Below are 285,866 nucleotides of genomic sequence, written 5' to 3' on the forward strand. Positions count from 1 at the left end.
AGTATCATTTCGTTTAATGATGCTGATATAAAAATGTTAATGCCGAACGTGAACAGGTGCGAGTGTATAAAACACGTATGTATTTCAATGCCTCCTCGAAATAGGTATAAAAAAGATAAAAAGGGAGTAAAAAGAATCATTTGCGTTTCTCGTGAAATATTTGAACAGTAAATTTTAAGAATTTCGCACGAAATGTTAAAAAAATTTTCAAATTCAGTGAAAAAGCTTTTCGCATGAAAAATTTGGATCATTCTGTTTGAATTGTTAATGCAAATCTGGAAATGTATTTGTCATCTGCAAAGGAACGATTTACTACGTTTCAAAGATTCTCGTCTTTTCGAAGGTTTATAAATAAAACATCAAAACGATATTTTTACAACGATCCTTTTCTCAATTTCATTTTTTGTTATTTCCCGATAATTCTGAATATAAAAGGAAAACCGTGTCTCGATCGTTTCTGCGTCTGTTTTGCTATCCATTTCGATTCACCTTCGACAGTGATAGACCGAGTTGATTCCCAAAGAAATCCACCCAGCTACTTTATTTCTTCTATCCACTCGAGAAAAAAGATCCTTCTCTGATCTTACTGAAATATATTTTGATGATTGAATCAAGGTTGATATTCAGATGAAGGAAACAAAAAAATGTTTTCGTCTGGTATAAGGATGTTTTTGCAATTCGCTTTTTTGTTATATCGTCAGATATTAAATATTACTATGTTATAATAATTACATTAGAATATTGGAACGTTGAATGCATACGATAGGGCAGATTATAATTAAAGGGTTGGATGTAAAAATCAGGCAGCTCCATTTTTTGTAGAAATTGAAATTTTGTGATAGGGTAATGTATACAATTATTGATCTCTAATTGATGATTGACCCTATTCTCAAAAAAATAGAATATATAATATAATGCGTTTTTGACATAATAAACTATAATTAAAATTGCGGCTTTCTATGTGGTCCGCTGTCTTGGGGTTCTCTACATGGTCCGTTATCCAATTTCTTACTGTATTATATCATAAGGACCAATTGTACACGTTAAGAAAAAATTACTTAAACAGCTTCTCTTAATTCCTGTAAAATTAGTAAAAATAGAACTGCCTGGTTCTTGCATCCAACCCTTTAATTACTATTATTCATATTATAATTCATCACCGCGTGCCATTTTGTATGATTAATAAAATTTTCATTGCAAACAATAGAACATAATTATTATTTAAAATGATTAGCAAATATTAAACCCCTCATTCAATGTTCAACTTCCCTAAATACCAAAACTACCCCTGTGTTCCAACGCCTAGAGTCCATAATATTAATTTTCAATCATGAAACCAATTTAATTAATCGATTGCATTGAAAAATGAATTTGATTGATTCCTATTAAATATGATTATTTCTTATTATAACAACAATCAACGTATCAAATCTTTCACATTGCTTCCCATAACGTTAAGCACTCTACTCAATTACAACCCCCATTAAAGATATGGAAAAAATCATTGAACCTGTCCTTCAAAACGAACGCCTGACGACGTTCAGGGACGAGTATCGATCAATCACCTTCTTTCTTATCTGCCATCGCGAACAAATGACCCGTCATCTTTCCGTGTCACTGTTGTCACCTTAATATTAATCCGCCGCTTGGATCTGTCGCGTCGGTTTCGACAGATATCTGAAAAGTCTACCAGAAATTTTCTCGTGATTTTCCTTTATCTTTAATTCAGTATAATTACCTCAATTTGTACACTTGTGATCAAAGCAGATTTCTCTAGGGAAAATGGCGATGTCCTCTCCCCAGGGTTCCCCAGGCTCCCACCCTACCCCATGGGTGGCCACAGGAAGAACTATGATAGAAAGGGAAGTGCCCTATACGTACAGGGTGTTTCATTTATATGGGGCAAGCTATAGCTTTAAAATTGTAAAAGGTATAAACAAAATGTCACAAGGGAAAGTTAAAATAAATCACGCGATGTAAAAAGGCGTTTCAAAAATTTCAAAGTCGTGTAAGAGTATTTTAAATAGAATTGTGTATTGTGTTATACATCAATTGAAGCGTATTTTTATTCCCTATAAAAAAGTATTATAGTACCTCAGTGGAAAATTGATTATTTCAGAAGATATCTTAGGGAGAGACATCTAGGTTCTCTCTGTCTCTCCCTAAGATATCTTTTGATCTAATAAATTTTTTACTCTAATACCTTAATAGTTTTTTGTAGAGAATTAGAAAACGCTTCGATTGATGTATACCATGGTACAAAATTCCAATAAAAGTTTTGAAAGATTTTAAAATTATCTTCATTTTTTTAAATGGAATTTTGTACTTTGTTATGCATCAATCGAATCGTATTTTAATTCTCTATAAAAATGTATTAAGGTACTTGGATGGAAAAATCATCAGTTCGGAAGATATCCTAGGGAGAGACAGGGAGAGATTGACGGTCTCTCCCTAAGATATCTTTTGAACTAATCAATTTTCAACCCAAGTACCTTAATAATTTTTTGTAGAGAATAACAAGGTGTAGAATATGGCATCAAGGAAAGTACAAAATATCAAAAAAATTTTCTAAATTAGAAGAACCTAAGTTTCTTCCTAAAATATTATTTTAACTAATCAATATTAGACTCAAATACTATAATACTTTTTTATAGGAAATAAAATTGAGGTATAGAAAAGTATACTTCCATTTAAATAAAATAAAATTGACCTGAAAATCCTTGAAACACCTCCACTTCCGGTACAGATACATGTATCACATGGTGCTCCATTCGATGACATTTAATTTCCTCGTGACATTTTTTTTTATATTTCACTCTCTGAAATTTATAGCTTGTTCCATTTACATGGGACACTGTATATACCCGTAGCCTGCAACTATTTGCGCATGAACATTTACGTCGGGAATTTGAATTAATATTTATTTTGTTATTCGTACTTTTCAATTATACAAATATTTAGTAATTAAAAGTCGTATTATTCTGTTTCTGAACTACCAAACCAATCAAGTTTCTTATACATTCTATCAAGGTATTATTACTGAAATGTGCATATTGTCGAGATAAAGAATCTATTTATCTATTCCTATATTATTTTCAACTTAAAAATTAGTGTGCATCGAAAGTCGATAGTTCTAATGTTAATATTAATATTGTCAACATTATGATTTTGAGAATATTTGCTCTCCCTATATCTTCATTTTTCTTAGGGAAACCTAATCTGACCACCAGTGTACATCATTAATAACCTTGATGAATAAAAATTAAATAATTTCGCATGTACTCACTTTTATCACCGTAAAACAATGAAATAACTCTTCGACAGTTCACCTATTCTTTTTTCCATCATTATTCTCAGATGAGAAACTCGTAGACTCATGAAAATTGATGAAGATCCCAATAGCCTCTACCAGGGTTGATAACTTTGTACCTCGTTCCATTGAACGGTGTCAGATGGAAAAGCTGTTTGAAAGGACGAAAATATAGGTCGTTACTCACTTATTTTACCATCCAGGTTTTCGTTCGAAGCTGCTGCAGCTGGCTGGATATATGAGCAGAGAAAGAAAGCATTTTGGTACTCGTATGCTGCACACGTTAGCACAACTTCTCTTTATTTTTCTGAATACTTTCTTCGGATAATAGTCTCTCGCTAGTCACGAAAGTTTCGACGCCCGTTCACAACGGGCTTCGCATCGCGTCAGCTAGTATCACGCGAAACTTCATTCTCTTAAGATAAGTCGTTCGACTGGGAGCGACGAACAAAGGGCTCCGGGCCAACTTTTCACTGGACGCGGATGAAAAATGATTTTTCATAAGAAAATAATGAAAATAAAAATTTCAACCCTTATCTATTAATTTTGATTTTATTCAAAATTTTTTTAATTTCTTCTCACGAATAACATTCATAGAGCAGAATGTTAAAGGTATGAAAATCGAATTTTTTCATATCGTGCAGAGAAAAGTTGGCTATAAAAGGAAAATAATCGCTCTCGATGATGACAGGTTTTACATCACTATTTCACTCCTCGTCGGCTCGATTTACATTGAAGCTACGACTGCGATTTAACACATACTCTTTGGTATAATTACACAGAGTCGGAGGCGTTGTCTAATTGGAACTGTGTCTAAACCGTGAATACTAGAAACGGAAGCCCAATTGAAAATCACTATGAACTAGGGATGTGCGGGTATCCGATATTACTGGCTCGGGCGGGCTCGGGAAAAATCGGGCGGGCTCGGGAAAAATTGGGCGGGCTCGGCGTGCAGTTGGGTGGCTCGACTATTTCGGGTTCCATTTTGATCATCATAAATTCTTGTTATTTTAAATGGCCCTGTCCAATTACAATCAAATTTTGAAGTTTTTGGTTCTTTGAGTAAACATCATCTACATTAAATTTATGTGGATTTACATTTTTATCATATAATAATTTGCTTTTCTGCTTTGCTCTTTCCAAGTTTGCTGCTGCTGAAGCTTGAGTTCTACTAATTTTAGAAAACAAATCATCTAGATAACCAATGGAAGTTTGGGGAGATTCTAACCTAGCAAATTCAGAAGGAATAGCTTTTGCACCAAACACTAATTCGTGAGGTGGCTTCAGTGGCTTCATGCACTGCAGTATTGTATGAGAAAATACCAAACCTAATCCAATCATCCCAATTATCTTTGCTGCAATAGTGTTTTAAATAATCTATGTGCAAAATCTGTTTTATATGGAATTTTGAAATAAGATAATTTGGGAGCTCGTCCGAATCTGTCCGACTTTACCTAACCGAACCCGAAATAGTTGGGCCGCCCGACTGCACGCATCTATTGGACGCCTGCCCGAGCCCGCCCGAGCCCGCCCGATGTTTTCCGAACCGACCCGACTAGTCGGGCCGCACACCACTACTATGAACGCTTCGACCAAGTGATCCGTGTGTATTTACATAGAAAAATAAAGTCGACGCGTCGAATGGAACACTTATGTATAGAAAAATTCAAATTTCCCAACTGCTTCGCTCGAAATTTACGACAAAATACCAAAATTGAATTTTATATTAAAACGTCGCTTCCCTTTTTCAATTTGCAAAACAATAAATAATTTCTTCTCGTTTCAAGAATTCTATCGAAAGTTTCTAATAAAAATACTCCCTGAAAACTGTGATAATCGATTGGAAATCGGTGCTGTGTTTCAAAGCGTCCTCCAGAAACATGAAACAGCAATTTGTGCACTAGCTTGTCAGCCATCGACGTTGCCTAATTGCTCCATATATAATTTCTCTTTCAATATCACAGTTTTCTGTCGATATTCTATCTACTGCACGGTTGTTATTATCGCGAACGATTTCAATGTAACGAATAGGATTAATCGGAAATTCGAGCGAATCGAGGCCGATGACGGTTAACCGAAACCAGTGACAGGGATCGATCGGAAGCAATCTTTTTCTTTCATTATCAGTATGATTTAAAATTTAACACATCCGGGGCCATCTGGGTCACAGATGGACTAATTGTAATATCATGAAATTTTTAAAAGGAATATATGACTTTTAGAGATGGCAAAGAAATGAATTTGTTATTTTTAATATTAACACGTTGAATGGGGGTCACTGGTGACCGACATAGCAAATTACTATAATAATTTGAAAAAATTATAGAAAAATATTATTTTTAATAGTATTCATATTATAATAATAATGTGAAGTATCAAATTAAAGCTTGATATTTGAAATTTGAAAATGACCTATTTCTATTCTTAATAATTAGAGCTTCAATATGATTCGTAATCAATGCCTATTTTCACTGGGACAATTAACGTGTTAATTAATATAATTTCGATACAAAATTTGATCACCATATACCGTATGGAATTTTATAATTTTATAATTTCAGAATTTTATAATTTTACAAATTTATAGTCTTTTAATTTTGTAAATTTGTAATTTTGAAATATTATAATATACCGATCTATATTTGAAAAAATTCGATTCCTTTCGATCGATCGTCTGACAAAATCATTCGAAAAAAAGATTTCCCTTTCCTTGAACCTTCTCCGATATGCAAAATGAATAAAAGAATCGCAGCTATTTTTGGAATCTCACCAGGAACCTAACGACCTGCTTGACTAACAATGTACAATAATTACGTCGCTCTGGGGGGTTCGTGTACAAGTTAAGCAACAAACACGTTTAAACAATCACGCCTACACGACAGAACGTCGGTCATTTACAAAAACGACGATTCACGGGCACACACATTCTTCATCTCTCGCAACGTTAATTCGTCACCCAAATGTGTATATACAGTCCTCGATAAATATTGCTATGGTACATTTATACAGTCTAGACGCGTACAATAGGCCGTACGAATGAAAGTGAAGCGTTTTGCGAGTACTCTAGAAAAAATCGAGTCTCTACCGCCGGAGAGAGAATGGTACTCCTGCTCGTGGGAAAAATTAAAAAAAGAAAATGGAAAAGAGCTTTCTGCTTTCCACGACGGTTCGTTTGGTATCTGGATCAAGTGACTGTTTCATTATTACGTAAACACGGGTAAATTTGACCCTCCGCGAAATATTTTAATTGCTCGTCAAATAAGGCATTCATTTTTTAGATTATTATTGTAGTAAAAATAGAAAAAGAAATATTTAAAATTTTGGATATTTTTAATTTGGGAAAAGGGGAATCTTTCCATAAAATTAATAGAAGAAAAAGAAACGAAAAATGAAACACCCCATTTTTTAATGAGTTTCATATATTATAATAACAATTTTTAAAGGAACAGTGCAAAATTGAGGAAATCAACGTAATATGAAATAGAAAATTAAATTAAAATTGGGGCTCTCTCCATGGTCCGCCCTTCAAGGGTTAACATTAAGTGGATAAAAATTGAAATTGATTTTGAAAATATGAATGGTCACTTGATATTTTGCAATAAATGCTACCGCAGCTCGGTACCCTTCTCTCGCAATAATATCATTATTAATAATAATTGTATTGCGTTACAGATAATACAGCGTTTGTTCTAATTACACCTAGGTAGCACTAGTTGGCTTTATCCTACGTTTATGGTTGACAACTTATTTACAAATTCAACGCGTTATCAAGCAGTCTGTGTGCTGTTTTACCTCCAGTCATTTATTCATTTCTTTCTTTTTTTATCATCTATTTCGAATGATAGATTATCAAAAAGAAGTATTGCTTCGTTTTCAATCTTATTTTACTTTCTTTTTACAAATTTACTCCTCTATTTGCAATTACTGTGCGTTCTAAAAATGTTTCAGGAAATACATTTCCACTTTTAACAATGAATATCATTCTTGCTCATTAAGCAAACGATGTGTTTTAATTAATAATCAAACCTGCGTGTGTTTGATTATTTTACATGTGCCTCAAGTAGATACTTGAATTATAATACGTCTAAAGAAACTTGATGAATGTGACGATTTTTAATTGAATAAATATTTCAGAAATATTTTTATAATTTTTAAAAGATTCAATTAAATTCTATTGCAAAAGAATAAAAAAAAAAATTGTCAAAAATATGATTGATTTTAATAAATAATTCTGCAGTCGCCAATCGAATATTTGTTTGAAAATAATAAAATGAATTATAAATGTACGACAACTGAGTTCTGTCAGTACGATATAAATTCATCAAAATTTCATGATCTGACGTAGAAACATGACTGGCAGACGAACAGCACGCAAAATCTCACTTCGAACCGTTCTCCAATCTGTATAGTTTCAACGTTTAGTGGAGTACGCGTTTCCGGCACGTGATCCTTCGTCGAAATTTGCAATTTCGTTGCGTGCCGGCGAAAGACATAGAAGAATACTTATCATTCTGCCCCCGTTTCCGCTTGTCGACAGCCAGTCACTGTCAATGGTCGCGTCGAGGCTCGGGCTTCCGGTTGCGCGCACGGTCCTCCGAATCGCCATTAATGCATTTCCACTTGGCCCATCAAACCTCCATCCTGTATGAACATCTAATTAAAAACAAAAAAATTCGATTTTTCAAGAATTAGTACAAATTGTTACACATCTTAATCCTTTTTTTCAAAAATGTTATGCAGTTGAAAAAAGGATATGTATGATCCTCGAAATCAGTCTGATGATTAATAGCGTGCTGAAGGTGGAATGATCGATGTTGAAGATAAGCTTTCAGATCTCTGCAAAATATAATAGCTGCAACAATTATGCATATTTCAACATTTTAATCTCTTATGCACTCGTGTAATTTTGAAATAATAAAGGGTAATGTATATAGTTATTGACCTGTATAAAATGATTTAATATTTTTCTAAAAAGGTAGGAAAAATGTTTAATAATACGTTTCTTAATTTTTTTTTCGCTTGTTCCATAACTGGGGGAAAGCCGCTCCTGGGGGGCAAGATCGCGGGCCCCTTTACCGGCGATACATTAGAAATTTTAACAGGTGTTACTGAAAGGGGGTTGGAAAAATTTATATAGGGTAGAAGAGTTTTCTTAACCCTCGGACGGCGGACCATGAAAAACCCCCCAAGACGGCGGACCATGGAGAGAGTCCCAATACGACAAACTTATTATAAGGGTCACTAACTGTATACGTCACCCCATCAAATTTCTGTCGTAAATTGAAAACTTTCTTTTCCTACTTTTCACTGAATTTTGAATCGATCAGGACCGGATTAAGATTTCTGGGAGCCCTGGGTTATCAAATGTTTTGAGGGCTCCTTTGATTGATAAATTTTCTTAATAATAATGAAAAAGGGAAACAGTAAAAAAGATTTAAATTAATAAATGGACTTATAATGAGCCCTCCTTAAATTTCTGCTTAATCCGGTGCTGATTCAGATAACTAAATTATGGAACAATGGAAGAAATAATAGAATACTTCACAAAAATGAGCATGAAATTAATTTTCTTACCTAGTAACCACGAACGAGTTCCATCTGCCGTCGAATCTGGCAATAGTCTCCACTCTTCTTGTGCAAAACAATTTTCTATCCATCCATCGACGAATCACCATTGTTTCAGTTCGACTCTGGTTCTCTTCTTTGAAAGATCAACGAAATCCCTCGAGAAAGTCAAATAACTCCAGCGAAACTGTCCATCTGTCCATTCGCACACACACATAGTTAAGAACCGAGAATCGAGCCAGGTTCCTGGCAAACTGAAACTCGATTTCATTCAACAAATTTGACGATTCGAAAATCCGACGCGCAAGAAACCGCGAGTAACGAGGGGGGATGGGAGCTGATTGCGATCCACGTATAGGAAGCTCCTGGAAGAGAGTTTAATTCCAGTCCAGAAATGCATGAAAATCAGTCTGAAATGCCGTTGCACTCGAACGTTCGACGAAACTCTCGCTTGGCCTCCATTTTCGCGAGGATTAATTAACGTGGCCCTGATTAATCGTCGAAACGAAAACGGCTGCTCGACCCTGCTCGATTTTCTCGGTCAAGGACCACTAAGAACCGAGAATTTTTCCTAAATACATTGCCTCGTGTCCTTGGAAAATTCACCTTTACATACCTACTATCAAAAGTACAGGGCTCTTCAATTTTGATACAACTGATTAAAAATATAAAATAATATTTCTTTTTCTAAAAAGTTTTACAACTTGAGTTCCAGGTTCTTTCAGGATTCTTCTAATACTTCTAATTCTTCTAATTAGTTGAGGAACAGGTGGGTGGAGGAATCTTTCATTTGCCTTTGATCTTAGAAGAATCTTAGCAGAACCTAGATCCTAGGCCCTAGGTTCCCAAGATAGATAAAGGATCTTTTCACAATTTGTTTTTGATTTTAGAAAAATTCTAGGAGAATGTCGTGAAACAAAATGAAAAATCCATCGTTCGATTATTCATTGGCACCCAACGAACAGGTGCAAAGGAGCAGGCGGGTGATTTTCAACACCCTGAGGACCTGGACAATCGTTCGCTGAAGAAATTGATAACAACTTCCATTGTGGATCGCAAGGAACGTGCTCGACGCGACTGTTCACGGGGGTTTTTCTCGCTAGACGAACTGAGATGGTGTTTTCCAACAACTGGCACAGCATGGTAAGGCGCTCTTCAGGGTGTCCTTGAAGGCCTCGCGGAAGTCGCGGTTGAAGTACGCGTAGATCAGTGGATTCAGGGCGCTGTTGAAGTAGCCTATCCAGAAGAGGACGGACACCACCGTGTCTGGACAGTAGCAGGCCTCGCCGCACAAGGTCGTCGTTAGATACCTGAAACAAATAATTATTCAGGTGTTATTCAAGATAGTAGACTGTGTTTCCAAATGGTAAGAATGTTATCAGGGTCAAAATTATCAGCTGGGTAATTTTCACCTGAATTACCTAAGTTTTCAAGTAGGGAAAGATGAAATAATTATTTTTTGCTTCTTTTACTAATACATGCAGGTTTTTATTGTTATGCCATCTCTGCATATCGGTCGGTATTAAAACAGCATGGTAGAATAAATATTAACTAAAATAATGGAAAGATAAAATTAAATCAACATTTCTCAATTGTAGCTTATAATATTTTCACATCATATATTAGTAAATAAAAAGTTTAATAAGTATAAGGATTGCATGGGAAGTAAATTTTAGTATTTATAATAGTGCAGAATTTAATATCACATAGCAATTTAGAATTATTTTAATATTAATTTAATATAATTATTAATTATTTACATAAGATATATGGGGTAAGATGGCAGGAGTAAGATGGTAACTTTACCATCTTCCTAGGATGATCGTTTTGCCTTACAATTAATTTATGTCAGAGTCATCAGAGTTACCTTCTCAACCCTAGGATGGCGGACCATGTAGAGACTTCCAAGACTCTAATTTAATTCAAATTTATCAATATCATATTATTTGTCAGTTGTAATTTAATTCTATACTTCACACTATTTTCATTTTCTAAATTTTACACTTTTTCTTTAAAAGTTATTCTCCTAGTACCTGAAACTCTTTTGTTTAAAAATGATACATTTTGCAATGATTTTTCTTTTGTATAAGAACAGTTATATTTATTATCTGACTGCAATTTTTAAAGAAATTAACCCAACCACTTTAAAAAACAATATTTTTTATTTTTGTTGCCTGGCTGAAACTTGATATCCTGACTTATATCCAGAGTATATTCAATTTTCATTTATAAATACATAGTAGCGAATCATTCATTATAGAAAATTGATGAGAAACAAATGGAAAATGGAAAATGGAATATAACTGAATTTTCAATCAAATGAACGAGCTACATTTGAAATGAAAATGATTGTGGCCCATTAAGAGTGGTTTTCGAAAAGCCACAGTAAATGAAGAAACAATCCGTCTGTATAGCTGTTTCAATTTTCAATGGAACATCGCTATTACGTATCTCGTTGCAATGAAAATACCACGATTAATTAATTCTCGTTCGACGAACAACCCCACATTAGCTGGCATTACGTTGCTCGTTCAGGATTCAATACGAAGGGTCACGATTCAGAAACACGTTAATTAGAAATCTGGTCATTTCCGAATCTTCCACTAATCTGACTTTCAATAAATTGTAACGTTTTCCCAATTTCCCATTGGCTTCTGCAAAGTCACAGATATGTACATGTAGATTAATTAATTCACGAGGAGGATACTAATGGAAAACATAGGTGAATCTGACCCTCTGCGAAATATTTTAATTGCTCATCAAATAAAGTATTCATTTCAGAATGCATGAATATGCATTCTATTATTGCAGTATATTTTTGAAAAAAAATGAAAAGATTTAGAATTTAAGATATTTGTAATTTGAGAAAAAGGGAGAACCTTTTCATAAAATTAATCTGTTTAAGTGAAAAACAAAAAGAAAATAAATAAAAATTCATTAAAGATTCCATGATTTAATAAATAATAATAATTTTTAAAGAAACAGTGTAGAATTTTGAAAACGAACATAATATGAACTACAAAATTAAATTAAAATTGGGCCTCTCTACGTGGTCCGTCATTTCCAAATCTTCCATCAATCCGACTTTTAACAAAATTCTACCATTTTTTCCAATTTTCTATTGGCTCTTCCAAAGCAATAGATAGGTTAATTCATTTACGAGAATTATACTAATGATTGGTATCACGTGGAATCTATTAGGATTAGAATCTAACCGAATGATGATCATTTCATGATTTAATGAGTTTCATATACTATAATAATAATTTTTAAAGAAACAGTGTAGAATTTAGAAAACGAACATAATATGAACTACAAAATTAAATTAAAATTGGGCCTCTCTCCATGGTCCGTCATTGCCAAATCTTCCATCAATCCGACTTTTAACAAAATTCTACCATTTTTTCCAATTTTCTATTAGCTCTTCCAAAGCAATAGATAGGTTAATTCATTCACGAGAATTATACTAATGATTGGTATCACGTGGAATCTATTAGGATTAGAATCTAACCGAATGATGATCATTCGTCGAACCCGACACCTGTTCAATTCACAGCTTAAACGGGTAGCCACTCGAAAGTTTCACGAAGTCACGGGCCAACTTCACCTACAACTAAAACTTATTACCGGATTAAGTTGCTCAGCTTCTTGCTCCAGTCGAGAATTGATTACTTCGACGGTGGCCGCGTTAATATTCCAGACGAATTAATGGAACTTGCAAAATACGTAGAGGACAATGAATTTTTTATTCCTCGACAAGAGTACCATAATTGCTCGCCTATTGTTCGTGAAAACTTTCGATGTTCGTACTAGTTGGTCCTTTTTTCTCTGACTTTTCCTACAAATTGTAGAATTGAACGTGTAGGATGCGTACGCAAATAGAGGAGAATACTATGTGTGATCTGAAACATGAAACGGAGCAGGTGGCCATTGTGACAAACTTCGTTCAACAAGCGTGGACCGAACGCGAGAGCATCCGACGTTTCCCATAAATTACAAACTCGTATAGCTCGATTAATTCCCACGAGAGTCGGCGTGGTCCGTTTCGAAAACGTGTCGCTTCGAAAATAAATAACTTCTACGCAGCGGCTGAAAATATGAATGTTAGCCAGCGCGAATATTTGTTAGATCGGCAAAAGGGGGACTTTGAAATTTTCAGCAATACGGGACTTAAATTTGAAAATTCTGAGACTGAAAATTTTCACTTCTCATTTTATCAAGAATATGATATGTTTCTGCCAATTTTTTTATTTGCAAAAATTTGTCCGGAGAGTCGGCGACGCACGGTGGTCCGGAACTAAAGTTTAATTGTTCAGCAAAATAATTCGTAATTTTTTGAGTAATGGGATATATTAAGCTATATTGTGAAGCAATAATAATAATCTATTATTGCAAAAATCTGTTATTTAATTTTCTTTACCAATTTAGGAGTTTATAGATATAGGGAAAAGTATGATAAAAATTGGGCCTCTCTCCATGGTCCGTCGTTTCCAAATCTTCCACCAATCTGACTTTCAATAAATTCTACCATTTTTTCCAAATAGTGAAAAAATACAATATACTATTTGAAACTCAAAAGATATTTGGTTTCAATTATTGGTACTATTTTTAAGATAAATTATAAACAATGGATCTTAATTCAAATACTATTCATTTACAAAAAAAAAATAGGCACACAATAATTAATAGACTTTAGTAAATTTTTTTAGTGAATAATGATGTTAATTAAATGTTGATGTTTAAACGATTTAATACATTTCATTAATGTCATAATTGTCAAAAGTGATGGACATTTGAAGAGCTAAATATATTCGATAAACATCCAAATGAGGAAATTAATTTCTAGCAAATGAACAGGTAATTATTCGATTTGGACCACCGTGCAACGTCCGAAAAATGATTTCTCAGATGAACCAATGCTAAACTTCCGGTTGCCTTATTATCAGAGAAGTAAGAAGGTAGTGCCATTTGCAGGGCAACTGTGACCGCATCGCTTAGTCAGGCAAATAGTTGAAGTAGCAGGGCCGAGCAAGGCGGACTAAACTCTCGGCAAACTCGACGAGATGCACTCGGCTTTGCATTAATAAAACATGTGGCTGGCTCAGCTTTCGCGAGTATTCAACGACTCGGGGAAGCTCGGGTCGATGGTACGAACAGCTTGCGAGCGAAATCATCCGAATTTCACTGTGGCTTTCCTTTAAGCTTTGGTTCACTTCCGATATCTCGGCAAGTAAGCACTTCGGTGTAACTAAGAAGCTTGGAGGAGGATGAGGAGAATCTAAATGTTCCTTTTTATATAATAAAAAAATTAACGTTGCTTACCAAAGGAAAAATGGCAGCCAACAAAGGAGGAACGCGCCCATTATTATCCCGAGCGTCCTCGCAGCTTTGTGTTCGGCTCTCCAGCTCTTCGTTTGTTGCCGTATCGAAGTGCCTGAAAAATCATAAACCACCGTTAATTATTCAAACTTAATTATAGTTGCAATGATATTTAACCTTTGAACAGCGGAGCCTGCTACCAGAAAGTTAAATGTATAATTTTTAAACAAAAGAGATTTATGTACTAGAAGAGTTAGAATTGTGGCTCTCTCCAGGGTCCGCCGTTTGAAAGTCAAATATATTATTCTCCTCCACTCAATTTCTTCGATTTGATATTATTAAATATTATTATTAAATTAATTAATACTAATTATAAATTAAATTTTTCATGTATTAGAATAATTAGAATTGTGGCTCTCTCCATGGTCCGCCGTTTGAAAGTCAAATATATTATTCTCCTCCACTCAATTTCTTCGATTTAATATTATTAAATTAATTAATATTAAATATTATAAAATAATATTTTGTTACAAATTTCAAAGTCCATTTCTTTGCAAAAAACAAACAATTTCAGATTTCGTTTCTTAGAATTTCTAAGAAGTAAGTGGTTATATAAGAAGCGAAGAAATGAAAGAAGTGTTGCATGGAAATTTCTTTACTAACTGATAGACGTTTATCATATAAAAAGACTCTCAACTCTGACTTGTAAAAAGGTGTGCTGCTATGTGAAGAACTTGAAAGTTTTTATGAACCGAGAAAATAAGAGGAAAGACAAGATGTCGCGTCAAAGAATTTCAATTTGTGCGCATGAAAGGGTGTAGTATCGTCTGAAGAACTTGCAACTTTTTCTCGAGCATAAACATGGTGTTACATTGACGCTTTTTTAAATTAAAAATCTTCTAAACGGTATTCGAATGAAATACATTAAGAAAGATTTTGTCAATAGAAAACAATTAAAGTTGCAGTTGAAAATAATTATTTTCATTAATATCCATCAATGTCGACGGTGTTATTAATATCATAAAACATCCTAGTGATTGTGCAACGAACGTTGACGAGACCGTGTCGATAATTAATTTCAATTCCAATACGATTCGTTAGCGAACGAATATTATCGAGTAAACTCGTATTTGTTGCGGCTCCGATTCTCGGGATATTTTTAATCCCATTAATTAGCCCGGTAAATATTTTCCCGTACGTAATTACGCCGAGATAAAGCGTGAGAGAATATTAATAAAGTCGCGTCGATGCGCAATCGAGACGCTTCTTCGTGGGCGTCGATCGAACGAAAACGCCCTCGTTTCGGTGTAACCGAGCTGCGATTTATTTAAACACGTTAATTATCGCGATGATGTTCGTTTGTTTGGCACACCGAAGGAATTCAGGCGTTATTTCATGCAGATTTCCAAGAGCATTACACTTCGAAACTTTAAATTAACAGGGTGAAATGGGGTGATTTCCGGTTGAAAATAAACGTCAAATAAACTGTTTTCATATACTGAGTTTTGTTTGCAGGAAATTTGAACATTTGTTATTACAAACTCCGAAGATTATGTAATAGTGTAATGGTATAATAAAATTATTAAATAATATCACCTGGAATGGTCATTTTTAGATTAAGATTTTAATATATTAACTAGGCAATACGGAATTACTTTATTAACATTTATAACTGTAAATTAACTCTCCATTTTTATTTCTATTTTTATATACAGTGAGAGGTAAAAATAAGTAGAGATGGTTCAAAATAGAATACCTCGGTTAAAATTGGACTAAATAACTTGAGGTTTTTTGAGAAGCCATAAAAATTAATTCACTAAAATATGTATTTTCATCGTTTTAAAAAATTACAGTTTGTTGAAATCGTGAAAGAAAATAGTGAATGGTAATTTTTCAACTTTTTGTCTACTTTTTTTTGCCTCTCACTGTATTTAGTTGAGTAGAGGGAAGCTGTTTCTGAGGGCAAGATCAAGGGTCCCCTTACCCATAATTAATGGAATTACCGAAAGAAAATTGGGACAAAATTTATACGATGTAGCAAAGGGGAAAAATTTTCAAAGCAACTCCCGCCGTTTTGGGACTCTCTCCATGGTCCGCCGTCCGAGGGTCGAAAAACCCATTATATTCTATTACATTTCTCCCTATTTTTTAGGAAAGGGATCAATCATTGTAATGGGTTCAACAACTGTATACTACGCGAAGAATTCTCACATGATTTCGAAACGCTATGAATTCGTCAGGGTGTTCGATAGGCTGGCAAGTAATTGCACGTGTACATACACTTAAACCGTGCATACCGTACAAGCTGCAGTCAGCTGCATCTTGATAGACGAGCACATCGATTGCACGAAAACGGAGAAGCCAGTGAGCATCGACCAACCAACCTAGATCTGCCTTTCTCACTGCTTGCCATCACGCGAATCCTTCAGTTCTCTCGCCTCTACCACATTCCTCGTCTAACAATTCGAATTATCTAGTCCTACTACTGTCTATGGGAACCTTTGGCTAGTTTTCATGCAATCAGGAGATTCTCCATTCTCTCACACTGAATCAATAAATCGTTCTTACAATTAGACGAGTAGCAAACTTAATAAATTTCTTCAAATTTCTCAGCGTTTCATTGAAAAAAGTATGTGAAAACATCTGCTGGCCTTGGTCGAATTAAATGAATGCAAGGAGCGCATAATTGGAAAGAAACTGGAATTTCGTGAAAAGAAACGGAAGAATTCGGATGTTTCTCAACGAACTTGTCTGAAATATGTGAAAGTGTCGATTCAGACGTGTCTAATGAATGCTGGTAGACTGCCTTCGCAGAAGAAATAAATAAATAGGAGGAACAGTGAAATAAATTGAAAAGGTTGACTAGGGTAAGGTGTAACATTGGAGAACCCTGAAGGAGATATAAAGATAGTCGTCAATCTGGCTATACATTGAATAAGAAGACTATTCACGCTCAGGGATTCATTGTCGTATTTTCTGAGACAAAAGGATTCAATCTAATATAAGAAGATTCTACCAGTAAAATTAATGGGAAGATTATTGAGATTAAAAAGCTTCAATGGGATTTTCTATAGGGATCCATCATCCAAATTATTAGGAATTCTTTAATTTACCTAATTACAGTGTACTCTCTTTATATTGCCAGGAGGATGATCTAACTATGATGGCACCATCATAGTCTATGAAGATGGTACACTTCTATTTCTCCAAACTTCTTCAAATAAAAACATGGAAGTTTAAAAAAATTTTCGACTCCCACAGCCCCATCTGCGGCGATATAACAAGAGTCTATGGTAGAAATATTTATATTGAGTGTTCGAAATGATGAATAATGAGAACGATGGAATAAAGAATAAAAAATAAAATTTTGATCAATTTAAATTGATCCATGATCCATGGCTCTATATTGATTAAAATATGAAATTTTAATTTGTTTGCTGTCGTCCTAGATTTATAAATAATATCAAAAAATCCTAAATTACTGATTCCAATAAATAATAATAATCCTTATTTAAAATTTTCCAAAGATAAAATTAAATATTGCAATCTAACAATCCCTATATCCAGATATACTTTATTGAAAATTAAATCTTTTACAGTATATGAAAATTTTTTTCCACGAACCTTGTATTACTCTTCTAACAAACTTTAATCCCACAAACTCAAGTGTTTGCATTCATAAAAAAGGGATTTGCAAGTTACCAAGAAAGGTCTCATGAAATCCTCGATGATTCCGTCTCGAGGTTCCACGTGGACTTAATGAAACGCATCCCCTTTTCCCCTTTTTAAAAGAAGAGAACCTTCCCCGAGTCGTGTATTGAATCAATCTTCTCGTCCAACGACGAGATACTAGAGAAAGATTGGATAGCTGAAAAGGAGAACAGTTCGAAGACCATCCTTCTTGTAAGACATCGTTTGTCGCCTAACAAATTGCATTAGAGACCTGAATTAATGTCATTCTTCTTCGTCGCGTTTGTTATTGAAGGAGAAACGGACTCGTTCTTGCGGGTCACGTCGACTCACCATGGAGACAAACTGTCTGCTGCCGATCTTACCACTCAGCAGTATCGTCGACTTCCTGTTCCGACTATTGGGGTGAAAGGAACACGTTCGACGAATAGAAATTACTTTTTATCGATTAATAGCTGGGACGATACGTGCCTTTTATGACATTAACGAAATTGGACTACGGAAACCTGTTTATTGTCGATTATAAATTGACTGGAAGTCGTTTGCAATAAAATAGGGAGGTTCTTGGGGGTGGACTATAAGTTTTTAGGGGAGAATTTTGGGATTTTGATATTTTAGAATATTGAAAATTTTAGAATTGTAGAATATTAAAATTTTGAAATTTTGAAATATTGGAATTCAGGAATACTGGGATATTGAAATATTGGAGCTCTGAAATTCTGGAATATTGCAAGTTTGGAATACTGCAATTTTAGAATAATGCAATTCTGGAATATTGGAATATTAGAATTTTTGAATTTTGAAATATTAGAATATTGGAATTCTGGAATATTGGAAAACTGAGCTAACGGAGTTCTGCAATTCTGGAACATTGGAATTTTGAAATATTAGAGATTTGGAATTCTGGAATACTGGAATATTGCAATTCTGGAATATCGGAAAACTGAAACAGTGGAGTTCTGAAATATTGGAATTTTTATATACTGGAATTCTAGAATATTAAAATTTTGAAATTCTGGAATACTGGAATATTGGAAAACTGAACTAACGGAGTTCTGCAATTCTGGAATATTGGAAAACTGAAACAGTGGAGTTCTGAAATATTGGAATATTGGAATTTTGAAACATTGGAATTCTAGAATATTAAAATTTTGAAATTCTGGAATACTGGAATATTAAAATTTTGGAATTCAGAAATCTAAAAATTTCAAAATAGCAAAGAGGCCAAGCCAGCAGAAGCGTCAAGCAATTGTATCATTTATTGCTAATAAAATAAATTATATTATTTCTTTTTTACTACTATAAGAACACGTTAAATACATAATATATTGTCGCCGTTATACTGTTAATAAATAATCGACTTTATTCGATTCATTTTAAAAACACACGCTGCGAATAAATTCACGAATGAGAATTATTATAAAACCACATTTTTGTCGCTGAAAGCGTTCGTTTACACTCTTTTGCTCACTTTTCAGCTGTTCGTTTACGGAGTTGCTCAATTTTAAACACACCGGAATGATAATGGCAAACGAAAAACTGCTCGCTCGCAAATATGTACGCGTTTTCCACGAGAGGATCGAGGCTCGAACGATTTGTTTTTATTGAGATATTTATGACTCCATTGAAACGACGCTGAATTTCCACTCGGTTCGCTCAGAAACGTTGATACAAATGGAAATCGGCTACCATACGATCATTTTGTTTAAAGTTTACAGATTCCTACTGTGCCGTATGTCACGATTTAACTCGCATCAAATGGCCAGATAAACTCATCCCCAAATTATAGTGGATCCTCTTTCCAAGTTATCTGTTCATTTGTGTCTCTCAAACAACGGTTCTTAAATTATTGCCAGTTTATCAACCCTTTGGTGTATTATATTGTAAATACAAGCAGAGACAAAAAGAAGTGAATTTCATTTAAAACAGAATACATGTTAACGGAATAACATTAAAATATTTTAATTCAGAATTAAAATTGTAATTAGAAATTAGAAATTATAATAATTCTAATTGGAAATTAAAAATTGTAAGAATTATAATTGGAAATTAAAAGTTGTAATAATTCGAATTGGAAATTAGAGATTGTAATAATTATAATTGGAAATTAAAAATTGTAAGAATTATAGTTGGAAATTAGAAATTGTAATAATTATAATTGGAAATTAAAAATTGTAAGAATTCTATTTGGAAATTCAAAATTGTAATAATTATAATTGGAAATTCAAAAACTTATACATCTCATTTCGAATCCAACACTCCCGTGGTTGAGTTCAATGTTTTTCATTAATAATTCAAAAACTAAACCTTAACGAGAATTTTACTAAAGGAAAAGTTCTTCAGAATCACCCCAGTTATCCATCCTCCTCGAAGGGATGCTCCCAACCCCCTCAGCCGAACACCCTGTATAAGGTCTAATATTAGAGTACCATCGTTTACCTTCTTTAATAATCATGCTACAAATACCCTTCTATTTACTTAACCATTGTAAAGGAAGCTCCGGTGTTACAAGATGAAAACACAAGTCGGAAATGGGTCAAGCAATGTCTTGAAGGGCGTTGAAAAATTCACCACGACGAAATGGGACTCGCGTGCTCGACGAAAAAAAAAGGAACACCTGTCCGTTCGTTTAAACTTGCCGGCGGGAAAGTTTATGATAGCCCCGTTTGTTCGAAATCTCCCTGGAGCCTCGTTCAGAGGCGTTGGGATTGCAAAAATAAAAAACGCTGCGCCAAGAACTTTGAACCGGATATACGAAACTTTTTAATGGGGATAAGGAGTAGTTAGCGCGAGTTGGCAACGGGAAACGCGTAATCCCGGTGACTCGGTTTCATTAAAACTGCCGTAATCTGGACTAAGATCGCATTGTTAAGACCCGAGAAACTAAATTCTCAGTTCTTACGTTTCGAATTTAAGTGAATAAGCACGAAAAATAAAAAAGAAATTCATTTTAACAAACGTCGCAAAGTGGTTGATTCATTCTTTTTTTTCAACGATAAATCAGACATTTTGTATTAAAAATATTCATGAAATGTTTATGTAATCATTTTTGGCACACTTTAAGCTTTAAATTGATATATCACATGTACTATTTTGTGGAAATTTTATGTCATGAATTTATCTTTATGTATTCATGTGTTAAAAAATTTCTAAAATTGTCATTGTTTGTTTGTAACCGTAGCCAACTATTTTGTGTTACAAATATTAACAAAGGGTTTATATACTCGTTTTTATTGACTTTTAAGCTTTAAATTGATATATTATATAGATTATTTTGTTAAACTTTTATGTCATGAATTTATCTTTATATATTCATGTGTTTCAAAATTTCCAAAATGGTCATTGTTCGTTTGTATCCGCAACCAGTAATTTTTTACTACAAATATTAACAAAGATTTTATACACTCGTTTTTATTAAGCTTTTAACTAAAAATTGATATATAATACGTGGTATTTGATAACAGTTTTATGTCATGAAATCATGTCAGAAGTTCAATGCTTCAAAATCCCCTATTTAATATGCAATAACGTAATAGAATCAGCCTGTATACACTTTGTACCCATGATTCTACGAGCACTTTGAATATATCCGCCCACCAATAGAGCCGGCTCGCTTTAATCATGTTTCAATTACGGCAACTTGATCACCGCTCAAACTCCTTTCCCGAGAAGTCGAGCTTCTTTCCAGCTGAATTTATCCCTCATGCAAATTCAATTTACCTTCTCGAGAGATGAATCATTTCTCCCTCTCTCTCTCTTCATTTTTCACCCTAACCGTATCTCCATTTTCACTTCACCCAGCAGGTTTCTTTTAAATTTTCTATCTCGAGTATATTCAATGGCTGTTCTAATTTCACCGCGATCCTCCCCCCTATGAACGAGCCAGCTCGATGAAATCACTCGAGAACAGAGTCTTATCTTTCTTCAATTTCACTCGGCTCCTGATCCGCCAGTGATTCGACCAGAATGGTCCGATCCATCGTGGGCTATTCTTCTAGCTCGTTCTTTTATCAAGATGACCCTGATCTTCGTATACGCTGAGAGGTGCAGACAGTTTCGGGGATCAGAGATTTATTTCGCTGGCCAAGATTACACAGAGATTTTCAAGGTTCCATTATATATCGTTCTGGATATTTTTCTGACTCGACCTTTTCTGTGCTAGCTTAAAAGAAAACTGATTGTCAACCGTAGAAAGACAGTATCATACATAACAATTCATTTCTAATGCTTTCTTTCGCAACCGTCGGATAGCGGACCATGGAGAGAGCCTCGATTAACATTAAATATATCGACGTTATTTTTAAGTTGAAAATAATGCAGAAAACTAAATAGATAAAGGATGAAATATAATTCAATATATACATTTATTCTTTATCTCGACAATTCCAAGAAAAGTACCTTGATAAATTTTATAATTTAAAATAAGAAATTTGAAACCAGTCATTTTAACTGAGTTAGTAGTTCTAGTGTTCACCTAGGCTCTGCTGCTTAACTGCCTAAAGGATGAAATATAATTCAATATAATTCAATAATAGTTAATTCCAAAAGAAATATTTTGAAAAAATTTATAATTTAAAATAAGAAATTTGAAACCACTCATTTTGACTGCTTTGATAATTCCAGTGTTGGCCCAGGCTCTGCTGTTTAACACTAGATCTACTGTAATTCCATGCACACTTATTTACAAACTGGAAATAAGATAAAGAGTGCAACATCGCAATTATTCTTTATCTCAACTTAATAAAAACAAGTTAGCAATTTTTGTAACGTAGAGTAAGAAACTTATGACGCGTCAAATTAATGGATCCCGTAAATCTAGTGTCAAGGGTAATTAATATCTTTACTGAATCAAAATCAATTCTTCAGCATTAATCCCGAAAATATAAATGAAAATAAATAATTAATATAATGAAACCAATATTGATTAATCTAATATATTTTCGAAAAATTATTTAAATGGGAAAAATAATAATTTTTTAATTGATGCGCTCGATGAGCCCCTTTTTTAGGAAGATCCTTCAATTCTTCAGAAATACGAATGACTCCTCATTTCCAAAATATATCTCCTATTTCTACGAGCACCGAATCGTCGATTGGAAGGAATCGGAATGGTTTTCCAGGCCTCGGCCTTCCTACCGTTCCGAAGGCTGGCGTCGTTTCCAGATATCGAGCGGGCAAACGGAGGGCGAGGGCGAGCCGGGGTGCTCCGGTTGGGGCTGCCTGCTGGAACCGCGTTCACTGACCTAGCCTACTGCTCGCCGCAGCCTGGCAGAGATCAAGCCACCTCCGACACTCTTTCACCCTCGTTGTTTCGCATTCCTCTCGTCGCCACTTCTCCCCCCTATGTTCGTCCTCTTCAGACCCGTCCCGTGAATTCGCTTTGCATCTGCCGCAGCCAGTTTCAAACCGGAAGCGTTCTATCTTCCTTCTTCGAACGCATGCTTTTTCATTCAAGAATGTTTTAATTATTCCAGCAAGTGGCAGTTCCATAAACGAGGATGAATACCTTTCTGCGGGGGTGCTTTTTCAATTCTCGTACACACGGTATTTACGGTGGAATCGTGAAAGCTCGAAACGGAGGGCAGAGAAACGAAGCGTAACGAGGAGGATCGTTTCTTCTGTCGCGATATTACGAAAAATGAGATCTAAGGTTCCCTCGAGTTTCCCGTACATCTCAACGAAATCCCCTCGTTTCGCTGCAGCAGCTTTCGGAATCAGTTGATTCAAGTATATAAAGAACGATTCGAGATACTTTTGATGAAACAGTCGAGGATCTCATCGCGCAAAGCTTCCTTTCGCGTGTCTTTGCTATTTCTTAAAAGATCGGCCAACCTCTGACGCATATATGCGCTTTTGTGCATGCTTTCTGGGTCACTTTCTAAATAGACTTCGCCGAAATCTATGGCATTTACGTGGGAGAAGATAGGACGTTCAAAGAGGATTATATTTCACTTTGAATTGCTTTTTATTTTTTAAAAGACGGATTTGGATAGGGAAGTTTCTTAAGTAATGATTCATTTTTAATTGTAGTGGGTAAATGGTATTGTATTATCGATATCGAGATAACGATCGACCTAAATATGATAACACCAGGGTGAATAATTGAAAGGCAGAGGGAAGTAAACTTTTCGTCGACGTGAAATTATGCAAAAGGTGGTTAACGGCGGGGTGTCCCTCGACGGGAATCCTTTTTGCAGATTCGGATCGATGTTACGCGAATTATGGCCACCGAAAGCTTCCTGGTTACGGGTAATTAGTCCAAGTGCTGAATATTTCATCGCCTTGTGGCGGAATTCTGCGAAACAAAGTGTGAATCTAACGCTATCCAACCGGCCCTACATTTGTGAAATATGTTGATTTTGATTTAGGTTTCAGGCATTAAGGGGTCGGAAGGAATCCTATATGGTGTTGGAGCAATTAACTAAAGGTAAATCACTGGAACAGTAGCTAATTTTGATAAAACATGGTTTAAACACTTTATCAAATTCTGAACTGATTCAAAAAATGCTAGCAATATTTATTTTTTATTGAATTAGCTATTGCTTGAACCAAAATGGTGAATTTGGAAACACAAATTCTTTTAATAATGAAATTGATCGTTTCTTGATACTTTTTAGTTAAATTAGCATAAAATACCGCCATTTTATGTTTTAGGTCTCAAAGTGGTTCGTATCATATTCATTCATAACGTATACAGTTGTTGATTCATATAAAAATGATTGCTCTTTTTTCTAAAAAAGTAAGAAATATAATATAATGTATTTTTGATTCTTTGGACGACGGACCATGGAGAGAGCCACGATTCTAATTTATTATCAGTTTCTAAATTTTACAATCTTTCCTTAAAAATTATTTTTCTAATAGATGAAACTCCTTTATTTAAAAATTACACATTGAATTATGATGGTCACAATTTTTACCCCATATTTTGTAAGCAGTGCAGCAACAAAAATATTTTTGTACGCTCGAATAATATATCAATAAAAGACGAAAAGTTTCTTTTCACAATATGTTGTATACTTCAAGAAAACAATTCCTAAAATTCATATATATTTTGATGAGAAGACCTAATAATAAATGATTCATTTTATAATAAAAATTTATGCAATCTGGATCCATTCTACTAAAATCATCCAAATTACAAAACTAATTATTCCAAATCAAGCTGATAAATTAGAAGTTTCGTTTATCGTCGTCGAAACGTGTGCCATAAACGCGGCGTGACGCGTGTGCCTCGCATTGTCGCTCGCACACACGCCCAATTAAACGGCCAAGTAAATAGATACTCCGTTAAACAGGAACGGTAACTTATGGCGTGGCTACGTGCAATTTGCCGGTGGTAAATTAGAAACGCTCGTTGCGATAATTTTACCGCCGCATGTTTCTTCTCTTCTCTGCTCGCGTTACAACCACCTTGGTCCAGATAACGTTACCATTGCAAAACATTTCCTCCCGCTTGCCATTTATTTCATACACGGCGATGCGATTTTCAGAAAGTTTCTCTCTTATCCTGCTTGCATAATAAGTAATTATAACGACGTTTTGTTTGGTGATTAATTATAGAAATTAATAAATTACACTAGGGTAATGGGTCTTTCCTGTAGGAGGATCAAAGAGAGGTTTAAGGATTTCTACAGCCCTGGGCCCCCTTAAACCTTCCTAAAGATATTGAATAAAATATTTTTTAAATGTTAATTAATTTTAATTAGAATAAATTTAAATTTTTCAACCAAATTCCCCTGGTTCTCCAGGAACCTTCATCCGTTCCTGAAAGATTCACCATCATTCATAAAACATTTCATCCTTCCTGAAATCACTTTTCCATTTCCATTTGCAATTTCAAAAATTCATCCACTTTGAAAGCATCCAATGTTTCACCGTCAAATGAGATCAGTAATTTCAGAAGCATTCGTAAAGCTCTCGAATGCAGGGCATATCGAGAAGATCGTACTGGTTCACGGTTCGTTCCAGGGGCAATGTGACGCGTAGAATGCCAAGTTCGAACGATTTTGGCAACCTTTCAGTCTGGCTGATTTCCATCGAGTGCCATGGCTCACTGTCACCCAACACGTATTTATACGGCCAACCCGTGGGAGTACTCTCGATTTATCATCCGACGAAGACGAGTCACCGTTTTAAATATCGTGCTAGCGAGTTAATGAGAGCATCCAGCGTGAAATATTGGAACGCGTTTAGAGGGAAATGACGATGGAACAGGTTGCCCCCGTTCAGGGCCGGCCACGGACAAATGGCAGGGTTTATTGGCGAAGGGAGACGATCAGAGGAGCAATTTCGATGTTTAGAGGCAATTTACGGTTACATTTATCTGACGATCCTGTATTTTCCCCTTTTGCAGACTTTCGATTCTAAGGACAGTCTGATATCGAAGAGATGTCGTGATTTTTTATTTTTATCAATTTTTCAACCCTTTCAAAATGATTATTTTTTCTAATAACAAGTGTCATAAAATAATTAAATTTCAAATGTATTTGCTGGAGATAAAAATTGTGCTTTTTCTGTTATATTATTATCAATGTTTCACCCTCAGACGGCGGACCATGGAGAGAGCCCTAAGACAGCTGACCATGGAGAAAGGCACAATTCTATTTAATTCTGCATTTTATATTTTTATAATAAAGCTGAACAAAGTAAAATTTAAAAAAATTGACTTGAACCTTGGGTGGCGGACCATGGAGAGAGCCCTAAGACAGCAAACTATGGAGGGAGCCCCAAGATGGCTGACCATGGAGAGAGGTGCAATTTTAATTTAATTCTGCATTTCATATTTTTGTAATAATGCTGAACAAAGTAAAATTTAAAATAATTGACTTGAACTTCGGGTGACGGACCAGGGAGAGAGCCCAAAGACAGCGGACCTTGGAGAGAGCCACAATTCTAATTTAATTCAATACTTTATATTATCATCAATTTTGAAATTTTACAATTTTTTCAATATATGAAACCCTTTAATTAAAAAATTCTACATTTAATATGAAGTTAATACGTTTGCATCACGATTGATCCAGGCTTCGCTGTTGAAGGGTTAACGAACATTTTACGCAAGAACGTGTTACTTGAATAATACAAGAGATGAATCGATGAATAACGAGGTACAAAGGGCGCTAATAAAGTTTTCTCTCGTTAATTTTCCGGGAAATGTAGTTGAACGCGAATGCAGTCACGTTCGAGACAAAATTCTCGCCGACGCGGCGCGTGTCTAGGATACCGGGTTAAAAGCATCGTTTTCGATATGCAGCCGCGCCTAAATGCTTTCGGCTGATAAATTTCATTCTTCGAACATTGATCAAATCGATCCTTTCACGGGCTTCGAACGTACCGGCTGTGTCGATAAGCGTCCATTATGTCACGCTTGCGAAATTACTAGAGTGCTTCTTGATGACGGAACTGAACGCGGAGATAATTTCTCGGCCAAAAAATCAGGGAAAAATCAGCGCCTAGGGTGTATAAAAAGATTCCCGATGACGTAAGGAATTTAAAATAGAACGGAAGTCGCATTCCGATCAGAAACGAAGGTTCCTAACGCGGGAAAATTGAGGATAATTTCAAACAATTTCAAGTACCATTAACACGTTGAACGCCATGGGGGCGATGGGGGTCACCGGTGACCGACTTCGCAATTTACAATAGAAAATAATAGAAATTTGCTGTGATACAAATAACGTGAAAATTAATTATTACTATTCTTAGTAATTAGAGCTTTAATACAAAAAATGCTCAATTTCACTGTGGCGATCAACGTGTTAACATTTTATTGATATCAAATGACATAGCAAATATTGTGTTGTTTTCAAGCTGAAGCAAAGTGACTGCGCACCTTTTTCAGCAGAGTATAATTAATTATTCGGGGATGAAGTGTCAAAGAATTTGCGAGCTACGCTTTATAAACAGGAACCAGAGAGTAGGAGGTGGAGGTTTCCAGGAAAAAGGAAGGATCGTTCGGCTTCTGGCATTGAACCGATGTCAGTCAATCTTCTAGACAAGTGTTAGTTTACACAAGCCAAGTTGTAAAAGCTTTCAATAGTACACGAGGACACTTAACGAAATCGTTTAGGTATGTTTCTAGCGATCGGGCTATTTGTGATCACTGAGAGCCATTAATCTTAATACAACTCGACGCTGTTGCTTTAACCTGACTAATATAAACAGCGCGACATGTGTATTTATACTAATACAGTAACTATTGGTATACTAATAATGATTGAACTATTATAGGGTAATTTTTTCATTATTACAGGGACCTTTTTCCTGAAAAAGTGAGACGGCGGACCATGGAGAGAGCTACAGTTTTAATTTAATTTTCTTTTGTTTAAAAGTTGAAAGTAAATGTGGGTTGCAACTGACCGAGCCTCCGCTATTCAAGAATTAAATAATTAAATATAATTATCATTTATTTTAATTTTTTAATTATTACAGAGACCTTTTTCCTGAACAAATGAGAAATGCAATATAATGCATATTTCGATACTTGGATGGCGGACAGTTTTAATTTAATTTTCTTTTGTTTAAAAGATAAAAGTAAATGCGGGTTACAATTGACCGAGCCTCTGCTATTCAAGAATTAAATAATAAAATATAATTATCTTTCGTAGCCTGAATAGAATTATTGTTTATTATATAAGAAACGAATTATATTATACTTTCTACTTTTTCAGGAAAATTGAAAAGTTGAAGCTTTAAATACTATACTACAGTAGACTCTCGTTATATCGTCATCTAATATTTATTTTCTATTTAATGCTAATGGTACTCTTCCACAATCATAGCAATCGAATAAAATGATACAATTTCGTCTCCATTTTCTAAAAATTTAACTAAAAATTTGGAAACCCCAAAACCCCCGTCCGCGGCAATATACCGAGAGACTACTGTATTACTTAATTATTATAGCAAATTAAAAAGTCGAAGCTTGAAATTTCAAAATTACCTATTCCTATTTGTAATAATTGAGAAAACTACTTTATTATAATTATGTCCGCCGCAATATAACATGAGTCTATTGTATTATTGAATTATTATACCAGATTGAAAGCTCGAAGCTTGAAACATCAGAATTAATTGTTCTCGTTTGTAATAATTGAGAAAATGAGAAAAACAACCCGATTACGATTATTTATCCCGATCACGTTATTATTCAGAACAACCTAACAAGATGCATTTTATGCAGAATGCTTGGTAAACATGAGAACTTAAGACGCCAAAGTTAGTTTGCCTGGGGAAATTGCGAATGAGCAGACGAAGGATTCAGAAAACCTTCTTCAAATAATCCTTTGTTTAATATGCAACAGTCTCCTCGTTTCACGATTAACATACGAGCACAATAATCATATATTCAAGAGATTCGACGTTGAAGAAAGCTTATAAATGTGTTCATAAATCATTGTGTTTGCCTTTACAACTGGGAACCAACGTTTATTTTTACTAATACTCGTTTTATTCACTCTTGAAAAACGAATTTTATTGCTTCTCTTCACTAATTTTATGGTTTCAATTCAACAGATTAAATGTAATTCTAAATGTAAAATAGTAAAAATAGTTCCTAAAAGTAGAAACGCTGACAATCAGTTATCCTGAATTCTTTTTTTAAATAAATCAAGAATAAAATTAAAAAAAATTAAATTAGACATTAGAATAATTTTAGCTGAATTAATATTCTTCAGATTAAATGTGATCAAAATAATTTTTAAAGGAAGAAGTATTAGCAATCAGTTATTCAGAATTTTTTTAAAGAATAAAATAGAGAATTAAATTAAATTAAACAATAGAATAATTTTAGCTAAATTAATATTGATCGGATTAAATGTAATAAAAATAATAAAAATAGTTTCTACAAGTAGAAACACTGACAATCAGTTATCTAGAATTTTTTTTAAACAAATCAAGAATAAAATAAGAAAATAAATAAAATTAAGCATTAGGATAATTTTAGCTAAATTAATATTGTTCAGAGTTTTATAAAAATCTCTAGTAATTACCAAAATAATAAATCTTTCTTCACGATTTTTCCATATAAACGAAAAATCATAAATCCGTATGAAATTCTCGGTATCTGAAATAAAACTCTTTCCACTTTCTGGCAATTATTATTCCAGCTTCTCGTCCAAGTTTGCATAATCAACTCCAATGAATCTGCACGCTTTCTCCAAAGGAAATAATGATCACGTCTCACGGAATCGAATGATCCATGGGTTCCCCGAGCAATCAAAATTCCAGCTTCGAATGACGTGCAAGAAACGAAGGTTGGAACGCTTTGATATCGAAACGAAATGGAACGAGAACGAACAGAAATAAAGATAATCGTCGCGAGCGTGTCGGACACAAAAAAATCCTATGGTTTCGCGGAGCAAAACTTTCCCTTCTCATTCGATAATTCTACCGTAATAACGTGTTTAAGTGTGGCCAATTATCGGGGGAGAAAAAATGAAATTACCGAAATCGATGCCGTGACTGTAACGTGTCCGTCGTTTTCCCACAGTTATTCGCTTCACGTTTCGTTCGACTGTTTCTGACGTTTTCATTATTCAAAAAAGAAAAAGAAACGCTCTGACATTTCCTCGAATTCAAGCTTTCGTACAATTATTACCTGAACGAAAATAATATTCAGAGATGACGCGATTTTAAGAGCTGAAGAATCATTTGTTTTCTACACGATTTCTACAAAGTGTCCGTCGGATAAATGTCTCGGGCAGGAAGCTCTTAAGTGACGATCTAAAAATACAGAAACCTCCAGAACACGAGGTGGACGTGTGCAAACGGTTGCAACAATACAACCGGCCAAAGATATTTGGCGACACGGTTTGCGGAAAATGCGAAAACTTCTTCTTTTTCGAAATTCCATACGCGAGAAAACAACCTGACCGTCTGTATGTTCCAGATTTCTGGTGAATAATCAGCATTTTGCGACGAAAATATTATATATAAAATTGTACAAAATTATTTTTCTTTTCGTATAAAAATTTAGATGTGCAATAATAAGGAAGAAGTTAAATTTACAGAATGAAACATTGGATGCAAGAAACGGGCAGCTCCATTTTTTGTAGAAATTGGAATAGTATGTAACGATTGACCCTTTTCTTAAAAAAGTAAAAAATATAATAGATAATAAACTATAATGCTGTTTGAAACGAAATGGATTTGAGTAAACGCAAAATTAAATTAAAATTGTGGCTTTCTTCATGGTCCGCCGCGGCCGCCTTGGAGGTCTCTCCATGGTCCGCCGCTTAAAAAACGCATTATATTATATTACTTACTTTTTTAGGAAAATCGTCAACAACTGTACAAATTACCCTTTCCTTAAGAAAGAACAATCTTTCCAGTTTCTGAAAAATTATTAAAAAATCGAGCTGCCTGATTCCTACACCCAACCCTTCAAATATTCTTCAATATTTGAAACAATTTTTCAAGTTTCTGTAAAATTATTAAAAAATGAAGCTGCATGGTTGAAATATTCCCCGAGATTGCATGATCGTAGCCTTAAAAATTGAATAAAAAGAAAAATTAATTTAACGCACGAGCAATCGCTCTGACGGCTGAATGAATTATTATTGAAACCCGAGCAAGCCTTCCTCTTTTATTACTCACCATTTTCCGCGTTCAGTTCCGCGGCGGTACTGTAAGAAACGGGTCTCCCAAAGTCACTGGCATCGCTCGGATGCAGTAATAATTGATGAGACGCCCTAGAGTGATGCCTCGATGTGGATGCACGATGCAGGTGAACACTATTTAGGACGGTATTACTGGAGGCACGGCTGAGAGCCTCCCTTTGACGCACAGCCTCTTTGTAGATCTTGCAGTACATCACGATCATCACGATACCAGGGATCCAAAATGATACTGATGAACTTATCACCGAGTACGGTCGATTCACCACGAACACGCACACCTGATTTCCATCACGTCACAGTCAATTTTGTCCGAAAATAAACAGGACAAACTATACAATAATTGACATCCTTATCACGTTGCCTGCCACAGCGAAAATAGGCATTTATTTTAGGACGAAGCTTATTAATTATTTTAACACTTTACTGGCGGGAGAGATTAATTTAAGATCGTATGCTCAGAGGGGGTTGTAGTTGTAGTACATACAAAATTTAGAACGCCGACTTTTTTGGGAGAAAAAATTGAAACAAATTTTCAATTTCGCTACGTTAATCGCTCTCAGTTTTTGCTTTTGAAAAAACGTAGTACTACGTCATCCGACAGCAAAGCGTTAAGAATAGAAGGAGTTAATTTTCAAATTTCGAATTTCAAACTTCCCATTTGCTATTTTCTTTTTTTATAATAATAAAAAAAGAAATAATTGAGAAAAATTAAAAAGACGTACCACTACGTTAATCGCTCTCAGTGTTTGCTGTTGGATAAACGTAGTACTACGTCATACGATAGCAAAGTGTTAAGAATGGAATTAGATCATTTTCAAATTTTATATTTCAAGCTTCCCATTTGCTATTTTCTATTTTTATAATAATAAAAAAAGAAATAATTGAGATAAAGTAAAAAGACGTACTGCTACGTCAACCGCTTTCACCTTTTACTTTTGAAAAGGCGTACCACTACGTTAATCGCTCTCAGTTTTTGCGTTTGGAAAAACGTAGTACTACGTCATACGACAGCAAAGTGTTAAGAATAGAAGTTAATTTTCAAATTTCGAATTTCAAGCTTCCCCTTTTCTATTTTTCTTTTCTTTAATTTGAGGTAGTGGTCATCAGTGACCCTTGTGGCATTCAAGGTGTTCAAATAAAATTCCTCTTCAAAAAATCAAAATAATAATATTTAAAGTGAAATTTTTAAATTAATTTAAGAATGTCAATAATTGATACAGTTATTTCTTCGAAAGAGCTGTTTTTGATTTAACTGGGTCAAGTTTGTTCTTTCTTTGTGTAAATTGAAACGAAAGTTTGATTACTTTTTTTCTATATTTTTCGTGGAATTTTGATGTGCCTTTAAGGAATATGAGGTGTCTGAATATCTGATTGATCATGAAATTAATTGCACTTTGTTCAGGCTGGTAAGAGTTGTTTGAACATTCTAATGAAATTTCCATGCGCTTTAATATCGAGGGAAAAATTTCGTCTCAACTTTGGATATGTGTTTCTGCTTACACATTAGTACTCTTCAGCGTTTAATTAAAGGTTTTAGTTGTACATGTTGCTTCTTTATACACATTTCACTATTTACGATTCTTTTAAAGAGAAATATCATTTCATGTGGATGGAATTTTTGGACTGGAAACAAGTACTTTTTTGCAGTTAGATATATTATTAAGATTTTCTTTGATTTTTTGCATTCTTCAGTTTTATATTTTTTTTCAAACTTTATTACCCCTAGGATTTTTAATTAAGCTAATTTAATTAGATGTATAATGTTTTGTAAATTTAAAAAACCCTTTTTTATAATATTAAACTTAAGCGAATGCTGAATCAATCTACAAAGTTTTCATTAAAATTTGACAGTTCAGTTTTACAAACAAAATGCGATGTTTAAAGAGATAATTCAGAACTTGGAAAATGAAAATGGAAAAATCTAAAATTACCAAACGAATGAAAAAGATTGGAAACAAAGAGGGTGAAAATAAAAGGTAGGCAATTGAAACTAAAAGTAGCCAGTGTTTGAAGGAGAACAAGTAAATTAAATGTAGAAAGGAGGAAGATGAGGGGGGTAAACCGCAAGTAAACGCAACAGATGAAGGGAGCAGAAGGCGTAGGTAATTGAAATATGGAAAACGAGAATAAAACCAGGTAAGATAATGGAGGAAAGCATGGAGGTTAAAAATAGATATTGAACAGAGCCAATTTGAAAATGAGAACATTTAAAGAGCGAGGGAACAGGTTATGAATTAAATGAAAAATAAAATGAAAGCAGGGTAATGATGGATACAAAGAGATTATAAGGAGGAATTCTGAAGATGATATCAAACGTAAAGAAATTTAATTGAAAGTTTAATAAAAAAGAATGTAGGGATTAACATTGTTAAGTGGAAATGTGACACGAGTTTCAGGTATAATGACATAGAAAAAAATAATAATAAAAATGTATGGAAAGAAACGAAGGAAACTGGAGTGAAATAATTGAAAAGGCAAAAGTAAAAGGATTTAAAATGTAACAATATTCTGGACGAAAATTAAAATGGAATCAAAAGATATTAATAACAGAAATAAAAACATGAGTAAAGAAATGAAAAACGAATAAATTATAAATGTTACATTGAAATTAAAAATATTAGCATAAGGTAATGTATACAGTTGTTAACCCTTATATAATGATTGACCCTTTCCCTAAAAAAGTTAGGAATATAATGTGTATAATGCGTTTCCGAATTCTCGGACGGCGGACCATGGAGGGAGCCAAAATTCTAAATGAATTTTGTACTCCATATTATTATCATTTTCTAAATTTTACATTGTTCTTTAAAAATTACTGTTCCAATACCTGAAACTTAAAGTTTAAAAATGATAGGTTTAAATTATAATTATCTTTAATTATACTTTATATAAGAAATGCATTATATTATACTTTTTAATTTATTAGAAAAAAATCAATCATCACATATCTGAAAAAAGGGCTTATCAAATGTTTAAAAGGAACCAAAATTGAATCCAACAGAAAATAAAATTTCAAGGTGCAAACGAAGAAACAAACGATCTACGAAGTAACAAATCGCGGCAGAAATCACGTACTAACAAGACAGAAATTACGAGTGGAAATTGGAAAAAAAGAAGGAAGCCGAACCGAGATGAAGAAAGATTCGTGCCACGGCCTTTCATTGTTCGAAACAGTCCGGAATAATGGCGGTGTTGAAGAAGCTCGCGAGGGAAACTCCTCAGCCTGGGAAAGTAATAAATTTACCGTCACGTTCCTTCGGCCGGTGCTTTCATTCCGCTTGCAATTTCACCGGCCGAAATTATAATATCGCCCGCTTCTCTGTGAATACACAAGGGCCGTCTGGAACGAAGTTATAAATGGTCGAAAACGCGGACGGAGAGTTATAAAACAACGAGGATATGACTTCCCGCGTCATAATAATGTTGAACAAGGTTGTTTGAAAACTGTGCTATTTGAACAAGAAACATCCTGCTATGAAACACCTCTAAGCGAAGATGTTCAACTTCTCCTCTGGATCTTGAGAAAACGCGCTCATATTTCAAGGAATCAGTTTCGTTCGCGTTGTTTCTTCTTGAGAAAGTTTCTTATTCGGATGCTTGCTTTTAACTCTCTTCCACGAAAATTATGTATGTATAATATTCAGCGCCTAATTAAGGGAAGGTCCTGAATTGTCAGACTCCAATTTTTATGAAACTTTGCAGCTTCCAAGAATAATCAAAAATAATACATACATATTTTTTTTAGTTGCAGTAATTCAATATTAAAGGATAAAATTCCTTACTGAATGAATCATTTCAAAGAATCATTATAAATATGATAATAATAAAAACTCCATAATTTGACCCCTTGAAAGCTAATTTGGAAACTGTTGGAAATTTTTTGTCAACTTTTGCATTTTCTTTTAATACATGTTAAAAATCATTCCAAGTTTTTTTTCTATTTCTAATAGTTACCTTGTTAGCTTTTAATGGGTCAAGTTTTGGAGGGTGATTTCACCCCTTAAAATTGAATTTCTTTAGCTTAAAAAAATACGTATGTATTATTTTGTACTATTTTTGTAACCTGCAAAGTTTCATCAAAATTTAAGACTTCTGCTTACTATGTTAAAAAATATTGAATGAAATTAGTTGTCTTTTTTCTTCACAATTAAATGTTAAAATTGTTTGAACATCAGAATTCATTGGATCACAATTATGTTTATGTACTCATAGGTGTTGTTTATGTACTTAAATCGGATAAAAATTACCATCGTGTTAATAAAAAAAAACAGTTGCAAACAGAATAGTAATTATTGACTTAGAAAAAAGTTAATGGCAAAGGTAAATATTAATTAATCAAGTATTCCTTGTCAAGGAAATTGCCTTAAAAAATCAATGAATATGCATATCGTAGCCACGGGACTGGTTCAGTGGTTTCCAACCTAATCACCATTATATTTTAAGCAAGTCAGAATGTTAATAATTCGTTCAATAATTCATAAACAAATAAGAATTCAGAACGTAGAAGTGATCATTTTTATACTCGCAATAAAGATGATTATAATAAACAAGAATACCTATTTGAATCCTTTTCTATATTAATTGGTACAATTTTTAATTAATAAACAATTTTTCTAAAATAACCAGTGCATGGTATCTTGAATAGCAGATGTTCAAACCCACCTTTTTTTTTTATTTTCACAATATTTCATTATTACTATTATTCATAATTTCAAATTTACAATAGAAATACTACTAATTAGTCAAAGAATTTCTAATAATAAGGATAATTGGTTCCACATATCAGGACCCCAGAGGCAGAGTGTATTAAGTCACACTTTTCAAATTTAAGAGGAGGGCAAATCAAAGATACAAAAGCCTTGTAATTTAGAAACCATTAGAGACATGTATCTAATTTTTGTAACACAAATAATTTATCGTTTTATTGTTTAAAAGTGAAATCGTGTACTGGAAATTGTTTCTTTTTGAAATAAATAATAAATTAGACTCGATACTGTCTGACTCTGAAGATGGACTTAATATTTCAGTGATTTAACATCAACATGTCTTGACTTAATACTATCTGCTTAATGTCATAAACTTAGAATAAAATAATTTAGAAAATAAACAAAATAAAATAATCCTTCATCAGGAAGAGTGCAAAATTTGCTACAAGAAACACGTAGAATGTTATTTTTCCAAAAAAGTAGACTTAATACACTCTAACTCTGGGATCCAAATATTAAGCACTTGAGAAAATAATTTAATTCCCATTTTAATAAATTATATTCATCACGTATCCCTATCTAAGAATGATATCCTATTACGATCTAAATTCTCTACTTTATTATTCCGTTGGTTTATTACCAGCTATTTTTACATCTCCTATCCGTGTATTTCTCTGCTGTCCTTCACGGAGAGATTCTGAGGATAGAAAGAACGGATTTGCACCTGGGACGGTGCACCGGAGGGACCATCTCAAGGATGCTCTTTGAATGAATGTTGAAGTAGACGTTTCTGGGGCGTGGTAATCTTGATAGCAATTTGTTAATTGAAAATCAGATAACTTCCAGTGAACGTTTTTATTTCCAACCCATTTTTAATAAAGAAACTTTATTACGATTATATCAAGGGTAGTAAAACCGAAGAAACTTTTGCGATAATTCAAAAGGTAAGCAAAACAATGAATATTCATCTTGAACATTTCGTGTTTTATTTTATTTTATTCTTTTTAAACCGACCAAAAAGTTATTTCCCATTGGAGAAGTAAACGAATTCGAAATTGCTGTGTCTGTTGCGCACTGTTAATCTTTTCGAGATAAACGACCATTAAACGACGTTCAATTTTCTCCTAGCGTTTAATAGAATATTTTAGCGGATATTTACACTTCAATCGTGCAAGACAGAATTTCAATCCGAGGATCGAATGATGAACGGAATGGAAGGAAACGACGGGCCGTAAGACGAACCAACGTTCGAAATTTGCATACAGATGATTTATTATCACTAGATTGCCGGGCAAATAGATCCGTCAAAATAGGTATAGCACATTATAAATTATTTTTGGAACTAAGGAGTGGGAGAGGAACGAATTAGTATTTATATACATTTCATAATTCTATTAAAAATCAACATTGTGTTATAAACGAAAACTAGAAATTGATTGACCCGATAATTAAATGGCATATGTTAAATGAAATCAACAGAAGTAACAGCAGCCCGTACAAAGTGTCAGAAAAGTAATTATGAATTTCCTATCTGCTCTCCTCAGGCACATCAAATTGAAGAAAATTTAATTTATTTTTATTTTATTTTGTAATATTCAGTAGACTATTTTTGATTTATAAAATTTTCTGCGTTAAATAAGAATTTTCTTGGAACAGCACCCAACATATTTTGGAGTATTTTTGAATTAATGGCAAAAAGTAAACGTCTGGTGTAAAATGTAATTACGGTACGTGATAGAGCAGATATTCTTCCCGCGAGTATTCATGGAAAGGTGCAAAACAAATTCTACTTTAATCCAGAAAATAAAATGGTTCTGCGAGAGACGTCGTGTCTCTCGCAGTGATTCTCAACGCCAGCGACCACTTGACGCCCAAGATAATTATGTTAGCCTTTAAATAGAATCTGTTCTTCACATTTTCGCAAGTTTTCCATAGGAAAGAAGTCTGCTTTATCGCACGAAGAAATTAGATTTCGTTGCAGCCAAATTATAACCAACTCCCGGACGTTTTATATTAAAAATGTTAATGAAAGATTTATGCAGTCGTTTGTATAAAATTTCAAACTGCAAATTGATATCCTCTTCTGTAAAACGAAATAATAATATATTGCCCAGTTTGTTTCAAAAACAGCCCTTAAACCTTTCCAGTCCAAGAGTTGCCATATGAGAAAATTCCTTTGAGAAATATTAAAAATCTGAACATATCTGAAAATCGAAACAGATTTTTCACGTTGCATTATACAAAAAAAATGAAAAAATAGGGTTTGATATTTATACGGTTTATAGCATTTATTGAGTGGAATAAAAAATTTCTAATTAACGTAAGTTCTAAAATTAACCCTTTCTCTGTGAAATCAACTTTTATTACTTAGTAAGCACTAATGGTTACAAGGATTATTTATTATTACTGTTCCATATAAAAAAAATTAAATAAAAGTTGCTAAATAACAAACGTTAATTTTACAGAGAAAAGGTAAAACCAACTTTTATTATTCAGTAAGCACTAATAACTGCAAGGATTATTTATTATTACTCTTCCATATGATAACACTGAAATAAAATAAGTTTAAAAAATCATAACATTAAATAAAAATTACTAAACAACAAAAGTTGATTTTAAGACCTATGCTAATTAGACAATTTTTAATTCCACTTACAATGTGTACTATAAACTCTATAAATCTCAGATACTATTTTGTATCATCCTCTATGTATATCTATACCTGTCAAACCGAATAATTAACAAAAGAAAATTTCTTTCACCAATTAATAATAACTTGACTCTGAAGGAAAGGTCTTGTCAATTGATCTCCATCTCTACCTGAGGATTCGTTCTAAGAAACTCCAGATGTTCATCGGTGGTGTACCATCCCATGAAGATGGGTATGAAGCTGATGAGAGCGGGCAGTAACCAAGCACTGCCCAGCATGCAGGTGACCGTGATTCTCCTCATGATGGCCGGGTACTCCAAGGGCCTCACGATGGCGTAGTACCTGTCCACGCTGATGCAGCAGAGGTGCAAGATGGAGGCAGTGGAGAAATAAACGTCCAACGAGCTCCAGACGTCGCACATGATCCTACCGAACACCCAATGGCCTGTGAGCTCGACGGAAGCGTTGAAAGTCATCGCGCAGACGGCTACCAGGAAGTCAGCCGCCGCCAAGCTGACAACGTAACGATTGGTAGGGACACGAAGCTTCCTGTGCCTTCTGACACTGGCTATCACCAAGGCATTGCCTATCAATGCGGTCACGATGATGCTGATCATCACTATCCCTTTGACTACCGTCCAGATCACGTGCGATGGCTGGTGAGAATCGTCGGACACGGTGACCGCTTGCAAAGTACTCCGTACGGTCGAGTTGAGCGACTCTGAGAGACGATCGATACCGGAAGTCGTGCTAATCCTGCCTATCGATCGGTCCACGTCCTCTTCCGATGGCTCACTGACTTCCATTCCAGAACACGCGGGATCCGGGCATGTTAGACGCCGGAAAACCGTTCAGGGTATAGTCTGTCGGTCACGAAACGACGCTTTGAAGTTCCTCAGCCTCTCGGAGAAGGTGCACCGTTCACCGGTTCGGTTATACAACATCGCGATAGGATTTGCTTTCAACGAGGATAGGTAATTTTCACACCTGTCTAACTTGCATCGCTCTGTTCCCGGTTAGAGGTTCGTTCAACAGAGGATTGTTTGATGTTCGACGCTGCCTTTTCGTGTGTCGGCGCGGTGTTTATCTCTTTGACTGAACCTAGATAAGGTGCATCTAATTAACTATAGAAATTGCAGAGGTTGCTTTCTTTAATTACTAATTGATGTAAGAACATCTCAAAGAGAAGTTGCTTTAATTATTATTAAAATTTCAAGACTAATTTTTGCTTCTTTTATTTATCCCTTTGACTGAACCTAGATAAGGTGACTCTAATTAACAATAGAAATTGCTAAGGTTACTTTTTTTAATTACTAATTGATGTAAGAACATCTCAAATAAAAGTTGCTTTATTTATTATTAAAATTTCAAGACTAATTTTTTGCTTCTTTTATTAATACATGTTGGTTTTTATTACAGTTCAGCATGATAGAGAAGACAATGGAAAATTAAAATAGAAGAAAAATTTCCCCAGTATAGAAACTTTAGTAGAAGCAAGTGTGGCATTGGAAGTGCTGCAATGGTCTTTACAAGAATGCAGAATTGAATATCACATAGAAATTTAGAATGGTTTTAATACTTAATTGATATTTTGATATTATTTATTAATATAACCGAAATAGGGTAAAATGGCAGAAGTAAGATGATGAAATTGCCATCTTTCCACGATAATTGTTTTGCTTTACAATTAATGCACTTCAGAATTACCAGAATTATTACAAAACCGTGAAATTATATTAAAAACTCAAATAGTCGATATGTGTTCAGGATATGGTGAATGATATACAGATTCTTCTTCAGGGGTCTGCATAAAGTGTTACAAGTGCCAAAAATGGTAGTATGAATCTTGCACCCCCGAGATTGTGCGAGATTGTATTTGCTAAACCGACATAATTAATCCGCCCCAGCACGATCGAAAAAGATGGCGGAAACACTAACGTAAGTAAGAAATATAATATAATGCGTTTTTTAGCCCTCGGCGCGGCGGACCATGGAGAGAGCCTCAATTCTAATTCAATTCTATGCCTCATTTAATTTTAATTTTCTAAATTTAACACTATTCCTTTAAAAATGATACATTTTGCTATTTTTTTTATTGTATAAGAAAGAAAACTGTTATCTATCTTACCCCACCCTCCCCTAATTATAATATTGAGAATGTTGCACAAAATCTCTTGAAATTAATGAAAGATACCTTTTTTTATAATAATTTATGTTCAAAAAGAATAAATCACTGATCTTTATCCTATCCTAATATAAGGTCAAACTAAACAATCTGTTCCTGAAACATTTTTTTGCACCCCTAAAGAATATGTTTCAAACATACAGGTCAGATAAAACGCGACGTGTTATCAATTTTTATTCCGCCCCCAACAGTTTCTAACCGATTAAAGGGAAGAAATATGTAGCTCGTAAAACTTCAGCCATCGTAGATTAACCAAGCTTCCCGACCATTGCTCGTGAAACTGATACGACGTGTTTCGTGCAAACAGATCGCTTAACCAGACACTTCGTTCTCTTGAAAACTGCGCATTATCAAAATTAATCGCTCTTAACTGGCTGAGAACCGTGTTGCAACGTTTCTAAACCACTTTGCAACTTTTCAACCTGCTTCTCTCGAACGAGCCATCGTCCTGTTAAGAATAAAATGAAAACGAGAACTCTTCAAGGTTGTGCATTGATCCCCTTTTAACAGGCAGAAAACGAGTTTCAAGATTTCTGAATTGGATTACAACTTTGAATCCCGCATCGTAATTTTTCAACGAGAAACTTTACAACAGCTATCATCGTTTCGTTGTAAGATAATTCCGTATCGAAGAACTCTTCAGGGCTGTATATTAATCGCTTTGTATTTCAAGATTTCTAAAACGGATTGCAACTTTTAATTCCACCTTGATCCTCGAGGGGAAAACTTTCCAGCCGTTGTCACGTCCCTTTGTTCAAAGATAATTTCATGTCAAAGGACTCTTGAATACTCCGCGTAAATGTTCGTCTTCCTTAGAAGAACCGAGCACGCTTTAACATTAAAGCAAACACACGTTGGGGCAATAGACGAGACAAGTCGTACGCATATTTATCTTGCCCGAAGAATGTCTTCCTTTCAGGTATTCGAAGTAAAGAGCAAACAATGGGGCAGGTAGACTCGTGAAATTAGCAGGAGGAAAGAAAATGGAGTGGGGTCTGAATAATTTCCTTCTCGTTGGAGCTGTTGGATGACCAACACCACTAGTCATAGCGCATACACCATAGATTCATCGTCGTTATATTTTTTATGAAGATGCCTAACTGAAGGTTGTAAGATTTTTGGTAAAAGTAGCTAATTCAGGCTTGCAAGATTGTTGGTAAAGATACCTAATTGAAATTTGCAAGATTCTTGGTGGAGGTACCTAACTGAAATTTGCAAGATTTTTGGTAAAGGTACCTTACTGAAATTTGCAAGATTCTTGATAAAGGTACCTAACTGAAGGTTGTAAGATTTTTGGTAAAAGTAGCTAATTGAGGCTTGGAAGATTGTTGGTAAAGATACCTAACTGAAATTTGCAAGATTCTTGATAAAGGTACCTAACTGAAGGTTGTAAGATTTTTGGTAAAAGTAGCTAATTGAGGCTTGCAAGATTGTTGGTAACAATACCTAACTGAAATTTGCAAGATTTTTGGTAAAGGTGCCTAACTGAAATTTGCAAAATTCTTGATAGAGGTACCTAACTGAAATTTGCAAGATTTTTGGTACAGCCAAACATCCTAATCATGATTCCTAATCCTTACTCATCCTTCTTTAGTCACACTGTTTCTTGACCATCGTCCACTACCCATCTCCATCAATAGAATATAAAAGCCAGGAAGATTTTAGAACAACCAGATCTCAGTACCTACTAGTCGAATGCATAACTAATAAAGTTTCTAAGATTGTTCTTAACGTGTTGTCAATTTCCTTGGAATCCAACAGAGCATTTAATGACTTAAGAACTGGGAAATCATTATTTTATTCTTTGTATCTGAATTAAAAGATGAGTTGTACTACTAGGTAATCAATTTTCTGGTTTAGTTATTCAGAGAACCCAATCTCTAATCACGAACATCGTAACTGGGAATAATTCCAGAATTCTAGAGGTGTTTGATGCATTCAGAACTGCATCGTCCTAAATCACCTGCGATTGGACATAAAGGACACCCTTCCATCCCTCCTGTGTGAACAACTTCATACTCTGGCTCTCTAGGTAGCAGAGGTACAATTGGATCAGAATGAAAGTCAGTCCAGGGCAAATAGAGACACAGATTGTTATGCAACTGTGGTGAGGGATTTAGTTTTAGCCTTGGCTGATGTTTGCAAAAGATTGTTGATCTTCAGTTAGTTATCTCCACCAGGAACTTCAGTTTGGTACCTTTGCCAAGAATTTTACAAATTTCAGTTAGGTACCTTTACCAAGAATTTTGCAAATTTCAGTTAGGTACCTTTTGGAAGAATTTTGCAAACTTCAGTTATCTACCTTGACCAAGAATTTTAGACCCTTCAGTTAGCTTATCTTCACTAAAAATCTTGCAAACTTCAGTTAGCTACTTTTATGAAGAATCTTGCAGTCTTCAGTTAGCTATATTCAACCAGGAATCTTGCAAATTCCAGTTAGGTATCTTTACCAAAAATCTTACAAATTTCAGTTAGATACCTTTATCAAAAATTTAGCAAATTTCAGTTAGGTATCTTTACCAACAATCTTGCAAGCCTCAATTAGCTACCTTTACCAATAGTCTTACAACCTTCAGTTATGTATCTTTATCAAAAATCTTGCAATCTTCAGTTAGCTAACTCCACCAAGAATTTTGCAATCTTCAGTTAGCTATCTTCAACTATATCCTCTTCTTACCTACCTTCACTAACATTGTTTCTACTCCTACTCAGGCTATTATCTTAAAAAGCTTTTTAACTCTTTTAGTTACGTTTATCACGAGTCTCTCAAATTGATAAATAACTGATAATCTAATATTCTATATTCCATGCGAATACTAATAGATTTTCATGCGATAAGGCTACAGCTGTTTAGAGAAGGCGTTCTAATCTCGACTAATATCTCTAGAGACATGGATAATAAGCTTTCGGAAACGAGTGTCGCGTTTCATTGGGCCGGCTTCATTCATACTCCGGTGAAAAGCAATTTAACACGGAGGGATTCTGGTTTATCGTTAGTATGTTAATATTATGAACGAAACTTCATAAATAGCTGGGAAACTTTGGTTGAAACGATGGGTGTCTGTTTCACATGGTAATGCTTGCATGGGTCTGGGAACTTTGTTGCGGATGATGTTGCATCGCACCACTTTTGTTTCAGACTAATATATTAGCAAATTCATCCTTTGTTCTAGTATTCTAACTTAGGGGCACTATTTCATCATATCGCCTAAAATATGGATGATTTCTTGGAATTTTTTCTTTAAACATAATATCATATTGTAAAAAGCTTTTTATTTGTATTTTATACAAATATGGTAACGTATACAGTTACCAAGCCCTTTTCCTTAAAAAATAGAAAATATAATACAATGCATTTCTTGTCTAATTAATTATGATTTTATTCCGAATAAAATTTTATTATTTAACCCTCGAACAGTGACGCCTGGGTCAATCGTAACCCAAACAAGGATATCAATCTAAAATTAAATGTATAATTTTTAAATAAAAAAATTTCAAGTATTAGAAACTAATATGAAGTATCGAATTAAATTATAATTGTGGCTCTCTCCATGGTCCGCCGTCCGAGGATTAAAAAACGCATTTTGTTATATTTCTTACCTTTTTAGGGAAACCGCGTTTAAGGTTTTGTTTTGCATTCTCAAAGCAAGTTCTAATGAAGTTCTAATTTTCCTTTTAATGAGAGGGTCCCCTTAATTAAGTCACTCCACTTCTTTCTATACTTTACGTTATTGTTCTGATGACCCGTGTTTCTAGGATTACACAGAATGAAAATTGATATTGTTCAAGAAATGCGGGATGTTTCAAGGTTTCCCTATTTTTCGCGACGTCCAAGACGCTTCGCTTCGTGTCAGGGTCATTATCGGCCGTTTCCTCTCGATCTATCGCCGGCACATCCGCCGGCTGATCGACGCGTGAACGTTATTACAGCAAGTCCAGCTGAGCCAAGGTCTAGATCGCTTCGGCGTGACAGATACCGAGTGAGAAACACGCGGTTTACTATTGAGAGGCGAAGCTTCAATGGACGTAATTAATGGCACCCGAAACGCCGTAGTTCCGGCGGAAACGCGAATAGGCACACGGTCGACGCGGATACTCGGACTGACTCGATTTCCTGCGTGGACGCGATCGATGATGGGCAACAGTAACAGAATAATTTTTCTTAAATTCGTTTTTTATTCTTGCAGAATATTAACATTCTACAGGATTAAAAATAATTATTTTGAATTTATTTATTTTTGAAGATTTCACGGCACGGTGTTATTTATTTTTATTTGGACATTGTCTCGCGACTCGTTCAATTAACTTATTAGTCCGTTCTAACTTTATACTCGGTTTCTGGAAAGATACCAGACGCTTTATTAAGCCGGATTATTTCAGAACACTAATTTAATTGGAATTAATGTTACTTTAACAAGTACAATAATTACTTTGTTGAGGGACAAAAATGACTGCAAACGTTAGTCAGAAACTCGGTATACTGTTTCTCTTGAAATATATTAAAATATAATGAATATATATCAATGCAAAATTTATAATAAATGGGAGCACGAATCATGTACAATTAATTTTGTCTGTCCGATATGCCATTAAATAATTCATTATTTATTCGAGCTTTGCAGTTTTATTATTGATTAATGTTACATGCATTCATTAACTGTAATTAATATAGGAATTGTATTTTATTTCTGAGTTATTTTTATTCTTCAATTTGAAGATTATTTTTATTTCTTAAATAATGTTACTCTAATGTAAATTATGTTATATACAGTACCATTTAAAAGTTTGGAAACAGTTGAACAGAATCTTTAAAGAATAAGTTAGAAATTTTGTATTCTAATTAACTCATACTATTCTCTCAATTAACTATTCATATTATTCTATACTGTTCACAATAAGTGAGTAATACAAAACAAAATTTTTTTCATAAATGATCATTTCCAATACAATAACAAATGATTACTTTATTAATAAAAAAATATGACTGTTATTCATAAGAAAATATTAATATTCTCTTTCATTACACTATCCCATTCATAAATACCAATATCCCAATCAATACACCCAATTTATAAAAAGGACAAAATACATATTTTTAAAAAGCGAAAAATGTAACCCTTCTAATAACGTCAATTAGAAATAAAATGATCTATTTTTAAAATATCTTATTCAAAACAAAAATTTCCCTTTCATCCTACCTCTCCCTATTTCAAAGATAAAATCATGGATTATAATAAGAAAAACATAATAACTTAATACCAATTAATTATATATCGCATCAGTAGCAGTATGGATAAATGAATACCAATAAGTATTGATTTTCAACGATTCTAAGAAGATTAAATCGCAACGGTATCAAGAAAGCAGCGCTATCTTAGCTTAAGAGCCAATTGAAACGTCAGAAACGATTTGCTTAAACGTGTTCGTGGTTCAAGCAGAACAAATTACGATGTCGTAACTGTCGTCTCGAATATCAAGATTCGCGTGGTGGATACTCGCGAGGCTCGTTAAAATAGAAGCGGAAAACGATCGCAAGGTACGAGCGTTGAACCTTCAAAGCGTCGAGGCGGAGCTCGGCCGGAAGCCTTTAAATTATCCCCGCGATCGTGAATATAGAACGAAAGGTGCAAAATGATGGAGAAATCGTTTGATGGGACATCTTGAGCGTAACGAGCTGGTCGCTTGATGAAACGTTAATAATAACTATGCTTCGGGTAACGATCCTTATGTTTCTTCAGCTTGCTACGACATGGGACTTGCATTCGAAAATACCGCGGCGGCTTGTTATTAGTGGAACGAAAGTGGATCAAATTTGTTGGCAATCGCGAAATATTATTTTTAAAAACGAAGGTTTCTACGCTCGGACAAGCTGGTTTATTCAAGAAAGTTCAATTCAATTTTTAGAGCTATGAATAACATTGTTCATACTCACATATTTTTAGATTTGTTTGAATAATTATTGACCTATATTATTTTATTATTTATTAATATTTCATTTGTAAATAATCAGACACGAAATTATTATTTGTAATTTTTAAGTACTTCATTTAGATACATTATATCTGATATTAAAAATATAATAATCCTTTTCTGTCTAAAAACCATGCTCATATTACAATTACAACTATTTTTTAATTGCAAAAAATGAAACATTGTAACTCAACATTTCCTGACTTTTGATCTCAAAAACATTATATTTTTAATTACAAAAAATATGAAGCATTAAAAAATTTATGCACTGTAGGATTTCGAAAATGAAAATAGTATGAAATACAAAATTAAATTAAAATTAAGGCTTTCTCCATGGTCCGCCATCCGAGGGGTAAAAAACATTGTTATTCATATCAGGTGTCGATGTATTCTTATTTTTAATATTTTTCAAAGAGATTTTTATGTTTTAAATTTGAATCTTTTTTAATAAAATAATATCAGAAAGCTTGCATACTAAAATTCATTTATTTCTGTTTGAAATTTAAATATAGAAACAGTTAGCTTATATTTGAAAAGATTCATTAAAGTATTATATCTCCGTTAATAGACTTTTTGATGTCACTGGTTACTCACTGAAAGCCGATTAAAATGCTTTTCTAAAGCTTCAAAGCTTTCCGAGATTACAAAGGCCTTAAAAATTTCAGACTTCTCAGTGGCTCCATCAAATTCAGAGGCAGTATAAAAAATTTCGTGCGATCCCCAACGCTTTAAACCCGAATCCCTAGAGCTCGATTCGAAATAGACCTTGTCCACTTTTATCTGTTCACGTCAAACCCTATCAATTATAACTACGTTTCATGGTGGTACCTGCATGACCAATTATCCAATGACGGAGAAACGAAAAAACGAAAGATCATAAATCGTGGCTTTATGTCAAGAAGACACGTTACGTGATCTTGATGCAGATCTCGTTGAAATGGAATGAAAATTACATAAAATCGTTTGTATTTCGAAGTGCAGAAATCATGCAATAGAAATGGAATAATTACAAAAAGGGAAACGAAGGGGTTAAAGAGAATACTCTATAACACAGCGCTGGATTAAGGGATTATATACCTTTGATAAAGGGAAAATTATGTATTCTGTTAGAACATTTTCCCAAATTTTCATTTAAGAATTCGTGAAACTATCGGATTTATAAGCTTCAAACGGAATGAAAGTCTATTGAAACTTTAAAAGCGTTTTACTCGAAATGCAGTTTTCAAAATCGCTACCAGAAATATTTAAAAGGTTACTGAACCAATTTGTATTAAACTTTGTAGTAATATTCTTTAGACTAAAATTTAGTACCTGACAAAATGAATTTTTAATTCGTCCATTTTTTCTCTTTTTATTTACAAAAGAAGTTGAAAATTTATGTCTGAAATTACAAGTTTAGATTCACACAGCTGCCATTTTGTAAAATATTGATATTTTCAAAATCAGCTTCGACAAGTATTGAAATTAAAAGAACTTATTTCAAATAAAAGATCATGAAGATATATCTGATACCGCAGATGGTGTTTCAATAAAACGGGTTAGAATTAAATGGCAACCATTTTATTCTGTTGATAGGTATAAAAGTTCAAATTTTCAAAAATTATTAAGGAAATTATATATAATAAGATGTATATACTGAATTTTTAATAAACCATAATTCTGCATCTATAAACAAATTTTTTAATTTTTCTTCTTATTTAACACCCCATAACCCTTGGATAGCGGACCACGGAGAGAGCCTCAATGTTAATGTAATTTTGTATTTCATACCTTCATTTTCTAAGTTTTACTCTGTTCCCTTAAAAATGATTGCGCCTTATATATGATACTCATTTGCTTAAAAATTTGTTATTATTTACAAAATTATTTGCAGACAAATTTCTTCTCTATAGCCTCATGGCTGAAAAATTTTAATCGCTCCTGCTATAATATAAATTTCCATTTCAAAATGACATAAATCGGCAAAGGTCAACTATCGACGAATATCTTAATAATTCAGCGAATGTATTCAATTTTCGGTAAAGACCAGTTTTATTCGCCGTATCACGCAAGAACTCGTACAACGGGAGAATAAACAACGCGTTCAGATCGAAAGGTTAGCATAAGACCTTCGTGAGAGGAGAACACGCAGAGAGAGGGGAACGGGGTATTGGGAAGAAAATAATGTCGACAATAGAGCAAGTTCAAGAGGGCTGGATTTACATACTGCAATATTCATAGAGACCGCTCGGACGCCACAGTTGCCGGACGTTTGCGTATGCAAATCGGTGCACACCTAGGAGACGATGGATTGAAAGCGTTAGGTTGTCGTGGTGCACGACGTTCAAGACCGTTTCATTCGATTTAACACGTTCCATAGCACAGTTCATTTGGAAAGTCATCCTCCGGAGACCGCGTCACCATAGACCGATTTGTTTATCTCTTATTGTCACGGTACTTCCGGCATTCGCCACCAGAGGGACGTTCGCATTATACTCTCTCACAAGTGGTCACTCAATTATCCGTCCACGTGTACAGTCGCGATCAAATTAAGCTTCCTTAGGGAGAATGACGAAGTTGCGATTCGTCGTCCTTTCCCTTAGGCGGTCCCGAGGAGACTGACGGTGGAGGGGAGACGGTCCCGTACGCGCGGGTCTGTCTCCCCCCACCACTTGCGTACGAGCATTTACGCGCGAGAATTTGAATGGATATTTATGATATTCATATTTCTCAGTTATATACTAAATTTTATAATATTTAATAATTCGAAATTATATTAGTTTGTATCTAAATTACTTTTAATATTAATATTGTTGAAATGAAGATTTTGAAAATTTGAAATCTTGAGATACCTACATGATCTCTCAAGTGAAAAATGAAACAACTATTATTAATTATTATAATATTATTAGTGTAATAATTCATTTTAGAAAATTAAAATTTGGAGCTTCGTTAGAATATGGAACTAATAATTTTAATAACTTAAAACAAGCAATTTGCAATTTTGCACTATGCATAAATTTAATGTGTTAAATTATTTAGTGATTATTGCATTGTTTATACGCCCGTTAAGTCGCAGTAGCATATTTTCTGATGCTTCAAACGCCAGTTTCTTCAGTGACTCAGATTATTTGACTAATTGACCAGTCATTGTGTTAAGAAACACATGTACTTGAACTGCCTCGTTGAAGACATTGTCGACAAGTTTTTTCTTCGCGTCGATTTAATTATTTAGCATGTGACATATCTTTAATAAAATATCCTGAAAAATATTCCAATTGTTCGAAACGATTACAGTGTAATCGAACGGTATAATTCATCAATCACCTAACGACGTATATTCTCAGATGCTGTAAACAATCGAAGCATCATTGCAAGAGTCACAATTACGTAACCATAAGAATGTACACCTTAAAGAATGAACTCATCCTTCCGCAAATGATGATTAATTGATTCTTAAGTAAACCGGAGAAATATTTTAATAACACGGTTTATGTCATTCTTGAGCAAAAAGAAACGTTTCCTGGAAACAACTGAAGGCCATTGTTAATTCCTCGTTCAAACAAGTACTAATTACCTTAAATCTCAAACGTTCTAATTACTTCTGAAATTTCAACAACACTATTTTGCTTCCAAGATTAACAATTCGAGATACAAACGTACGGAAACGATTTTAAACAAAGGCGTGGAGAAGTTGGGCGACGACCGGATTTATTCAGAATTTATTCTGAAACCATTAACAGCATCCTGCCAGCAATAAAGCAACGACTTTTACAAACGATTCGATCCTCGATAACAACATCGGAAACGGTTTTCAAGGCGATCGTTTTAATGAAACGCACAATGGAATCAACGGAAAGAGGACTGTCAATAAAGAGAGGTTAACCATCGAATGTCTCGGATCTATTTTATCGATGGATCTCTTACGTACGCGTGCCAACTCCTGTCATTCCGTCGATGAGTTACGTACTCGTCCTTGTATACGATCAGACGACGAACTTGCAAAAAAAAACAGGCAATGGTTTGCGTAATCATTGAACGTGGTACGTGTTTTACTCTATGAGATACACGAGGAAAATGATTGTTGACAAGCGTCCAACAGATCTGGGTGAATGGTGCTGTGTACAGAGGTGTAGAAGTAAATGATGATGGACTTGTAATGTTTTGGAAGTACACAGTTGAAATTTTGTGAAGATTTTGAGAGAATCTTTGGATAAATTTTTTGAGGTATTTCAAGTTTGTGATTCTTAAAATGGTGTAAATAGGTAGAGGGCAGGGTAGAGGGTGGATCTTCCTTTGTGGACTGATCTCTATCATAATTTTAAAATTCTGAGCTTCTAAGGTTTCAAAATACTTAGGATCCAAAATTCTAAAGTTCCAAATTTCTAAGGCTCTAAAATTGTAAGGTTTCAAAGTTTTAAGATTCTAAAATTTGGAAGTTTCAAAATTGTAAGGTTTCCAAATTCTAAGTCTACAAAATTCTAATGTTCTAAAACTCTAAAGTTTCAAAATTGTAAGTCTCCAAAATTCTAAGGTTTCTAAATTCTAAGTCTACAAAATTCTAATGTTCTAAAACTCTAAAGTTTCAAAATTCTAAGTCTCCAAAATTTTATATTTCCAAATTTCATTGGTTCCAAACTTATAAAATTCTAAAATTTGAAAGCTCCAAAATTCTAAAATTCCAGAATCCTAAAATTTTTAAATCTTAAAATCCTAAGATTCCAAAATTCTAGAATTCTAAAATTCTGTAGATCTGTCCTACTCTACAAGAAAATCGTAGTTACACCAATGTCCTTAACCCTTTCATTATAATCACCCCTGGTATAAATATTATCCAATTTATTTAATATCATAAATAATATTCATTCCTAGACCAAAAATAGCAATATTAAAACAGGATAAAAAGTTACCTGAACTTCTTAACGTTTGTTGTTTAAAAATACAATAATTTTTGTTATTACATTTGCAAATTAAACACATATTGAAACAAATACCCTTTTACATAACGCGAGGAATGAAATCCGTTTCTCACGAGAGTACGTAAAACCTTGAAGAATTCTCGTTTAAGGAAAAATGAAGTTTCCTTATGAACTCCACAGAACTCAGTTGCTTTTAGCAAGCAACAAATAAAGGCACTTGGGTTTAAAGACGCTGTTGGAATTCTTAAAATTTGAATAAAGACGCGCAGAAAAGCTGAGGTAAACTAAGTAGACAAAATGCGTAGAGAATTTTAAGATGACTTATTTAAAAAATGGTTCTTTTCCTTATCCCTTCCCATAATGCAATAATAAAGAATAAAAAATGAAATGGTGTTTATTTCGCATGAAAAAGAGAGACCGTGTTTTCAGGATATTATTAAACTGCCTCTATAAAAAGATACTTCAGTGTATTTCAAGAAACTGGAAGAATCCTTATCTTTCCATTCAGAAGATGAATTTTTCAATTCTTTGAAATTTAATTAAAACGTTTTTATTCCTGCCGCAAGAAGCTGAACAACCGACACCTGCTCTCATTATAGTACAAGATTTCATTGCACATTATTTCTGACCTTTATTACGCTCAGTAATGAATATCGTTTTTGCTGAAACTTCAACAAAATAATTACAAGGTATCCTGTTATGTGTACTCGACGGTGATTTCTTTTTTCTAACGAAATGAAATAATATTTATTACGCTTGCGTATGTAAAATCAGACAGGAGATACTGATTTTTTTTATAAATCACATAACTGTTGCGTCTTCAAAAGAATTTCAAAGAATAACTCTTTCGTTCTTTATTTACGATGTATCTGTCAGGTGTTTCTTTTATTTACTATGGTTGCACGTTGTTCACGTTTTGAACATTCTCTGAATAAATGGGCCATTTCCCTGGTAACTGTTTAATAAATAAACAAATAATACCAGCGGGGTTACGAAGCGGTTTGTAACAAAGAAAATTTCCATATTCATGGAAATGGAATGCTTCTCTAAATCCTCTGGACTCGTTTCGAAATCCACTGCATCGTGTTGCAAAATCCTCGTAGCAGAGCGTGGCGAAGCGTTTAGCTACGCGTTTCGCAGCTGAAAACTCGAGTCGAAGTTCAATTCGAGCATTCAGCTCGATCGTTTCCAGTTGTTTGAGGAGGTAACTGCATCGTGCATGAATTTTTCCACGCATCGTACGACAAACGACCGCTTTTATTTCTCGTTCGAGCCAGAGAAACTTCTGCCAGCTTTATACCTTGGCATCGTTTCCCACACACCAAGATCGCACGGTTTTGCGAGCAACCTTCCCGATGAATCGCGCGAACCGACCTGTAAAGTAAGTTATTGTTTCCTGGACGATGGAGAGAAGTCTCCGGCGATTCACTCCGAATCGTGGTTGCGAGTTTACGAACCGCGAATGGGTCAAGATCGTCTGTTGTCTGCGGATGAATTGGCTGGTCGATACCAGAGATTTTTTTCTTTTTTTCAAGAAGTATGGGTGGAATGTATTATATGATATAATAAATAAAATGGTAGGGTTGTTGATGATACAGTTGTTGATTCCTGTACAATAATTGGCCCATTTTGAAAAAAAATAAAAAATGCAATATAATGTGTTTTGTAAATTTCGAACGGCGGACCATGGAGAGACCCCAAAGAAAACCGCGGCGGACCATGGAGAGGCCCCAAAAAATCGCGACGGACCACGGAGAGGCCCCAAAAAATCGCGACGGACCATGGAGAGGCTCCAAAGAAAACCGCGGCGGACCATGGAGAGGCCCCAAAGAAAACCGCGGCGGACCATGGAGAGGCACCAAAAAATCGCGACGGACCATGGAGAGGCCCCAAAAAAAGCCGCGGCGGACCATGGAGAGACCCCCAAAACAGCCGCGGCGGACCATGGAGAGAGCCACAATTCTAATTTAATTCTTTACCTCATTATTATTTTTATTTTCTAAATTTTACACTATCCCTTTAAAAATTATTCTTGCAGTATAGGAAATCATTTTATTTAATAATTGTACATTTAACTTCAGGTAATTGTCATTGTAAAATATAATTATCTTTCGTATCCCAAATACTTTTCTTAATAAAATTGTAGTTTATTAAGTATGAAACGCATTATATTATATTTTCAACTTTTTTAGGAAAAGAGTTAATCATTAATACAGGGGTCGATAGCTGTACATGTTCCTCTGTATGTTAAAATGGAAAGTACTTAGAAAAGTCACGAATGGTCTGAAGCGTTTTTAAGATTCTTATCGCCTCGTCCACTTTTCATAAATTTTTTATCAAGAGACCTTGATTTTCAGACTAGATATTATTCATTCTGTATTTTTTTGGAAGTCTAAATTGTTCTTCGCATTTCATTTGAGTGTAATTTATATGAATCTACGCAAAAATAATTCCCTAATTATTTCTGAGTCGTCAACTTACAATAATTTGAGTTGTTCTTACACCATATTAAACCAAGTACCATAAACTGTTAAAAGAAGAAATGCAAACCTATTTTGAGCAAATTTTCTTCACAAGTCTCTACATAAAAAAGCCTCGTTAACTCTTTCAAACTATCCAACAACTACTCGTAACAAAAACTCACAATTACTTTGAGCATGTTTTGAGTTTCATTGACACAACACAGAAAGTACTCACAATTGTTTTAAATTTTGTACAACTAAAAACACGAAGGAACTTTGTGTATTTTTCAAAACACTGCACACTAACTGCACAAAGATCCAATTCTCCTCAAATCCCCCTCAAAATCAGTCACAAAGATGTTCATCTCATTCACAATTGAAAGTAGTTGAGTTTTGAGTAACACGATTCCACGTTCTTGTAATGCGACACACGTGACGCGAACTTCTCAACTGATTCGACCATGGGATAGCAAAATCGAAGTTCCATGCGTTTTCAACCGGCAAGGTAGCGACTCGACGCGTTCATGTTGCACGGACGACGCCGGTAGACTGAGCGTCGCGACGTGCCACGGCGCCGGGGTTCTCCCCCTCGTGTTCGCACGCTCTCGTTCCTCCTTTCTCGTCCAGTTACGCTCTTTCTTCGTTTCACTGTTTTTGACCACCTCTCACGCGACCACTGCTCTTTCTCTTTGACAGTTTTTGCACAATTATTTATCTTTCACCATTCATACATGTTTTCTACTTCTATGGTAGAAAATATGAGTTTTCGAGATTGCATTCTCTTGTTCGAGTATGTTTGCATTTTGAAACTTTATTATGAGTTTTATGGCTGACTATCTCAGTTATTATTCTTCTCTTTCATTGAGTACTTGTAAAATTGAAATTAATTTTAATATTAATTGAAATTAATATTTTTTCAATATTTATTTTAAGTGAATTCCTTTCCTAATTCCCTCCAAATATGAGCTTTCGCGATTGCATTCTCTTGTTCGAGTATGTTTTCATTATGAAACTTTATTTTGAGTTTTTTGGCTGATTATCGCAGTTATTATTTTTCTCTTTCTTTGAGTACTTGTAAAATTGAAATTAATTTTATTATTAATTGAAATTAATATTTTTTGAATATTTATTACGAGTGAATTCCATTTCTAATTCCCTCCAGTTTTCTTTATTTTACCAATTTCCCCACCATTTCCCCAGCTCATTTATCCAACAGACCCTACTGTTTCTTCTTGAGAAATAGCCAGAAAAGGGGAATTCATACATGTTTTCTACTTCTATGGAAGAAAATATGAGTTTTTGTGATTACATTCTCTTGTTTGTGTAAGTTTGCACTTTGAAATTTTATTATGAGCTGACTCTCAGTTATTATTTCTCTCTTTCTTTGAGTATTTGTAAAATTGAAATTAATTTTAATATTAATTGAAATTAATATTTTTTAAATATTTATTTTAAGTGAATTCCTTTTCTAATTCTCTCCAATTTTCTTTATTTTACCAATTTCCTCACCTAAGGTTCTCATTTATCCAACAGACCCTACTGTTTATTCTTGAGAAATAGCCAGAAAAGGGGAAACGTTTCAACAGAAGTGAGATAACAAAAATTCCCTATTTCTCTGATCCACCTGCTATCCACGTTGAAAGATCCTCAAATTACTCTTCAATATCTAACGTGATCGGTTTAAATGTGACCAATGTAATTTTTCTGAGGTCACTCGAGAGGAACGAACGTTATTTCAGCGAAATTACGAAATAGAGAGCCTCGATAATGGAATTGAACTGCTATCTTGATAATTGTTTTCTATAATTATCTCACCTTCTGTTCAATGTAAAACTGAACATTCGTAATGTCGTTTCGAAAACGTTTTTGCAGTTACGAATGAAATGGAACGAAACGTACCATTAAAAGTATTTTTCAGTAATTAAGGTTTGGTAATTAGTATAATCAGAATTTACGTACATGTCACGAGGTCCTTTTGATTACTTCACTTTATTATTTGTATGAATATATATGCTTAAGGTATATCTTCTGCAAATCTACCGTATCTGTTATTTATAGCTTTGCATCAGCTGCGGAAGCGTAATTCTTTGATTTATTGCCGTGTATCTGTCCAGAAATAACATTCATCTGTTGCAATATTTATTTAAATCTCTAATAAATCATGTCTCGTTTTCGCAGTATATTTGGAATAATAGTAATTAGATTGTTATTTCATTTAGACAAATAGAAATGTTAAAAAGGTGACATTTCTCGTCTCAAAATCGTTAACTAAAAAAAAAGAATAATGGTATTTTTTCAAAAAAGCTATCTTTAAAAGAGAAAATTTCTCTACATATATAGAGTAACGTGTATCATTGTTAACCTTGTTTCCTAAAAGAGCAAAAATATGTTTTTTAACTTCTGGACGGCGGACCATGGAGAAAGCCATAATTCTAATTTAACCCTTTATATATAAGTCCAAACATTATTGTCATAATAATTTATAATTTCGCGTGTATTGTGTTATATTCTTGATACAAAGCACAGCTATAAGTATAGACAGTAAGGATTTATATAATTCACTTTGAAGGATAGAATCATTATGTCTTTTATTTTAAATTAATAATTCTTTGTGCAAGCTTAAAAATGCCTTATCGTCCTCAAAGGATTACTTCTGTACTTCACATTATTTTCATTTTCTAGATTTTATACTGTTCCTTTAAAAATTATTCTTTTAACACATGAAACTCTTATTTTAAAAAATTATACATTTAATTTCAAGTTAATGTTCTTGTATACATTTTGTAAATATGGATCACACTGTTAACACTAGAACTATCGACGTTTGATGCACACTTATTTTAAGGTTGAAAATAATGCATAATTTAATATATACAGCCATTCGTTACCTCAACAAAAATATCTCGATAAAATTTGTAATTTAAAATAAGAAACTCGAAACCAGTTATTTTGACTGGCTTGGTGGTTCTATTTTTAATTAATCAAATATAATGATCTTTCGTTGCCCAAATACTTTTTGTTCCAAATAGTTTATTACGTAAGAAATGCATTATATTGTTTTCTGCTTTTTTAGGAAGAGAGTCAATTATTATAATAGGGGTTGATAACTGTATACGTTACCCTAATTCCACTTCGAGAATACAAAATCCCATGAAAGCAATATAATTATCCATATTTGTCTGAACAAGTCAGACAGCAAAGAACAACATCCACAAAAGCGAATAACCTGAACCTTTTACACTCCATTTACCTTCACAAAGGTCTATCCGACGTCACATTTCACCATCCCTTCTGCACGAAATAACATTTACCGAACAAATTGTCCCTCGACTCCCATAATTTCACAGCTATTAAGGGGGATACAGGCTAGTTTACTTCTCACCCTCTGAATGTCTTAACGACGAATACCACAGTGTGTGTTTCAGTCAAAAGGAAAATTGCCCTTTGTTACAGATTATACAGTTAATAAAAAATTGTCTTAATTAAAAAAATTAAGAACATGTATTTTTGTAGAGTTTCCTTTTACCATCTCTTAAATACATGAAAAAGAAGAAACTATGTAAGTACTCAATCATATTTCCTCCCCTGAGAACTCAAAAGTTCAATCCTCTACAAACATTTCCACCCTCAATTAACGTCAAGAGCAAGAGCCCATTAAAAATCGAGCGGAACAGTCCACAGACTGCAATCGATCATCGACAAACACTCGCAGACATCAAACCTACCCTATTCGCCTCTTCAGCAGCCACATAATTGCTAAATAAAGGGTGACGAAGGTAAAGAGTAGAGATATTCTACGAGCCACCACGTGATATCATTTTAATTTATAATTTATGATCAAACAAAAGTAAAGATTAATCATTAACTTTACTTTTGGAATGTTTTAACAATTTTTCTATATATTTGAAGAATAATTTTTAAGAGACCAATACAAAGTTTTAAAAAAGGGGGAAAGAATACGAAATAGAAAATTAAATTAACACTGGGGCTCTCTCCAAAAGTTAATAAAGGGATGAAAGATCTTTAAAAAAGTTTTCAAACATTTGAAAATTTATTTAAACTTCCATAGGCAATATTTACCTAATAACATATTATTAATTTAACAGATATAATTATTAAGAATTTTATCAAAATCCTAAAGCAAATTAATAAAAAATTAAAAAACATTATTCTGCCTTCTATTCGGATCATTTTTCAATAAATATTAAAATACAAAATTAAATAAAAATTGGGGCTATCTCCCTGGTCCGCCATCAGAGGGTTATTTCCTTTATCATGAATTTATAATTATAGTTACTTCAACCAGTAGATTATCCATGTGTTACGTTACGACAAATACGACGAGAAAGGGTTAACTATCGCGTCGCCCTTGAAACGGAATTCCAAACCGTGTCTAATATTCTCCAAAGAAGTCTCTAAAGTACTCTAAACGGAGAGTGAATCACGACGAAGGCAAAACGAAGCCGAAAGCAGGATCAAACAGAAAAAAAGAGAGGTCATCGAGCTCTGGGAAGTTACTACGGCTATTATCTCGTCGTAACGGGGAAGGGACAATGTAATGGCTGTTACAATGATGCTGAGGACAATTTCGTGACGGAGGGGTGGTTTGATGGAAGGAAGTTAAGTCAAAGTGGAGAAACAGCAGTTTGAAGAAGAACGTTTAAAGAGAAGCTTGAAAAATGATTACAAAGAATTTAGAGGCAGAAAATGACTGCATGTTGATTTGAAATATCAATTCTGTGCAATGAAAAGGAGATTCATACTTGTTTGTGGACAGAAAAATACTTTATAATTAATCATTGCATAAAAACATGTCAAAATGTAAGTTCGAAGGTTTGTTTATGAGAAGCCGAGAAGAGGGTCAGGTTTAGCCTTTGAAGCGTTACGAGGAGAAAACAAGTACAGGGGACAGGAACAATTGACCTGGTTTTCAGAGGGGTTGATATTTATTGAAATCCCGTATGCTTTCCTTAACCCACTACGCTGTCCTTCGGGAAGAAAAATGAATTCGAAATACGGGGACCTAATTGAACAAGGCCACTTAGGGACGTGTTGATCTATTTTCAAGAGAAATTTTATTGGAACTCGAGAAAATATTCAAAAAATAGTAGAGTGAAGTAACTTCGATTAAATATCAATCTAACTATTGTATAATATACTTTCGTTATATTGATGTGGACGAAGCTGGAGAAGTGGGAAATTTTCCAAACTTCTAAGCTTTCATTTGGAGGAGGGTGGAGAAATTGAAGTATATATTATTTTCATAATAAAATCTCTGAAAAAGGTTGAAAATCTTTGTGAACATAAATTATTCACGTAGCAATATAACGAAAGTATACTTTTGGTCTGAACCACTGATCCAGTGAAACGAGTCAATGGAACTGGAGACACCTGTAACTCCTAGTTCAATCACTGCTTCTAATAAAGTAAAACAAATAATTAATTAACACAGGAGCAATATAGAGCAAGAATCAGAACATGAAATTGAATTTTATATTTAAATTATTGCGCTTGAATAATGGAGCCTGGGTCAATTGTGACCCAAATAAGGATATTAACCTAAAGTTAATTATATAATTTTTAAATAAAAGAGTTTTATATATTGAAAAAATAATATTTAAAGGAATAATGCAAAATTTGGAAAATTAAAATAATATGAAATAGAAAATGAAATTCATATTGGGATTCTCTCCATGGTCCGCCATCCGAGTGCTAATTAATAAAATTCAGAAAATTATTTGGACTCTGTTTACCACTACGAAAAAATAAAATAAAATAGAATATTCATATCTACTGTGCCCTTCAAATACTTTTTATATACCAGCATACGTAAGAAGAGTAGTAAAATCGCAATGACTTTGACAAATGATGGCAGACAACGTAGTTGTCGACGAGATTACGAGCGGCCTTGAGCAGTTTCCAGACTCTCCTTGATCTAAACTTTAAACATTTCGCACATGAGACGAACTGGCGGCATCTGCATGGATGTCTCTGTCCATTCCAAGAAGTTTGAATGATCGATCGAATATCGTTAGGGAGATGCTCGCAAATTACCCTTACAATATTGCAATCGTGAAACCAATTCGATGATGCTTCAAATCATAAATAAATTCAAACCAATATTGTTATAAATAAATAGAAAGCTTGTGTTCGTAATTATAATTATTTAGAACAATATCGAAAAACATACGTTCTGATAATTTTAAGAAATAAAAATTTTTTTAATTTATATTATTTACAATAATTTATATGTTAAATAAATATCACACTGTGTTAATTTATTACACAAGTTTCCAATATTAAAGTATTGAACGAGATCGATTTAAAAGAGAATTATTTATGAACGAAATACCTTTCGAGTAGTATAACCCAGTATCTGAACAGACAGTGGTGAGAGCGTTGCAATATTCAGCAGAATTGTCTACGTAAAGGCTTTTTAAATTGGTTACCGGCGAAAAGAACTTTAGATAGACTCTATCCAAGTAGTAAATCACAGGCGAATCGATCGAGGGGAGCCTTCTAAATGCATTACCAGCAAAGGGAACTTCGTTCAAGAAACATAACTCGATATCAGGACGGATAGTACGTCCGAGTTGCTTGCGTCTCATAGTTAAGTCGATTAGAAAAGTTTCACGGGTACGATGTAGGAGCTAAGATCTTCATTAAGTGACATAATCCTTAATCGAGGCAGATAGGTAGTCAAAATTTCATTCTTGATAGAACAGAATTATCCTAGAGCCGTTTCAAAACGCTCTTGTTACTGCGAGGAACTTTAATTAAGTGATACAGGTCAATATTTCAGCCGACGCTATTCCCCTTTTCTTCAATGGAACTTATTGTTCGATTTTTGACCTTCAGTATTATTAGATGGATAGAATTTGGGTTTGAAAACTTTTCTTGCGTCTTCGAGAAATTCTGACACCAGGGATCCATATTAAGCATCCGTCCGGAAGGTCGGCGACGCACGGTACTTAGGCTCTCTTCCTTCTGTTTCGAGTGGAACTTAAATTTTTGGACTTTTGTACCATTAGATGGATAGGATTTGAACTTAGAAACTGTGTCCTCCATCTTCAAGGTGTTCCCGGTATTATACTTCCATACCAGGAATTAGAGGTGTGCGAGTACTCGTAATTTACAAGCCGAGCTGAACTCGCTTCGATTGTTCGAGCCGAGTCGATCGCTTGAATTTGCCGAGCTACTCGAAAAAATCGAACTACTCGAATATTCGAGCCCTTGTGAAACTTCGATTTACGAGGGCTCGAATATTCGAGTAGTTCGATTTTTTTGAGTAGTTCGTCGATTTTGAGTAACTCGGCAAATTCAAGCGATCGACTCGGCTCGACCGACCGATCATTGTTCGACTCGAAATTCGAGTACTCGAATAAATCGAGTACTCGCACACCTCTACCAGGAATCCGTCCGGAAGGTCGGCGACGCACGGTGCTTAGACACTGTTCCTTCTATCTCAAGTTGAACTTGGACCATTAGACTTCAGTACCATTAGATGAATAGTATTTGTACTTAGAAATTGTTTCCTTTGTCTTTAGGATCTTCCTGGTACCATGCTTCCATACCAGGAATTCTTCCGGAAGGTCGGCGACGCACGGTGCTTAGGCACTGTTCCTTCTATCTTAAGTGGAACTTGGACCATTAGACTTCAGTACCATTAGGTGAATAGTATTTGTACTTAGAAATTGTTTCCTTTGTCTTTAGGATCTTCCTGGTACCATGCTTCCATAGCAAGAATTCTTCCGGAAGGTCGGCGACGCACGGTGCTTAGACTCCCTGTTCCCTCTGTTTCGAGTGGAACTTAGACTTTTGGACTTCAGTACTATTATATAGCTACAATTTGGACGTGGAAGCTTATTCCTCCACCCTCGGGGTCTTCCTACTACCATGTTTTCGTACCAAGAATCCGTCCGGAAGGTCGGCGACGCACGGTACTTATACTCCTTTTTCAGTACCCAGTTTCTATTATTCACGTCTTGAGTAGCTCCAGGTCCTCACAAAGTTAAATTCAAATCATCGAATACAAGTTTGAAAGGGAAGAAAAAAGCTTTGTAAGATTGAGTTGGTGCAACAAACACTACTTAAGCGAAATTCGATAACATGGTGGACAACGCATCGAGATCGTAACTTTCACAGTCGAATTAACTGAGTGGAAGTTCGAAAACTGGCTTGGAAAAAGTTCAGCAAAGTAGTACAAGTCGCTATACGGGCATCCAATGCATCGAAACTGTTGTAACTCTCGACGGGATCAGCCGGGAGGGAAAAGTCCTCGGGATCCACCACTTGCGAGGCAAAGTTTTTTCTTTAAGTAGTATAACTCGATCCTACGGCAGACCACACGTCCGCTTCCAAGAGAATGAGGGAAGTTTTTAATTGCAGACATTGTTTGCGATTCTCTGTCGTAATATTTCGTTCAACAGACACTTTTACGACCCGACAGCATTTCAACTTTTTGTTTTATCGAGAGTAGGAATGTTAAGGAGTAGAAGAAGGTTCTCGTTGAAGAATACTAATATCAAAACTTGAATCGCTATTCAATTTTTGATGAAACTTCAAAAAATAATTGAAATATATATTTTTATCATAATAGAATTGCAATATTAATATAAATTATTATATATTTTTATGATAATTGAAAATTCAGTAGTAGAGGTCAATAATAAAAGTTCCACTGTCTTAATTATTTCGTCTGATAATTTTTAGAATTCCATTTGAAAGAAAAAGAAAAAATAGAAAACTTGCTCTTTTTGTCAGTTTCATCGATAAAAAATATTTATTTTAATCCTTATCCTTCGAAAATGAACATCGTTCGATGGAGGCAAGGGGGTTAATGATTTCTGTTCGACAAGCACGGGAAAATGGGACATCATTCGTGGACACCATCAGCAGATAACGATACCACGAACACGGAGACAATGAATGCAACGAGATTCGCAGAGGCATCCTTGATTAATGGCCGTGATAACGGTGACAATAAGAACGATCGATCCGAATTGTCTACGCTGGAACTGGAACAAGCCGAAACGCTCGGCAACGCCTCCGATGAGATCAAAGAGACAACGCCTGAAGATAATTCCGTTTGAGAATTAAACCGAAGTTAAAGGAACAAACGAAAGGAAACTCGAGCAACCGTCTTCCTAAACGGGACTTTCATGTTGAATAGAGTATAATCATTTAACATAATGATTTTGATAAGAATTCAGCATTTTGTTGAATTCATTTGAAAGGTCATTATCAATAAAATATATTAAGATAATTGAAAGGGTACACCTGTTAGATAGGGTTGAACATTATTTCAAATAATCTTCTGATACATATTTTCAATAAACGAAAATATTTTCAAATCAGAAACAATGAAACTTTATTTATAGATCTTTTAATAAAAATACATTATTTGAAAATAGCGAATAATATTTGAATTAGATATTTTTATTTCAAATAAAATTTCATTTCTCCTGTTATCTTCAAATAAATAATTGAATTTGTAATTATTTATTATTTTAATTATGCGAATATGTTTTCACTCGAGATATAAATTTATTTCGTGTTCTTGAATATTTTCAATTTAGCCGAAATTTCTGTCAGAAGATTATTTCAAATAATACTCAACTCTGCTGTATAACAGTTTCAAAAAATTCATTTATTTACTCTTTTAAAGTTTGAAGTAATATATAAAATGCCACGTCAAAGGGATGTTTCAAAATTTAGATGTTTGCCCAAGTTATAACACTTTATAGCTGTTGGATCGAAATGGATCCAAGGTATTTTTTGAATATTGCGCGGTCAGTTCAGCCGTCGGCCAGCACCCTTCAGACGAATGCGCGTCAAGGGAAAAATTAACTTCGTTATGCGTCGCCGACGTGGTGTGAGTAGGGGTAGGAGGCCCAGCAAAATCAAGTGAGACGCTGGCGGGCCTCGTTCAGTTCTTTGGAAACCAGTATCGAGCGAACAGTGCATTTTTTTTTGGACATTTTGTATTGATTTTAAAGATTATCGTAAAAACACGCAGGCTACTCCACACACCAAGGTACGTGATCAAAAACACACCATTCCAATTTAAATATTCAACAATAAAAGCTGCCGTTTATCGGTTTAGCCCATGACGATTCCATATCGTCATCAATAATAAAAAGCTGCCGTCTATCGGTCCAGCCCATGACGATTACATATCGTCATCAATAATAAAAAGCTGCCGTCTATCGGTCCAGCCCATGACGATTACATATCGTCATCAATAATAATTAGCTGCCGCACGTCGGTCCAGCCTATGGAGACTCCGCGTCTCCATACAATTTAATAAGCGATCATATATGATCCGGACTGATTACGTTAGGAACAATCAGCAAAAAACGGACACACACATACATGCATCATACACACCTCACACTTATATACATTTGTATTGAAAAATAAACAGTTTATCGAGGTTTTTTGGCCGCAAGGTCTTTTTTACCTCGGGGTCCAACCCCAAATATTGTGTTGTTTTTTTTGCGTTAATTCATCTGCTGTAATTCCTTATTTTATTTTCATGAATCACGAAACTCAGGCAAACGGTTTGAGTTTCGACGCTACAATAGCACTTTAAGCTTCTTTTACGTTTTTCTCGAAACTATGTATTTTGAAATGGTCGATATAAAATCTCCGGAACGAGACTTCCGGTTTCTTTCAAACTGTCAGGAAATATTCTCTATAAAATATTCTACGAAGCAGCATAAGATTTTTTCAACATTCCAATTATTATTTAACAATTAAGAATCGTTTAAAGTTGATTTTTTAAGTAAAAATAGATTTTTCGTCTTCAAAGTGTCGCCATTTTCATAATTATGAAAATTTTTTTAAAATCCTATGCTACATAGTGGATAATACATTCCTATCTGTAAATCAAACAGAATTTTTTATTTTAGACATTCCAACTCGTTTTTCTGAGTTTTAAAGTTAATGAATAACTCTTCCATTTTGCAATATTTCTAGTTCTAAAAATTAGAGAATAAAATCGAAAGTTATATATGTGTTTTCCAACAAGATATAAGTTTTCCATTCAGCCATTACTTATAAAAAAATTCCACAAGAAAGTCGATTTTTCGACACTTTCTCATAGATACTTTTCAATATAAATATTAGACAAAAAGAAAACTTTAATAAATTTACAATTAATTTTCCTTCCTTTTTAATAGTAATATTGTTCATACGAAATTAGAAACAACATATTATCTAAACAGAAAGTGCCAAGGAATGTAAACTTATTTGCAGAATAAACCAGTATCAATTAATGTCTTAATTATCCCTGAATTAATGTACATCAATTAGCAGAAAGCATCTCGAGCAAATATTGAGGGAAATAAATTGCATACCTCGGATCTGAAATGTTTAAACAGCTCGACTAAGTGGCTTAAAGCTCTTAAAGACTTTGAAGACCGTGAAAGCCATCAAAATCTTAATCCTTTGAAATTAATCTTAACACTCTTGCCATTCAGATATTGATTAAAAGTTGACTAAAACTTTGACGAACTCTCAACTTCTCAACTCCTCCAAGCCCTTATCTTCAAAATACAATAAATCTTTGAACTTTTCAAATTCTCGTACAATCTCAAAGATAACAGGTCTGGATAATCTTAAAAACTTTATAAATCTTTAGAAAAGAGAGGTAAAAAATGATTTGTAACCTCGGATAATATATTTGAAGGATTGGATGCGAGTATCAGGTAGCTCAATTCTTTAAACATTTTTTTTTTCAGTTTCTATATAAGTAATAAAAATAGAGTTACTTAATTTTTCCATCCAACCCTTCAGTTAAAAATTAAAATAAAATAAAACTTGCAACATTTTCAGCATGATGTTACATAAAATGTTTATTATAAAAAAATTAAGTAATGAAGAGTTTAAGACACCTGTGAAGTCTTTCAATTTTTAGAAACGTCGAATGGTGGCAGGGGTTAAAAAAACGTAGGGCAATCGAAGAGACAAGGGTGAGAGTTTAAAAGGTCCCATCGGTTTATCACCTTGCACCACGCGAAGCACAATTTCAGGGGATGTTTTTCATCCAGATAATCCGTGTGACTCGTGGTGCAAACACGGGCCAGGTCAAGAGAAAGGGTGCAGCCGAACTCGGTCAAGTTGGTATTTTTTGAGCGGAAGGGGATGGTGTTACCGAGGGGGCGAACCGGGAAACGAGACACGCTGGTCGGCCTACTATCGGTAGCGATGGCCACTCGATTCTCTCTTACAAATTTTCAGCTAACTAATTCTTAATTTTTCCAAAAATCAGTAAATCGTGTTTATTTATTTTTAATAAATACTACAGTACTCTCGTTATATTGCCACGTGAGTGACTTGACTTTCATATGGATTTTAAAACATACCAGTGCCACCCTTTCACTGTCAAATTTTATAAAAGTGATACCTTTCTACTTTCCTTTCTCCTTCAAATGAGAGTTTGAAAGTTAATCTTCAAATAATTCATTTCATAAATCTTTAGAAAAAAAAAAAAAATGATTTGTAACCTCGGAAAAATTTTCATATAATTCAGGTTTATTTATTTTTAATAAATACTACAGTGGACTCTCGTTATATTGCCATGTGAATAACTTGATTTTCATATGGATTTTAAAACATACTAGTGCCACACTTTCACTGTCAAATTTTATGAAAGTGGATACCTTTCTATTTTCTTTTCTCCTTCAAATGAAAACTTAAAAGTTTAATAAATTTTCCACTCTAATAACCTCGCCAGAGGCAATATAACGTAAGTCTACCGTAGATATTAAATTATTTGAAATGATGTTCCTTGTTTGTACATGGATTCGAAGGTACTTAAACCCATCGCTAACCATTACCATCTTTTTTTCCGATACTTTGTTCGCCCACATTGCTCCACGACCGCCCACCCACGTGGCCCTGTACATTGCTGTGTCAAGTTCGTCTGGATGTTAATCGATACATCGCGAACCCTCTTGTTTCATTGCTACCAACCCCTCTCGTAACCTTTGTACCCCTATCTCGCTTCCTTTTCAAGCTTTTTGCATCTCGCAAAGCGATAAGGAACGTCCGGACGGAAGAAGATACATGTTTCTTTAAAATTTTCTTAAAATACCTCTCCACCTCAAGGGACCGATAAATTTTTGAGAAAAAATGTAATTTGTATTTTTATTGAAAGATTTGAAAATAAATAGAGATCTGAATAATGCTCCCTATAGAAATTATTATTTGATAATAGTAATAGTAATCGCAATAGTAATATGGTGGATGTTTAGAAGTGTTAATTGAATGGCGGACCATGGAGAAAGTTTTAAATTTTAATTTAATTATGAAATTCATATTAATTTCTTCGGATTAAAAATTATACTTGTATTTGTTTTTAAATGTGGATCACGATTGACCCAGGCTCCACTGTTCAAGGGTTGAATAATAAAATCTAATTATCCTTCGTAGCCGGAATACTTTTCGTTCCAAACGAAATTATAATTTATTATGTAAGAAACGCATCATGTTATATATTCTAATTTTCAAGGAAGAGGGTCAATCATTATATAGGAATCGATAACTGTATACATATTACCGGCAATGTATGAAAAGCAGGCATTGTATAGAATGCCTGGTGTTTTGGGGCAAAGTATGAAATATCTGAATTTTCCTAGGCATTGTAAGGATTTTGTAAAATAATTATTCTAAAAGATAATAAAATAAGAAAAAATCCTAAGAGGTCTTCAATTAAAAATTTTAATTTAGGAGAATTCTGATCGATGTTGCTTAGGTATTCCATACAATGCCTGCTTTTCGTACGTTGTCATTAACACACGTTATCCTACTAAAGTACAAACAAAGGACAAAAAGTTTTAGATAAAAAATTCCTAAAAGTCATCTGAGAAAGTTCCCTTAAACGTAAAACCGAAACCAATAAAGGTCTCATGGTTTACGTATTCCATGAGACAGAGAAGGAGATACTTGTCTCTCTCGTCACCGTTCAACTAGGATTCCTTCTAGCCAACCTGCTGAAACATTTATTGGACACGTCCATTGTACTTCTTGTTAGAGAGTGTTATCACGTATTTCGAGCGAACGGATTTCCGTGAATTCGTCGGACAGCCGTAGCCCCTAGACGCCCACGCAACACGCCACAGAACAATGGACGAAGATAAACCGTGGCATATAAATGTCAAATTTGGAAAACGAAGGTGCCAAGATAGTTTTCACGCGAAAAACACCTTGCCTTCGGATTTTCTTCTTGCTTAGCTGGAAAACTGTTCGTTCGGTTAGGAATACATACATTTCTGAACAGGCTAGGAACGCAGGTGAATATTCAACTCGCGTAGAAATATTTCTTCGGTAGACATTGGCGGAAAGGTGTAGGTTGCATAAAAAGGAAGCGAGGTATCATAAACATAAACGGTATAAAGGTACGAAGTCAGGAATAACGTACATTTTTTGTTATAATAGTTCCACAATTCGTCGACCTACCAGAATAAACTTTCCTTCTTTTCCTTCTTAAGTTTTTAATTTTTCACTTTGTTTGTCTCGTTTTAATAATTGTTTCTCGGAAATAAATGTAAGAAATGTATTCATTTTGAAAATGTGATTGATAGCTACAAATCATGACAGGAATAAGGGAATTAATTAATTAATAATTATAAAGGAGGAAAAGAAAAATTCATATGAACCTTTAATTCTCAAAATAAAAATTTCAAGTCAAAGTATATTTTGGAAAAATGTTAATTTGCAAAATTCTATTAATTTTTATTAATTTATTAACATTAAATAAGGTGGCGTAAAGCAACAACTTTCCAACATAAATTATTACTATGAGGAAATGTTGCCAGATTTTCATTCTTGTTTTATAATATTTTAAATAAAATTGTTAATAACATATGTACATGAAAAATAAAATAATTTTAACATTTCATCTGTGAACTATGAATGAATTTTAATTTTCAAAATTATAATATTTATTTTCTACTGATTGGTATTATACGAAAATTCTTATGAATAAGCATAGGTTGACCCTTTCCACCCCATGCCACTCGAGATGTATTGAACCTCCTTAATACGAAATTAACGTAATTAAATGCAGATTGTATTAGGATGGAATGTATGGAATTATCGGTATTTCCGATGAGACATTCCAAACAAAATTAGAAAAACCTTTGTATTTCTGCTAAGAGGTCGATAAGACAGGAATATATTCAACACCCTTAAATTGGATGGACCGATACGGTCACGGGGTAACATTTCATTTTGTTCGATGTCTCGATAGGAATCGAGTACTTTCGACTCGTGAAGTCCGTGTGCAGCTGAAGTGTATTGCATTCGATTCCACTAAATTTGCTGCTAGCCTCGAATTTCACTTCGTCTCCATTCTCACCCACACTATTTCACATTGGTTTGATAAAATATTCGAACATGTTAATTTCTTCGAATATCTTCTGCGATATCTCATTTTTATATAAATATTAGAATTTTATATAGTTGGAACTTAAAACTACACCTACATATTTGAATACTTCAAAAATTTCTGATTTCTAATTTCTAATTCTAATTTCTTATTTCTAATTTCTAATTTCTAATTTCCAAGATACTTTTAACTTTCTAATTTCTAATTCTAATATCTAATTTCTAATTTCTAATTTCTAATTTCTAATGCTAATATCTAATTTCTAATTTCCCAAAAACTTTTAAATTTCTAATTTCTAATGCTAATATCTAATTTCTAATTTGAATTTCTAATTTCTAAGAAAATTTCTAACGAAAAAGTCCTTTTAAGCCATTTGATTCTATTTTAATAAAAATGGCATGTAACTGTAAAATTGAAGATTTTGAAGATCATTTTCAATCAGTCAAACATCAAGAACATTGAACATTCAAATTTCAATCGATCAATAAACCCCAATGCGAGCAGCATTGTTCATTTCGCTACATTTGCGTTCGTCAAGCGCGCTGCAGTTAGATGACCCCGGGTTATTACTGCTTTGCGGGAACAATTAGGTATTAGCGAGCCTGCGGGGGCAATAATGTGACACAGAGGATCACACACGCGCAGGTACAGATCACTGGGTAATGATGATGCGATAAATTGCGTTAATATTCCTCGGCATTGATAGACGCGAATTCGTCTTCTGTCAATGGACTGACAGTTGGCTCTTGCTTACTGTTCGTATGATTATCACAGGTCAAATATAGAGAGTACTTGTTCAAAAAATCAAAGAATAATATTTTAAATCATTAAATTATTAAATTGGCATATTTTGATAGAGGCCAGGGCGAAACTCCCAAAATACTAATTAACCCTCTCATTAAATTTTATCTTAATAAAAGTAAAATAAAATTTAGGAAAAAATTCTGAATAGAAACTATTAAAATTAAATAGTACTAGAATAGTACTAACGATAAAGGATTTCGCCCACCCCCACCCTAAAATAATTTTAATTAGGTCAATGCCTTTTGACATTTAATATTATTTCCCACTGTGCTCCAGTTTTTCACCAATTCCGACATTGGATGTCAGAAAGGAAACAAGAGCGGATGACCAGAGGGCTGACCCCAAGACGATAACCGTGATACGGTGAAGAAAAAATAAAAAAATTGAGTTTCCAATAAGAGGAAAAGTAATGGAGAAAAACGTCAGACGTTTGCGACACAGTATAAAGACTGGGGGAAATCTAGCGAGGAATAAAAACATTGTTAGAAAGAGTGAAGAGTGTTCGAAAGATGAAGACAAGGGGGATATTCGAGGACAAATGTCACAGTGGGATAGCCAAGTACGGGATTAGGACATCTCTAGACCCAGTAATAAAGAAGAATCGTGGAAATGGAGTGTCAACGGACTAGCACTGGTGAAATGGACATGGTATAAAAGATCCTTCTACAAGGCAAGACTTAAATTTCATTCCTGATAATAGTGACACTCCATTTTTCACAGATTTTTATAAAGTCTCTCTGGATTATAATACACATTTGAAATGGATTTGAAATTATAAAAATTATTAAAGCTACTATTTATTTTTATAACTTTTCAAATTTACTTTTTGATTATGACATTGTTTTTGCAAACCTACGATATGTAGGCGAATATTATTTTTTGCTTCATTTTACTAATGTATACTGGTTTTTATTGTTATGCCATCTTTCCATATCGGTGGGAGAGCGGACATTAATTAAAACAGTGGAAAATTAAAATGAAATAAAAATTTCACAAGTGTAGCTAGCTTGTAATATTTTCACATCATATATTAGTAAACTGAAACTTTAATAAAAATGAGCATTGTATGAAAAGTAAATTTTAACATTTATAAGAACGCAGAATTAAATATCACATTAAATATAATATGAGTTTTTTAACTTTCAGACGGCGGACCATGGAGAGAGCCACAATTCTAATTTAATTCTATACTTCTATACTATTACTTCTATGCTCTATAATTATATACTAAATTTTGCTATTTTTTGTTGTACAAGAAATAATATTTATTTTCGTTTAGGGTATCCATCTTATCCCATCCTCCCTTAATCTTAATACATATTAAAGAAAAAATTCTCACATCATATTGATTAGTTCATTCTTCTCTACGTATATACTGATTTATCGATTGGAAGAAATGGTATTGATCTTCGATGTGCAAGGTGTACCATTATGAAACTTAAACAGCCACTTAACAGAAGTTTCGCAAACTCGTTAAACTACCCGGTACTTACGCAACGATCGATTTTCGGTGGTTAAATTCATTATCAAGCAAGAATACAAACCCCTCGACGTTTAATTAAACGTCGAAGCATCTAATAATAGATGAGACGTTACGTAATTCGTCGAGGCAGGTGGCTAATTTTGGCCACCTTACACGATCCACGATGATACACTTTCCTCTGGAATAGATTACAACGGTGCACGATTCACAATCGTGCCGAGAATTTCTAATTATAAACTACCCAAGTTGTGCATTCAGCTTTTGTTTCCCTCCAATCGTGCTAACACACCCCTGTAGTCCTCCCTCTGAACGGTTCATCCATTCGACTGCATTAAATGCATTCGATGCACTTTTGGGCGGCTAAGACAATAACGATTCAATTTTTCATCTTTTGATTATTATTTTTCAAATTTTTGTTTTAAGTCTCGTTAACGAAGATTCGCACGAATCCCTTCCTGTTTGCTAATACACATCCAATGATCGATGGAAATGAGTCAGCCGCTCTTTCCTACATAGGTAAATAGGTTAGCGGCATTGAGCGTGCGCCTTTAAGGCTGCTTTACTCTTCCTTACGAGCCGCTTAGCGAATCGATAGCGAGAGAAAGCGAAATGTCTTCCAACGAAAACGATGAATCCCTACAGGTGCACTTGTAACCAACCATCCCCTTATTTTTACACCCTTCCACCCTTCTGCACCGTTTGGATTCACGAATTGGAAAGTTCGAACATAAAATCATAGTCAAATCTATGATTTTATAACAGATAAATTGAATGATTGAATATTACTTATTGCTTTCAGATTAATATTTGCCTTTTCATCAGATGTTCCGACACTTTTGCTATAAAATAATTTTGTAAACGACGCGATTAACCGCGGTGATGCGACCGATGATTCGTTGATTTTGCAACTGATTGCGTGCTTCAATCTGGGAACGGAATGTTTAACGAGGAACGAACCGGGAATGGGATATTTGATTTAGAAATACCCGGTTGTAAACGTTGTTCAGTACTTGTCAAAATAGAGTACATTCGTAAACAAATAATCCACCATCTGGATTTAATTAATGGTCATTGGACTGATAAAGAGGACGCTCGTTAACAGGTGTTAATGAAAGTGTTTAAATTACAACGGCAAATCAATCGTTCCATTAATTCAATGAATTTGCAATAAAATATTTTTCGAGTAAATTAAATACCTGATTTACTATAAACCATAATTTTCAAGTTGCTGATAATTAAAATATTTTTTTTCTCACTTATAAATGAAAAGAAATTATAGAGCAATTTCTTTTTAATTGCTGTAAATGAAAAGAGAGCTTCATTTTTTTCATCAAATATTATTTGAAGACATCGCGATGGAAGAAACGTAGGAACGTGAAATTTTATTGTACCATCAGGGAAGAATTGTAAAATTTTGTGGCACCTTTATTAAATTTTCAAAGAAGAGAAATTGTATTAAGCCCAGCAGCAAAGGAACGAAACTTGAAGGAAGCAATATGCTGTTGTAGAGAGGTACAGTGGGAACCGCCCGAGGAAATCGTAAAATTTTCACCAACTTTTTAAAAAGCTACCAGTCGTTAGCAGTAACCTTATACCTGCAGCTTTGAGACAAATAAAAAAATTCTACTTTTCTCCATTCGTTTGCGGAAGAACCCTCGAAGAAAGCGTAGAAACGGAAAATACACAGGCTATTGGAAGAATATATGTACAGCGTTTCAACTTTAAACTGGTTTCTTTAAATCCTTGCAACAACGATTCAGACAAAATTTCCTGCAATTTTTATTAATTACTGTTTGAAAATAACAGAGAGAATTGAACATTGAAATATAGTTTTTAACATCTTAATTTTCCACCGAAGATTAGTGGTAGGAATGATATGATGTTATTGGAAGGGATCCGAAGTGAGTGTCGTGTTAACGCGGAAATCCGCAAATTGGAAAGCCACAATCTCCCTGTATCGCGAACTGATTCGAACTGATCAACTGAGATTCCGTGTTGATTGCGGTCGCCAGGATCTCGTTTCGATAACTCCAGATCCTCGTATCTAGGGAGTTACGCTATAGAGAAGGAATCGTGCGTTCAATTGTCACAAATGTGGAAGAAACTTGTAAATCCGATAATAATATCAAGATTTATACTTTACTACCCGTGGTGGAATCGTCGCGCTTTTTTACTATGATACTATTAAATTGAATTTCGGACGGCGGACCATGGAGAGAATCCCAGGACAGGGAGAGCCACAAAACGACGGACCATGGAAAATGTCCTAATTTAATATTTTTAAATTCTACTCTGTTCCCTTAAAAATTATTCTTTTAATATATGAAACCCTTTCAGTGAAAAATTATACATTTAATTTGAGATTAATATTTACCCTCGCATTCGTTCTGTAAATATAAATTTGAAAGGTTGAAAATTAATTCAATGAATTTGCAATAAAATATTTTTCGAGTAAATTAAATACTTTTACTACAAACCATAATTTCTGGTAGATTATTGAATATTTTAGTTTCTGTAAATTAAAATAAATGAAAAGAAATTATGAAATGTTTTTAAATATTAAATCCAGCAATTGTTTTCTAATTAACAGAAAATGTCTCAATTTAATATTCTTAAATTTTACACTGTTCCCTTAAAAATTATTCTTTTAATACATGAAACCCTTTCAATGAAAAATTATACATTTAATTTTAGATTAATATTTATCCTTAGCTACGTTCAGTAAATATTATAAATTAGGAAGGTTTGAATTTTCTGCGATGAAGTTGCAAATTTTAATTTGATTGTTATTATTGTTACTCGCCAGAGTTAAACAATCTATTTTCTTTTTTAAATGGAAATTAAGAAAATTGTATAACGAAAGGTGAAGAATCGTTCTTCTCGAAGAAAGCTTTCGAAGCAACAATTTCCTTTCTTAACTATCGACTCTTTCTCACTGTATTCTCCTGGCGAAAAGAAATCCAGAAAGTATCTTCTCGTAAGATTTCTAGCGCCCCGTAACGAACCGGACGAAACTTCAGTGGCTCGCGAAAACACGTATAAACCGTAGCTGATAACGGCGACCAGGAATCACGATGAAAGCGAAGTAGAAAAGTTACTTGGCCAAGATCCAAGCCAGCTCGTACGGGCTGGAAGAAAACTACCCCTCATCTCGGTGCGATTCTCTTTCTATGCGACGCAAGCTTTACGCCATTGCGGAATACATACATCCTATTCCAACCTTTCTCTTCCCAATTCCATCTTCCTATCTTTTTATCTTTCGTGTAATATCCGAAGCCAGTGCTGTGCCTGGAAATCGGAGGATCAGGGGCAAAAGTAGAGATTACCGAAAAATATACTGACTTACAATTAAAAATTTGAGAATTGAAAATTATGTTCGGGTCTCGGGATTTTGGCAATTTATAAACTTGAGGGCTACAGAAATTTAAGAATTTAAATTTGACAAAATTTCCATTCGCAAGATCGAAATTACGCAAATTACGCCCTTCTTCACTGAAAGGGTTTCATATATTAAAAGAATAATTTTTAAGGAAACAGAGTAAAATTAAAAAATATTAAATTAGGACATTTTCGATGGTCCGTCGTTTTGTGGCTCTCTGCGTGATCCGTCGTCCTGGGGCTCTCTCCATGGTCCGCCGTCCGAAATTCGCAAGGAGAAATTTAAGAATTTGAATCTGACAAAAAATCGAAGCTCGCAGGGACAACGCTTCGAATCATCGTCAAACTTGATAATAAAAAAAAAAAAAGAATTTGACAAAATTTCCATTCGTAAGGTCGTGTCTGAGATACGGCAGTGAGCAAATTCGCGAGAAGAAAAACTGGAAGAAGGGAGGTTTGCATATCGAAAGGGGTGCGTACGCAGGGCCTCTTTAGTCGCCTCTTACGACAAGCCGAGGACGCTGGAGACGTATTCTGTTGCCCCCGTCTCCAGGGGCGAACCTAACCTGACCTGACCTATGTATACTAACACCCTCAATCTCTATCTGTCATTTATTTAAAGATTTCATGATAAATTTGGCATAGTCAGGAATTTAAAAAATTGAATTTAAATTGTTGCATGTCTCAGGAATTCAATCTCTGACTAGGATATCAATAATATATTGATACCTTATCGATGATCAATAATTGAATACAAGAAAACAATTTCCAAACGCGATAATGTTTTGCTTTGTTAGTACTCTCTCGAACAAAAAACATCCTAATAGCCGACCATTCACGTGAGAATAATATTGAACGACGTCTTAAACGTGGTTCATTCTTGGAACGAGACAATGGACGGTCATTCGGGTCGAGATAATGAATCGTTGGACATTTCGTGGTACTTTCTGGGAACAGAGAGTAGGTTTTTAGGTGGAAGCTTAAATGGGATCTTAATTGCCATGTGAATTACACGTGGGCCTGGATTAAGGTGTGTTGGAGAGGGAATTGAATCAAATGGAACCTTAAATCCTAGATAAATTAGCGGAATTAAATGATCTGTGAATTTTTAAGCGAGAACATATGTTCCTTTTTATAACAAATTTGGATTAAATTTCTGTTAAAAAAATGAATATTTTTAAATGAATTTGAAGAGTTATTAATTAGCAAATAATTTTAACATTGCTGAGCATTAATAACATCAATAATAATTATAATTGGTTCTGATTGGATTTGCATTTAATTTGCATTAAATTTCTGTTGAAAAAATATATATTTTTATTTAGAAACCTCTTGTATCAATGAATTTGAAGAGTTATTAATTAGCAAATAATTTTAACATTGCTGAGCATTAATAACATCAATAATAATTATAATCGGTTCTGATTGGATTTGCATTTAATTTGCATTAAATTTCTGTTGAAAAATATATATTTTTATTTAGAAACCTCTTGTATCAATGAATTTGAAGAGTTATTAATTAGCATATAATTTTAACATTGCTCAGCATTAATAACATCAATAATTATAGTCTATTCTGATTGGATAGGCGAGCAACGGACTTAGTATACAGTCACAATTTGATTATGCATCTGTATATTGCTATGATTGCATTATAGATAACGTCACTATTAGATACAGTACCTAGATAATGCATTTGTGTACTCGTATCTGACAATTACGGATATCAAGTAAATTCGCACAATTATAGAGGATTCTGCCACATTGTGCCAGAGGATTTATTCACGGGTAGAATAACGAGTAATTCGAGATGGTTTATTCCCGCAAATTAGTCAATCATATCGATGGTAATTGTTTTGAAACTTCCTGTTAATGCAGGTCGATTATTAACGAAATTACTAGTCTTCGCAATTGCAGCTGTGTTGTTCAAAAATGTTGCAACAATAGATCTATTGTATACTATTATTTCTTGTGATCTTGATCATATTTATAATCAAACATAATTTTAAACTGAAAATATTTAAAAGTACCGAAATGAATTTCAAGGAAATTTTATAATTTAAATTAGAAATCATTTGAAAATATCGTTAAATTAATAATTATTTAGTTTAGCATAATTAGCATAATATGTAATTAGAGGATATGCAATTTACGACCCTTAATACTGTTACTGGTCACATTTTCTACGTTAATTACCCTGTTTCGCGGTAGAAAACGCCATGCTAATTACATCACCTTCAGTTTGCAACTAAAATAATCTGTATTCTGTGTCGGAAGCCAGTATCATTAAATTACAAATTTTTCTCCGCTTCTACCATCGTTTTACACGTTTATTGCCACAAAAAGAATTTAAATATAATTTTACATTCCATCATTTTCATTTCCTAAAGTTTTAACTATTTATCTTAACCCTTTAACAGTGGAGTCTAGGTTAATCAATTGGGGCTCTCTCCATGGTCCGCCATTCGAAAGTTCATTGAAATTCTTAATTTCTCAACATTGCACCACGTTTATTTATTCAAGAATCAATCTTTCAGTTTATTAATATAATATTAATGTTATTTAAAATTGGCTCCTATGTTTTATTAATAATCATCCAGAAAAAAAAGAAAAAGATAGAAACATGGACCAGTGGTGATCATACAAATCCAAAAGCACTTTTTTCTTTCAATCAGTTTCGAAATGAAGGTACAAATCAAATAACGAAGGGAAGAAAGGGTGAGGTCCAAGTTTGGCCTTTGATCAAACGCATCGATTCACGTTCGGTAAAAGAATTCCCTGCTTATTTCCGCGGGGTACCGACTCTCCAGGAAGGTTGCTAAGAAAGCAACCAACGGGGTCTACAGGCAATTTCGCGTTCCTTCGAAAAACTTTTCCATTTTCTCCTTTCACTTTGCATATTGGTTTTCTTCTAGCTCTTCCGCTAGAGGCCAGATTCCCGGCCGTTGAAATTATTAGGAATATTTCTTCCGCTCGGATTTCTCCCGGTATTCTATGCATACTTACGAAAGACCGCCACCTTCAGCCAGTGAATTACACGTCGCTGCCAGCCGGCTGGCAAATGGAGATGAAAATGAAAATAACTTGGACCTGGTCCAATGAATAATGCTAATAACGATCTAGCCGCCTGAACGACGTTGCGTCGCGAATCAGATTAAAGTAATAAACGATAATTGCAATGATCGAGTAACGATGGTTATTGCTTCCCTTTCTGGAGTAGTAATTTCACTTTGTAACAGTAGCCTAGAGTGAAATTATCTTTGATTGATTAGAGCTATTTGTTGAAATGAATAATACTGAAAATTGAAAAGTTCGAGCCTAGAGTAGTAAACTTGCATCTCCTTGCCATTGCACTAATACACTGCAGGCATTGAAAATTTCAACAATTTTTTTTTATTATTATACAGGGGGAAACGAGAGATGAACATCAGTGTCCTGTTGTGACACAGTGTTTGTTAATGAATAAGGAATTATAGATTCAACAATGAAAACTGGAACGATATCTTGAAGTATCGCAAGAAACGAGAAGTGCTTCTCGATCGAGTACTTGTAAACAGATTTTAAATTTAAAATAATCCTGCCCCTTCGAATCGATATTGCAAAAAGCTTGCTGACGAGGAAATTCTCATGAAAATGTATGATATTCAGAATTTCTGTAACAATTTAATCTCACTCGGTGCTTCCTTTTTCTATCGAGTCTGGGATAAATCTATTTAACAAAATAACTGCACTGAATCGGGCGTTGAAAAATACATTCCCTTGCAGGAAGCTGGGTTTATTTTATGCAGGAGGGTGAAAAATTAAAATCGACTTGGTTCTCTTTCGAACAATGTAAGGTGGGTCAATTATGACCTAGACCTTGTTATGTGATATTACAATCACATCCTAGGTTTATAATTTTATTTTAACCCTTTGCACTCGGGGCCATTTTACAGGTTACCCAGTTAAACGGCGGACCATGGAGAGAGCCACAATTCTAATTTAATTCTGTACTTAATATTACTTCCACTTTCGAAACTTTTATCCTCTTCCTTTAAAAATTATACAAGGTTGACCATCTTTTTAGAAAAATGTATAAACAGGAATCGTGTCAAGTTAAATAGTTCACCTTTGGAGCCAAGTAATTAATTATAATGACATTTGATTTATGTGCCCTCAGAGGGGACGTTCGAGTGCAAAGAATTAAATTTTTAAGGAGTAGATACTCCATACGAAACTTTCATCATTTAAAATGGAGGAAGGTTCAGAATTAAATGAAAATTGTTGCTATCGAGGGAGCAATTCGGATAGTCCATTGTCTACGAATTAATCGACAAGGATAAGAGGGCAGGTATGATCGAAACGGTCACTGGCTAATCAAGGTGTATAAGGATCACGATGCAAGTGTTGCCGCATTAATTGTTCAGCTGCAACGGTTGCTCGCATATGACCCAATTTCGTACACGTTCATCTCGACCTAGAGGTCCCCCGTCGACGATCCACCTGCACCCGTCGTTGGATTCTGGAGCTCTGGCACGAAACCGTAGACTTTGGACCGATGCCAATGTCCCTATTACACAATTCGCTAGCTCGATAGTCGGATATCCTCGGTAGAGTTCTAGGTTTTCTGGTGAACTTGATTCCAACCCTCCCCGCCCCCGCTACCTTTCTCCATAGAGTGCACGTGTCTGGCTATATTCGATACTATATTCGTAACAGATATTAATGCTTCCTGCTCAATATTGTGTCAAATTAAAATGTTTCATTATAAACAAAAATAATTCTCATCAAATTAGAATTTTGGTTCTTCTGGAATTTTTTATAATATATTCATATCTATTAAAATAATTAATTATTATTTAACTACAATCTACATACAGAGTTCTAAGCATTTTTAATAAATTTAGTTGTCTTTTTGAAAATTCAATTAACAGTTGTAAAAATTTAACTTTTGTTTTCATGACATAGCAAGCATAAATAACAAATATCAAACTGTTTAAATATTTGGCTGATAATTAGCCACAATTCTAATTTCATTCTGTACTTCCTTTTTTATTTTCTAAATTTTACACTATTCCTTTAAAAATGATACATTGAACCTTAGGATAATGTCCTTTTAGATTTTTTGTAAATATTATATTTTCCATTTTTTTAGGAAAAGAGTCAATCATTATGCAGGGATCAATAACTATACACGCTACCTTATCTGTTAGATAGGAATCAGTAATATCGAATAGCCTAATCAAGCTATACCAAAGTTAGGACCATCAGATACGAACTATCTTCTCATTTATAAAACACTAATAACACTACTTAGGAAAAGAGATAACGTGATCAATCATCGAACCATTAATGATCACCCACATTTCGAACTTTTCTACCACATTATTTCTCATACCCTCGACAGATCTTTTACATTCCATTATGTGATCTTATCTCTTTCCATGTACTATCAGATGAACTGATAAGTTTTTATAAAAAATCAACATATCGATCACTCTGTAAGTATTCAAGGTTACTTCTAACGATAAGATCGTAATCAGCACGATAGTTCTTTGTTTCATAATCTTTCAGAGAAATAATGAAAATTTTCAGCGCGAGATTTCTCTTTTAATTAACAAAATATTGCCCTTCAGTTGTACATTCCAGTTAAATAATATTTGACAGTAGAAACGCGAATACAAGCTCGAAAAATATTATTTCTCAAAACCATCTCATTCCTCAGAGATCCTTTCCAACCCTAGAAACAAAAATATACAGTTTCACCCCTATCTCCAGTGAAATCTCCTCAAGGAGGAAAACATTCTCGAATAAATAAACCTTCTCACAAGTCATAACCACGAACACGATCACTCCATTTCCATAGAGCTGAAACACTGACAAACGGTGTGCCCGTATAAAACAAAGTCAATTTTCCGTCCTACAAAATAGAAACTGCTATCAACCGACATCGATGATAACCGGAAAAACGGAACTCGTAAAACGGTGACGATCTCGCCTTTCTTTTGTTTTTACGACTGCTTTGTAATCGTGTTCGAGCTTTCACGAACAGCCGAACCACCATTTTCCACCCTTATTCCCAGTCGTTCTATCGTTGCTATCACCAGAGAAACGTACTTTCAATCCCCTATTTCGAAGAATGACATTAGAACATTGTATATAAATTATGACATCAACGAAAGCTTCCTTACTTCCACGAGTTCAATTGGGAAAATTATTCTGAATGTTTATGAAATTAAGCAATCGTTACAGACTCAATTTCTGATCATTTTTGCACATAAATCCTTTTATTAAACTAGTTATAAGAAAATATTAATTTAAAAAGAGAGAGAATAAGAAATTAAATATTTCATTATTTATTCTCTGAGTTTTAATTTGTTATTTTGAGGTGAAGAACACGCGTTGAGAAGTTTCTAATTTTTATTTTCAAAATTTCAAACAAACATAAAGTAATTTTTGCGTACCTTGAATCTTGGATAACTAAATAATTTATAAGAAAACATAGTTTTAATATTTTGCAACATTTTAAATGAAAAAATGTGTAATTAGAAATAAGGGTCATAATTTCTGATTATTTGATAAAAACCTGAGTGGTTGCAACCCGCGGTTTTTGGTTAGTATAAGTAAAAAATATGCATTTTTCAAGAATTTATAGAAAATAATAATGGTTCAGTGTTTATTTTTGCAAAATTTTAAAATTAACAGCTGTATTTTCAACAAAGATTTTAATAAAATTAGTTTTAAACAGCAGAAGTACAGGAAATTATTCAAAATTTAGATTCACAAGTGAAAATTACTGTAAATATTTTTCTTGCAGAAAAATATCCAGAAAAGAAAAGAGAAGAAAAACCTAGATCTTTAGGAAAGGGATTTCAATTATTATATTGATTATTATACTTATTATGTTTATGTTAAATTTACATGTAACGTTAATAAATTTCAATAAATACATAACAAAACAAATTATTTTAATAATTCTTGAATAATTGTATTTAATAAAATACAATTAATTAGAAACTGAGTAATGGAATAATTAGAATGTGCTTCAGAGTGATCAGAAATTGCTTCTTTTGTACTGTTTAATTCCAATAAAATCTCTTTGTTCGTGTATCAAAATTTTGAATTTGATCAAGAGCACAATTTATTCTCCTTAATGGAATATAAGAATTATGCTTAAGTAATTAAAAATTGAGTCCACAACGGTATCTTTGACGAATTCACAAATAACTATAATATAAAGAAAATCATTGAATGACCTATATTTGCTATATTTCAAAAATCCAACCTCCAGGAACCCAGAAGTACATAAAATTGAATCGACAGTGGAGATAGATACAAATCTCTTTGAAGATTGAACACAGTCGCGTCCACGGTCCATTCCATCGTTTGATATTCACCGGAAGAATCTTTGGCCAGCATTTTCGTTCCAACCCTCGAGGAAAGTTCGATCTGCCTTTATCCTTTGATGGAACCGTAGAAAGTCGAGGATTTCAATTTTCCTTCTCGCGTGTTGATCGGTTTCCACGATTCCGATGTCGGAAACGGGACGTAATCTTGCGTCGGACATTCGCGACGAGAGATTGATCGCTCGCCGTTATTGTAACGTAGTCTTTCACACTCTTTTTTTTTTCTCTCCAAGGCTGTGCGTAGGAGGGTGCAACGTGAAAGAAGAGGTCAAGGATTTCGTACATAATATCGGGGGATTCGCCGGAAAAAACAAGTGGCCGCGAGGCTGTGTGGGTGCACCCTTTTATTTCCTACCCTGCTTTCTGACAAGTGCCTCAACTCTTGCACACGATTGTCCTTAACTCTATATTTTTCATACGATCGAACGTACAAACTACAACTTCCGTAGGAGGAAGTAGGGTAGGTCGAGTAAATATCTCAAAACATTGAATAAATATTAACATCAATTTTGAATATATAATGAAAAATGATATTTGGATATATATCCATCAATTTCTTAGCAGTATAGATACTCAATAGAGGTGTAAATAAACAAAATAACTTTTCGATATCCTAAAGTAACTTCCTCTTACTGATTTAACTCCCTTTGTAATTAAGTGCTATGTTAATATAAATTTTGCATATTTAATGAAAAATGATATTTAGAATATATCCATCAATTTCCTAGCAGTATAGATACTCAATAGACGTGTATAATGAAGAAAATAATTGTTCAATACTTCCTTTTTAATTACGTGCTTGTTCTTTTTCTTAATTTTTAATTTGATTTTTCTCAAAGTGATACTGATCATTATTTAACAAATTTAATATTATTAACAATATAATTGCTAACCTGCTAACATTATATAACATTTCCAGTGATCAAGGAGATAAAGAATATTATTTTCTTTTTTAAATGGAACTCTGTACCATAAGCACACCAAATGAAAAATGGGTGCATTGTATTGAATCCAAGGATTAGGCCCAGGAAGTCAAAACGTTTCCTATATTTACTACAATTACGATATCGAATAATTGGTCCCAAATTTTATTTCACTTCATTTATAATTATAATTTAAATCAACAAACATTTTAGTTTTGTAAAGTTACATTTCTGTTACTATCGACTTCATGCAGTGTTATAACCGACCCGGGGTCAGGGTCGATTGTTACACTTTCCCTAGTCTCCATTTTCATTAATAACTTGGATATTACCTGTCATAGAGCGAAACTACTATGGCTTAATAATATCATATAACTATGAAAGATTTTAGTGTAAAGAGTTTTCTTATAAGTGTAACAGTTTTTGCATAATCTTGTTCTAAAGTTAAAGTTTTACTACCGTCCCCAATATACTCTACACTGTTACATTCATTCGGAGTTTCCCGATTATTTTTCTCGAATGGATTTACCGATTTCATGGATAAACTTTTTCCACCCATATGGTCGATTCATTTTTAGAATCATGTTTTCATTCAATCTTTTTGTTTCTTTCACCCCTGTTCTCTCTGTGTTTCTGTGATTTTTATTCGTTTCATATTTCCTCTGTTTTTTTTGTTTTTTTTTAAACGGTTTTCACTTTCTGATGATTGTTCTTTTGTACACCCTATCGTTTCTGAAGCGTTTATGTTCATTGGCAGCTATTACCATCTTCTTTTTACCTTAATCATTTGGAAGTGATGACAAATTAAAAAAAAGTGTTCCAAGTACCTAAATTCGTAAATTCCCAAATTCCCAAATCCTCAAATTCCTAAATTTGTAAGTTCTCAAGTTCCTAAATTCTTAAATTCCCACATTTCCAATTTCTCAATATCCTAAATTCTTAAATTCCCACATTTCCAATTTCTCAATATCCTAAATTTCCCAATCTCCGAATTCCCAGATTCTCAAATTTCTAAATTCCTAAATTCCTAAATTTGTAAGTTTCCAAGTTCCCAAATTCCTAAGTTCCTAAATTCTTAAATTCCCGAACTCCCAAATTTTCAAGTTTTCAATTTCCCAAATTCCCAAACCCCTAAATTCCTAAATTTCTAAGTTCCCAAGTTCCTAAATTCTTAAATTCCCACATTTCCAATTTTTCAAATTCCCAAATTTCCAAATCTCCGAATTCCCAGACCCTCGAATTTCTAAATTCCTAAATTCCTAAATTTGTAAGTGATGATAAATTAAAAGAAAAAAGGACAAAAAGAATACTGTAAAATACATTCTGATCATTCCATTACCCAGTTTCTAATAAAATGTATTTTCGGGGAGTTTATTTATTTTCTTTTTCTTTCTTTTTGAAATAATTGGAGACCCGAGTGGATAAAGGTGTACGAACCATTTCTTCCATGACGGATGGACAAGCATCCACGAGATTGTGCTCTTTTCGCCAGCTTCTTAGCTATCCAACGAGTCTCGAAGAGGCTTTCGCTAGTGTGCATCGTTCGACAGCTGGATTTCGAGCAAGCTCATCCGAGTGTTTTCAAGCACCGGGATGCACTCGAGAGTCGGCGATCTTTGGCCGTGAACGGGAATGACAAATACCGTGCTGGATAGCTCGATTCAGTCAAGGACGGTCGAGTTTTCTGCTAAAGTCGCGGAAAGCTTTCAACACGAGAACCGACCGTGTATACACTCGCTAACGCGAAGCCTTTTCACCTACGAGATTATGGAACATCGATATTTTCGGCCCGTGACCCAGTTACGTTGCAACGAGGGGAAAAAAAAGAGATCAACCCGCGACGAGTTAATACGATTGCAATTGAATGGTATTGTAAGCTTCTCGATTGCTGCCAACAATCGGATGTTACTTTTTTCTGCTTCATGCTTTTCCGTTTGTTAAATCTGCTTCTATTTAATTGCTTACTTTCTTTAAGGCTTATTTTTTTTCTTTCTTTAGTAATTGAAGATGCGAGTGAATAAAGGGGTATGGAACATTTTTTTGAAAATTTACTTTTTGGTATACAGTAGATTTTTGTTATACTGCCGGAAATTCCTAGATTTTCAGATTCACAAATTTCCAAGTTTTCAATTCCCCAAATTATCAAATCCTCAAATTCCTAAATTTGTAAGTTTTCAAGTTCGCAAATCCCTAAGTTCCTAAATTCTTAAATTTCCAAATTTTCAAGTTTTCAACTTCCCAAATTCCCAAATCCTCAAATTGCTAAATTTGTAAATTTCCAAGTTCCTAAATTCTTAAATTCCCAAATTCCCAAATCCCCAAATTCCTAAGTTTTCGAATTTCCGAATTCCCAAATCCTGAAATTTCTAAATTGCTAAATTCCTAAATTTGTAAATTCCCAAATTTCCACATTTTTAAATTCCAAATTCCTCGAATTCTCGAATTCCCAAATATCTAAATTTTTTCTGCAATTTCAGCATAATTTCTTTATCAAAATTCCACCCCCGTTAGAGTGATTTCGTTCTAGTGTGCGCTTGGAAATGCGATTGCAAACAAGGTGAACGTTTGCTGTCGACATCGAATTGCAATATGGCCAGGGTACAATAGCATTTTTCGTCGCGATATTACGTATGTGTATACACGTGTACGGGCCCGGATTCGAAACACGAAACGCATATTCCCGGCTTTCTCTTATCGAAAAAGCATCGATATGAATTTCGGTCGCGTATCGGCAATGCTGGAATTCTGCTTCCCAGCACGTGATCCAACTTAAACATATCGACGCGAATGACAACACGAGACGCTTTTATACACGATTTAAAACAGACACGTGCTTTTTGTTTCCATTGTTCCCGATCGAGCGTACGGTGTTTCGATGGTTAAAAAGCGTTTGACTTTTTCATCGGTGAAAATTTCCAGGTAAATAGAACGAGAAAACAATGGAAATCGTCGAGTACCCCTTAAATATTAGCTCGGTTTTTCCTCCAAATTAATTGTTTCCTTGTTTTTGCATGGTAATCTGCTTTTTACTCTCAGGTTTAATTACACTTTATTTTCAGGCTTCCCTAAAGTGGGAAGGTCTACTTAGAGCCCTTAATCTTCTTCGTTATAGCTGGTCCTACAAACAGGACCATTTCATTTACAAGATTTTACTTTCATTAGATTATTATCAGAGTGAATTTTCAAGTTACATCTACATATATTTTGTAAAAATGTCAAAACAACGAATCATGGAGAAAGCAACAATTTTAATTTAATTTTGTATTTCATACCATTTTCATTTTCAAAATCCTACACTATAATTTTGAGTATTTTTAAATCGTTCATATTTTCTGTAATTCAAAATATAAAGTTACAATGTTTCATTTTTCTTAGTTCTAATTATAATAGTTCTAATTGTAATAAAAGAAAGAAAGTTAATATTATTTTTTTAATTCGTTTGTATTATAGTTATAAAATACCATAACAAAAGTTACAGTTTTAATCATATCAGGTGTTGAAATGTAGTAAATGGTTTCTAATTATATTAAAAACCTTCGAAATCTAGAATCTATTAATTTTTCTAATGACTTTCTTCTTTAATTTTGAAAAATTTTTAATATCAAAAATATTTTTCTATTATATTTAAACGCAATATAAAAATTTTGCAATGTGATGCAAAGAAGAATTACTTAAATTATAAAAGAAAACAAGTATTCTCGGTGTTAAATTTTGTGTTTTGAAAAATTTCCTTTGAAAGTGACGAGAATCCATGATCAGATGGGCGCCAAAACGTCTACTAATGTCAAGTTCAATCGTTAAAAACGCGTTTGCCAAAACGGTCAGCCAAACTGTAAAAATTCGACTGTTGGCCTTAACCTTGCACGAGAACCGTCGTTATCCCAACGATCCTTTCACGAAACACAAATCGTCGAATTTATCGTTATTACTTTCGAAGCTCGAGAACCACCCCTTGTTCCCTGTTCTTTTCGCTCGACACTGGTCTTGGTTAACCAACGATCCCATCGATGGAAGTTGTTTCTAATTTTAGTAGTTGGATAATTACGAGCAGCCTGGTTCCTTTGCTCAACAAATTCGGCTAATTAAGGGGAATATTTACCGCAATTAAGGAGTATCACAGAACCGCATGTACGCTAAATATAAGCAAACGTACAATATCGTATGCATTAATCATTGCACAACGAATGCAAATATGAAATGTGCAAAATATTCAAAAGTGAATACATTGTTCATCCGAGAGAAGAGATAAAATTTGTGTACTTTTGAGTTCGTTACAAAAATCCACTGAAAATTGTGCCTAATTTTATAAAAAAAAATTAAACATAGCAAAAATACATTTTAAGCAGGTATATTTAAAAAGACCCAGTCTCTTTGAGATAAAGAAAAATGGATTAATTTCTTTAGTTGGAAGAACAAATGTATATCAATGTATTACTAAAATTTTTATAAAATGTTGTAAGAAAATAATTTCTACTTAAAGTTATTTTAAAGCTTATGAAAAGCATTACATTTTGTCTAATTAGCAAGTTTCTATTTGTTTATTAGATATTTTTTAAGTATTAGGAATACAAATGTTCCTGTTAATTTGTTCAGTAAATGTATCAATCATTTTTCCCAGTATTTTGGAATTATTTTATAACTGAACCTGATTGTTACTAGAAATTTTATTTTGTAACATATAAAATTTGAAGACGATTAATATTTTTAATTCAAGAGATACATCTGTAATTTTCTCTTTAGATTTACATTTTTAGAACCTTAAACTATATCATCCTTTAAAGACTCAATAGATAATTTATTATATCAAAAAATGGTTACTCTATGCCTACTAACAAAAAAGAAAAAGTTAATTAAAATTTTAATAAATCGTGAAATGCTTCTCCTGAAAAAAGGCATTTAATGTAGTGTAACAATTTTCCACACAATTTAGCGTTGTAATGACGCTTTGACTAACAGTCGAAATGACCCTAAAACAAGACGTAAGTTTTCCTAGAATTAAATACGGAAAATTTTTACGAGGAAACGGTTCTTGAACAGCTGAAGAGAAAGAAGAAACAGGGAAGAGGTTCTCACCGTCAGTAGATTACACGAACCATAAATCAGACAATACCAGATAATAATTCCCACCGTAAAACGACAAATTGGCAGTAAAAATAACGCGGTGCAGTAAAGACAATTTATGGGTATCCTAAGCGCAGCGGAAAGCAATAAACGTGCGATAAAAATACGATTATCACGCGTCAGAACTCATCAGAAGTGACAGACAACGTCATCTAGACACTTAGCAAACTTTTCCTTAGGAAAAATTTACTTCCACGTTGACTTTCCTCTTATTTTTGTAAATTATTATTTACTTTTTTCTCAAGAAATTATTTCATTAACCTCAGAATTTTCATTGTTCCACAACAGACTGCATTTTATTTTATTTTATTTTATAAATAATCAGTGTTTTAGAAATTTTATAGTAGTACTTTCAATCAGAGTTGCATATTGTTTCAAATGATCTTCTGATACATATGTTGAATAAAATGAAAGTATTCAATCATCAGAAATAATTTTTTCTTTGATTGAAAATTTATTTATAGATCTTTGAATAAAATCAAAATATTTGATGTATAATTTTCAATTTAAAGAAACTTTTATTTGGATTAAGGTTTTATTTCAAATAAAATTTAAACTTTTCTATTACTTTCAAATATTTTTGGGTCAAAAAATTATTTGAAATAATGCCCAACTCTGTTTTCTATTAATATTGTATTAATTTTACTTGCAATCCCTGTTTGATATTATATATCTTTTTTAATTATTTATTCATTGAAAATAATTTTCTGTAAGTAGATATCACAATAAAATGTATTGCAAATTATTGTTTTTATAAGGAAAACCAGAGTATTTTGATTTTCAATATTTTCCACGACATCAATGAGCTCACTGAAGAGAATGGACATCGACCAATAACGAAAGGTGATTTTAACCTGCAGCCGGAAAATTGGAAATCCATTATTAAATGCGTCTCCTCGACAGGCTATTTGCCATAAAAACAATGAAACTGACGGAAGTGAATAGCTGAAAAATGGCCCCTGTCGTTCTTGTATTCTTTTCGGATCATTGAACATAAAATAAATTCACCCTTTGATAAGACTGTATTTAACATTTGTAGAGATGAAAATCAAATTTAACTTTACCTATGTTTATTTTTCCTTTGAATCAGATTAAAAAATCAAATAATTGAAGAAGATATTTGATTGACGCGTTGAGATTAAAAAAATAAAATTGAAATTCAATTTCGAGTAGATGATACCAAAAAAGAAATATTGTACAATATTTTTACTGTATCAAAGAAGAGAAATCAATTGCAACGAAATATTTCGAAAAGGAAGTATTTGCAGAGTTACTGTAAAACCTAAATTATTTTTTGGAAACACAATACTGTAGGAAATTCAACGTCAAAGTAAACAGTGAATGGTATTTCGTGTAATACAAACGTTTGCGAGATTAGTCAAACGTAGAACGTTTCAAAAAATCAAATTTCCAATCCACCTACGAAACAATAGTTTCAGCGTCACGAAAAAAACAAATCAGAGAGGATTGCTGATGAAAAGGTTTTAAAACGTCAACTGAAACCTCAATATCATAAAAAAAGCAGTCCATAGGGAAGGTTCGAAAAATGAATTTTTATTTGTCTCCAAGTGGTCGTTTTCTCAAACCTTTCGAGCGAGTTTTCTCTATAAAAAAAGAGAATGAATTTCACGGTTTGAAGGATTCGTAAAATTCGCAACCGCGAATCGCGTGCAAAAAATGAGGAAACGAGTAGTAGTTTCGCGTGCTGAGCACGAGGCTAACCACAAAACACTCTTGTTTCCTATTTTTTCATCATACTTTCTGTTCCAAAGTGCACGCGATTGTGAAAAAATTTTGTTGACATCGAACAAAAAAAGAAAGGAAAATCAAACAAGAGGGTGAATAAAAAAAACACTTGTTTAAAAATGGAGTGAATGAATTATTGAATGTTAATCAAAAATTGGAGAAAAATTTCGAAATTTCGAAATTACCAAATTCCTAAATTTTCAGGTTTCGAAATTCTCAAATTTCCAAATCCTCAAATTTTCAAATTTCGAAATTCCCAAGTTCCCAAATTTCCATATTTCCAAATTTCCAAATATCCAAATTACCTCATTCCTAAATTCCCAAAATTCCAAATTCTCCAATTTCCAAATTTCCGAATCCCAAAATTCCCAAACCCTCAGATTCCTAAATTTCTAAGTTCCCAAGTTCCGAAATTTGTAAATCCCCAAATTCCTAAATTTCCAAACTTCCAAATTGCTGTGTCCAAACCCCAAATCCTAAAATTACCAAGTATCTAAAATTCTTCTGCAATTTCACCCTAATTTTTTATTTAAATTCCACCAACGATGGAACACTCTATATATTTGCATCTGAATTACCGAAGGTCTTGGTTCATGAAAGCTCAAAGGGTTAAAAAATAAAAAGAACCACTGAAGAAACTTTTTAAAAGCCCGCAAGGGAAATAAATTATAGAAAAAAGAAAAACGAGCTATGTGGTACCAGTGATTCATTCGATCGGGCTAATTAATATCGTCGAACGTACGACGATAATTATAATCGATTATCAAGCTTTTCAGCTCAATCGCGTAATTTCTAATTAAACAAAATGGACGCTTAATGGAAGCGATATAAATACGAGCTGTTTGGAACAACGCGTCGAATTCAAAGCGATCCACCGGCAATCGCTGCCTTTTAAATTAATTGGATTGCAACTGGTCGCATTGATAGCATGATTTCGACATAATTGTATGCTGTTTCGTGGCGAGGAAATTCAGGGGCAATTAGCAATTGTAATTCGACGAAATCATTTCGAGATGTCGATTCTACTGATTGATTCGTTCTATCCTCCTTATCAATCTCGCTCATTTAACTTCCTTTAATCCGATGGTATTTAGAAAATTTGCTTATACATTCAGTTTCATTTTCTTTTGTCTCTAAAGGGGATTTGCTTAAACTCCCTTCCGTTGTGCTTTGTAATCGATCAATGGCTCCTGTGGATTTAATTCAATGTTTGCATTTATTCAATTTACTTGAAATTTATCGAACTTTCGTGTACTTTGTTCATTTTATTAAAGAGATTTATTTGAAGGCATAATTCTGTCGCTAAACAACATAATTACACGAACTCATTAAACAGGTAAATTCAATTATGAAATTCACCTCACGTATAACGAAAAAAGAAAGCTTGCATACATTTTAGCAGAGTCAACAGAACAAAAGAAGAAATGCACGAAACAAACAGCATATGTTCCACGGTTTAATTCGTCGCAAGTTTTCGAGCGTGTAATTAAAAGCAAAACGAAAGATACCAGAATTCTTTTGTAACGTACGCCGCAAGCGTCGCGATTCTTCCTCCTTCTTTCGATTTTTCGAAAACGACCAACACTTTTTCCCCATCCCCATCTGTCCGGTTACGAACGCGCGTGTCACAGAGAATTGTCTGGTTGCCAGTCGACCGCAAAACGCTTTTTATTATTCCGCATCGTGTCACTTGTCACGCGAAAAAACTCGTGACACGATACCGGTTAATCGCTTTCCGTCGACAGATTCCAGCTTCGAATCGTTTGCAAGTATTTGGCGCGTAAATCGACCGTGAAATGGTGAAAATTGCGAGTAATGCGAGGAACAAACAATTTGAAAGTTTTTGCTGGTGAACGCGACGGAATATGCATCGAGGGAGAATTTTCGTTGAAATCTCTATAACGTGAACGTTCGGTGTTTGTGAAAATAAATGATAAAAATCCTTGAAAAATATCTGAACGTGTACAGTTATTAATTCCTGTATAATTGATCCCTTTCCTGAAAAAGTAGAAATTAGAATATAATGCCTTTTTTTCATTTTCGCACGACGGACCATGGAGAGACTCCCAGGACAGCGCGGCGGACCATGGAGAGAGCCACAATTCTAGTTTAATTCTGTACTTCATATTATTTTCATTATATAAACTTTACACTGTACCAGTTACGCTATAAATTTCATTGCAAAATATTATTTTACAAGAAAAGTAAACATTTCATTCAAAAGTTGAATAACACCGACGTCTGACCACTCGCTGACTCGTACTACTGAAACCGACTCTGTCCCCGCAATACAAGTGATTATGAATTAAAAAGTTCTTAATTCGATAATGACCAACTTTATAATTCCCTGCCACATTTTTCTCTGCTTGCAAACGAAGAATCGTCCGCTTCTATGAATATTACAAACTCTGACGAAAAGTTTAGCAGCGTTGAAAAGTTTCACGTTTCCCTAAAATCAGCTTCAGCTAATTAACACTCTTGTGGAAAGTGGCGTTTTATCAAACCTCCGTCAGAAACTCTTACGTTATCTGAAAAATTCATCATTCACGGGGTTACGAGTCAGATGAAAGGAGTAAAACGTAATAAATCTGTAAGCGGAAAACGGAAAGCGTTCCTGATTAGAAGGATATATGTTACGGAGAAATAATTTTCTAGAGTGGCCTATCTTCATCTTTCTCGTTCTCTCGTTGTTCCCTAAACTTCATCAAGAGCACTGTGTATGACTTTCGCGTTCGAACAATCAATAGTCGCTTAGGGTTACCTTTGACCCATGGACCCATATTGTTAGATGCGAAATGGGTTTCAATGCTCTAAATTGAAAATACATTTTCTGGAAATTGTCAGTGAAGAGACGTTCATATAACGTATGGAAAGTTTCATTGGAATCAGAGGTGCATGCTTCGTTCATAAACTAATAGATACAGAGGAGAAAGACTCGAAAATAAAGTTACGAGCTGGCAAGACGCTGCTGATCAACTCTCCATTGAGAAACTTTCGTTTCAGTTTATTCTTGGCATTGGACGTAAGAACTAGATACATCTGCATTTTAATAATTCTCAACTCGCCTACCCATGTTCAATAGATATCCTGTTACGTATCCATGAGATTATAATAATCCTCGTTTAATGCAATAAATGGTTGCGTCATGACGAACACTTTCATAAGAGTATTTTAGAATTTTAGAACTTTGGAATTTTGGAATCATTGAATTTTCTAATTTTAGAATTTTAGAACTTGGAATTTTGCAATCTTCGAATTTTTTAATTTCAGAATTTCAGAACTTTAGTATTTTGGAATCTTAGAATTCTAAAACTTTGGAATTTTGGAATCATAGAATTCTAAAACTTTGGAATTTTGGAATCATAGAATTCTGAAACTTTGGAATTTTGGAATCATAGAATTCTGAAACTTTGGAATATTGGAATCTTTGAGTTTTCTAATTTAAAAATTTTAGAACTTGGAATGTTGGAATCTTAGAACTTTTTAACTTCAAAATTTTGGAATCTCAGACTTTAAAAAGTTTGGAATTTTGGAATCTGTGAATTTCTAAATATTAGAATTTTACAATTTTGAAATTTTCGAATATAAAAATTCTTGAATTTGAGAACCTTAGAAATTGTAAATTTCAAAATGATAAGGGATCCAGTGCACATCTTTATGGCACACCAGTCCTTTTCTTTACAATACAACACCTAACAATTTATTTATAGATAATAAACACAATTTGCGGATAAAGTAACGTAACACATATCAAGTGTCCCGTCATAAACAAGGGTGAAAATTTAACGTCTTCAGGTTTCGAAGTCGAAGAGGAAGGAAATGAGGAACAGTCGAATTTTACGAGGCATTTGCTAGCGCAATTCCGCTCGTTCCACTGTGAAACTTTTATTCGAGGCTGGACCTGGATCGATAGTACGGAAGCCTGGTTTTTTGAGCGAGATCGACGTTCCTGTGAAATAATAAACGGCCAGCTACTGCTGGCCATTCTATGTACGTTGCAATTGCACTGTACTCACGGAATATTTAATGGGACAACGCCGAAACAGGTAATTAGTGAATAAACCAACCTACTAATTTTGTTGATACAGAAGAATAGAGGAGAACAGATTTACCGCGATTATTTATGACAAATTATTAATATCTTTGCTTTGAATTAATTTTTTTGAACCTTTTAACTATAAGTAAAGTGTAAGGTTAATTAATTTTAAGTACAATCTTTGAAAACATTACAAAAAATTATAGAAAATAATATGAAATACTCCATGGTCCGCTGTCTTGAGGCTCTCTCCATGGTCCGCCAAAAAACAGTATTTTTCTGTTCAAGCCTAAATTATTGAAATTAATTATTTATATTATTAAAAAGAAAATTTAATTCTCATGACCCCATTGCTCATATAATTTTAAAAGTTGTGAAAAATAAAAAGAAATGAATAATTACATCCGACTTTTGCTTTAATGAAAGCTGAAAAGTATCAAGTTACATGATTAACATGAATAATGAAATATATATCTACCTAAACGTACTGAAAACCTTATTATTACATGAACATTTGTTACATGAAATAACTATAAAAATTTGATTTTAATATATCTTCTTTGTAACTAATCCTGTCAATGTTTGGTTACAAAATTGGTTACAAAAACAAAGATATATTATTTCCTGAAATTTTTTTAATTATCGTAATCATCCTACACCGCTGACCACGATGATCCATTCTCCCCTAATATTATTAACTGCACAAATTTTTAATTGAACATCAACAACGAAGAAGATTCATTATTACAATCACCTTAAAGGCAATAAATCATACGTATTACATTGTAAATCGACTCCTAGTAAGTTGATTAACGCAAACACACCAGCGTTCATGCTTCCGGCTTCGTAGGGAACAAAACGTGACGTTCAAAAGGGAATCGTGATAGCTGTTGGCTTTACAGCTGCAGCGTTGATACAGTACGACGATAATTCCATGAAATTAGGAACAGAAATCACATGGAATCAGTGAGAATCGATTAGGATAGAGATCGATTGATCCGCTTCCATGTAATAGCACCAGAATCAAAGCTGAGGGCTTATTGTTCCTCCAATTTCGACTCTTTCAATCGAAAACCATACTCGATCTATCGATCACGTGGCGAAGAAAACCACTAATACGGATCACTTTTAAGACTGCTTAGCAAACCTTCTTTTCCCTCTGCATTACATAATCTCAAGGCGAAACCAATGAAACTATGCGAATATCATCTGGGAACCTTGAATTTTCAATACAGCTCAGCTTGTTTTCCAGCATGGAAGAAAATAATTTTTGGAAAACCATTTGCTTAAGTACTTGCAATACTCGCTTCAAGGTTTTCGAGATTGAAAAGTGCAAAATTTGGGATTTCTCGATTGCTAGAGAATTTTCGGATCTGATGGTTTTGAAGAAGGAAATATTTTTGATTGGATATCGCAATAAATTTTTGCTTTTCGAGCTTTTAATTTGAAGAATTTAAATTTAAAATTGAAAAAATTAAAAGCATGTAAAATACAAGTAAAAGCAAGTTGAATTAAATTAAAATTGTGGCTCTCTCCATGGTCCGCCATCCGAGGGTTAAAATTGAAAAGCTTATTTTGCAATAATCCATGGTTTATTAATTGATCTAGTCCACTATTTTGATTGGCAGTTTAAAATGAAAACAGATTACATTGGATGACCATAATCGCTCTCAATAATGAGAGAGTGGAAGGGTCACACTATCATGAAGATACTCTGAAATTCCAGGATCAAACAACCACAAGAGATTTGCTGTAACGTTCGCGTTTGAATTTACATTGAAGGAGCGTCCGATTCACGTGATCTCACCGCGAAAATCCTACTCGAGCTCGATTAGCACTATTGGAAAGCTTCGATTACAGCGTCCGATCTACATTTACAGTTTGATGTTCTGTTACGCGCTCGTGCACTCGAGAAGCTACGTTTCTCTAGTTCCCGATAAATACGACTACTTTCGCTTGCCGATACGTTGCCATAAATACACACTGCGATTGATCAATAAGTCGGCTTGCACGCTTGTTCCCGCTTATTGCATCGACATCGAACTACGAATCAATTTACAAGGATGGACGAGATATGTTCCGTGAAAAAAAGTTACAGTAAATAATTGTTCGTTTCAACACCTTGTGGATAATAAGAATTTGAGAAAATTAGAATTTTTTAAATTATGGAAAGCAACGTTTTGTAATGAATCAATTTCTAAATTATTTAGTTTCCAAATTTCTAAGCTTTTCTAACTTCTAAATCTTTTCTAATTTCTAAGCTTTCAAATTTTCAAGTTTCCACATTTCTAAGCTTTCAAATTCCTAAGTTATCAAATTCTAAGTTCTAAATTTCTAAGCTTTTCTAATTTCTAAGCTTTCAAATTTTCAAGCTTCCACATTTCTAAGCTTTCAAATTCCTAAGTTATCAAATTCTAAGTTCTAAATTTCTAAGCTTTTCTAATTTCTAAGCTTTCAAATTTTCAAGCTTCCACATTTCTAAGCTTTCAAATTCCTAAGTTATCAAATTCTAAGTTCTAAATTTCTAAGCTTTTCTAATTTCTAAGCTTTCAAATTTCTAAGTTCCCAAATTTCAAAGATTCTAAATTTCTAAGTTATCAAATTCTAAGTTCTAAATTTCTAAGCTCTTTTAATTTCTACATTTTTTCTAATTCCTAAGCTTTCAAATTTTCAAGTTTTCACATTTCTAAGCTTTCAAATTTCTATGTTCTCAAATTTCTAACTTTTATAATGTCAAAATTTCTCTTTCCAAATTTCTAAATTTCTAAATTACACCATTAACATCGAAATGATTCCCAAGTGTCCTAAAACTAGTGATCAATAACGTCGAAAAATATTCTAAAACCGTAGTTCTTCTTTTATTACAAACTTGCAATAGCTACAAACCAATCGAGTGACCATAAAATTAGTCCAGACTTAACGATTCGTTGTTTAGCCATGTATACGTGACCAAGGGCGTTCATAATTTATGGACCTTGTATGGAGACATGATAGCGCCAAAGAGTCTGGAGGTCGTGCTAAGCGGATCGAACTTCTTTACAGCCATGTAAAAGCATTCTCGCGGTTAGGTTAACCACGTTTCGAATCGATCAATCTTGATCGAACTGTTTTTAATCAATCCCATCCTATCCGTCGAGCTTCTTAACAAACTTAAACGGCGTCGAGAGACGTTCCATTCGATTAGGTTAATCATTTGTCACTGTCGAAGACCAATTCAATTTGCGAATCTGTTGCTGTTCACAATCAGCTTCGATTTCTTCACAGAGTGTAAAATAGACAAAGTTGCCTTTCATTTTTAATGACAATTTCAAAATAAAAATAACTTCTAAAAATAAAGCATTTCCCAAAAAATGTTCTTAGATATTTTTCCTTCGACACCCTGTATAACTACCGTTTCGAATTATCCTCTTCGATCCGCTTCGATCCTCGGCTCATGCGAGCGCACCGCTAACTCGAGAGGAGAAGAGCTTTTAAGGTCGACCGTGCGAGCAACGCTTGCATGCTTGTAAAAACGACGATTAAGATACAAATCTAGAAGTCGAATCGATGGGAAAAGTGGTGGCAAGGTCCAAAGCTTTCCACGTGTCGCCTACCCTTCGTATCTAATAAGCTCGAAAACACCAACGACTAAGGCCTCGTCTCATCCTCGTTTTCCTCTTCAACGGTAACGCTGATGCGGATCACCTCGAGCGTTAAATCGTGCGTGAACAGTCTCCTAAATTTCCAAACTTCGAAGCATTTTTCCTGTTCCCATGAAATTTATAGTCGAATGCTATGTATTTTTGTTTGTTTGAAAGATGACTTTGTTGGTGATTGGAAACTGAAGTAAAATTCTGGACCGATCAAAAGTGTCTCTAAATCAAATTCAACTTGCGATGGTTCGTTTGATAGCTTATTAAGAAAAAACTGTCGTTGTCAACTTTCAGTTCTGTATTTCATCTGGAGGGTTAATTGGGAATAGTATCAATAATATATCAATGATATAAATTTAATAAAATTTTTAAAAAAATATATAAAGCTAGATCCACGACTCTTTCAATACAAAGGGGTAAATTGAGAATACACACATATATGAAAATAAAATGAATCCTGATCTGCAACCCCATTTTTCAGCATTTTTGAAGGTTTTCGACTTTTTACAGCTTGGATTTTCAATTTACAAATCTGCAAAAATTCTATAATATGTGTCTCATAAATAGGAATCTCTCTGATTTTTCTCAGAATTTTTCATGCACTAATACAGAAGAAATTGATCAAAAATTTGAATTTTTAGTTTTGCCCATTACTACCTCCTAGATGAGACACATGACTGGAATTTGACACACACTGTTTTTCCTTGATAAGCTAACAAATGGCCATCTTATCCGGTTATACCCTTTGTCTATCCAAGTATTTCACGGTCCAAGTCAATAACCCTAATATTCAGATGCATTTTAACACATTGTATGCAGGCTGTCTTGCATTCCAAAATGCAATTTTCGAAAAAGAATATTAAAAACCGCTCTAATTACTAATATTTTATGAATAATTATTTATTCTTCCAAACTCAGTGTATAAAGCTTTCAATTTCAAACGTTCAATTTGCTTTAAAAAATTCAAGAGTCATAGGGATCTCATTTCGACGGATAATATGTTAAAAACGTACTACTACGTTCTCCGCATACAAGATACTTCAACTCTATTTTAATAAATTATTATAAATATAAGAGAAAATTTTTGATAATTTTAAAACGTTTTATAATTATAAACTTTGATTAAAAAAAAAAGGAAAAAAGATATGTGGAAGAACAGATAGTTTAGATCGCCAGAGTGCACTTTCTTCCAAGTAATATTATTTTCCAACGCGCTTTTAAGATTTTAATCAGATTAAAGTGTCCTACGGAGCAACATTTAATCTACTTACGGAATCTTTCGTTAATAATTTATTTACAAATGTCCGGCTCGATTGTCTCAGGGACCAGTGGCTACTATGTTCAAGTGATAACAGTAATGGCATTGCTGGATGAAGAAACCTACCAGGTGGCCAATAAAAGAGATAAAAATGTTTCAAGTCCCATAATTCTTTCTTTAGTAACCATATTTAGGGGTTGAGAAAATTGTTTGAAATTCTTTAATCAATTTAAAGGGATGAAAGTCGAGGCACGTCCGTCGGAAATCATGCATTCGGTCAGCGCACTTATTTCCATTTAATTTCGATCACTATAGTTGGTGGATACGGAAGCGAGGGATACGCGAAGGGGCCAAAAGGGGTTGAAAGGGGGGCGCACTGCCGTCGAATATCGATCGTCCCACTTGTCAATTCAAGTATAAAGCGATATACATATTTGAAAACAGTACATCGTAAATATCGAGAGAATTTCGTGTCATCAGAATGTTGATTCAAAGTTGATGAAAAAATAAATTCGTTACGATCACTTGTACGATATTTCAATTTTCATATGAAATTGGCTTTGCGATGTTTTATTATAATTTTATGATAAATCGAAAATTTTATTGTTTTCTATTTTCTATCAAACATAACAGTCAATCTTATCACTTTGATGGCTGCATATTTTGCAAAATTTATTATTTTTCCAATTTTACAAATTTTTTAATATCTAATAAAATTTATTAATAGAAAATTATATTTGAGAGCTTTGCGTGGTATAGGCTGCGAAATTACGAATTTTCAAATTGCAATTGATAAAAATAAAGCGGAGAAAAAATTTTATTAATTATATTAATTATCTCAACTTTGATGAATGACAAAAAACAATAGAAAACATTGCTCTTCCATCAAATGATTAGTGACACGATATTCTGTTATTAATTGAATTTTCCATCGCTAATTGAAGGGTCGAGTTGGATAAAACTTCATCGAAAATGGCCCTCTGTTTCGGAAGAAACGAACGGGCACGCGTGAAATTTTACCGGAACGATGACGGATCGAGCAGAATCGAGCAATTTGTTGCCAAAACGTATGAATAATCCAGCAATGTCAGTCTCGTAGGGCTGAATTGTAATTTATCAACGTCATCTGGCAGGGCTTTGCTAATTGTTGCGGAAACCGATACTCTCTTCCATTTCCTTCAACAACTTCAGTATTCAAGGATTAGTCGGAAAATTACTCAAACTTATATTTCCTCGCGTGTTCCACTTCATTTTGCAACAATTGAAAATAATAGGAAAACATATTTCTGTGGTAGCAGAGGTTTCAGTCTATCAGAATTGAGCATCGTTTCAAATAATCTTCTGATACATATTTTCTATAAATGAAAGTATTTTCAAATCAGAAATGATTATTTCTTTCAATGAAAATTTATTTGTCTTTTAATAAAAATCTCGAATAAAACTAAATTATTTAAATAATTTTTAATTTAGACATTTTTATTTTCAATAAAATTTGATTTTTCCTGTTATTTTTAAATAAGGAATTGAATTTTTAATTATTCGAATAAATTTGTATTCAAATAATTTATTTCTTAATCTTCAGTATCTTCGGTTTAAGTGAAATTTCTGTCAGAAGATTATTTCAAATTATTCCCAGCTCTGCAATCTATCAGCTATTTTATATTGTACAAAATGATAAATGTAAATTGATGAGATTTAAAAATTTTATATTTAATACTTTTTAACTTGGAGTGGATAATTTTAATATTAATTAAAGGGATCCATATTAATTAGAGAAATCAATCAATATAAAATTATTAAATAAATTATGAATGAAAATTAAAAGTTTCCAATTTAATTTTCATTAAAAGGATATACCTTTCCAAGTTAAATATCGTATACTGAATATTAATATCAATCAAAAAAATCTCATTCATATTTCAATAAATAGGAAACAGAATTATTGAAAGCTTATGAAAGATTTCTATCAAGGGCAAATAAAAATATACATATATTTGTGGATTGTAACGTAAACCCTTGTGAATATTGATATTAATATTAACCTTCGATAAGTATACTATCAATATGTAAATTACAATGGCCTTGGTTTTGATTGTACGCAACATACTGCAGCGATTCAGAGATAAAAATAGCACGTCGGTAACTGTCACCCTGACCTTACACGGCCACCCACCCCTTCGTTTTCGATCTGCTAACCACCATTCAAGCCGAATGCCAACGATGATGTGGGAGGTCAAGGGCATCGCTCGAGACACAGGAAATCTTATGGCTGATCTATGCGACCCGTTACTACTGACGACCTCCGGCTGCGATTAGCAATAGCTTCGAACCGCTTCCAATCAATTCAAACAAACTTCTTTCATGATTTTACAAATTTTTTTACATTTACATTTTGAAAGTTCAATTAGGGTGACCCCTATATAATGATTAACAGTTTTCCTAAAAAAGTAGAAAATATAATATAATGAATTTCTCATTATGGACAGTATAAAATTTAGAAAATGAATATAATATCAAATAGGGATCTCTCCATGGTCCGTCGTCCAAGTTAAAAAACGCATTATATGATATGTCTTACTTTTTAATTAAAAATGTCAATCATTATATAGGGATCAATAACTGAGGCTTCTCGAATTTGCATAAAAATCAAAGTGACCCAACTAAGATTTCCCATGGAGTTTTCTAAAATCTTCTTAATATGTTTCAAATAATAATTAGCAGTAATATATAGAAAACAAAATCTATGCCAAACAAAAACGACCCCAGCCACAATCAGCGATGGCTTCGAATCGCTTCCAATCAATTGAAACAAATTTCTTTTACATTTTCAACATTCAACTATTAACAAACTGAGGCTTCTCAAATTTGCATAAAAATCAAATTAACCTAACTAAGATCCCCAAAAATTTGTCTAAAATATAGGCTTCTTAACGTGTTCCAAATAATTAATAACTATGTAGAAAATTAAAATAAAAATTTGTATAAGAATGAAAGAATTGTAAAAGAAATTTGTAAAATGAAATAAGAAATGTTTCCACCCCTATCAGAAAGAAATTCCCATTCGATTAAATCCTTTCTCCTCGGGATAAGGTAAATTGTTCGAGAAGTAGTAAAACAAAGCAGTAATTGATCAGACGTCGCTATATAAAATCCTTGATTCCTCTCTTTGATTCCCGGTCTTTACCAGAACAAAATGGCAACGATGACAGGATACGTTCAAGGGTCAAGGTCGACTGGCCGGCAGGTTCCCTGCGCATTGAAGGGGTTGGACGAGGGGGGTAGAGTTTGCAGTCGATTCGTAATTTCGTTGCAACTGCAGTTGAACAGACGCGCTCGTAAATTTCCGACACGTACCGTGCTGTTATTAATGACCGGTCATTAAAGGCGACGCAAAATCGAGCGTGGCTCCTTTACTGTTCTCACCACTTTCGGTTAAATTCTCCGCATTTTGGCACGCGAGCTCAAAACTTGCCTGTTTTATCCCTATATTTATTCAACGACCAGGGATTTTATTGAGCGTCGAAAACTTTTTAATCGTTACGCTAAAGTGGGGACGATGATTCAAAGTTTAAGCTGAAAATTATTATGTTTATTTTCGCACCACGTCTAGACCGCACATTTATTTATTTTCAATAAAGTTTCGTTTTTTAAACACAATTGAATTTTGTCAATTAAATAATATTTCCTTTAAATAAAATTTTCACCCTTGATTGCACAGTACATTTGTATGATAATCAGAGACTTGAAATAATAGCAATACTACCCCCTGACCTTTGGTAACGCGCGAAGCAGAAAATAGATAACGAGCTGTTTACAAGAGGCTATTTTTAAGCACATCATTTAGATATTTCTGAAGATATTTCTGAACAACTCTACAGACACTCCAGTTCACGCAAATCCATTTTTTCAATCGGTTGCCTCTTCGATCGGTGAATCAACATTTGACTCCATTGCGCCGATCAATGACTACGCTTCTGTTCTCGTTTTCCACTTCAACCAGAAACAAAACGTTTCGCTTGACAGGCGATTTATAAACTTCCGTTTTGAAGGACTCGAAATTTCATTTTACTCATTTGTTTTTTTGGGGATTTTAATTTGTAACTTTTGTATAGAAATTTTTAAGATAATAAGAAAAATTTGTTGAAACGAACAAAGGAAAGACAGGTGCAAAATAATTTTATCAAATGTCACTTGGTTAATGCTCTTTGTACAGAATGACGCGATCGGTAGACCGGCTTTTTCCATTTTGCGATAATTGCCGGAAACCATGGGGAAGCGATTATCGCAACCGAGCATAGAAACGAAAATAGCCGAAAACCGCGATTTTATCAGGGAACCGCGAAATCCCATTTAATCGGTTCGACCGTTTCGACCGCTTTCAATCGGTGTCCTTAATTGTAAACCGCAGCGGCTGCCGATCAAAATGCAATTTCAAACTTCGACGTTCATGTGTTTTTCCTCGCTACAGGAAATTTGATCCCTGTTTGATCGCTTTGATCGCATCGTATGCTTTCGTTCGAAATAAAGACACCTAAAAATACCCATTCAACTACTCGATAATGCTGATAAACGGAAATGAAGGTGATAAGAGAAAGAGAAAAATATTCTTTTAAAACTGCTAAAAGCTCAGCAAAAATAATTAAATATATGTGACTCCTCTTTTCTTTTTAATTGAAAATTTATTTTTAAAAAGTCAGAAGAATTAAAAATTAATTTCTGTGAAAAATTAAAGAAAATCCACTGTTAAATATTTTCAAGAAAAGTCTGAGGAATCATCCTTCTAATGTTCCTTTGACGATCTCGTTAGAGCTCGTCAGAAAGAAACAATGAAGAAAAGGAAAAAAAATCTTTCGAACGAATTCGAAGCCGTCTGTCGCCGAATTTTCCGGTTGCAAAAACCGTAACGAGAAAAATGCGCCACCGTCGACTGAACCGAGGAGAATTTCAAAGGACGTTGCTTCCGGTTGTTGAACACCCCTACGCCCAAGGTAAAGGCTCTTCCTTGGACGTTCACAAAGGCTCAGCGCAGCCGGTAACTGCATTTACTTCGACATTCCCGGCACGACCGGTTGCACTGAACGCGGAATTACGGCTTAAAGAGATAAGAGGATTTCAAGGGAGCGTTCACCGTTTCCTTCCTATCTTTCTTCCGCGTTCTTCCACGAACTAGCTAAGGCCGCCACGTTCGAAAGAATCGCGATCACGACGGCGATATTAGTTCGCGAAGAAATGCTGCCCAACAGCCCAACGACACGCGATTTCCTTAAGACGATTACGTCTTCTGTAATTGAGTTACGCGAATTAACAGCTTCTTACGCAATAAATGTACTTACCAACACCTAATAATTAGATCATTTTTCGATCATTTTTTAACACCATTATGTGGAAATTTATTTTAATAAATTATTAGATTTATGTAATTAACGTTTTGCACGTGTAGGGTAACGTATGCAGTTGGGTAGGTAATGTGTTTCTGAATTTTCAGACGGCGGACCATGGAGAGAGCCCAAAGAAGGCGGGCCATAGAGAAAGCCCTAATTCTAATTTAATTTTGTATTTTACATTATCTTAATTTTCTAAATTTTGCACTGTTTTTAAATTTAAATTCTTTAAGTTAAAAGCTCGAAAAATAAAGTACTTGTTTGACTACCCCTTTTAAGTAAGGGTCGATAACTGTATACGTTACCCTATTCAAATATATTTAAAGTAATATTTAGAATTTTTCTAAGTGATTCTGTTGAAAATTTAAAAAATTACAGTAAAACATTAAGAGAAACTTGCAAGAAATGCTATCAAGAGCAACTCTGAGCAGAATTTTCATTTGCGAATGATCCAAAAAAAGTTTCCTCTGGTTAAATACTAATTCTTTTGATTATATAGAACATACTGTTTCTTATAGTTTATTCATATCACGTGTGATTCTATTGCGTTTAATGAAAAATACGTGCGCGGAGAATAAATGAATAGGTGTGAACAAATATTGAAAAATATCAAAGCGAACAATGCCTCGAACTGAACAAAGAATAGTATATTGAATGTGTGAACACGTGCCATAAATAAATGAAATTCTTATTCATTATTCCACCACGTTTCGATTCTTTCAAGCTATTATAGATTTTCAAAGTACAAATCGATGGACTTTCATTAATTTTTTTAATTTTAATCATCATAAATAAATAAACGGTGGCGTTTATAAAAAATCAGATCTGATATCTTAATCTGAACCTCAATTTTACTTTAATTTTAATAATCATAAAAATTTCTAAGCATCTCCTGGATTTTTTTGGTTTCATTTTCCGATGCGATTAAATTACTTTCCCTTCACTAAAGACGCTACGTGATTACGAAATCTTTTAATTAATCCTTTAATAAATAATTCGCTTTGGTTAAACGAGAATTCCGTGGGAACCTTAACCGTACGAGGTTCTGTAATCAATTTGAATTAACACCTTCACGGTTTTTATCACCAAGAGACTGTTTCGTGTTTCGACATTCGCCAAATATTCGCGTAATCATCGGCTCGCTCTAATTATCGAAGCCGAGAATTAATTACTCGTCGGAGGAAAATTCTACACCTCGCGGCCAGCTTATGATTAATTACCAATTCACGATCGACCTTCGATTTCAACGCGTGTATAATTGATAACGTTGTTAAAAAAAAAAAAAATGAACAAACTTTACTTCTTTCGATCGTTGCGCTCCGTGTATAATTAATTAGGGGTAATTATTCAATTAACTACTCTATTCAGAAATTTCCAATAATTTCTCGTTGGGGTTTATGAATCATATTTCTAATTAATTGAAATACACAAAAGAAAATATTATTCTTACATTTTTAACTTCCCTCTTGGACGGTTCTATATTTTCATATCAAAGTTAAATGCAATCATAGGATGAATATATTTTTATTACACCATAAATCAACGGTTAAAGGAGAAGAAATCGCGGTGTTTCACGTATGTCAGGAGAGAAATGGCTTCTCCGAGAGAAAGCAGACACGATTCTACTAAAGCCACGTTTGCGGTAAATCGGTGTAAGTGTATTGTGCAAACTCACCAGTTTCGGCCGCTGCTTGGAGCAACATCTGCTGATGGTGGTGTTGCCTGGTGGAGGATCTGTGATGGTGCACACTATTCAGGACGATGTTACTGGATGTCCTGCTGAGTGCCTTCCTCTGCCTCACCGCCTCCTTGTAGATCTTACAATACATCACTATCATCACCAAGCCAGGGATCCAAAAGGAAACACACGAACTAATGACTGCGTAAGGTCGGTTCACAACAAAGGAACACACCTGAAACAATAAACACCATTCCTTTTATCATCCATTCTACCTTGCTATCTCAGTAATTTTCATTTATTTTAAGTCACTACGAAAATTTGTGATTTTAAAAATTTTCTAATTTAATTGTATGAGAAATTACTTTGGAAATGTAAACGTTAAAAATGGAACAGTGAAACTGGGTCAATTGTGACCTAGATTTATGAGAAATTGGTGCCTGCATTCAGAAATTATTAAAATTTATTGAAGTTTCATTTTAAATAATCTTCTGCCACAAATTTTGACTAAAATGAAGGTATTCAAGAATGAGAAATAAATTATTTATTCGAATAACTCTTTATTTAAGATCACTAAAATAATAAGTAATTAAGAATTCAATTAGTTCAAACAGAAAAATCCAATTTTATTTTAAATAAAAGTTTATTCCAAATAAATTCCAAATTATTCACTATTTTCAAATAATTTGGTTTTATTCAAAGATCTATAAATAAATCTTTATTCAAAGTAAAATTGATTTTCATTTCATTCAAAATATGTATTAGAAGATTATTTGAACGAGGAGGAATGAAATAAAAAAGACATATATAGCTGTTCGAACGAATTTCGATTTTCGTTGGCTACCAGGAAGGATTTTTAATCCAATTTCGTTTTACGACGGTGGTTAAGCTCAGTGTCGTGCATGCAGAATTTATATTAAACCTCCGTTGTAATGAGATGAAGCCTTTCCTCGCGCTTACGTAAACTTCATTTTGAAACAATGTATCCTGTTATTCTTAACTTGCATTAGAGTTTCGGTATAATGAGCAAGTGAAACTAATCAACCTCTAATTAACAATAATTATCATAAACGGATTGATATTAAACTTTAATAACACACCAGTTAAAATGGCTTAGTATGATAAACAATTGATCTTTAAAGGTGGTAAATTGAATTTTCCCCGTGCTATGTTACCATTACTTCTAAATTTACCAGGAACCACGACATTCACGACGGTGTTCCCATGATGCATCGGCCACTATGCATAACCAAATTAGCCAATCAAGGAAACAATAGTGCAAGTTACGTGGACCATACGAAGGGCGTGATTGGTCGATTTACTCGTAACGCATGCGTATGCAAATACTGAAAAGCCTTGCTGAAATCCTCTTATCCCTCAGGAATTACTGTCGGTGCTCACTATTTCGTATGCAAGTCAGAATGCTTATTAAGTAGACGCGTTAGCATATCCAGATCTATCTGACGAACGTCCTACCAAAGTCTAAACGAATAACTTATTTACCCGGACGGAGAGAGTTGCATCTAAAAATTTTACATTTTTGAGTTTTATATACAGATCAACTAAAAATTGTACCTAATTTTATGAGAAATGAATATTAGAAAAGAACTAGACATAATAAAAGTAAATATTATGCAGGTATATTTAAAAACACCTGGTATTTCAGAGGTAAAGAAAAAGGGATTGATATCTTTAATGGAAATGAGGAAATGTATACCAATGTATTACCCAGCTTTTATAAAAATTTGTAATAATTTGTAATAATTGCAATAATAATAATATAATTAATATATTAATAATTTGTAATAATTTATAATAATCTTGAGTTGAAGTTATTTTAAAGCTTAAGAAAAGTGTTAAGTTTCTATTTGTTTATTGGATATTTTTATAATATTCAAAATTCCTATTATTTTGATAATAAATATATGAATAATTTTTCACAGCATTTTTAAATCATTTTATAATTCAACCCAATTATTGCCCTATGCTAATAAAAATTTGATAAGAAAAAGGGATTGATATCTTTAATGGAAATGAAGAAATGTGTACCAATGTATTACCCAGCTTTTATAAAAATTTGTAATAATTTTTAATAATTATAATAATAATAATATAATTACTAATATATCAATAATTTGTAATAACTTATAATAATCTTGACTTGAAGTTATTTTAAAGCTTAAGAAAAGCGTTAAGTTTCTATTTGTTTATTGGATATTTTTATAATATCCAAAATTCCTATTATTTGGATAATAAATATATCAATAATTTTTCACAGAACTTTTAAATCATTTTATAATTCAACCCAATTATTGCCCCATGCTAATAAAAAATTGCTAAATAAAAAAAAATTGCTAATAAAATTCCTCGACCTACCTCCGGATTCTTCACCATATACTCCAGATGCTCCTGCGTGGTATACCATCCCATGAAGATCGGTATGAAGCTGATGAGAGCCGGCAAGACCCACGCGCTACCGAGCATGCATCCGACGGTGCCCTGCCTCATGATCACCGTATACTCCAACGGGCTGACGATCGCGTAATACCTGTCCACGCTGATGCAACAGAGATGGAGTATCGAGGCGGTGGAGAAATAAACGTCCAACGAGTTCCATACGTCGCACATGAACCGACCGAACAACCATTTACCACCTGACAACTCGGCGGACGCGTTAAACGTCATCGCGCACACCGCCACCAAGAGATCAGCTGCCGCAAGGCTGACCACGTAACAATTCGTCACTACCCGTAGCCTCCGGTGCCTTCGGACACTGGCGATCACCAGAGCGTTACCGAGAACCGCGGTGGTGATTATGCTGCCCATTATGATACCCTTGATCACCACCACGAAAACGCTCACGTTCTCCGGTAGATTCTCAACGGTCGGGTTCTCCACGGGTACCGAGGTCACGTTGTTCGCCGATGTGCTGGACGAGGTGCTGGTGTTGCCGGAAGGCGTCGGAGTTGGGTCCACTCGGCTGGGAAGGCTGGTCGTCACCGCTGCCATTACGTTCAACATGGTGGACGAGGTCTCGGATGATCCCCGGCTGGTTTACTCTGTCATGGCTGTCCGATCCGCTTCATTTGGATAATCATGACTGCTATATACATCTAATTAATACTCCGCTTTCTTTAGCTCTTCTCCGTGGCTTTGGATCGGATGGTTTTATTCCGGATACTCTTTGATGGAAAATATTGGATCCTCCAGTGGGTCCAGGAGACTTTGGAAACCAGGTGTCCTGATGCGATTTCGAGTTGGGTAGACCTTCGATGGTTGTGTGTTCGAGATGACTGTTGATTTCTGAATCTCCATTGTTGATCCAGGTGGTTTGGGATCGTTGAGGTTGAGGAGGTTGATCTTTGGAGTAGAATGTGCGGTTTCACTGAAGCTGCATTTTTGCTCGAGTCCAATGCTCGTTGATTACACGGTACACTTTGCGAAGTTGAAGTTTCAGTTTGGCCGCGGTGCGGCTCGATTTGTATCGCTCGGCGAGGATCGGTCAATCAGATTAAACAAAAGGTATCGAGGTATTAGCCTAATCCCACTTGATTCTGATTCAGCGTAGTCCCTGTAATTCAGAGATACGGAACGATCGATGGATTAGTGGGAATACTTCTTACGTTTCGTTACGGGATTACAACTTGATTCGCTTACAAATTGGTTACTTTTCAAATTAACCCTTGACATACCAAGGGAGGTCCTCGGAGGAGCCCAGAGAGTGATTTTTGGTGATTCTGCCGTAACTATACCAAGAAATTTATTCATCATTTTTATATGTGCCCCGGATTCATTTAAGATAAATATTTCATAATTAGACTTATATGTTCGCTCAAGAATATAAAGAAAAATAAAAACACACTTGGGGTTTCGGCAGAGCCCCGGTTGGTGTACTACGTTACATATTTGGATTGATCTATTTCTTGTTGAATAATAATGTGGAGGTGAGCGCGGGCCATTTATGACCAGGTTTTCTTGACTTCGAAATAAAAGGGAGATGCTATCTTCAGGCCCACAATAGCGATTCGCCGCGGCCAACAATACTTATTTAACTTAAATACATTTTTAAATGTCCAAAGAACCATATTTGAGTAACCTTCCACACTAAAATGATGAGGAATTTTAAAAATACCATAGGGTCCTCAGAAGACCCCGTTTGGTAAACAACATTGATGACTTAGACTTGGTATGTTAAGGGTTAAAAATATTCAGTTTTCAGTTAAAATTTTTGTCTATCATATGCTATCAGATTGTACGTGCTGTAATTACGTTAATTAAGAAAACTCTTTGTAATCAATTCTAATAAAACAAACCTGTGATAGTGCAATTTTAAAAAAGGATGAATAATTATGCTAATGATTTTCAATGAAGTTCAAACTGTTTTAGTAAATTTACATTAATTAATTCGGAGAAAATTTACAAGGTAAAGACATTTCCCTTCCGGCGAACAAGAACTTCCTGCGACACATATCACGATCTATTCAAGAATACCTCCGCTTCCAAATATTAATCACCGAATTCCATATGTATGTCGACGGGTGGAATGATTAAAGGGACTGCAGTTGCATACTGCAATTGCATCGAATCTGCAGAGGCTGCGACGGCTTTCAGAAAATGGTGATATGTAAAACGGAAAGCGAGATAATCTGCCTACCACAGCTGACATTTCCAACAGGAAACACCGATGTTTGGGCAACAGTTCAACCTCCATAGGGATCCATCACATCATCAAGAATTTCTTTTTAAATAAAAATATTATTTAAGGAATTAGAGTACCTTGAAACTTTCAAAAAATCGAATTTTTTGTTTTTGGCTTAGAACAATTTTTGGAATGTCAAAAATAATGTGCAATTTATGCCAGAATAAGAGAGCAATGATAAATTAAAAATTTCTTTTCTTATTTAAAAAATATTGTTACTTAAAACTTGGAACGACTTTTTCTCAAAACTACATCTTTTAAATTGGTAACAGTAGAATTCAAAGAATTTTTGATCGATTCATTTCAAATTTTGAGAGCATCTTTAAAAATAAATTTTCAAAGGAAGTACATACGGAAAATTATCTGAGTTATAAAGAAATTTCTTCAGAAATCCATGTTTTGAAAAATTCATATGTATTTCTCTAGCAAATTTTTTATTTTTCCCCAGAATTAAATACTGATCACTTTTACTGCTCGCGTTGTTGCTTTCGTCAGGTTTACAGCCGTCATTTGGGAAAAAACAATAATCTAAAAAATTTCTTTTATCCTCCAAAATATGTATAATAGAATCTCTAAACTGGATTTTGCATTTACTTCATTCTTTCTCCAAAAAAGAATTCCTGAAAATCATTCAATGTTTGAAACCTCAAGGTAGCCTAATCCAACCCTTTAAATTAACCCGTTTAAAGGTTAATTCCTGTTTCTAGATTGCATCGATGACAAATCGTTCCATCACACCGTTATCGTCCTACCGTTTCTTGGACAACCGAGAAAAAAAGTTTGCACCATAGCTTACGGTTAAAAAGTGATTGCACCGAGATGGAGCTATTTGCGAAGAAGATTAGAGGAAGGGCCTCGGAATTGCAGGACGATGAAAATACTTTCTTCAGCGTTGCAGGCCACGATGAAACGGCTCTGTGCAGTGGCTGCATGTCAGCGGATATAATGAAAGAGCAGCTGAATTCTGGGGCTGCTGCGTGTTTCTCAGGCCTTTAATTGCAACGTCGTGGCAACGGAATGGCGGAACGGAACCGCATTAAAGCGGAAAAGGGGGTTAACAACATCTTTCAACGAATATTTAGAACCGCTGGATTGCGATTCCCCTGACGATGCTCCCTGGATAATTGCCTCACCGATGCTCGCTGTTTAGATTGAACATTGTACGATTCTGCGTGTACCGGAAACCGCACGCTTTCCTTCTCAATTTATCATTCATTTTTATCAACCCCTTAAGACAGTGTTTCTCAACCATTTTTGTGCCATGCCCCACCTAAGCCTTTTTAAAATTCTTATGCCTCTATGTAACATATACAATTTCTTAGAGTAATAAATAATATTAATGTAAAAAAAATTAAAACGTTAATTAAAAATTTTTAATATTCAAAAATTGAATTATTCACTGAAGAAACTTAAATGATAGATTTTAAAAAGAAATCACTAGAAAATTGTTGAGAAAATACGGTAAGTAAAAATGGAGAACTGAAATTCAAGTACGAAATAATTTTAATGAAAGATTTTTCTATGTTATTTTAATTATCACTGAGAGTCGCCATACGATTAATTTAAACTCTGGACGAGTCCATTTTCGAATTGCCACCCTTAACAATCAAATAGCCCCCCTGTGGAGCGAGGGCCTCACGTTGGGAAACACTGTCTTAAGATGAATCAGCCAGTTTCGTGTTCCTTTTCCTCAGAATCTGCTACAGTTATCGACTTCAAATTTTTAGAGCATCTGGTATCATACTAGATGTGTATTTTAGCCAAAGAGAATGTTGAAATACCGAATAGGAAAAATTATACAACCCTTTCAATGTGTGGACTCTTTTGTACTCTTACCTTCAACATAGAAAATGCAATCAATCTGTCTATAGATCGAATTTCAAAAAAGTCTTTGGCTAAAATACGTGTTACCCTTAGTAGTAAAAGTACACTAAATTTCAACTCGATCAGTCGAATGGTTACTGAGAAAAAAGAACATGAGTGTCCAAAAACGTGATTTTACAGGGGAAGCATTTTTCTAAAATTTTGCCTCTATTAATTCATCCACTTCTAGCACCTCAAAAATTATTTTAATTATATATTCTGATCCCAAATATCGTTTATTATAAAATAGAAAAATTATTTTTTGATTCCAAGAAATACCCTCTCTCCTTGACTCTCCCTGATAATTAACGCAAGAAATTTCATGCAGTTAATTAGGTAGTGGAAAATTTACCAAAAGCAGCTTGATAGAACTTTTAATTGATGCAAATCGTATAAATCGTACAAAATCCAATCTCACGATGGATTACCCGTGGAGGGAAGGGAGGGAGAGTCTCAAGCGAAACTCGTCGCCCACACAACACGTGGACGTCAGAAAAGAACGGAATGTGTGTCAATCGATAGACGTTATTCGAAGTATAAAACACACACGGGATTGAACAATTTCATCGAAGAACAATTTTATGAGCATCTAAGACTCGACCGCGGTATCGTCCTCGGCCAGACGCGCTCCCGCTTCCGGTTCACGCTCCTTCGAACCAATTTCCTCCGCTCGGACTTCGCTGGCCATTGAACCAATTCTAACGAAAGCGAATTTCCCATGAAACTGAACCGATTAATAAATTCTATTATCGATAACTTCTTTAACAAAATTTTCACTATTTTTATCATTCGACATGAAGCTAATTTTTACATAAAACTTTTATTTAACCGGGGTACAAAGTGGATTCTAGGCTTTATAGAAATTTGAAAATTAATTCATTTTTATTTTACTTTTAGGAGAAATTGCTCTAATATTTATTAAAATCTATCTTCTTTGATTCATTTTTATTTTATACTTGTTTTTAGAAGAAACTGCTCTGATAAAGTTTAGAATCTTAGACTTTTGGAATTTCAACATTTTTGAATTTTGGAACTGGAATATTAGAATTTGGAAATTCTTAGATATTTATTGACAAGTGATTTAAACCTTCTTGCAATAGAAATAAAAACTCGAAGACGAGATTAGGAAAATAAAAATTTCGCTTATCACTCAGCGGCTTAGGTTTAAAAATTCTAATATCTTTTTTGCTTTAGAATAATGAAAAATATAACAACATTTGGGCGTTTCACATGCACTGAAAATTAACGAAAATGGTGGTGGGTTGAATTAAGTAACCGAGGTGAAATCTCGAGCAACGAGGAAAATTGAACCGAGAGAACTGAAACTCCTAGTTGAAACTTGTTCCGAACAACTTCCGGTAAGCCTTCATGGTGCTGGGCGAATTTGCGAGAACTTACTGGTAAATGCTAGTACGATACATATGTATGCAAGTGTAACTTGAAAATAATAAGAAAATTATGCTACTTTTGATGCCTTAATGTTTAACAATTCTAAATTTTCGTTCTGAATATTTATTGGGTCGAATGTATAAAAATAAGCAGATGCATTTCAGTATGAAATACAAGTACAAGCAAATACTAAAATCTTTTACTAATGCTAGGCATAAATTAAGGAAAAAATTAATTCTGTCTGGCAGAATTAAAATAGCAATATTGTTTACCTAAAAGCACCAGTAAATACTTAATGTTATGCATACGTATTACAAGTAATTACATATGATAATTATATTATAAATAATTACTGACAAATTTAGTAAATATTACTAATCGTTTATGCATACGAAACCTAGTATTTACTTAAACAATTTCTAGTATTATAAAAAAATCTACTTTCTTTTATACATAGGATTCATTATTTCATTAATGAATTGAAACTTCAAAATATTCCACTCAGGAATTGAATTTAGTACATTTAACTAATTGAATTATTAAAAATTGAAAGGATGCGTAAGATTGCAAACAAAAGGAAGAAAGTATTTCAACTAAAAGTGGAAATTGAACACAGCCAGTGATCGATAAACCATAATTAATATCTCAATATTCAAACCCTCATCAAAGTTTTAAGACGGATCTTCGATACTGAAATACTTCTTAGCCAAGAAAATTTTTCCAAGTATGGAAAGAGAAAGTAGAAAAAGAAGAAAGATGATTGTCATCATAATTTTACTACCTTTTTTATTGAATTCTGCAGAGTTTGTTTCGGTGGCATTTTTTCTGCTTCGAGGAAAATAAGTTGACCGAGTTTGGGTGAAATGAACAAGGTGTTAATTAACATCGACCTAGCGAAATTCAGTTTCAATTTTACAGTATTCAAGGCAATTTACTTTTGTAAATTTGCAATTTACAAAAATCCGTTGCATTGTTTGCAATTGTACCATGAATTAACAGATGTGTTAATAACATTTCGATAATTATCTCATTAAATACACGAATGGATTGCTTTTTTCTTTATCACCGTTCTAGCAACTGAAGGAAAATTTGTAAGAGAATCGTTGTATAATTGTATAATTATTCCTGGTAATTAGCAGTCATCGCTGCGGGGTACATAACGCCTGCTGGTACGAAATGAACCGGAACAATTACCAATTGGTTCAATGTTTTCCCCTGACTGCAATTTTCTTGATTGCATTTGCAAAATGATCAAAATTCGCATACTGATTTCTGGTGGAAATTATTGTAAAAATTCATTTAGCTTGAGTTGAAAACTTATTCCTAACATTTCTGTACATTTGTTCAAACATTTCTAAATACCGAAATTTTCCATATTTCTAATATGTATTAATTTAACACATCTAATATTTGATTAATTATATTATTCCATAGAAAATTGAAGATCATATTATGGCTGACTAGAGATTTTATAGATTCATTTACTACTTTCTTAACATCCTCATAAATCGAAGCTACGGGAATTTATATAGACGTGCAACAATTTAAGAAAGATTTCAGTGGTGGAAGAACGACCGAGAGGGATCTTTTGAACGTCTCGCCAGGCTATTTCCCCTTCGATTCCTTGACGGAACAAGCTATTGTAGTTGAAGGTGGAATATCTCTAAAAAGATCGTCCAAAATTCTTCTTCTTTCTTCGAGAAGAAATTTTCTTGAATTTATCGAATTCTACAAGGTGAATCATGCGACTAAAGAACTTTAACATTTTCTGTGGATTATTCATTTCGAAATTTTGTATTAATTTTCTAATACACTTTTTAATAAATATATCATTTTTAAACGAAGAAATTTTATAGATAATGAAAATAATATGAAATACAAAATGAGATTAAAATAGGGGCTCTCTTCATGGTCCGTCCGAGGTTTAATAAAAAAACGAAAAATACTTTGATAAAGTTTGCAAATTTTGTGAAAATTTGTTTAAACTTTCATATGCAATATTTACCTAAAAACGTATTATTAATTCAACAGATACGATTATTAACAATTTTATCAAAATCTTCTAGCAAATTAATACAAGATTGAAAAATATTATACCGGCTTCTCGTCGGTTCATTTTCAGTAAATATGTTGTGTAAACGTGACAGAATGAAACGATATATTTATATAACTCTGTCCATTATTTTTATTTATTATTAATCGTAGCTTGAATACGTAATACGAGACAAAAGGGTCCATGATATTTTTATACCTTTCCCTGGAAATATCTGTTTGTTTATTCAGCAATTAAAACTGACGGCGATGTGCAGTACGTCACATCTGCTCCAAAGTTATTTAATAAATTAAAAGCGTTGTAAAGGAAATAAAATTGAAAATGATAGCGATGGAACAAAACAGTTACTGGGGTGAATAAAACAAATTATTGCTCGAAGAATTTTTAAATTTTACTGAAAATTGCATCAAATAAAAATTATTCAGACCAGTAAGATTTTCTAGATGATAAAATAATTGGCAAATTCTAATCGAAGAAAATGCTTGCAAATTTTCTCCTCGCGTCATTAAAACTTATGTCGAATGAAATTTTCAATCCACATAAAAAATTTGTAAAAATGCTGCATCAGGAATTAAAAATTGGGTAAAAACTGAATAAAAAATCACTTCACATTCTGTGTGGAGTAAAAATTATTTCAACTAATTGAATATAAAAGTAATTTACGTAAGATAAAAGTAAAAATTACAATTTTTATTAGGAATATTTAACACCTCTCACGATTCAAAAGAGAACGAATTCACGTTCCTCTTTTCAAGGATTAAAAAGCCGAAAATTATGATCGCTCCACATTTTACACGACTGCAGTGCGAAATATTCCAAAGAAAGAATATCTCGTATTTCACATACGTTGGGGAGGAGGAATTCAAAAAATGAATGAACCGTGTTTTGCGTGCCTCGCGGAACAAGAATCTGAAGAATGACTGTCCTATATTTCATCTCTTTCAAAACACTGCAAATTGTTGCATAAAGAAACGTTAAAACATTTGCTGATCAAAGAATATAAATCTACTATTAGGACGAGCTCGATAAGTAACTTTGAATTAATTAAATGAACCCAATTTTACTTTCTACATTATAACAAGTGAATAGTGTAATTATATTAAATTAAATTATTTTTTATTCTTATATACTTTTGCCTGAGAAGCTTGAATTTTTCATTGCAAGAGGACAATTAATAAAATCACCCCCAAACTTTATTCGAATTTCAATTCAAATAATTAAATAAAATTTAGATTTTAAGAAACTTTATTCTGTTAAAATTTTAACAGAAATAATTTAAGAAATGAGCAATTAACATTCATTCCTTATAGAAGAAGAAATTACTTAAAACAGATCTTTAATTGTCGAATAACTACTCTTCAACATCATCATCCCCTAAAAGGACAATAAATCTTAAGTACATCAACAGTAAATGATTTTCTTACACCTTTAGACTTTCAAGATAACAGCAATTCATTGAGATTGAAAATTGCCGTTGAACTGAACAAGATTTAAATTGATATTGATGATTCATCGTTTTATGAAAAATACTCCCTGTCACTTTCACCATCAAACTTTCATTTAACTTTGACCAAGGAAATCTGAAGCACGTTTCATATTTCATACGTGCCGAAGGAATGGAATTCCAAAAAATGAACGTTTCACATTCCTGTGTATCATTTAATAAAAATCTGAAACAATCTGCTTCAATTTTCCATTCATTTTCCTGAACAATTCCTCACAAATATTTCACTAGTTTTTTTTTAATAACAGCATTCATTTTCTAATACCACAGAAATAAATGAAATTAAAGAATTTTTTTAATTAAAATACACTCTTTTTACCAAAATGAAAATTTTTCTTTTAATGAAAAATCATTCAAATTGAAATATTCGACCAACCCTTGTGCACCAAAAATTTCACCCTCCTTGGCAGACAAATATATTCACCAACACAGAAGAAACTAAAATTCATCCCTTAAGAAACACTCACAAAAAATTCACCCCAATTTAACAAAACACTTCATCTTCCTTAAGAAAACATTTACCCAGTGATTAAACGACCTTAAAAATTCCAATTTAAATTGAAATTTCATCCAACAATTTACCGTTCAGGAAAACTGACCTTCCCACTTCCGTCGACTTCGGCCTCCGACAAACTACCCGACGATCACCGTTCGCGAAGAGGGTGTCGAGCAAACAGATGAGACCACCCTCCTATCAAGGCCCAGTTTTCCAAGGGTTCTCAATTCTTCGCTCGCGAGGAATCCTCTTCGATCCGGAAAAATTTCTAATTCTTTATTTTCCCAGTCGACCACGCGACAGTTCTTCCCTCGTATAATTAAATGAAGAACGATAACTTCCGGTGAGGGCACATTTTCATTCATCGTTTCGCGATGCACCGTGTAGAAACGCGTTCGCGAAAGCAGCCGCGTGGCCAGCCGCTCGTATCAGCGGGTCAGGGCGCACTGTCCGCTTCCGAAAGACACCGAACGCTTCGAAGAGTCGCCGCGAAAGGCACCACCGTCGTGGAAAACAACCCTCCTCCTCCGAGGGGGAGGGCAGGTGCGATGCACCAACGTTCTATCCGGTGGGAAAAGTAGGGGTTCCTTGTAAGTGTTGATGGAGGGGCTGCTACCCTTACCGCGGTTATCGCGTCCCGTTCGCAAGTGCAAGGTTAATTGCTAGATACGAGGGGGATGATTTTTCTTGCCGCTTCTGCGGCCACGCTCGAGGCTGATGTTGCCGGAGATGGCTCGTGACGAGAGTTCCTGGAGGAGATTGCTTTTTACCTGTTTCGCCGGGCAGTTTCTTTTTTTTTCTTCTTCTTCTTCTTTTCTTCGGGTGTTTTGCGGTTGATGCACCGAACATCGAAAGGTTAATCAACTACCCTTTCGATACGATTGTGTTTGGGGAAAACTAGTCTCGAGTGTAATTCAATTTTCAGTTCAGTGTAATTTTGTTTCAGGTGAGAGATTTTTTAAGGCGGGTGTTTTGCTTTCTAGTGGTCATTGTGTGGCTTGCTGTTTTGACAATTTCTGGATTCTCATATTTCTTTATGGAGAGCAAATTTAAAATTTTTCTTTTTTACTATAGATGAAGGTTTTATTTTAATACACGAACAAAGAGATTTTATTCAATTAGAAAATAAATATTAAGCAAAATAAAAAAGTACTAAAGAAGATATTTCTGATCACTCTAAAATAGATTCTGATTATTCTATTACCCAGTTTCTAATCAAATGTATTTTATTAAATGAAATTGTTCAAAAATCATTTAAGTAATTTCTTTGTTTTGCATTTACCTAAATTTATTGACGATATATGCGTAAGTTTAATATAAATCAAATTATGTAAACATAATCCTAAGTGTAATAACCACTATAATAATTAATATTATTATTATTCATAAAAATTTTTCCATTTCAGCGTTTAAAATTTCACATATAAATAATTAAATGTTTCATTTCTTATCCTCTCCCATTTTTTAATTAATTTAATAAAACAATTTATGTGTAAAAATGATCAGAAATTAAGTCAGCAACGACAGCTGTCGATAGAGCGAACGGTTTAAATTGCCCACCCCCTTATCTAAATATAAATAAAATAATTGTTTTATCAGAGAATTTTCATTCGCAATGAGAACTTTGTCACGTTTATACATTTCTTTCTATCAAATAGAAACGTAACGATCAGTAATTAAGTTGAAATTCGTAATGAAACACGTCCAACATAAATTTATCGCGTTACATTAATAGGATTAGAGGTGATGTTCCATTATATTAACGGGTACACGTTATAACATTAACGGTAATTCGATTTAAATCCGCAGTAAACCGTCTATATAACAGGTTTGATTGAAATCAATTTACACAGAACGATTAACCTTCTCGTCGACTGTTAAACGAGCTGCATCCGTAAACCGTGTTATTGCTCCACAGAAAACGATATCTTTCATCTTCATTAATTAACCATGAGAAAACTGTTGAGCATCGAGTCGTATTAAATTTATATGAAGTTCATTCAATCGATTTCAATTGCCTTTATTGTATCGTTCTACAGTAATGCATCATCGAGGAAAATCGTAGAGAATCCTCTCTCAGATATCGTTTATTACGATTCTTTATCAAAATTAATCGTTGTAATTCATTAACGCAATAAATCCTATATTAACCCTTTGTTGCATAATTTCTGTTTCATTTTGAAAAGAAACATAGCTTCGTGCAATATAAAATATTTTATTATTTTAGAAAATTATTTAAAGAAAATTTATTTAAAAAATACATGGATTTCATAGAATATTATTTTATAAATAAATATATTTGCGATGTTGCAATATAATGCAACGAAGGGTTGAATTAACTCTAATTGAAAGATTGAATGCAAAAATCAGGCAGCTCTATTTTTACTAATTTTACAGGAACTAAAAGAACTGTTTAAAAAATTGTTTTTTTAAACTTATAATAAAATCTCAATTTCTACTAAAAATGGAGCAGCCTGGTTCTTGCATCCAGCCATTCAATTATAAAAGATACGAATAGTTAATTTTTCAATTAAATTTTCCAATATTTCCGTCACGTTTCGATAGTAATCGAGTAATTAATTATATCTGTGACATTGGTCATCAGTGACCTACACGTGGAATCTTAAATTTCACTCAAAGCTAACTGAAATTAAATACAAACTTACTTAACCGAAATCACATATCGTAAATTTAATTAATACCTAGTATTTTAAAATTAATTCCTGTTTAATTGAAAACCAGTTTACACATGAAATCTTGAATTTCATTTAAATTTTATCTGAATTTAAATAAACCTTAATTCGTAAATAACATATAAATCAAGATGTTAATTTAATTTCTTTTTTAAAAAATATCTAAATTTTTCTGAATATTATCTTTTATGACAGAAGGTAAAAGAAAGATCTGTGATTCTTTCTGGGATGATTAAAGCGTGGTTAGATTTGATGAATCGGTTTGTTCAACACGGAAATGGACATTTAGCGAGTTTGTCCGTGGTCCAGTAACGATAAGGGATGATAAGTTAGAAAAGGGAGACACACGCTTTTGGTGGGATTTAAAGTGATCGATAACGTTTTCTTGCAAAATATATCTGCCTCACTGACTATTTCGTTCGATAAAAAAGGAAGGTGATCGATGGACGTTTTTCGATGCTACCACGCCTGAAATTTTAATGGAATTTTTGTTTACCAGCTAGAACTTCCACTTTTCTTTCCACAGATTAGTTTGAAATATTATAGAGCAAAACAGGTATTGAAATACTTCCATTAGGATGATCCCGATAATAAAAGATTTTTTTTCAAGATATTATATGATGAATCCTGTTTTTGCAATCCATAAATAAAAGAAATCGTATTTGATACGAAAGAGAAATGTGAAAGTAAGATGAATTACGAAAAAGAATTATTAAAATACATAATTGTAAAAGAGCATAGTACGAAATTAACCCTTAAACAGCAGAGCCTGGGTCATTTGTCCTCCAAAATTACAATACGTATATAAAGATTTTCGCTTAAAATTGAATATATAATTTTTAAACCAAAAAGTTTTATATACTGAAAAAATGATAAAATTAAATTAAAATTGGGGCTCTCTCCGTGGTCCGCCGGATTTGGATCAATCATGAATACAAATGAACAAACAATAAAGATACATTATTCGGATGAAATAATATATGTTTCAAACTTAACACAAGGGGAGTATAACAAGAACAAGCACGACAAAGTTCCGCTAAAGTTAGCTGTCGGATTCACGTGCAAACAGAGGCAACTATAATTTTCAGTTTAAACGTTGCGCCTCGCTAATAATCTGCTTAACACTTGTACAAAGGGACTGGAAACATGACTGCGTTTTGCAGCTTTGAAATATACAATGTACATTGTGGCGGAATTAATAACGTTTAATTTTAAAAAATAATGATTTTGTAGAGAATGGGTAAAATTGTTAATCTAATTAACTGAAGCGATAATTAATCGATAATAAAATCAGCACTTCAACTCTATTTCTCAAATCTCAGAACCTTTCTTAGAAATTTAGAAATTTAGAAATTGAAGTTTTGTAATTTTAGAATTTAAAAAAATTCTGCAATTTTTAAATGCTAAAATTTTAGAATACTGGGAGGAGTCAATTCACATTTTTGGGGGGAACCAAGCCCACCCTGAACCCTACCTAGTTATCTCAACGGACATTCTTTTACAAATAAATAAATTTTTCCCTACATAAAAGTTTTAATTTTTGATTAGCAACATTGCCTAATTTTAATCAATGTATCATTATACACACCTCAGTCGTCATTCAAGGGTAAATATAATTTTCTTAGAATTTCTAATTTATTTTTTCATTCTACCCAATGGATATTCCATTAAATCCATTTAATTTAATTTAACAAATAATTTCCTCAAATATTATATTTCCCCTAAACAAAAATCTTTCTTCTGGATATTTACAACTTTCCCTAATTTTAATGAATATACCATTATCCACCCCTCGATGATCATTCAAGGATTCATATAATATAAACCTTTCGATATTCTACCTACATCGAGTCCTTGATACTCGTTCCAAGGACTCGTCGATAAACCGGAAATGGTTGTAGCTCCGTTGACCGACCGCAACCCCTGGAATATGGGGTAAGTTCGATGCAGTTTCAGTGAGAAAAGAGGGTGGACCGCTGGCAATGGACCTTCCCTCCGATTAGCCTCGTCATTGGCAAAGTCAGCAGTGCTTTGAACAGAATGAGGGTCACGAGTGCATAATCGATGCACCCTCCGCGGCAAACCACCCCCACATACGGGTTGACCTTGCCAACTAGAATCGAAAAACGACCTACCACCAATCGAACAAATTGCATTCATTCAAAAAAATCTCCTCTATTGAATGCTTCATCAGCTTATTTAAATTCAAAAAGAAATTTTGATTTCACAAATGTGATTGCTTGAACAAACGTGTTAAACTTTCGCATAATTTTATGTGCAAAAGGTGTACACCTTGTAAAATACGTGCCGATGAAATCGTGGCTTCTTGAAGATTTATTCATGAGACAGCGCTCCTTTATTCGGATTCTGAAGTTCGAATCCCGAAGCGTTGAACAAAAGGGACGACCTCTAGCTTGCCACTTGATACCGTGAAACGAACGGCTGAACTTGTAATGATCAATAGCTGAAGTACAAGTTATTCAAAACCTGAATACCTTCCATTCGCCAGGAGAAATAGGTTGAACAAAACTATCTGGATTTTGAAGTGAATTCACTCCCAAGTAAAATGGCTATATCTTAAGACACGATTTATCAGAGCATTCCAAGTAAGGTTTCAATAATTATACAAATTTGCTAAGTTCAATAGAAAAATATTAATAATGTTTTGAAGCTTTGATATATATAATATATATTGTGGTGGAGTTAACAAGGTTTAATTTAAAAAAAAAAAGAATGATTTTGAATAGAATGGGAAAATTTATAAAGATTAAATGGAGCAATGATAATTAATGATCACATCCATAATAAAATCATCACTTCAACTCTATTTCTCAAACCTCAGAACCATTCTATGAAATTGAAAAATTTTTGAATTGGAGTTCTGCAATATAGGATTTAGAACATTTAGAAATTTTTGGATTGGAGTTCTGCAATTTTAGAATTTAAAACATTCTGAAATTTTGAAATGCTATTATTTTAGAAAGAATTATAAATTTTAATTTAAAAGTCAACCACCTGTCATGTATCAACCTACATAGCAGTCTAACAAATATATAATTAGCATAATGATAAGTTATTGAAGTTTTCTTACAAAAACAATAAGTTCAAAAAATTTGCTGTGTTTAAGTTTATATGAACTTTCATGATGTTTTAGAAGCTTGAAAATCTACATACAAAGTGCTTTACATATGCATGTATATGATGTAACTTGAATTTAAACTTCTAAGATATTATGAAAGTAACTAAAGTTTGTAGATTCAAACTTTAGTTAGAATTTATAATGTATATGGTAAAGATGTTGGTCAAGGTCTAAAAATTGTATATCTAAGAGTGTGGCAGAGTGTTCAAATTCTATAAAATTAATTTAGTAGATTCTCAAGAATAAAAATCATGATTGCAGCGCCATCTACAAGTGCCATGTAAGTTTGATAAACTAATAATATACAGTAAACCATTAATCAATTATAAATGATATAATTTCGGACCAATAATGTTTACCTCGGTTCTCTTAACCAAATATCAATTTTTTTAAAAACGAAAAGTTAAATATAGAAATATAAATACCTCCTGCCCTGTTGCGCCGCACAGATTGTACAGATAACTCTTCTGCGTTGTTTCCCACTTATCTGCAAAATGATACTAAAATCAGTATGTTATCCTTCGCGCAGTTAAGACACGACTGGCTCGGTATAATTCTCTGACCTGAAATATTCCTAATCCTGTTTTCGTTTCGCTTCGATCCCCTGCCTGAGTCGATGTCAACAACACGTGTGTTTATGACAATCAGCGTCGGAGCTTCGTGCGACCGTAGTCGTGAAAATATTTCGTGGCATATGGAAACAGGTTTTGTACGAATAATTATTTCACCAAAGTTACACACGGTATTTATAGCGGATTTTATAATATTGCAGATTGTTAACTTGTCAAACACGATACACTTTACTGAAAATTGTACGAAACTGCGCGCAAAACGTGTTCACTATCCAATTCACGCGGGAAAAAGTGAGCAGTTCGGTGGACGTGACGTCACAAACGCAAGCGTGATTGGAGACTGGACATGCTTTGCTGTGACATGATTTTGGGGTATCAGACACCCCAGAGACAGTTAGAACACAGTCGGTATGACAATCGTGTCTGTTTTACCAGCCCATCTTTCACCGCACCTCGCACAAACTACTGAAAAGACGCAATTTTGTCTCCATCTGACTCTATTTTTTATAAATTAATTAAAACTAGTACAATAACTGTAAGACAAACTTGTATTTACTTCATGCCCCTTGGTAAATAAATCATTTTAATAAACTAATATTGACACTGCATATATTTTTATAGACACAACTTCAATGAATATAGTATTCTAGAGCAATTTTATCCCAGTGTTTCCATCTTGCCCCACCTTCCCCTATGATGGAATAAAAAATTACAAGTACACCTGTGAAATTTTAATTTGCACTTTTCATGAGCCTCGCGGAGGACTACCCCTACATCATTACCTCTTTTATAACTCCGTATCCCTTACATCCTGCATCTCTTATATCCCTATAATCCTTATACCTTCGCATCCCTTAAATTTCTGCATCCTTGATGTGAATAAGACTTATCGGAGGATAAGTGATTAATGTCGATAGAGTTTTACCGATTGCCTCAGAATTGATCAACGATATCTCGATAAGTACGTATGCTTAGTTTGCGTTGTTTTTTTATAGATGGCACCAGCGGTTTACCTTGTTTCGGAAAATCGGTCGGTAAGTTATTGAGTAGTTTCCAGCACTTTTGTATAGATAACGCCGTGATCGAATTTGGACTACTTTCATTTTCATTTTATGTTTCCCTTTATTGTAATAATGGGATGCGTTCACGCATACGCGCCATTTTTCAAATCTCATCTCTTTTACATTTTACATTACTTCATACTTTTGCTTCTGTTTCTTAGCATTGACGTTACAATACTGCCTTGCTCGCTCCATTACGTCCCCCTTTTAGTCGCCTCTTACGACAGGCAGGGGATACCGTGGCTGTATTCTAAACCCCCCAGCCACAGGGGGGTGGACTACTTTTTATGGGCAATTTGATTTTGCAATTAAATTGTAATTACCGTTTACATACCATTAATAATATAACAAATGACTACTATTTATTTTCAAATTACTGGGAAAATGATTATTTTATGCAACTGGATGTAATCCTTGACCAACCTCAGTCGTAAACTGAAAGCAAACTTCTTTTGCAAATATTAATTATACTGCTTTTAATAATCCTTAAGTAATTAACATATTGATCATGGTAATCACCGTAGATTTCCTACAATTGAATAATTAATAAGAGAAGAAAGAAGAACTTTAATTAGTTTCAGTATTATACTAATAATGTAAGGTACCAAATTAAAAGCTTACATTTAAAAATTAATTAATTATATCTTTAATAATTACAAGTTTAGTATTTCTGATTACACGTGGCCTTTTCTAGCATGGCAGTCAATGTGTTAATTTTAATGATGTGGATCCCTACAGAAATTCTAATGTCATCAAATATAGTTTGGTACCATTATAGTGGTACCATATCAAAAAATGAAATTTAACTCTTTAGATGGTATTATAAATGCACCATTACAATATAACACCGACTTTATCAATTCCATAAAACGAATCTTTTTTCAAGGGAACCATATTACACCTTGAACAAAGAACAATAGTCAATCAGTTCCATCGGGTTTGGTGGCATAATTTTCATCCCTTCAGTTAATGAAACACAATCGGGTATCCTGATTCATTGTTGATTACATATTCACGCGTGATCGATGAAAAAAATCGGATTTCTTCGCTCGATCGTGGGCGTTTGCGTAGCAAATAAGGGGTGGCCTACGAGAATTCGATTACGAGGCGAGCTTTGCAGCTGCATAAACAAACTCGATTTACCTTTCGCCGGCTGCATTCGACGCGGATGTCCGCCGAACGGAAAGACGAACGAGCGTGGAAAAAAGGAAAGGGTGCTAGCCGTATTCTGCAACTATTTACTCGGTTGAAAGATATCAGGAACGCCGCTCGAGAATTCTAATGAAGTGTATTCCATTTCCAGCCGGGCTGAATGGAAAAGGAACGAGGCTAGAGATTCTTATTTGACGGTTCACGGCACACGTCGTCGGGCCAGAGTACGCAATTACCTGCCTGTCCGTCCTTTATGAAGGATGGAATGGGTTTCGAGACATCAAGTCTGGTTATATTTTAAATTTTCATTACAAGCTTTAATGAAAATATGAAAAACGTCCGTCACTATTCTGATTTTATTTTGAATACAGGAAAAATTTGATAATTACTAAAAAAATTCGAACCCAAACCGTATCTTTTCGGTTCTTAGAAACGGCTCCAGCCAAGGGTTTGAATGTTGCCGAAATTAGAAAACGATAGATTAAACGTTAACCCCTTGCTGTAGTTAAGTTTTGAGTTGAATTCTAATTTTAATTTGCTCAATCATTGAATTTTTTTTAAATTCAAGCAATGAATAGTTAGCTCTGACTGACGCAATCAGAAGCGAAAGGGTTAAATTTACCTTATGACAATAACTAAGCATTTTTGAGAAAATTGCCTATAATTTTTGGACGCATTAATTCTAAAATATGGTCAAATGTTGAACTAAACATTCTAAAATACTTCTGAAATTGATGGGGATATTCTTTTAATTTTATAAACATTAGATTGAATTCTTTCTTGTCTTATACAGTGAGTGTTAAAATTGGACCAAATGACTTGAAGTTTTTGGAGAAGATATACCAATTAATTTACTAATTGTAAGATATGGGCTTTTGTCGTTTTAAAAAATTACAATTTGTTGAATTCGTGAAAAGTGATTTCTTAGATGAATCTACAAAAGAAATATTTTAAATTTTCATTATAAGCTCACATAAAAAGGATAGAAAATTACCCTTTACTATTTTCTTTCACAATTTCAACAAATTGTAATTTTTTAAAACGACAAAAGCACATATCTTAATAAATTAATTTGTATAACTTCTCAAAAAACCTCAAGCCATTTGGTCCAATTTTGAATGAGGTATTCTGTTTTAAACGGTGTCTAAACACTTTTTACACTCACTGTGTATCTATTATCATAAGATGGACTGACCATCTTTTGGTTCAATTTGAAAGTAGTATATTGAAATGATAATTTATCCGCAGAAAAATGAATAAATAATGTGTACATCTCTAAAGATTCTACCAACTATCAATCTTCCTTTAAGAAAGAAAAGGAATCGAAGCGTTGCGTTGCATCAATTTCCGTGAAAACCGCATCCGCAATCGTAAAAAGAAGAATCGGGGAATAGCAGCAGATGAAAAACGTAAATGCGACGCAACATGGATCGAGAGAAAAATGAAAGACGGCCGAAATAATGGAACTAAACCGTTACCTGAAAGCGATGAATCGTACGGATGGGAAAGAAGAAACAGAAGAAAAGCGATATAACGGGTGGAAGATTGAGGATCCGATAGCCTGAAGGAGAGAAGAGGGATGATAAAGCTCGTGGATCGTAACGGATGCATTCGGTGCAATTTCTCGCTTCTTCCCTTTGCTTTTAACGAGAGCCTCGAAGCCGGGGAGAAGAAAAGATGCCGTTCGAAAATCGGCCACCGACTTCGGATACGTTCGATGATCCCGTATCGTCGTAAATTTCTGTCGTCGTTACACGCTTCTTTCGTTTTTCTTTATAGCCGACCTCGTTCCGTAAGGATACCCAGCATCTATTCGGTATTTCTTCGAGGCGAAACTCGATTCTTCTTCGGTACCTGCGGTTATACGCGTCGAAGGGAAACAGTGCTGGAAATGGGAAATTTTTCACGAGCTACTTTCCTATTCCTGGTCTACGAACTGCTTTTTATGGGCAAATGATAGAACGACGAAGAAATTCATTTTTTTTTATTTTGCACTTCTAGAATTTTTTAATACCCTTGTGAAACACAGATTTCCATATGGAACCATCATCCATGTTATTAAAAATTTCTTCATTTATCTAATTAGGAACACGTATTAGATGGGAGAAGATGGGGGAAGATGGGGTAAGATGACGAATATTATTTTCTGCTTCTTTTATTAATATAGGTGGTAGAGTAGACATTAACTAACACAATGGAAAGTTAAAACCAAATCAAAATTTTACAGGTGTATCTTGTAATTTTTTATTCCATCATAGGGAAAGGTGGGTAAGATGACAACCCTGGGAGAAAATTGCTCTAGAATATTATTTTCATTGAAGTTATGTCTGTAATAATATATGTAGTGTCAACATCAGTTTATTAGAATATGTTGACACAAAACTTTCTAAACTTAATAGAAAAAATAATTATGAACCCAATTCATTGTTTTCAGTAACAGGGAAGTGTAACAACGTGAAATAAACAATAATTATTAATTTTAATAAAGCTGAGTACTGCATGGGAAATCAATTTTGCACTTTATAAGAATGCAAAATTGAATATCAAATACAATATGAGAGAGCTACAATTCTAATTTAATTCTATACTTCATATTATTTTTATTTTCTAAATTCTACACTATTCCTTTAAAAATTATGTTTATAATTTTGCTACTGTTGTTATATAAAGAATAAGACAGTTAAGACTTATTTTTGCATAGGATATCCATCCTACCTCATCTTCCCCTACCTATTTAAAATAACAAAATATTATAAAAATAATGAATAAGATTTGTGAAAAATACAAACAATGCCTATAATGTCTAATGAAATTTTTTAACAACTTTGAGGAAGCAGTCAATATAAATCGTGAAGCTTTTCTTTACTGAAAAAATGTTCCCTGTATGTATTTCCACATTTATAGAGTGCAAAGGATGAATTATGATAAAATTACAGTATCTTATTTCAATCAGAGCATCAATTTATTTCATCCAAAAAAGAGCCATAAACGGAACGAATGATACTTTTTCAATTTCCTTGAAAAAGGTTTGAAATTTATTAAACCTGACGTGGCTGGAATCGCGTTCAACTTTTCTCGAGAAATTCAGTCAAAATTCCCCTGAGTACATCGGATTGCCTCGATAAAACGCAAGATCATCGCAGCTGGAACATTTTTCTATAACTTTCGGTGTGCACGCTTGAAATGCATCATACCATGTGCATCAGGTGATCATGGAAGGGGTAGTTTTGCATGCGCTTAATCAGCTCGAGGAATCAACCCTCTCCACGTCGTCAAGGTCACATATTTCAGCCCCATCGAGTCTACACTGACGTAAATGAGCTTCTTACTTGAGCATTCCAACTTTTCGATGCTGAATATCGATTTCCACTCTCAACTTTCAAATAACTTTAACTATTTTTCATCGATTCAGAAGCTAGACTTCGAGTGCAAAAAGGGGAGTATTTATATTTTTAGAAGGTGCTCAGCTATTAAATACTCAGCTTTCGTGTATTCCAAAAATTAAAATAAAAGGAATTTCAATAAATCACCTAAAATTTTTCTCTGCTATCTAAAGCAAAATAAAATTATCTAACATTGAAATTTAAAATATTAAATAAGAGTTTATATAAGAAAATAAAGCACAATTTTCACTCAGAAAAGAAAAGGGTAGGAAAAATAATATCGTGAATTAGATATGATTCATGCAGATTGCTATTAAACACTCAACTTTCCTGTATTCCAAAAATGAAAATAAAAAGAATTTCAAATAAATTTCAACCCTAAATCACTCAAAACTTTTCTCTGCTATATATTTATAAATAATAAAAAAAAGTAAAATTACTTAATATTGAATAAGGTTTCATAGGAAAAAATAAATGGAAAGGAGAGGAAATGTGGTATGGTAGTAGAAAATAATAATATCCTGAATTAGATGTGACTTGTGCAGGCTGCAATCAAAGAGGCTGGTTTCACAGAATTGTAACTGCACTGCATGCCGGCTGCTGCATTAACTACATGCAGCTCGAAGGGGTGTTTGTAGTGGGGTTGCTGCAATGCGCAACGGCTGTACCAGGACCAACGCTCTTTCACCGACTGTATTTAGGAATTTCATTAAAAGTTTCGTATGACGAATTAGCTTGTCGCGGCTGGGGGAGTAAGGGAAAGGTAATTAAGACAGCTTGTAGAATATTCGTAACAAAAGGAGAATACTTCTGACCATCGTAATCGCTGCAAAAGTCCGGACTTATTGTTACTTGACGAGGAGGACTCAGATGAAGTACTTTAATTCTTTCATAAAATTTTGGACAGAACGAAATATCCTTTTTCCGGGTTAATTTATTTTAAAAATATTACGTACTGGTATTTGAATGGTACGATAACTGTGATTAATTATATTGAAAAGAGAATATTTTATTTTAATTTAAAATAGAACTGTAATTTGAATATATATAAATTATTTCTGTTGAAAATTGAGATATGAAAATTTGGTAATTTTGTTATTTGTTAATAAACCCTTTATTATTATTAATTTTTTTCTAGTGTATAATTTTCTTTAAATTGTAATTCGTACCATAATAATCGTAAGATTCTTGGTTCATTTGGAATATATTGCTACTACAGAATTCTTAATTTGCCTGTAATCCAGTGTACTCTATTGTTTCGGTTTGAATTCAATGCTTGAACCATTTTCGTGTTACATTCTCAGTGTGACTAAACACATGCATGGTATTGTTTGCTGTATGAATTTAAAAAAGTAGAACAACGCTGGTGAATCGGTGTCAAGAACATTTATTCAAGAATGTTTACAGAGGTATTTGTAAGGAACGTGTTTTAAGCTTGACAGAAGTCAAACAAAGTAAAACAAACATTTATTAAAAATTGCCTTATTAGTCGAATATTAACTGAGATCAATTTTAACCTTTCCAATGGAACATATTAAACTCCATTAATCCTTATTTTCATTTTATCAAGTCCATTCAGAAAATTTAATTAATTTCAACTTTTTTCATCGTGAAAATAAATCTAAATTTTTGTGTTAATTATTTAACGATATAAAATTTAAAGAAAAATAGTTATTTATAGAAGAAGATTATTATTTATTGAAAATTGTGGTTTCCTGATTTATTGAGGGGGTTACTTTCATTGAGGGTTATTTTCAAGTGGATAGGGGCCAATGGGGATCTGGCTTCTCTAATAATTTGGACTGCCCCTTCCCAAAAATGTGGACCTTCACCATTTTAAAATTTTGAGATTCCAAAATTTCTAAATTCCAGAGTTCTAAAATTCTAGATCCTAAAAATTTCACAATTCTACAATTTTAAATTTTCTAAATTCCAGATCCTATGAATTTCAAAATTCCACAATTCCAGACTTCCAAAATTACAAAATTTCAAATCTTCTAAATTCCAAAGTTCCAAAATGTTAGATCCCAAAAATTTCAAAATTCTACAGTTCCAGATTATTAAAGTTTCAGAGTTCAAAAATTACAAAATTTCAAATCTTCTAAATTCCAGATCCTACAAATTTCAAAATTATTGATTTCCAAAATTGGAAAATTTCAAAATTTCTACGAGACTTGATCCACCCCAAATAAAGGTCCAAGTTACCCCAATGGTCGCTTTGTTAAATCCATTTCCCAAAATGGTTATCAAGCATTCAAACGGGATAAATGGAAGAGGTCGTGAAACCAATTAAGAGCATTAATTAATCGGACATCCGAGACCACATTTTCGAGGAGAATTGAGTGCAAGGATCGCATAACAATGCGCGAAGCAGAGGACAATATTGTGAAGACATTTTGAGAGTAATCCTAAGAAGCTTATGTTGTGCATTCGGTGAAATGTAAGAGCAGTAATACTGGTTTGAATTTCTAGAATAAACTAAAGCTATACCAACAGAAACTTACAATGAAGGAGGATGAAGCATTAACAATCTTTCCTGTTTGAATTTAATATACATACACTGAGAATGCTTGTTATAAATGCTCGGTTTCATTTTCAAAAATTTCCTATTGTACACCTTGCAAGTGTTAACTTACGATTAGTATAGTAAATAATTTGGAAATTAATAAAATTAAAAATATATTATCTTTATAATACAAAATTTCCTTCTGCATTAGGATTTTATCAGAATCATTTTGCAACTTGTACTCTCTTCGTTCGTCTTTTTGATTTTCTGTCATCCACTCATTGAAATCACTGATTCGTCGATCAGTCCCAAGGAAGAGAATAAAAATCATAGGGACATCCTTCAAAAAAACAATCTTTATTTCGACTGATCCTCGTTAAATGAGTCATAACAAAAACGAAATAGTGGACATTTAAAATACAATCGTATATCCAGCTACAATATCGTGATCGCTATACAATGACAATTTTATACACTTACTATTTACAAGACATTCATTAGCCTCCCTCGTCGTCACGTTTAGTCCTCGTTTATTGCGATAATATTCATCTCGATCGATTACGATTATTATTTATTTATTTATTATCATCATTACGGTAATCATTATTTATTATCGTTATTAGAAACGCAGCACGCGAAATCGAACGATGATGCAGGCGATACTTTATTCGCTATGCCATCACGTCTTTCGACACGCTTTTGATTGTCTATAGTATGTATATTACGTACGATTACAACTAGATTTTCTCATTTCTCATCTTTTCCTGGGAATCTTATCGGTTTTCGGCGTGAAACTGCAACACAGATATACGGTATTTAATTGGAACCATTTTGGTAGAATAGAGGGTGATTGTATCGTGATTTTAGAATGCAAATAATAGAGAACAGTATAGGCCAGCATAATCATATGCAACAAATTTTTGTTTTATTATTAGCATAATTAGGATTGAGAAATTAAAAAAATTAAGAAATTAGGTAATTAGGAAATTAAGAAATTGAGAAATTGAGAAATTAGAAAATCAAGAAATTTAGAAATTTAGAAAATTAGTAACTTAGAAATCTAGAAACTTAAAAATTTAAAACTTTTCGAATTGGAGTTTTGTTATTTTAGAAATTAAAAAAATTCTAAAATTTTAGAATACTGAGGGGGGTCAGTTCATATTTTTAGGGGGCTAGGTCCACCCTGCCTCTACCTAGTTACGTCAATGAACTTTACATTTAATTTTCTTTTACAAATAAATAAATTTTCCACTACATAAAAGTGTTTAATTTAAAAATTTTCAGCATTGTCTAATTTTAATCGATTATACCCCTCAATCGTCATTCAAGGGTTAATACAATTTTCATCGATTTTCTAATTTATTTTTTCATTCTCCCCAATGGATGTTTGATATACGGTAAATAAGCAATTAAGAACACAGAGTACAATCGAGCCCATTGAAATAATCCGTCACAAAGGAAACGCGTATTTTTCATCGACTTTTCTGCTACTGAATGTTTTCTCATTCTATAGGGGTTGCCAGTGTTCGCAAGCGAGAATATTTCTTCGCAAGAACGTCTCCATTTCAAACAGCGAATCGTCTGCGTCGGATTTAACGGGAACAAAAAGCCATTGTATTTTTGCGTACCGGAATAAGACCTGGCTCTTTGTCTGTGTGTGTATGTGTTTCTTTTTTGTGGCTGGCAATATCTCATTTGAAGAAACTTTTCCTACCTCCTCGACGATGGAAATCGGTATACCTCTTTAACTGATAAACTTGAGGACGTCGAAAAGAAAGATGAAAGACTTTCTGTTTATGCAGCGTTTCAACCGCATCAAAATTAATTTCGTGTATAAGAAATTGCATTTCTTCTATACACAATGGCAAGTTATTATTGATCGTTACTATAACTATTATTGCTGTTCAGTTATTATCAGTTTTATTTTTAATTCAGTGTAGGAGGTGATAATTTGTTAAATTAATTATGGATTTCATCTACACACAGGAATTGCGAATGTTGATATTGTCATTTTTATTTAAAAATTTAAGAATATGATTTTATTATTATTTTTCAAAGTATAAAATTCAGAATATATTAATATTTTGAAACCTTTAAGTCACCGACTTACTTCAACTTTGATACATTATTTCGAAATTCAGAAACTTTCTTCTCAGTAATTCCTGTGTGTACCATTTCAAGCAAAAGGTATAGCTGCAATGTGTTACCATAAAACACTGAATATTTTTCAATCCAGCTGAAGTTTTCAAAGTTCAGATTAATGTTGCAAATATTTCAGCATACTCGTAAATTGTGTGCTTGCAGTTTCCACGAATCGATGCGCAACATTTTTAACATCACACACTGAGAAGAATAATCTTTTTCTAACCGAACGATAATTATCAGGAGTATAAATTTAATTTCCATTTAAAATTTCATTCTTCTCGACGTGTGATTCCCTTCATCAAGCATTCTATTTCAATTACAACCCTCGACGTTCACGATCTCCTATAATGTATTTATTGCGACACATTTAAAATACCTACCCTAAAAAGTACGTTCAGCTGTCGAGACGTTTGTGTATACAGTTATTGATCCCTATACAATGATTGGATCGTTTTATAAAAAAGTAAGAAGTATAACATGTTGCGTTTTTTGTTCGTCAGAAGACAGACCATGCGGAAATTTCGAAAATTGACTGACGGACCATGGAGAGATTCCCCCAGACAGCGCGCGGACCATGGAGAAAGCCACAGTTTGTATTTAATTCTGTGCTTAATATTATTTTCATTTTCTAAATTTTACACTGTCCTTTTAAAAATTATAATTTATTATTATAAGAAACGCATTATATTATATTTTCTACTTTTTCAAGGAAAGAGCCAATCATTAGAGGGATCAATAACTGTGAACGTTTCTTTCTTTACAATTTCCATATTTCTCTCTCGACGCTTTCGTTTTTACCACGATAAATCAGCGCGTTCGCAAAATGACTGATGACACGACACGTTCTTAACATTACAAATAAACGAACAATAAACTGGCGATGATTCGAAGACAGCTTACTTTACTTATCACACACATTATCGTATTATTGCTTGCTCGTCGTTCGGAATCACAGGGACTCAACGTGAACGAGAAAAATGTTTCATTTTATCGTCGATAAAAATTACAGTGGAAACGGGTCAATTTATTATCAATCTTCAACACTCAAAAGGGAAATAAAAATGTGCCATGAAGAATTGAAATGATGTGACAAGAAATCGAAGCAGCGAAACTCTCACCTATGTTTCTAAATAATTTATTAGGTTGTTGCGAATCATTAAAGAATTCATGACAGAAAAGTATCGCAAAATAGCGCTTACGACGCATCAAATTAAAGATTAAAGTGTAACGAAAATTATAACATACGGTTTTCAATAATATTCTTAACACAAAATGGTTGATTATTAATTATAGGAAACAAAAACTGATTTTGAGGTACACATATTCTGACGCAATTTCATAATATAAAAGTATCCGTGAACAGAATCTATCCAACGTCAATTTGAAGCTTGAAGTTTACGCAAAATAACTACATAAACCTTTGATTAATATTCCGAATACAAAATGGCTGATTACTAGTTATAACAGACAATGGATCAGAGTGAAATTGATGTATTGTTCCTTTGCGGATTTCAATTAAAATACAGCACACATGATGGCCACTGGTAATTTAATGCAATATTTAGAGAGAATTCAGCTAATAAGCATACAATACGTTGTTAGTTCAACAAATTTTGAATCAGAATATATAAACCTCCAGAGTGCATTGTATACTCAACTAGAATAAGCAACTGCAATCAGTAATAATATATAATAATGATTAATCAATAACTTGAAAATAAAGTAATAAATTTTTGAATTAATTGAAGAATATTAAATTTTTTTATTTCAATAGCAACAACCTGACAATTGAAATTTTTTTCAAATTATTCTTACATTTCTTCTCTGGTTCCTTTAATAATATAAAATTTTGTACAGGAAAGAAGTAAATTCTTAACAATGGTTTTCTTTACAACTTTACCTCCCATTCTTCTAAATCTCAACCTCATTTGTTTCGTTACAATAGCACTGAATTGTTCTGTTCTTTCCTCATCGTGTTTGAAAAATTTCAGGAAAATTCAGTCTCTATATTACCTCGTTCCCTCTGCAACTCCTTAGACCGAAACTTTCATCACTATTTACACTCCTAATTACTAAATTGAAAAAGAAAATAATCTCCAAATTGTATAGTACAATGTCGATAGCAAGATTAATTCATGCTTCCGTTAAAACGTTGATTACTGTGTTATATAATTAAATAATTAATTAAAAAAGAAGGACAAATTTTGAATTTTGGAAAGCTTGAGTTTGGAATTTAATAATTTCGCTCTTGTAACTTTACATTCCTTTTTCTAATTAATGATAAATTACTACTAGAATTAATTTGTGAATTTTATTTAACTAATTTTCAAATTTTAATTGATACCTGCAACATAATATACACTATCCTGTGACAATAATCAAAAGGTTAATTAATTACAGGTTCGAATATATCTTATTAAACATTCATTTTTACAGCAGCAATCAACGTGTTAATTAGTCCTATCAAGACATTACTTCACGCAATTTACAGATCGAATTCCCGGTGAATTGAAGCACACGTTTTTAGCTACTTCGATCATTGAATTTCGTCGTTAACAGTTTGTCACCGCCTGGGCTCGTCGTTGTCCACGTTAGCTTGATGACACTAATTAGTCGTGACAATTATCCTTATTGGGGGCCTGTCCCGCTTATCCATCCGCTTGATCGCTTCTATCGCGTGATTTCTAGCGGAAAATCGGGCGTCTTTGATTTTCGACCATTCTATTACCTTTCTGAGAGAAGAATTCATTTCACTTTGATGTCTGTGATATATTAAGATGGGTCGAAATGATCATTCTCTTTGATTTATTAATTTTTCAACGAAGCAGCTGGGTCATTTGAGACCTGAGTTGGGAATTATTTAAAATAATCTTCTGACAAATATTTCGGCTAAATCGAAAATATTGAAGAATAAGACATAAATTATTTATTGCAATAAATTTTATCTCGAATAATTAAAAATTTCATTAGTCATTTGATAATAGCAGGAAAATAAATTTTATTTGAAATAGAAATGTTTTTAAATTAAAAATTTCATTATTTCCACTATAACAAATCACTAAAATATTGAAATACCAAACCTAAGAATTTAAAATATTAAAAACATCTTTAAGTGTAAAATAAAAATAAAAATATTAACCCCTTGTTATTAATTACTCCAAGGCACTAACAGGCTTAATTCAATTTTGCAAATTTACCAGCAGATGCTTCGTCTTACCAAATCATTATTTGCAAAAGAATTTCAAAACCACTCTTATTTTGCATTTTAAATTTTCAATCAAAGAAACAATTGTTTTATGATTTGAAAATATTTTCATTTATTGAAGATTATTTAAAATAATACCCAACTCTGTGACCCAAACCCAATTAGATTATAAGTCTCAATAAAAGTCTCAATAAAAATTATACAACATAATATCTTATAATGATTTATATCAAAATTGTCTAATTATTCAAGAACAAATGGGTCGGTTATTCCTAACTCAGTTGTTACAAATTGTTAGAAGTTTTAAGAAATATTACAGAAGGCATAATTTTAACCAAGACAGAAATTACCTTAACAAATTTCTCACCGAGGAACGTTTCTCGAGTAATTATACTTCACTCGAAGCTGTGTACATATACTCATATTTGTACGTTTTCTAAAGTCAATATTATTTCTGCAAACTCTTAACTTTTGATTGTGTTGCAGAGTAGATTCCGTTAAATTAACACTCCCCTATGAGTATAAATATTTAACTCGTTAAACACAAACTATTTTGCATACCACGGAATCGTAAGACTCTATTACATGAAAATGAAAAACGAGTCTAAACAAAACATTCAAAATTCAAAAATGGAAAATAGCAATAATTTTGAAACCATAAATAGAAATAGAAAAATGAGAAACAATATTAAAATTTTAATTTAACTTTCTTTTTTTAAATATTATATTACTTTTTCCAAATTTTATTTTTTTTCAAATTATTTCAATTTAAATTCTTAACAAAACTGTTTCGACCAACAAACCACATTCTATAGATTTCTTTTATCTTTTTTTTTCTTTCATGGATTAGCAATCGCAAAAAAGCGGTGCTGCGAGCGTTTTATGCAATAACCAGCATAAAATGTGCAGTCGTAAAAAACTCGTAAAGAGATCAACGTCAGTTCGTTTACCAGTAGCCGAGTGAACTTGATTGTTTGAACCATGAACACGTGTACTTACGAGTAACTTGTTTTATAAAATAAAAATAACCTGAATTTATTGTTTCAAATGATTTGTATTAGAAATCCAATAGACAGTGGTTTGACAATATCGTTAATAATTTTTATATTCGTCTGCGTTCGTAATTAATTACCTAAATTTTTGCATAGATATTAACTAACAATAAGCTTTTACCTTCTGTATGTGCACGGGTATTGAATTTAAAATTTCGGGTACCCGTACACCTCTTGTTTCAGTCAATCACTGATTTTCATAGAGAAATGATCCGTTTATGAATTTTATAGGCTGTGCTCAGACGAATCACTTTTGAACCACAGGTGGTCGGGGCATGGTTGGAGTATGCGATACACCGACTACTCGCGAATCACTCACAGATCACTCGCAATATGGATTTTTAAAATAATAATACAACACCGGAAAGTGATTGGGCCGTGGGTGGAATGTGTGACAAGCGGACAGGTCGCGGAGTACTTGCGGACTACTCGCGATATGGATTTTTTAAATAATAATATACCATTGGAAAGTGATCCGCGAGTGGTCCACGTGTAGTCCGCAACTGGTCCGCGAGTAGTCCGCGAGTGATCCGCAAGTGGTCGGCGCGTCGGACTACTCGCGATATGGATTTTATAAATAATAATATACCATTGGAAAGTGATCCGCGAGTGGTCCACATGTAATCCGCAAGTGGTCCGCGAGTAGTCCGCGAGTGATCCGCGAGTGGTCGGCGTGTCGGACTACTCGCGATATGGATCTTTTAAATAATAATATAACACCGAAAAATGATCCGCGAGTGGTCCAGGAATGGTCGGCGTGTCGCACATTTTGCCCACGGCCCATCCACTTTCCAATGGCAGGTATATTATTATTTAAAAAATCCATATCGCGAATGGTCCGCGTGTCGCACATTCCAACTACGGCCCAATCACTTTCCGATGTTATATTAATATTTAAAAGATCTATATCGCGTATGGTCTACAAATGGTCGTTGTATCGCCCATTTCCACCACAGCCCGCCCGCCTTTTCATCGTCCAGATGTGGTTCAAAAGTGGTTCTCCTCAGCACGGCCTCAATTCACTTTTAATGACCAAGCGAGCATATATAATGAAAGAAAATGAAAACCAAGGATAACGGCTGAAATATAATCAAGCTTTATTTTCATCGAACCGATACAAAAAAAGAGATGAAATACGAAACAAGGAATATTCCATAACACATCTTCGTTGTTCAAAAATGTGGATGATTTACATGCAGATATGTGGGGAAATTGATTTGTACAAGAATACTTTAAAATTTCTTTAACAAAACAAACTTAACATCACTTTCAAACAGGAAAGTTCACAAAATGAAAAATCAATCGATGATTATCACAAAATCGCAATCGAACTGAATAAATTCGTATCACACAATCTTAACGATGAGACGAATCTAATTTTTCAACCTTTGTAGGCGTTTAGTGGAGGGGGAAGGGGGGCCAGTCGCCCCGGACGCCCTTAGTTCGGGTCGGTGACCGCCAGGTGGCGTCGGGATTGGAGCTGTTCTCTCGCTAGCGGTCCCCCGGCATGCGATTCAAATGTGCCTCAAATGAACCGTTATTCCGTAACTATTAATGATACAAAAAATTGCTGATATAGAAATTGCACGGTAAAAAGGGAATTATGTTTTGGCCGAAGTGAAAAATCTTTTGCATTATTAGTTTAAGAGATACGATGGTCAAGTTTTGTTTTCTAAATGGAACCATATATTTTTTTTCAGATTATGTTAAAGTGCTTCTCAAGACAAATTCATTAAGCTTTAATGAATACACTCGATTTTAATTAGTTTTCAAGATATAACGTTTACAAATTTCTCGGTTTTCAGTAGATACGTCTCGGTTTGTATAGCAAGTCGTAAAAGCGGCCCTATTGTTGCGGCAAGTGCCACAGCGGGGGTGTACGCTAGGAACGACAGACCCAAAGAATAAAAAACCGCAACAACAGGGCCGTATACGAGTTCCGAAAAGCGGGGTTGTGGGCGTCTGGGGCAGGGATCGTCTGTCGTCAGTCCCATTGACGACGAATCTGGCAGACGACCCTTTTTCTCTCCCTACAGTATAATTATAAAAAAGAAAGATAAAATCATCAAACACGGTTTGATATTTTCCTAATTACAGAATATAAAATGTTGCGTTTCGAAGAAACAATGAATTTTCTACTAATAAATCATAACGAAACGCGACTTTTCGATACACTTTCCGTTCATCGCTGATTTATTTGATATTATTCACGCAGACTACACAATTTTCTCCATGAGAAAGAAAAGAAGACACCGTTTTTTTCTTTTTTTTTTTCGATAAACGACGCTGATATTTACAAGCTATTTACAAAATGTGTGTAACGATGATATTCACGAATTCTATCACAGAGAAACGATGATCCTTATGAAAAGTTAAAAAGAGAAACAAACGAAAATAAAATAATAACACGGTAAACAGGATAAACAGTGTCACGGATAAAATTGTCAGACTTCAATAACGAAACGAATACGCAATAATCGACGTTTCAACGATGAGGTATAAATTAATTTAACGTTAATTAACGACTTAAACTACGCGTACGTGTAGGAATTAAATTACTGCCAAGCATTACCTAACGAAGCAATATTATTGCATTGTTTTTTCCATTTTTTTTCTCTTTCGATTCCATTTCTTAGCAGGAAATTCAGATTACAATATTTTATTTATTTTTCGCAAGATTTGCACAACTCCAAAGACATTAATTTGTTTTAATATTTTTCAAACACCTCGGTGGAATTTTCTGTTTATATTGAACTTTAATTGTATTAATATTTGCCAAAGTGAAGTAAATTTTTAATGAAAATTAAATAATTTTTTGGAACCATAAAATATATCTCGCCATAAGATACTTGGTTTATTGTTTAATTAATTGTTTCTAAAAATGACGCAAAATTTTCCACGGTTTTTTCAACTGAAGTAAATTAAAAATGAAAGGTTCAATTATCCCTATTGTCGTTTTTAAAAATTTTAAACAACAATTGCAATTTCTTCGAAGGAAGCTCATTTTGATGTTCGTAACAAGAAATTATTGATATGTTTCTGACTATAAATATCTGTTTGCTTAAAACCAAATTAACAATGAATTATAAATACTATCTCGATAAAATATAAAAGTTTCTTAGAAACAGGCGCGATCATAAAATAAACAATCAAACATGAACAATAACAATGATTATAAATTATACACGGTCTTACGAAAATTTTCAAATCACCCAGAGCGATTTGATTAATTTATACAAATATTCCAAACATTCAAATAATCAGATAATAAATATATGTATGTATAAAAAAATTCTAAAATCGTGTTATTTCGATCGTCAATCATCAAAAGTGATTATCTAATCGATTTGTGTTTATTTATTGCTTCCGCGTACCCATCAACCGATCCACTTGATCATCAGAGGCATGCTCTCGATCTGCCAATCAAACTCAAAAGCCTATTCCACGAATACGAGATTCTCTCCTCTTCTTCATTATATTTGCATTCGTCTGAGAGAAAACGCAACAGAAGCGAGTTGAAGAAGGATTCGAGTTCCATATAACACTCTTGGCCACCCAATAGGACTCGTTTGTTCGAAATTCATTGAATCTAGACGAAAAAAACCTATCATCCCCTTTTAGAAACATCTTTCTTCATCCTGACGAAGGGTACAGCTTGGAAATAGCTTCGTGAACGAAATTATCCCTTGATTTCCGGTATTTTTTTTTAGAGGTTCGTTGATTGATCGATCCCAGCTCGAAGCGTGTCTTCTCATCCATGGAAAGTTCACTTAAAAATACTATCTTTGGCAATGATGATGCGTGTACAGTATCGAGCATAGATGCTTCCCTAGGGAAAATGGCGATACAGAGGGAAAAGGCTCCACTACTCGTGATAATACTCCAAAGTCACATTATATTATAATTAAGACTGATTTAGGAAATTTGAATAACTAACAGATTTGAGTAATAAATAAAAATTCCCTATATCGCCATTTTTTCTAATACAGTACCTAGCATTGGGCTCTTCCCTAGGGAAAATGGCGATACAAAGGAAAAAGAATCCAGTTACCGAATATTATAATTAAGGTTAATTTAGAAAAATTGCATACCTAAAAAATATGGATAATAAATAAAAATTCCCTACATCGCCATTATTCCTAGTACAGAACCGAGCACGGGGTTCTTCCCTAGAGGAAAAATGGCAATATAAGGCACCACTTGCCTATAAACATTTACTCGCCAAGATTTTGTTGCTTGTCGAGAACGATAATGTTTCGTATAAGCTAGGGAAAGTGCGTGGCTCTCGAATATTATAGCAGGTTATGGTTATTGGCCTTCGTCCCCTCGCATGGCCATTTTCCCTGTGAAAACCTACCGTATTATACCTTTGTATTCGTTACCCGATTCCCGTGTGTCCCTGTGCTTTTCGGCAGCGTGTGGTTTCGGTTTCTGCAGCAATTCTATCGGTTGATCCCTCTGCTTTTAGGGCCAACGTGATGTAACTCGACGAGACCGATGCTTTCGTTTACGTTCTAGCTTCAGCGAAACGTTTGACGATTCGAAATCGGACATGAGATCTCGTTAGTGTCATTCTGAACATTACACACTGTAAAATTAATTTTCTGGAGTAATTTTCTGAATGTTTTACATTCGATAGCGTTTCCAACATCTCCTAGGGAATTTTTTGTTACTTTTCTAATGTCGTCATACGTCGCTTGATGATTGCTATTTCTCTGTCACGATCGAACACCACACGAGATCGTTGAAGAATGTTGAAAAAAAAACGCGAGTACTTGACGAGATTCTTAGTTTCAGTTTCATTTTCATTTTTGGCAAGATGGCGGAGAATCACTCGAGGCGAACTACACGTTCTGTACGTATATAGTCGACGATTCTGTACGCGCCCATTTTTGTTGCATACGTATAGGCGACTGTAACGATGTGTTAGGTGGGTGTACGTATTTATACGTGTCTTTTACGCGGATGCAGCTTTTACGGTACAAAGATGACACTCTCATCTCAGAGACTGCTACCAAACTCGCTCGATCTTCGTCGGTCGACGTGCTTCATGTACGTCTCCGAGTATATACTTTTAGTGCGGTCGTCGTACCTGAAAAAAGAAACGAACAATCGCACCAATACGTTTTGTTCAAACTAGCAGCTTTCATGCAGGTTAAGATTGGAATTGTTCGTTGCTCAGATTCGCTTAAACCCTTTCCTAGCTATAGATGTATTTTTGTCCATCAATTGACACGTTCAAAATATGTAACAATATTAAAAATTTAATAAAAATTGACAAAAATACAAAACTTCGTCAAAAGTATAACATTTAGCATAGAAAGGGTTAATTAATGAGTAGTGATGGGTTTAAGCTGATTCGAATTTTCTTGTTTGAAACACCATCTATAAAGTTTAACCTCATAATTTTCTGTATTACGTTATCACTATAACAATAACGCTACATCGAGTTGAAAATCGCGCATCATATATAATAACACGCGAATCGCAAATTGTTGCAACAATATGTTCTCGTTACGCGTTCATTCGCGCTTTCGAGTAATTTATTTTCATCGCCGCTGTTTTACGATCGAAGTTCGAACGGTCTCTAAAAAAAAAACGATAATGAAAAATCAGAATGATGAACCATATTTCATCGAAAGTTGTGTTTCAATTTTCCCACAGCTACGCACCTTTAATATCCGTTACTCGTCGATCGATTGCTGTTTGTTTAAACAAAAGAAAAATAAACTTTCCGTATACTCGAATCACAACGAAAACAAGCCGTCGGATTTTACCGGGTCAACTTTTTATCGGGGATACATTTTCATCAAGGTAAACACAGGACGGTAGATGTATTTTAAAGATGGCTTTTGGTGTTTGCAATTTCCGCGTGAGATAGGGGGTTAACTTGGTCGTAAAATTTTGCGAAAAATATATTGGAACGACGCAAAGTTCAAACGTCGAACGGAAGCAAACTTTTCAGTTTTAGGTTAACCGGAAAAAAAACTATAATAAAGTACAAATGAAATTGCGTTACTGCGAAACGTTAGGGTCCACCAGATGACCAATAATTTAATTAAAAAATATTTCACATGAAAATTTTCGCTGAACTCATATATGTGATTGTGAAATTATTGGATTATTGGAAAATTATTGAAAAAATTCACTTTATATTATAAAAGGATTTGAATAAAATATCAATTTCCAGTCGACCAGAATATTTCTCCTCCTATTTCACCTGGTTTACATGAGAATAAAGCTTCGAAGAAGGCAGATTTCAACGGGAAAGGAAATAGAAATGGAGATAGAAAGGGGGTAACAAAGAAAGCGATAGAATGTAGTGCGTACCTCGATGTGTCAGACCAGATCGTACCTTAGGGACGGCCGACGGAAGTCGAGCGCCTCGAGGTCGGACGGCTCTCGTCTGCAGAGCGAACAGAAAGCGCACTGCAGTGTATTCTTAAAGGCTTCTCGGAAGTCACGGTTAAAGTACGCGTAGATCAGCGGATTCAGCGCCGAATTCGTGTATCCGATCCAGAAGAGTAACGCGATCACGATGTCAGGACAGGGACAAGAGTCGCCGCACAATGTCGTGATAACGTACCTACAGACAGAAATTTCCATTCACAACGTTGTTCGAAATTTTCCACTCCATAGTTTAACCCTTTGAACACGGAGAACCTTATTCTGTTCGTTCGTACAGAGTTCGTACAGGATATTATTTCGAATGATCTTGTGATACATATTTTGAATAAAATGAAAATATTCATAAAATTAGATTTCATTTTTTCTTTGAATGAAAATTTATTTATAAAGCTTTGGATAAAACTAAATTATTTGGAAATAGTGAATAATTTTCAATTTGAAGAAACTTTTACTTGGAATGAGCTTGAATTTTCTGTTGTTTTCAAATAACTGATCGAATTTTTAATTAATAATTATTTTAATAATGACTTTTTATTCAGAATAAAAATTTATTTCTTATTCTTGAATATCTTCATTTTAGTCGAAATTTGTATCAGGAGATTATTTAAATTAATGGGCAATTTTATATCAGCGAAAGAAGTTTCATCTTCTTAGTAAATCTTAATGAAATATTACTTAACAAATTTTTCAAAGCTTCGAGAATAAGAAATTGGAAATGATTTAAGAAAAAGTATTTAAATAGTACAAAGGAATTCTTTTCTGATAACGAGCAAAATAATGGAAATTAAACATTGTTTTACGCAAACTGCTTATTACTCATGGACGTATTTACTTAATTGTGTTTTCTTATCCTAACGAGAGTAATTGAATCCATTATACGAACGCGATGCTCGTGTGCGTCACGAATCTTTTCAATTTCCATGTTACATCAACTGAACGACCATCTAGCAGTCACAATTATTGTAATCAACAAAAATGAAAAGGAAATTGCAATTAGATATATTTTGTCTCAAAGAGGTTCATACCATAGTCATTGACAGGGTAACATGTACAGTTGTTGATCTCTATACAATGATAGACCCTTTTCCTAAAAGAACAAAAAATACATATGTATAATATAATGCGTTTCTTAACTCTAAGGGACAGTCATTTGCACAATCAAAGATAAATTTTAGACTTTATATAATTGAATTTAGAGAAATGATTAAGTTGCATTTTTTTGTTATTTATTTATTTATTTTTCTAGATGTGTTAATTGAAGATAATTAACATTTATTTATACTGATGGCTATTTAAATTAAATTTGAGAAAATTTCTGGTCATTAACCCTGTAGAGCCAGCCACAATTCATATTATTTTCATTTCTTGAATATTCCACTGTCCCTTAAAAAATTATTCTTCTAGTACGTGAAATTCTTTTGTTTAAAAATTATAGATTTAACTTTAGATTAATGTCCTTCTATATGTTTTGTAAGTGTGAGTTACAATTGACAGACTCTCCTGTTCAAGAATTAATTAATGAAATATAATTACCTTTCGTAGCCCGAATACTTTTTGTTCCAAGTAAAATCATAGTTCATTATGTAAGAAACGCATTATATTATATTTTCAAATTTTTAAGGAAGATGTTCAATCATTATATAGAAGTCAACGCACAAACAATGGAAAAAAATCATTTATACTTTAAGCAATTTGATGAGAAACACCCGTTAACAAACGACGTGTTAAAATATTTAAAAACGAAAGAAAAATAAACAACATATTGTCTACAATTAATCTGAAACGCACCATAAGAAAAACGGCAGCCAACAGATAATGAAGGTACCCATGATGATGCCTAACGTCCTAGCAGCCTTGTGCTCTCTCTTCATCTTCATGATGTTTTTATCCTTAGTGGGTGTGTGCAAATGATCGGTGCTGATCTCGTTCAAAGTTAAAGTCTTGGAGGAACCAGCGCTGTTCAATTCCCCGTTCAAATTATTCAGATCCTTGCTGGGCCTGTGGCTGAGCAGCATCACGTTACCCATCCTGCTGTGCATCTGTTTCTCCTGCCTGTTGGCCTCTTTGAAGACCGCGAAATACGTGAGGGTCATGATGGTGCAGGGTATCCAGAAGGAGATACTCGACGAGAATATAGCGTACACCTTGTTCACCTTGAACTCGCATAGTTCCGGATGTTTCTGTCGGTGCATACTGTTCTCGACTGTGGTGTACCATCCCATGAAGATCGGCATGAACGAGATGAACGCGGGCATGATCCAACAGGCTAACAGCATGTACGCGGCCAACCTCTTGGTCATTATGATGGGATACTTGAGCGGTTTCACGATCGCCCAATAACGATCCACCGAGATGCACATCAAGTGAAGGATGGAACTGGTGCTGAAGTAGACGTCCAACGAGTTCCACACGTCGCACATGAAGTATCCAAACAACCACCTGCCTGTCATTTGGACGCTCGCGTTGAACGTCATCGCGAACATCGCGACCAGCATGTCAGCCAGGGCTAACGAGACGACGAAATAATTGGTGATGATGCGCAGCTTTCTGTGACGCATCACCGACACCATCACCAGCAGGTTACCGAACACCGCCGTCACGATGATCGAGCCTAACAGACAACCTTTCGCTATGGTAGTCGGTACAGACCACTTCTGGTCGTTCGTGTAACTACCGTTCACGAACTGATTGTCCTCGGAGGAGATGGCGTTCAATAGGGTAGTCACGTCCACCGAGGACACCTCGGTCGGCTCGGAGCTAGTCACGATCGTCGTCATACTCGGCAGCCGCGTATCCCCTTCGCCTTGCTTCCTCTTCTTCGACCGGAAGAGATCCGACGGGCGGCCTTAGGTCACGGACGTGCCAACCAGCCGACGTACCAGGTTGGCCTTCATCATCGCTTCGAGGAAAGGGCGACGCCTCTTGCCAAGTTTCTTGTACCCTGGGACGATTGCCAGCGTTATCGCCGATACCGACGACGGGGTGCAATGTTGCTTGGTGTGGGTGTCGCGAATCTTCAGGAACGATCACCGGGACGAAGGGAGCGTTGCTGAGGCTCCTTTTACATAGCTGAGGCAGAGACAACCTGCGAGTAGAGAAATTAATCTGGTTAGAGGATTAAATCGTTTCAACTGGTTCTGAATATTATTTGAAATAATTGTTCATATTAAACGGAATAGCTTTATGGTATTTTAACGCGATATTGAAGTAATGATCGTCTCGATTGAGGTATTCGACACGGGAGAGATATCAAGCACACTATACGACCCACTTTATTCGATTTGTTTGTACTACTTGCTTAATCTACTCAATCCATTACGATCATCCGGACTATTCAATTTATTCAGTCTGCACGCCACTGTACCGTGCCGGCAGATTTATTTGCTCCAACCCTTCAACAGCGGGCCCTGGGACAATCGTGATCCGAGCTGACAAAATGTATACAAGAATATTAATTAAAAGTTGATATATTGGAAGAATAATTTTTAAAACAACTGTGTTAAATTTAGACAATAAAATTGGGTCCGTTGTCTAGGAGTTAACCTTTGAACAGCGAAGCTTGGGTCAATTGTGAATATTAACTTAGAGTTAATATATTGGAAGAATAATTTTTGAAGGAGCAGCGTAATCATTAAAAAATAAAATTAGGGCTTCCTCTGACAATAAATATCTGACAAAATTTTTAATAAATTCTGTATAAATAGAAGTAAGGGTGGTATTTATACCTCCCTTGGTAATTTTTATATCAATTTATCTATGCTTTAAATTTTAGATTAATACTATATAATTCTATGTAAAAATATTATTTATAATTATAATCATTTTTCCTCACCTCTTCACTAACGATTAGTATAGTTACTCTGTGATGAAAAGAAAATTTCTCAAAAGCAAATTTGAAGCCTTATTCATGCAAACGAAACGTTCATTCGTTCTCATCATCTGTCCTCAGTCCCCGGGGTGTCCAACTTCCTACGTCGCTCAACCCCGTTCTTAGTGGGACAACGAGCCGTTCCCGACGCGAGTTTCCCGATTGTCACCACTCGAAACGAGGACACGCCGGAAGAATGAGTAACCTTGAATGGAACCCTCTTTTTCTGCCGCGTCGTCTGTCTCACCGGCTTCGTTGACCGTGTCGCGCGACAGGGCCGTGTCAAGTGCACTCCCCTACCCCTCCCTCTAATTTATGACCCGCTATTTTTGCGGTACATTTGGGTCAATTATTCCGACGTCGAGCGACGTGAAACGCGATTCTGCCTCCGCAGAACGTAGAAAAGAAACTGCCCACGCTCGAACGGGCCGAGGAACGCCACTTTTATTCGTCCGCGAAATAGGCAACCCCTAAAAAAAGAGGCTCGAGTCTCGACGACCAGCTTTGATTACTTCACCAACCCTGCTCTCGCCTTTGTACTACGCCATTTTGCCTCTCGAAAAGGCGAACCTGTAGCCCTCCTTAGACGTCCCTTTAAGGCGCCACTGGTTGATCCGCTTTGCAAAGGGTTGCAAAAAGATATCCCGAAGCGAATCGAACGACAGTGTTCGATCATTTTGATATTGCAATTGTCAAAAGTGATCTCGAGCAATTTTTCCGAAACCGGATGAAATTGTGCAAGAAAACGCTACTGTAACGTTTCCACGATTGATTTCCCATCGGTTTCGGTTTCGGTTGCCAAACGATAAACCGTTAACACGATCGAGACAGTGGAAAAGAGGATCACCGTATACCGAGTGGAAAAATTTGATAATGTCACCTGGCTGGAAAGGCCGCGCGATCGTTTCCAATTTACCTTCCGGTTGAAACGCGATTCATCGGGACAAATGTTCGCGCCCCAGCGTCCGAAACGCGTGATCCGCTTGCTCTATTTCACGGGGCGTGCAACTCGATTTTCTGAAAGCGTATCCAATCGCTTTGGATCCCGGGAAAATCCAATTTACTTCTCGCTTCGAGGAACAGAACAATCGCAAACAATCAACCTTGGATTTCTTAACGCGAACTCGTGGAAATCGTTAGGATTCAGAGCTACCGGTCTAATTAGGATTCGTCATTATGCGGAATTAGAAATATTCTTCTTTGTGAAGATTACAAATAGGCTAAAGTTAAGTATATTTTTATATAAATTTTTATACGAAAGAGTTTCATATATTTCATTTATATGAAATACGAGGTTACATTAAAACTGGGCCTCTCTCCCTGGTCCGCCGTTTGAGAGAAATTATTCTCTCGCCTCGTTAAACTTCCTCGAGCATTCTTTTAAAGAATTTCCTTGGCGACAAACTTTCTTGGCACCAAAATTCGTTCGTTCAATTATGGAAAATTGTTATTTGAATTTTAAGCGCCCTCCAAGTTCTACGCAACGAGTTTCCTATACCTTTATCAAAGTTTCCAAACTCTCTCCCGATGGGTGTGTAATTCGCCTTCTCCTGTGCGCAGCTAAACTTACGGCTACGTAAATTCGGATTTCGTTATGTTTGAAATACTACCAAACACACCCACTACACACCCTAAAAATATTAATCTTGATTCTATCGATTCCGAGTAATTTTAGAGCGCCCTTTTATTCCGTCTCGTTGCTTGATAGAATCGACAACCAGCCATTTTGTGTTAAGAAAATTAATGAAACCTTTCTGTGATGATTTTCAGTGAAGCTTAAGCTGTGAATTGATGTGACACAAATGCTATTTTATGATACTTTTATGTCATCGAATCCTGTCAGACTTTGTATATTTCGTAATCGGACATGCGATACCGGAGCTGATACTTTAATATCTTAGCATTACTCCAAGTGCTAGATAATACTTCAACATCGTAGTATTATGTCACCATTTATCCGCTAAATATGCTTGTACATCGTTCACAAATGAAACGTAATTTGTCAACGTAACAGATACACAGTCCCAGACGTTTCTCGCTCTGAATTACGCGTGATAAATAAGCTCCACGCGTTTACACCCCCGCATCATGTTAAAAAGTCATTTTTCTTCGAAACCAGCAAGGTCGTCGGAATTTTTCACTGAATAGATTATTACATATGGTCTTCATATGGTATATTAAGCTGTTTCTGTTATAACTAATGAATCTGTCACTTTCAAATTGAAATCTTATTCGGAATAAACAATTAATCATGTTTCATATATTTGGTGATATTTTGTTAAAGTAATTCCTAAATTCTGTGTACGTACTGTTGAAATTACACCGAGTATATAAAATGTAAAGAAAGCCATGACATTGAATAATTAGTTACTACTGTAATAATTTCATAAGGTATTGTTCTAATACTGTTCTAATGTTCTAACACACTGATACTTCAATACTCTAATATTCTAACACTTTCATATACTATTATTCTAACATTCTAACACTCTAACACTCTAAAATTCTAAAATTCTAATATTCTAATATTCTATCACTCTAAAATTCTAATATTCTAATATTCTATTACTCTAATATTCTATGACTGTAATATTGTATCATTCTAATATGCTAACACTAATATTCTAAAATTCTAACATTCTAACACTCTAATATTCTAATGTTCTAATAATCTAATAATCTAACACTCTAAATTTCAACTGAAAAGTGAAACTATTGAATGTTAAATAATTACAGAAAAATTTTTCTAAACCCAATATCACAACTCTGTGTAACAGATCACGTACACGAATGTTATCTCTATAAATTTCTAATCAATCAAAGTCCATCAGACATTCTGATACAACCCCCATAGTCAACAATAATGGTTCTCAGAGGAGTCGTATGGTTGGACATTTATCTTTTCGTTCGAACGAGCCGGATACATAGCCGGGAAATTATAGGATTCCGATAGAGAGACCGGTTTGAATAACGATTCGAGATCGTTTACGTTTACTTGGTCGATTTATTAATGAATCAATGGCACGCGGCGAAACAAATTGATCGCAAGGGATTATTGACGAGTCAAGCTGACGATACCCGGTGGCGATTTCACTTAATAATCATGTGAATTGCCTGGATGCCTGCTACATGATTGATCACGTTCTGTAATCAGTTATCGAATGCGTTTACGGATCACTGAATCGATGACGTGATTCTCCTGCCATCAATGAACCTATATGTTCCAATCTTTCCTCAACAGTTGAAAAAAAAAAAAACAGAAATTTTTCAGAGGATTTCACTCCAAATTAATGTTGAAATTATATACAGCTTCGACAGCAATTAATTAGAAAAATAAATAGTATTGAATGTTTAATAATATTCATTAGAAGGGTTCAATTACAAATATCAATTTATCAATATTTTGACATTGATGATAATTTTGATAAACATTTAATATTTTGCAACTGGAATTTGTTTTCATCCTTGAAAGGCGAAGCCTGGGTCAATTGTGACCCACGTTTACAAAATATATACAAGGACATTAAAAGAAAATAATTGGAATTAGAATTGATAGGATTAGAATTCAAATTAGAACTAATAGGATTATAATTAGAATTGGAATTAATTAGAATTAGAATGAATAGTTAGAATTAAATTAGAATTGTGATTTTCTCCGTGATCCGCCGTCCAGGGGTTAAAATAAAACGGAAGCTATAGAATGATAGACGTTTTTATTCCTAAAGTAGCTACTTTAAGTTGAAAACGTAAATCTCCTGAAGAAAAATAGCAAAAGTAAGAGAAGAAAATCCGTTTCACCATTTGCCGTGAAATAAAATTCCCTCTCAAAAATTCTACTGCGTCGTAGTCGCGTAAGTTCTTGGTCGTCGTCATGTAAATCGCTCTTTTTCATCCATTACTCCCAAGCGCCTGGAATATAAGTAGAATTCTCAACGACGAAGCCGACCAAGGACAGAAACCTCATGGAATTCGGAAGATCAATGGCGACTCGACCTCGTGCTCCATCATCTCGTGGTTTAATGAGAATTTCTCGCATTTCCGATCGTCCATGAGCCGGACGCTTTTGTATCCTCGCTAATTTCGCGTTTTCGTCGCAATCGCAGCGGAATGGACGTAGAAAATTCTCATCAATTTTCCAAACTAAATTCTGAAAGTGTTAAATATGTACGCATTTTGTTTTCCCCCCTCGAATGTGCCATTTGTATTAACACTAGACTAGCAACGTTAAGTTAAAAATAATGTAGATTAATAAATAAATAAAAAATGAAACATAATTTAATATATATATATATAATAATTATTAAAGAATTAAGATTAATTTTAAAATTCAAATTTTGATTAAAAGGATAAAATTATAAAATTAAGATTATAAATTTATAACTTTAGCTTGATAACAGCAACATACATTTTAACAAAAATACTTCCATAAAATTTATAATTTAAAATAAGAAACTGGAATCCAGTCATTTTGACTCCTTTGGTAGTGTTAAGTTTTCCTAAACATTGAAATTACACTTTTCAAATATTTCTTACCATCAAACATGACAACATTTTTAATTTTTAATTTTTAATTTTTAATTTTTCAAAGCTTCACTTTTAATTTGATGTACCATAAATGTTTTTCCATTTTCCAAATTAAATTCTGAAAGTGTTAAATATGTACACCTTTTGTTTTTTCTTCGTCGAATATATAATTCGTATTAAACTTTCTTAAGTTTTAAATTGATGCACCATAAATGTTCTTCCATTTTCCAAACTAAATTCTGAAAATGTAAAATATGTACACCTGTTGTTTCTCCTTCCTCGAATATGCATTTTTTGTATTAAGCTTTCCTAAGCTTTAAATTGATGTACCATAAATGTTTTTCCATTTTCAAAAGTAAATTCTGAAAGTGTAAAATATGTACACCTTTTCTTTTACCTTTCCATTACCCCTTCGTTATTCGTATTACCCTTTCCTAAGCTTTAAATTGATATACTACAATAAATCCTGTTTGAATTTCCACGTTTCAAAAATCAGCCATTTGATACAACTTTTGACAAGCAATTTCAAATATATCTAAGTAAATACCAGTAGCTTTGCTATAACTTTTCCGAGATGGTTTCTCGACCTCCATTTTCATTCCTCGTACGGATCAAAAATGAAAGAAATAGGATTCCCAAGAAGCGTCAAAGCATTGGAAAAAATCCTTATTGCCATATGACTCAGCATGCCATCGTTGCTTCGTGTGGGGGTGGTTTTCATGCCGCGACGTGAGTTGCGTAGCGAATTTCAGATTTGCGTATCTACCCCTCTGAAAAATTGTCCACGATCCAACAGCCGGTGATCCTCCGTGAAAAATGTCGTCGATGCTTTTCGACAGATAACGCGGTTGAAAATTTTCATCCCCCATACCTGTTTATCGCGATACGGAACAGCTTTTCGTGGATTGTTGCTTGTACGTGGATTGGTACTTTTCCAAAGTACCTTGAATTTTTCAAATCCAACATTTAACGTAGCTGATTCACACACTTGAAATACCGCATAATATTATAAACATTCCAAAAATTAAAAATTAAAATGTTGCCATTTTTGAGGGTAAGAAATATTTGAAAATTTGAAGAAATAAGAATCTAGAATGATATATGAAAAGCGTATGAAAATTAGAAAAAACGAAGCCGAGGGAACATGAATTATGAATGAAATTTCAATGAAATTCAATGAAATTCTCAAATTGAATCCTTTCTTTTTCATTGGACTCAATGGAAGGTGGGAGAAAACGTCGACCAGAAAATTCTTTTGTCGAAAATTTACAGCCAAAGAGATAACGATGTTTCGTATTATCTGTCTGAGTAGAGATTGAAATATGGCAGGATTTATTGGCCTCCTTTTGGAGCATTTCTTTTTTGCCACGCTCTTCTGATCACGACGACGAGAAAGCCACCAGGTTTAATATGAAACGAGGGTTTATGGTTTCCCGACATGCGAGCCTGTTGATTTTCCTTCGTTCATCTCGAGTTTCCACGGAAACTTGAGGGAAATATTGCGGCAGCCTTCAAGAAAAGAGATTGAACGAGCTTGTAATTGACGATTATGTGTTTTTCATGATTCATGCCAATCGTTTGGCACATTTCTCTATCAAACTTTTCTAATACTCTAATATTCCGATAGTGGGGAATTTAAATGTTTTAATACATGAAACTTCAAATGTTCTAATGTTCTAATATTTTAATATCCCGAGACTAAGAAATTTAAATGTTCTAATACGCAAAACTCCAAATATTTTAATTTTCTAATGTTCAAAAGTTCTAAAGTTCTAATATTCCAAGAACGGAGAATTTTAATGTTCTGATCCACGATACTCCAAATGTTCTAATATTCTAATGCTCAAGGCTTCTAATATTTTAATATTTTAATGTTCAAAGGTTCTAATATTCTAATATTCCAATGTTCAATGGTTCTAACATTCTAATATTCGAATATTCAAAAGTTCTAATATTCTAATACTCTAATCCTCTAATGCTCTAATCCTCTAGCACTCTAATATTTTAATATTCTAATGCTCTACCACTCTAATACTCTAGCACTCTAATACCCTAATATTCTAATATTCTAATATTCTAATATTCTAATATTCTAATATTCTAATATTCTAATATTCTAATATTCTAATATTCTGATATTCTAATATTCTGATATTCTAATATTCTAATATTCTAATATTCTAATATTCTAATATTCTAATGTTCTAATATTCCAAGACTGGGAAATTTTAATGTTCTATTATGTGATACTCCAAATATTTTAATATCTAAAGTTCTAATGTTCTATTGTCCCAATATTCTAGTGTTATAATGCCCTAATGCTCTAATAGGTATTTTAATGTTTTAACGCTTCAAGCTTGAAAAATTCAAATTGAGATGAAAATTTCCCACGAAAATTGATTCTCAAATAATTAATATTCTCTCCACATCTGATTTTGTTTTTAATCAATCCTACAAGTTAAACATCGAGTTTGTTATCGTTTAAAATTAATACAGAAATCGAAGTTTATCGACGAGTCGAACAATGTAGTTATAAACGAAAGCAAGATTACACAGTATTAAAGTAGGTTGCAGTTGATCCATTTACGTCCCAGAAATGTACACGTGAATGGTATCGTTCTGCCGAGTAAAATCAGACAAAGCGCGAGAAAACGTGGCGATTCTCGTAAATTCAGTTCGCCACACCAGTTCGCGAATCTCTGAAACGTGTCCAAGCCAACGGACCCTTTAAATTTCCCGAATTTATTGGATCTCGAACAACCGGTTATCGCGTTTATGCTCTCCGATGAAATATTAAATTCTGCCTCGGATATGAAACGGCAGTTGTATAAATTTCGTGAAAACTTCCTTTTTGCATATTTCGAGGACGGTATAATATCACATTCGAAATCGGTTATGCTTCCGGCTGTATCCTTAATGAAGTTCTGAAAGTGAAACATCTTGCTATTTATGCGAGGAGTTACTGCCAGTCGACAGGAAAATATTATTTTAGAAAGCATTACTATTATTTGTATTAATAACATAAGGTAGAGTATAGAATATTTAAAAATTAATTATTCCTATTCATAAATTTTGCTCTTTCAAATAATATTAATTTCACAAATTCTTGAATAGCATGAAAAGCGGTACTCGAATTATGTTTCACTCATGAAACAATTGGTACGAATCTTTGGTATGAAAAGTCAGATTTACAATATGCCTTTCAAGCACAATCGTGTAATAAACGCATCGAAGAGAAAAGGTTCGGTACAATTGTGCTGTATGACAAAAAAAGGTTGGACTTCTTGATTGAATTGGAAGCTATATATCGGCTACAGCAAATTATTGATCAACTGATTGCATGCTCCAGAGAACAATTGCACTTCAGTGACAAATTCATTGGTACGTTTATTACACAGCGTTATAACAAAAAAAAGAAAGGTATAGATATTAATAAACGAAACAAGTATATTAAAATGCAATTTTTAAAAAAAGGGCAATAGTACTATAATAAAATTAACCCTTGAACAATGGAGCGCAGGTCAACCGAGATCCAAACTTACAATTGGGTCTCTCCCCCTGGTCCGCCATCCGTTTCGAAATCGGTCATCATTTATTTGGCGACCAGCCATTTTATGTTAAGTATATTCACGAGACGCTTATGTAGTCACTTTCTTTACACTTTAATCTTCAAAATGATATACGATAAGTGCTGCTTGGAGATACTTTTATGTCATCAAAATTATGTCAAACGTTTTATGTTTTATAATCGTCCATTTGACGTTCAAGTCCACGAAGCGAGTCCCTTGGAATGTCACCAGACAAACGGAATTCTCGATCCCATCTTGTTATTAATGTGCATATAGATCAAAAGGAAAGCCCGTTTTTTGTTCGTCGGAACGATCGCGGCAAGAAGATCGTTTCGAGTCAAAGTTACGTGTTCCAGAATTAAGCGAAGAAACCCGACGAAGGCTTAAGCGGCTCGAGTTTCAAGACTTAACTTTCGAGCACTGGCCTCGGTTAAGTCATCAATTACGGAGCTCGCCGTTGCCACGCGTTAATTCCTGCTAAAGAGAATATTAATTAGCTCACTCGAAGGCTCGGGGCTTGATTTCTACCTCGGGTTAATATCGACTGCGGTTCACCCTCGACTCGATTGCGGGCACACGTTCATGAATCAGTAATCGAAGCCCCGTAATGCTTCTTTTTCAGAGGTGAATGCGCTCTGTTGATTTACGATCATTACTGTGGACCTGATTACTCGGACGCTATTTGCGATCAAAGAAATTTTCTTCCTATCGTCATTCGATAAGGGAATTAAACGTTCCATGAGGGGTTAATTTCGGCTCAAATATTATTGGGATAAAATTAGACAATGCACTTTAAAATCGTGTTTCATCGATTTTATAATAGGGTCAGATCTAAATAAAGACAGATTTATCTTTTAAAAATGATCAACATAATAAATTGTCAATTTTTAAAATATACCAGTTTTCAAACCTTTGGGGTTAATTTAACCCCATGTGGATCGTGGAGGGTTAATGATGAAATTTTAAGGGTATTTTAAAATATTGTATTAATAAAGTCTGCTATGGTTTTTTTGAAAATTTTATCATTTTCTTGATTTATGTAGACTAATATGTTGACTGGCACAGTAGAAAGGAGCATGTATGGTCAGACACGTTCACTGGCACAGTAGAAAGTACCACGTACAGTCAGAGACGTAACATATGTATAATTGAGCCACCCATTTAATTTAATTTAATTTAATTGTTTAAGGTCGCATACACCTCGTGGTTATTAGCGACCACTATTACATTTGTGGGTAGTCAAGCTATAGTGAGTCGTACAGTTCAATGTCTTTTAGAAAATTCACTACATTTTTGCACTGGTTGGAGCCTCATTATTTGCCAAATCGATTAACTTCCAAAAAAAAGTAAAGAAAGTTAAGCATAAATCAAACACTGTGGCACTAAAATTTGAATAGATTCAAAAAGTTGAATTAATTAGCTCAATTAATTCTCCTGATTTCAAGTTCAAATAATATAATTTCAAGCAAACTGAAGTGATTAACTCCACTTTTTGAATTCTTTAAGACTCCATTACCAAAGTACTGCCAAATTAACACTATTACTACAAAAATGGTAAAAATGACAGGTTTCAAGTTTCTTATTTTAAATCATAAAATTTATTAAAATGTTTTTGTTGAAATATACCTTAACGTTTGTTGAAATAAAGGATTAGGTTTCAGTCTTTATTTATTTAATTTCTATTTTAGTTTTAATATTAATACTTAACTTTTTATATTTTATCAATTTCTTTACCTTTTTGAGAAATTAATGAATTCGGCAAAGGAGCAGCTCTCGAATAGAGTTGCCATAGTTTCATTGATATGATAGTTCTAAAGTAACCATAATAGGGAACGTATTCAAGTCAAAGTACAGAAGATAACGAAGCCAGAAACGCTCTCGAGGATCCTCAGCTCCCGTTTAAGGGATCCACCCTTTTCCATCCCTTTTCTTCACCGTGTAACATCTTCAAGTGGCGTCCGTGCATCGCAATCCGATGCCCTTGACTCTTATCGAGAAAGCAAGAACAAGGAAAGCCTCTTTAAGGTCTTTCGTCCAACCTTCAGTGATGTGTCCAAGATAAATGAAAAAAGAGGATTGGGTGTTCGAAGGAGACCTTCGTCGAGCATTCTTAACAAAGTTTACAGCTGGTTTGATAAAAAGAAATCTGCAGAAACGTGATCTGTTTCTTCAACTATTTCTACTGTAATATTGTTCATTTTCGAAAGTAAGACACTTGGGAGCAATGATATGAAATAAAATCTATTATAGCTATTATTGCAAATTTTGGATATACAATGCGAAATTATAATTAAAGAACACAGAAATGTGTTCTAACAACATAGATAGGCAATTAACCCTTGGACGGCGGACCATGGAGAGAGCCCCAATTTTAATTTAATTTTGCATTTCATATTACTTTCATTTTCTAAATTTTTTCTACTCCATTTTTAATTAATAACTTTGATATTACTTGTTATAAAACTGTAACTCGACAATATCAAATACCTATATAAAATTTTAATATAAACATTTTTATCATAAGTGTAACAGATTTTGGGTACTTATTTTTAATTTTTTGCCTTCACTCTCCCCTACTATTATTAATTTTGGGAAGAAATCTAGAATTTTATACTAATCTATAAAATTTCAATTTAATTCTAAAAATTTCAGATTACAATCTTTTGATATTTCAAAGCATATCTTTATCAGTTTGAATGATGAATAATTGAGAAATCTAAATTCAGTAAAAATTCACATCTCCAGTGAGAGAATTTGGAAAAGAAGGATACAAATTCATGGAAATTCGAAAACAAGATAAATTCATGCAAACTGAAAAGCAGATGGTATATCATACCCCCACGACCGAACAGACTGTACGATTTTCATGTTACGCCTTCGCTCTTATTTCACTGTCGTCGACAATATCCCGTTTCCATGAAAGTACCGACATGAAAAATCGCGATGGAAAAGCGGTTGGGGTCCGTGGGAAAAATATTTGTATCGTAGGTACCCTCGCCTCGTCCAGGGAATTCGAACATTTGAATTTCAAATCACTCTCACGAGTATACTTGGCAATCGTTTGAAATGTGCACGCTTGCTTCGCGAATGCAACGGGTATTGATCATTCGGGGCTGTTTATGGTTTCCTACGAAATTTCCGTGTTAGTTTGTTAGCAAGTGTGTCAACAGTTCACGATTGATCGATCGCTGATTAATGAAATTTATGGAAATGTCGACCTACTGCTTTTGGATAAACTTGTTGTTTTTCAATTATAGTTGATATGGTTATATCGAAAGGTGTCGGGTCTAATTGAAAGTTACAAATTACAAATAATTTGTGGGCAGCCTGGATCATTTATGTCCATTAATTATTTTTTTAATATTTTTGGCTTTCAAAAAATATTAAAAATTTAAGGACACTTAATGAGAGCACTATTTTAATATTAATTGTCCTTGAGTTAGTGACGAATTAATTAAGAAAAATAAATTTCTAATATTCTACTGTTTTAATGTTTTAGTATTCTAATATTTCAAGATTGGGGAATATAAATACTATAATATACAGTACTTCAAATATTGTAATATTTTAACGTTCAAAGGTTCTAATGTTCTAATATTCAACGGTTTTAATGTTTTAATGTTCTAATATTCTAATGATCAATGGTTCTGATGTTCTAATGTTCTAATATTCAACGGTTTTCATGTTTTAATATTCTAATATTCTAATGATCAAAGGTTCTGATCTTCTAATGTCCTAATATTCAAAGATTTTAATGTTTTAATATTCTAATATTCTAATGATCAAAGGTTTTGATGTTCTAATATTGGAATGTTCAAAGGTTCTAATGTTTTGATATTCTAATGTTCTAATGTTTCAAAGTTCTAATATCCTAATGTTCGAAAAATCTAGTATCTTATTTAAAATTTTCAATTTTATCAAGATATGATATTGAACCAATTAAACTGATGTTCTTTTTTCTTTTTTAAACTGAATGAAAAGAGTAACATCGACCTATACCATCATAGAATAAAATTGTAGAAAATTCTCTCTGTATCCTGAACGAGCGATTTAATTACGGGAAGCCCGGGCATTCTGCGTCTGTTAATCGTCTCGCAAAATCGTGCACGTGTACAGTATTCAAATTAACGACACTGTCCAGCAGGCCGTATCAAAATTTCGTCGCTTTTGTTGTCTCGGTGACAACCCAACTGGTAGAACGGTGAAATTCCAAGTGAAACGACTCCATAATGAGCACGAAATCCGAACAATAACGGCTCTAATGAGCGGACCGTTTCGTGGTTTCGGCTTTGTCCTAAAAACGCGATAAGGGCGAATAAGATAGCCGGCGAAAAGGCCGAATTATTTCACTTTGACTCTTTTCGCCGTCCAAAGGAAGCCCCGTTACGACTTTTTTTGATAGGGTATATGAAAATAAGCTGAAGTTTCCTTTTTTCTTTTCCTTATCATGCTAATTACCCACGTTTTAAATGGCCATATTGAAGTAAATCTACGGAAAAGGGTGATAACTAGAGGCATCACCACTTTCCCCAGAGCAGAGTTGGACATTATTTAAAATTAATCTTCTGACACGAATTTCGACTGAAATGAAGATGTTGAAGAATAAGAAATAAATTATTTACTTGAGTCAATTTTCATCTCGAATCAAAACTTATTCGAATAATTAGAATAATGAATAATTAAAAATTCAATTAGTTATTTGAAAAAAGCAGGAAAAATCAAATTTAATTGAAATAAACATGTTTTTAAATAAAAAATTTGGTTTTCCTCGAGATTTTTATTGGAAAATCTGTAAATAAATTTTCATTCAAAGACAATTTTCTTCCCAGCTATGTATATCAGCCTCGATATTGTTCTTAGACCGAGCAACTTTTCCTCCAGAAAACGCTTAATAAGTTTCCCTTGAATTAAGAGCGCAGGTCATGAAGAAATTCCAATAAATAAACGTTATAAATCTGTGAAATTGATTGTAAATGTTTCAACAAACCACTCAAATGCTAAAATATCAACCCTTAGAATATTAAAATATTTCAAATTTCTTTAAATGCTAATTAAAAATTAAAATATTAAATACTCCAAGGAACTAACAGGTTTAATTCCATTTTGCAATTTTACCAGCAGATGCTTCGTCTTATCAAATGATTATTTGCAAACAATTTTAAAACAATTTTATTCTGCATTTTAAATTTTCATTCAAAGAAACAATTGTTTCTGATTTCAAAATATGTTTCAGAAGATCGCAAGTGATTTCAAAGGGTTAAAAACACGAAACTAGAATTATTTAATCTTTGTTATCAGTGAAATTTAAAATACCCTATTTCAGTAAAGGATAATTGTTGATATTCCTTAGAGGTTTGAAATATCGAATATCGTTGAAAAAATGGAATATCCTTCGAAAGTTCAGTATTGGCAAGCGCTTAGTTTATGCTTAACATCAAACTCTACCTCAATATTAAGATTATAACACAACTTCGATGTTAGTATATGCCTGTAGCTATTTAATAATTAATAAGGAGAAGCTGATATAAGAAAATTTGAGTAGTGCACTAATAACCAAGTTAAATATTCAAATTTCATCAAATAAAATTACATAAGGTAATAAATTGCATTCAAAAATTTATTAATTAATAAATTTAATAATTTATTAATGAATATTTCCAATATTCTTTCTCCTTTTTTCTTTTTCTTATTCATCAGAGTTCACGAACTCGATATATTGAAACCTTTTTAATGTAGAAAATATTTATCTCCATCGAATGGGGTTGATAGAGAAGTTCTTGAAACGAGCTGGGCCAATATTTCGACCTCTTTTTTCAACTCTTGACCCGTGTGTCTAACTTACTCGTGGCCAGCTGTAACCGGGGACATCCGGCAGATATGAAGTTTGTCATGGACACTCGCGAGCGATATTATTCTTCGTGGATCGTACTCGCGAATGTCCGTTCGCGATATTTTCAATGACGTGGAGAAACGGAAACACGTCTATTCTGAAACTTCGTATCAGACGGTCTCGTTGGAAAATAGTATTTCTCTAGATTAAATTGTCTCGTCGCGAATGGATGCCGAGATATGAAATAATATCGATTGAAAATTAAGAATTTAGGGGATGATCTGCAAATTTGGAGAAGTAGAAAATTAAAAAGTTAAAAGAAAAATAGAAAAGCGTAAGTTACTGAAATTATAATAATAAAAATTTAAGTACAAAATTAAAAAGTTAAAACAGAAAAAAGAAAAGTGTAAGTTACTGAAATTATAATAATAAAAATTTAAGTACAAAATTAAAAACTTAAAAAAGAAAAGTATAAGTTATTGAAATTATAATAATAAAAATTTAAGTACAAAATTAAAAAGTTAAAAAGTTAAAAAGGAAAGTGTAAGTTACTTAAATTATAATAATGCAAAGTAGAAAAAAAACTGTAAATTGTCGAAATTAAAATAATGAGAAGTTAAGTAGAAAATTAGGTAAAATTGAAAGAGATTTTTTAAATTTGGAAAGTTTCGTGGTAGAAATGGAAAAATTTCGAAAATTTAATACATTTTTACTAACGAGCTGTCCTCTTTCGAATAGCATCACCTTCTCGAAAATAAAGAACAATGGAACAGGGGTATTTCGGTTGATCGATCAGCCGAAAATAGGTGAAGATGCTGACACAATGTGTGTGATTTCCACTTAATAGACTGTGCAGTGATCAGCACCTTGAACCGTGACAATGAACCTTCTATCTGGCCTCTTGGCAGTGACACAGAACGTTCGTTAAGTGACGCTTAATTAATGCCGGTGCATCGTGTCGTTATTTATCTATCCGTGGATCAGCGATCTCGCGTGTTGTCCCCGAGGCCGACCAATAAACATTCCATACGCGAAAAAATTGCAACCGTTCGACATTTTTTAATTAAATGGATGGAGTCAAGGTGAATTTCATTAAAATTGATGAAATTGTATCAAATTGAATTTTTACGATAATTAATCAATTTTTGTATGAAATGTAAATAGTGTGTATAACTTCAATTTTTCTGTTTTTCCTGTTTTAATGTCAAATTTTACACCTGTTATATCAATGGAAATTTGATCACTTTCGTTTCTTCATTTCTCCAGTTTTTAATATCGAATTTTCATAGAATTTTATACAGAGTTGTAATATTTGATACATCAGTGAAACACGTGAAAATTTTCACACTTTCGTTATTACGCCAGTTTTAATATTGAATTTTCATAGAAAGTTTTATACTAAATTGTAAAATATTTTGAATATAAAATTTAAAACACAAATTTGTTTAGGTTCTATTTTTTTTCGCTACTTTTCTTCAATGAAATGCTACTGAAATTGAAATAATTTTTCTTTTTTATTTAATAGTATTATAATAATGCAAGTGCAATGCATCTAGGCAACCAGTATTGATAGTACAGCCAGCAGCAAAACTCAAGGAACAGTTCCTATCATTTCTCACTTTTCCCTTACGTTCCAACTTTTTTCTATTTTCCAGCAACAAATCTACATACGTGACACGGTTCCATTCGAAACACGTAGAATAGTGACGCATGTCAACGCATTTGTGCCTAACAAAGAACATCCTGGCAGCGCGAACCTTTCAATTTAGATGCGTCCGTATCGTGCAGCTTCATGGGAACCGACGACAGCTGCAACGTCTGCAATTAAATCCTCCTGAGAAAGCAAAATTTCAAGTCCGGACGAAAACTTGGCCAACAATCTCTCTGTTCATAAATTTAACCAAATATGAAAATTCATCAACGACCGACGCGACGCCTCAGATTTTCTTGTACCATGCCAGTCGATTTATTACGATTATTCGACGTTTGAAAATAATTCCAATCTGTTTTCTATTTTCTCGATGGATGCAATCGTTCGTTTCGTAATTCACGTTCGGACAGTCCAAGAAGTTTCCGTAAATAATGCAGCTTGCAGCATCGCTATTGCGACACTGACCTTCGATCAGCAGAGGCTGAAGAAGCTTTCGAACCTGATGCCAATTTCTGCCTACCACTTTCATGCTCGTCCCTCGTGAATCAACTTTTTGCCTTCGGAATCGACGCCGAAAGCCTCGAGGCAGGAATTGGCCAATGCTGATCTAAGCGATTTTTCGGGGACAATACGCCATTATAGTGGCTTTCTTTTTTATCTTGTAAGCACACGTGGGGATTAAAGCTTCCCTCGGTTAAGGGCAAGTGTAGGGTAACGCAAGCTTTCTTATCTGTTTTTTCTTTATTATAGAAGGTTCGATTCAACCCTTTCGAATTGGCTACTGGCAATTGCCACCTCCATATTTAGATAACTGCGGTACAGTCGCGATCAAAGTAGTCTTCCCCTCCGCAGTGGTCTCGTCCTTCCCCCACGGCGATCCGTAGGAAAGTGACAATGCAGGGAAGGGAGCTCTATATATATAGGCCCGTGGCTTCCCCCACCACTCGCGTTTAAACATTTACGCGGGAACATTTGAATTAGTATTTACCTTGTTATTTGTACTTTTCATTATGTACTAAATTTTATAATATATAATAATTAAATGACTTAATTATGGCAATTACCACGACGCATAGGACAGTGATACAGTATGATGATTGAAATGAACAGAATAATCCCTAACTTTTTGAATAATGAATTTAAGTGGCTGTATTATAATTAAATATCAAAAATATTGAAAATATTTTTTATAATCAAAAGTAAAAATCATTTTTATAAACTGCTACAAGCAATAATAATAATCTATTATTTAATGTTCTTTACTAATGTAGAAACAATAATAATTTTCTTTATGGGACGAAGTGGGATATGATTTTGATCAATTATGGAAAACTGACGATTCTCTTTAGTCCATTAAATATTATTTTTTCTAATAAATTATAAACAATAAGTCTTTAATTCAAGGTGTTATTTCATTATAAACAAATAAATACTATTCATTTATTTTTAAAAAAGGACACACAATATTAAATAGACTTTGCAAAATATCAATAAGAAACAAGGTAAATTTTTTCGCTGAAATATGGTGTTTATGAAAAGTTGATCTTTAAATAACCACGAAGGTGTATGCGACCTTAAACAATTAAATTAAATTAAATTAAATTAAATTAAATAAATTTCATTAATGTCATCATTTTCGAAAATGATGGACATTTAGAAAGCTAAATACATTCAATAAACATCAATATGGGGAAATTGATTCGTTAGCAAATGAACAGCCAATTCTTCGATTCAGATCACTGCAACGCAATGTCCTAATTTCTACATGATAGAAACTGGTTTTAATATTGCAGGGGGTTCGTTTCGCAAGGCACTTATAACAATATTTTTTACTGAGTATAAAAAAATCCAAGGCTGAAAAGGTAAAAGGACGTGCCTTTTAAAAATTTGTGTCAATTTGTCGCGTTAAGTCAACAACAGAAACGATCGAAGTCTATCAATTTTTCGTGCCAACTTTTGGATAAAGGAACTGTTTCAAGGAACGACTGTCGTCAGCTGGAACGTTCTTCTGATTGGAAAACTTATGAACTACGAGCGGCAAAAGTTTCGAAACTTTTCCACCTTTTCCTCGACATTAGACGTACGTCCGCGATAAACAATCGTAAAAGTTTCTTTGCTCGTGACACACGTTTCGAGCAATCAATAACCACCGGAAACCAGCTCCTTCTTTTTCTTCTTCTTCTTTTTAATTTCAAACTTGTCATTAACACGTTAGCCTCGTTTAATCTGATAATTTTAGAAAATACTTTCTTAATAATAAAAGAAGCTCGAATGCAGAAAGATGCATCAGTTGATTGGATTGGACCAACATTTTTATCCTTTTCTGATTAAAGGGAAAAAAAGGACCCATCTCGTTACTACAAATTGGCTTGCCTGTATTTTTATCATGCAACACAGTAGCTCGTTAATCAGCGGGGGATTCGTAATGAAGTTCGCCAGATTAATCTACTTTACTATGGAGCAACAGGATTGCGAAAGTTTGTTGACTTTCGAGCAAGCAGCCATCGAAAGAGGTAATTTTCCTGAGTGCCCCAACTTTCACCAAGAACAAACAGAGAAATCTGTATCTCGAAAAAAACTATTTTATTTATCCCAGTCGATTTTTTCGTTCCAAGTTATGGCAAACTTTTTAATTCATCAAATTGCATTTTAACTTTGCTGCTGTAAGCAATATAAATTTACATTAATTAAGAAATTCATTTACATTAATCAAGAAATTTTTATTTTTATAATAACAATTTTATTGAAAGAATAATTTCATGTTGCATCTTATATGCACGAAGGTTCTCAAAATTATTTCTGTTAAACTTTGTATTAAAGGGTTAATCCTGTTTAGTAATGAATAAAAAAAAAAAAATAATTTGTTAATCGTTATGTAAAAAAGAAATGTTAGTTTAAGAGAGTCTGTTTGGAAAATTGGAAAAATTCATTTCCCCTCGAGTTACGATGCGTCAAGTGTCGTTCATTGGAAACTTCTAATCGAACAAGCGTCGTTACGAGCCGCGTGGAAAAAGAAATGTCCAGGCGCAGCCGAAAACCATTCGTTGCACAGGGTTGCTGATGCACCGGAACGGGGTGCACGGCCTTATGCACCGCGCGCATTAGATCGATCGCGGCCCTACAGAGGAAACTGCATTGCAGCAACCGAACACACGGACGAATCCAAAATTTCCAATTTCGACGCTCCTCTTTCCCGAAGAGTCTGAAAACTTCTTCGCGTTGTCCTTCGATCGAATTTTTCATCGAGAAAGCCGGCAACGATAACTATAAATTATAACAATTTCCAAAATTCGATTATCCGAAACTATAGAATAATTTTGCAATATTAAATGACAACTATAAATTATAATAATTTCCAAAATTCGTTTATGTAAACCTACAGAATAATTTTGCAATATTAAATGACAACTATAAATTATTACAATTCCCAACATTCGATTATCCAAAACTACAGAATAATTTTGCAATATTAAATGACAACTATAAATTATAATAATTTCCAACATTCGATTATCCAAAACTACAGAATAATTTTGCAATATTAACTGACAACTATAAATTATAATAATTTCCAAAATTCGATTGTCCGAACTTACAGAATAATTTTGCAATATTAAATCAACTTTCTTCAAATAGATTTATAAATAAAATAGATAGAAATCTTAATGATATTAATGTCACCCGAGAGAATTAAGAAAATTCTGCGATGAAGGGTTGAAAATTCAGGAAAATTTGAGTAACAATGGAAATGTGGAAGAAAGAAAAATGCACTCGAGGACAGACAAGCTCGAATGAGATTCGACGAGGGGGAATTTGCATGAAGACGTTTTGAGAAGCAAGTCGAGGTACCATTCTCTTTTCCATATCGTTGGAACGTGTCCACGGTCGATTTAATGATTGCCAGGAGCGTAATATTCTCGCCGATGGCCAGGAAATGGATTCAACGTGGAAACCTTGAGACGATGTGGTCGAGTAACGTCGTCGCCGGTTATGCAAGAAGCCACCGGAAGGATCGTCAGACCGGAAACCGGTCGTTTCCGCGCATTCTCTCTATCTTCAAATCATCTCTGATTTTTACACTTTCTATCCTTCTGAATTTCATTTTCTTCCTTAATCACTATTTTAGCATTGTTTATAACCGAAAGACGTTTGTTGACGATTTCGTTAATAAATCGGTCCTTTCATCAACAAACAACAATTGAATAAACTAAAATTAATTTCATTTCACTTTGAATTGATTCAAACAGAATCAACACTCGTTATTTCATCGTGCATCGTTAATTTCCTTTATCATTTCAACCGCGTTTCTCTCTGAATTGTTCCTCGTCGACCGTGTATAATTGATTCCTTCGGCATCGACGATTATTTGTTGGAAAAGTTTCACAGGAAATCCTTGCCGAGATGTACGAAACTAGCTAACGATTAAGCAAAGATAAGGCGCGATAAAAGTTTCAAAGATCGATCGAATAATGTTGAAACATCGCCCGGGTTATAATAACGTTTCCCGAGTTTCCTAACTTTTCTCAGCCTATAACATTCATCGATCCCTACGAACTTATTACTTTCCGTCCATTTTACAATTCTCTCAACTATATCAGCCTCGATATTGTTCTTAGACCGAGCAACTTTTCCTTCGCGAAACGCTCAACAAGTTTCCTCTGAATTAAAAGCGCGGACCACGGAGAGATTCCAATAGAAAACGTGACAAATCTATGGAAACGGTTGAAAATGTTTCAACGAACCACTAAAATATTAAAATATTAAAAGTTTCGTTAAAAAAATTAACCCTCTGTTATTTTTTAAGCTATTCCAACGGACTAGCAGGTTTAATTGCATTTTGCAAATTTACTAGCAAATGCTTCGTCTCGCCAAATCGTTATTTGCAAAGAATTTTAAAACTACTCTTATTTTGCATTTTTATCAAATCAACCGCAACCTGCTACTTGTTTAAAAAAAAAAGAAAAACGGACGTCACCTTCGTCCAAGTTAGCGAATTATGCAAATACATTCTTCCTCGTCCTAAAAAATCCTGCTGGTTTCTGTTCTTTGCAAGGAACGTGGCTTTTCACAGAAATTCGCTTATTACCCTGAATTCAGGGCGAGAAAAAGAAACGTTCTCCTTCGACCAGCCACATCGTTTCTCCATTTTTCGAAACCGTTCGAAGCCGATCTCAAAGTTTCTCGCATAAATTGCGATTCATATCGCGATATCCTTTTCCTCCCTCGTGAAACTTTAACTCGGCATTCGCAGGGATTGTCTTCCTCGAAGGCACGATATTTTATTATTATTGCTTCTTTCGATGCTTCGAAATGGAAAGCATGTCGTTTTTTCGTCGATTATTATCCCGGTTCCCCGAGGCAGCCGAAAGATAACCGTAATTATTCATAAATTACGCGATACCGTCTTTCAATTCACCGTTTCCCGTGAATATAAAAAACCAACCGCTTAATATTAGATACTTTTATAAATAAAGAAAATATCCCAGGTAGACCTCGTCTCATTATCCTATTATAAGGTAGGCATAATTTGGAATTTCTTTAAAATAATGAAATCAATTTTTCAAAATATGTTAAACAAGAGCTGGAGAGAAAAATTCTCGTATTTTATAAAAATATATGTTTGCAGAAATAAGTAAAAAAATGTATGAAATAATACAGTAAGATATGCTATTCTATTTAGAAAAGAAAAAGAAATAAAAAAATTGAAATTGAACCTGTCAAACAATTCAGTGAATGGGATCATCGAACGATTGATCGAGAAGCAATTAAGGTAGAAAATCAATTCACTGACGAAACAATTGTTATTTCCTCCGAATTGCTCGTGAATATCGATTCTTCGTAGATCGACCTCGAGCTGCTGATGCACGCGATCGCTAACAGTGGTTCGATTTAAAAGTGTAATTTCAAAGAAAGGGGATCGCTTTCAAACACTCCGAATCATTATACTTGAAAGAAAAACGGAGAACGTTGAAAGGTTTGAAATTCAAAAGTTGTGCAAGCATTAATCACTGACTCACAAAATATTTGTTTTTTAAATAAATATTCCAGTTTCGTTTATTCGATTAAAACTGAAGTACTTGAAGAGGAGAAGTGGAAAACATTGAAATAATTAATATTCAAAGTTATGCAAACGTTAGTCGTCAATCCACAAAATTATTCATAAAATCTGAATTTGCGGAAGTACTTATTATCTTAATTAAATTTCACGTTAATTAGTAAAGAAAATGGTGTGAAGAGAGTGTTGTAAAAAAGTGATGAATTCATGAATTTCTAATCTTTTAATGAAGGTATAACTATGGCTGGAATTTTATTTCCTTAAAATAGAAAATCTTTCAAATATACATCTATCTATGTAAAAAAGTTTTTTTTTAAATTTCACACTATTGCAATTATATAAAATAGTAATCGTGTGAAGTTAATTGCACCCTAATTATTATACTATATTTAAAATTCTTAGAAGTAAATATTTTCAATTCATACTTGCAATTAGTAAGTAGTAAATCATTGGTAACTATGCAGTTGGTATCGTAAACAAAGTGTACCTAATAATAATCGATTGATCACATATTGACGTCACAAGACGTCAACATACACGTGATATGCCTGTTTTAAATTTGTACACGGAACATCACGTTTTTCTAATGGTCGCTTACAATGTGCTACAAATTGTTGCTTAACTCGTCTATAAGTATACTATAAAAAGTATCACCTTGGCCTTTAATACGTATTATAGGAAGTTATGTCTAAAAATGATTTGGCCTTTGAGAATTTGCAAGTAATCATAAGCGTTGCATTGTCCGGCCAACAGTTCAAGTCTTATGTCACAAGGTTATGTAAAGATAACAGTCATGTTACCTTACAATTTTCTCATAATTAAATCTTATCATACTGGAGTATTAAAACGGACGATCACGCTTCAAATTTAATACATTTAAATAGGGTAACATTGCAGTTGTTGATTTAAAATAGTAGAAAATATGATATAAAATTTCCTTCGGACGGCGGACCATGGAGAGAGCCACAATTCTGATTCTTCGAATACATGAAACTCTTTTGTTTAAAAATTATACACTTAACTTTCTGGTAAGTTTGGGTCACTATTGACCCAGGCTCCACTTTCCAAGGGTTAAGTAATAAAATATTATTATTTTTCTTAGCTCAAATACTCCGAATACTCCGAGTATTTCGAATTATTCCGAATAGATCATTTTTGTTATGTAATAAATGCATTCTACTGACTTAAGATATACGTTACCCTACTTAAAAAAAATTGAATAGCATTATTATTACTATATTATAGTAGATTCTTTTCGCAGAGATCTATTACCACCCACACGTCTCAACCTTCCTCAAGAAATGCTCATTTTCACAATGGATAACAACCCGTTGATCATGAAATTATATTTAAATCTCATCTACTTCGTGATTAGACAGCTCTGCCGAGGGAATGATAAAACGAAATGAAGAATACAGATGGAATACTAGAAATAGGATCTCGGGTTCGGACCTCGACATTGTGCGTGCTCCTCGTTTCTTTCTCGCTTTCGTTCGCGATGAAATTCCCCCGGGGAACGGTATTAAATTTTTTCCTGCTCGTCGAGGACACATATTTCACGAACGGGACGGTAATAATGAGACGGGGAATTTTTTCTGTATTACGAGCGAGCGCATTCATTGATTGGCGACGTTGTTTTCCATTGTCAACTATCCATTGTAAAAACGAATGGTCGTTCTTTGTCTCGATGCAGAAACCGGATCGTTTGCAAATAATGTCGGGCATTTCACTAATTGTCACTGCACCTATGGGTGAATCACTCGTGAAATGTATGAAACATTTTTTTTTAAGTTTTTATTCTTTTCTACTACCCACGCGATTTATCAATTTAATTCATAGATTCATGGATGTATGTAAAATTTATTGATTTTCTTAGAAATTTCATAAATATTTTTAATTTTATAATTTTGTATAAATACAATCAAAATATCATAATAGGAAAATTATTTAATTTTTCAATTTATTAATTTATATTATTAATTTAACAATAACACTATCTAAAATCAAATTTTTATATAATTTTCTTCATTTCTCGATTATACTTTAACGAATCAGAAAATGAAACGTGCAGAAATGTAAAATATGCGAACGGTGCTTAAAATGGAAATGAAGTATGTATCAAATTAACGAACCAGTGAAATCGTTTGTGAACGAGATAAAGTAGTCGAAAAAGAAAAAGAATAAAAAGTTAATTATCAAAGTTGAAAGAGAACAGGTGCCAGTGCAAATTTCAATTATAATAATTGCACGTCTTAATATTAAATTAATATCATTGTTAAACGTTTATTTTCTCTTGCGTTTCTTATTTTTCCTACAGACATCATATGCATAATGAAGTGATTTAAAAGAAGGGTTTGAAAAAAAATCGCCACAGTAGAAATATTTCGAAATAGTCAGACACATGATTAAAATTTAATTTTCTAATACAGTACTTCAATTAGCTACTTTGTATCATTATTGCGATATTAATTCAATATCAAAATTTGTATTTCTTAATTACTTGTCCAAATTAAATTCCTAATGTCGATATTTATAGAAATTTTATGAACTCTCAGCATCTGATTCTTTCTTTTTTTATAGAATCTTACTGATTAACGAATTCAAGTAGAAATTAGAGATGCGACTTGATACAAGAGGAAAAATCGATTAACAGCGATGACAGGCAGGTAACACGCGAGTAATCCGCTCGCGCGCGATGTTTACACGCGATCCGTCCATCGGAAGGATACATTTGCATGTGAACGCGCGGAAAATCCGCTTCCGACTTGATTTGAAAGGCATTATGCCGACTATTCCAACTTCTGAACACCTGTTGTGATTCACTCGGATTCGTAGCTATTTTTTGTTTGCTTCCAATTTTTCATTTTTATTTTTATTTTTATGAATGAAAGGATATTCGTGTGCTTCATAACTGATGATTCAATTGTTGTACGTTGAATATGGTATTCAATTATTTTTTATTATTTATTATTTTAATTTTTAATAATTTAATTTAATAATAGTTATTATTATTAGTAAATTTATTATTTGTCAAAGCTTCCAATTTTAAATAAATCTTCATTGAATTTCTTCTTTCAATTTGCCAATATTGCGAATATTTTTTTGTCCTCCCAGTGCTTTCTTTTCGATTTGTTTTATTTTTAGAAGCTATTGAATCTCCCAAACTTTCTGTTATCCCTCGAGTTTCTTCCCGTAACTTTTGCTCATCAATTTTCTACATCAATTCATATTTCATAAGTAAGTCGGTGTTCTCCGAACTTTTTAAATTCTTCGATATTTTTCTTATTATACAATAATGAAAATTACTGAAATTTTTTGACATCTCGACATGAACATCCACTTTTCAAATTTCCACATTTCCATGGGTGACCTGTTTTTCACCGAAGTCGAATACTTTAAAATTCTTTTTCCTTTTGGAACCTTTTCTCGTTCCTACTCGTCTCCTTATAGGGAGCTAGCCAATTTTACAAAAGACGTTTTCTACAAATCCCACGTCTCTGAAATCTCAAAGCGATTTTCACGCGAGCACTCGTAGGTATTTGTCCCGTTGAAAAATTCAGAATTAATCCAGAAACAGGAAGCACTTTTTCTCTCGGCCCCTCTTTTGCCCCTATTCGAACCGATTCCCATGGTAATCGGTCGATTTAAATTGAACATCGAGTCACCGTTAAATCCTGAACCGTTCGTTAAGCCTACAGTTTCATCGAGATTCGACGATCGAGTTGAAAAATACAACGAGCGTTTAAACATTTTCTAGTACCGTGCTTTTAAACTTAACCTGTGCTTCTGGCATGCGAAAATCCAAATGTATCATTTTGATGAAACACGTTATAAAAAGAACAATTGGAATAAAAAGCTTAAAGTATATATTTCTCTGGCCGAATTCTATTTATTTTCTTTTTAATTTAATTTTTATGATTGTATCAGCCTGACAGGTTATTAGAAACCACAGTGTCATTAAAAATAATAAAATGAAGTATAACAAAGTTAGTATTGTACAGAATTTGATTTTGTTAGAAATTAGAATTTAGTTTTAGGACTCTATTTGATTATTTGATTTCAAATTATTTTTTAACCGACTTCGAAAAAGGAGGAGGTTACTCTATTCGATCAGGATATTTTCTCCTTTTTTTTTCAATTAGATTTGCAATAATGGGGCAGTATATACGATTGTTGATGTAAAAATATAATATAATGCGTTTCTTAAAGCCCCCAAGACGGCGGACCATGAAGAGAACCACAATTTTAATTTAATTTTATACTTCATTATACTTTGTTTCGTCTAAAAATTATACACTTATTTTAAGTTAATATGCTTGTATAGTTTATTATGTAAGGAATGCATTATATTATATTTTCTATTTTTTTAGGAAAAAGTTCAATTAATACATAAGAGTCAATAACTGTCTACAAAAAGTGAATAAATATTACACAATTAAAATATTTTTTAATTTATAGTAATATGTGTATATATAGATAAATGAAAAATAATCATTTTATTATCATATAGTGCACATGGATTTCCAAGCACAAGCGACTCGCGTCTGACCACAAACGATCCATGTCACTTACACTCTATGGTGATCGATCTGTGGAAAGATGGATGACTCGTGTATAAAGATAGATGTCTTCAAAATACATCCAACTATAGACGATCTTCTGTCACCTATGTTCTACAACGATTGATCTGCTAAAAGATTGGAATATGACCGACTACACACAACCCATTCTCATCAAAACGTTATGTTATACGTTCGAGTGGTTCACTTCTGAAAAATTCTAATTAGAAAACTTGTTAGAAGAATACACAAATTGCACCTTTCTATCTCATTTCCTTCAACTTCCTTCTAATTCCTCATCAAGTTACTCTCTTGAAAATTAGCAACTATAATTACAGTTTTAACACTTTAATGGCCACTCTCATATTCTTTGCCTTGCAATTTTGAAAATTAATAATACTCATTTTTTTTTTATTAACACATTGAATGCCATGGGGTCACCGGTGACAGGCACCACAAATTACACATGCCTGAATAATTAAAAGCATACCTAATGTAATTTTATCCAGAAAATTAAATTTAAAAGTTTCCATAATACCTATGCATCAAAAAATTACCAATTTTTAATAAATAAAGTAATGAATATCAATGTACAAAATTATCTATTAAAATGACACAAATTATGAAAGGGTTAAAATAATAAAAACAGGTAAACAATAGAGGAAGCACGTTACATTTCAACGAAAACAAGTTAATTACAAGCTGAGCAAACTGTACATTCAATCGTATCTCACAGCCAAACCAATACCATTTCCCAACCCTTTGACGTTCCTTCAAACACTCTGAATCCATTTTGGAAACAAAGTGGTAACTGCTATAGGAATTAAGCAAGTCAGATTCATTATGGTCCGTCGGAGACGCAACAAATCCATGCATTCTCGACAAAGGGACAAGGGAAAGGGACATATAATCGTGGACGTTCACGAAACACGCCAGAAATTCAATTCGAAAGATCAAAATCTCTCTTCCGCGTTCAAAGGACGTCCAACAAATGCCTCCACTTCTGCTAATTTAACTTCGAAATATGAAGTTTCTTATTAGTAACAATTTACCTGCAGTTTATTATATTGAAATGTATAGTATCTTCTTGGTAATTGAAATTAATTGTAAGATATTTTCAATATAAGACATTTTTGTTGAAATAGGAGTTCACAAAAGTTTCTAAAATATTTTATATGGATGATGAATCGTTTCAAGATATAGAAATTATAAAAATTAATTTTAAAAAATTGATTTCTGCTGAGTTTAATTTGTACTGAATCGTAACGTCGAATCAGCTGAACATCGAAATCTATTTGGAACACATTCAAACATGGCCAATATTAGCATCAGAATTCAACAAAATCGCGATTGATTTCCTCAAAAGACAAACAAACGATTGCAATCAGTATGCAAAGTTTCCATCGTGCCTGTCGAAACTGGGCGAATTTATTTTCCTAGATTATAAACGGACATTTTTTCCCTCCTCTGTAGGCTCGTCTGAACGATTGCTCATCGATAACTATATTATCGTTTCAAATAAACATCGATCAGAATCTAGGATACTATCGAGATGAATCAAAAAACGAGAGCAGAAATTAAAAATCTTTACTCCAAAGGGAAGGTTTCTGAAATTAACGAGCGTTTTCCTAACAAATCGTATGTCAATTACAAATTAGCAACTGAAATTAATTAATTTGTAACTTTCGAAACCTTTAAAGTACCAGTGCATCGTTCAAACAATTATTTGACTACAACAAGGTTGCAATACAAAAGCACCACAACATTAATTTACCAGAATTTAGTAACAATATTGTACACATATACTATGAACAACTTTGTTGAAATACGCTGGTTACTGCACTACAGTCGACTAATGTATCTGCAGATTATTATTTAATAATATTCCATTCTCTATACTGCATTGTAAGACATGAATTGGCCATAATTTTCTAGTGAAAATACAGTTTCAATAATTAATTGTTTAATTAATTCCAGTAATTGAAATGTTTTTTTACTACTGATTTTCAACATTTTCATTGTTCACTTCATGTATTTATTTTATGATAATAATTCTGAATGTTTCCATTAATAACAATCGTTTAAAAATAAATGGTTTGGTAAGGTTTTTTATCAATAAAAAATTGATAAGGTTTTGAAACAGAATTTTCATTTAATAGAGCAAATATAATAGTAAACAGAAAGGAAGTTATTTCCTCCGAAGAGTATGAAGAAGCTATTGGATCGTAGAAATTACTATTGAATTATGGATTTGCATTTCTTAGCTGGTTTTCATCGAATTTTCACCTTTGAACGATTTTCTTCCGTTTTCAAGAAAGAAACATTTCACTCGTTTATTTACTTTGCGGTTTCGTTTACAATTCTAACGAGATTTTCCTTGAATTATGAAATTTCTTCGAAGCTTATCTCTAACTTTTATCATTACATTACAATTTTTAAGTATTTTTATATTAATCTATTTTTTTAGTACCGTGTATAAGGAGAAATTCGACTATTTCAGTTAAGAAATATTTTTTATTTTGAAGTTTTGCTTTATGGTATTAGAATAATTTCTACTTGCATCCTAATTTTTAAATAATTCCTAATATTGAAATAATCTTTACTTGTACCATTATTTTCAAATAATTTCTAATACTATCAATCCTGGTACTAAAATAATTTCTATTTGGATTCTAATTTTCAAATAATTTCTAATAATGAACTAATGTTTATTCAATTTTCAAATAATTTCTAATACTAACAATCTCAGTACAAACGTAATTTCTATTTGCATTCTAATTTTCAAATAATTCCTAATATTAACAGTCTCAATTTATATTAATCATTATCTGCATGTGCGATGTCAATGACTCAAACAATGGATTCAACTAGTAGTACATTCTCTATCCATTCATTATCTATTGGGGTTGCGTTATCTAATACACTTATTTCCTTTATACGTATATTCCTGGAATATTCATTTCTCATATTTCCTGTAATTATATCATGAAACGAGATTGAAGAACTTAAAGATAACTAAATTTCGAACTTTTCCTTTGTGAAAGTCTTTCATTAAAAATTTTCTGCACCTAATTTTAATTTAAATACCGTTGTGTATATTTCATAGATTTGGGTCATGATTCACCCGTCTTTATTATAATTCAGAATAAGTGAGTCACAGTAATTGCCTGCAACTTCACAATTAATTTCTTCGAAAACCGAGCCTCTAATAAAAAAATGTCATTCTACATTTTTCACTTATTCTTTTATACAGAATCATCACATGTAGGACACTTTGTATATTTTCTAACTAGAATCTAAATATTACGTTTTTAAAGCAAAGACCTCCTGAGTTCATAAAAATAATTATTAATAAAATATTATATTTCAACTTACTAATGACATTATCTGCACTTTAATGACTAATAATCCCGATTATCCAAACAACACCTGAAAAAAAAATAAACAAGAATTAGCATAATACAACATTTTGAAAAACAAATATTGTAAGTGCTGTCAGAAATATTGTCGTAAACAAGATATGGATTGAAATTAGAACAAAAGTGAATAGATAATAACAGAATAAGCATGAAAAAAAAAACACTTTTCCTATTTTCTACAATATAATGGATTTTCTTTTTCAAATATTATAAAAATTCTGATATAAAATAATAAAATTCATAAAAATAAGAAAAAAGAAAAAGAAACGTCTCTAATAATTTATGTATTTCAAAGTTTCTTATGGTGAAATATCCAAGTCTCCTCGGAAGATCTCATCAACTACTAACAAAAAGTTTCCATAAATTTTCATTTCCATGAAAAAGAAAGAAAAATATAGAAACTTTCCATAAATTTCCATTTCCATGAGGAAGAAAGAAAAATATAGAAACATCTTGGATCTCGTATTCTGGAACACCGCATTCGGTAACAAGAGTCACTCTTCAATCACGTACGAGCTGACACCGCGTTATTGTTAATTGGCCGTCTGGCGTTCCCCATGCCCGACACACCGTTCATATTAATTACCGGAATCCATTACGCGGACACGCGTCCGTCGATCCGGACACCTTTTGTCATTACTACGCTTCCATTGGTATCATTCAAGTATCCTGCGAACAGCTGATCCACGAAAACCCATGCGTTAGAAAACTGGCTACCTTGTCATTTTCCATATGAGGAAAATCATATTTTGAACGTGTGCCCACAAGTGGATTTTTGGACACCAGCCATACATCATTTTAATGACTCGAATCATGTACCACGATTTTAATACGATTTTGGCAACGTCCAAGACGAAAATCGCGACTGCTCATTAGGTGAAAATAAATTTTCTCACCTCTTTAATTTATGTTAAACGTTCTTCAATTATCTGGAATTATTTCAATATCATTTACTTTAAGTATTTTAATTAGAATTTATTTTTTCTTATAATAGTCTTTGAAATTTTCTTTAAAAAAATTCCATGATTTTCCAATGCTTTGAAATGTTAATGGAAAATTCTTCGCACGGTTTTCAAACGAAAACGAAGTCTCGATGATCAAAATTGGTGAGCGTTTTCAAAGCGTGATCGAAAATGAAGTATTGAAAGTTCGATCACGTTTGAAACCGAATTTAATCGATGCAATTTAAAAGGAGCAAACGGTGAATGCATTCGAGCTTGCAATATTGAAAAATTGGAAAAGGGAAAAATTCAAGGAGTAAAGTTGTTTTACCGTTAGTTGAAAATTGTGCAATAGAAAAAGAAAATTATAATAGATGGAAAAATATTAATATCATTTTGAAGAAAGTCAGAAAATTGAATTGAAATTTGTGAAATTTTGATAAGAATCAATTTTTTATTTTAATTATACATTTGGAAGAAAATCCTTCGAGTCACAGTTTTTCTTTCCTTTATCTCAAAGCCTTAACTGCAAATTTCCACATCATTTCCTTAATTTTTCCAATAAACGAGCAACGAAAAGACCGTTTGAAAAGTTCGCAGCATTTGCTGAAAAGTTGAGGAGAAGAAATGCAAATTCGAATGTCTCGAGAAGACGAGCCCGGAATCATAAATTTGAATAGTTAAACAGAGCTAGTGAATAATCAGGATCATCATTATACTGTGTTGAAATTTTCCGTCCGTCTCTTATTCGACCCCAATATGCATTGTAAATTAGCCAGTGCCATGGTGGATGCAATTTTTGCAACCCATTTTTAAGCGAACGTGACATTTGCTGTTAATAAGAGCCTCTTAGTTATCGCTGCGCTTTTAAAGCAAACTAGCTTGATGAATTGTTTTTTTATTTATTTTGGATGCTATGAATAATAGATTGTTTTTTAAATATGCATCGTTGGAAACGTATGCATAGGTATTATAAGTGATAAGAGCAGCTGTTTTTGTTTTTATTTTTTTAAGTAGAAATAATGGATTTAAATTGATTTCATAAATGTTAATTATATCCACTGGTAAATATACCAATTTTTCTACTAGGTATGGAAAAATTATTTAACCCTGTCAACAATTTTTCACAGTTAAATTTTTCCATTCCCCATTCCACATTTTCTCTTTTCCCTTTTCGATTTTCTTCTTCCCTTTCTCCACTTTTTCTTCCCCTTCTTACCCCTTTCCCTTATTTGTTTTCCCCCTTCGCCTTTAACATTTTCCAATTCTTCATTTTCCATTTTCTCCAAACGGTGAAATATATTTTTACAAATTCAGAAATTGGGGCTCTAAAGGGTTAAAGTTTGTCTCACAAATTTGTTTTTAATCCTTGTTTCTAATTTTCAGCAAAGAAAATTCGAATTTTCCATTTTCGAGAAACTCGAAATTCAATTCCATTCGATTCCAAGTAGTTTCATGGTGGCGTTACTAGCCCTGCCTTCGTGCCTTGGATTAAGGGTGGATTAAGGGTGTCGTAGCCGGGGGTTGAGGGTTGTGGGTGCACAGCCTGTTCTACTTAAGCGTATACCACGATTTATCCCGTAAATTTCGGGGAATGGGTGTCTTTCTTCTTCTAACGGTTGCTCGCTCGTTTATTCTTATTAAAAGCTTTCTTTTCGTTCGTTTGTTGTTCAATGTTATTTATGATACGGGCTTAATGCGATGTAGGTGGCGAGTAAGATTACTTTTCTGGGTTCAATAGGGGTGTATCATTTAAATTTAACGTGGGATTTATAAATTTGTGTAAATTACGAATTGTGTTGACATTTTGCTGTTTTTCTTTTTTCTTTTTCATCCAACTGAATTCCATTGAAATTAGATTTTAATTTTGACTTTAAATGAAATTTCTATTAAAACAGAACTTCAGTTTTAAAATATAAGAATAACTGTTTTAAATGCTGATGGAAAAATAATAAATCAATGGAAGATTGTTTGGATACGAACGCGTCTCACGAATAACGCAATTTTCATATTTGTGATAAATTGATCTCGCGTAAGAATTATTACAATCGACCACTGAATAAATCTCGCAAAAGACATGATTTATCATTGAGATATCGAAGAAAAGGGAACAATCCTCGGGAGAACAGCCCTTAGCCAATGTCGTACTCGGCTCGACCATTCGTTTTCATTAAACGTTATGAAATTTTATTTCGACAATTCTATGGTTGTAATAGAAAAGTGTTGAATAATACATCATCTTACATATTAAATTTCTGAAATTGCCTACCAAATATAAAAGTAGAGAATAGAAATCGATTCCTTTGGAAAATTGCAAAGTTAATTGCATGATATGCATAATTAATCTATGATAAATTTAATCAATTTCAATGTAAACATTACTAGAATGTTTTTACAGATTCTTCTGATGAATTGGAAAATTAATCACCTATGATACATTTAATCAATTTCAATGTAAAAATTGCCGGAATATTTTTATAGATTTTTTTGATGAATTGCATAATTAATTACCTGTGATAAATGAAATCAATTTCAATGTAAAAATAACTGGAATATTTTCGTAGATTCTTTTCATGAATAGCAAAATTAATTACCTATGATACATTTAATCAATTTCAATATAAAAATTGCTGAAATACTTTTGTACAATTCCTGAATAATTGTTGCAAATAGAAATTCATGTAACGTATCAATTTCTCCCATCAGATTGTTACATTCGTTGCCTTTCACCTGTTAAATCACGAATGTAATACAATTTCGATACAACCTTTATTAAATAACTGCATCACCAATGACAAAAACGAATTCCTGGCAGATGTAACGAGAACAGAGGACGAAACGCGTGTCTGCGATCTACATTGTTTAAATCGGTCACGCACGTCCCGTGAATTTCGAGAATGAAACAAAAGCAACGATCCATCGTCGAAAGCTGAAATGTTTAACAATTAAATCATAAAATTATGGAAGCGATGCGACATTTTAATAAGAATCCAATTACACATTAAATGACACAAAATTATTATAAACATACCATTATTATAATAGAGTAATAATTAAAATAATTTTCAAAGGCTGCCAGCTAAATATTTCGAATGTTCAGAAAATCAATTTGAAATGTTAAAAAATTTAATGGACACAATATAAAGTATAAAAAAAATTATTCAACATTACTCCTTTCTGCGATCAGAGCACGCATCGGCGAACAAATAAAATAAAAGAGAAATCGGAAGGAAATGCATCGAACGAAAAACTGATAGTTTTGATCGAACGATAGGAAACATATGCATGAAGTTTCGTGACACTTGAAAAATCAAGTGAAAAATTCAGCGGAAAGATTGAAAACTCAAAGGAGGAGGCTCTGACACGGAGCGCGGAACAAAAAGAAAAGAAAAGGCTCCCCGGATGAAAGTGGAAAATGAGGGTAAAATATTCTGATAGAGGAATAATGAATGAAAAACGCAAGAATTTCATGCAAAGGTGTAAATCTTGATAAAAAATGAAGAGGAACGCGGCGAAAGAATAGAAATGAAAGAGGAGCATCGGAAAAGAGAAGGAAAGGAAAAATTGCAGCCAAGCTTCATAAGATGAAAGTAACAAATGACCATAAAGGGGCATGCAGAATTAACAGAGAATTGTTCCAGCTGAAAAATGAAAAGTAAAAATAGAACAATAGTAAAGAATAATCGCAGGAAAAGGTACCTTAAGAAATCATAATTAATTCCTTGAAATGAAAATGATGAAAATATCGATAAAAAGGATTAAATTATTTTTCAATCAAAGAGAGACTGATACAAAAAAGAAAAGTGACAATTTCCCGACAAGATGAAGATTTATCTTTCTGAAGAAAGTTGAAGTAAAAAGTGGAAAGAAAAAGGTGAGTAGAAGAATGGTTGGAGGAAAGAAAAGCTACGAATTAAAGGTAAAAGTTTCCGTCAAGAAAGTGAAACGAAATTACACGATTTCAACGAGGAAAATGGAAACGTACAGAGGAAAAATTCTGTCGAGAATGTGGCAAATCTAACGTGAAGACAGTTGAGAATTTCTCGTTTGGAAAGGAGGAAGCTTAACGATCTAACGGAAGCAATAAACTGGCATCGTTTCTTGCTAAGTAACCAGAGGGAATCTAAAAGACCAAAGTCTGCCATCTTTTACGAAACCATCATAATTAGCGGCTACGACATCTCGTAGCAATTGATATCGAGCCACGAAGCAAGTTGGCAGCTTCCGCTGTCGGGAATTATTCATTTCTGGGTCGTTTTATCTGCATACGCCTGTGTACAGATAATGGAATCATCTATTTTATTAACGCGATCAAGAGGCAGTGACGATCACCAGTGACCCACGCTTCGAATCTAATCGAATGATTAGAGAAAAAAAGTGAACGTCGTTTCTAAGTAACATAATTATTTTAACTTGTATATTGAACAAGGATTACCCGAGAGAAAATGGCGATATAGGAAAAGCATGAATTTTAAAAATCCTAATTATGGGGATATTATAATTATTAATTAATTATTAAGCTGTATGTATCTTGCAGCAATCATTATTATTATTATTATTACTATATTAATATGTATAGCAAATTAAACAAAGTAGGGGAAGCAAGAATCCTAAACATTTTAATTATAACGATATTAATATTACTGATTAATAATTAATAATATTTTTTCTGGACACCAAAATAAGCTGTATGTATCTTGCAGCAATCATTAACACATGTATAACAAATCGAGCAAAGTAGGGGAAGCAGAAATTTTGAAAATCCTAATTATGACGATATCAATATTATTAATTAATAATTAATCATTTTTCTATGCTCTACGTACCTCGCAGGCATCATTAACATTATTACAATATTAACAAGTATCGATAATCGAACAAAGTAGAGAGAGAAGGAATTCTCAAAATCCTAATTATGACGATATTAATAATAATTAACAGTCAGGTACGTAATAACCTTTCTGCGCACATAATATTAATATGTATAGCAAATCAAACAAAGTAAACTTCCCGAGAAGAAATGACGATATAGAGATCCTCAAAATTTTAATTATAACGACATTAATATTAATTAATGATTAAGTAACAATTTTTTCGACCATCGAAACAGGCTGTATGTATTATACTTTGCAGCAATCGTACACGTTGCATCGTGGAAATAAACAGGGTCTGAAATTTCCACGAATGCTACGATTAATTATCGGTCCCGTTAAAGCCAGTTTCAAACAATCATCTCCCAACAGCTGCTTTCTCGCAAATTTAACTAGCAACTAGTCGAGGAAATTCAAGCATATACACCTATCCCGAACGATCCGTCAATCCGGTGTTGCCTCGAAGCTCATAAGCGGTCCGTGCAGCGCCCGAATTAAATTCGCATAGCATCGCGATGTTTATTGATAGCACTCAGCTGTTTTTGTTTTGGCAGACGCCACGAAAACGCACGGTCCCACAAGGGAGAGAAGTGTCGTCATCGCGTTATTGTTATTTTGAGCGTTGTCGAAGGTTGACCATCCCAATCCGGTTAATTCGCAGTTGACAACCGTCGGCACGCAATCTTTTTAATCCCTTGAACACTTTAAGGGTAGCGGGCATTTTTTAAAGGGGTCGAAATATCGAATTTTTAAAAAATTCTTTTATTTTATTATGAACAATATTTGGAATCAAAATCAATAATTTAAATAAATTTTTTAGATGCTATAAATTAATAGAAGCAAAATTTTAGAAAAATGGTTCCTCTGTTTTTGGTACTCATGTTCCTTTTTCTCAGTAACCATTCGACTGATCGAGTTGAAATTTAGTGTGCTTTTACTACTAAGGGTAACACGTATTTTAGCCAAAGACTTTTTTGAAATTCGGCATACAGCCAGATTGGCAGCATCTATATTGAAAGGAAGAGTATTAAACAGTCCATAAATTGATAGGATTGTACAATTTTTTCGGTATTTCAACATTTTCTTTGGCTAAAATACACGTCTAGTATGATACTAGAAGATTTAAAAATTTGAAGTTGATAGCTGCAGTAGATTCTGAGGAAAAAAAAACGAAATTGGCTTATTTCACCCATCACCAAAGCTTCGAATAATTTATAAAAGTACAAAGGAGGCAAATTTTGAATAACACTGATAAATGATAGAAATTAGAAAAGGGGGTAAAAATAGCTGAAAGATGGTCTGAAAGGAATTGTAAATGGCAAAGGTTTGAAAAAGAAGCTCAAAAAGGATGTAAAAATATATCTACAGCCTAAGGGTGATTTAAACGAGGTGCAAAAATGGTTCAATTAGGCTGAAACCTTCCAAGATCTGTCTGAACCAAGAGAAGACTAAAAATACAATAATTTGAAATGTAATCCAATTTTATTAATAAAAAAATTGTTTTATCTCTTTTTTCAATTACAAAAAATAAATTAAATATCACAAAAAAATAGAATGTATTTCACTATTCAATATCAATATTCAAGAATATTTTTGAAAAAAAAATTTTTATAAAACTATTACCGAAACTTCGATCAAAAAACTAATCAACAGACTGTTTCAATTGAATTGAAACGAGCAATTCAATGGCTCTTCTCTCTCCGATTCAATTAGCAACAAGCACCACGTTCCAGCCGGTCGACGTGTTAATTAAAAGTTTATTAATCTCTCGATTAATCCTCTGTCCCATAGGGGTGGAGTTCAGAGGGGGTAGTAGTGTTAACGATTAGATTCGTGGAACAAAAGTTTCCGCGAAAACGAAGCAACGAACTCGATCGGACAATTAACACTTTGAATGGCAGAGTGAAGCTGGTCATTTTTAATCAGACGTATCGAAATTTTCATTAACAGGTCAACTGGCACAGTAGAAAAGGCGATATATAGTCAGACATACTAAAACTGTGATCATTAAAGAAATGATCAGTTAATTTTCAAATGTAAACTGATATTATTAATATGATACTAAAACTATTTAAAGTTTGTCTTTTTCTATTCTTTTACTAATTATTCAATTGAAAAAAATCTGAGGTCACTGGTAATTACCATGCCAGTCAACGAGTTGAGGGATAAAAATATCCAAAAATAATGATTTAAAAAATTTGAAAGGATTTATAGAAAAAGAGATTTGCAATTGCATTTGGGATTTCTCGCGCACGCTGTGTTGCATAATCGAAATTGCCTTGACCTTGCACGGTGCATCAATCTTAGCTGCGTCTTAGAATGCAAATCGCGTTTCTTCTTTCCGGGAACATCGTCGAGACTGACAGGAAAAGAATGAAACGAGCGATTAAATCGTTCGATCGATCTTCCTATCGTTCAAAATGATCCACTTGAAGAAAATATATTTTCCTGATTACAATTTTCTGTAATTCTGTCGTTTCTCTCTTTCAATTATCGGATTGCATTAAATTTGTAGCAGAAATCATCGATGACCCCCAAGGTATTCGAGGCATTAACAAACACGGATACCGATACAACGTGAGTCATACTGTCGTGCGTTGTCACCGAGTAATGTTAAATAATAGTTGCTATCGCCGTTTGCGAAATGCATAATACGTGTTGAAACGCTCGAACGAATCGCGTGCTACTTTCGACGACTAAAAACAACGGCTGATTTTTGTCTCGACGACCAAGGAGAAACTTCGAACAGAGAGAATTGGATAATAGAGTGTGCAGGGATGGGAAAGTTTCGAGTATCGCGTTTGGAAATTGTCGAGAGGAATCCAATTTTGAAACGGTCTTAGGAATGGTTGATATGAGCTGAACTTTCGGATCGTAGTTTCATTATCTCTTCTTAGCGATACTATGATGGTTAATTGTTCTGAATGTGTCGTAACCTGTTGTGTTATTAAAACGAGACAAGAAATTAGGGGAACTTTATTCAGGTGGTTCATTTGCTCGCGTAATATTGGTTGGAAATAATATTTATTAATTGAAACAAGGTGGAGGGTGTTCTTAAAATGATTTCCCATTTTCAAATTCTGCGATTCTAAAATTCTAATAGGGTAACGTATATGATTATTAACCCCTATGTAATAAGGGTAGTCGGATATGGTAGTCGAAAAAATCCTTTGCAAGTATTTTACTCTCCGAGCTTTTAATTTAAAGAATTTAAATTTTAAAATACTGTATTATTAACCCCTATGTAATAAGGGTAGTCGGATATGGTAGTCGAAAAAATCCTTTGCAAGTATTTTACTCTCCGAGCTTTTAATTTAAAGAATTTAAATTTTAAAATACTGTATAGTTTAGAAACTTATAATAATGTCAAATATTAATATTAAGATTAAAGTAATGAAGATTAAATTAAAATTAGGACTTTCTCTCGGGGCTCTCTCCATGGTCCGTCATATGTTACCCTGTAAATGAATGTGCATTAATACACAGATACTACAATTTGCAATTCTTTTCTATTCTTCTTCTTCTCCGAGCAATGCAACAGTTAATGAAAAAAAATAAATTAAGAAGAAAGAAATTGCTGGTTAGGAAAGAGTAAAGAACGACGCCTGTACAATCAATAGGACACTCTTAAAGAAGTAATCCTCATCCCCTCGTTTCACTGTTGCTTTATTTATTTCTTCGAGCAGCGGAAAGCGCGAAACGAGCCGGCAAAGGGAGAAGAAAAGCGTCGTTGAGCTTAACTGAGCTTACTTCCGAGCTACCTGGCCTATCTCCATTTAAATACAACGTCCGTGGTAATTTCTAGTTACGCCGATCCTTAACAACGTCTTTCTAATTCTAATGAATCGACCTCTTTATCAGACAGTACAAAGAAAGGAATCGAAGCTTTCTGTCCCTTCCAATACAAATTTTGCAAAAATAAATTGCTTTACTGAAAATAATTATGTTAAACGAAAGTATTGTTATCTTTTCGAGCTTCGCTTTTACCGTTAACCTTCGATTCAAGTTTACACTTTGAGTAAAATTTTCATAATTTTACATTAATAAAAGAAAACAAATTCCTAATTAGTTTTTATCTTTCCATACTGAGTTCTCGAATAGCCTTATTTCCAATTACATAGCAATCATTTGTTATGCAAAGAATATATTATAAATGCAATTTTATAATATATTACTCACTACTTTGTAATAATTTTCTAGAAATATAACAAAATTGTATATAAATACTGTTTTTTAATCAAACTAAAACAATCTTTGCGAATAAAGTAAAATAAATATTAAGATTTCCAACTGATAAAGTTTCCCAGTAAATGTTCCACGTTTCAATTGGAACAAAGAAGAAACGTGTAACGTATCATCACGCTTCGTCATCGATCAAATATTATTCCCAAATGGATGAAATTTCTTAAACGGTATCATAAATGATGATTTACACGAATAATTGATAAATGATACACAAATATACACCGTTGCAAGCAATATCCCACTCGGTTAATTAAAAATTTGTTACCTCCTGTGTGATTGGAGAATATTTACACTCGTTAAAATGTAAAGCTCATTAATGGCAATCAGACGCTTTAATTGATTACAGAACGATGCGATCGTTTGATTCTATCGTGTTGTTTCAGGGATTTTAATTAAAAAAAGCTGTTTGCTGAGGAAAAACAAGGTGTTTATTCGTTATCACGGTACAGTTACAAAAATTCGCGAGAATCTTTCACTGTTGAGATTTATTTACACTCCGTGGAATTTATTAGCTCGGGGCAATAGTCGACTGTTAAAAATTGTTTTGCGAAACTTTTTCACTGGCCGGCGTGGCGTGTGAAAATCTTTCAAACGAAAACGAAGGAAATAAAAACAAAGAATTTTCTCTGCTTTCCTGTAATAATTTTTCCGTTCGTAGCCCAGGTATAGATGCTACATAAAAGTCAACTTTCTGTTTTTCAACAGAATGATACATTTTAATTCTTAATTGCATTCTTGCATTATTAATTTCGAAAACAAAATATTTTTCTATTTCATAAAATTTATTTAAAGAAAAATTGAAGGAACGGATACAAGGTCCAAAAGCTCCACTTATTTATAGAAACTGGAATTTTATTATAGGTTTCAAAAAATTTTTTAAACCGTTATTTTACTTTCTATGAAATTAATATACAGAGAGGATTCGCGAAAGTTCGGGATCTACTCGACAATTAATTAGGTTTGGAAAGGGTTGGTGAAAATGTCCAATCGAATTTCTCCGCTCCATTTAACTCTTCAAAGAGAGAGAGGGGGGATCTAAACCTTCAATTATGCATTATTTAATTTGCTATTTACTTGCAAGATGCTAGGTTGCAAACACAAACGAACTAGTAATTCCAATCAAATTAATTAATTACACAGACGTTCGTTTGTATATACAACTACGAGATTGTTGTTAGAGATTGATTGATAATGATTGATTACCAAAAGTTGAAGGACAAAGGTTGTCTACCGGAAACTGACACCTTTAGATTTAAATTACTGTAACTTGGAAATGGAATTAGCAGAGTTCTCCTTGTTTCTCAGTTTACAGTCGGCAACACAGGGAATAACTTTCACAAAGGAATACCTGAACGATGCTCCTTCCTGGAACTTGCTACTGTGTTCGCTGGAAGATTACTTGTCCAGTTTGGTAACACTTTGCAAAATACTATTTGATGTATCCTCTCAGAACTAACAATCTGAACTAATGGAGATTGTTTACTTTTCATTTTCATTTAGTCGGAGATTTATCGTTTGAATTTGCCACCTTTTTAATAGTAGTCTGCCGAGGTCAGTTTTGGCATGGAAAGTGGTGACATTGGTATCGGGTGTCGTGATGGCAGAACGATTTTGTTTGCCGGCCTCGTGTCGCTCAGGAAAATTCTATTTAGCAAATAAGATCGTATCACCGTGCACGATATCGTTTCGCGTGACAGCTGGAGTAAAGTGTTCCCGGATATTTGACCGAACGCCCCTCTTTTGTACACCTTTTGTACCCGTAATGCGACATATCGACATTTACAACCATAACATCAACCTTTTCTAATCTTTTTAACCCTTTCGATGTACTTGTTGTTGAAAAGTATTTGAAATAGTAAATATGGAACGATTTAATTATAATGATTCTGAACACGATCTTTACAATTTGCAATTCAACCCTTTGGAAATAGATAATGAGATAAAGAAGAAGGTAAAAAAATATGAGATATTAAGGTTTTAGCCCCATGGTATGCAGTATTGACATTTTTAACAATAATTGTATGTTAAGTATTACGATAAATAAAGTACTCTCCCATAATAACCATTCTGGATAGGTATCATTGTTTTGTTTAACCTTTGAGCAGCGGAGCTTGGGTCATTCGTGACCCAAACTTACAAAACGAATACAAGGGTATTAACTTAAAGTTAAATGTATAATTTTTAAATGAAAGGGTTTTAAATATTGAAGGAATAATTTTCAAAAAAGCAGTGTAAAATTTAAAAAATGAAATACAAAAGTGAATTAAAATTAGGGCTCTCTACATGGTCCGCCATTCAAAATAAAATTTGCTTCGGTTTATTTTGTGAGTTTTAAAAAAACAAAAGGAGTGAATTATACTATAATAATCATAGTGTTAGTATATCAAAGGATATTTGAAATATTTGTGTTTTGATTATGATAAATAATAATAGATAGTGAAATGACAAATTAAGTATTTTATGCATTAGATATTTTTTTATCCGAAATTTTATACTGTTTTTATACAGACAGTGAAAATATTTGTTCAAATATTCAGTACATTTATGTATGAATAATAATGAGACGCTTTCAAAATTCATATCGTCATCAATTATTGAACTTCAGTATAAAATTTACATTTGCTGTTACTGTTATCACCAACACTCGTTACCATCCTCATTATTATCATCACACCAAAAGTACAATGTACATCATGTAATCAAACACTTCACGAATTCAAATGAATATCCAAACACCTTGTAACAACAAATGACATGTTACAAAATACTTGAGAATTATTATTAATCGTTCAAATTTGTTTCGTTTGCAGATATTCGATGTAAATACAATCAAATATTAAATGTACAGAGAAATTTTTAGTTCTGTGCAATCTTATTCGAAGTTACAGAATCGCAACGTTTTAGGATAATCAACGAACGAAATAAATTTAGAAATGCATGTGTGAAATATGGAAAAGAAGGAGGAAAGTTTCGTTAAAAAGCAAATATCAATAGGTTATTTCGAACGAAATTTCGTGTGATTTCGGTTGAATAAATTCCATTCGGTTTATTTCAAATAAAATTCAATCTGTTCGTTTCGTACCGATGAAATGAGTTGAAAATACAGTCCTATGAAATATTATTTTCCTTGTTGATATATTAAAAAAACAGAAATGATGCTGTTATTGGAAATCTAAAGAATATTAATAATTATTATATTACTCTGATTCTATTGATTTCAATCATTTATATTAATTATGAAATTATATATTCTTTTTTTCTAATTTATACTTATTAAATGAAATCGAAAAAATATCAATTTTTTAATAAGTACAAATGGCAACTTGTGACACTGTCCACGAAATTCATCTTCTACCTTAAACTATTCGAGTGACTATCGAAATCACCGATCAAAAAGCTCTTTCAACCAGTGGAAAACAGATTCAATGGAGCAGATTCATCGTGTTCCCACAGAAACTTGTCTCAAACTCATCCCTAAAACCAGCTAAATTCCGTTCAAGCGAAGTGAATCGCTGACCAAATCTCGAACAGATTTTCATGGAAACCTTCTCCGAGACTCTCTTAATCGACATCGATCGATCTGCTAACGACCCTTCTATTCCATCGGCAATTAATCGTGGTAATCGAGCTATTTGCAGTTGCGATAAGAAAATGAGAAAAAGAGGAAGATCATTAATTTCTCTAGGTTAAATCGATCGAAATTAAAAACCTTTTGCAATGAGGATATACCACATTTGTACTATAAGAAACAAAAGGTTCTATTTAGAGACAGAAGTGCTGAATTTTGTATATTTATTCATTTAGCATAATATTTTATGTTTCATTGTAATAATACAATGAAAGAAAAAGTCAATTATCAGTATTGAAAAAAATATATATTTATATCATTATTAGAATTGATTATCAATTTCACATGCCAGTTGGCAATTAGCAAATTATCAGTTATCACTTAAGCCGCCCATTTACCAAATTGATTAACTCTAAAAGAAAATAAAAAAGAAGAGAAATTGATGCAATATATAAAATTAAGCACCAATCGTATATTTTCATGCTAAAATTTGAAACAATTCAATAAGCGGAGAGTTAATCACTTTTGCCTATAAATGGCTTAATTATCAACTATCAAATGCTAATTAAGAATCCCCTTACCATTTTCAAATTCTAGGATTATAAAATTCTAATTGGATAATGTACACAATTATTAATCTCTAAATAATGATTGACCCTTTTTCTAAAAATGTAGAACATATAATATAATGCGCTTTTTGCATTGTAAATTATAATTTATATAAGTGGAGCCTTTGTCAATCGTGACGCACATTAACAAAACATATGCAAAGACATTAACCTAAAGTTAAATGTATAATTAAAAAAAAAAGAAAATAATATGAGATACAAAATTAAATTAAAATTGTATCTCTCTCCATAGTCCGACGTCTTGGGGTTTTCTTTATGGTCCGCCATCCGAAAGTTAAAAAACGCATTATATTATACCTTTTACTTTTTTAGAAAAAGAATACAGTCAGTAACTATATGCGTTAATATTTTAAAAAATTCCAAAAGTGGGTCTAATCACTCTGGCATGTGAATGGCTCAATTATCAACTACCAAGTACCAATTACCAACTACCAACTACCAATCTTAATTAGGATCCTTGGTACACACTCGCTGAATTCTGAACAGAGTAATTAATTCGCAGATAGTCGATCTAATGAGTTTCATTTGAATAATGTATTCATTATCGGCAATAGAAAGATATATATTATAAAATCGAGACGGTCTAATTGAAGACTTCAATCCATATTACTCCACATATAAATGCTTCTAAAATTATATCCTGAATCTAGTCTAATTATCGACAAATACGAACTCAAATATTATACCGACTTTTTGATAGGCAACGTTTGAATGAAAATTTGAAATAAATAATAATTTGAAGAGGCTCGAATCGAAATGTCATCGGCATAATCTTGAACACCGTAATTAAATAGCAGGAATTTCAGCTTGGCTCAATCGCACAGCTTCCAATAACACGTACACAAACAGTATGTACACAAATGTCTGTCCTAAACGGCCCGATTACACTCGTCAATACCTATCGTTTGAATCCTGTATACAGTGACTAAATCAGGGATATTTAGACTTGGTTCTATTAATTTCAATAATAGATTCATAATCGACAACGCCGCCTCGATGGTAAACTCAAAAATTAGCTAGTTGATTGTCGTGGGTGCCGCTATCTTCGTGCAATAAAATAATTAATGAAAGAAAAAAAGACTTGCTATCTTGAAAATTAACCGATTGTGTTGTTAATCATTGTAAAATTGAATCTCCAAAAGTCCTTGTAACTCGTACTATCCGATTTCAACTAACAACTTCAAAACAAACACGAATATTGTAACATGATTGTAAATAAATCTGTTTTCAAACATAACAATGAAATTATATAATTTTATCGTGTAATCGCAATTCTGAATCCGTGCAATCAAATCACAAGTATCCGATCTCATTAAGCTGCGCTGTTTCCAGATAACTGATTCACGATGCATAACACGTGTGTTGACAGTAGAGATTCAAATAACAATTCCGTTGGGAATCGTTTGATTTTTCCATCTAACTATACACGACAAAACATTTTCTATTTTCTTAATCGATTAGTAAAAATTTTCTTTCGTTTGGACTCTCTCCGTGGTCCGCTGTCTTGAGGCTCTCTCCATGGTCCGCCGTTAAAAAACGCATTTCAATCAAAAGGGTGGGGATTAAAGAGATAGCGATATAACGGGTGGATATGAAATATGCATCTCACCCCTTTAAAATTAATACGCTATTTTTTATAAATATATAAAGCTCGATTAAACAAATTTAAACCTCACAGTATATTTTTAAATAATTTGCTTACCAAGCGATCCACGGATGAAACCCAGCCACAGGCTTCACTTTTTCCACACTATACTTCACACGCGTGTTCCCTCACCATTCGCGACCAGCGTCGTTACGCAGCGCGTCTCGACGCTGCCCACCTATCGACTAGGACCACCGAGTACACTGGACGCCTCATCTCCACACCACACGACACTTATTAAAAAACTGTTATTCCAAGAGAAATTATCCTTCAATCGATGCACTCGTTTATTTCCGACACCACGGGATCCACGCGTTCCCCAAACGGCATGGATATTGTTGACGTTTCGGAGTCCACCGAAATGGGCTTGAAAACACACGGAACGAGAAAATACACTGGTTCTATTTTATTAACGTGGACACTGGTTTCGTTATCTTCTTACGTATGAGACCTCAGGGATGATCACTGTCGTGTAAGGACAACGTTTCAAGTAGAAGAAACACACGCGTGATTGACAATGCGCGCAGCATGGCGAGTGAGCCGCGACTGAACCGACTCGGGATACGTCGGGTTTGAATGAGCGTGGCTGCGCGACGAAGACGGACGAAGACACACGAAGTAGGGCGAGTAAGATGAGCGACGACGGCCGGGGTGGGGGTTAGGTGAACGTGCGAGAGAGAGAGAGAGAGAAGAAGGGAAACCTCATTGGGGTTGAAATAAAGTACTTATTTAAAAATTTATTCAAGAAAAACGACTTCATAAATTGAACTGCTACTTTTTTAGTAGGAAAAGGATGTATCGTAGAATATTCTGAAGGATTTATAAGATTCTGTGTAAACTAGTTTGGAGGAAAAATTAATTGTTATATATGAATGCACTCCGAATGCATCTGAATGCATTTGCACTATACGCGGGTGTTGTCTGATATGGATCTCATGCATATTAGAGTGCCATATAATAATAAATGACGTATCATACACGCAAAAATAATTTTATTCAATTATAATAATACTAATTATCAGTGGGCGGCCAATTATACAATAATAATTAATAATAATAAGTTTAGGTTAGGGTTAGGGTTAGGTTTAGGTTTATGGGACCCATATCAGACAATCCCCGAATCCCATAAACCTAAACCTAACCCTAACCTAAACTTATTATTATTAATTATTAATTATTAATTATTATTGTATAATTGGCCGCCCACTGATAATTAGTATTATTATAATTGAATAAAATTATTTTTTATTTTATTTAGGGTTAGGTTTAGGTTTATGGGACCGATATCAGACAATCCCCGAGTCCCATAAACCTAAACCTAAACCTAACCCTAACCCTAACCTAAACCTATTATTGTTATATGGCACTCTAATATGCATGGGACCCATATTAGAAAACACCCCTAAACGCATTCAGGTTCCCACTGGAGTCAGATTTGAAAATGAATAGAATTCTATTTTATTAAAGCTAATTTGTAAATGTTAAAAAATTAATAAAATCACTGAGAATAAGTTTCTTCTTTTAATAAACCTGATTATTTTATAATTTCATTTAACGAAGCATAAAGTAAATAGGAAAAAGATGGAAAAGAGAGATATCGTAAAAAGTCAAGTAATATTGTGTTACAATTAAGCAAACATGGGGTAGGTGCAAATAATTAAGGAAAATGTGGAATAATCATCGTGATAATACTACTGGAATATACAGCGTAGGTGAGAATAACCAACAATGAAACGACATAATGATAAAAATAATAAAGATAAAAGAGAAACGCGCATTAGCTCGTATAAAGAAAAAAAAGGACAAATAATTAATTTGTAAAAAAGAGAAAAGTGAGGAATAAAAGAAAGAAATATATATCGTTGCAATAAGGATAGAATTAATGAAACTAGCTGCAATGGAAACGGCAAGATAAAGAGGAATTTATTAGAATGGGAAACGCCCTTAACGAGAACGAAAGAAAGGAAATAAATTTGATCGGACCAAAGAGGACGGTAATCTGAAAAGAGTAGGAAAAGAAGGAGACGTGGAATTACCAGGATTTAAAGGTAGTAACAATCCACGTAAGAGAAGAAGTACGGCTAAGAAGAGGAAGTGTGTATTTCAAAAGAAGGATTCGAAATGGTCTACATAAATTAGAAAGAAAGCTGCGAAGGAAAAATTAAAGCACGCAGAGTTAAATGCCTGAGGAGAATAATAAAACTTGGAAGTACGATATAAAAGAAGCTATAATTTCAGAATTAATGAATTTCCCTTATTGAAGCCAGGAAATTTTCCAAGGAACGATGGAATGAAGCCTTTTGAAATTCGTTTTAGAAGAAGAATAATGAAAATAGGTAATTCGTTATGGAACGATGGAAATGAAAATAATACACTCCCCCAAAATACTCTGAATAGATTGAAATGGATAAGAAACGTCGGGTTACGTGGAGAAAGAATAGGAAGCTACTTATTTCAGAAAAACGTTCGATTATCGAGATTCCCATAATAGATGTACTTGTAACGACACTCAATCCCCCGTGACGTGCATTATTGTGCGGCTTTACTGAGCTCACCCTGAAAAGCCCACGACATCGATACACATGCATGACTGGAAACCGATCTAACACGGAAACTTTTTAAAGTGACTGGCTCTATTATGGCGAGAGAGAATTATACGATACCAGCTGAGAGTCTGTTCAGAAGTTCTTGCTATCTGTACAGCGTCCATTCTGCTCTAGATTCTACAGCACTGAAGCTGATGATAATATGAAAAAGTTGAAATATTTCAAAAAGTTTATAGAAAGGGTATTATGAAAAGTATTTGAAAGAAAAATTAAAATTAAAATTTAGAGTTTGAGTTAGAGTCACTTGGGGAGAATCACCCTTGTGGGTATTGTAATATTTATAAATGATTTTAGAAAAAATTGATTTGGGAGTTACAGAGTGGATAACTTGCCAAAGTGACAACGAAGGTTACTCTCCCTTCGAGATATATTTTTTTCATCGATGGACACTCGAGTTTATAGGGTAAGTCACCCTCTGGAGATTGACAACCCCAAGGTTATATAGGAAACTATTAAAGATAAACATATACTTTAAATTGCAAAGTTGTACTGTTCTTTCTATATAATAATGTAACAAGGATGGTTTGGTGGAAGTACTTAGGTGGACGAGGAACAACGTTGACGTAATTAGGATTTTCTTCTGGGGTGGGCCAGATCTACAAAATATTAGAATCTTGAAGCATTAGAATGTTGGAGCATTAGGATGTTGGCGCATTAAAATGTTGAGCATTAGAATATTGAAGCATTAAAATGTTGGAGTACTAGAATTTTGAAACATTAGAATTTTGGAGCATTAGAATGTTGAAGCAATAGAATTTTGGCGCATTAGGATGTTGGAGCATTAGAATATTGGAGCATTAGAACTTTAGAACATTAGAAATTAGAATGTTGAAGCATTAGAATGTTGGAGTATTAGAATTTTGGAGTATTACAATGTTGAAGCATAAAAATGTTGAAGCATTAGAATTTTGGAGCATTAGAATGTTGAAGCATTAGGATCTTGGAGTATTAGAATATTAGGGAGCATTGGAACTTTAGAACATTAGAAATTAGAATGTTGTAGTATTAGAATTTTTGAGTATTAGAATGTTAGAGCATTAGAATTCTGGAACATTAGAATGTTGAAGCATTAGAATATTGGCGTATTAGAATTGTAGAGTGTCAGAATATCAGAATATCAGAATATCAGTATTTTAGAATGGTAAAGGGGTCAGTCCACATTTTTGAGAGGACCAGGCCCACTAATAAACTCCACACTGCATAATATAAAATTCTTTATCAACAATCGCAATGAATTATCAGACAGAAATATCGAGCGCGTGTCAACGCTGGTTAAATAGATCTCCTATCTACAGATTGTAATTAAGTTTCTCATAATTACGTTCTCTCACGAGCTGAATCGCGTCGCGACCGATGCAATTCCCTGTTTCCATTCAACGCGAGCCGAATTAACGACCGGCCCGTCGGCTCTTTTTTATCCTCGATAAACGGCCTCTCCCCCAGATCAACAACGACGACGACGTCGAATTGATAATGGCATCGTCACGCACTGTCCCGTTCCTAGATCAATAAAACGACCGCGGTGCTGTGAATGCAAAACGTTCCATAACCTGTTAGAAATGCTCTTCATTTCGATGCTTTCGCTTAGTCGTGACGATTTAGTTAATAACAATGAATATTAGGGGATGTTCATTTATTCACCTCGTTTCATAGAACTTTCATTAATTTCTATTAGACAAATATTACTCAAAAATATAATTTTTTTAACAAACCTTGAATATTTTCCTTAAACATTGACCATTAGAATTAAAGTGATAGCAGAATTAGGCATTATCTAAAACAATCTTCTGACAGAAATTTCGGCCATACCGAAGACATTGAAGAATAAGAAATAAATTATTTACTTGAATAAATTTTCATCTCGAATAATTAAAAATTCAATTAGTTATTTAAAAATAACAAGAAAAATCAAATCTAAATTAAAAGTTATTCACTATTTTTAAAGAATTTGATTTTATTCAAAGATCTATAAATAAATTTTCATTCAAAAAATATATTATTTCTGATTCGAAAATATTTGAATCCCCATATATGATGCTCATTATTTAATAAAATAATGCCCAACTCTGATAACGATAAAGGAATCTACACAAATGGTTTGTTATTTGTTAAAATGAAAATCAGCAAAGATCTCGTGATTCTAAACAAGCTTCTTCATCTGTTACCGGACGTAATAGCCAGTCAATCAGAAGTCACGAACGTGTTCATTGTTCGCGAGCCGGGGATGCCTTGGTTGTAACAGTATCGAGGAAAGATAACACGGCGTGCAACTTCTGCGAGTTGGCAATCGGCCGTTGCATCGTGCCAAAACGAGCTTGCGATACGTTCGAGTTTCACCGCGATATATCGATCGGTGTTCCCGTTCGAGGAGCAGACCGTTGTTCCCGCGGATTTCGACGATTTAAGGGTCCCTCGAGTTACGAGGGTGAGTTTAGAAACGATTCGTTCCACGCTTTACTGCCGGCATTCTTCGAGAATGCGCGAGCTTCGTTCAAAGCTGGAATGCTTTTAATTATTGTAACCGCGTTGTTTCAACTGTTACCACGCCGTCTGCAAATTCAGACGTTAAAATTGCTTAAAATAAACTTTTCCGCCAACGAGATCTACTTTCCTCGTCGAGACATAGTTGGCTGCCAGTTATTGATTCTTCGTGTTTATTTTTCTCTCCTCTCGAAAAAGCCGCAGAAGTACACTTTACGGTCAGTCTATAAATTGTCGTTTTCCGTTCGCACAGTATGAATATTTACGAGGTTGTAGCTTTTTGCTGGCGAAACATTTTCGCCGACCGTGACACGGCAGAACCGAGGCCTATTGACATTAATAAATATCCCTCTATTGCATGAATTTTTATGACGAGTCGAAAAAGTATATATGGCTGTTAGTCTACTTAAAAAAATGAGCGTGGTCATGAAATAAATAATAAAATTTTATTAGAAAATTGCGCAACGTTCCCACTTGGAACCAACTCAGATTCTTCAGTACTGTATAATTAATTTACTATAGAACATTTGGAATTTAAGTTCCCGATTGGGAACGGAATGCGATAGAGGGATATGTCGGCCTGGCTGGGATTATGTGATCGTCCTTAAGTCGATCTCTGTCGTCTCGAGTCACTTTAACGAGCGCAATCAAGCTTGGCCGGATGTAGAAACGAAAAAATAAGGAATTGAAAAAAAAAACCGGTCTCGATTTACTAACGATTATTATCGTTTTGCATAATCGCGCGTCACGTTTACGAGCAGAAAATATCGGTACTGTGTGACGCTGACGCGTTAATTGCTATCTCGACGAGGAAATGAAGAAAAGAAAAATAAAGCCGTGAGATTCCTGGCGTGCGTCATTGTTCTATCGATGAAATAATTGAAATCGAAAACAATGATGCTGGACATTATTTGTAATTATATTAATAGAGTATTTCTGTGAAAATTACAAGAAGAAAGATAAGGGTAAATTTAGAATTTAAATTAATTGTATTTGAATCTAATTAATTGAAATAATGGAGATTCTATTACAAAATTAAAGAAATTCGATTGAGAGACTCAAATATTGAATGTTATTAATTACAGGAATTACAGAGAAAGTTTTAAAATAGCAGCATGTGTTTGAATTATTAAGTTGGTTTTTATTCTCTCTTACTATCGCATTAATAATTGATGCATCCTGATCCCGACACGCGCGAGATCGATGCACGAGTATTCACAATAGTGATTATTATAAATTATGAGATTACTAAGCCGGTTTATTCGTACCTAAGACCTTTAACATGATTCTGCACTTGCGTGATGTTGAGATTGAGAGTCTATGATTACGTACTGGCTGTCACCTGTTGAGGTTACATTTCTTGGGTTTTTATTACACCATAAGATGGATTATTGCAATATTTTTCAAAATAAAAGAAAATTCTATGGTCCATTGAAATTATATTTTTTTAATAATGACCATTTTGTTGATTAATCCTTCAACAGTGGAGCTTGGGTCAATCCTGACCCAAACTTACAAAACATACAAGGTTATTATCCTGAAATTAAATATATAATATAATTTTTTAATGAGAGGGTTTCATATATTGTAAGAATAATTTTTAAAGGAACAGTATAACATTTAGAAAATAAAGTCAGGTCCGCCACCCAAAGGTTAATCAATATCAAAATTAAATTAAACAATAATGCAGGGTTTATAAAAACATAAACATATATTAAATGGAAAAACATTTAAATATTCAAATGTAAAAAGAATGTAACAACTTGAAAGCAAAAAAAGATATATTCAGATGAAGGTATATGCATTTCATAATTGCATAGATGCATCGTATAAGACAATGCAGGGTATAAAAGTGCATATCGAGGATGCAGATATAGACGTTGAAATAAGGAATGCAGTAAGCGTAGATATTCTACTGAAAGGTAGATCTGGAGAAATATTAAAATATAAAGAAATGTGGGTACGTGAGAGTAGAGAGTGTAGAAAGGGTGCATCTACACGTTTAAAATGCAGCTGCAACCACTAAAGTTGAAGATTTATAGAAAGCCGAGAATATGGAAGAATATGAATCGAAACACACGAACGTAGGAACGTGTTGAATTTAAAAATTCATACAAATAATAAGTATGTATGACACACGGAAAAGTAATAATATCAAATAAAAGAAAATAGAAAAATTAAATGTTGGTTTTAAAATTTAAAAAAATAAACGAAAATAATGAAGGGATTAGAATGATAATCTTTACATAATTTCAGCTGTAATTCAAAGATATTTTCCTCAGAAACATAAATTTCTACGAGATCACAGCTGCAAGCAAACTTTGCGTCAGAGGATCGCGTACTTTAAGACGGTCGTTCTCCTAAATTTTCACGAAGAATGTAAATATGCACGAGCCGACGAGGAAAGGACATTCGTTCGCATTCTGAGACTCGGATTGAGAAAGGTCGTCGAGCTTGGAAATTGATAGGAATCCATGTTGCAACATGAATGAGTCAGAATTTGCAATCTCCTTTCTAACATCATTAATATTCGATAATTCATATTTCTCAAAATATCGAATTAAAAAAAAATGTAACAACATGAAAGCAAAAAATGGTATATTCAGAGGAAGCGCATAACTGCAAGATTTGATAATACTGAAAGATACTGTAATTAAAATATAATTTTGATTATGTAATTACTTTCCATCGGACTTTAATTTCCCCTGAAATCGTTGCTCAAAGGTCTCGGTGGAACACGATATCGCAGACCAGAAAATGTTTCATAGGAAGACCACTAGAAAGCTCGTTTTTGGTTCTCCACGAAATTTCAGCTAGGTAACTAGATTAATGGGCATTACGAGATAAAAAAGCTTCAGTCGTTGTGTAATCTACACGAGCGTAATAACTTGCTTTGATCATCAGGTAGACACACCTGCTACTGAGAGAGGTTAACGAGCAAACCATGTCACTACTGTATTATTCTCGCAAGCTTTTAATAAATTTTATGTATCTCCTCTTGTTAATTGCCGTGATGTATCTTCTTTTTCATACAGCCTCTCATGAAATCAGCAAAAAATCCATTGTGACCGAGAAATAATTTCATTTCAACTATTACCCTTTTTTCCTTAAAATTCTCAGAAGACTTTTTTAATCTTTTATATAAAACTAGATAATTTATATACGCCTCCAGAAATAATACTGAAAATATTTAATTCAAAGTGCAATCGAGATAGAAAAGTAAGATCTTCACAGAAGTTAATTGATGTGATTTTTGTAACAGTTGCAGTAATAATAATTAATAGGACAAGTGGTTAAACGACGCGGTAAAGGTTAACCGCAACGGTTAATTTATATTGGCTGTGTTAAAGAATGTAGGATCTCGTAATGCAATTGTTGTGTCCGAGAACGACGTGATTTATTACTTCGCCGATTACTGTGGAGTAATTTATTAATTGACTTACGTAACTATCGCGTGATTTATGGCACGGTTGGCCGGTTTAAAACTTACTACTTAGAGTAACTATTGTATGACTTATCCGGTTGAATCGAATCAATAACAGCGGTTACGAGTTTGGGGATACCCGGAAAATTCGGGTACCCGAGTTTCGGGTTGAATTGGATAATGATCGGGTTGGATCGAGTCGGATCGGGTGCTGATTGGATCGAGTAGCATCAGGTAATTTTCGGGGCGGGGCGGGTAATGAGCGGGTAAGATCGGGTAATTTTCAGGTGGAGTCAAATCGGATCGGGTAATTTTCGGGTCGGGTAATTTTCTAGTTAGGTCGAATAATTTTTAGGTTGATTCCAGTCGACACGGGTACTGATCGAGTCGGGTCGGATCGGATCGGGTAATTTTCAGGTTGGGTCGGGTCGGGTATTTTTCTAATTTTCTGGTAAATTATGGTTAATTTTCCAGATAATTTTCCAGTTGCGTCGAGTCAGGTGGGACCCCAAAAATTTACTCAGCACCTAAATTCCTTCGAATACCCATAATTTCGGAGCCAAACACGACTGTAGACCCGAAACTCCATTATAATACATCCAATTATACACGATAACGTATAAAAACACTTCCAAAATAAAAAATTTAAGATGACAGAGTACTATTAGGGTAAAATAGGGTACTATGCAGCAGGAACGTCCGAAAATTCCTGCTTTCCTGTTTAACGCGAATTTATGGTCGAGGCACGTGTTTAGGCGGTTTATTGGCGTTTCATGGCATCCAGTAACCTAACCTGCTCCCACCTAACCTAACATATTATCGTTACAACTTCCTAAATTCCTGAAGTTTTAAGAAATAATTTTACAGATAAAAGATCCATAATCTTACAAAGAAAGAATATCACAAGACAATCGGTTGCTGTAACTTCAAAATTAAAAAATAAACCGTGTTTTTGAACTAATCTTACGCTTTACGTTGATAATTTGGGACATTACTCTCATTACATGGATAACCTTGATTATATTTGTGAAAATGGTTATAGTTTCGCGTACATGGAGCAGAAAGATATACGAGTAAACGGAAAATAGAAGATGAGGCATGAAAGGAGAAAGAGAAATAAAAGAAGGAACCGAGGTTCTAAAACGCGTGGGGAGAAAAGATAAATTTACAGCCGTAAAGGTTAATAAAAAGTTTGTAGAACGAGCGAGATATTTGAAAAGTTTATAGAACAAGCGAAGACGTTTGAAAGAAAAAGTCAAAGGAACATGTTCAACGCCCCATAAATTTAACAAAAAATAGAATTATATGGGTTCGAGTGTTTTCAAAAGTACATAAATATAAATTTTGTAATGTTACATGTAATAACTTTGAAGATTAATGAATTACTGGGTCAATTATGATCCAAACTTATCAAATATATATAAAGTTATTAATCTAAAGTTAAATCTATAGTTTTTAAACGAAAGAATAATTTTGAAAGGAACAGTATAAAATTTAGAAAATAGAAGTATTATGAAATGCAAAATTAAATTAAAATTGGGGCTTTCTTCATGGTCCGCCAACCCAGGATTGAACATACTTGTTTATATTTCGTGAAATTGTTAATTCTAGCAATCTTAAAATTCTTTTTATAGAATTTTAATTCATCTAGAATGAAATTTACTTTTCATATAAGCAACACTGAGCTGCGCTTCATTGTCAAAGGGTTAAAGGGTCTTTCTTCTCATCAAGCGTCTTGTGACTGGGTACCATGTGTACAGAAATGGTCTGACATCCGGTATAAAATTGGCTCTTGCATCGAGAATCTTGAAGTGGCACTGATGCGAAAATTGGTTGTGTCGACACGGCTTTATTTGATGGATCGAAGCTAGAGCAAGATACAACGAAGCTGTTTCTAAGCTGCCGCGCGAAAGTAGCTGAATTTCAAGCGTGTAATTCTACTTCCTTCGCTAAACTACCAGAACGTTGAACGAAAAAGGCAAATTTTAATGAATAGAGAAATTCATTCATTAAAATTGTTTCCAATTTCAAGTTGAAATTTTGAAGACGAACAATGAAGATTCGAATTACAATTTCAAATTAACCTCCTACGAACTGTATATTTATGTTAATAAAGGAATGTTATTACAGAATTTTAACAACAGAATCCTGAATTCTAGGTAAGAACTTCCAGCAATGAATCAAGTTTCAAATTTGAAATTGTAATTGAAACTTCTGCTGAAAACTTCTAATTTCATAACAAGAAAAAGAGAGGGTTGAAACTGAATTTTTAATGACTGTCAACGTGTTAAATTACTTCGATAATTTAAAAATGAAAAATATTCGAAGTACATGGTTCAGGTCGTTTGTAACATAAGATTAAATATTGTTGACATCGTTCAACGTTTGCCCGGTTAATTAACAATTTTCCCAGGCACGCTGATTAAAACGCGAAAGAGAAATGGGGGAAGGAGGAGAAAAATCCGATCACGGTCGGCAAAAGTTGTAAAAGTGGCCCGTTGAACAAAACCGAGTGCAATATTTATTAATTGCGGATGGAAGTTTGACGTTGACATGAATTTTAACGAAGTTTCTCGCGCTTGTACAGCACGGGGCTGCGATCGATTTCAAAATAAAATTTTAATGAATTCCCAGCGCGTTTGTAAGTGCAGTTAATTTTAATACGATTCCCACGATAAATCCCGTCAGTCGTTGATAACAACAATCGTTCCCGAAATGCTTTTTATTTCCAAGCAAAACCTACCGTATCGCGGAATCGTTATTAAAATAATGAAAACAGGTGAAGAAAAGAAATTTTAAAAGCATTCGAGGATAAAAAACAGATTCCATTGCAACCTGGGCTGCGAACAATCGGCTAAATAATTGTTGGGAAATATTAATGACAATAGGAATGCCGGTGGTTTATTTAAATGAAAATTCGCGATAACGATGTTATTAAACCACAATTGTTTCCTGGAAACTTTATTGAATTTTTATGGTCAAAGAAATTTCTACCGATAACAGGAAAAATAGCGTAGGAAATAATTATAATTCTCATCCTGAAGAATTTTTTATAGATTCAAGTATGAATATAATGCGTTTTTTAACTTTTGCATGGCGGACCAGGGAGAGAGCCCAAAACGGCGGACCATAAAGAGAGCCACAGTTCTGATTTTTCTCATATATCAAACTCTTTTGTTTAAAAATTATACATTTAAGTTGTTACGGTTGACCTAGGCTCCGTTGTTCAAGAGTTAAATAATAAAATATAATTATTTTTCGTAACTCGAGCACTTTTTGTTCCAAATAGAATTATAATTTATTACATAAAAAACGCATTATATTATATTTATTACTTTTTTAGGAAAAGGATCGATGATTATATAAGGTTTAATAATTGTATATTATTACTCTACCTTGAAGAAAATTTGTTAATTAACTGAAGAATTGAATTGCTGAAATATTTCAAAAATTTGAACGAATTTCTCTTATAATTAGTAGTAATGATTTCTATCTAAAACGAATTTTTGCAATCGATTGTACACGGCCTAGTAATGTTCTTCAATCGAATCGCATAATTGCGGTTTTGTTTTACAAAACAAATGGCAACTACAATCGACTTTACGAGATTATAACTTGATATTGCCACGTCGAGATCGGACCTCACTCGGTCACCATTCGATTTCATCGGTACAACTTGTTTCCTTTTCATCGTCAAAATTATCGAACGAAATTTTATCTTCCGGAGTGGAAAACGATGACTTCTACATCAATTAACGACAACGTCATCGAGATCCGGAAGTTGAACCAATATCTTGGAGCCTTCGTTGGTGAGCTAACCCCTACTTCATTCTGTCTATATTTCATTAATTAAATCTTCCAAAGTTTTTTACTCGCTTTGTTTATCAATTAAATTCTCTTGCTTAATAAAGAAAAGCTTGTCCCTTTGTTCGAATCAATCTCTACTTCATTCTGTCTATACTTCATTAATTAAATTTTTCATTCTTGAAAATATTTAAATTTTCCTTTTTTCCAAATTTCCATCGGTATGATACGTAAGTACCTTTTAATATATATCCTAATATATCTCATTATTTTATTTTTCACTATCGTATCGTTATGTTTATTGTACGTTTATTTAGACATCTCTAGGAATACTCTGCCAATGAGACTTTAAATTGCAGAAAATGCAAAATTACGAAATACCTAAAAAATCTAACTCAACCTCCCTCAACTTGTGTTTCAAACCGCCCGATATCACAAACCCATGAAAGTTTAAATGAAAGAAAATCTCTTTGAACACGTTCCTCAAACAACCCTTTCTGTGTTCCCAAATTGTGCTCGTTAAAGGAACTCATTGTCAGTAGCCTCTTTGTTCTCTCATTTTCCTCAATTTCCTCGTAGAACAAGCTCTTTCTTCATAAAAAAAAAGCACCCACTTGTCGAGGTAAATTAGCAGCATGACCAGCAATTAGAGACAACCGAGAAGGATCCAGGACGAGTGCAGGAGGAAGCAAAGGAGAAGGTTGACGTAGGTCTTTCTTCGTAAAATTCCAGCTTCCCTTGGTGGTTTCGCCCTTGGCGCGGCCCTTGGTTGGAATTCCAGCGCTGGTGTGGTGTTCAGGAACCACCTGCACGCCAGCGCAACCGAAATTGGACTGATAGGAGGGATCTTGAACGCTGGAGCCTGTGTCGGAGCGATCCTGGTGCCATTTCTTGTTGGAAAAATTAATAAAACTACCCTTATGTTCTACATGATGCCTGTTTTTGTCGTTGGATGGACCCTAATTTGCATAGCTGGTCATAAAGTATGGAAATATTCCTTCTTTTTTTTATTTTAATCCTAAACTCATTCGAATTGCTCTATCGATGAATATTTGATTAATTTTTGTTGAAATTTTTTTCAGGTCATGATGCTCATAATTGGTCGAATAATCTGTGGAATTTGTGCTGGTGTGTTTTGTGTTCTGACACCAATCTATGTAGCTGAAATAGCCAGTAAAGAGATTCGAGGACGACTGCTCGCTATGTTTCAAGTTCTCATTAATTGTGGTGTTATGTATGCTTTCATTGTGGCTCATATAATTGAAGAAAATGAAACTATATGGAGGTATAGTGATTTCTTTCTAATAATAACTTAGAAAGCAATTCTCCATTTTTCAATTAAGTTAACTTGAATTAACTTGAATTAACTTGAGTTAAGTGAGTTAAGTTGAGTTTTCTTGAATTAATTCAAAATCTTGAGTCAAGTGAGCCAGGTCTAGTCTTCTTGAGTGGAATGATTCAAGTTGAGTTTTTTTGAGTTAACTGAAAATCTGGAGTTAAATAAGTTAAGCTGAGTTTTCTTGTGTTAATTCAAAGCCTGAGTTAAGTAAGTTGAGATTTCTTAAATTAATTCAAAATCTTAAGTCAAGTGAGCCAGGTCTAGTGTTCTTGAGTTAAGTAAATCAAGTTAAGTTTTCTTGAGTTAACTGAAAATCCTGACTTGAATGAGGCAAGTTGAATTTTCTTGAGTTAATTCAAAGCTTGAGTCAAATGAATCAAGTCTAGTCTTCTTGAGTGCAGTGATTCAAATTGAGTTTTTTTGAGTTAACTGAAAATCTTGAGTTAAGTAAATTAAGCTAAGTTTTCTTGTGTTAATTTAAAGCCTGAGTTAAGTAAGTTAAGTTGAGTTTTCTTAAGATAATTTAAAGCTTAAGTTAAGTGAGTTAAGTTGAATTTTCTGAAGCTAACTCAAAATCTTGAGTTAAGTAAATTAAATTGATTTTTCTTGAGCAACTTAAAATCTAAAAATTTAACTTGAATTAACTAAAGAAAACACTCCAACAAAAAAAATATTCTCAAATTTAATACCCAAACGACACGCAGAGGGTAGAAATATAAATCCCAAGGCAACATTTTTTCATCTGTCTCAGGTTACTTTACAAATTACCAAAGTTTTCCCTTCGTCGCAAGGTTAGAACTATACGTGTAAATCAATTCTTTCTACTAAAGGTACAGCTCAATTTGCGGTCTCGCGTGCCTCTCGATTGTCCCAGTGAAATTGTTACCTGAAACACCCGTCTACCATTTGTCGAGAAACGACGAGATCAATGCAGAAAAATCCTTGAGATGGTATCGCGGTAACACTTACGATGTCCAGCACGAAATCAACGAAACGAAGTGGCTGATTCTGTCGACTCGCTCGAAAATGGTAAAAATAAATTAAAAATTAGAATTAAATAAATTTTCAATGAAAATCAAAAACCAAAAACCTACATAATTACTAAATATACTTAACAAAATAAAAATTCCTAATTTTTAAGTTTTTAATTAGCAAATCAATTTTCAAAAGTTTAATTTAAGATTCCATGTGCTGAATGGAATTCTTTTGATTACAGATCAGTCTAAAGCTGATAAGGAATCGTCGCGTTCTACGCTCGATCATGAGCTGTGTAGGTGTGATCATCGGTCAGTATTTGTGCGGGGTCAATATGATGATTTTCTACGCTCTGACGTTGTTCGACACCACGGGTTCCGGTGAACTGACCGGAAGCGAACAGACGTTGGTCGTCGGTGCCGTTCAAATATTGGCATCCCTCTTGGCCACGTTTCTCGTCGATATACTTGGACGTCGAATCCTCCTCACTCTCTCTACAATTCTCATGGGTGTGTTCCTGATACTGTTAGGTAAATCACATTCAAAATGATCGATGTAATCGAGAACCATCATGGTTGTTGTCGACAATCTATGAATGTTTACATTTTGTAGAATGTCTTCTTTTCACACCTTGTAAGAAATCATCACTTTAATTATTAATTTTTTAATTACGATTCAGAATATAAATAGTGATTGATTGGTACATCTAATAATAAAAATGAGGCTAATATTTTTACATTTTGTAGAATGTCCCTTTTTTTTACAAAAGATCATCACTTTAATTAATAATTTTTTAATTACGATTCAGAATATAAATAGTAATTGATTGGTACGTTTAATAATAAAAACGAGATTCATAATTTAAAAGAAAACTTATGATTAACGTCTGCTAATAAAGTTTTCCAAGAACTTTTGGTAATACGCCAGCTAGAAAGTATGAATTATGCTTCTCAAGATATGTTTAGACACGAGTACATGCATATTGTCCGCCCATCCAAAAACAACAAACTATAACAAAAATCGAGGAAAATAGCGAGGCGTAAAATCCCTGAAGACAAATACTTATATTGAAAATTCTAAGAATTCTAAAAAAAAAATTCAAGCCCAATGCCTTTAATATCTTTAAATGTATGCCTAAAGGATCCTTCGAAACGAAGAAACAAACCTGAAACCCATAAATTACCCCTCGTTTTTCCACTATCCAGCTGTCACCAAAACGCACCATCATCGGTAACCTTCGTCTGGAATACCCTCTTCAAAGATCAGCAAAGCCCCGAAGCAGCGTGATAAAAAAAGAACCAAACCATCGATCATTCGTTGACACTTTTTGTTTCAGGTTGGTTCTTCAGTCTACGAGAGACAGATCCCGAATACGACGACATCTACTATTGGATGTCACCGACTTGGATCAGTCTCTTCTTCGCCGCCTTCAACTTGGGTTTAGGTCCAATCTCATGGTCCCTCTTAGGCGACACATTACCGATGGAAGTGAAAACCCCGGTCGCATCCATTGCAGTGGCACTGGGCTGGTCAATCTCGCTGATGGCCACCCTAACCTTCGACGAGATATTTATTTCCCTAGGTGGAACGAAGGTGATGTGGCTATCGGCGGCTATATGTTGGCTCCTCTCATTGTTCTGCGCTATCTTGCTGATGGACACCACTGGAAAGAGCCTGACAGAGGTCCAACGATATCTGGCCACGGAATCCAACAGAGACTCGGAGGAGACCTGATGGTTCCCACTCGACTTCGAAGGATAATCAGAATTCTCTTGATACGACCTGCTGTTCTTTTTTCTCTACTTTCATCGAAGAAAATGATCCGAACGTTTTCCGAACGTTCGGTCGATCTGTTTTTCTTTTATACCAAGCGTGTGTACCTTAAATGTTGATAGTCAACCGAGAAGGTCGACGCTTAGAGACGATGTATTATACTTTGTAGATGTTTGTTTACCGAATGTGTTGTGCAATGTTTACGATAGACTCGTGTCTGGTGTAACGCGATGCTTTTATTGATTGGTGCGCCTAGTCTAGGATTGATCCTTCGTTGAATTTTCTGTAAATAAATTTAACGTTCTTCTGTTAAGCTTTTCATTTTGTAAATATTAGCTGATGATAATAATAAAAAATCAGGAACGTAAACGCTAACCGCTGTGGAAAGTGTATAGGATGGTGTAAATAATTGTCTCCACTTTTTTTTTTTTTTCTATGTTTTCTCCTAACTTCCGGTTCGATTCGCAAACCGTTCAAATTGATAGGACTACACTTCGTTGTTTTAAACGCCGCTGAATCGTAAACCTACCTTGCAAGCAAATATTTGCTTGTTTGCTCGAAATTGCAACGCGTGCATTGTTCGATTTCTCCTCCGAATTCGTTCGACTACGCTTCGCTTCAACTTGCACCCGTGTTTTCCCTTCTTTCGGATCAAACACGAAGATGGGAAATTTTATGAAAAGCGTTATGTAAAATGTTTATTCAAAGAAAGTTGTTCGTACACTAGTGGAATTAATTTTGGTCACTTCAATTTATTTAAATTATTCAATATATAATCATTTATATTTTATATTCTAATCATTGTTTTATAATTTTAGACCTTTACTTTTAATGTACAATAAAAATTCCAATTTCAACACATCAAAAGAGGTAGAAAAAAATTAATATTTTGTTGCATATCCTTTCATTCTGTGATTTGCTATTTTTGCAAAAACAAAAATAACAACAAACCGAATGGTGTGAAAATATTAAGTATAAACATTATACAAAATATACTACACAAATATGAAATAAAGAATATTTTTATGCAAAGTGTCCAGAATTAATTCCACTAGTGTACTAGGAAGAAAGATGCATAATGACGGATGCACTTTCCAAGTGCATTCCAAGATATGCAGTGGAAACGAAGAATTCTGGGATCGTTCGATCGATTGATCGATTAATGAAAATACTTATTACCTGTGTCGAAGGCAACGCGTGCATCCGTTGGCAATCGTTCAAAAAATTGCCAAGAAGAACGTATTTTGTTCCAAGCTTGATATATCGCGAACAGATGCATCGACTCTTCTAGCAGGCATTTGACAAAAATAACACGACGAAGGTGATCGGTCGGGTCGGAAAACGATTTCATTAAGGACCACGTTTATATTTACCACGAAGCTGCGACGCGAATAATATACAGGGTGGGCTGAATCTTCTTGAACGTGGAAAATTTGCCAAAATTTTTAGAAAACATTATGCACCGATCTGTGGGAATACTATTGATTTTAACCCTTGGACGGCGAACTCCCCCTAGACCTCCCTAACGCCACAATTTTAATTTAATTTATTATTTCTTATCATTTTCATTTTCTAAATTTTGCACTATTTCTTTAAATTATGAAACTCTCGTTTAAAAATTATACATTTAACTTTGATATAATTTGTAAGTTTTGATCTCGAATGACTCAGACTCTGCTGTTCAAGAGTTAAACGAGGAAATATTGTGGCATCTGAATAAAAATAATAAACTGTGTTATGCAATTTGATGAACGGATCAGCTCCATAAATTGCTTCACGGTATAATTTTGGACGAACTTGTTCTTTATTTAACTCAAGTTCAATTTTCAAAATCTTGTTTATTTATTTACATACTCGTTTGTGTTCCAAGTGTCGAAGAAATATAGCTGAGGTGTAGCCAACTGGTTCGAATGATAAGTGACTTGAAGACTAAATGATAAGTGGTTGAAAATGGAAAACTTGCATTATTTATTCAATTTAATTTTGCACTTACCATTTGTTGATAGTAGACTTCCAATGTATGAAACATTTTACACCTTGGAACCTACAAACAAATGGTAAATATTGTTTATTTAATGTCCGTTCAAAATCAATTATAAAATTAACAAAAAAATGAGAATGCTGAATCGATGCCTGAAGGGATTTCTAAACCAGCATCGCGAATGAATGAATTAACGTAGAACCTTCGTGCAACTGGATCGCATATGTAAGTGGTAAACAGACAGAGAAGGAAAAAAATAACAGAGCGTATTCACAACGCGTAGAGAAATGCTGACTTTGCGTCTGGCGATTACTTCTGCTTGGCTGAGCACGTTCCGAACCGTGGACTCTACTACTTAATTCAAGAGCGATGTATCGGTATCTACTTAAAGGGGATACTACTTTCCAAGGGTCGATCTTCATCTTTTTCCCAACAAAGTAGGTTCTTGCAAACGAAAACATTCATTTATTCGTTGATAAAAACAGAGTGCGTGATTTGTTATACGTTAAAATTAGCTATTTTGTGTTGAGAAATTTAATAAAAACTTTATGTTGTCGTTTTTATGGAAATTTAAGCTTTAAATTGATGTATCCTAAGTGATTGAGAATATGATATTAAAAACGTAGAGAATATAATGAGTTTCTGAATCGTCAGACGGCGGACCAGGGAGAAAGTCACAATTTCAATTTATTTCTAAATTATTAAAATTTAATCAGATTTTCTATCTATCTTGAACCGTACTGTGATATAATTCAATTATAGCTCTAAGTAATTGTTTGCTATTATCAGGCAACCCCTTGTTTTATATAAGCGTGACAGTTTTATCAATCCTTAATCATAAAATCTCAATGTTAGGTTGTAATATGAAGTTTTTGCTCGGGGATGAACAATTATTTACGCGATCTTGGTCTCCTGCGGTGATATTAAGTTTCACGGGCGATACGATCGCATTTTCCACCGCGTTCCCGCGTCAAATTACGAAACTTCCCTCGTAAAATTAATGCCGCGAACGCGACCATTGTGTGTACCTGAGAATTAGGATCCTCGGTAGCTGCGAATCACGTTCCTCCGTCGTCTTTAAACTTCCCAGTGGCTCTGTAATTAAGAATATTTGCTGAATCTGCCGTTAAAAGCGAACACGAACCAGCGGGAAACGATTGTACATGGAAAATTTCTCCTTTGTCAAACGATCTTTGTCTCTTCAACAATCGCTTCAACGCGTTCGCTATTATCTAAATGTCGTGAAAATATAACAAATATAATAAGTGAACGTGACTTTTTCAAAATAATTCTTTAATTTAATAGAAAATGAAAGACAAAGGATTAATTTGTGCACAGAAAAATCAAACTATCGATGGTCGATGATGGAGAAATTTTCGAATGACTGGTAAACCAAATGCTTTTTGTGTTTATCAAAAAGAGAACGAATAAAACGATCAATTTCTATTCAAACCGTTTAAACAGTAAACGGGACAAAGTAAACGAGACTTCCAATTCATTTCGTTTCCCTCATTGCGATCCATTGGGCAAATTGAACGAAAAACCCCGAATGCATTTGTTATTTCGCTAACACTTGCGCGCGTGAAAAAGAAAAAAAAAGACAGGAAAATTTTCAGTTTGTGTTTCGTTCGATTCTATTATTACCATTCCCCGTCCCTTCCGTTTGTTCGTTTACTTTGAAGCTCGATCGAGCTTTTTTTTTTCATTTCCTCGGTGCGACGCGCATCCTCTGCGCTTCGATATAATTCCACGCAGAACAAACGCCGCCGATGCAATTCACGAAATGCGTAAAACAAATGGAAAAAATCACGCACGACAGGTAGCGTTGAGAGTTTGTTTCTCTTGGTTCATTTTTTATTTTTTTTTATTTTGCGAAATGATTTTTTGATGTTTATAGTATGCCCGATGAACGCTTACAACATCGACGAAAGTTTATTACCGTTCTACACTGTAGCTAAATATCTGTCTAACGGAAACTGATAAACTCTTCACTGGGATTACCGCTTTTAATCCTGTGTATGTTCCAGCGGAAGATCAATAACGAGGATGGGATGTTTGATTGCACGTTAATTCGTAAATAACGATGTTGATTTGCCTGGTTTTTATTAACGATGATACATTTCAGGAAATACAATTTGAAGATTAATTACTCCCATTCTTAATAATTAGAGTTTGAACATCTGTACTAAATAGCAAATTGGAAATTTGAAAATTGATTACACCTGTCCTTAATAATAATTAGACGTCGAAAAATTAATCACTTCTATTTTTAATAATTGGACTTCCAATTGAATTTCCAAAAATTAATTACTTCTATAATTAATAATTAAACTTTCAATTAGATTTCCAAAAATTAATCACTCCTATTCTTAATAATTCGATTTCCAGTTAGACTTTCAAAAATTAATTACTTCCATTCTTAATAATTAGAGTTTGATCATCTGTACTAAATAGCAAATTAGAAAGTTGAAAATTAATTACACCTATCCTTAATAATAATTAGACTTCGAAAAATTAGTCGCTCGTATTTTTAATAATTGGACTTCCAATTGAATTTCCAAAAATTAATTACTTCCATGATTAATAATTAGATTTTCAATTAGACTTCCAAAAATTAATCACTCCTATTCTTAATAATTAGATTTCCAATTAGGCTTTCAAAAATTAATTACTCCCATTCTTAATAATTAGAATTAGTAAATAGAAAATTCGAGAATTAATTACTCTTAGTCTTAATTTCACTATCTACGATAGATAGTAAATAGAAAATTTGAAAATTAGATTCTTAATAATTAGAGTATCAATATCCCCTACCAAAATGGTCCATTTCCATTGTGACATTCAAAGCGTTAGAAAGTTAATTGATTACCTATTTATGTTCGTATAACACTCGAGAGAATTGCGGAAATTGGAACAGGAAGTCGGAGCTAAAACTTCTGAAAGAGAGCATTATTAACAGTGGCTGAACACCGAGTTCACCAATGACTAATAAAATGGTACCTTTTTCTCTTTAATGAAACATAATGCCACAGATCGTTTCACATCGTGTTCGACGTAAAAGAAATCAGTCGTCTGTGCACAACGGCTCATTGATTTCCTTGTATCCGGTCTTTTCAACATCGTGGAAAAATCCACGACCAAACGAGCCAACGACTATCCATCTGCATATACGATTGCTGGTAATCCTTTTTCCAAACTGTCGCGTTTCCCTATTCAAATTTGACCAATGCCTACGGATTCAACAAACATCGAAGAAAAGAGGGATGGAAAAAAGGGGGTTGCGACGAAGGAGTTAAATAACAGGGAATAGCTAAGGAAGAAGAAGGAAAAAATTCGAAGCACGTCGAGGACTGAGGATTCGATAAATTCATGGGCTTTCGAGCTGAGTAAATGACGAGGCGTGCCTACAGCGCGATGCTGGAACCCGCTTCGAACCGCGTGCGTGCTCGAGCCAACGATAAATTAATTCTTGCCAGCGATGCCTTTCGAAGACACGCCATACGGGTGGATCGATCCGTGCCACGGTTATCTGCTACTAACATTGCGGGGGCTGCTTTGTACGAACGACACAAGGGTAGCCCGAATGAATCTTTTTTTTTTGTTGCTGCAACCAAATCCTTGAGAATAAAAAGAAGGAGAAAAGTAGAAGAGTAAACGACGGAAAACTGACAGAAGGAGCAATGTTCTCGATTTAATCCGGAAAACGGTTGCGCTAATCCGCTTCTCAGATCCCTCGGCCCACCCCCCAACGATTCCATATAAAGCAGATTAAAACCGGTGCAAAGGATATTTGCAAAAATTATTAATTAAGCTCTTTGATTACTGAAATGGCTAACTGAGCGAGGCAGGAACTCCGAAACGGTTGTTTGATTAATAAAGCTACTCATGAATCTTTTTTTTTTTTTTAAAGGGAAATATATTAAACTTTCAATTCTATGAAGTTTTAGATGAATTTAAAAATATTAGAGTTTCTTTGAAAGCATCGAAAAAAGCGAAACAATGTATCCATAGGAATGATGAATCGATCGTCCATTGTCCCAGCACGGTTTCAGGAGCTGGACGATTTCCCTTCCGTTCTCTATGCCAGGATGCACCGGAAATGATGTATGCCGCGGCTGCGCTTTGCGCAAAGACCACAACACACGGTTCGCGCCGGATTCCCGTGAGAAAGCGCATTCGTTCTCGAATATCATGCTCCAATTCCCACGAAAAGCACTCTTTTCACTTTGCTTCCCCCTTGGCGAACGAAAATTTTGTCTTTCAACGAACGGAAATGCTTGCGGTACGTTTAGAGGAGGGAAACATTTGACGAAGGTTGAAAAAAGAAAGAGTGCAAGGATAAGGATGCATTTGTAACGCACGATTTAAACGACTAATGACTGCTAAGCTTAATGGCGAATCTCATTAACGCTTCCTGCGATTTTAGATTTTTCCATTTTCTTTTCCCTTCGAGTTACCTTTGAAAAGTAGGCTGACACTATCTCTCGTCGCGCAAAAAAGAGAATTTTTCCAACTGTTTCGATTCGGCTTCCAACCGGTGACATTCTTTTCCTTTTTCCCCTTCCTTTTATTCAACCGTCTGCGGTGTATTTCGGTTAATCGGAATCGTATATCAATACCGACCGAAGTGGCGGCTCTCTGTTTCAGAGGCATTCATTTTGCATCGTGAAAGGATATCGAACAGAGAAGAGGTCGTTGGATAAAGGCTGGACGGTCCTCGAGCCATTCAGGCCTCGAAATAAAGATTGAAAAGTAATACTGGGAGCTAGTTATGCTTTGACGTTTTCCAATCTCTGCACCCTCTTTCCTGTCACGATGGAGGATGTTTATCGGGACAAACGAAAGGGGATGATCTTTGTTTCATCCAAGATGAATAATACTCGTTCGAGTATCGATGACAATTTCCCTGATAATATTACTTAGGTACATATTTTAACGTTGTGCTAATTTCACTAAGTTACCTGAAGTTATATTTATCATTTTTAAACGATAAAGTTTCATATCTTGAAAAAATAATTTTTAGAGAAGCAGTGTGAAATTTAAAAAATGGAAATTATATGAATATGTCCGTCTCTCTTCATGGTCCGCCGTCCAATTCATTCTATATCTACGTTGCGAATTTTTCTTAACTATTTAATATATTCTTATACGTTTATTAAACTCTGATGCCATTTTTCTGACATTCATTAAAATTACTTTGAAATTTAAATGAATGAATTATTCAAATCAGTAAAAACTAATTTAACGTGATCCTGAATATGAACTTTCTTTTCTTCATTTATCATTATTAATTATAAGTTGTAAATGAAGATGCTCAAGATGATATAGGTGAAATTTGATTTTTTAAGATGTGATCTCAGTTTGCGAAACGCATCTCTGAGTTAACGGAAGATGATGCCGAAGGTAATCAAAGTTTCATGCAAATTACCGGTTCGTGGATATCGATATATTGACGAGTACCGGAGGTGCCTGAGGAACCAGAATGTTAGGGGATTCGACGGTAACACGATAAGTAACGATTATGGATAATTAGCTAGCTTTCAGATACCGTTCGTTATTCGAACGGAAACGGAGAAGATGAGATCACTTTTAACTAACATTATCATTTCACAAATCGATACTTAATTTAACAAAATTCAATATTGATTCATCATTACGATATCGAGAGATTGATTAAAATATATATAAAACGACTAATAATAATTTAAGAATTCAGATAATTACTTTACTTTTCATCAAAGGATGCATCGATGAAAAATGGGTACAATTAGTAAAATCAATTTAGTAATTATTAATTATTGAAACGAGTAACGATTTTGGATAATTAGTTGCCTTTCAGATAAGGTTCGTTATTGAAACGAAAGCTGAAATTATGGAATCCCTTTTGTTTAATATTACTGTTTCAGGAATCCATACCTAATTTCAAGAAATTATTACTTTATATAACATTGAGAAATTCAGAAATTGATTGAAATATGTAGAACGACTGATTGTAATTTAACAGTTTAAATAATTGCTTTATTTTCTACCAAAATATAATATCCTTATATTATAATGTAACATCAAAATAAAGAATTTTTAAAGAATCAAATATTTCAACTCTTTGAACTTGATTTGTTTCAACGTTATTAATGTACAACGGTAAAATTTAATATTTATTATAAAAACAACATTGTAAGTTTTATCAAAAATTTATAATGTCATTTCCAGTATGACAATAAAAGTTTTATAACTAATTTGTATTGTCATCTCCAAGATTCGAGTTTAAAGGGTTAAAATGCTTAATAAAATTGACTTTATGTTGAATTAAAGAAACTTGACAATGTCAAATACTTTATATTTTATTTCAATCCAAAGACATGACACTTAATTTGAATAACTAAATCCACCCCTAAAGGGCCCTTTGTATTGTTCCCATAAGAGAGATATCAGTGGATTCTACGAATAGCCAGTTCCAAATAAACGTTTCGTCAACTTGACCCACCTGTGCTTTGAAGCTTGTAATTGATAAACGAGCAGGCGGTGCGAATATTCGCGACGTCCTCGATTTCTACGCGAATTGCTATGATCACGAAGAGGGTACGTCGACCCTTGCACTCGACAAATGTTATACGTCCTGACCCATGACTATGGACTCCGCGTGCAAGCGTTAAATTGCGCTTCCTTTTGAATCGAACACACTATAAGTTCCGAAAACGTGGCTGGAATTCTTGAAAACTCTGTGATACTTTATTCACCTTAGTGTTCACCGATGCCTCAAATTTTGTATAATCAAATAATTAATCAAAGAAAAGAGAAAAATCGAATTTTTCACCATTTTTCATCAAATAAGCCACTCATTTGTCAAATCGAATAAATAAAAAAAAAAAAACGAACAAAAAGTAAAGAAACTGATGAAATATAAAAAGTTAAGGGGGCGTACATGACAAATGGTCGGAAAAACCGACTTTTTTAAAAATATTTCGATAGATACGCTTCCCACGAACGTGGCTATATAGTTTCAGAACGAAATTCGAAAAATGCGATGAAATACATTGAATCAATGTATTATTTCTAAATACTAGTAATCTGATAATCAAATTTCAAATAGGTTTTTCTCGAAATGATATTTTTCGACCGCATTGACGGCAAATAAAAAAGTCGGACAATATGATAGAATCTTTTTCTATTATTGTACGCAGCCGTTTTTGATTGATTAAAATGATTTAATTTTTATTAACTTTCTTCATTCGAAATACTAACAAAATTTTAAAGTATTTTTTTTATATGTCGTTATTTTGTTATTTTTCAAAATTTCTTCATTTCCCTAAGCGTTGCAATAATCAATCATATGTAATTTCTAAATTATTTTGATTTATTTGTGTCAGATGAAGAATAAATATTTAAAAATTTTGTACACCACCTACAACATTACCAATACTATTAAACAAATTTTTTATATCTTCTCCAATACTGATAGTTTATATACCATAAAACAGAATATTTTTATATTATATTTATTGCTTTGAAAAAATTCTGAAAAATATCCTTATTTTCTGACTATTTACCGTGTACGACTACCCTCAAGTCAAGTGCTATGGCAATAAAATTTTAGCAGATTCAAAAAGCGAGATTGATCACTTTGATCTGTGAATGGGTCAAATGTCACAGATGCACCCCTTTGAAAAAGAAAATTTTTTGACAAAAATATGATACCTTTGTATTTTTGTCGAAATATGAAGCTTCCTTGGATATTCACAACAATAACATCGAATCATAGTTTTCGAATGTTCATAAATAAAACGAACGATGCAATTAAAAGTTAGCAAACGGGCCAGGTAGATTCAGGCATCGATAAATCGAAAACTTTCCGGCTCAACTTTTGTCCATGTAACGACGAAGGGTCACGTGATAGACGGTCGAAAAGTTTTCGTTGTTGAAACAAAAGTCTCGACACGACCCTAATTTCGCCTCGTTACCTGCCTATCCACGTACCTGCCCTACAGCGATGCTAATTAATCGAATTCGATCGAACCGTTCGTGCTAGCCACCTAACCGACTCGCCTTTTCGTTACTTTGTTTGTTCGATGATGAATCCACCTGAACTGTCATTATCACTTTTACAATAATAAAGAGGAATATTTATTTATTTTTATTGCCTAATAAGCATAGGTAAAATGAGCATTTGCTGTGGGACGTATTGAAGGTCTAATTATTAAGAATAGAAATAGTTAATTTAAAAATTCCAGATTTCAAGCTTTCTATTAGCTATTATCCATTATTTTTACAATAGCAATATTGTTGAAAATAATGTTTTTCTATTGTTTTCTTTTAATTTGCGATACAGGTCACAGATGACCCCCATGGCATTCAACATGTTAAGATTGATTTTAATCACGATAGAAGATATTAGAATTAGATTAAAATAGAAAGATATTTAATAAAAATAGGTGACATTAAGATACATTTTAATAAGAATAATTGAGATTAGTACAAATTTAATAGAGATAGACATGGTTTCCTGAAGCCTAATTTTAATCAAATTCTCAAGCATCTAATATTGTTTAATTTTAGATAAAAATGTCCAGTGACAGCCTACCATATTGCTATTATCATTCGATCCTAAGAAGGTTAAAAATTCATTACGATTGTTGTTGCTCTTTTGTAATTTCTGCAAACGTTAAGAAGAAATTGCTTGGCTGAACGTGTACCCAGGTCAATGTGAATTCTCAATGCAGCGGAAACACGAAACAGGCCGCAATTCATTTGACCAGGTCGGAAAGTGGATTATCAGGATCCAATTTCACGTTACACACTGCAATCTAATGCATGTATGAGAATGAACGCTTATTAAAGCCAATGTCGGTACGGAGCTAACGTGATATGCCCGATCGAACAGACGTTTTAGACCCATCTGCTTCGTGATTATCCTCCTATTTGTCTCCTCCAACCATCATTTTTTTTCATTGCGTTTCAATTTAAAAAAAAGACGAACTATTTCTTTTGTCATCAAATTTTCAGGCAAAATTAATCGTTCATTTTAAAACTCGGAAAAATGTCACTGGCTCGTGGGAAATCTTCGTAATTGAAACTTTCCAGGAATATCTTACACCCACATTATTTTCCAACAGATTTACTCCAGCTGATCCCAGACAATAAAATTAAATTGCACTCGCTCGCGAATGACGCCAGGATTTATCAGCTCGTATCTTGATTATTATACCTGCATGTGTGATAAACAGTTTCTCGATTGGGGAGAATATTTCATACAAAACCCTGCTCAGGGATTTGTACTACCTACTAAGTTCCATTTAAATGTCGTTACGAAGTTTCTATCGTGGTATTTCCTTCTAGGGGTTAAACCACCTTGAGGCTTTCAAGAACTCGAATTTTTTATTTTTGGCTTAAAACTGTTTTAAAATATAAAAAATAATGTACAGTTAATGCTGAAATAGCAGAGTAGTGGTAAATTAAAAATTTCTTTTAAAATATATATAATAAAATGTCTAAACTGGATTTTGAATTTACTTTATTATTTGGATTTATTTTCTCTAAAAAAAAATTCCTGAAAGTCACGCAATTTTTGAAGCTTCAAAGTGGCCTAACCCTTTAACACATTATCCACCGGCCATAAATAAAATAGAATCTTACAATTAACAATAACTAAAGATTAAAAGATGTAACTTTCTTTCTCAATTTTCTCTTAATTGAAATACATTTCTAGTTATATGTGAATTTGTAATAATCAAAAGGTCGTTAATTAATTTTTTTCAACAGCCTATTGATAGACTTCCAGTATATAAAGTGTTAAGGGATGATCCAGTCAAAGTTCCACATAAAATATCTCAAAATTCAAAGAAAAATCTCTTTTTCATTTGCAAACTCATGAATAACTTTTTCAATACAAACACCGCGCATCATACTAAAAAATCTGTTCAATCCCTAATAACGATCCCTTCGAAGTATCTACCGAATCGAATGTACTTTAAAAGGAAATTGCTTTCGTTGGTTGGCCCGTAAGTCATATAATAGATCGCGGGAGTGAAGTTGGAGCGAGCAGAAATACCAGAAGACGTTTCCAATACCGTGGAAAACGTGAGCTAAGAGGAGGATGCAACCCTTTCCTGGGGGACCAAGTTACGCGTCGTATCGAATGGCCTCGGTCCAGGCTCCTCTGGCTGTAATTCTTTTCCAATAGGCCAATCCATTCTTCGATAGCAGCAGGAATAGCGGCATTCGTACGGGTCACATGCGACAGGCTTTTATCAGACGGTAGTGAAAAGAAGGAATCGCTCGACGGCCACTCCAATTATTCCGGACGGTCTTCCAATTTAACCCGTTTTTTATTTAATCGGCTTTTTGCCCGTCCGTATGCCCGTCTTTCTTCGATGATGCACCTTTTCCTCGGCATCTATTCCGCTTCGAATTTGCTCGTCCTTCGTTCATCCTCCATTGCGCTTGGGACTTTCATATCGGTGCGGTGCAACGAGCTGCTGATCGGTGACCGGGTCGTCAAGATCGATCCGATATGATTGCATTTAGGTGGAGGATGGATCCAATTTTTAATTTTTAATTTAAGGTCTGATAATCGTACTTACAATTAGAGAAATACTACCATCAAAAAAAAAAAAAATGAAACAAATTGCAAAAAACTAAAAAATATTTTTACTAATGTAAAGCAATAAATTTTCAAATGAAGAATATCCATTCGACCGTGTTCTTATTATACAAGATGAATCTTGCAGGTGAGTTTGATAGTAACGTACTGAATATAGAAGTAGTCGGAGATAATGGGAAAGTAGGTAGAAAATTTCGTTGGTCGTAAGTTAGCGGAGAAATTGCTTTCCTGTTATCCGTTCACGCAGAATCGCTTCCGTTTTCACCGCTCAAATAAGTTCCGTCCTGAGAAGAGGAGAAGGGAGGATGTTCGAGTAGTACGTGTCCCCTATCTACAATATCAGAAGCAATCTGGTCTTTGCATCACCAGGTACCAAAGGCAATTCCGCACGGATCTCTCGAGGAAATCGAGGTATGTAAGGTCGACTAGAGTGCTCGCATCTGGGACCTGGCACGTCCCATTTGCTGTCCACGGATCTTCCATGGTGCACAAAACTTCACGGAAAAATAGAGCATTAAGATGTTCCGTTGCCTTTCTTCCTCGATTTCAGCTCACGGAAATGAGGAAACCATTCAGAATACAGTTAGTAGAGGAGAAGGTATGAATATGAAATATCAAGGTTTTAACCCGTTCGTAGTATTGATACTTTTAACAATGATTTTATATTAAGTAATATACCCTTCCATAATAACCATTTTAGATACGTATCACTATTTTGTTTAACTTTTGAACAGCGGAGCCTGGGTCATTCGTCACCCCATTACAGAACATATACAAGGGTATTGACCTAAAGTTAAATGTATAATTTTTAAATGAAAGGGTTTCATATATTGGAAGAATAATTTTCAGAGGAAAAATGTAAAATTTAGAAAATGAAGTACAAAACTGAATTAAAATTGGGGCTCTCTACATGGTCCGCCATCCGAGGATTAACAAACGTTTTAGCTTTTGGCCATAATAGAAAGATAAAATTTACTTTGGTTTATTTTGTGAGTTTTTAAAAATAAAACAGGTAAATTATATTATAATTATCATAGTATTAGTATAGCAAGGATATTTGTGTTTTGATTTTGATAAATAATAATAAATAGTAAAATGACAAATTGGTAGAAATATGAGACAGCTTCATATTACTATCATATTTTGAACTTTATTACTAAATAATAAAATAAACATGTGAACATACAGATTTGCTGAAGATTGCAAAGGGGAATTGTGAATTTAATGCCTCTTTTAAGTGTGGTTGCCTTATTATGTTAGATTATCATTAATAAAATTCTATCTTAGTTTTTAACTTCAGTTTTCTTAAAAGTAACACTGTCTCATATTACTATCCTAATTTCTATTAACATCATTTAGAAAAAGTGAAAAAAACAAAAATTCTGTAAAGTCTAAAATATTTATATTTATATTTAGCACATTGCGCATGAAATTTCCCAAATTTCTACGTTTGATTTTTATATTTATAACTATTCTGAGACTCTATATCTAAAAATAAAGTGGATACCTCATATTCATACCTTCTCTTCTACAGTTAATAAAGCACACGAAAATAACGATAATAAACGGATTCCACTGTATAAATAAATTAAACTGTTTGTAATTTACAAATGGCTGGTTTCATCGTTCCGTGGCCTCGTTTCTTTCGCGTATCGGGCAATTCGAACAGGAATAAAACAGACTTGTCCAGGACGGATCAGCGTTCCGAAGTGTCATCGAATTTCAACACCGTAGATCTTCAGGAAATGTTCTGGCCAGATTGCAATCGGTGTTCCGAAGTGGATGAAATGCAATCTGCTTGATTTCGAACCAGCCAGGAATTCGAGCGAGCCGCTTTGAACGTTCGAGAAATTACAGAGCCGCTTTCTCTGGTTACTTTGATCTCACGATGAGAATGGTGAAGTTTCTGTAATAGAGTGGAAAGCGGCCAGGATTGTTCGTTCGAGTATAGCGACAGAAAAGAGCTTTCCATCGGACATCGGTAATTTTACCATCGTCCTCTGACGTTGTATTTTAATTGAAAGGTTTTCTTTTCAAAATTAAACGAAACAATTTATACAAACAAAAATGTGTATAATTTGTTCGACTTTTCCATGATATAAAGGTACTGCAAACACCACTAATGATACGTCGATTCAAAGCATAAAATATCACGAAAATACCTGCATAAAGCTTTGAATAATAATTTCAATAAAAAGCCCATGCTTATTGATTGCAACAAACTGATAATACAGCTGATAATATGTATATTGTTCCTTTTTCCTGTTTAATATTATAGGAATTTCAAAACATTTAAAATATAATGTTCAGAAGCCATATTTCTCATTAAAACGCAACGATGCTGAATGTGTACTCGTGAAATGTTTATTGAAAATCAAATGATGTTTGCAGGAGAATTACTCAAAGCTTATTTGTATTCAATATTATATTATCCTTTAGTATCTTGTATATTTTGTATTGGTTATGATGTTTTTGCACGAATATAAACGAAAAAAATGTAATATATTTCATAAACATCAACTTTTGGATGGCGGACCACGGAGAGAGCCCCAATTTTAAATTTCAACAGAATCGCAGTGAATCAACATTTGACAGTCGAATGATTCATTGTATATCAATCAAAATTCGAGTGTACTTTTTTAAAACAACAATTTTTCGCTGAGGACAGAGGAAATAACGTTTTACTTTCCAAACAACCGTGTTGAAATCTGACCAGAGCAGAGACCCATATCGATCTGTGATGCGCTTTTCCCCACAATAACGGTAGTTTGATCGGAAAACGATCTTCAACTGTTTGTTCAACAAAACTGATTTCAAGAAAACAACGGATTTCAAAATTTGCAAAAGCGGATTTTCCAGTAACGAAGTAAAACAATGCGCTTCTCGTTAGTTAACAGTCTTTTGTTCATGAAAATAATCGTATCTTGTTTTCATTTTTCCAAAAGTAAAAAAACAATAAATGGAACCATTTCGAATATTTATAAACATTTCAATCCATTAATTTTTGAAGAATTTTTCAATATTCAATATGAAAATTTCTCATGGATATTGAATGTTTTATTTAAAAAAAGAAAATAAATAGACTTTGAAACTACGTGGTAGGAAAGCATGAAAGTTTTCACACCATCAATTTCTCTTTGAGGAGAAAAGAACCGTTCCTTGTTAATAATAATAAAAAAGAGTAAACTTTCCTTTATGTGATTCACCGATCAAGGAAGAAAGCCTCGCTCCTTTTTAACATTATTTTTTGACACACGAGTTAACGCGACAAAGGACACAGAGGAGAACAGACATTACGAGGACGAAGAACGAGGAAAAGATGGCCATTGTGTTACTGGTGTGCAGGACACTCTTTATGCGACTTGAAAACTCTTTGTCCGACCGCCGTCCACGGGACAATGACGGAATACAACCGTGAAAACGGTGATACGCTTTGTCCGCCCTCCATTCGTGAAACAATAACGGGAGGAAACGGTGAAAAGGGGTGTGCAGTGTGTAGAGAATGTCCATTGCACTGTTCTGCATTTCGAATCAACTTATTTGACATTTTCGACAGAAATCAATGACTTACTGTGAACCCATCGACATCTGCTAAAGTTAAACGGAACATTTTCAACCCTTAAGGGGACTTTTTCATCAAATCACTTAGAATATAGATGATTTTTAGGAATCTTTTTTCTTAAAATATATAACATATTGTAAAAAAATTGTTTGTCCTTAATTATAATTTTTAAAAGAAAGAGTTTCATGTATTGAAAGAATAATTTTCGAAGGAACGGTGTATAAGTTAAAAAATAAAATTGAGGCTTTCTCCACGGTCCGCCATTCAAGGGTTAAGAAACGCATTATATTATATTTTGTACTTTTTTATAAAAAGGGTTAATCATTGTATAAGGATCAACAACTGTATATGTTACCCTAACTAATTTCTTATTTTTTGTTTTGAAAAATAACGAAAAGAAAGGAAAAGAAATGATTTGAAAAAAGAAATTAAGGAATAAGGAACCACGTGAAATATGAAAAATGAAAATAATATAACGTACTAATTTTAATTAAATTAAATTGGGGCTCTCTCCATGGTCCGCCACCCAAGGGTTCAGAAACTTATCATAATAAATTCCTTATCTTTTTAGGAAGAGGGTCAATCATTGTGTACGTTACCCTATTATAGTCAGCCACCCTTATATTTCTTTATATTCTATTACCAATACTATATTTAAAAAATAAGAAAAATATTGTGTGCAATGGATTTTAACCATTCTACAATAACTAAATGGTAATAAATTAACCATTCTTACTTCAGTTTTAAGCAAGTTTCATGTCTTTTGATGAGAAAGTCCCCTTAACACTTTAATTACCAATAAGTCATACTGCAATTTTAGTCATCCAGAATTTCCCACAAAACAAATGTTTGTCCATTAACGATTGAAAGTTATTCTCATAAAGGAACAGGCGGAGAAGTTTCACGAATTGGAAAACTTTCAGCCGAGAAAAGGATTCGACAACATTTCGTTCGTTTATCTAGTAGATGAAATTGAATTTGCGGTATTTAATTTGTTAATTAATACATTTTCCACAAAGAGCCGGCTTCCTCGTTTGAACTGTCGGATCGAACAAAGACAATTCCAGTGGACAAATCCAGAATCGTTCGCCTTTATTTACTTCTACCGAAACTTTTCAACGAGATTTCAGATGGAAGTTGGTCGAAATTTCGCGACGTACTTCCTCGAAGTTACGAATTTCAGCAGACGACGCCGACGTCGAGGAAACTGTAGCGTCGCAGCTGCGTCGGTTGTTATTTTATTGCGTGTCGTGCGAGTAATAGCCCCGTAAAAATTACTGTCACTTCCGGTTGTTCAGGCAACTAATAAACTGTGTGATTTACGGTGTACATGCCCGTGGCTGTGATTTTTCTGAAGAAACTTTTTTAAAAGCAGCCTGCCGTTGACAGGTGTCTTTGCACCATTTGCTGATAAGAATAAATGTCTCTTTCTTTCTAATCAAAAGTTACCTTATTTAATTGATTATAAAAGCAGTGGATAATTAGCACATAAATAATTGTATAAAATATAAAGATTGCTTTCTTTGAAATATTTTCATGATTTTAATCAATTTTTAAGCCTTTTTGAAATTTTAATGTATTCTATGACTTTTTAATTAGTATAATTCAATCACCCTGGCCTACTTAGAAATTTGGATTAGCCCCTTCCCAGAAATATGAACCTCCGTTGTTCTAAAATTTCAGACCCCTATACTCTATTTTGATGGCAAACGGCTAATTGTTTAACAGTTATTAACAGTTGAAGTTAATTACTCCTTACATTACTTCTAACTAAACTATAACATATTCGTTCATACAAATAATTAAATATATATCTGCAAATTCAAAGATCCCCAGTTCGAATCTCGGTTCCCTAATATTTTTTTTTAATTTAAAAATTTATTTTTTTGAATTAATTTGTTAATTACATTGCAATTATTATAAAATTAAAATTATTTTTATTATCCATCATGTAATGTTAATATCTTTTAAACAATTAGACGTCTGCCACTAAAATGGGGTGAAGATGTATTCAGCTTGACAAGTTCTATAAGGTGGGAAAGTTTCGTTATTTATTCATCAATTATTTATTAATAATAAGTGAATAACTTGGGAAATTCCTCTCGTAAGAAACCTGTCCCACCCCAGAAGAAGGTCCAACTTACGCCCATATCAATCTTCACAGACTCAATTTTTTTAAAACTGAGTCTACACCTAGTGGTATATCCAAAAAAAGTATTGTTTTCTCTGCTGATCTTCGAAAAATTCCAGCATCCATATAACAGGAGTAGCTTACAGTGGCAGAAACGAAGCGAAGCCACGTCCGGTGACAAGAAATAGCGTATTTCTTGCGAGGAAGACCTCGAACCAATGTTTCTTTCGTGGCGAGCAAACATTCTTCACTGGTGTTCTTATTCGTTCGAATATTTTTCCAACTTGGACCACTATCTATCACAGCGAACGCTTCGAGACTGAACGCTCGACACCCGTTTCACCCTGTTGGTTCACCCCCTAATCCCTTCATGGTCCGCCACTTGTCCCGACTTCGAGTAGCATTAATCTTGAGAGAAGTCGTGGCCGCAACCGACGCTCCTTTAACATGCAAATACGCTCGTGCACGAATATAATTTACGTCTGTCCTCGTTGAAATCAATGAAGCCCCAGCTATGGTTCCTTCCCGCTCAACGACCGACCCACCTTCCTTTTCTTCTTCCACCTTGTCGAATTAGCATTTTCAACGGCGAATCGTTCGCAAAGACGGCCAGACGATAGAGGTAAAGATTTACAGCCACCGTTACCGAGTTCCTTCTTAACGGGTGTAATTCCTTTTCAACGAATCCGGCCAACTCCAACACGGATGGATAAATGTTGCCACGATTGTGGTTTTGGGTCGAACGATCCTTTGCTTTAGTTTACATTTACGTTCTATTAAATTAATGCGAAATTATGAAACCTGAAAAGGAGGGTAAAGTAAGATCGAAATGTAATTAAAATTAGAACTATGGTAGTTTCTTTGAAAATTATCTAAATTCATTGTCTGTGACATTAATAATTGAATCTATTCATCGATCTCATCTTCCAGTAACTAGTTTCGCTTCGTTTCGTTAATACCCTCATCGCTATTTGCATCCAACCTCTATTCGGTCAATTAATTTCTGACCAGTTAGACCGTCTGTTTGACGTTTGGACTTTCATTCAGTAGATTCGTCGGTCGGTCGAGCGTTAATCATTCAGCCCTGTGACTGTTGTTCCGAGAAGTTTCAAGATATCAACAGAGCCAAATGCGAACAGGATATCGCCTGAATCTGAATCGTATTGTTCAACAGAGATACGGATCCTGTTGCGTTTAGACTCTCCTGTTCGATGCGATCAGATTCGGGTCAAAGTAGGTACTGGGTGCCACGTTTATGTAGGGTGGATTGCGGATATTCCATTAGACAGATGTCATTAACTATTTTATTATTTCTAATATTTGGAAATTCAAATATTCGAATGCCTGAAAATTTTAATATTCTAGGATTCTAGTACTCGAAAATTCAGTATTCTAATATTCTAATGCCCGATAATTCAAATATTCTAATATTCTAATGCCCGAACATTCTAATATTATAATACTCGGAAATTCAGTATTCTAATATTTTAATACTCGAAAATTCAGCACTCTACTATTCTAATGCCCGAAAATTCTAATATTCTAATGCCTGAAAATGCTCGAAAATTAAATATTCTAATATTCTAATGCCGGAATATTCTAATATTCTAATACTCGGAAATTCTGTATTCTAATATTCTAATGCCCGAAAATTCTAATATTTTAATATTCTAATACTTGGAAATTCAGTATTCTAATATTTTAATACTCGAAAATTCAGCACTCTACTATTCTAATGCCCGAAAATTCTAATATTCTAATACTCGAAGAAGACGAACACCTGTGGATAGTTAGAGGAGCGATCGACGTGAAGTTGTACAGTTCGCCACTTAATTTCCGGACAACAGGATTGTTCTTGGCCGTCTGATCGAACAGAGTGGATTAATTAGAGACGCGTTCCCACTTATTCGTGTCGCGTTTCACCGACAAACCGCGTGCGACAACAACTTCTACCGGACGAGGAATTTACAAACAACAAGGTCGCACGATCACACGGTTCAACAGCTAGGCATCGATATTTACAGGCAAGTTTGTGGCCCATTCGATAGCCACGAACGACAGCAAGTCTCTAACAGCAGCTGGTCCCCGTTTAATGCCGGTAAAATGTTAATTTCCCTCGGGCAAAGTCTAATTTATCGCGCGACACTCGTTACATCGATCCAATACCGGCGAGGAAAATAACAAGATCCTTTGAAATAAAAAGTATGTATATATATACACCAGAGAAAAAGAAGAGGAAAAAGGATGTAGTTCAACATGAATAACGAGGTGAACCAATACATGTGTTCCTCAGACAAAGTTTATCGGAATTCACTGGATTCGAATAACCTTCCAAACCATTTGCAACTTTTTCCTTTTATACAGTACCCTTTCTTTCTTTTCCTCTCCAAAATAATTCCTGATTTGTAGGTGAAAAAGGAATAAATTTCAATTGAAAATAGAATACAAAGAAATATAACAGATATTGTGGTCGATCGTGGCGCAAGCTTACAAAATATATACAAAAATATTGCAATATATACAAGGCTCTCTCCATGGTCCGTCGTCCAAGGGCTAATCCTTGAACAACGAAGGCTGGGTCAATTATGTCCCAAACTTACAAAACATATATTATAAGTTAAATATATAGTTTTTAAACAAAAGAATTTCATACATGAATAATGTTTAAAGAAACAGTGTGAAATTTAGATAAAGAAAATAATATGACATACAGAATTCAATTTAAAAAATGTGGCTCTCTCCATGGTCCGCCATCCGACGGTTAATCAATATTTTAATTATTATTTTAATTTATCCTTGCAATATGTGATATTTGAAACAATATTTGAAATATGTTTGCACCGAATTTTACCCAGTTATGAGTGCACGAAGGGGTTGATACACGAATTCGCTCGAACGAACGAGGAAATCAATCAATCGATGCTACTGTCTAATTAAATTCCTATCGAGCCTGGTTTGTTCTTAAATTACAATTTAATTATCCCGCGATATACGCTGTGGCTAATGAATAATGCATTCATAATTGGTGGACGTGCAATCTCAATTAAACGGGAAGATACAAGAGCGTGGGATGGTGGCAGGTTGGAAAGGTCCTGCGATCATTTTCACGTGAATCCTTCGTTTCACGAAAGGGAACACACACCGATAGAGAGAAATTTGCCGATCGTTTCCCGCGAATGAACGCTTCCATCGAAGCAGATTATTCAAGCTAATTAATTGGTGACGGTGTATGAAACCTAGCCACGATAAATTAATTTGAATCGAAACTAATTATCTGATACCAGACCGATAGGTGGGAACGTGTGCCATTTTCAATGATTTCGCGGATTACGATACCCACCGTGGATGATTTTAATAAGCTCACACTGTATACCGATTATATTAGGTTATTGCGAATCATGTGGTAGATTTACCCAGGAAATTTTCCGTAACCACAATTCTATTGAAAATAATATCTGTTGAAAAAATGTATAATGACAAAATGATGGAAATCATTAGAAACTATTAGAATAATTTAATATTGTAATTGATCGTTCAGAAAATATTGAAAATTTCTCTTTCCCTTAATTAATTTTTCCTTATCAAATTAACGTTGCAATCACGTCAATTAAATTTTCAGCTTCAAATTGATACGATCCAAGTACCACCTCACTTTGATATTAATCATTTGATGTGCAACAAGCTGATAAATCACAGACCCATTCAATCAATCTAATTACCGATCGGCTAGCTAATTAATAACGCGTGGAATCAATTGGAAGAGCTCTTTTTTTTTATTACTTCTGCCTTTGATGCTTTTACAATGACGAAATAATGTTCACGTCAATGTGTCAGCTCGATGGGAAATAAATGAAATGAAACTTGAATGTTTATACAATTTAATTAACATGAGATTCATTATAATTTGACTATTCTTGAATTTAATAAATCTTTTGAATTTCGTTATCAAAGCTTTCCATTCAATCATTTTGTTAAAACGAAACAAAAGCAGAATAGTTTTGTAATATACAACAGAATTTTTATATTGTTATTAATATTTTCTGTTAAAATAAGGTGCAAGTGAAACTGGTCTATACATAGTCAGACGCTCTCTTAATTTGTTACTCAATAAAAGATATAACAATGGAAGATTCTTACAGCAAAATAATTGAACGACGAACTAACAATCAGCAGCTTTTCCAGCAATTATTACCGACTTAAAAAATCTCAAAGCTCGAATAGCAAAAAAGATCATCAGGTGGAGCAACGTCGAAGAAAGAGCCACAGAATTCCATCTCCGCCCTCCCTCTTGATGGCAGTGAAAAGTACAAAGAAAGGAAAAAAAAAAGTTTAGCGAGCGTTCGCCATGCGACAAGGGCCCTTTTATCCTGTCCAGGACTCTCTGTTACCCTCGATGGCACTTTGCCACCGAAACCACGTTGTTAATTAAATAGATGGGAGGCTGGAATGCAGGCTGGCCCGTTTACTTTTATGTTGGTTCACTGTACTACGTTACGCGACGATATAAGGGAAGGAAATCAAGGGAGAAGGGAACGTTAATCGATCGTTAGCATAATCAACGCTTAGGTTACTAGCATCGTGATCATAGTGGCCGGTATTGTTACTGTTACTATTATTGAGCTGATTGTATCGGTCGTGCGGATCGTATTATTCGAAACGGTGATTATTATCCTTTGTAGTTCTGTTTGCATCCATGCCGTGATCTCTATCACTGTCCCCATAGAATGGTGCATTATATGTTTTTCATAACGTTTAAGGTAGTTAAGAATCGTTTAAGTTTACTATGTCAATAGATTGAAATTTACATTTAAAATTGTCGTAAATTTACATTTACGATATCAATAAAATTCTATTTAAAATAGATTGAAATTTACATTTAAAATTGAAGCTGATGGAGATTGATATAGAATGTTTAGAATCCACTGCACAAAATACCTGTTATTTTCTAAATATAACAAAAAAATATGAGTGACTGAGTAAGAAATATAATACAATGGAATGCGTTTTTCCACCCTCGGACGGCGGACCATGGAGAGAGACTCAAAACGGTGCGGCGGACCATGGAGAGATCCACAATTGTAATTTAACTTTGTGTATCTCATGTTCCTTTGTTTCAAAATTATTCCAAGCTCCGCTGTTCACTAGAACTACCAAACCATTCAAAATAACTGGTTTCAAGTTTCTTATTTTAAATTACAAATTTTATCTAGGTATTTTTATTGAAACGATTGGATGCATACATTAAATTATGTTTCATCCTTTATCTATTTAATTTTCCACATTATTTTCAACCATAAAATAAGTGTAGATCAAACGTTGATAGTTCTAGTATTAAATAATAAAATGTAATTATCATTCGTCGCCCGAATAGAATTATAATTTATTATGTAAGAAACACGTCATATTATATTTTCTACTTTTTTAGGAAAGGGGTCAATTATTATAGAGGAGTCAATAACTATAGTCTAATATACGAATCAATTTCACTTGCGGTGTATTTCAAAGGGATTGAGAAATATTCGTTTCGCTGAAAATATGAAAGTCAGGTTCACCCGCCGCGATTCATCAATCGAATTGACAACGCGATCACAAATTTGTCCTGGTGAAAAATAAAATTTTTGACTTATGATGCGTAAACCGATTCCGGTGTCCTGTAAACAAATCCACATTCAATTTGATCATATCCGCTTACCGTAATCCTGAATATCACTGAAAATTGACAGCCACGATCAAATATATCCACTGAAAATGAATATCCATATTTTTAAATGAAATTTGAAAATTTTCCTAATCTATTTAACATTTGAAAATAAAGCACAGAGACGTAGGAAATTAGATTCTGATAATTTTTCAAGAAATGTTATTACACGAAACTATGATCTGCGTTCGACGATGCAGTTGCACTTTGAGTGACGTAACTCGCGTCGCGACGCCAACACACCCAAACGCTTTGCTAAACTAAATTGAATGCAAACAAAATTACACTTAAATAAGCAATTACTCGGACACTAATGGAAGACCAGGCGCAATTAAAACAGCGGGTCACGGTCCGCGTAATCCGACAAATTTTCTGCATACAAATCCGTCAAATTAAATCTCGTCGCTGCACGCGTGAATTTATAAAACTTGCCTCATCGATATTGAAAGGAACGTTTTTTCAAAAGCAGCGCAAAATATCCTGTAAATAAAGCTGGACAGTAAAAAAGAAATCAAAGTTTAATTATAATTATCTTCTATGGTAAATACAAATGATTTTTACTTTATTCATTAAAACGTCCAATTAAGCGACTAAAAAATCCTTATCTGTTTGTGAAACAAGCATATTAATTACTGCCAGCAAACACGTTTCTCTAAGTTTACCGCAGAAATAAATTGAAATTCACACAATTAATTAACTGCTGCAAAACTAGGGTCACCACGGTTGCCGTGGGAATTCGTTTGAACCGAAAACTTTTCTCATTTAACGTTGTTTATTTGCTTAATCGTTCGGCGGTTCGAGGAAATTTCGTCAATTAGTGTCTGTCGTCGTGGAAACACAAGCTCGTCAAAGTTGCATCCCAATTAAACGATTTATTTGTTGAAATAAATAGCGAAGGATGGAACTTATACGAAACGTTTCGCAACTTGGACGAATCACCGTAGAACTCGCCGACGGGAAAGCTTTTGCAGTTTCCACTCTGAAAAGCTTTCCCGTTCGTCAAGAGGGTGCAAAAACGCCGTTGGCGTTTTCTGCCCGCCACTGATATCAGGCTGAAGCCTGAGTTTTATGGGGTTTCCACGATCACTACAGCCAACCGCAGGGTTCGCAGTTTCAATCATTTTCGTTTCGATTTACCCACAGAATCTTACGGTAAATTAGTTTATCCGATAAAAGGAAGCAATCTTGTACGGTAATTGGAAGATTTCTTTTATCGTTTATTGTATAACTGTTTGACTAAAATTAAAGTTAGGGCTCTCTCCGTGGTCCGCCGTCCGAGGATTCAGAAAAACTAATAATTTAAAAAAGTCAAAAACTTCTAAAACCAATAAAAATAATTATTCAACGGAAAGAATCAATTTTGTACAATAATTAGAAGATTCCTTTTATCATTTAATAAATATCATTTAGTGTATACTATTCTACTAAAATTAAAGTTAGGGCTCTCTCCGTGGTCCGCCGTCCGAGGGTTCAGAAAAAGTAATAATTCAATTATTTTCCTAAAATTAAAAAAGTAACTATTCAACTGAACGAAGCAATTTTATACCATAACAGGCAGATTTCTTTTATCATTTAATAATTATTATTTAGTGCATACTATTTGACTAAAATTAAAATTAGGGCTCTCTTCATGAAAAAATAATATTAATAATTTAATTATTTTTATTTTCTGAGACCCTATTTTAAAATAATCAAAAACTTCTAAAACCATTCAAAATAATTATCCAACAGAATTTCTGTTATCAATTAATAATTATTATATAGTGTATACTATTTAACTAAAATGAAAATCTTCCGAAAGATTAATAATGTTCATAAGAAAAATTAATAATATAATTATTCTTCTCCTCTGACACCTGGTTTTAGAAGATTCAAAAGCTCCTAAAAAGCAATAAAAATAATTATCCAGCTACGTAACATCGTATGAAAAGCTGAAAATGAGTTTTTCGAGTGACACTCGAGTTTTTACGGTGAAGTATAAAACACGTGTCGGGGTGCAACAGAAACGGGACGTAAATGCAGGAAAGCTCGCATTTCGCAAAAGTTACGAGGGCAAAAGCAGCGGGCTTTCATGCTTTCCTCAGGGGTAATTTTACCCCCGACGACAGTGGTCCCCGGTTGCCACGTAAGGTCTGATAACGAGAACGGTGACGTTGGCGGGCATGCAGGCGGCCACAGAGCCGGAAACGAATTCAATTTTCCTCGGAGAAAGCCGGGTTAGGACCAATCGAAACACGTTCTCGTGACCCGTCGGGTCGGCTTGCAAGACTTGCGAGTTGTACCACTGAATAAATCTCTTCCACGACTTCGACGCCGAATGCCTCGTAGCTTTCGAACCCGCCTGGGACACCTTGGATTATAGATTCGCCCCGACTTGCTTCTATTTCGTACCACGGAATGGCTATGTCGCGTGATCTGCCTTTCGCACGGATTTCTCCTTTACCACGATTGTTATTCCGCTATGAGTTAGCCGAGCTTGATATACCGAGTAACAAATTACACCTATTTGGAACACGCATTAACTTTGTTGAATAATGCACCAAATACGTATGTAAATACGATCGTTGTTTAAATTTCAGATCGTAACTTGTTCCGAAATATTTAACCGAGATTTGGAATTTTATCGGTACGATGCTGATGCTTTTCCTTTCCATCGTAATAAGAAGAAAAATAAAGAAATCCTTTGTATCGAAAAGAAAAAAGTTTCAAATATATACAAATTGGATTTTCCGCGGTTACAGTAAAGTTTCGTGAGTATACTCATAAAAGCAAATGCACATGGTTGCATTATCGTATTCGATGCACCGAATGCACTTCTGATGCTTCGCGTGGATTCTGCCCCTTGTTGTTTCAACTGTGTAAACGTATACCGAAAGAAACTTCCAATGAGATCACTGGAAAGCTAAAGCAGTTTGTTTATGTTAAATAGAAATGTAAAGTAATGGAAATTTTTGAATAAAGTAGCCTCCGCGCGTATGAATTAAGCATCCAATCTGTTCAATCGTATCGTTTCATTAATATTTCAAGAAATTCTCAAGTTACCTGGTAATAAATTATAATAGCAATATCTAGAAGCAGGACTTTAATTCCTTTCTAAATAAGCTTAATTTTCGCTTAAACCAACACCGCGTAAACACGTTCTTCATCCTCGCTTCAATTTAACGGCATTAAAGTCGACTTCTCGAAATCGCGTAAAAGGAAACTTCGAACAGCAGCTTTTACAGCTTCAGAAACTCCTTAAGCTGTTTTTAATGTTCGCAGAAACGATGTGTTCATCGTAAAAGATTCTAACTTTGATGGAACCAAGAAATATGGAGCCATTCTGTTGAAGCAACCCAGAGTGCATTGAAGAAACGAAATCCCCGCTTAAGCCCTTTAAAGTACATCGCACTATATCACTTCGTATCAAGCTTTTATCTGACCCCATATTTACAATGTAATAAAGACAAACTTTGCAAGAGCTTCTGTGCAACCTCCTTGCGTTGCTGTTTCCTCGAACCGTGGAAAAACTTTCTCCTATATTCTTCTTTCAACTCGAAACTCGTATCATAGAAAATGTTCAACTGTTTGTCTGTTATATATAAAATAAATGAATTTATTTATAATTTAGAAAAGTGATTGCAAGAATTCTTTTTGATGTCTTGCTTTTCGTGATTCACCTTCAAATTGAAGTGTGAAAGATGACGGAGGAAGGTGTAGGTAATTTCAGGGTCGTGCGAGAATTAGAAGAATTCGACGGTCGTAAATTCACGTGGGAAGGGTCACCGGGGGACTCGTAACAAAAGAGGTGCACTCGGAAATTTCGAAAGCTCGAGTTGAGGCGCGATTTATCGCGAAAGTTTCGTCGGTTCAGGAAGTTACGTTGGCGAAACTGTAATTTCTACGCCATGAACGTTTGCGTTTTCCAACGGATTCGTTTCGCTTTCTCTCGCCGCTACATGATTCGTCTTTGTTCGCTCCTGTCCGGAGATTCCGCCCTTTGAAATATGGAATTCTGTCTAGTACAAACAAGTCCAACAACGTTTACCAAAACAACATCGGAAATTTCATTCGTAACTACAATACTTAAGAATGTTATAGGTATATTATGAATGTACCTTGTGATCAATAAATTAGAATCACCATAGACAGACAAAATTTCAATGGTCAAGCAATTCACCTTGCTCGAACGATTCTATGTAGAAAATGAAACAGAAAAGTCCTTTACCATTTTTCAATCCGAAGCTTAGTTTTCGAGATATAAGCGATTGAAGATTGAGCTTCCGGGGTGCGCAGTTTGAACCTCCTGCGCCTGCGCGGGCACCCCGGAAGTCGGATTCCCAATCTTTAATCGCTAATATCTCGAGAACGAGAGGTCAGATCGCGAAACGGTAAAGAACTTTTCGACTCAAATTTTTACAAAGAATTCTCAGTTTTAATTGTGTTAATCTTTTTTTAAAAAGTGTCAAATGCAGAGAGGATTTTAACAAACTCCAACCACAATATTATAAGCTTGTAACAAAATTTATAATCAAATATTAACTTCACATAAACAAATCTAATCAACTTGAAGTTTGTGCAACGTGAAAATTCTGCTAACGAGAGGTCAGTCGTTGGTCCCTGTCTAAATTCGATTCGTAAATCCTGTCCCTTTCACGAAATTTCGTGAGCCGTGCTCCACGGTGCTACGTAATATCACGCGATTCAGCGGTTGTTCAACAAATTGCGTTATTTCGACGGTCAGGCAGCGTCGGACGAAATACTAGCCACGGCCGTAATTACTTTCGGTGGATCCGGGCGTTCGCGGGCGACACTCATTAAAACGCTTCGCTTCGATCGATTCGCTTTATGGATCGCGCTTCGCCCTCGACTCGTAATCGACATAAGCGAGAATCGCCGCGAATTAGTAACCAGCGCGACGATAATTACATTTTTGCCACGCGATTCCCCGCGGACGCCGAGTGCTGTTGCTGCTGATAACGTAATCGTCGCGCGAGGAATTTCAATTTCGACCACGATCAACGCTCTCGCGAGAGGAAATTTATGAATCGCGCTTGTAATTTTATCGCGACAGTACTACCTTCGGCGAAAAACTTTTCGATCAAACGCAGTAATATGTCACATATGAAAATATTCAACAATATTGCAGTCTTTGTGATATAAAATGTTATTATATCCACAGGGTACAGATCTACCCACCAGTTTTCAGGAATTTTTATTATTTAGAAAAGACACGTTTCCAGCAGAAATTAATCAGAGCAAACGTTTGATTTCGAAATATCTTTAACAAGCGTCCAGGATGAACGTGTAATCACGAGATCAACGCACAGGAAAATCCGATTCGGAAGTGAAAAGTAAACAGAGAAAGGAAGGCGATCTGAAAGGGTCCTCTTGGGAAAGCTTTCAAACATCTACCAGTAGCAGGTCAAATTGGAGTGCTAATGAGGGGTTTCGTTTTACGTCAAGCTTCAGAATTATTTACGTCCTTCAGAACGCTCAATGAATTTGTAAACTGTGGACCATTAAGACGTTTCAGTGTTGCTGACGTTAAATCGATGGCCCAGAACCTTCGATTCTTCCCATTTTATATTTAATATTTTTATATTGAGAAAGGATTATCTGAAAATTTATGTTTAAGAGAAAATAAAAATCATCTAAAAATTTAATTTAAATAGACGTTCCTCGTTAAATTCTTCTCGATTTGTTTCATAAGAACGTATTAAATGAACGATGGAAAGGTGGTATTAGCTTAGAGGGTGTGATTGAAAATCGAGGCAAATTAATTACGGCTTGCTGCGAAGCGTGTTCAGCGTCGCAAAGTGTGCACCGCTCGTCTCTCGATGACTAATCTCGCGGCTGTCGCGGCAAAATGAAAATCGTTGCTGAAATCCGAAGAACTTTAATTGAACTTCAACGTCGCTGGAACGAGCCACCTCTCACCTGACGAAGGGCGAAATGTAATCTTGCTCGTGACAGGCGGCTTTGACGCGTGCCGGGATTAAAACGAATCTCTAAGATGAAAATCGTTCGGTCGAGATTCTAAGAAAAGAATCGAACCGATCTAATTTTCCATCGATCAATCGTGCGGCGATCAAAATTCAACACGATTTCCTGCGATAAGGAGATACAGATTGAACGATCTGTGGTATCCTGCCATTTCCGGTTGAAAAATTGTTCAAAATTAACCTTTATTGTGAGAAATAGATGCGACACTGACATTTTACAAATATTTTCTTCTTTATATTTTTATGTTATACACCTATACCTCGCTATAACTGCCTTTTTTAATTATGGCACTTTTTCGATTTATGGCCCACAATATTTCGTTATACGGCCAAAAAAAAATACTGTACAAATAAATTGCTTTATGAATCAAAAACTATATTATTTTATAAAAAATTGGAACAGATCCAATTGAATTTGTATGGGTTTGTATCAAAAAAATTGATTCGTTATACGGCTTTTCGCTTTACCACCAACTTTTCCGTATCTAGGTCGTAAAGCGAGGTATGAGTGTATTAAAAATTGTACTAATTTTATTTTAATTAGGGTAATGTATACGGTTGTTAACCCGTATACAAAGATTCAACCCTCAGACGGCGGACCATGGAGAGAGTCCTAAGATGGCAAGCCCTGAAGAGACCCCCTAAGAGAGCAAAGTATGAAGAGACACAATTTCAATTTAATTTTGTAATTTTTGTTTAAAAATTATACATTTACCTTTAGGTCAATGTCCTAAAAACGCATTATACTGTATTTTCTATTTTGTTAGAAAAAGGGTTAATCATTATATAGGGATCGATAACTGTATAAATTACCCTATTTACAACATTTTTTTTTTAAATTTAATTTAAAACAACATATTTAATTTAAAAAACAGTATTTTTAAATGTTTAGTCGTAAAAAGTTAAATCGTAGATTATGTATAAACAATTACCGAGGAAACTAGAATGAAGAAAATGTAGGATGGTAATGTAAAATAGTATTAAAAGCATCAGTTTCTGTTTCTACCGTGTTCTTGTTCTGTATTTGCATACGGCCGTGCGCAGCCTGTTATTCATGAATTTTTATCACGCACATATGCGTGTTTCCCCGTTGCTCCTTTGAGAGTAATTTCACGAAAAAGCGTAATCCGTTCTTATGTTTTCCGAGGCATTAAAGCTCACAGTGTTCGCTATATAAAATTCACCGTGACGATTTCAAAGTTTCTGTTACCGTTTTTCAACGTTAAATTCTTCATAAAACATTTATGACTGCACGTTTTATGTAACTCCGTTAAAGAGAATTTCGTAATTGAATTAACTGAAAAATCATTCGTCGCTTTACTTAGTTGAAGTGGGAAATTTGTTAATTGCATTTATTAAAATTGGTCAAATAAAAATCTCGTGAAAATAATAATTTAATTAGACGACGTAAAAAATTTAATTAAACTGAACGTTTTTAATATTACCGTGAGAATTTTTAATTAGAAATGGAATGTTTGGGAAATTTTGAAGGTTTCAATTTCAATATTTTCAGCTCGTTAAAGGATCTAAATCTATGGACAAATTCCAAAACTTAGGTGTCCACAAGGACAACTTCTTAATGCGAGTGTATGGTAATGGTTGGTCGCTTACAATATTCTTGGTACGTCTGGTTAAATTGGAAAAGTTGGTCAGCTAGTCTCGAGAACTCGTTAGAAGCTGTGCTGCATTAAGGTATGGCTCGAAAGCGCATCCTCATTTCCGGTTCTTCTCGTGAAAACCCTTTTCTGATGACTACAGACGCTAAGTACAGTACTTTCACAGTTTCCTATTTGCACTAATTTTAACTGAAATTCTCCGTTTCAAGAATGCATTCTAACTTAGATAATTAGCAAAAAGTAAGAATCGCTGATTGATTTTACAATTAGATAAACTGAAAATGTTTATATATTGAAAATTAGATCCATCTGTCTTGCAAAATATAGTATTTGAAATAATCCTCCAGGAACCATTTCTTGAACTGACCAATATTGTCCCATTAAAATTGCAACAATCCATCCAACTCCTAAGTCCAGTTTCAGCTCAGAGTCCCAATAGCTTTAAATATTGTAAAGCTTATTACATTGTCCAGTTACCTTCTCCTCTCGTAACAACAGATTACACTGGGAAGATAGACAACAGTCCCTAATCGACTTAGAAATCATCACTAAGAAATTGAGAGTTTAAATTTGAAAATTATCATAGTTATCGACCACTATACAATGACTGATCCTCTTTCTAAGACAGTAGAAAATATAATATAATATGTGTCTTAAAACTATAATTCTATTCGGGCTGGGAAAGATAATTAAATTATATTATTTAACCCTTGAACAGCTGAGCCTTTTACAAATTTACAAAATATATAGAAGGACATTAACCTAAAATTGAATGTACAAATTTTAAACGAAAGAAAATAAAATTAGATATAAAATTAAATTAAAATTAAGGCTCTCTCCATGGTCCGCCGTCCGAGGGTTGCGAAACCCATCATACATGTATTATATTTCTTATTTTTTTAGAGAAAAGGTAAAACTGTATACGTTTCTAACCAATTTTGAATCTCTTGTATTTAAAAAATGAAGCCTCAGATTGTCCGGAAATAATAAAAGAACCAATCTCTTATTTCTACGCCACCCTGTATGTAACCGCAACGATGAGTCAACTCATAACAGCACTCTTCCACGCGATAACCCCCATAGAGTAAAAATAGTCGGTAAATTCAAGGTGGGTAACAACTCGATTAGCCTGCTATCGATCAGCAATGTTGTTTAATTGCAATCTATCCAAGAAATTGCTGGATCAAGGTACGTGGTAGGGTTTAGAGGCTGCTGCGCTTACCACTCGGACACGTTTCTATTAAGGATAAGTGGAAGGACTGCTCTGGCTACGTTCAATCCGTTAAGTACCCTGCTAATTACATGATCCATTTTAGTCGTATACCCGTAATAAACATCCGTGCAAGCCACAATCAAAGCTCTCTCCAGAGAATGGTCATCATTAAATTATACATAAGAAGAGCCTGCCACCTGCGAGTGGCTTGGCGCAATCGGATTTATGGTTCAAAAGATCAAGGACAATTAGAATCACACGTGCATAGATATACAATGGTACCTCGGTATACGTCTGCTTGGAAATACGTCCTGTTTGGACGTGACAAATTTTGCTCGGTATACGACATACATTTTTTTTTGTGAATTTTGCATCATTTTTAAATAATTATCTCAGAGGAAAAATTAATGTATCACTAGGCGTCTTACGTCCATATTAGTGAAATATCGGTGTGAGTCAAAAGTGACTCCGGCACAGACCTAGAAATTTTAACCCACTCAGATTAGATTTTTAGCCCGAGAAGGGTTAAATGTTGGGTCTTCCATACCCGATTCAATGATTGGCAAAGTCATGAGGAGGTAGTTTATCCGTGACGGGTGTCATTATTTATTTATTTATTTTTTAACACCGACCGGTGTAAATGAAAATTTGGAAACGGCAAAATGGGTTTCTAACCCTCAAAGTCTCAATTGACAATAACCTTAATTACATTGAAACTGATACATCGTTAGGTGGAGCATCTCTCGTCCGTTCGATTGAACAGCATCAAAGAAGCACGTTTGATTCGCTGATGTTGCATTAACACCAGTTAAGGTCACGGTTGCTGCGCTCAGTAATTATTCACTTTAGAGACCAAGGGAAACTTTGTCTGTTAATTACTCAGCCCACCACCGAGGCGCAAACCCGACCCAAGACAATCCCCATTCTATTCCTGTTGCCGATAATGTCACATCCATAAGACCTTTACCGTATCTTTGTCCTCCTTATAGAGATTCTTATTCCACGTGAAAAATTGACCAACGTTTGCAGCTTGGAAATATACTTTTTATTGCAAATGTGTTTCTGTGCCCTGGTTGCTCTGATATCTCCTATAAGATCGTCTCCTGTTTTACATCCGCTTTATGCCCGATATAAATCTTTCGGCGACTTAAAAAAACGGCTCGCAAAGTGCTATTCAACTTGCTGGCCATTTTTCAATAAATCTTTTTATCGCATCACGGGGCGCTTCATAACGGCTGAACGTGCGCTAAACGGAGATACTTAAACGCAGATGTTGCGGAGATTCGTTTGCTTCGAATATTATTGTTAATTAAAAATATATATATTGGGAAATGGTATTCATGAAAAGCGATCAAATCGGCTTTTCTTGAGAAAATGAATTTTCAAAATCCTAATTTAGAAAAGTAATATAATTTTTAATCACCTTGTGAAAGCCGTGAGTTGGGATATAAAATTACTTATTTTAGATCAAAGTAAATTGTCAATATTTCGTTTTTGAATTCATCATCTTTCTACCCTGATTTGATCACGACTGTACCAGGTAAAAGATGACTCATTTTTGATCAAAGTAAATTGTCAATATTTAATTTTTTAATTTTGCCATCCGTAACAGACAAACACCATCTTTCTACCCTTAAGGAACTCATTTCCCTGGATCCAAAGTAAAGTTCAGGTTCCTAAAAAGAGCAAACAAAGAGGAATCAGACAGGCAATTATCGTACAGCCACGCAATATCAAGCAATCCCAAACTTATTTCCCTTTTCTCGGTGAACAGACCGAACTCGTTAAGAATTTTATCTTCTCCTTGGAATTCTCGCGGGCTTCGACGCAAACTATGGCATTCATTTGGTGGACGAATAGCACCGATCGTTATTCCTTCTATTCGCGTGCTCGAAAGCTCTGTGTGCAAACTGGAAGGAACTGAATGGGCCACGAAGACGTCGTAAGGAAAGTGGAGGAAAGGGGTGTGGGGGCAATTTAATGCTGAAAGCTCGCGAACCATTGTGCCGACCATGGAATATATACTCGACCCATTATCGAGATCCTATTATGAGACAAACGGACGTTTGTCGTTAAGTTCTCGACTCGTTGTGAAAACATTTTTCAACCTCATTCAAATCATCCAGTATTCTATTTATGAAGTGTGCCAATAAGTAATTAACCGTTTTGAAGAATTAAAAGCAGAAAATGGGTAGTGAGCCTTTGGTGATTTTCATATTATATGTCAGGAAGAAATAATCAAGGAAACATATTGTAAAGAAAATTATTTAAGGGAAATAATTTTTCAGAAAAATTATTTGAGGAAAATTATTTAAGGAAAATAATTGTCAAGGAAAAGTAACTGAGAAATATTATTTAAGGAAAATCATTTTCAAGGAAAAATGATTTAAGCAAACTATTTAAAGAAAATCATTTTCAAATAAAAATAATTGAGAAGTATCATTTAACGAAAATCATTTCCAAGGAAAAATAATTTAGAAACTTTATCTACATTTTAAGGAAAAATTTAAAACATTTTTGATCAAATTTTAAGGGAAAATATAAAACTGGAGGACCATCTTACCACCCCTCATCTCTATTTCAAAGGTACCCGAGTATTTTTCACAATTAGAATTTATTTTTAAAAACACACATGAATTTAATCATTCATAAACTATATTATAACGTTACAATTGAGTAAATCCTTGAAAGCTAGACTATCATCGAAACGTAAATGTTACAGTTTGGAAAATATTTAATCGCAACGAAAACTTACACGCAATCCGTTTCGCTGTAATGCTTTTAAAATGGAAACGTCCGAGAGTTTAAAATCGCTCGTTACATAATCCTCCTCTGGACGTTCAGCATTTTCTCTCGCGTTTATAAATTTTCGTTTACTAATTCTCCCCCGATTTTCCAACGAACAAATTTGCGTTTAATGTTTCGTGCATTCGCTCGAAAGAGTTTCAGTTTCATAGGATCAGAAAATGATTATCAATCGTTTTACAAATTCGATGGAAAATAAATTGATGCACGGTTATTAAATGTCATCAAGCGAATTAATCAATGTCAATTTAACGAACGATCGTCGCGTCCCATTCGTCCACGAAATTCATTGTGATACACGTGTTAATTATTGTTGCATTGTCAAACAAACGGTTATTTACTCATCGTATACAGTTATTTAATTGGCTCGATTTGCAACGGAAACCGATTATTAATTAACGAATCAACGATAAAACGATAAATCAGCGGAACGATCGGGATGATAACTATTATCAGATTTTAAGAGAACTGATATTATTTGAAAACATAAAAATTCTTTCTTCTTTGGACGGCGGACCATGGAGAGAGCCCCAATTTTAAATTAGTTTTATATTTCATAAATACTATTTTCATTTTTTAAATTTTACATTTCTTTCTTGTTCCTTTACAAATTATTCTTTCAATCTATAAAATTATTTCAATTTAGATTAATATTCTGGTATTTTCAATTAAAAATTTGTTTTTAAACTGACGGTAACACAAATTAATCAAGTAATCTTTATTATTATTATATTTTCGCGCCATTTTTAAAATACTCAGAAGCTTATAAAAATATTTAAATTCAAAATAGTAATTAAAAAGACGTGATACTGAAGACACTGAATTAATTTATGACATTCATTATATCCGACGTTAAATAATAACAGAGTATTATACCAATTTTTTTATCATTGAAAGATAATAAGACTTCTTCTTTATTTTTCCTAATTATGTAAAAGCATGCATCCCAAAGGAATTCTAATACCAACTCGAAGAAAAGCATTTGATTTATCGATACGCTTCATGCATTTCCGATTCGGAATTCGAGATGGTAGTTAAATATCTCTCCACCCTCCTCCTTTCCTCACCACGCAGAGGGAACGATCACATTTGCGTAACAAGGTGCGATAAAGAGGGTGAAATACCCTCGAAATGTACGGGAACATAGCAGTTATTCCGACGTCGTTTCACGTGGCTGAAAATAAATTCCTTAGATTAGCCAAAACCGTTCCAGCAACGTGAAATATGTCCCGTGAACGCTATTTAATACCTCGACCAATCTAAATTTAGATTAAGCAACCGTGAAGATGGTGATACCGTTGCAAAAATCAAACAAAATCAAACCCTTCTTTATTTTTATGCTCGAATCTTGAACTGGCTCGAAAATTTCTTTTTATTAAAATTTAAAATAAATTGGAAAAAGATGAAATAAATAAATAATTAATGTCTCAAGATTACACTTTTTAAAATTTCAAGAATAAAATTTCAATATTTGTCTGTATTAGATTTCTTATATAAAATTATTAGGCCTTATTATTAGAACTACCAGGATTCAATATACACCGAATTTTAAATAGATAAACACTGAAACCTAAATCAGCATATGCAATAATTCTTCATCTCAACAGAAGTTAACGTATATTTCAACAAAAACAATTTAATAAATTTCATAATTTAAAATAAAAAACTTACAATCTGTTAATTTTACTCCTTTGGTAGTTCTAGTGTTAATTTTGAGGCAACTACAGAAATTGTTGATACAGAAATCAAACATTAACATGAATGATCAAATATGAACAGGATTCATTAACAGGCTAGGGAACTAATCAAACATGATAATTATTGCGTGTTTAAGCTGCCCACAGGTGTAATACAGACTCCCCTAACAACCCTTCCAACCGTGGTACAAAATAGTTCACTGCTGTACAGGTATTTATGAATCCCCCTAGAAACGAGTTTCATTTTGCAACCGCTTCTAGGATCCTGTAATAACTCAAAAAGAAAAGACCTGCACACTGACAATCAGGTACAGTTGAAGAGTTTCGATGGAAATTCGATTACTGTTGGCGGTTGCCTTATCGCGTTGCCTTTTTGATGCTATTCAACCCCTATACGACTTCCTATTCGCATTTCTATATCCCCTTTATATCGATTCCTTGATACACTTTCTTGTACGTCTTATCTCCAATTTTGAAGATGAAAACTCCTGCCTCGGCTGGTATTCCGGTCGACGGACACGACCAAAGGGAGACTTTCCAACGTTTCTTTTTGGGTCGATTGCAACGGGAACGACGATTTCACAGAGAACCTGATATTTCGTCGTTGTTTCCTTTAGTAATTCAAGCCGATATACTGCGATACGTTAGTTGGAACGGGACCGGTTCGCTTTCGTGACTGTAAGTAGTACAAGTCAATGATAACGGTGATTCGCAGTAGTATAGATCAATGATGTTTCGTACTGAGTGTATTCTTCAATAAAAATCGAACGATTAATTAAAAAGAGAAATGTACTCTATCTTTTCTTTTTATTCATTGCAAAAGTTGTAATATTTTAACATTTAAAATTCGAATTCTTTTCATCACTTTAATAGTTTAACCACCGGTGTTTAAAGTACACTGGCCTTTAAATTGAAAATAAAATTAAGAAATAGATAGATAAGTAGTGAAATTTATTATAATTCTTTATCTCAATAAAAGTCAACGTATATGTCAATGAACTTCTTAATAAATTTTATAATTTAAAATAAAAAACCTGAAACAAACCCTTTGGTAGTTCTAGTGTTAAGGCAGTATATTATTAATTCGATTTTTAAGGTACAATTAGCTTAGAAACAAAGGCACGTTATATTTCCAGCGAGATGAAAATTCGGCGAGACACCGGAAGTTTTATTCAGTCGAACGAGTGTCCAGGTTGACTTCAATAGAGAGAAAGATACTCGAAAATGAGAGAAAGTAAATGAGAGAAAAAACTTCGTTTCATTAAAACACTCGAAAAGAAAGGAAAAAAAAATAATGATGAAACCGGCTACAGGTCTCTCTAACTTTTTAAATCCAAAAACCAACCAGTCTCGTGAATAGCTTCTCGTCGAATGTCATGTAATTAGCGAAAATCAAAGGCATTCGTTGCACGGGGGTTTCGCATAATATCGTGGGGGAAACTTGAATTCGCGACTCTGCCACGAAATACCCTGACGAGGAGTTTCCGTAAGCGGATTCGTCGAGCTGGATTCCGCGTATTTGAAATTTGAGAGAAAATGTTTTATTTGAATTTTTAATTAACAGCTAGAGCACTTTATAAACCTCTAATAGAGTAATTCAAATAAAAGTGAATAAATATTATCAGATATGTGGTAATAAGAATGATTTATGTTTATTAGTTTAGAAAATAAAAATGATATTGAATAAAATACAAAAATTGATTAGATAGCTCGCAACTCAACGTTCTTCTTTCCTCGAAGGCCAACTCAAGTCTGCCGCATCCCGCAAAAGCACACACATACCTCGCTTTGCTTACACCCGCACCCCTCGCTAGGGCCCTAGGTCTCACCCAGAAAAACACTTACCAACCCTTGGGCCTGGTTTTCGTCATCGCCTTTCTCTTTTACAACTCTCTTCCTGTCTTTAGAAATATAATACTACGCTGAGACCTAAAACTACGTTACCACATTCGGCCATTCTGATTCTACATCTGTCCTCAGATGTTTTCATCGTCACTACATGCACTGTCACAGTCCTCGGAAAAATCATCTTCTTCATTGATGCGCCAAGGCTTCATATGGTCGGCGGCTGTCGACGTTGTCTGGGGACCTTCGTGCTCTCCCTCCTTTTGTACCACGTAACGGTTATTTCGTAGCACTTTTACAATTCTATAGGGTCCCAAATACTTAGCATGAAATTTTAAACCAGGCGCAGCCTGCGTTCTCTTAATTGCCACCAATTGACCCTGCTTATACTTCATAGCCTCTTTACGATTTTTGTTAAATGTCTTTCTATTTTGTGCCTGGACCTCAACAATTTTTTCTTTTGCCCGTTTCCGTACCTCGTCACGATCCATCTGGAACATTGCAATCCACTCTTCCTCTATTAATTTACGAATTTCAGGGTCTTCACGTATTTTCATATGAGTTCCGAACAGCAGATGAAAAGGCGTTGTATTAATGCTTCTGTGTGGAGTGGCGTTCAAATATTTCTGTGCAACTCCCAAATATTTATACCACTCCTCCGGCTTAGGAGAAGACAACTTAGTAAGCAACGGTATAAGAGTCCTATTTATCCTCTCAACTTGTCCATTAGCTCGCGGTATTCCTGTCGTTATAAGCACATGAAGTATATTTTCACTATTACAATAGTCTCTAAAAGCGTCGGATGTGAAACTCGTACCACGGTCGGAAATGATACGCACAGGATTTCCGAATATCACAGCTTGCTTTTTCAACCACGCAATCACTTCAGCAGAATTTGTTGTCTTTGTTGCATACAACCACACAAACTTTGAAAATGCGTCAACAACGGCAAAAATATGTCGATAGGATTTTCTCGTAGAAGGCAATGGGCCAAGATGATCGACATGATATGTGTTCAACGGTAGTTCTCCTTTATCTATTGTATTTAAAAGTCCCTCCTGTTTACCGTGTTTACGTTCAGCTAAAATGCAGTCCACGCAGCTTCGAATGACCTTTTCTACCTTTTGACGTATTCCTTTAAACCAGTAATCCCTTCGCAATAACATTTCGGTCTTTGTCACCCCGAAGTGACCGCGTTCATGCGCTTGACGGACTACCTGTACCTGCATAGGCTTAGGTACGACCACTAACGGTACATCATTCAGCACTCGATAAAGAACATCATTCTTTACAATATAACCATCCGCTCGGTATTCCTCTATATTATCACGAATCTTTCGCAAATCAGTGTCTTCGTTTTGAGCTTCACGCAACTTAACTATCAAACCATCACCAACTTCATTGACAAACATAATTGTAGGTAATGGATGCCTACTCAGTGCATCGACATGTTTCATATTCTTCCCCGATCTATGCTCAACTTTATATTGAAATTCTTCTAACAAAAGCGCCCATCTCGCCACTCGCACACATAAATCTTTCTTATTCATAGTCATTGCAAACGCTTGACAATCGGTCACTATCTTAAACGGTATTCCCAATAAATACACCCTGAATTTTCTTAAAGATTTTATGATTGCCAAAACCTCTAGTTCGTAGCTAGGATAGTTCTCTTCAGCAGGTGTAGTTTTGCCGCTAGCATAATACACAGGATGAAACGCACCATCTACGTTATCCCGCTGCAACAATATCGCTCCATATCCCAAACTAGAAGCATCGGTGTGCAACTCAGTTTCAGCGCCTACACGATACAATTTTAATACCGGTGAACTACTCAAACTCAACTTGAGCTTCTCAAACGCTTCTTGTTCTAATGTCTCAAATTTGAATTTATTGTCTTTTTTCAATAAATTTGTTAACGGCCGAGCAATCATTGAATAACCATAAATAAACTTCCTAAAATAACCTGTTAACCCAAGAAAACTTTGTACATCTTTTACGCATTGCAACTTCGGAAATTTAATTACGGCTTTAGTTTTATGTTCGGATGGTCGAACACATCCGTTTTCAATAATATGCCCCAAATATTCAACCCTTGTTTGCAAAAAGCTACATTTACTCCAGTTTATTAACAACCCGTATTGACTGGCAACTTCTAATACAGTTTTAAGGTTTTTAATTGCACTAATAACATCCCTAGCTAAAATTATTACGTCATCTAAATATATTCGGGCAAAACCAGCTACTATAACTTCTCTAAATACTGCGTGCATGAATTTCTGAAAAACGGCAGGTGAATTGCACAGCCCAAAAGGTACTTTTAAAAATTCATAATGACCGTTAGGTACAACAAACGCGGTATACTTCCGACTAGTCTCCTCGACAGGTACGTGGAAAAACCCATTCTTCAAATCTAAAGTGCTGAATATTGTCGCGCCTTGCAAAGAATCCAGCTCATCCTCTATTAACGGCAAGGGATACCTGTCCTTTATAACCTTTCTATTCAACTGTCTATAGTCCACGCAAATTCTAATTGAGCCATTCTTTTTCTTCACTAAAACTATTGGGCTAGCATAATCCGAATGAGACGGTTGCACGATCTCCTCTTTTAACCACAAGGCTATTTGCTTATCGACTTCGACTTTCTCATCAGGGGACAATCTACGCGGTCTCTGATATACAGGTATGTCATCGCTCAACACGATATTCATTGTAACCCCTACTTCGCGAGTTTTATGCGGCTCATAGCTATTAATCAAATCTTTAATTACTTCTCTACAATCAGAAATTGAAATATGCGACAAATCTATCTCATTTGCATTATCAACATTAATGTTAAAAACTTCTGGTACATCTAATTTCTTAATCAAAATTTCCCCTCCCTTCATGGTGAGTTCTACCGAGTCCAAAAAATCTGTACCTATTATCAACCCATGCGGTGTCAATGCATCAGGCACAACATGTATATTTATTGAATAGGTTGTATCGTCTATTAGAATATTAGTCAGAAATTCCCCCATTGTGAAATTTTTCCCTGTTCCTACACCACGAAATTGCAAAATTCTATTATTTAATTTAGGCGCTCCAATTTTAATATAATTGCTTGCTCGCATTAGATTTAAATCGCTACCAGAATCGATTAATGCTACCAACTTACAATGCTCGATCTGCACATCCTTAACACGCTTTTTCCGTGATTCCTCTGACGTACTACTCACATCTTTTACAGTTTTTTTCACACCGCCACACTCAGGCGCAATATGCCCATACTCTTTACACTTGAAACATTTAGCACCTTTACTTTTCGTCGGGCAATCTACACTTAAGTGATTCCGGTCTCCACACAAAAAACATCTTCGTACGTTTTCCTGCGTTGTAGTTCCACGGATTGTCTTCTTCGTCTTCTCTTCAGTCCGTCGGCTCTTCGTTCTTGAATTTTCCTTCATAGTCTCGTACGACTCGAACTTCTCCTTCAATTCACGAATGCTTCTCGCTCCATACAATATCATTTTGTTTGATTCTTCGTCTTGCACTCCGTCGATAATGTATTTAATAACCGCTGAGACCTCCATATCTGCCTGTTTCGCTATCTCCAACATATGATATACATATTCCTGATATGTTTCATTAGACTTCTTAATTCTCCGAGACAATTCTTTGTGAATTTTGTGCACGTCTACAACTTGCGAAAACTCTGATCTTAACGCTCGCTTCATCTCAGACCATTTACGACAACACTTTTCATAATTGACGAACATTTTGGCTGATCCCCGAAGCAGTCGTTTCGCATATATTACCTTCTGCACATCACTCCATTCGCATAACTCCGCCATATCCTCGAACTCCTGCAGCCAACAACGAATATTTTCTTTATTGTCGCCACTGAAAGTATTTATGGACTCTTCAACATCCCTAAACGTTAAAACCTGCATGCGCCTCGTGCACTCCTTGACACAGTCCCGCCCACGCTCGTCTTCATCTTCATTACATTCACTTTCGTCTTCATCTTCACCATGCTCGATCTCTAATGTCAACGCTGCTCTTAGGCGATCTTGCAATTCTCTCTTGTTTCCACTTGTCCTCAGCTTTCGTTTCTTTAATTCTTCTTTTAATTCAACCAACTTCATCGATTCTACGGCCTTCAGCCTGTCACTAGCAGAGCTACCTTGCAGTGTAACATCAACTATTGTATCATTTCCCGCATCTGACATCTTGGCAGATTCTTCAAATTCAACTCTCTTCACAAATACAACTTGATTTCGACACAATTGTTTCAACACAGTTCAACTCAACACAGTGTATTCAACTCAACACAGTGTATCCAACTCAACACAGTGTATACAACTCAACACAGTGTATTCAACTCAACACAGTGTATTCAACTCAACACAACTTGTTCAACACAGACGACACAGTCAATTTGTTTTATTCAAATCCCGGCTGAGCCCCCAAAAATTATGTGGTAATAAGAATGATTTATGTTTATTAGTTTAGAAAATAAAAATGATATTGAATAAAATACAAAAATTGATTAGATAGCTCGCAACTCAACGTTCTTCTTTCCTCGAAGGCCAACTCAAGTCTGCCGCATCCCGCAAAAGCACACACATACCTCGCTTTGCTTACACCCGCACCCCTCGCTAGGGCCCTAGGTCTCACCCAGAAAAACACTTACCAACCCTTGGGCCTGGTTTTCGTCATCGCCTTTCTCTTTTACAACTCTCTTCCTGTCTTTAGAAATATAATACTACGCTGAGACCTAAAACTACGTTACCACAGATATTCTGTACTTAAAAAGTAATTACCTATCAAAAATTTTTTAAAATTGAAATCAGTGAAGTGCACTCTATTACCTTTATCGATAATTAAAAAATATTTCTAAAAAGTTAAGAAATATAATGCAATGCGTCAAACAGCGGACCACGGAGAGAGTCACAATTTTAATTTAATTCTGTGCTTCCTATTATTTTTATTTTCTATATTTTACATTATAATGATGATCTTTTTTTTGGAAAAAGATCAATCAATATATGTATACATTACGCTATACTTCTAAAAAAAAAAAGTTCAAAATACTTTATCAAATTACAAAGTTTCAATTCATCCCTCTCCGTGTTTACTTCCATTAGATAGGTAGTAAAAAAGCGGGAATCGTTAAACCGTACCATTATTCCTTTCAAGCATCGTAATATAGAAAATTACGTTGATGAATGTATGAAAAACATCCCTCCGTCCCGTTTATCGCATTGGCGGTAATTGAAAATCCGAATTTCGTTTATCCGTTCTCTCTCATGAATAACTAAGCCGTTATTAATTAATTAAATCCGTGGAATAAAAAAAAAAACCGATACCTGTGGATAGCAGGCAAATGAAAACGTTTCGGCGGCACCCAACGAGGGAAACAGAGAAAAATAGCAGGAAAGAAGGAAAGATTAAACCGTGCAATGAAATCCAGTCTGGATCTCGTTCGAAAAGGTTTCTCGTTCGAACTCTTTTGATAGAAACCACTAAAAATAGAGATAGTATCGTACGCAACGGAATAGAACGTGTTCATCCGGTGCTGGAAATCAGTTTGATACAATAAATCGTTCGGAACAACCCTTTCCGATCCGTGACATCAGAATTAAAAAATAGATAAAAAATAAAGCTCAGAATTCTGGAGCTTCAAATTCTAGACTTTTTCAATTCTGGAATTTTGGAATTTTGGAATTTTATAATTTTAAAATCCTAGAATTTTAGAATCCTAGAATTTTAGAATCCTAGAATTTTAGAATCCTAGAATTTTAGAATCCTAGAATTTTAGAATCCTAGAATTTTTAGAATCTTAGAATTAAGATTTATAATAAGATCCATAGATCCAAGAATTAATATCCATAAATAATGAAGTTTGTTTCACGTTCTAAATCATGTACAATATCATTGCGAAGTATATTCTCTTTTTGATTAGCTAGTTATTTTTCTTCGAAATCTCTCAAACTTTTCATCGAATTAAAGTTAATCGACCAAATTTTCCTTCGACAAAGTTCCGTTGATCTCAGACAGAATGATGTCTCCTGAAGCAAGAAATTAATCTCCCATCTTGAATTATGTACCTAACGCGTCAAGGATAAAACTAACCCCTTTCTTGCGATTAAGAAAACTTCTTCTCTCGGATCATTATTCTTTGTCAAATTTTTGAGAACGTAATCCCAGCTAGACGAACAAAAGAAACGCGAATGGTGTCTGCAATAAAGTGAATCTAATTCGCTCTAAGCGAAGAATCCTGTTTCAAGACGTTCCTTTTTTTTCTCTTCTTACCCAAAGTAATTAACCTGATGAGGATGCCTGCTTAAAGGCTATCTTCTTAATTAATTAACTCGAAACGTGTGTTTATTTGAACTGAACGTTTAAAACTTCAGAAAAGTGCAAGTAAACAAGTTTTACTTTTAATTTAGTTAGAAACGAAACGTTGATATTTAATATTTAATAAATGAACAATTTAATTTTCACAAGCCCTCCAGCAGCTCGGATAAAAAATTCTCAGTCCACGATAAATCTAATGAACAAAATCCATGTTAATAAAATAATCTTCAATTATTTCAATTTATTATTTCAAACCAAATAAAAGGAAATTATTATTCACATACACGACAAAGAAAAACAAACAACAGAGTGAAACTGAAACACAAAGTTAACAGATCAAAAGGTCTCCATTCAAGCCAACATCCCTTTCAAAACAAAAAGTGTAAAATAAAGGTGAAAGAATACTGATATAAAAGAGAAATAACAACCAATGAGAGTGTCAAAGTACAAGGTTTCAAAAGGCGATCCCCCAACGAAAGATAAAAACAAATTCAACGATAAAACGTTCCTGCAAACAAGACTCTCCCTGGCATCATCGACATGGGCGCTTAACGACCCCCATGAAACCCACCCCATTTCATAAAATCCCATTATTTCGAATCGTTGGAATATTTCATATCGATCATTTCGTCTGGTCTCGATTTTAGCCAGCCTCGTCAACCCTTGTCGATACAATTTCTTTCATTTCGAACGTCGGGTCACCTCCGTCGGCTAATAACGAACGAGCAACAAATGGAACAGAATGACGAGGCAAAAAGAAAGGAGAAAAATAGGCTGAGTTACTCTTCCTCTTCTTGGTTCAATTTTCCCTCGCGGTCTGCCCTAGCACTCATAACCTAGATTTTAACGGATAACAACGCACCCCCTGTCCCCCTTTTAACTCGGCCAGCTGTTCGCGACTCGTTTGTTTTCTTTCGCCCTTCAACGAGCCACCTTCTCGTTTACTAATATCCAGCCGACTTAAAGAACATTTACTAATGAATTTTAAACGATCCATGATTCACGCAACAGATAATTACAATATTCTATCTGAGTGGTTCGAGAAATTCAAAAATTAAATATTAAAAATATTTGTTCGACGAAAAATAGAAATTGAAAATTTTCTGAAATGAAATTTGAAAAAATAAAGAGAAACACAGGTTCCATCAGTGGTAATTGGCAATACAGAGTCGTGGGTGGTGGTATTACAAGGCAAACATGCCGGATGTGCCTAAAAAGCATCCGTGCGAGAAACCGATTGACCGAGTCGCTGGAGCAAATCAGATTTATCGGACACCAGCGAGCCAGAATCGTCCTGAGTAATTAACCGAGTTATTCGTCGGCGAGGAAAAACCCTGCTATACAGATTTTCTCGTTTTCCCGAATTTTTGGCAATTCCTTGTTACACCCACCCCCTGACATCACTTCCCTTTAATAAATATAACATTTTTATTTTTATTTACATCTATCATTGCGCGAGTTTTATACTGTTAAATATTACTTTATTTAATATTAAAGAATTCAAGTCTCTTCTTTTAAAACTGAAAAATTAAAACAGCAATAATTTTCTTCTTATTCAGCCTGTAATTTTCCCACGGATTAAGTGTACCGATTAACCTGTTTATTTAATATTTAATTAAACTTTTACCGGCCGTAAGGCCACCTAGTTTTTCAATCGAGTACCTCCTCTTTAATTACCCTATAAAGAACTTCAACAACAACTCCTATCGAGTAGATTTAATCAGCGAATGAATTTAACGATTAAATTTATAGTTTATTCCCGATAATTACCCAATTAACGTAAGCTTCATTTAACTACCGAAATAAGTAATACTGACATACTTTAGGAATTTTCAGAAGCTATATTACTCGCTGGGTTAAATAATAATTAACAGTGAATATGAAGTAATGGTACCTATTAGGTAATTATTAATACTAATTACATTATGAAATAATAATAATTTGAAGTAATGCTGGTAATCTATTAATATCTAATAGATGATTATTAATATTAATTACACATTACGTTTGGTGTAATCGCAACTCGAAAAGAAAACAAATAACAATCGAATAATTTGATTACCGTCATTATAAGATTAGCAGTGCGTGAGAATTGTTATCAGTTGTTCTATTATTATCAGGGGAGTTTCCCTCCCTCGACGCAATTCATCGACAAAAGGGATTCGTTTCTTTCACGAGAAAATTATCGTTTCCGATATTCTACGGCTTCTTCTCCATTATTCTTTGTTGCCGTTCAAAGAACCGTGAAATTCAAGATAATGATACTTTTCTGCGTTCGTCTCTACAGTAATTATTTCTCTTGCCAGATTTACCGTCTATGAATTTCAAAGCTGCTACTTCTTCAATCATTCAAAATCATTTGATTAACCTATTTCACCATCGGCACAGAAATGTTCTATACTTTTAATTTCATGATTTATTTGATGATTTAGAATCATGACAAAATAAGAAATATAAACTTAAAGAAAAATTTTAAAAATGAGAAAAATTAGCTTTATAAATAAAATGATATAATATAATATATTTTGCTTCTTCTATAAGTATTAACAAAATTACAGGCATTGTTTGAAACAATTTTCTGACAGAAATTTTGACTAAACCGAAGATATTGAAGAATAAGAAATAAATTTTCATCTCGAATAAAAACTTATTCGAATAGTTAAAAATTCAATTAGTTATTTTAAAATAACAGAAAATCAAATTTTGTTTAAATTAAAAATTATTCGGTGTTTTCAAATACTTTGATTTTATTCGAGATTTTTATTGAAAGATCTATAAATAAATTTTCTTTCGATGAAAACTAAATCCACTATTGTCCACTACCCATTTATAAACTTCAAAATAAATAAACGATCTTCGCAGCTCATTTGAATAACTCAATTGTTGAAGGATTCTGTACTTGAATACCTAAATAGCTAAGAAGTTAAAGCTACTAGTAACTTGTAGAACTTCATCGAATCGCTGATGTTATGTACTTGTTCTACCACGTACTCGAAACTTTTAGGTGAAACTTTACCTGTACACGTTTCTGACGTTACTTCAACGTGTGCCCCGTGGCGAAACTGTTACACTTGTTCCTTCAATAACATAACTAATTATGTCAAAGTTTCTAAATTTATTATATGTATAGCGATCGTAAACCAAGGTGTCGTTTAAATTTTCATTAAAAACTAAGACGAACCACGTTGATTTACGTTTTCACACATATTATGATTAGCTGCCCTTAATAATTCCTTAAAATGAAGAAACAACCCTTTCCTTAAGTGTTATTTATTATTACCCATCTATTAATATTAAGAATTTCTGCTTCTCCTATATCGCTATTTTTCTTAGAGACGCCTAATTTGATCGCGAAGGTACGGTTGATATAAAAACGCTTTTCCATCGATATGATCCGTGAACAAGGAAAACATACTAGCGGATAAAGTGGTCTGGTAAACAAACCTGTGTTTAGATACACGCGGACAAGTCCCTCGTCCAATTTGACTTTACCCGATTCTGCTTTGCGAAACGTCTGATTCAATTAAGCGTTACAACCACCGATAACCAACAATCAACAGAAACAACCCTGACTGTTAAGTAATCCTCGTTTATGTCGATTGGAATCTTCAAGAGTGATCGCGTTTTGATTTAAGGGAACAAATGCAGGTATACAAATTTTTTAATCTTAGAAGCTTAGAATTTTAGAATTTTAAAATTGTAGAATTTTAGAATTTTAGAATTTTAGAATCTTAGATTTTTAGAATCTTAAAATCTTAGAATTTCAGAATTCTAGAATATTAGTACTATAGAATCTTGGAATTTTAAAATCTTAGAATTTTAGAATCGTAGAATATTAGAGTCTTAGAATTTTAGAATCCTAAAATTTTAGTATTCTAGAACTATAGGATCATAGAATTTTAGAATTTTAGAATCTTAGAATCTTAGAATCTTAGAATCTTAGAATCTTAGAATACAAATAATTTAGAGTCTTAGAACAAAAATTAAAATTGGAAAATTATCATTCCAATAGGCTATAAATCAGGTATTTTAAATTACGAAATTTTGCATGGACTTAATCGTTATACAAGTTAAAGTTTAATATTGAAATCAGCCGAGGTCCAAGTGATTTACGAAGTTTCCTAGTCGGCGAATGCTAATTTTCAAGGAATATTTAAACATTTCGTGCCCTGTAAAATATTCCAGAGCCCTCGACACTTTTTAACGACGTGGATTTAATGAACAAGCCCGTTACAGAAACGCCACTTACCATCCGAGAAAACGGAAACTTTCGATGTTAATGCGACTCGCCATGAAAGCACTCGTAAAACGATGAAAAGCAAACGAGACGCACGATTCCAAAAAAAAAAGAAGAAATTTTTTTTAACTGGCAGGAAAGCCGGTGGAACGAGCTGGTAATCTTACTTTGTACCTGCCGTGTTCCTTTCTTCCAAGCTTGTTGATGGCTCAAGTGCATTATGCGGTTACAAAATTACCTACAAAACCTCTGTCTCTCGTATTTTGCTTATCAGACTCTTTGAACTTATGCAGAATTTTTTTTTGTGGTACTCTGATTGCAAAGTGCTTCCGCTAGAAATGATCTACTACGTAAAACTGCTAAAAGAGGTTTGTTGAAATTATTTATCCTGATTTCAAGACATAAAACTATCATAAAATAACCCATGTGCTACGGCAATTTAAAGTTTAAAGCTTCACATAAAGTTCCCTTAATTAGTTTAATCATTGAAAGACTGAGCCTGGGTCAATCGTCGCCTAAACTTGCAAAACATGTACAGGGCTCTCTCCGTGGTCCGCCATCCCAGGGTTAACCCTTAAACAGCGGAGTATGGGTCAATCGTCGCCTAAATTTGCTAAACATTAACAAGACTCTCTCCATGGTCCGCCCTCCGAAGATTAACCCTAGAAAAGCAAAGTCTGGGTCAACCGCGACCCAAAATTTACAAGTCATACACGAAAATATTAACATGAAGTGTCAAATTTAGAAAATGAAAATAATATGAAATACAAAATTAGATTAAAATTGGAGCTCTCTCCATGGTCCGCCGTTTGAGCGATAATATAAAATAGCTAATTATTGTCAAAGTGAAATTTTCCTTCGAAATACATAAAACTTCCGCAACATGCATTTTATAAAGTTTCGTATAAGGCGGAGTAAACGCGTTATGACACAAAAGAGAATTGCAAATTTTCCAAACTTACAACTCTTTATGCAGACGAGGGTATTTAAAGTTTAACGGGCTGAAGTTTCGTCGGAATGCAAAGTAATATTCTTAGACACCCCTGTTTAAACAATATTCATCTATTGCAAAATTCATAAAATGCCATGGAAACCGACAAAGTTCAGATTGCACCAATAAAATTTCAATGTACCTTCAGAATCTTACTTTCATCATTTCAACCGCCATCTTTCCATTAAGCACTCTATTTTATTGCATCAAGAGATCACGTAACAAACAAACATCTGTACACTAGAAAGACATGAAATATTTTACGATGTCTGCAAAACATGATCCGTAAATTACCTTTTGCGGAAGTGATTCTCGTTATACCTTTTCCTCCCTTTTAAAAAGCCACTTTACCTTTATAACGTTGAACAAACGTTTGCTTTTCATCGTAGGAACCCTTAAATCAAACAAATCTCTCATTTTCATTCGTCGAACAAGTTTGAAACATCGTTCGCGTTCGAGTATTCCCGAAGGACAAGTCGAAGAACGTGAGGTTCTTCGTGGTTCGAACTTTCCCACGCGAAAACGAATCTGTAATGAGCGTGAAGTTTCCAGTTTCGAAGGAATTATACTGTTACCCTCCAATCCCCTCGTACCTGTTGAATTTCCGGTGTTTCGCCACGCTCTTATTCGTTCGCGAACATTAATTGCAAAATTTCGACTTCGTTTCCGATTCAATGGCTCATTTTATCGAACCGTTCAATATCCTCTATTTGGAGGAGAGGAAAGAAAAAGACAGTGGAGTTGACAACAGACGATCCCTGATCTATCATACATACAGGGTGTTCGACAACAAATGGGAGATTTTTTAAGAGGTGATTCTTGGAATCAAAATAAGACGAAATAGCATTTGCCGCTTTGTTTTCCAGTAATTAACGTTTAAAAATTCGAAAAAACCTGCAACCTGCCCAGCAACGACGACTGAACGTCAGGTTAGCAGGGGTTGGTACAGTCATAACCAAGAAGAGAAAGCCGAAACAGGGTTGGATTGCAGTTTCCCGGGTAATTGATCTCGACTATTTTATCGGATAAATCAAAGTCGGAGAAGACGATAGGAAGTGTCCCTAGGTCGATATCACGTGGCGTTACAAAGTTATAGCCATTTTAAGCTAAGCTAAGCTAAGTTAAAGACTAGCTTTTCTAGCTGGGGAGAACTAAGCTAAGCTAATTCAAAGGCTAGCTATTCTAGCTGATAAGTTGGGTTGGGTTAGGTTAGGTTAGGTTATTTTTTGGATTCGAAATTATCGGAAAATTTTTGAAAAATTGTGATTTTTTAACACTTCCTATTGTCCTCTCCGACCTTGATCTCGTCATTCTTGATTTTCGTCTTATTTTGATCCCTAGAATCTCCCATCTATTGTCGAACACCCTGTATACGAACTGCATGCCGGGCGACCGCCAGCGAGAACACCGATCCACCGATCATCTCGCCGCCACCTAGCGGTCCTCGGCCCGAACCAAAGGCGTCCGGGAAAACGAAACCCTCTTCCCCTCCACTAAACGCCTACATATTTTAAATTTTATTGTAAGAATTCAAATGGATTGAATGCAAATACCAATAGCAACTAATCGCTCTGTATAATCCAACCCCTTCGAATATTCCATGTTAACAGGTTCGATGGAATTTGCAATGTTCTTGTAAAACAACGACCGTCGATGTAGCTGTTAACAGCCGTTGCAAAGCCAGCAGGTCCATCTTAACGTAATCGATCTCCCCTTAAAGCCCCGCGTCCCTTGTCTCTCTATTATACACACACGTGTTTGCACGCGTATATCACGGAAGGGTAGCTCAGTGTTTTGGCTATAAGACCGTAAACAATAGCAGCAATTGTGCCGAGAGAGCGAACACATGCAAGCAGAATTAACGGTCAGGCAGTATATGGGCTGGAAGACGGACGGGGAACCAGAGGCTTTTAATTAGAATTAATTTATAGCCGGCTACACAACAATCGAAGCCTTGTTAAACTGTTTCGTCGGGTCTTCGTGTGTTTATTAACTTGTACTGAAAGTCCTTCATTCAATATCAAGGGGTTCGTTCGTTCTATTTTACCATAATCTTCTTTTGAGGATTTAAGTAAGGGTGGAATTAAAAAAAATTTAATTATCCACGGTTTTTTTTGAGGTTGTTAATAAATTTTTTAGATGTAAAGATACTCTGCTTCGACCTGGAGGAGTAGGGAGTTTCAAATTAATTCGGTACCTGTAAGATTAAGCCTTGCTATTTTAACCCTTGGACGGCGCGACGGACTATGAAGAGAACCCCAAGACGGCCCACCATGGAGAAAGCTCTAATTTCATTTTTTTTTAATTTTACCCTGCTCCAGTATATGAAACTTTTTCGTTGAAAAATTACACATTTAAGTTTATAAAGTTAATATTTTTGTACATGATTTGTAAGTTTCGGTCTCGATTGACCCACACTGTTAAAGGGTTAAATCTGAATATTTTCCTATGGTTCTCTGTATTTGAAACATGACGCGAGAATATAATAACTCTAATGGAATTACTATGACTTTTTCAAAATGAAACTTCAATTTAAAAAAGAGACACAGAATTAATTTGTACATCTAATATTTTTAAAAGCATTTATTCGAAGTAACGAGAAGGAACGATGCGTTTCCACGAACGAAATTGAATAATTTTGGAAATTGAAACCGCAGAACGTGTGCAACAGGAATGCAGACGAAGTGAATCGATTAATGAAAAGCAATGATGAAAGTTTCCATTCAATTTCGACAGATCGACTGAAAACTAATCAAAAACTGTCAAATCAAAACATTCACAAAAGAGATGCAATTCTTTTTTATTTCACTGACTATAGAATATTTTCTATGGAACGTTATCATCAATAGAAGCATTTTATTTATTTTATCGACTATAATAAACTGGTATTCTCGAGTTGGTAAAAGAAAAAATTGTTTTTGCCAAATACAAATAAGTAAGTAGAACACTCGACCATTATTCAGACGGTCCATTTGGTGGTATCAAAATACAAAAGAGAAAAATATTGAAATAGATTATGTTATGGCGAATCCACGCAAACAACATCCCTTCATTAATTCTCATCCCTTCAGAGATTGTTGCGATTTCGTTGTTCCGGTGATCCATTTGTGGGTCTCGGAGGAATTCTAGTGAAAATTACGAGAGCATAAGGTCTGTACGAGTGCGGTGCTCGTCCGAGATATTTATCGATTTTCTTTTTCTTCACACTTCAGTTGCGATTCGCGACGAAGGTCGAGGTATTTGCGAGCCGCAAAACTAAGCTAGCTCGTTTTTAATTAAAAATTTTCAGCTTAATCGAAATTCCATCGGTCGGGGACGGGAGATTATTGTTGGCGTTGTATCGATTTATTAATGTAACCTATTAGCCACCTACTGGAGTTTCCTAGGGATGAACAGCATTCAACAATTTTCCATTTCCTGTTTACTCTATACCTTCCGATTGGAATTTGTTAAATTAACGGTGCGGTACGTTAATTAATTCTGTCGTCACTATTTAATATTATGTTAAATTATCAATAGCGATTATTATACAGTATTCTAATTGAAATCTCTAATTTTGCTCTTAGATTGTTTGCTATATTTAATAAGCAGCTAAAGATAAAATCTTTATGTAGTAATTTTGATTAAACTTTAAGCTTCAAAATGGCATATCGTAAATGTTATTTCGTAATACTTTTATGTCATCAAATCGTGTCAGACTTTTGATATTCCAGAATCAATCATACGGAATGCAACAACCAGAAATATTTCGAGTGAAAAGCGAAGGATGAAAAACTTTGGGAGCAAACGGAAATCAATAGCACGTCGATACGCGGAATTCAGTGATTGACTACCGGTTACAATAGACTGCAATCACGAGGGCCGGAATTGAAATCATCATTTTATTTGCTGTTATACAATTTCTGTCGAACACCGAACAAAAATAGGGATCAATTAGCGTTACACTCATTTATTTTCGTGTTAGACAGCCGGGTTACAAAGTGCAGCCACCGTCACGGTGAAAATTAGTATCGTAGTGAAGTACGTGTCGACCTACTTAGCACGTTTCCGTAATTGGAGAGTTTTCACCGGCCTTTTCCAGAATAGAACAAATTTTTACAGCTATAACAATTTTCTCAAAGAATTCCTGCTGTGTAATGTTTATTAAATAAAAAGAATTGAAAATTAATTGCATTTCAAATGCAATAATAAAAAAAAAGTCGTTTGATTTCGGTGATAATTATGAATTTGACGATAGAGAAGAAGGTGCGAATATGAGATAGGGTAGAAATATATAATACCAAGGTATTAACTTGACACTTTTAACAATAATTGTATATCAAGTATTACGATGAGTAAAATACCCTTCCATAATAACCATTCTGGATAAATATCATTGTTTGTCCTGGGTAATTCGTGACCCAAACTTACAAAACGTATACAAGAATATTAATCTAAAGTTAAATGTATTATTTTTAAATGAAGAGTTTCATATTTTGGACAGAATAATTTTCGAAGGAATAAAGTAAAATTTTAAAAAATGAAATACAAAATTGATTGAAAATTGGGGCTCTCTCCATGGTCCGCCGTCTGAGGGATAATATAAAATGGCTAATTATTGTCAAAGTGAGATTCTATAACTTTATTTTTGTAAAAAATAACATTGTCTCATATTACTACCCGAATGTCTATTAGCTCGAATTTGCCATTATTTAGAAAAAGTGGAAAGAACCAAACGTTTTGTATTTATGCAGCAGATTCCACACAAAATTCCCCAAATGTCTATGTTTAATTTTTCTATTTATAACTATTTTGAGACTTTCTGCATCCAAAAGTAAAATCGGTATCGCATATTAGTACCCTTTGCTCTAAATTCTGAATAAAAAATTATTTGAATCGTTCGTTTTACAAAATATTGCACGAATCGTTAGGAAAATAATTGATTATTCGGTGACGCCCGAGTCTGCTCCAAACTCGACCGTTCGAGCGAAACTGGACGATCATAAATCAGGCATCAAACGAAAACACGAAGCTGAAACTGTTGTCAGTGATATAACCGCACAAGTGGTCAGCCATCAAGTGTACACTAGCGAACGCGTTGGAAACGTAATTCGATATCAACAACAGTGGCATTGTGGTGAGAGTATCAGCTGTTACTCACCTGAAACGTTCACTTTTTTACACGGATATCCTGCCAATTAAACGTTAAATTAAACGTCTACCTACTAAAAATTATATTCACATTTACAGGCTCTTTAACAGATTGCTATATGGAGGGAAACGCATCAAATCTGACAAAAAACAATGAATAATTGTAATACACCCACACCTCGCTTTACGGCCCAGATACGTTCCGGAAAAGTTCGATCTGTTCCAATTTTTTATAAAATAATATAGTTTTTAATTCATAAAGCATTTTATTCTTTTTATTTCCTATAAAAATGCTTACATAAAAATAAAAGTACAGCATTTTTTTTTGGCCGTATAACGAAACATTATGGGCCGTAAATCGAAAAAGTGCCATAATTAAAAAAGGCCATTATAGCGAAATGCCGTATAAAGAGCGGCCGTATAGCGAAGTATAGGTGTATTTTAATCTTTGAACCATTTTTTTCTGTTCCTACTTGAAGGTGTGAGGGATATTTGAAAGTCATTGTCGTTTATTTAAGTAGATCAAGTAGGTACTTAAAACAGGGTTAATATTAATGAATCGGAAGGTGAAAAATGAAGTGTTTTTCTTGCAATTCTCAATCTGACAACCATAGAATGTCAATGAATCACCTAATCTCTTTTCTTTTTTGTTTCTTTCCTCCGTCCCAGTTGCTCGTTTTCACCCTTTTTTTCAGTTCGATACGACCTATTTCCCCGACGCGAACGAAATTGCTTGATAACGGTGAAACGGGCTATAATTGTGCCGACTGTACAGCTTGATTAATGCGACAGAAGATTGCTCGGTAAATTTCGTACAGGCACACGGGGACAACGACAAAAAGTAAACGGGTCCACGACAAAAAGTGAAGAATGGCCACGAAGGAAAATTCGTTCAAGATGTACCTTAATCTACCGAATACACCGCTCAAATCTTATGAACCAAATCTTTATTCAACTCAACCGATATTATTGAAGAATAAGAAGATTTTGAAAGAAAAAGTTAAGCATTGAAATCACGAATACGTGATAATAACCATTTAAATGTTAATTAAGAAAAAGATATAAATGATTGTAATGTAAAATAAGAAATTACCATCACTTAATCGTGAAGGTAGACGGTGAAGTACACTTTCCAAGATGAGATACCATCAAATATAATCGCCTTCTTCGACGACTGAAGTAAATGAACCACTTAACGAACAGCGTGTCAAGAGAGGTCATGTGAGACACGAGCAATAAGGGGTTAAGTTGATTAACGCAGAGAAAATGGCGGTAGATGGTGGAATTTGCGCATCGAATTTGCGATGTAAATAGAAAAGACAGTTCGTGGAATCAATCGACGGAATATACATAATAATGAAAGAATTTACTTTTCTTTAATGATTGATCCTTTTTCTTAAAAAAGTATTTTAATTTCTTACATAATAAACTATAATTTCATTCGGAACAAAAGATATTTGGGCTACGAAAGATAATTATAATCATTAGTATAATTTTTAAATAATAGAAAATAACATGAGATATGAAATTAAATTAAAGTTGTGGCTCTCTCCATGGTCCGCCGCGCGAATGATTACTTTTTTAGAAAAAAAGATCAATCATTTTATAGGAGATTGTAATTATTCAAAATGCAAAATTTATATTTGTAAAAAATAATATTAATAATGTTATCTATCCTGTTGCAATACATAAATTAAATATTTAATATCTAAAAAATAAAAAATGAAAATAGTAATAATTATTTTTTATAGATATCTAGATTATTAATAATGAGTTCTAAGCTCCATTATAAAGTGTTTAAATTGCTCGTAACATAAACACGTATCCAATTACCCATTAAAACGTGACGATCGCATAATTAACCTTGGAAAATTGAATACACAATAAGAAAATGAAAACTAATGATCATCCTGCTCGATGAACATGTTTTTTGCATAACACCGATGGATATTCAAGCTTCTGTGTGACAGCGCATGTAACGATTTGTACATTAATAGCTGAAAGCCACGGAATACTCATTAACTCTCCCTTGATGGTCTTTCGCTTCTTTTAACTGCTCATTAGCTATTTATACCTTCGTCACTCTGTTAGCTCCACGTTTCATCGTGTTCTTCAACACTGGCATCCCGTCGCACGTGCGTCAGCATTCTTGGAAGGGATTACCGGATGAAATTTTATTTTCGTCCATTTCATTGCACGCGAAAGAATCCAAATATAACTATCGAAGGTAAAAAATATTGTTAAACAATCATTTTATTCTGAATCATATCCACTCGACTTTAGAGTTCTATAAAAGATGACAAGTGTCCCAACACTTTTCAAAGACGATATAAACGGAGCTGCAAGGATGTCGGTTCGTCTCGAGGGAATCGTTCTCTCAGTCTCGAAATTTCGTCGACTTCCGCATTTATCGCCTCGACTCTCTTTCGACCGCGTTTCAACAGAGAAATATTTCTCGAGGATCCAATTCGACAGAGAATATCCGAGATGACTCGCGATATTATCGCGTCTATGCTCAAGGATTATCTTGCCATTGGTTTTCAATCGAGGCTGTTTCGTCGAACGGACGAGCCGGTGAATTTTCTCTGTACAAAAGTACGCTTGTTCGAGTCGAATCGGGAAATTGGTTTTCCGTGATGCCGAGCATTTGTAACCTGCCTCTTTCAACCAAACGGAATGCTCCCGTATCGATGACGCGCCAATGCTGGACTTGCATCTTTCATTCATGAAAGCAAGGAAATATTTGGAATACCATGAAAATAATACGGTTTTCTCGGAAGATATTTTGTAAAAATTTCAAACCCACAAATGCATAAAAATTCAATGAATTTTTAAATTAAAATTCACTTATAATTTTAGTAGATAAAATCAAAATTCCGTAATGAAACGATGGTATGAAAGTTATAACTTTTCCTAAAAGCTTTCCAACGAATCCCTGTTAAATTTTTAATAAGCTCTCGTGCTTTACAAAATACCAAAATGTGAAACTTTTGATTAAAAAAGCGGACAAAGCGAGGATCATCCGTGAAATTTGGATAAAATCATTTCAATTTTCCTGAATTAACGGATATCGGTAATTTTTCTTTGGCAAAATGCTAATTAACAATTTCCATTGAATACAAGCAGTACCGCGATGGGTAGATGAATTAATTGCCTGTTTATACAGACCGAAATACCGAATCTGTTTCACGGTAACATGTTTCTTCAAACGTATCCTCTGTACGACTTCCGTATCGTAATTACAATGCATCCTTTTGATCTTCTACAGAGAAGCTCGAATACACAGTAGTCACATCGTGCAATTGTTATTCAGCTGAGCCTTTGCAACCTCGAGTGCGTGAATATGTGTTGAATAATTCCGTCGTTGGATCTATTTGTTATTCTTTTTCGGAATCTGTTACTTCTGACGAGAAATTCGTATACGTACGAACGAATGAGCAAAATGATAGGAAAACTTGCGACAAAGAGATTTAGATATATTCTTCCTCGGGAAAAAATGATTTTTCCTTTGCGCGAAACTGGGTTAGTATTCAATTTGCGTTTCAACAATTTTGCAAGAAGATACTCTACTTTGTCAATAATATGGCAAGGTAAATGAATATAGTTTATCAGAATGTGTAATTACAAGGTTAATGAGTAGGATATACAGCAACTTCCTCCTAATTTCTTATTAAATTACTCTTCTGAAAATTAACAACTATAATAACAATTTTAACACTAGAACTACCAAACCAATAAAAATGACTGATTTCTAGTTTCTTATTTTAAATTATCAATTTTATCGAGGTAGTTTTGACAATGGTGAGATAAAAAATGGATGTATATATTTAAATTTTGTTTAATCCTTTAAATTATTTTCAGCTTAAAAATAAGTGTGCACCAAACTTCGTTAATTCTACTGTTAAGACCTGTGTCTGACTATACACAGACTTTTCTACTGCGATAGCTAAAGGGTTGATTATTTCATTATACAAAATTTGAGATAATTTACATAGAAAATAAGACATCCTTGGTATCAAAATTTTCTCAAGGATCGTACAATAGCTGATCTTTGTAGAAGGATCCCGATAACTTCCGTAATTCGGTATTTCCGTTACACTCGCGGCGATGTACGTATGCAAATCCTCTGGCAGCCAGTTCCTTGATCCTGTCACTGAAAGTTTCACGACTCGAGGTAACTCGCCGTCATGGCGTATTTCAGCCAGATCAATGATAACAACCGCCATGAATCGTATTTTCTGGCGTGGTTTATTGCCAGGGAAGTTTGCCACGCCGACAGAACTTGCCGGAAGATATTTTTGTCCGCAGGATTTTCACGGGATGCTGGTTTAAAAATTGATGAACCAATCGAATCTTCGAATATCGGAAGAACGTGTGTACTCCAGTTTGAAAAGTTCTTTCATTTCCTTTTGTAAAATTTATCAAGTGAGGAACAGATCGACTTTTTTGTTTTTCAATTAAAACACTTTTAGAATGTCAAAAATAATGTGCAATTAGTGCCGGAATAATAAAGCAATGATAAATTAAAAATTTCTTTTTTAATTAAAAAAATATTGTAGCTTAAAACTTGAAACCAGTTTTTCTCAAAATTATATCTTTTATATTGGCGAGCAGTAGAACTCGGCGAATTTTTCATCGATTCACTTCAAGACAGCATCTTTAAAAATAAATTATCAAAAGAAGTACGTACGGATTTTACGACTCATTAAAAATTTTCTGGGTTACAGAGAATTTTATAAAGAATTTTTTTTACCTAAAAATGAAATTCTTTGTTCAAATTCTCAACAGTTCTTCAAAAATTCATACGTATTGCTTTAGAAAATTGTATGTAGATAATGAAAATTTTTTCTACCGCTCACCGCGGAGGCGATCGAATTAAACATACGTTACTTTTGGCAGGTTCAGAGCCGCAATTTTGAAAAAATCAATAACCTAAAAAATATTTCTTACACTTCGAAATATGTATAATAGAATGTCTATACTGGATTTTGCATTTACTTCATTGCTTCTTCAAAAATAATTTCTAAAAATCAAGCAATTTTTGAAGCCTCAAAGTGGCCCAACCCTTAAGTCAAATTATACTTTGACCAGTATTCAGATACTAAAGAAATATAAATAATTTAATATTATGCTACCCTCATTAAGAAGCCATTTTCCCTAGAGAAGCCTGATTTGATCGCGAGTGTACCTACATACAGTAAATTTAATCTTGTTGCTCGTTGTTCCAATAACTTCGATCACGTTACCACCACACCGTTACAGTTTCAAGTACCGATTTACTTATGAAACCTTTGAAGATGCTTTAGAACAATACCGCAGGGTCAAACTTGTGCAGTACAGGCAAAATCAAGAATTCTACCAACTAAGACTTTTCATAAGGTAAGTGCTTCAATTATAATTCTGCTACCGATATAACATAATTAATTTTCAAAACATTAGTTATAAAATGATTATAACACCATAAATTACCCTTATTTATAATTTAATAAAAAAAAAAGAAAAATATAGTCAATGTTTAAATGGATCATAATGCACCATAAAGCTTCAATATTATTAATAGCCTACTTCGATCAGATTTAATTGAAATCCGTTTTACTTTTGACGGAAATAATTGCTACATAAAAGACAGCCAAATTAATTGCATTCGAAACGATTATTGCTAAACGCATAAATTAATTCCATCATGAACCGCTCTTAATGGAGTCGACGTAATTAACAGTGCAGTTTCGAGGGATTCTTTATTATTTCGATTGAAGCTAATACTTTATTATTTCAATTGTAATTAATAGCGCGGTTTTGAGGGATTCTCTATTATTTCGATTGTAATTAATAGTGCGGTTTCGAGGGATTTTTTTATTATTTCGATTGGAACTAAATGAAATAGCAAATGAAGTATTGAAAATACCGAAGTAACTAAACAAAATCGGAAAGAAAAATCCAGTTTATTCCGTTTCGATTCTCCCGGCCACGGTGCCGTGGAATGTGAGCTTTTTTCAATTAAATCGGCAACGATAAATTCGCGTCAGTCGAGAACGAACGAGCACAGTTCGTTGGCAACGATGGAACTCTACGTAACAGAAGAAGATCCGTGGAAATACGTCGACTTTGAGGACACAGTGATAATGCGAGAACGGTGTCTGCCGATGGCATCCGGCTCCATTGGATTCTGATACGGTTTCAAGCTGTAGCGAACGTAATCTGACATTGAATAGGAAATTAATTACATAGAGCAACGACCTCAGGTACAGCGGACTCGATTACCTAAGCGTACCTACGCTTTTGAACGTAACAATTTGAAATATTTGAAAATATTAGCCTTGTACTTTCCTTGAAAGTTAAAATAATTTTTAGAATCATTATAAATAAATTTCCACTAATCTGACTTCCAATTATTCTTAAAAAAAGGATATCAACCCTAACAGAGGAGAAAGTACGAATATGAAATATCAGTTTTAACCCCTATCAAATATTACGACGAATAAAATACTTCCTCATAACAACCATTCTTGATAGCTATCATTGTTTTGTTTATCTTTTGAGCAAATTTGTCCCAAATTTGCGAAACGTACACTAGGGTATTAATTTTCGAAGGAATAGTGTCAAATCTGAATTTAAATTAGGACTCTCTACATAAAGTAACATCCGCGGGGTAACAAACGTTTTAGCTTTTGGCCGTAACAGAAAATTTCCACTCGTGTTTCATAAAGTGAAATTTACTTTGGTTTATTTTTGTGAGTTTATGAAAGCAAAGAAGATAAGTGATACTATAATAATAGTAATATTAGTACATCAAAGGATATTTTAAGTATTTGTATTTTGATTATGATTAATAATAATGATACATAAGGAAATGACAAATTGGTAGAAATATGAGACAGTTTCATATTATTATCACATTTTTAAAATTATTACTAAATAATAAAATGAACACATATACATATAAGATGTGCATATTTTGTGATAAATGATTTCCTAAAAATGTAAAGGCAAATTGTGGATTTAATGACCATCATGCCACTTTTAGGCATCTGTTATGTTGAATTTATCATTATTAATGTTCTATCCTAACTTTATAACTTTATTTTTCTCAAAAGTAACACTGTCTCATATTACTACCCGAATTTCTGTTAGCCTGAATTAGTCATCATTTAGAAAAAATGAAAAAAAGACCAGAATTTTTGAATAATCTATAATATTTATATTTATACAGCACATTCCGCATGAAATGCCAAAATTTCTATATTTGATTTTCCTATTTATAACTATTTTGAGACTGCCTACATCTAAAAATAAATTGGGTATCCCATATTCGTACCCTTTCCTCTGATTACAATATTCTATCTCAGTGATCCATCGACCAAAAATTTAAATAATTGAAAACTTAAAAAGTCCTTTCAATATTCAAAGTATTTATTCAACGAAAGTTGAAAATTTTTTAAAATAAAATAAAAAGAAACACAGGTTCCATAACACACCACGTGGAGAGGTTTCTGGTACGAGAAGAAGAAAATGTGACAGACTCACCCTAATCGTTGTCAGAGAAAAAGAGTGAAAAGAACACAGGAATTCCAGTGCCTCTTGTTTCACCATGCAAATGCCTGGATAGTTATCTAGACGTCAGATCGATGCAACACCGTGCTTTATCACCGTTTCGTTATGGGACAGTTCGATCCCTTGTGACACGAGCTTTGCTCGTCAAACAACGTTTTCATCGCACAATATGTCCAGTTTACGGTTGAATGACTTTACACAAAAAGAAAAAAAAAACAGAAAATTACCGACTCGATCAAAGCGCAGAGAAATAAAAATATTCTTCTTTCTTTTCTATTCCAACGAAGATTAACCGATCTCCGTTGAACCACCCATCCTCATCGTTTCATTTTTCAAATTCATAACACTCTCCAGTTCCTTTCCTTAACGACTCTTACGAACGCCTTAACGAAAGCTTTCTTCGAGAAGATTAATTAAGGATCGAAGCGTTGTTAACGCGACAGCTCGGCCGAGATGTCGAAAAGGGGTTGCGCGGGAAAATCAGCCGGGATTTGCCGAGAGTACGGTGCGCAGAATGGCAGCAAGAATGACCCGACTGGCTGCGTGGCGGCGTTGTTGCTGTCCGCGGAGACACTACGGGCCGACGTCGCTTCGAACCCCCGGGTTTCCGATTTCCCAACCCCTTTGCTACGCTGCTGGTGCTACCGAAATCCTGCCATCCCCCTCCCACCCCTTTTTCGCTCGTGCGTTCTTCACAGTCGCGCGCGGCCGGACGATGCGACCGGTGATTTGGAATAAATCTCCCCTTTCAACTTTTATGCCAATTTTTTCTATTTTTCAAGAGGAAAATTTAAAAATTCCATGATAGTTGAATTTCCATGGTCTACTCTTGAATGTCTGTAACAGAGTCTATTTAAATCCATAATTTCTTTCTTTTTTATTTTTAAGAAATACATTTCTCTATTGAAAAAAGAATATTGATCGCAGCTTAAAATTCGCATCGCTCCTAACGATCCACGAATGCAGCCGGATGTTCTGGCGGTGGTAGAGATAACCACAGCGGCACGATAAATTCGCGATGCACTTTCTGTTTTACAGCGACATTCATTAACCCGGCGACGGGGGATGAAAAATGCAGCGGCCGCATAAACGAGTACAAAAGTGCTCTCTGGCTTGGTGGACAGTGTTGTAGCAGAGAGAAAAAAAATGAAGAAGAGAGAGAAAAAGTACGTGAAACGAAGAAAGAAATCTAACGGAGAAGGGTGAATGAGAACGGAATAGATCGCGGAACGGGGGCGAATGAATTATGAAAATTTTAACGAAAATTCATTTAAAAATGAATAAGATTCGAAGATTATTGGATATTATACGATTTGGTTGGCTTCAACCATCAGCGTTTCTCATTCGTGGAAATTACTGATTCGGATGATCGATATTATGAGTCTAATTTTGATTTTTAGGTATACGATGTATAAACAGGGTTTAATTTCGTCGTTAAACAAACAAACGATTAAATATGCTGTTGTTTGAATAATAATGGCACAGCTTTAACATGTTTTCCGTGAATACTCGCTAATGAGAGGATTAAAACTCTCATTATAGTCAGACTGTTGCATATCAAATGACCAATTTCGAAACATTGAGAGTCTACTTGATTTCGTGACTTAAAAGTATTTCAAAATGACACTTCCGGTACATCAATTTAAAGCTTAAAGTTCGACGAAAAAAGATACATAAAACTTTAATTAATTTTTTTAGTACAAAATGGCTGGTTGCAGATTGCACCAAATAATGCATCCAAGTGAAAACCAATTTTAACAGATGTAAATTCTATTACAATTTCATGACCTAAAAGTACGTATTTCAAAATAACACTTCCGGCACGTCAATTGAAAGCTTAAAGCTTGACGAAGAAGACCACATATAGCTTTCATTAATATTCTTAGTACAAAATGGCTAACTGTGGATTGCAACGAATAATGCATCCAAATAAAAACCGATTTTAACAGGTGTAAATTCTATTACAATTTCATGACTTAAAAGTATTTCAAAATAACACTTCCGGCACATCAATTTAAAGCTTAAAGTTCAAGGAAAAAGATACATAAAGCTTTCATTAATATTCTTAGTACAAAATGGCTGGTTGCAGATTGCAACGAATAATGCATCCAAATAAAAACCAATTTTAACATGTATAAATTCTACTACTATTTCATGACATAAAAGTATTACAAAATGGCACTTGCAATACATCAATTTAAAGCTTAGACCTTGACAAAAAAGACTACATATAGCTTTCATTAATATTCTCAGTACAAAATGGCTGATTGTGGATTGCAACGAACAATGTAGAGTAAAAACCAATTTCAACATATATAAATTCTATTGCAATTTCATGACATAAAAGTATCACAAAATTGCACTCATGATACACCAATTTAAAGCTTAAGATTCAAAGTTTAAAATAAATTTCGTGTCTTTGATGAAATAAAATTTATAACACGGATGACCCTTATATTAATAAACGTATAAAGAATCGATACGTTGTACATTGTAGTACAATAATGCAATAACAAACTATTATCAGGATTGAAGATAATTGCACATCATGGTTCACATCATTACCTTTTGGTATCAAGAATGATTAACCGACCGTATTCGCGTGAGATGAAATTTATAGCCGCCACGTGTTCCGCGAATTTTAGCCAAAGTTTTATCGTTGTTACCAGCGAACGGCCAGAGGTGGAGGGAGGGCTTGTTAGCTAATGAGAGAATTTTAAATCTCCGGTAGGAATGATGGTAACTCCATGCTGGGATAATTACGTGGCAGGATGGGCACGTAATTCCGACTGGAAGTTTCGCAGCTCGTGAAAACGACGAAAAAACGGGGCAAACCTGTGACAATGGTACCCTAACCATGAATCCCATGGAACAAATTTCTTCTAACCCAAAAATAAAAAAATTAAATCAATTATTGGCTAAAGAAATTTCAACACCTTCGTTCGAATTTCCGAAGCACAATCTAAAAAAAAGCAATGTAAGTAGCTCATAAGCTTCTTAAATGAGAAAAATAAACGAAGTACAGTGCAAGTCTGTTGGAAGAAATTGCAACAAAGTGGAGGCTCGCTCGAGGAAAATCAATCAAGGTGAAGAAAAAAAGAAAGAGAGAGAGAGAAGAAAGAGGAAAATGAAGTCAGCGATCAGAAATCGCGAGGAATAGAAAGAAAGAGAGAAAGGGAAAGGCAGCGTGCCTAAGGAAAGTAGGATTTTTCGAGGCTAGATCGTTCGAGGAGATTGGCGGCGTCTGACAAAGCCGGTACGTGACCACTTCTGGACGAGAAACTTTCCCTTGCATCTTTCGACACGACATCGCGTGTACCTCTTTCCATTTTTTTTTTTTCCTTTCCTTCTTTCTCTCCGTCTCGCGCACTCGAGATAAGAACGGCACCCAAGGTCCTGCTCTAAATAGCGAACGGTACCTGACCTTCCGACCTCGACCCTCGTCGACAGGGGACATCGATACGACCAATCGAAATTCTCTTTACCTCTGGCGATTCTCCATTCGTATGGATGGGTAATCAACACTTGGCTTCGATTTCATTTCACCCTCTCCTTTGGAGAACATGGATAGGGAGAAAGGAACCTTTTCAAACGCTTTTCATTTCCTCCCTCATTTTTATGGACTGTTTGATGCAAAATGCAATTTGAAAAGGAGTCATTTTATGTAATACGCTTTCAATAATTTATTATTTAATTGGAGATAGCAATAATTACCAGTTTATTTTGTTTAATTTAATGTAACCCCCTATGTAACGGTAGATATTTACTTTTATTTTTAAAAATTACACCGAGTTATCTTACCAAGATCAATATCTTGTCGATAATTTTTATTAGATATAAAAAAAGTCATAAATTTTACAAAATGTCATAAAATAAAAATTGAAGTAATTTGCAAATTGCAATTTGGAAAGTAGTAATTTTGCAGTGTGTATAATTTATTATTTAATTCAGAGATGTTGATAATTGTGTTTAATTTACTGCAATTCCCTACGCGACAGTAAATATTTACATTTCTATTTGTTTCCCTGAAATCTAGGTAAATTATTACTGAGAAATGGCAAATTACGCCAAGTTACCCTAAAAAGATCAATATCTTTTCAATTATTTTGATTAGATATAAGAAAAAGTTAAAGTGAACATTGAAGTAATTGACAACATGACTGATTGTGTAATTTGGTTAAAAATGCGGGAAGAATTTTTCAACGATGACGATATGTTTGTCCCTGGAGTGTACACGTTCGAACAGAGAATGTAAAACATGCTGAAATTGAGGAATAAAGGAGTTGGTACTTGAAACTATGAATAGCATGCGAGGTATAATGTTTCTCAGAGAATGCATTAAATTATTGCGAAATATTTAAAGAATACGGAATAATGGGACTAATAAATATAACAAAAATAGGTATAGAATTTTTCATAAGTCATCGTTTGAACATCTGATAAAAACTTTCAAAGGTCTCCTTTAAAAATCGTGCAAAATTACCAACGGACGACTAATCACATAACCCTTTCTTCATTGTGCTCTTTAATCTGGCCTACTTTTCACATACTATAATTACACCGATGTAATGTACATTTGTACATTACGTGCATTAAATGCATAATTTGATAACAAATGCATTACCAGTGAAAATTAACGAGACCACTGTCTTCTAACATTTCTATCGAATTTAATGCAAATTTAATTCGAAGTTAATTTATTTTAAAACAAATGAGAAATCAATTTAGATCGTCACCTTGATCACGATGATCCCAAGCTTGAAAGCTTGAAACAGTAAAATCCAAAGGCTTTTAATCTATATCTAATCTACTGTACGTAGTAGAAGAAGGTGGCATGCAAGGTGTAACGTGTCGACAACAAGGTATCGGAGTTAACGTTCAACTTTAAATGCTTTGCCGCGAGTATCACTTGAAAGATCTTATTAGCGAAAGGTCGTGCTAAAGTACCACTATTTAGTGAACCTATACAATTTCGTGCAGTAGAATATAGAACCTCCAATTTAGTGCTATGTTGCAACTGTGGCTCTCAACTACCCTTCTTTTCTTTTTCCGAAAAGCGAATCAAGAAGAAGAAAATTTCTATGAAACTGATTCGAGAGTTTATTATTGTGTATGCATTATTCGCAGACCATTTCCGAATTAATTAAAATGATGACATTCCTTCGTTTATATTGCAAGTCTTCGATATCGAACGTACCAAGTATTCATATCATTAATTTGAAACGCTTGCCCAATTTCGCCTAATTGATTTATGAATAAAGAAATCATTTATAAATAGCAAAGTTGAAAAGTGCAAATGCACCATTTTTCAATTTTGTGGATCTCCTATATAATGATTGAATCTTTTTTTTTTTAAATAGAAAATATAATGTAATGCGTTTTTATATAATAAAACTATAATTTTTAAAGGAAGAGAGTGAAATTTATAAAAAGAAAATCATATGAAATACAGGATTAAATTAAAATTGTGGCTTTCTCCATGGTTCGCCGCGCTGTCTGGGGACTCTCTCCATGGTCCGTCATTCGAACTGGTAAAAAACGCATTATATTTTTTACTTTTTTAGGGAAAGGATCAATCATTCTATAGTACTCAATAACTATTCCATTAGCTCGACGCGTTCATTCGAATTTTCATCAGTTAAAGTATTTTCATCAATTTTAAAAGTGATTTTTTTTTTTAATTCCCTCGCATCCTGAGAGCCGCTGTTTCAGAAGCGTAGCTAAAGTACAGAGCGACGTGTACCGTGGCACAATTAAGTTGCACCTCGAACTGCTAGGTAAAATGGTTAGCAGCCTCGTTTCTCAAAGCAATTTAACATCAAAGAAGTCTCAAATGTGAGACGGTACACGGAGTCATTTATCGCGTGACAAAGAACCGGAAGTAAAAGGGGGTGCGTTAAGATTTCTGGTATCCAAAAGAGACTCCCAATACCATCAAAATTACCTGACAATTGTTTTCCAGTAAACTATGAAAATTCTTTAAAATCTAGGAAGATCCTAGGGAAAACTAGAAAATTTTAGAAGGAACCTAACTTAGAACCATCTCTTGTCAAAAGAAAACATATAAACAAAAAATAATACCTATAATAAAACACTTTTTTTATAGATGTTATGATCAAAGGTAGTAGATCTACTCTCTACAAAATAAACCGTAGATCCTATCAACGTAGATCTACGGCCTTGCCTTAAGCAATGTGTTAACAAAAAGAATTCTAAATTAACATACATATCACTGTACTTGGTCAAGGTTCAATTAAATGTACAAAAATCTGTCCTAACAACTTCTTGCATTATTAAATTCATTCTACCTTTAATTATGTTTTATTTCTTTTATTTTTTATTCATTATTTTCCATCAAGATATTAGGATAGATTCGGATAGCAGATAATTAGGGCAGATTTTCTGTACTTGAAAGTATATATGTACTTCTTAACATCCTGAAGAATACAAGCATGAAATTTCGACGAATATTATTCCCATTGAAACATAGAATCGTCCTAGGGAGAGTCCAGTCTCGTTCAACTGATTTCATTAGAAGCTCGAGTAACTCTGGAACAGCAGAGATGTTCGTGGACTTCGGCAAACGTGATTAGGAGAAATCTGAGGGAACAAGTCGCAAGTCCCATAGTTCGTTCTCCATCGACGTGTCCCTTGCATCTGCAAACAGTCGTTTCACAGAGGAAATTGAATTCGAGGGACACGTCTTGCATGTGCTAGTCTTTCCATAGTCTCGATTATGAACGGTGAATGGAAGGTCAATTGTGACCCCGAAAGATACTTCAATCAGAATTGAACACTCCAATTTATAACAGAAGACTTTTGTATAGTGAAAAATTAATATACAGAGAACAACCGGACAAGGAATAATTCTATAAGCAAAAATAAGCTGAATAAAAATAAACTTTTTTGTTTAATATTTCATTTTCGAAAAAAGCGTTAGAAAATGTTATTTTTCTTTACATGAGCTGAGAGATGCGACCCTTTAGAATAAAAATAATGCCCTTAATATCGCTTTTTTATGACAAATAATTTACCGCTGACTTCATTAAAAAATTTCAATTAATTCTCGAGATATGTAAAAAAAAGAAAATAATTTTCCGGGCTAACCTTTGATGATGGCTTTAAATCTTTAAATCAATCTAAAAGTCAGTCTAACATTTTTTTGATGTACTATAACATATCACAGAATAGAGGAAAGGGGTGAGGTACACCTTGGGTACCATTCTTATTAGTGCACATTTGCTCGACAAATTTTCGAACTCAATTTACTTGGGAAAAAATTTATTCTGTTTTTTCGGCTTATTTTTCCTTATAGAATCACCCCCTGCCCGGTTGTACTACCCGACCTGAGACACCCTGTCTATAAAAATATTTTAAAAACTGACAATGAGTCAGAAATAAACACACTTTGGGAAAGATGAAGTTATACGCGTTTAAAATATTGATATTCTCTTTTGAATGAACCTCTATATACGAAAAACAGGGGAATAAGGATATGCGGGATAATTTATCGATGAAAGCTTAAGCGAACGGGTTGTGGGTCTCGGAATATGTAGTTTGGAACTGCACTTAACTACGAAGTAATTATTATCAGGTGCCGCGACTTCGGTAGACTCCTTCCTGAACGCGTTAGAAATTTATTAATTATTACACCGTGCAAAACACGTGCATGTGTAAGATGAAAGGACCTTAGAGATCTCGTGAATATGTTAACATTTAGTAACTATAGTATCGATAATTACAGTATGCCCTAGTCAATCGTTTTCAATCAAGTTGTATTAAATAATTATTAAACATTAAGAAGAATATTTATACAGTGTTCTGTATTTAATGGCACAACCGGAAGAAAGGTGAATCTATCTGAGAAAATAATAAGTCGAAAGTGTAGAATGATATTCTTTCAAACGAGGCATCGGTTCTGAATAAATTAAAATTAAAATTTAATTAAAATTGGTGCATTTTATAAAACCGCAGTAGATCGCTGAAGATTGCCATCTACTGGGTGGTGCACCAAACGAGCTTTTTGGTCCCGCTGATAGGAAGCGCAAAAAACACTTCGGTGCGTGGTTTACTTGTTTACCGACAAATAACGCTATCGTGCAATGATGTAAAAGAATGCTGTTATACCAACTTACCGACGGCGCCAAACTCATTAGACAAATCAAAATATTTGAATGATATTTATTTTTGACCCAAAGTAATCAAGAGTTTATAAACCGTCACTGTCATTCGCAACACTATTTTTAACAGAAACATAATTAAAATTCAAAGAAAGTAATTCTAAAAGAAACCGTGAATTTTTTACTCGCAACACTAAATTAATTAACATCACAAAGCCAAACTCTTTCTTAAAACAATCACGCTCTGGAAATTTTTCGCAACACTAATTTAATAAATGCAAAAAAGTGAAAAATTTAATAACAATCGCGAATCCATTCGCAACACTAATTTCATTAATTACATAATACAAAAGCGTACGCGTGAAGGCTGCTCCATTATGCGCAACGCTAAGCTGAAAAAAAGAAGAGAAAAAACGCGAACTGTAACGCAACTCTACTCAAATCTACCGAATTTTGTAAGACGCGACACTAATCTAAAAAAGGGGTAGAGCCAATCCAAGACTGGTCCATAGCTGCCTTATGGACCATGGCAGCTCCACTGGATCGTTTTTGGGCATTTCATCGTATATCGCAACTCTAATGCAAAACGCGAATATTCATTATCGCAACACTAATTAACAGGGAACTCTATAAACTAATGCAAAGCAATCGCGTATTTATAAGTCGCAACACTGGGAAACAATCGCGCTAATGTCATTCGCAACGCTATCTTTAACAGACATGCAATTAAAATGCGAAAAAGGGGATTCTCAAACCGTGAATTTTTTATTCGCAACACTAAAGCAATCAACATTAAAAAGCAAAACATTCAAAAATCTTAAAGCAATCAACATTTAAAAGTTAAATTCTATTTTAAAGCAATGCAAGAAAGAAACGCGATATTTAAAGTTCCCAAAACTAAATGAAAATCGCGATAATCATACATACGCAACATTAAATTGAACCGTGATCGATATTCATTCGCAACACTAAATTGAACCGTGGTCAATATTCGCAACACTAAATTGAAAACGCGATTTGCCCAAAAATCATGGGGGTCACGGGCCCCCTCTTCTCCTGAAATTACAAAACTACAACTACAAGCGAGCACAGTGACAAAGTAGTAACGATAATGATTTCCCATCCTTTTTGTAAAAGGATGCAAAATCATTAGTAGTTCCCCTCTTCAATGGCATTTGCCGGGGCTCTTCGGCACATGGCCTCTTCTTTCTTCGGGCGATCCGCCCACCAGAAACTTATATCTAAAGCTTGAGATTTTCAAATTCGCAAAATAAAAAAGACACAATCAACAAAAAGAAAAATCGTGAAACTCTAATTGACACCTGGACAAAAAAGTCCACTTTATCGTCAATTCTTCATATTCCAGGTACAGGTTGATCACGCGAAATCGCGCCTACTCGACCAGGAGACTGTGACAACCTGTCCCGGCCCTACCTACTTACAATCTATCACACGCACACCAGAAGGTATACTACCTACCTACCTAACGCTATATTTAAAAAATGGCAAAGTCTCATTCTCACAAAAATTCATTCCACGACTTTCAAACACTCCACCCGGGTGCAAGAGCCTACACTAGGGAGAACGTCCCGGGACGCCTCCGTCACCCGAGTTTCATCTCACATCACACTCTAAGGTACGTACCATTTTTCACTGAAATCGTCTGGCAAAGGATAGCAATCATTGCGTACAATAATAATTAAAAAATTTATTTAACTACGTTAATATAGAATATTTCATAGTAATAGTAATAATCATGGTCATAGTAATGACAATATAGTAATAATAATGGTAATAATAGTATTTGATTTGTACGTTTATCGTACATCTTGTTGAATAAATAATTATTTCAATTAAAAGTTAAATGAACAAGTTATTAAACCGACGCAATCCCACATCCTAACCACACACACACATATGTGGAAATTACGTCGTGCACGATATACTAACACAATGCCAGCCGCTTGTTTATTATTATTCTTATAAACTAGTTCATCGTGCCCGTTGCCTCTACCCATTCAAGTAGCACCTGGGCACGTGAATGGGCTTCGGCAATAAACACGGAAAGCATTAAACCTGAAAATCCTGAGCTATAAACATGATTAATATGAAAACATCTAACGGGCTAATATTTCATCATTAATAAATATAACTCAATTTTCTAAATATGAAGCTTTAAGAGTAAATATTGAGAAGCAAGATTTTCATTAAAATTAATTTATTGAAAAGGACTCTAATTAAGAACTGTATGCAATGAAAAGAAATTTAATGTGAAAATTGAACTTGATATTTTACTGAAAGCAAAATGACTCTATATAAGAATTCTTTGTAATAAAAAGAAAAATTTACTCTGGAAATTAAAAAACAATTAGAACATCCTCGGGCGATTCCCTATTCAGAGTAAATTTTCTAGAATACACAAAAGGTGTTCAAGTAGGTTACTCTGACTTGGAAATCTACCCGTCCCGAATTGTCTTCTTGTACATGCATTGTTCAATTTTTCAAAAAAATGTAAATAAGTTAAACTGCACTACTTGTAAAAAGTTCTCAAAGTGAATTTGAATTTGCAATGTATAAAATGTAATTAAATCAATATCAAAATATTGTTAATATGTACATGTTAATTTTAATCTTTGAAATAAGAAAATCAGATGGAATTCGACTTTTCCATTAT

The 285,866-nt window shown here is 34.0% G+C and overlaps 3 protein-coding genes across 15 annotated transcripts; 1 reads left to right on the forward strand and 2 right to left on the reverse strand.

Annotated features, from left to right (window-relative positions):
* Window positions 1-7,518: 7,518 nt before the first annotated feature.
* On the reverse strand, window positions 7,519-126,323 carry LOC114878170 (octopamine receptor beta-3R-like). Of its 6 annotated transcripts, none has more exons than XM_029191658.2 (8): window positions 125,787-126,323; window positions 124,996-125,469; window positions 124,858-124,919; window positions 108,973-110,167; window positions 106,594-106,831; window positions 14,198-14,309; window positions 8,885-10,185; window positions 7,519-7,963 (listed from the first exon to the last, which is right to left on the reverse strand). In XM_029191658.2, the coding sequence occupies exons 4-7, from the start codon at window positions 109,615-109,617 to the stop codon at window positions 9,975-9,977; spliced, it is 1,206 nt and encodes a 401-aa protein (XP_029047491.1). In that variant the 5' UTR covers window positions 109,618-110,167; window positions 124,858-124,919; window positions 124,996-125,469; window positions 125,787-126,323; the 3' UTR covers window positions 7,519-7,963; window positions 8,885-9,974. The 6 variants fall into 6 exon arrangements, with proteins under 6 accessions (XP_029047491.1, XP_029047490.1, XP_029047489.1 ...); XM_029191657.2 differs by having other exon boundaries at window positions 124,996-125,695; XM_029191656.2 differs by having other exon boundaries at window positions 125,561-126,323.
* A 7,124-nt stretch (window positions 126,324-133,447) lies between these two features.
* On the reverse strand, window positions 133,448-195,865 carry LOC114877078 (octopamine receptor beta-2R-like). 7 transcript variants are annotated; one of them, XR_003789501.2, is made up of 6 exons: window positions 195,348-195,865; window positions 179,348-179,401; window positions 147,705-149,001; window positions 145,864-146,094; window positions 143,876-144,600; window positions 133,448-133,900 (listed from the first exon to the last, which is right to left on the reverse strand). XR_003789501.2 is itself a non-coding variant. In XM_029189213.2 (5 exons), the coding sequence occupies exons 3-5, from the start codon at window positions 148,691-148,693 to the stop codon at window positions 144,510-144,512; spliced, it is 1,311 nt and encodes a 436-aa protein (XP_029045046.1). In that variant the 5' UTR covers window positions 148,694-149,001; window positions 179,348-179,401; window positions 195,348-195,865; the 3' UTR covers window positions 140,582-144,509. The 7 variants fall into 7 exon arrangements, 4 of the variants coding, with proteins under 4 accessions (XP_029045046.1, XP_029045047.1, XP_029045049.1 ...); XR_003789500.2 differs by lacking the exon at window positions 133,448-133,900 and adding an exon at window positions 140,582-141,056; XR_006829598.1 differs by lacking the exon at window positions 133,448-133,900 and adding an exon at window positions 140,582-143,287.
* Window positions 195,866-207,430: 11,565 nt separating this feature from the next.
* LOC114877085 (facilitated trehalose transporter Tret1-like) lies at window positions 207,431-212,025 on the forward strand. Of its 2 annotated transcripts, none has more exons than XM_029189229.2 (6): window positions 207,431-207,610; window positions 208,338-208,588; window positions 208,688-208,890; window positions 209,775-209,973; window positions 210,161-210,428; window positions 211,256-212,025. In XM_029189229.2, exons 1-6 carry the CDS (start codon window positions 207,538-207,540, stop codon window positions 211,651-211,653), a joined length of 1,392 nt encoding a protein of 463 aa, XP_029045062.1. In that variant the 5' UTR covers window positions 207,431-207,537; the 3' UTR covers window positions 211,654-212,025. The 2 variants fall into 2 exon arrangements, with proteins under 2 accessions (XP_029045062.1, XP_029045061.1); XM_029189228.2 differs by having other exon boundaries at window positions 210,161-210,449; window positions 211,256-212,023.
* The last annotated feature ends 73,841 nt before the right edge of the window (window positions 212,026-285,866 follow it).

This window comes from Osmia bicornis, chromosome 8, assembly GCF_907164935.1.
Source record: "Osmia bicornis bicornis chromosome 8, iOsmBic2.1, whole genome shotgun sequence".
Lineage (NCBI taxonomy): Eukaryota > Metazoa > Arthropoda > Insecta > Hymenoptera > Megachilidae > Osmia > Osmia bicornis.

What these genes read in the sequence shown, in the direction of transcription:
- LOC114877085 (XM_029189228.2), top strand. Translation starts at nt 207,538, where the DNA reads ATGACTTCTACATCAATTAACGACAACGTCATCGAGATCCGGAAGTTG. An exon ending in ATATCTTGGAGCCTTCGTTG is followed by an intron (nt 207,611 to 208,337) that starts GTGAGCTAACCC and finishes GTAAAATTCCAG; the next exon opens with CTTCCCTTGGTGGTTTCGCC. An exon ending in TTTGCATAGCTGGTCATAAA is followed by an intron (nt 208,589 to 208,687) that starts GTATGGAAATAT and finishes AATTTTTTTCAG; the next exon opens with GTCATGATGCTCATAATTGG.
- LOC114877078 (XM_029189214.2), bottom strand. Translation starts at nt 148,693, where the DNA reads ATGACGACGATCGTGACTAGCTCCGAGCCGACCGAGGTGTCCTCGGTG. An exon ending in TGGCTGCCGTTTTTCTTATG is followed by an intron (nt 146,095 to 147,704) that starts GTGCGTTTCAGA and finishes TTCTGTCTGTAG; the next exon opens with GTACGTTATCACGACATTGT. An exon ending in TTCCGTCGGCCGTCCCTAAG is followed by an intron (nt 144,601 to 145,863) that starts GTACGATCTGGT and finishes TTCTTTTTTCAG; the next exon opens with GTACGACGACCGCACTAAAA.
- LOC114878170 (XM_029191654.2), bottom strand. Translation starts at nt 39,668, where the DNA reads ATGGAAGTCAGTGAGCCATCGGAAGAGGACGTGGACCGATCGATAGGC. An exon ending in TTCTTAGAACGAATCCTCAG is followed by an intron (nt 31,785 to 39,032) that starts GTAGAGATGGAG and finishes GATGGAAATCAG; the next exon opens with GTGTGCGTGTTCGTGGTGAA. An exon ending in GGAACTGAACGCGGAAAATG is followed by an intron (nt 14,310 to 31,483) that starts GTGAGTAATAAA and finishes ATGATTTTTCAG; the next exon opens with GCACTTCGATACGGCAACAA.